The 212758-nt window shown below is 44.7% G+C and overlaps 5 protein-coding genes, 1 long non-coding RNA gene and 2 pseudogenes across 13 annotated transcripts; 3 read left to right on the top strand and 5 right to left on the bottom strand.

Moving 5' to 3' along the window:
- Positions 1-26379: 26379 nt before the first annotated feature.
- Positions 26380-32098, bottom strand: LOC125411932 (uncharacterized). The gene is made up of 4 exons (XR_007235421.3): positions 31897-32098; positions 31029-31202; positions 29641-29720; positions 26380-26666 (listed from the first exon to the last, which is right to left on the bottom strand). It is a non-coding gene; the product is annotated as an uncharacterized LOC125411932 (long non-coding RNA).
- An 85-nt stretch (positions 32099-32183) lies between these two features.
- On the top strand, positions 32184-97945 carry Mapk1 (mitogen-activated protein kinase 1). Of its 2 annotated transcripts, none has more exons than XM_085684605.2 (9): positions 32184-32486; positions 69113-69295; positions 70760-70949; positions 76305-76421; positions 78950-79064; positions 79324-79455; positions 87638-87747; positions 89080-89205; positions 94194-97945. In XM_085684605.2, the coding sequence occupies exons 1-8, from the start codon at positions 32377-32379 to the stop codon at positions 89194-89196; spliced, it is 1074 nt and encodes a 357-aa protein (XP_085540731.1). In that variant the 5' UTR covers positions 32184-32376; the 3' UTR covers positions 89197-89205; positions 94194-97945. The 2 variants fall into 2 exon arrangements, with proteins under 2 accessions (XP_085540731.1, XP_085540734.1); XM_085684608.2 differs by having other exon boundaries at positions 89080-89200.
- Positions 66733-67244, bottom strand: LOC125411931 (large ribosomal subunit protein eL29 pseudogene; annotated as a pseudogene).
- A 24240-nt stretch (positions 97946-122185) lies between the features above and the next one.
- On the top strand, positions 122186-143828 carry Ypel1 (yippee like 1). Of its 3 annotated transcripts, none has more exons than XM_085684591.2 (5): positions 122187-122342; positions 137130-137412; positions 140810-140853; positions 141390-141498; positions 143491-143828. In XM_085684591.2, exons 2-5 carry the CDS (start codon positions 137200-137202, stop codon positions 143578-143580), a joined length of 456 nt encoding a protein of 151 aa, XP_085540717.2. In that variant the 5' UTR covers positions 122187-122342; positions 137130-137199; the 3' UTR covers positions 143581-143828. The 3 variants fall into 3 exon arrangements, with proteins under 3 accessions (XP_085540727.1, XP_085540717.2, XP_087759380.1); XM_087903254.1 differs by lacking the exon at positions 122187-122342 and adding an exon at positions 124207-124396; XM_085684601.2 differs by lacking the exon at positions 137130-137412 and having other exon boundaries at positions 122186-122342.
- Positions 143829-145665: 1837 nt separating this feature from the next.
- Ppil2 (peptidylprolyl isomerase like 2) lies at positions 145666-174182 on the bottom strand. The gene is made up of 21 exons (XM_048452401.3): positions 174051-174182; positions 172757-172806; positions 171079-171124; positions 168548-168610; positions 166569-166620; positions 161367-161418; positions 157848-157939; positions 157005-157094; positions 156314-156389; positions 154812-154972; positions 153381-153456; positions 152907-153013; positions 152486-152575; positions 152131-152164; positions 151553-151670; positions 149864-149920; positions 149186-149258; positions 149034-149096; positions 148789-148925; positions 148231-148352; positions 145666-146100 (listed from the first exon to the last, which is right to left on the bottom strand). Exons 1-20 carry the CDS (start codon positions 174080-174082, stop codon positions 148256-148258), a joined length of 1566 nt encoding a protein of 521 aa, XP_048308358.2. The 5' UTR covers positions 174083-174182; the 3' UTR covers positions 145666-146100; positions 148231-148255.
- LOC125411873 (large ribosomal subunit protein eL29 pseudogene) lies at positions 163415-163929 on the top strand (annotated as a pseudogene).
- A 3929-nt stretch (positions 174183-178111) lies between the features above and the next one.
- On the bottom strand, positions 178112-197938 carry LOC125411926 (uncharacterized). Of its 5 annotated transcripts, XM_087903256.1 has the most exons (8): positions 197756-197937; positions 196011-196197; positions 194506-194760; positions 194166-194289; positions 191073-191299; positions 190467-190537; positions 190154-190258; positions 178112-178424 (listed from the first exon to the last, which is right to left on the bottom strand). In XM_087903256.1, exons 3-8 carry the CDS (start codon positions 194725-194727, stop codon positions 178169-178171), a joined length of 1005 nt encoding a protein of 334 aa, XP_087759382.1. In that variant the 5' UTR covers positions 194728-194760; positions 196011-196197; positions 197756-197937; the 3' UTR covers positions 178112-178168. The 5 variants fall into 5 exon arrangements, with proteins under 5 accessions (XP_087759382.1, XP_087759383.1, XP_048308356.3 ...); XM_087903257.1 differs by lacking the exon at positions 196011-196197 and having other exon boundaries at positions 194166-194265; positions 197756-197938; XM_048452399.3 differs by lacking the exon at positions 196011-196197.
- Positions 197939-202437: 4499 nt separating this feature from the next.
- Positions 202438-204894, bottom strand: Sdf2l1 (stromal cell derived factor 2 like 1). Its single transcript, XM_048452394.3, has 3 exons — positions 204650-204894; positions 204131-204327; positions 202438-203054 (listed from the first exon to the last, which is right to left on the bottom strand). Exons 1-3 carry the CDS (start codon positions 204831-204833, stop codon positions 202773-202775), a joined length of 663 nt encoding a protein of 220 aa, XP_048308351.2. The 5' UTR covers positions 204834-204894; the 3' UTR covers positions 202438-202772.
- Between the last annotated feature and the right edge of the window lie 7864 nt (positions 204895-212758).

Below are 212758 nucleotides of genomic sequence, written 5' to 3' on the forward strand. Positions count from 1 at the left end.
TCTGAACTGGCCTTCCCCTGTAATCAGATTGGTGACTATGCTAATCATCTCATAGAGCCTTCATCCAGTAACTGATGGAAGCAGATGCAAAAATCCATAGCCAAGCACCAGGCCCAGCTCTGGGAGTCCAGTCGAAGAGAGGGAGGAGGGATTATATGAGGAGGGGGGGTCAAGAGCATGATGGGGAAAACCCACAGAGATAGCTGACCTGAACTTGCGGGAATTTGCTGACTCTAGACTGACAGTTGGGAACCTGTATGGGAACAAACTAGGCCCTTTACAAGTGGGCTACAGTTGTGTACCCTGGCTTGTTTGTGGGACCCCCTGGCAGTGGACCAGGATCTAACCCTGGTGAGTGAGTTGGCTTTCTGGAGCCCATTCTATATGGTGAGGTGCCTTGCTCAGCCTCGATGTAATGGAGAAGGGCTTAGTCCTGCCTCAATGAATGTGCCAGGCTATGTTGACTCCCCATGGAAAGGCCCTACCCTTTCTGATGTGTGGATGGGGGTGGGTTGGGGAAAGATGGGGGAGTGAGGAGGAACTGTGGTTGATATGTAAAATAAATTTTTAAAAAAGGGCAGTGGTGGTGGCACATGCCTTTAATCCCAGCACTCAGGAGGCAGAGGCAGGCAGATCTCTGTGAGTTTGAGGTCAGCCTGGTCTACAGAGGGAGTTCCAGGACGGGATCTCAAGCTACAGAGAGAAACCCTGTCTCAGAAAAAAAAAAAGCAAAAAACCCTAAAAATCTGAAAAAAGAACCCTATGGCTTGAACTGAGGCTCTTTTCTTTGTAATTCGCCCAGTCTGGGCACTGTGTTGTGAACCACAGAAGACAGACTTTGTCTCTGACTATAGAACTGTGATTCCCAAGTCCTCCAGGCTTTATTCCATGCATGGGTCTCTCCACAAAAATGTATAGCAAAATTGAGAATATAAAATGTTATCCTTGGGGCTGAGAGATGGCTCAGAGGTTAAGAGCACTGACTGCTCTTCCAGAGGTCCTGAGTTCAATTCCCAGCAACCACATGGTGGCTCACAACCATCTGTAATAAGATCTGGTGCCCTCTTCTGGCCTGCAGGGATACTGGCAGGGATACTGGCAGATGCTGTATAAATAATTGATAAATCTTTAAAAAAAATAAAAAAAATGTTATCCTTTGTATACACTGTGTCCTCCAAAAGGCTCTTGTCTTGAAGGCTTGGTTCCAGCAGGTAGATTCAATTATTGCTTGCTCCTTTATTGAGAGGTGATTGGACCATGGAGACATGTTGTTCATTTGCTCTGAACTTAAGCATTTCCTCATGCGGGGCGGGGGGGCAGGGTCTAAGACTGAAAAAGTAAATAAAATTCACAAAGCTGAGGAAGTTCCTGAAACTTAGAAGATTCAGAAGGTCCCTCCCTAAGACTATATGTGCACTAATAATCTGTGGAAAGGTGGAAGGGAGAGAGGGCAGGGAAGGAAAGAGCTTTTCCAGAGCAAATAGGGAGCTCCAGCATCCATGTAGTCTACCTGTATCCATGTAGTCTTTTGCTGATTCAGCTGCCTTTAAATCACCGGTTCTCTTATAAATAACCCTTCACCAATACTCTTACAAGTAGCCCAGTAATCTCTTTGGTTCACTAAGCTAGACCTGAGTGGAATCATCTTGTGGTCGTCATTGACACCCCATCTTTGATGAATAGATATTTGCTCATGTCTCCTCGGGAAAATTCATGCAACAGGGTGTCAACGGTATCAAGTAGTTAATATGTTGGTAAGCTCATACTAAATAAGCTTTTGGAAACTGGAGTCTGTTAAAAGATTTTCTCTTGCCTTAGCTGTTTCCTGTCTCTCTGCCTTTTCTTAGCTTCTTTTCCTGTTGCAGTAATTAATGCACTGACAAAATCAACATAAGGGAGAAATGGTTTATTATGGCCCAGAGTTCAGGGGTAGAGTCCATCATGGTAAGGAAGCATGGAGCAGCTGTTCACACCAACAGCCATAATCAAGAACAGAGAGCAAGCAGTGTTGCTCAGCTACCTTCCTCCACTTACACAGTTTAGAACTGCATCCGGAACGTGATCACCCCCATAGTGGGTGGGTCTTGCCACCTAAAGTAAGGAATCAAGGTAACCCCTCACTCATGTCAGAGGCTTGTCTCACAGGTAATTCTAGGCTCTAGGAAGCTGGCAATAAAGACGACTTCATGCCCCCATGAGGCAGGGGACATTGATCTATTACGCCCTTCTTTGAGGTGTCTCTAAAATTTAATACACTCAGAAACAGTGCCAACTGACCTGTATGCAATCTCTGAGGCTGTCAGCAAAACAATCTTCTCTTCTCTTCTTTTCTCTCTCCCCCTCCCTCCTTCCCTTCTCTTCTCTTCTCTTCTCTTCTCTTCTCTTCTCTTCTTTCTCTCTCTCTCTCTCTCTCTCTCTCTCTCTCTCTCTCTCTCTCTCTCTCTGTTTTTGTTTTCTATACAGGGTTTCTCTATGTAGCTCTGGCTGCTCTGTACACCAGGCTGGCCTTGAACTCACTGAGATCCACCTGCCTCTGCCTCCTGAGTGCTGGGATTAAAGGTGTGTGCCACCACCGCCTGATGGGCCTTCTTTTCTTGAATTGTTCTCTCAATTAGTTAGAGTGACAGAAAATTGATTGGCACGTAGACCACCTCTTCCCAGCTTGAAGAGTACAAAAGTAACTTTAACATAGCCAAAGGACCAGGAAGGTGATTGAGGAACTCTTGGGGAACTCTTCCACTCATCTCCAAGCTGTGTGTGTGGATCTGACCCTAAGAACTGCTTGGTGCGACTGAGCACCTTACACAGACTGGCCGCTGGGTGTCACAGGGGAGGACAGAGATCCGTGACACTACACCAGATCTGAAAATTCAGCTGACTAAAATCAAAACCACAGAGGACCGATCAGGACGTGTGACGTGAAACTAACTGTATTAAACAAAAGGTCAATACTTCCAAAGGATTGAACAGGCCCAGAGTCTTATGGCATACTATTTCAAATGCCTGGGCTATAATCTGCTACCAACTCTATCAACTCAAAATAAAGATTTTGTAACATAATTCCCAGTGCAGTAATATTTGGAGGCGGGGGTATCAGGTCATGAGAATAAGTCTTTTACTAATGGTATCCTTATAAGGATGGCATCCCAGAGATTCTCCATTTCAGTCATGTGGGACACAGAAAACAGCTATCTGTGTACCAGAAAACAAGCACACATCGGAGACCAGATCTGCCAGCACTTTTATTTTAAATTTTCCAACCTCCAAAATACTGAAAAATAAGTCTCTGTTGTTTGTAAACCTGCAGTGTTGTGGTACAGCATCCCAAACTAACTGAGACATAAGCCAAAACATTTACAACAATGATAATGAATTACTTAGCATGCAAAAAAAAAAATCCTGGGAGCCAGGCGGTGGTGGCATATGCCTTTAATCCCAACACTCAGAAGGCAGAGGCGGGAGGATCTCTGTGAGTTCAAAGCCAGTCTGGGCTACAGAGTGAGTACCAGGCTCCAAAGCTACATAGAGAAACTCTGTCTCGAAAAACAAAACCAAACAGAATGAGTCCTAGAGCCAGTTATGGCGATGCACACCAGGAGGCTGTGCTGAAGAGGCAGAGGCAGGAGGATCAGGAGGCCTACTGAGCGACACCTTGGCTACAGCTGCGGCTGAATGATAGAGCACCTGCCTCATATGCACGAGGCCTTAGGTCCTGGATTCAGTCTTCAACACTGGGAGGAAAAACATGCTAGAAAAATGTCAGCTTGATCAGAAAAAAAGGTGAAAAGTCTATCGGCACATCAGAGAAACTAGAATTAACTGACAATGTTGTCATAACACCCACTGCTAAAAATGACCTAATATTTAGAGAAAAATAATTTTTCTCTTCCTCCTACTTCTTCTTTTGAGACTAACTCTCGTATAAGCCTGGCTGGTCTTAAACTCACAGTGTAGCCAAGAGTGATTGTACCTTCCCTTTTCTGAGCGCTAGGATTATAGGCATAAACCATTACAACTGGTTTAGAACTGTTTTAGAATAAATTTTCTTATGATTTGTTTATTATTGGTTAATGTTAGACTTGTATACCTATTCTACATATTTATATGGTTGGACGTAGCGAAAAATTTTCTCTATTGAAAATGGGTCATAAGTGGAAAAAGTTTAAGAAAAGCCCCCATCTGAGATCAGCATTATTCTGACGTTGAAGTTGTATTTTTAAAAATCATAAGAAAAATAATTATATATCAATTTCCCTTACAAGGAGCTGGGTATATACCTCAACTGGTGGAGTATTTGTTCAGTACACAAGAAACCCTGTGTTCAATTCCTAGGACTGTATACACCTTTAATCCCAGAATCGTGAAACAAAGGCAGCCTGGGCTACATTGGACCCTCTCTCAAAAAAACAGAACCACAAAGTGTTATATATGTATCCCTCAAAACATTACCACGAAAGTCCTCAACAAAATATTGTAAGGTAAATGTCAGTCTGATACCTGAGTTTAATCTCCAGGTCCCATGAACTAGAAGGAGAGCAAGCTGCTTTCTGATCTCCATCTGCACTCTGTGGTCGAGGCATGCATGCACACACACATGCACACACAAATAAATAAATGAATTAGTCAGTAAGCTGAAAATAAAATAAAATAAGTATTAATAAAATTAATGGGATTTATACCAGGATTGTGGCTTGACACAAAATAATTATTAATGTCATATCCCACTCTTGGAGAAAGGAATAGAAAGAAAAATTTGCACAATCATCTCAGTTGATACAGAAAAGAAATCTAACAAAATACAATACCTTCAATGACTTTTGGAAAGTGCTTTAACTCTTTGTTAAAGCACTTATGAAGAATTAAGGCACTTATGACTGTAGCTCAATGGTAGAGAGCTTGCCTAACATTAGGACAAGCCTTTGGGTTTGATCCCCAGCACTAGGAGGAAAAGTGCACAACAAATGATAAAAGGAGAATAAATTAATGCTTAGGGTACACATGTTACCATTGATTATAGACCAAAGCAAATTTGCACGCTGACAAGATAGATGGGCTTTTTCTCTAATCATGTTTCAGATTTCTCTGGAGTCTGTTGTAGCACACTCTCCATCTCCAATTTTGTCAATTTGGGTCTTCACTTTCTTTGTCATTTGCCTGGGAGGTTGTCAACCTTGCTAAGCTTTTCAAAGAATCAGTTCTTTTGTTGACTTTGTGTATTGTTTTCAGCCTCTATCTTATTAATGTCCTCCCTAATTTGTATTATTTCTTGCCATCTACTGGGTCTGTTGCTTTCTAGAGCCTTATGGTACACCATTGGGGTATTTGAGGCACTTTAAATATGAACACTTACAGCTACACACTTTCCTCTTAGGGCTGCCTTGACTGCATCCCGGAGGTTCTGGTATTGTTCTGATTGTAACTGTATTCATTTGATCAGGAATTTTCTTTTTTAATTTCTCCACTGGTTTCTAGAATAACTGACAATCATTCAAAGAGATGGGTTAATTGTTCAGTCTTTCTGTAGTTTTTCTTGTTGCGTTCTACTTTTATTACACTGTGGTATGATAGGATACAAGAAATTCCTGCGATAGTTTTGTGTTTGTTAATGCTTCATCTGTAGTCTATGATGTGATCAATTTTGGTGAAAGTTCCATGTGCTGCCAAGAAAAAGGAAACTCTGTTGGGTGGAGTATTATATCTATTAAGTTCAATTGATCCACACTATATTTTAGCTCTGAAGTTGCTTTACTTAATTTTAGTTTGAAAGACATATCTAGTTATGAATGGGGTACCAAAGCCCCCACTATTATTGTGTCAGGACAATAATGGCCTCTATGCATTTACTGTTTATTTTATGAAATTATAGGCTCAAATATTTAATACACAAATATTTACAATTGTTATATCTTTTTTAAATTTTTATTTTATGAGTCTGGAGAGGTAGCTCAGTGGTTAAGAGCACTGGTTGCTCTTCCAAAGGACCTAAGTTCAATTCCCAGGACCTACATAGTTCACAACCATCTATAACTCCAGTCCCAGGAGATCTGATGCCTCTATCTCCGAAGTTCCGGATTTAGCTGTGTACTACCATGACCTTTTTTTGTTTGTTTGGTTGGTTGGTTAGTTGTTTGTTTGTTTATGTGAGTCCTAGGGATAGAACTCAGACTTTCATGTTTTCAAGACAAGCACTCAGCCCAACACATTTTTATTATAACAAGCCAAATGGAATTTACTATGACAACAAATGGATCTTATTTTTAAAATCATTCTAGCAACCTCTGTTTTACAATAAGAAACTTTAATGTATTTAAAACACAGCAATTAACCTGAGCTACTGGGAGCTCATCAACTCTGGCCAGACAGGGAAGGAACCAGCAAAGGACCAAACTAGGCCCTCGGAATGTGGGTTACAGTTTTATGTCTGGGGCAGACCGCGGGGCCACTGGCAGTGGGACCAGGATTTATCCCTACTGCTTGTACTGGCTTTTTAGAACCCATTCTCTTTGAAGAGATACTTTGCTCAGCCTCGATATAGTAGGGAGGGCCTTAGTTCTTCCTCAAAGCCGTGTGCCTTATCCTCTGTGAGGAGTGAGTTGGGGGTGGGGTAAGGATAAAGGAGGAAGGAAGGGGAGGAGGAGAGGAGTAGGATCTGGGATTGGTATGTAAAATGAAAAAAAGATAGGTTTTCTTTGTTTTTTTTAATAAAATTAAAAAGTCATAAACTATATAAAAATACAGCAATTAACCGTGAAAGATTTGACCTTGTCCATTGATTTTAGCTGTGTATTTTCTGAGCCATCTCCCCAGCCCCTCCTCCTCCCTCCATCTCTTTTCTTTCTTCATCTCCTTCTACCCTTTTATTGACTCATTCTTGTTTTTTTCCCTTCCATTTGTGTATGTCTGCACGTTTTACATGTGTGTGAACACTTGTGTCTGGGTGTGTGTGCATGTGCCTGCAGAGGCACAAAGTTGATATTAGGAATCACTTTCAATTGTTTTTCCATCTCATTAATTTAGGTAGGGTCTCGCCATCAAACCCAGAGCCCAGCAATATGATGAATATTGCTAGCCACCTTGCTCTGGGGACTCCCCTGTCTCTTACCTCCTGGGTGTGGAATTCAGACTCCAATCTTCACATTTGTATGGTAAATGCTTTCACCCCTAAGTCGTCTCCTCCATGATCTTGCTTCCATTTTTGAGACATAGTCTTACTACTTGGTCCAGGTATGATCTTTCTGCTTCAGCCCCTGAGTACAGGAATCACAAGTATGCTCCACACACCTGGTAACAAGGAGTCATCTGTGAGGCAAAGTCAAGCCAAGCAGTGACTTGATCTCGAGATGTCTGTTGCTTACGAGTTCCCCCAGACTAAGGTACTTTTATCATAACAAGCCAAATGAAATTTACTAAGACAATAAATAGAGCTAATGTTTAATTCACTTTCACAACCTGTTTCATAATAAGAGAGTTTAATGTATTTAAAGCAAAGCAATTGATGAGGAAGGATTTAATCTTGCCTGTCGATTTTAGATGTTCATTTTCTGTGTGTCTTGTATGCTATTGGTTCCTGAATTCCTCCATCACAGTTACTTAAGTTTATTACTTATCCAGTGTATCATTTTATCCCTTTCTCTTTCCCTTTCCATATATTTCTTAGTATATTCTTAGTGACAACCTTCGGTATTCTGATTAACATACCAACTGCAAACTAATCTAACTTTGAGGCTGGTCTGGATCTTACTGAGTAGCCAAAGCTGCTTTGTGTCTCAGCTCCCAACTGCTTACAGACCCCAATCATCACATTATTCTCAAAGAAGTATAGGGGTTTTTTTTAGCATAACTTATGGAGAAATTTGAACTCCACAGGTAAATAATAAAGAACCTCACTTAAAAATTTAGCTTTAAAAAATTCATTCAAAATGGATCAGAAATTCAATCTAAAATGCTAAACTTTTAAAGATAAGCGCATACAAAATATCACTGACTATTAGAATGAAAAATAAATTTAAAAATATTGACAATACCATGTACCAGTCAGGATGTCAAATATCTGGAATTCTCCTTTATTGTTGGTATTGATATAAAATGTGAAATCTCTCTGGAAAATACCCTGAAATTCCACTCCTGGGTGCTAATTTAGAGAAATGAACACTCATCTCTATCCCCAAACTTATACATGAATGTAAAGAGTAGCTCTGTTGATAATCACCCAAAACTGAAAGACAGAAGTTCGTCCATTGATGAATGGACAACCAGATTTTGATAGAACGATACAGTAAGAGGGGCTACTCTGCCAAATTAAAAATAAACTATTAGCACAATAAATGAATGAAGAAACCCTACAGGAAAAGAACATATCCTATGTGCTATGAACTGAGTGTTAATATTTCTCCGAAATTCATATTCAAAGCCTTAATCTGATCTAGAACAGCATTGGGAGGTATGACATTGGAGTGATTAGATCAAGAAGGTAAAGCCCTCATGAATGGGACTAACTGAGGGCCTGGATCAGCAGTTAAGAGTACTTATTGTACTTACAGAGAACCCAGGTTCTGTTTCCAGCCCCTACATGGCAGCTCACAGCCATCTGTAACTCCAGTTCCAGGAGATCTGACGCCTTCTTCTGGCCTCTGAGGGCACCAGGCATGCACATGGTGCACAGATAAACATGCAGAAAAACACCCAGGCACAGAAAAACAAACAAACAAACAAAAACTCTTTAAGACAACTCTACAGAAGCTATTGGAAGGAAACTCGACTGTACAATTTGTGGTAGTGAGGGGCTGAGTTTGTGCTCCCCCTCCCCGTTAGGAGTGCTCCTGTAGAAGACCTGGGTTCAGTTCCCAGCACCCACATGGTGGCTCACAACTGCTGTGACTGCAGCTCAGGAGAATTTGAAAGCCTCTTTTGACATCAAGTATACACTGATGCACAAACATACATTCAGGCAAACACACACATAAAAACAAACAAATCTTTAAACATATACACATTTAGCTGGGCAGTGGTGGTGCACACCTTTAATCCCATAACTTGGGAGGAGAGGCAGGTGGATCTCTGTGAGTTTGAGGCCAGCCTAATCTACATAGTAAGTGCCAGGACAGCCAGAGCTACACAGAGATACCCCATCTCAAAACAAGCAAACAAACAAAAAACAAAAATAAAAATAAAAAAAAGAAAGAAAGGAAAAAAGAAAGAAAATCATGCTTTAAAACCTACATTCTACCAATTTAGAGAATCTAAAAGAAATGGATGAATGACCTTCTAGATGCTTATGATCCATTTCCCTGGTTAGTTTTAATTGCAGACTTGACATAACCTGGAGTTATCTGAGAGGAGAGCCTCAGCTGAGAACTTGTCTAGAGTAGAGTGACCCATGGGAGTGTCTCTAGACTTGATTATTAGTTGATGTGAGAGGCCCAGCCCATGGTGGAGGCCACCATCCCTAGGCAGGTGGCCTTGCACCATGTATGAAAACTAGCTAAGCATGCACCTCCAGATGAGCCAGCGAGCAGTTCCTCTATGATTTCTGCCTCAAGGTTCCTTCTGCCTTGAGCTCCTGAGAGTCATGAATTCCCTCAAAGAGGAACTGTGACCTGGAAATGTTGGCCAGATGAGTCCTTCCCTTCTTTAAGTTGCTTTTTTAAATTGAACATATTTTTTCATACAATATATTCTGATTATGGTTTCCCCTCCCCCCAGCTCCTCCCAGTTCCTCTCCACAGACCCACCCATCCAATCTAAATTCTTTCTTTCTTTCATTGGAATACAAACAGGCAACTAAAAAATAATAGGCTGGGTATGGGGGTACATCCCTTTGGCCCCAGCACTCAAGAGGTAGAGGCAGTCAGATCTCAGTGAGTTCAAGGGCAGCCTAGTCTATAGAACAAGTTCCAGGACAACCAGAGATGCATAATAGAAAGACCTTATCTTAAAAAGACCAAAATAAAAAAACAGGCAATAATAATAAGATTAAAAATAAACCAAAATAAGACAAAACAAACAGGGAAAAAGAGCCAAAGAAAAAGCACAAGAAACACGGACACTGAAGCACATACATTTGCACACAGAGAGACCCATAAAAACAAAATTGGAAACCTTAACACTTAAGCGTAAGATCTGTATTATCATCCGGGCAAACATCCAGGCAAATGCAAGCCTGGCCCCACCCCTTTGGGGACCTGGCAGAGGGCTGCAGGTGCAAAGGTCCCTTTAAGAGACAAGCTCTGCCCTCTCCCACTCTCTCTCTTTCTGCTGTTTCTCTGAGAAGGCAGGACACACTCTCTCTCTCTCTCTCTCTCTCTCCCTCTCTCTCTCTCTCCCTCTCTCTCTCTCTCCCTCCCTCCCTCCCTCCCTCCCTCCCCCCATTTCTAATAAGTCTCCTTCCCACGTAAGCTCTGTCTCATGGTGTGCTTGTCCTCAGTCCCACCTCGTGCCACATATCATTACAATCTGTGTGTGTGTGTGCCTGCGTGTGTGCGTGCATGAGAGAGAGAGAGAGAGAGAGAGAGAGAGAGAGAGAGAGAGAGAGAGAACAAAAGCAAAAACAAAAACCCACAGACCAGACCAGACAAAGAAAAGCCAAAAATGCCATCAAGTTCACTTTTTGTTGTCCATCTACTTCTGCATACGTGGCCGGCCCTTAAGTGTGGTTTGTATATCCAGAGAGACTCTGTTGGAGAAAACTATATTTTCCTTTGTGGTTAGGTCTGAAGGTTTGTGTCTACTTCCCCTCTCAATACTAGGACCCTGTCTTGGGGTTCTCTAGGGGAACAGAACTGATAGAATGATAGAAATGATAGAATTTTATATTTTTATTATAAAATTATATAGACATATAGATATGTAAAAGGGGAATTTATTAGAGTGGCTTTTATAGGCTGTGGTTGTAATAGTCCCACAATGGCTGTCTACCAATGGAAAGTCCAAGAATCCAGCTGATGTCTCAGCTGCTCTTCGATACATGTTAGGAACCCAAGGAAGTGGCTCTAATGCCAGTGAAGTGAGTGAAGGTGTGCAGGCGAAGAGTAAAGCTTCCTTCTTCCTTATTCTTTATACAGGCTGCCCTGGAAGGGTGTGGCCAGATTTACAGTGGTTCTTCTGACCTCAGATGATTCTGATTTACGTAATCTGGACTTAAAGTGGTTCTGTCTACCTCAAATGATCCTACTAGCTAAAAAATCCCTCATGGGTGTGCTCAGAAACTTGGTTTTTAGTTAATTCCAGATGTAGTCAAATTGGCAACCAAGAATAGCCATCATGGACTCCATCTGGCTTAGATCTGTGCATCCGTCGTACCAAGTCTCTGGGAGTTCATATGTACATCCATCCTGTTGTGTCTAGAAGATCTTCTGTCCTTGGTGTCATCTGTCCCCATCAGTTCTTACAATCTTCCTGCCTCCTCAGGTTCCCTGAGTCCTGAGGGGAGGCATCTGATAGAGACATCCCATCTAGGACTGACTGTTCCAAGATCTCTCACTCTGTACACTGTCTAGTTGTGGGTCTCTGTATTTGTTCCTATCTACCGCAGAAGGAAGTGTGGTGTAGGAGGTCCTTCTGTATTTGTGTTGCTTTCTTTGGATAATAAAGAAACTGCTTTGGGTCCCTGTGATAGGGCAGAACTTAGGTAGGTGGAGAAGACAGAATTGAATGCTGGGAGGAAGAAAGCAGAGTCAGAGAGCCGACATGGAGCTGCCAGAGTCAGACATGCTGAATCTTTCCCGGTAAGCCACAGTTACATGGCGATACACAGATTAATAGAAATGGGTTGAATCAAGATGTGAGAGTTAGCCAATAAGAGACTAGAGCTAATGGCCAAGCAGTGTTTTAATGAATACAGTTTCTGTGTGATTATTTTAGGTGTAAGCTAGCTGGGCAGACGGGACAAACAAGGGGCCCTCCTCCTGCAATGGAAGTGTTTCTGAGAATGGCTGAGCAAGACACTGATCTACAGGCAGAGCATAATGGCATTAGGAGTTATTGTATTGCTATATTCCTTTAGCAGAATAGTAACATTTGGATTTCCCCTAGGTCCATTACCAATCTATTCTCAGGTTCTTGGCCACCCAGACAGTGTTGGGCAGGGGTTCCATCTCATAGGGTGGACCTTAATTCCAATCAAATAGTAGTTGGTTACTCCCACTTTGTGCCACTATTGCACCAGTATAACTTTCAGGCAGGTCACCATGGTAGATTTCAGGGTTTGTAGCTGAGTTAATGCTTACCTTTCCCTATGATAGCATGCAGAGCACCTTCCAGTACTATGAACACTGGTCAGTAGCGGTAAAACTTCTAGATAGGCACCAGCATGAGTTCTTCTTGCTCACTATACATAGGTGCTATCTTCCTCAACAGAGCCTTATTATCAGTTTCTGGAGAGCAACCAGTTGCCTTGTCAATAGACTGGATTGTTTGGGGTTTTCGTTGGAGCCCCTTTGACCAACAACCTGATTAAATGCAATTCATTCTTGGGGCTTGATGTTTCACTTGGTGGCAAGAGATGTCAAGTTGGGGCTTTGTCTTCCCTATTATTTGGTGGTTCCATTTATATTTCTTTCATGTGTGTATATGTTTTAAGAAGCCTCTACTATAGAAGTTTTCCACACAACCCCTCAAATGCCCCTTAGCTTTAACTGTCCCTCCCCAAATTCACTCCCTTACCTTCCTCTTTGTGTCCACTCCCCATGTGATCCTCCCATTCCAGCCTCCCACTATTGATCCATGAGCATGGAAAATTTTTCTATCCTCTAATATCTTCCCTGATTTGTTTCTTCAAAGACTTGGAAGGTTTTATCTTACAAGTCTTTCACTTGCTTGGCCAGAGTTACACTAAGTTTTGTTTTGTTCTGTTTTGTTTTACACTATTGTGAAATGTATTATTTCTCTGATTTCTTTCTCAGTCCATTTGTCATTTGTATAAAGGAAGGCTACTTATTTTTGTATCATGCTATGTTGCTGAAAGTTTTTTATCAGCTGTAGAAACTACTGGTGAAGTTTTCAGCATCTTTTATGTATAAAATAATATCATCTGCAAATAAAGATACTTTGACTTCTTTCTTTCCTAACTGTAGCCCTTTGATGTCCTTCAGTTGTCTTATTGTTCTAGCTAAGACTAAATACTATACTGAATATGTGTGAAAAGAGTGGACAACCTTGTCTTTTTCCTAATTTTAATGAAAATGTTTTGAGTTTCTCTCCATTTAAATTGATCATAGCTATAGGCTTGCTATAAATTGTCTTTATTATGTTTAGGTATGTCCTTTGTATCCCTAGTCTTTCTAGGACTTTAATCATGAAGGCATATTGGATTTTGTCAAAGACATTTTCTGCATTTAATGAAATGGTCATGGGGCTTTTGTCTTTCAGTTTGTTTATATGGTGGATCACTCTTATCTGTTTATATATATTGAACCATCCCTGCATTTCTGAGATGAAGCCAACTTGATCACAGTGGATGATCTTTTTTAAGTGTTTTTTAATTCGTTTTGCAAGCCTGCTATTGAGAACTTTTCCATTATGTACATAAGGGAAATTGGTCTGTATGTGGTTTAGGTATCAGGATAATTATGGCTTCATAAAAAGAATCAAACAATGTACCTTCTGATTCTACTTTGCAGAATAACTTGAGAAGTAATGACATTAATTTTTCTTTGAAAGTCTGGTAGAATTCTGCATTGAATCCCTCTGGTCCTGTGCATTTTTTGGTTGTAAGACTTTTAACTGCTTCTATTTTAGTAGGGGTTATAGATTTGTTTAAATTGTTTATCTCATTTTAATTTAAATTTGGCAGGTGGTATACATTGAGAAAATTATCCATTTCTTTTAGATTTTCCATTTGATAGAGTACATATTTTTAAAGTATGTCCTTATGATTCTCAGGTTTTCCTCTGTATTTGTTGTTATGTTGTCCTTTTATCTTTAATTTCATTAATTTGGATCTTCATTCTGTGTATTTTAGTTAATTTGGTTATGGGTTTACCAATCTTACTGATTTTCTCAAAGAACCAATTCTTTGTCTCATTGGTTCTTTGTATTATTATTTTGCTGTTTCTAGTTTACTGATTTTTAGACCTGAGTTTGCATATTTCTTTCCATCTATTGCTTTTGGGTGTTTTTTCTTCTTTTTGTTCTAAAGTTTCAGGTGTGCCACTAAAGTTACTAAGATTTCTCCAATGTATTTATGTAGGCACTTAGTGCTATGAAGTTGCCTCTTAGAACAGCCTTCATTGTTTCCCATAGGCTTGTGTATTTCATGTTTTGCTTTGTTTTGCATTCTTTTGTTTTTTGTTTTCTGAGACAAGGTCTCTATACATAGCCCTGGCTGTCCTGGGACATACTAAGTAGACCAGATGGGCCTGGAACTCACAGAGATCTACATGCCTCTGCCTCCCAAGTGCTGGGATTAAAGCCATGTGCTATCACGCCTAGTTTGTTTTTTCATTTTCATTCAGTTATAAAAAATTTTTTCTTTTATTTCTTGATCCATTTCTCATTCAGTAGAGAGCTGTTCAGTTTCCATGAGTTTGTAAACTTTCTGTTGTTGATGATATTCAGCTTTAATACATGGTAGTCAGACAGGATTCAGGGTGTTGTTTCAGCTTTCTTGTGTCTGTTGAGACTTGCCTTGTATCAAATAATGGGGTCACAGTCAGTTTTGGAGAAAGAACCAAGGGCTGCTGAGAAGAAGGTATTATTTTGTGTTTGGATGAAATGTTCTGCTATGTCCATTTGACTTAGGTTATCATTTAGCATCAGCATTTCTCTGCTAATTTTTGTTTGGATGACTTGTCTATTAGCAAGAGTAGGGTACTGAAGTCACCCATTATCACTGTGTAAAAGTCAATATGTGATTTTAGCTGTAGTACTGTTTCTTTTATAAACTTGGGTGCTCTTGTGTTTGATGCATAAATGTTTAGACTCTCAGTGTTCTCCTAGTGGATTTTTTCTTTGATAAGTATATAGTGTTCTTTCCTCTCTTTTCTGACTTGTTTTGGTTTGAAGTCTATATTGTCAGGTATTAAAAGTGCTACATAGGTTTGCTTTTTGGCTCTATTTGCTTGAAATATCTTTTTCTAATCTTTACTTTAAGGTGATATCTATCTTTGATGGTAAGGTATGTTTCTTAGATCCAGCAAAAGGATAGATCATGCTTTATAATCCATTTTGTTAGTCTGTCTTTTTATTGGGGAATTAAGACCATTGATGTTGAGGGTTATCAACGAGCAGTATTTATTGATTCCTGTTATTTTTGTTGTTTGATGTGGGTTTCCCCACATTTCATTTTCTGGTCTGGGACTCTTTATTCTTTATGAGTTGTTTTGGTTGTAGTAACCTCTTCACATTGAAGTTTTCTTCTACTATCTTCTGTAGAGCTGGATTTATAGATAGATTCTCCTTAAGTTTGGTTTTTTACCATGGAATGTTTTCCTTTCTCCAACTATTATGATTGAAAATTTTCTAGGTATAGTAGTCTGGGCTGGCATCTGTGTTCTCTTAGAGTTTGTACATCTGTCTGGGCTCTCATGGCTTTTAGTATCTCCTTTGAGAAGTCAGGTGTAGGCTTCACATAACAGTGCACACTTTTAATCCCAACATCCGGGAGACAGAGGCAGGTGGGTCTCTGAGTTCTAGGCTACCCTGGTCTATAGATCAAGTTCCAGGACAGCTAAGGCTACACAGAGTAACCCTATCTCGAAAAACAAACAAACAAACAGAGAGAGAGGGTGGAAAGGGAAAATGAGGAAGGGAGGGAAAGAGAGAAAAGAAGAGAGAGGGAGGGAGAAGCCAGGTGTTTCCCTTGCAGCTCTTAATATTCTTCCTTTGCTTTATACACTTAGTATTATTGTGTCCTGGGTAATTTCTTTTCTGGTCTTGTCTTTGGTGTTAATTATGCTTCTTGTGCCTTGATAGGTACTACCTTCTTTAGGTTGGGGAAATTTTCTTCTATGGTTTTGTTGAAAATATTTTCTGTGCCTTTAGTCTGAGTTTCTTCTCCTTCCTCTACTTCTATTATTCATAGTTTTTTTTTTTTTTCTGTCAAAGTGTCCCAGATTTCCTGAGTGTTTGTGCCTGGAATTTTTAGATTTAAGATTTTCTTTGAGTCTGGTATCTATTTCTTCAATCTTGTCTTCAATTCCTGAGATTTGCTCTTCCACCTCTATTATTCTGCTGGTGAGGCTTAACTCTGAGATTTTTCATTTGACTTCCTAAATTTTTTATTTCCAGTTTTACCTCAGTTTGGGTTTTCTTTAGTGAAGTTGTCTGTGCTTCAGTTATGTTGCAGTTCTCGGAGCCTGCTATGGTAGAATTGCTGGGACTGAGTGGAGACATACAGTCCTGGCTGCTATTGATTGTATTTTTATGATGATGTATAGACATCTGAGTTTGGGATAATTGTAATTCTAGGTGCTGATATCTGGTCTTGTCTTTTTTTTTTTTTTTTTGGTCTTGTCTTTTTTAGATGAGTGTTCCCTTCCTTGATTTCTGTTGCCCTCTTTGAATCTTAGAAGAGTGTAGTGGGTTGAGCTTCCTAGTAAGGAGTGTTTCTGAGTCCCTGAGAGTTATGGCCCCTGGAGATCATGGGTAGAACATGTTTCTAGGCATAGGGGGATGACATGAAGAAATGGGGATGGGCTAGATGGAGAAGAGTGCTGAGAGGGTCCACAGGAAGGAGGAAAGGTGGTACCTCAAGGGTCTGGGAATGGAGGCAGAGAGGGAAGATAGGAAGCTGCAGGCGGTCTGCTACAAGGCTTGGGATGAGACTGAAGGATTGTCCTTGAGTTGCTTTTTGTCAAAGTGCTTTATCAAAGCAAAATAATAAAACCAGAACAGTATTGGTACCAGGAGTGGGGTACAAATGGACATGACTATGTGGATTATATGTCTTTGGACTGCTTGGGAGCTTATAAAGGATTTAGCAGGTTTGGGCTGGAAAAGTCATCACATGCACAGACCATACCCACTTCATCAAGGCCACATCTCCTAATCCTTCCCAAACAGTTCCACTAACTGGGAACCAAGTATTCAAACATAAGAACTTATGGGAGCTATTCTCATTCAAACCAACATACTTTATTTTGAATTAAATCATAAAGCCATAGTAATAAAAAAAATGGTACTGGGAAAACATACCACCCCCCCCCCAAAAAAAAACCAGATATGTACATCAGTGGGAGAAAAGAGAGGACCCAGATATAAGTTCACACAACTGAACCTAACTACTTTTTGACAAAGATGCCAAAATTACACACTGGAGAAGAGAAAACATTTTCAATAAATAGTGTTGGGGAAGGTCAATATCTACTTGTAAAAGAATGAAAATTAACTCCAAATGGATCAAAGGCCATAGCATAAAATCTGAAACTCTGAAACAGCTAGACTAGCAGTTCTCAACTTGTGGGTTATAACCCCTTTGGGAGTTGAATGACCCTTATACATGGGTTGCATATCAGATATTTACATTACAATTTGCAACAGCAGAAAAATCACAGTTATGAAGTAGCATCAAAAATAATGTTATGGCTGAGGCTCACAACAACATGAGGAACTGCATTAAAGGGTTACAGCATTAGGAAGGTCAGGAACCACTGCTCTAAAGGACAAGACAGGGGAGTACAAATGACATAGACACAGGCACACACTTTCTAAATAAGACTGGGTGCATGCCAAAGTAACGCCAACAGTTGTCAAGTGGGACATCATTAAACTACAAGGCTTCCGCACAGCAGAGGACACATGAATGGGCACCCTACAGAATAGGAGAAAGTCTCTGCCAGCTATACATCTGACAGATGATTAGTATCTAGAATATACCCAGAACAACAACAACACCTAAATACCAAGAAAAAAAAACAAACCAATTGAAAAATGTGCTATGGAATTGCACAGAACATTCCCAAAAGAAGAAAGGCTAAACACTTTTAAGAAATGTTTAACATCATTTTCCATTGGGGAACGCAAGCTATACTACTTTGATTTGCCATCTCACCTTAGTTATAATAACAGAATGATAGATCTAACAATATCACAATGATAAGAAATGCTGGCAAGGATGTGAGGAAAGGGAATCCCTGTTCACTGGTTGGGGTGTAAAATGCCTCCACTACAGAAATCAATGTAGGTGTTTTCAGGAAACTAAAACAGTACTAACATATCTCCAAAGAACTCTACAGCCTAAGACAAAGATACCTGCACGGCCATTTTTACTGCTGTTCATAGTAGCCAGGAAATGGGACCATCCTGGATGTCTTTTGACTGAGAAGTGGATAGTGAAAATATGGTTCATATTCAGAATCGAATTTTATTAAGCACTACAAGTGATGAAATTTTCAGGAAAATGGATATAGTTGGGAAATATACTGAGTGAGATTAACCCAGACTCAGAGAGACAAGCAGTACACTTTTCTGTCTTGTGTACAAATTCTGCTAGAATTTTTAGATTTCTGTGTTTTAAATTGGAGTGAGTACCTATAGAGCAGTGAGCAGAATTAAGAAAAAAGCCACAGGTAGTAAGGGCAAGGCAAAAAGGGAGAGGGACAGGAATGTGTGCAATGTGGAAGGAGAGGGGGGAATATTCAGTGTGAAAACAAGGCTGGGGAAGGAGGGTGGGGAAAAGAGAGAGTGGGGGAGGGCTAACCAAAACTAAGGATATACACTTAGAACTCCCCAAACTGCCAAAGTCATCAAAAATAAGGCAGTCTTAGAAACTCTAACAACTAAGAGACCCTAAAACTAATATGGTGACTTGGATGAAATCATGGTGCAGAACATTATGGGGAAAATAAGGAAACCTGAACAAAGTCTGGGTTTTAACAAATAATAATGTGTTGGTACTGGTTTGTCCATAACCTGTTATTAATGAGGGAAGCCTGGCAAGGAGCTCTGAGAACTCTCTGAACTATAGTCCCAATGTGTCCATACTCTAAAGCTGTCCTGTCTTGGTCCATTTGTACTGTGTGGTGGCTTGATCAAGAATGCCCCCATAGGCTCATATATTTAAATGCTTAATCACCAGGGAGTGGCACTATTTGAAAGGATTAGGAGGTTTTATTTTGTTGGAGGAAGTGTGTCACTGTGGGTGGGCTTTGAGGTTTCAAAAGTCCATGCCAGGATACATATTCATTCGTACTCTCTCTCTGTCTCTCTCTCTCTCTGTCTCTGTCTCTCTCTCTCTCTCTGTGCCTGTAGATCAGGATGTAGCTTTCATGCCTGACAAAACCTCTGAAACTGTAAACAAGTCTGATGTGGGAAGTCCTTCTGTATATTTGTTGCCTTTATTGGTTAATAAAGAAGCTGCTTTTGGCCAATGGCTTAACAGAGTAAAGCCAGGCTGAAAGAGTTACATAGAGACAGTAGGCAGAGTCAGAAGACACCATGTAGCCTAGAAAGGGGAAAGATGTGAGCTGCCAGTAGGCCACAAGCCTCATGGTAAAAAATAAAATAATGGAAATGGGTTAATTCTAGATGTAAATAGAGAGAGTAGGTGGAGTCAGGAGAAGCCATGTAGTCCCGCCAGAGACAGATGTTGGACAGAAATTTACCCAGTAAGCCACAGCCACATGGTGATACACAGATTAATAGAAATGGGTTAATAGTAAGCCAGAAATACGCTTAAGCTATTTGCCAAACATTATTGCAAACAATATAGTTTCTGAGTGATTATTTCAGGTCTGGGTAGCTGAGAATGAACAAGCAGCTTCTGCCTATGCAAGTCCCCAACTAAATGCTTTATCTTATAAGGGTTGCCTTGGTATTGGTATCTCTTAACAGCAATAGAGCAGTAACAAAGATATACGATAAAATGCTACAAACTAGGTAACTAAAAACAGTGTTTTCATAGTGCTGTGGGAGGGACACTCTAGGTTAAGATGGAAGCAGATTCAGTGTCAGGTAAGGATGTACTTTCTGGTTCTCAGACAGCCATCTGTTGGCTACAGCCTCTCATGGTAAAAGACTTCCCTGGGATTTTTTTCATAAGGGCACCACTATTCTCCATGTGGGCTCCACTCTTATGATTTAATCAGCTCCCAAAAGCCCACTTCTTAATGTCATCCTAGAATTGGGATTTCAATGTTTAAATGGCGGATGATACAAACATAGACATAAAATGTTCTAAATATTAAAACTTATTTTTAAAAGTAAACAGTGTTTCTAGGCATGGTAGCACACCTCTTTAATTCTAGTACTTGGGAGGTAAAAGAAGGTGGGTTTCTGTGAGTTTAAGGTCAGTCTAGTCTATGTAGTGAGTTCTGGGTCAGCTAGAGCAACATTAGCAAGATGTGCGACTCTGTCATGAAATATGTGTGGTGTGTGTGTATGTGTGTGTAGTTATGTGTGTATGTGTGTGTGGTTATGTATGGTTGTGTTTGTGGTGTATGAGGTGTATGTGTATGTCATGTGTGTGCTGTGTGTCTATATTGTAGTGTGTGTGTGTGTGTGTGTGTGTGTGTGTGTGTGGTAGTTTGAATGTAATTGACCCCTTATGGGGTCATAAGCTCATAAGAACTGGCACTATTAGGAGGTGTGACTTTGTTGGAATAGATGTGGCCATGTTGGAGGAAGTCTGTCACCGCCAGGGTGGGCTTCGAGGTCTCCTTTGCTCAAGCTATCTTCAGGGTCACACTCAGACTCCTTCCTGTTGTCTGAGGATCAAGATGTGAGAACTCTCTGTTCCTTCTCCAGCACCATGTCTGCCTGCATACTATCTTGCTTCTTGCTGTGAAAAGAACGGTCTAAATCTCTGAACTGTAAGACTCCCATCAAATGTTCACCTTTATAAGAGTTGCCATGGTCATGATGTATCTTCACAGCATGGTATGTCTTCACCCTAACCAAGACATTGTGTGTGTGTGTGTGTGTGTGTGTGTGTGTGTGTGTGTGTGTGTGTGTGTTGGTCAGTTCTGTGAGTTAATGTGGTTGTGAGTCAAATGTGGGAGTTGATAAAGAATGAGGATGGGGAAGATGTTTATATTCTGGCTTAGAGAACTGTAAAGATCGGAGAGATTCTTGAGTAAAATATAAAATAGCGGGCAGAGGGAAGTTTGGGAGGACATTTGGGATGGATGGTTATAATGTCTGGACCCTGAAGACAAGGAGAGAAGAGGAAGCAGGCTTCTCTATAGTCCATATTCTCTTCCATGTTTGTGCCAACACACCAACTTGAGTGGTGTGCACAGCTCCCTTGTGACATGTGACTAGAAAGAAGACTCAGTCTCCCCAGGAAGACAGGCATAAATCCCAACCACTCACAGTAGTCACACTTTTTACTGTGATGACGTGTGATGGTCATTGACCCAGTCTCCCAATGAGGACTGAGAAGATGTCCTCTATGTGGTTTCTTACTCTCAAATAATGAAAGGACCTTAAGCAAAAACCAAGGGCGCCTAATTAAAGTATGGGCTTTGGTAAAGAGTACATATTAGCAATGGTTTGCGGGTTGTAATGAAGGTGCCACATTTGCGTAAGATGCTAATCATGAAGGGAGAGAGTCTGAGATGGGCACTGGGGACTTTTCCCATTACATGTCCAAAATGTCTGACAGAATTAACTTGGGTGAAGGATTTATTTTAGTTCATAGTTTCGTGGCAGGAAAGCATGATGGCGTTCATGGCAGGAAGTGTGATGGCGTTCATGGAGAGAAGCATGACAGCGTTCATGGCAGCAGAAGAGACTCCGATGAAGACTCAAAGCAACTTGCCTACACCTCAGCAGCCAATCAGACACCACAGACCTCAGGTGACTCTAACCCAAAAGTCCTACCCCCATAAATGTCAGTTAGGTCCCATCAAAATAGCCCCGCAACCTCCAGAAGTTTTGCCAGCACCATCTTTTGCATCATTTGAAGGTACCATTTGAAAAGATGCCAGAGACCATCTTTTCAAACACATGAGCCTGTTGGGACCAAGAAAGCAATCTCCAAAGAGACAGCTCCTGTCTGCCTTTTTTACAGTGTGGTACCACATGTTATCAGGGGCTGTTGTACTAACTCCCTACTGGTCTGAGGATGATTTTTACTGTCCCTTCAAAATTCTTGTGTTGGGAACTCAATCCTTCAGATTCATGTATTGGTAGTATTTGGTGGTAGTTAGGGAGGCTAGTTAGCTTCTTGTGGCTATAACAAAATTCCTGACCTAAACAACTTAAAAGGAGAAAAAAATTATTTTGGATCATAGTTTCAAAGATTTTAGTCTACACTTGCTTGGTTCCACTGGAGTGGGACTGTGGTGGGGCAGAATATCAGGTGGAGGGGGTGTAATGGATCAGAAATGATTACCTCCTGATATCCAGGAAGCAGAGCTGGAGTGCCAGAACAAGATACAGCCCTAAGAACATGCACATATTAATCTATTTTATCCAGCTAGACACCACCGCCAGATGCAATTTTAGTACTTCCAAATAAGACCATCAGATTATGCAACCATCAGTGAGTTAATCTACAAGGTATATAAGAGACCTGATATAAACACCTCACAGTGAGTGAGTCCATTAGCTGCAGAATGTTAGTTTTCAACATGTGAGCTTCTTTGGGGTACTCATATCCAAACAACACCATTAACTGAAGTCATGAATGTGGAGCCCAATGATGAGACTAGTGGTTTTCAGAACAAGAGTAGGAGCCCTGAGCTGGCATGCTTCTTTCCTGATGCCTTTCGATGCAGCAAGAGGACCCTTACCAAGCAGTCCCTTGACTAAGGCAATGCCAATGGATTTCATGTTTCAGAGGAGTGAGACACTTACCAACAGCAGAGAGGCAGAGCACCTCCCCTGTGTTTGATGAGGAAGTCCTTACTGTTGGTATCAGGTTTGCTTGACAGAGACAAGCCCAGCGAGAGATGTGAGGCCCCTGGATAGCATATTGAAAGGTCTCGTCTCAGTGCTCCCATCAGCATCTGCAGAGAGCAAGGCTCCTTAAGCGCTCCACCACTTGCTTGCCTCACCCTGGTTCAAGTCATGTATGTTCCGAGGTTGTCTGGACTACTAAGACAGAGGGCAGCAGAACTTAAGAAACGGACAGAAAACTCAGAGGACCCTGCAAAGGGATAAATAAGCAGTTTCTCTGTGAGTCAGCATGGCGATCGTGTGCCTAGTAGTAAAAGAATTATCCTCTAAGTTTGTGCAATAGTACTTGGCATATGTGGTAGTCTAAAAGAAAATGGGACCATAGGCTCATAAGGGAGTGGCATTATTAGGAGGTGTGGCCTTGCTGAAGAAAGTGTATCAGTAGGGAGTGGGCTTTGAAGTCTCAGAAGCTTAAGCCACGCCCATTGAGGCATTCTCTTGCTGCTGTCTGTAGATCCAGATGTAGAACTCTCAGCTTTTTCTCCAGCACTATGTCTGCCTGCATGCCACCATGTTTCCCTCCGTGACAATAATGGATTAAACTTCTGAAACTGTAAGCCTGCCCCAATTAAATATTTCCTTTATAAGAATTCCTGTGGTCATGGTGTTTCTTCACAGCAATAAAATCCAAAATAAGCCATCTTATTTCATGGTTTCCTGAAGTGTATTAGTGTGTTAGTTGTATGCCATCTTGACCAAAAAAAAAAAATTAGTATAATGTCTTTGAGGGGGAGTAAGACAGGGTTTTCCTGTGTAGCCCTGGCTGTCCTAGAACTCTCTTTGTTGACTAGACTGGCCTCAAGCTCAGAAATTCGCGTGCCTCTGCCTCCTAAATGTTGAGATTAAAGACGTGCGCCACCACTGCTGGCTTAGTATAATGTCTTAATTCTGAAGTATCTAGCAGGATGTTCATTGTTCATTGATTTTTAAAAATGGTTTCATTATTCATTTGTCAAATAATGTTAATACCTTTAATCCCAGAACTCGGGGGGGGGGGCAGAGGCAGGTGGATCTCTTTGATTTGGAGGCTAGCCTAGTCTACACCACAAATTCCCAGCCAGCCAGGACTGCACTATAGGACACTGTTTTAAAAGCATTATCATCATATTTCTCAGTTTTCTTTTGCATTTTGCTTATTACCAATATTTAAATTTCTCAGTATCCCACATTCCTTTGAGTGACGATTTTATTCAGCTACCTCAACTATCTTCAGTTCTGAGGCTGACGCCAGTTCTTACCTCTTGTTTCATCATTTATGAGTTTCTGATTGATGTCTCCTGATTTATGGAACACTCCTAAGCAATATTTGAAAGAAAAAAAAAACAGAGCTGAATCATGTGTTGTAACTCTGGTTTTAAGTGACAGAAAACTAGCCCAAACTCTGCTGACTCATCATCCTTTGAAATCCAGGAGCAACTTAAATACAACAGCAAATTCTGGCAGCAGGAAATTGTACCTGTATCTCTGAATTCTATTTTTCCTACCTTGCCTACATATTCAGGAAGCAGTGTAATATGTTGGGTCTCAGATTTGCATCCATTACCGTGACATCCTTCAGAGAGCAACATTGCTTTTCCAACAGTTTCTGAAAGAGTCTCAGCTGAGTGTCATTAACCTGGACAAGGTCACATGTCCAACCTTCCAGCTAACACTGGTGATTCTGGTTGAAGAGCACATGGTCCTGTGCTAGAGCCTCCTGGTGGGGGAGGGCTTAGTCCTTCAAACTACAGGAGTGTGTAGACAATACAGTTTACCCAAGGAAAACTAAGTTGTTACTACTAGGAAAGGGAGACATCCCTGATGGACAGGTAACAGCTCCCATTGTTGCCTAAGATTGCTACTGTGAATAGTTACCCTTCTGTAGAAACACTCAGCCTAAGATTTATACTGTGAAATAGTTACCCTTCTGTAGAAACACTCAGGTGGCCACCTGACTAACCAAGCATAGCCCTATCCCTAGATGACAGCTTAGTATGTCTCACAGTACCCTGTGGAGTGACTGGATTATGCTTCCCTCTGGGTCTGACTCAGCACAGAATGATGAGATTAAACTCCATCCTAGCATGAATAGTAATCTGCACAGGACCTGAATGGAGCTGTCTGCTGGTAGGGCACTTTGCCTGTTAGAGAACTTCAAGGGCAGCCAAACTCATATAGTCTTGTAATGTCCATGGAACCAAGTAAGGAAAGTTCTTTAGGAAAAACATAGTGGTTGAATAGTTTAAGTCATTATAACGTATTTGCTGTGGAATAATTTTTTTTATACACCCTGAAGATTTGTTGCTGTGATTGGTTTAATAAAGAAGCTGACTGGCTAACAGCTGAACAGGATAAAGTTAGGTGGGAAAGTCAAATGGAGAATGCTGGAAAGGAGAAGGGTAGAGTTGAGAGATGCCAGCCAACTACCAAGCAAGCAGGACATGTAGGAAATGAGGTAACAAGCCATGAGTCACGTAGTAAAGCATAAATAGAAATAAGGGTTAATTTAAATGTAAGAGTTAGGTGGTTAACAAGCCTGAGTTACCAGCCAAGCATTATAATTAATGCAAGCCTCTGAGAGATTATTTGGAAAGCGGCTGCTGGGACAGGAAAACTTCTGTGTACATGTATTAGTTCTTTTTCTTTTTTTCTGAAAGAAAAAAGCCCTTTAATTAGGACACAAACAATGCTATCACAGCAATTTCTTTAAGAAGGCCACAAACCTTTGCCCAGCCTCAAGTTCTGCCACCATCTGAGTGAACATCTGTGCAATAAAAACAGCCTCTTTCATTGAAATTCTGAAGAAAGGACTTTGTATAGTTGTTTTTTTTTTTTTTTAAACAACAGTTCAGGTAACCCAGGCTGTCCTTGAACTGCCTACGCAGGTAAGGCTAACATTACTTCTGATGTTCCTGCTCCCAGCTGCTAAGCGCTGGAATTTCACGCCTACACCTCCACTCCCAGTTCATGTTTTGTGGGTATTGAGTCCAGGGCTTCCTGAATGCTTGCGTGCCAAGAGCTCTACTGCTCTGAATTCATTCCCCAGCCCCAGGAAAGATGTTTTACACTTCAGACTTTCATTATCAATTACATTTTTATGATGACATGAACTGGTCACAAAAATCAACTTTTTGTTTCTTGAACTTTTTTTTTTTTCTTTTAGATGGAGTCTCTAACCCAGGCCAACCTCAAACCCCGATGAAATTAAGGTTGGCCTTGGACTTCTGAGCCTCCGGGTTCCAAGACCTTAACCAGTGGGATTCAGAAGACAATTTGCGAGAATCAGTTCTCTCTTCCCACCTTGCAGCATCTGGGATCAAACGCAGGCCCTTAGGCTTGATGACAAGTACCTTTACCCCCTGAGACATCTGCTGCCTCGAGAAATAGTACCTAGTCTTGAACTTCTTTTTCTCTCAATGATTTGATCAAATTTAAGCTTTATAGCTAGAGCTTAAAGTAGTGCAATAATAAGCACGTCGATAAAATATTAGTAAGCAATACAGATATGTTAATCTTGTTTGGGAGCATGGGATTAGAGCAAATGAAAAATAAACACAAAATATATCAATAGTCAAATAATACTTTATTTTTAGACAAATGGTATCTTAAAAAGAAATTTCCCCTTTCTGAACTATCCCCTTACTAATATTGTGTGTGGATCTGGAGTGTTATTTTATTTTATTTTATTTTATTTTATTTTATTTTATTTTATGTGCATTGGTGAGAAGGTGTCAGGTCTCCAGGACTGAGGTTACAGACAGTTGTAAGCTGCCATGTGAGTGCTGGGAGTTGAACCTGCGTCCTCTGGAAGAGCAGTCCGTGCTCTTAACTGCTGAGCCATCTCTCCAGTCCTAGATCAGGAGTTTTAAAAAGTGTTCTCATAATTCTGATATTAACAGCTGAAAAATCAAACGTACATACATGGAAATCTTCTACAGGTTGAATCAACCAAATGCCACATAAACACTGATTTCTAATTTACAAGCATATATGTTAATATATGTGTTAATACTACATAATTCTTTAGAGCACTGGCCACTCTTCCAAAGGACCCAGGGCTGATTTCCATTTAACAACCATCTGTAAGTCCAGTACCAGGAATCTAATGCTCTTTTCCGACCTCCAAGGGCACCAGGCGCAAATGTAGTACACGGACATACAAGCAGACAAAACATCCATACACATAAAAAATAAATATAAGAAAAATATTTAGAGCAGGAAACAACTTGATATTAATGAAGACTAATAGGGTAGAAATCAGAATCCTAAGCAAGATTTTTGAGGACTACACATGGTACAAAAAAAGCAGTAGCTATTGAATATCATGTTCAAAGCCACATACTAGCCCATTTAATGATCAAAAAATATCTAGAAATTTTTTAAGATATGTTTCCATTTCTGCCATCCTGAAGCATAATTTTTTTCAGAGCTAGAACTCTGGTTTTGTTTTGTTTTTATAATCAATAATTTTATGTGTATGGGTGTTTTGTCCACATTCCATATGTGTGTGGTGCCTTCAGAGACCAGAAGAGGGTGACAGATCCCCTTGAACTGGAGTCATTATTGTGAGCTGTCAGCTGGGAATTGAACCTGGGTCCTCTGAAGAGCAGCAAGTGCTCTTAATCACTGAGCCATCTCTCCAGCCCCTAACTGAAGCATTTGTGCGTCAGAGTTCACACTTAACTTTCAGGGTTCCTCCAGAGCTTTTAAATCATTTACGTGGTGTCATATCTGTTTCAGTGCCATAGTTATTGGGTGTTTCCTGGCTCCTCACAATCTTGATATGTGCTCTAAGGTCCAGCCAAAACTCGTGATTATCTGGAAAGTATGGAAGGATACTAGGGCACAGGGGTCAAGTCCCAGCAACAAAAAGAACAAGGAAGATGGGAGTCAGGACATGAATATGATTAAGTTTGTTATAGAAAGACCAATCCCAGTACAAGAAGAAACAACTGGAGATGACACCACTGGAAGGAGTCAAGACATTGTGCAGTCTCAGTAAGATGATACAACAGGCTTTAACCAGCAAGTGGTTATACGCAAAGTTTGCTTCTCAAACTTTAGATGGAAATTAATGACCAGAGGCTCCTGTTAAAATGCAGATCTGGATTCAAGAGGTTAGGGGTGGGGCCTGAGATGCCACAACAAACTCTCAGAAATGCTGCTGGGTCTGGGGACCATACTTTCGAGTAGCAAAAATATATTAAAGAGGTATTAGGACTAGGGAGAGAGCTCAGAACGTAGGGTGCTTGCTACAAAAGCATGATAAACTGAGTTCAGATCCCCAGCACCCACATACAAGCCTGGTCTAGCAGTATGCATGTGTACCCCCAGTGTTGGGCAGAGGGCTGAAAGGCTAGCCAGTCTAGCAGAAATAAGAATTCTAGTTTCAGTGGGCAATGCTGTCTCAAAAAATAAATAATAAAAAAAAACCCTAAAGTGGAGAGTGATGGAGGAAAACACCCAAGGTCAACTTCTGGCCTCCACCTGGACGTGTACACGTAAGTACACTCACACACGCATACATGCACACACATATGGACACACCTTACACATAAAAAGTTACCAAAAGAAATCTTAAATAGATTCATATACATTAAACTTCATGGGAATTTGTGATTGGGTAGGTGGTGTTTCATTCAGGGATGGGGCAAAATACATATTGGATAAATATTCTACCACAAAGCTACACGGCCAGGTATTACAATTACAGCCTTATTTACAGTTTGTATCTATGTAAAGGTATCACTGTCCACTAGATACAAGATGAGGAACAGGGCTGGGTGGGGTAGATAACAGTAACAGATAACCTTTATTGGGTACATAGTATTTTGTGCTGGGTTCTTTGTATGTTATCTTATTTACTCTGTGGAATGCATATATGAGGTGGATATTACTGCAAACCCCTCTAAGTCTGGGGAAATAGAAGCTAAGCTTTTATCAATTAACTTCTGGTAGTTTGGCTATGTAGAGTTCACGTAAATGTGGGAGGTCACATGGCACTGTCTCGTGTGTAGTAGATATACTGACCTGGAGCTCAAGAAGAGTTATTCTTGGGCCAGTGAGATGGCTCAGAAAATAAAGGTGCTTGCCACAAAACCTGATGACTTGAGTTTGGTTCCCAGAATCACATGGTAGAAGGAGAGAACTCCTACAAGTTGTCACCGACTTCCATAGACATGCTGTTTGCGACATGCGCTGCCCACCCAGTAAGTCAGTACAAAGGCAAAATTAAGTTACTCAGAGCAACCAAGACTTCAGAGTGAATGAAATGATCCAAGGAGAATCACATTGAGCCCTTCCAATAGCTGCCAGTTTTGCTTCATTTTCCTTTAGCATTTAATTATTATAATAATTATTACAGAGAAGATATCTGAAGGTCAGTATTTAGGTATCTGAATTTTTTTTTTTTAAATTGGGTCTCCTGTAGCTCAGACTGACCTCCAACTTGTGTTGTAGCCAAGAATGATCTTACACTTACGATCCTTGGCCTCCACATGCAGGATTATGGGTATCTATCATCACTCTGGAGCTAGTTTCTAGCTTTTCAAGTAAGTAACTTTATCCTCTGATAGGATGCTACTAGTGTGTTCTTTATCCCTGAAATGTATCAACTTTTGGCTGCTAGATAGATGGCTCAGCAGTTAAGGACACTGGCTGCTCTTGCAGAGGACCCAGGTTCAGTTCTCAGCATCCACATGGCTGCTCCCAACCGTTTGGAACTCCAGGATCCAACACCCTCTTCTGACCTCTACCCACGCCAGGCCAAACAGTTATACACATAGAATAGAGATATATATGTCATTTTGAAATGTGTGCACTTACCCAGATTTCCTCTTAAAGTTGTATGATGGTCAATACTGTCTATCTGTTAGAATCTTCTAGGAGACGGGATTTGGGCATGCCTGTGAGAGATCATTTAGTTCATGTTAATGGAAGGTGGAAGACCCACCTTAACTATGGAGCACCTTTCTCAGAGCTGAAGTCCAAGACTATATTTAAAAGTGGGGGCAGGGGAGCTGAGTATTAACACCATTCTCTGCTTTCTGCCTCCTGCTTCTGCAATGTGAACAGCTGCCTCTGGCACCTGCCACCAGGACTTTTAGCCACGTTTTCTCAAACGGGGAGTCAAAATAGACCCTGCCTCCCATACGTTGCTTTTGTCAGAGCATTCTGACACAGCAATAGAAGAGGTTGGCTCCTGCTTATTAATTTTCTGGAAGTTAGCAAACCCACTGAATTTTCTCCTTTTCCACTGAGGAAAACCTTCTTCCTCTTAGACTACTACTTCTAATCGATTCCTTCAGTTTTCTTCTTGGAATCTGTATCGTTTGAACCCGTACAATTATCTCAATTATTTTGTCTCTCTTTAAAGACAAGGTCTTACTATGTATGTAGCCCCGGCAGGGAAATGCTGTGATTAAAAGCATACAGCACTATCCCTGATCATTTTCTTTCTTAAGGAACTCCATGACTTTGTAAACTCTTCTCACGTCCACCGTTTACACTGCCGACATGCTATGTCTTCAGATCTGTTTTACTGTTTCAACTGCTACTTTTGTGTTGGTGAATGTGGGTTTAATTTCCTGGTACTATCCATTGATCCTGATCTTTAAAAAAAATACATCTTAATAGAGCCATGAGGGCTGGAGAGATGGCTCAGTGGTTAAGAGCACTGACTGCTCTTCCAGAGGTCCTGAGTTCAATTCCCAGCAACCCACATGGTGGCTCACAACCATCTGTAATGAGATCTGGTGCCTCTTCTGGCATGAGGGCATACATGGAGGCAGAATGTTGTATACATAATAAATAAATAAATCTTTAAAAATAAATAAAAAATAAAAAAAATAGAGCCATGGTATTGTCTTCTTAAAAAGGATTCTGCTGAGTGGCCCAATACATTTTGAAGGACTAATTTTAACTCTTAGAGCTTTGTTTTTTCCCCTTCAGGATGTTGTTCCTTTAGTGTCGCGAAATGAATCCAAGGCCTGCCATAGGATAAGCATGCACTCTACCACCCAGGGACACCCCCAGTTCCTCCCTTCATTTTGAAAGATTTACTTTTTTGTCTTTGGGCCCAGTTGATCCTTATTGATGTCTAAAAGGGCAGAGTTGGTGTCTCTGGGTTAGATCGCACTGTTGGCCACAGAGGGGTCTGCTTCCAGGGACGCAAACTGTGATGCTATCTTACCATTGCTTTCCTTGGCACCCACCTACTTTAAGATTCCAATTTTATTCTTCAGTTTATTGGTGTTTGTGACTGGTTCTGACCCACGACATCAGGTTTTTTTCCCTAAATCTTGTTCAGATGTTTCAGCAATTCTAAACGTGCTGTATTTCTACGTTTCTGCTCTTCTGTACCAAACTGGTGTGTGACAAAAGGATTCCTGGGGAGACACAACACGCATCTAAGTACGGTTACCACCAAAGTTGAAGAGTGTCCTTCCAGCTATTTAAGTTGGTCTAAACCTCTTCCGGGCAGGGGGCGCTGGGTTTCTGCTTCTCAGACACTTTGGCTGCAAGTCTTCTTTGCAGCTCCCCTGAGTTCATCTGAGGGGGACTTTCAGGTTTTATTGCTTACTCTTGCAAAAAGTAGCCTGGTGAATCTGGTCAGTTTCAAGGACTTCCCATAGTTCCTTTGTTGTTTACCTTCCTGTTTAAGGAGAACCTCAGGATAAAATGTTTCAATCTCAGGAAACTGTTACACAACACCGGGGTCTCAGTCCCTGAATTTGAAAGTCTTTTTCCAGTGTCCCCACCCACAACCCTCTAAACAGCACTTGCAGTTAAGTATTGCATTTTGTCTATCTCTTCTCTCTAGAAGGGTGGCTGGCTCCAACACTCTTAAGTATGCAGCAAATCTTCTTTGAACAAACCTCTAATTAAGGGATTCAATGCCTTGTGTTTTGGTTTCCACTTCTGTCTCACACTTCTATGTGTGAAAATATCTTTCTGGGTCTGGGTCATGGTTTCTGTCTCAGTTTGGTAGTCTAAGTTCATCAGAGACTGGTGGGTCACAGATTCCCAGAGGCCAGTCTTAGGGGTCCAGTGCCTGGTGTATGATGAGTTCTCTGGTCTCACCAAGTTCCTGGTTCCGGGAGTTCGTTCTGGACCGGGCACAGAGGGACACTCTATGGGGTCGTTATGCCCAGGTTCCAACTTGGCTTTCAAGAGCCCCCTAGCGCCGGGTTCTCCAAACGCACGTGACAGGCCTCCCCCGCAGCCGCAGTGCTCCTGCCTGTGCTCGCTGCTTCCGCCGGCTCTCGAGACTCCGCCCCAGCGTCGCGAGGAGCCAATCAGTGAGCACGCCCTTGACTCCGCCCCAGCGCCCCTCGACGCCAGCCCCTCCCTCCTCCCGCTCGCTGCCCGCCCGTCAGGCAGGAAGGCAGGCAGTGGCTCGACTGGCGGTCACTTCTGCCCTCTGTGTTGTCTTCATTCCTCGTTCCCGGTCGCCGGCGGCGGCGGCTGCACGGGTGGTGGCGCGGTCCCTGCGGGAGGCGCTGCACAAGCCGAGCGGCGGCCGCGAAGCGTCGAGCCCAAAGCGGCGGCTAGGCAGCCAACATGGCGGCGGCGGCGGCGGGCCCGGAGATGGTCCGCGGGCAGGTGTTCGACGTGGGGCCGCGCTACACCAACCTCTCGTACATCGGAGAGGGCGCCTACGGCATGGTTTGGTGAGTGTCTGCGCTGGTGTGCAAGCCCGGCCTCACCCGCTCACCTCATGCCTCTGCCCGTGGCTCTGGGCGCAGCCGCGGCCCTTCCCGCGCCTTGACCTCGCGTTCTGCGGCGCCCTGGACCCCTGACTTCTCTTTGGCCCACACTCACGAAGCCAGTCGAGGCTTAGGTGGTGGTGTGTGCTTCCTGGGCTGACCCCCGTTTGCGGTTGGAGGGGCACCCCCAGAATGAAGCCAGGACCCGAGGACTTGCTCTCAGGCTCGTACTTTAGTGTCTTTTCCCTCGGGACAGGAACGGAAGTGCACCGTGTCCCCTAATTTATAGCTTTATAGTCGTCTTCTTTTGACATTAGATTGTAAAACCATGAATTCCATCACATACTTGTCCGTGGTGGTGGAGGCGGCCGTGGTTCTGCAAGCCAGAATCCTCAGTGTGTGCTGAACACCAAAATATTTTTCTTCTCTTCTTTTTGTATACATGAACAGCTTTCACAAAATTTCTTCAGTGAAGCTAATGATGCGTTCCAACTCAGACTTTCTAAAAAACATTAACGACACCAGCGTTGGTTGTGAGGATATTTAAATCTTGAAGAGTTTCGAAATGGCTTTAAATATCGTAGCGGTTGCGTTTCAGGAAAGATAAACCAGCATCACTCTTAGAGTTATTAAGATGTATCTGGAATTGGGCCCAATTTGATTTTAAATTACTCCTTCCTTACCATCAAGAGCGCTTTCTTAAAGCTGTAAATATCCATACGTTTTAGCCCAGTTTACTGTGGCCGTTTTCTCCTTCACATTTTAGTGTTCGGTATATATACAGCCCAGATAGTTCTTTTGCGTGGTCACTTGCAGGATTTCTCACCATATTGTGAAATGATGAAGTGTATTGTTTTTATTAAAACGGGCTGCTTGTGTTTTGTACGTTGAAAACTCGGAGAAGTAGATTTTCTTTTAAATTTGTTTTTTGTGCTACATGAAGTAAGCAAATTTATTGAAGATCTCTGAGTTAGATACTCTGCTATCCTCATAGTTAATTTTACCTGAATAGCCATTTTGAGGAAAGAAAAGATACCTTTCTTGTCCAGATAAGGTATTGTAAGAAGTCCTTTCCCAAGGGTGCAGAACTAGAATCAGGCTTTGGTTATAGACAGATCCTGTTTCAAATGCTGCAGCTCTTCAGTTATTACACACGCCTTTCCTTGATGTTATTAATAATCTTGGGACTTTAGCGTATTTTCCTGATGAGCAAGTCTATTTTCAGAAGTACATTCAAATTTGAATGGTCGTCATTTTAGAAATGCTAGGAAAGATGTATTTCTTTACCAAGTGTCTTAACTAAATAGAATAATCAATGTTCTTTTAAAAAAGACTCATGAATAATTTTATTTTCTTTGTGAACAAAATATTTCGTAGTGTGCAACTATGAAGATAAAAGAGAACTAGTCCTGGGAGTCAAAATAGAAATTAAATTAGTCACAATTAAAGACCTTTTTAAAGAAATAGAGAAAAAGCACTTTCTACATCACATCTGTCTTACACCTATTGTTACTGCTCTTGCACCTGCAGGTAAACATCCCAGTAACTCTCTATTATAGGTACTCAAGATTATCTGTCATAGTCTCATTTATTTTAAAAATTAGCTTATTTTAAATAGGGACGATAAATTTAGGCTGTCAGTTGGACTCCTTTCCTCCACGTGTCTGATAAAAACAGATTGTTTAGATCCTGGTGCTATTGCTGCTGTGGAGTTAATTGACCTTTGAAGTTCCCAGCTGCTGTGCAAAGTTCTCTTTAAAATTCAAATTTTAGAGGCTGGAGAGAGGATTCTGCACTTGCTGCTCTGGGTTCAATTCCCAGCACCCACATGGGCAGCTCACAACTGTCTGTAACTCCAGTTACAGAGAGGGGATCAGATTTAGACATGCATTTGAGCAAAACACCCGTATGCATGAAGTAAATTTAAAGATACAAATTTTAGTTTTAAGAAAATTGAAGATATAATTGAAATTTAAATTCTGGGTCCATCCTTTTATCTCCAGGTTGAAAACATTTTAGTATTTATAGAATATTCTTAATTAAAGGTAATTAGCATTTTATCTATGCTGGACTTATGAAGGGCATCTTGACTTCAATGTTTTCTTGAATAGTTTTGATCTTTAAAAAGCTGGAGAGATGACTTAGTGGTTAAGAGCTCTTTTAGATCCCAGCATCTTCATTAGGTGACCCTCTGGCTTCCAAGGGCATCTGCACACGTGTGCATAGAAAACTCATTGGGTACACATACATCCTAAAAAATAATTTTAAAAATGGTTAAAAATGGGGGCTGGAGAGATGGCTTAGTGGTTAAGAGCATTGCCTGCTCTTCCAAAGGTCCTGAGTTCAATTCCCAGCAACCATATGGTGGCTCACAACCATCTGTAGTGAGAGCTGGTGTCCTCTCTGGCCTGCAGGCACACATGTAGACAGATATTGTATGCGTAATAAATGAATAAATATTTTAAAAATAAATGGTTAAAAATTATTTCAGGTATTTTCAGCTATTATTTAGCAGGGTTTTCCCTAAAGCAGTTCACTGGAAATTGTGCCTATTTTATTTAGGTTCTCTTTCCTAACTATTATGTGAAGACTAAAAGATAAGATTGGGTGGTGGGTGCTCAGCAGCTAATAGTTCCTACTAGAATTCAGTTCCTAACAGCCAGTAACTCCAGCTCCAAGTAATAAAATGCCTCTGAACTCTTGTGGGTACCTGTGTGTGTGCACAAATAAGCATGCATATGGAATATACATAATTTAAAATGTTTATTAAAAGAAAGTAAGACTGGGTTTTGAGTTGGGCATTTAAGAGTGGGTGTGATTTTGATAGTCAGATAATAGGGACAAGTAACAACGTGAGCTGTTGAATCTAATCTTAGAAAAGTCTTTGGGTGAAAACTGTAGAGGACTCCATAACAGCAAAAGTAAATGGTTTTATTCGTTGAATGGGAAAGAAAGAATTTTTTTTTTTTACAGTCAAGTCATGATCAAATTTTAATTTTGGTGGTGATAGAGAAATGAGTCCATTGTAGCCATCTCTAGGTGCAGTAATTAAGTGTCAGTGGAGATGAGGAATCTTGAGCCGACAGAATCAGTCAGGAGCTCTTGCGGAAGTGATTAGACTTAACGAAGCCAAGCAGTGATGGTGCACGCCTTTGATCCCAGCACTTGGGAGGCAGAAGCAGGCAGATCTCTTGAGTTTGAGGCCAACCTGGTCTACAAAGGCAAGTTCCAGGACTGGCTCCAAAGCTACAGAGAAACCCTGTCACTAAAAAACAAGAGAGAGTGAGAGACTGAGACCTAACAAAGGGAGGACAGAAGAAAAACAGTTAAAAGGTAAGAATCTGAGAAAGATGGACTTAGGTTTGAAGATTGCTTAGCTAACGTGAGACAAGGTTTAGTATTGGGGCCCTAATCCAAGAGAGGGTACTGTAGACACAACGGGTTTATCAGGAAGAAATAGTGATTTCTGTGTCTGCTTATTAAGTTTGTAGACCATTCAAGGCTATACAGAAAGCAGCTTGAAGTTTATAACACAAGAGCAGGATCTAATGATGCAACTTTTTATACAGAGACTGGAGAGATGGCTCAGCATTAAGAGCATTTGTTATTCTTTTATTCTTTTTTTCAAGACAGGGTTTCTCTGTAGCTTTGGAGCCTGTCTTGGAACTAGCTCTTGTAGACCAGATTGGCCTCAAACTCACAAAGGTCCACCTGCCTCTGCCTCCCGAGTGCTGAGATTAAAGATGTGTGCTACCACCCATTTTTGTTTGTTTATTTGGTGGTGCATTTGTTATTCTTACGGATGGGCTTGGATTCAATTCCCAGAACCTACTTGGTGGCCCACAACTGCCCTTCAGTTCTAGGGGATTTGACCATCTCTTCTGGCTACACAGGTACCAGGCATGCACATGATGCACAAACAGACAAGCAGGCAAAATACACAGAAAAAAAATCTTTTTAAAAAGAAAACTTTATATACAGTATAGTTAAAATTTTGAGTGGAGGAGCATAAGTTATTATTTGAGGAATTGGTTTCTTGACGTAAGCATGCATGTTCAACATGTTTTTTAGTATATTATTCAGTGGATTTTCAGAGGGTTTCATGGTCCCCAGTATGAGTAAGAACTACTGAAGTAGAAGAGGAGGAATAAAAGCATCACTGCAAAAAAGAGAAACCTGAGAACTGGTGAGCTGCATAGAAGAGTGGCAGAGATGAGAAGGAAGAAATGGAAGCTGTGAACTTGATTGTCTACTAAGATGACTGAGTTCAATTTTTTTAAAAAAAAAATTCAGTTTATATGGGTATGTGGGTGTGTCTCCTTGGAGGCCAAAAGAGGGAGTAAGAAGGCGTTGTGAGCCACCTGATGTGGGTGCTGAAAACTGAACTGGAGTTCTTTGCAAGAAAAGCTAGCGCTCTTAAACCCTGAGCTGCCTCACCATCCCTGGATAATTTTAATTTTGAAGTATTGTTTCTGTGTGTGACAGAGGGGCTGGGGGATTCTTAATTTAAGGTCAGGCTAATGGAAGTGGTGAGAAATGAGACGGGAATATCTACCTCTAGGTATCAATGAAAGAAAGTCACACAAAGAGGACAGGAACTGTGATGAAAGGGGCCAGGTTTGATATTGTTAAAGGAACCCAAGGAAGGACATAGTAGTCATTAAAGAGTTAACTCCAGGGAACAAAAGAACCCAGCTGTAAGTCAGGTGGTGGCGCACTCCTTCAACCCCAGCACTCAGGAGGCAGAGGCAGGCGGACCTCTGGAGTTCACGGCCAGCCTGGTCTACAAGACCTAGTTCTAGGACGGGCTCCAAAGCTACAGAGAAACCCTGTCTTGAAAAAAAAAAAAAAGAAGAAGAATGCAGCTGAAGACAAGCTATCAAAATTTCCACTCTTTTGGGGGGGTTGTGTTTGTTTATTTTTTGGGTTTTTTGAGACAGGGTTTCTCTAGTTTTGGAGCCTGTCCTGGAATTCTCTCTGTAGACCATGTTGGCCTTGAATCCACAGAGATCCCACCTGCCTCTGTCTCTGAGTGCTGGGATTAAAGGCGTGCACTACCACCACCTGGCATATTTTCCACTCTTAAATAAAAAGACGGTTCCTATCAAAATTCTGTTATATTCTTTTTCCTGATAGTACAGTATTTTGTTCTTTTTAAACTTGATGATTAAAATACTCACCTATGTATCACTTATTCTGTACCTTGTGTGTGTGTTTTAGAAGGTGTATATCAAATCAAGCGACTGTAAAAGTGATTAGCTTTTCTTTTGTTCTTTTCTGTGAGGTGATTTGAGAGCATTTGGGTAACTTGCTCTAGGACATAGCTAGAAATATGACAACACTAGGAGTATGACTCAGTGGTAGAGGACTTGGGCCTGATATATGTGAGGCAACCAATTCTGGCTGGCTTCTGAGTGACATTCAGAGAATTATAGTTAAGAGTGAGGCGCTGGGAGTCAGTAGTGGTGCTTGCTTAGCATTCTCTGGATTTCATCTACAGTGTTGAAAACAAACGGGGAGGGAAGATGAAGTTGAGAAAATAATGACTTCAGTAACAAAAATGTTAGTTACTTTTTCTTGCGTCTCATTATAGCCTTCCTTAAAACTGTTGATATAAGGTGTTTGCTCAGGAGGAGCTTATCAAACACAGGATTGATTCACTTGGTTCCTGTATGGTGGTAACTCTGAATAGGATATACTTGGGCAGTAACAAACTGCCAGTGCTGTACAGGAGGGATGCATAACGTGCTAGGTGATGGAAGGCCTTTCAGATGTTGAGCTTAGTGTTAATGTTGAGTGGTTTACCTTTAAAAATGCTTTCTAGGCAGAGAGAAATAATACATGCAAAGGCACATAGCATGAAAATAGCATATGTGGTCAGGAAAACCACAAAGTGCCACAGCTAGAGTAAAGGACACCTTAGGGAGAAAGGTGTGGTTATAACAGCTGGGAGTTTGAACTTGGTGTTGTAGGTGACTGGGACTCATCAAAGGATGGCCTTTTCTGCAGTTTGTATCCACTCTTACTTTTATTTCTGTTCAGTGTCTGTTGTGAAAGGGTCTAGTAGCTCGACCTGGCCACTGACTTATTCTGTAACTGAGGATGATCTTGGGCTTCTGGTCTCTGGCACAAATGCTAGGTTTATAGGGTGTGACACCACAGCCAGCTTGGGATTCAGAAACTCAGATTTAGTTGCTAAAATAATAAATCTTAGGTCATATTTAGAGCCTGAATATATGAGGAGGCCGGCGCACGTAAACATTAGAATGTAGAAATGTGGTCTCAGCAAAATAGATTATAAAATTTTTGTTATAGTCCCTGAGGTACTCCTGTAGTTAGTTGCAACTGTTAATACCGTTAATATGAATTTACTTGGATTGTTTTCTATTCTCAAGTATTTTAAGGGTTTTTATGAAAAGCATCCAAGTTTCCCCAGCAACTGTTTGTACTTACTAGTTAAAAAACGTGGTTGAAGCTGTGCATGGTAGCTCATACCTTTAATCCAGTGCTGGGGGGCAGAGGCAGGCAAGTCTCTGAGTTCAATGTCAGCCCTGTCTCAAAAAACAAAAACAATCGAGAAAAGAAAAATAAGAGGAAAAAACAAAACAGTTGAAGGCTGGGAAGATGTCTCAGTGGGTAAAAGTTTTTGCAAGCCTAAGCCAGACACGGTGGCATATGTTTGTAATTAGAGCTTTCCGGAACATGAAATGAGAGGTGGAGACAAAAGATTACCTCAGAAGCTCATGGGCCAGCTAACCTGGAGCATGCAACACGGTGCAAGTAAAAGGTCCTGCTTCAAGGAGGACCAACCCATTAGGTCTGCCGACCTCCACATGTGTGTGTGTGTTCTCTCACACAACTACACAAAAGTAAGTCTTTGAAAACATTTTCTTGAATGTTTTCCCTGAATCCTCCTTTGCTTTTATTCCTTTTCACTTTGGGTTCCCACACTAAGAGATGCCTAAAAATACATGCAATAGCTTCATCGCTTCTGTTTCCACTAGTGAAGGCTGGCTGGCTGAGCTTTGAAATGGCCTACTCTGCAAGGAGAAAGATGCCAGGAGGATTTTGACTACAGTAGCTTTAATAGACTGAGCAGAACCTCTAAAGGAGAAAGCTACAAACAGCAGAGTTAGAGGTTCCTGTTTCATTGGCAAAAAAGACAAATCAATTGTGTTCTATCTGGGGTTTTCAAATTGATGCCTTTTCGAGGGCCGTCACAGCTTTACCGCTAGTGCAATATATTCTTCCCTACTGAAGCAACACGACTTTGACCTGTGTTTGTTCTGTCTTCTCCCTTCCCTTCTCCTCTTCCTCTTTTCTGTTTTCCTTTCATTCATCTATTAACCTTCACACATGATTATTAGGACCAGCAGCATAAAGCAAGGATTTAGTTGCTTTAAAAGCATTAAAAAGTCACCAGGATAACCTAAGCACTCCTCATATATGTTACAGTTGTGCAGCTTGTTCCTCCTGTGGGGACTCCTAACAGTGGGAACAGGAGCTGTTTCCAACTCTTTTACAGGCCTTTAGGGCCCTACTCCTCATACTGGCTCACCTTGTCCAGCCTTAATACATGGTGCTTAGTCTTACTACAACTTGATGTGCCATGTTTTGTGGATACTCATGGGAGACCTGCCCTTGAACAGAAATGGAGGAGTGGATTGGGGGGGTGGAAACAAGGGGGATGTGGTAGAGAGGAAGTAGGAGGAGAGGAGGGGGTGAAACCGTTCATTTAGGGGGGAAAGTCAATGGAATGGATTATTCTCCAGGGTCCCTGTGGTGAATTGAATGAAAATGTCCTCCATAGGCTTGTATGAACACTTGGTTTTTCAGTTAGTGGCATTGTTTGAGAAGGTTAGAAGGTGTGGCCTTGTTGTAAGAAGTATGTCTTTGGAGGTAGGCTTTGAGAATTTAAAGCATGGTATGGTCCTATATGCCCTCTGTTTCCTGCTTGTGGTTCAAGCTGTGAAATCTTAGCTTGCTATTAACAGATGACATGCTTGCTGCCTGCAGCCATGCTGTCACTGCCATCATGGACTTCTGTTTACCCTTCTGAATCCATAAACCAAAATAAACTATTTCTTAAGCTGTCTTGGTCATGGTGTTTTATCACAGCAACAGAGAAGTCTTAGGACACGCTCTGAGTCAGGAACCTATAGTCGAAACTAAAATGTGCAATGTCATGGAATCTGCAACAGCCAACTGATAGACTGTGGTTGTAAACCTGTCTTAATTCACCTAGTTTCACATTCATGCTCTTTTCTTTTTAAAATTTATAAATAATGAACTTACTAGCCTTACTGTATGTAGACCTGGCTAGCCTCAAACTTTGAGGAATCGTGCCTCTGCCTGTTATTCAGTAAGGATTACAGGCACAAATGACTACACCCAGCTCAAGAACCATCCCTGGGTGTTTGTGTGTGATGGTCAGATGTTGCTATCAGTTGTTTTCCTCTGTTGTTCTCACCTTTGAGGAGGCAGTTTGACATTGATTATACTGCAAGAGGCAGCAGGCTAAGCAATTACTAGAGAGCCAACTATATGCCTTATCTTTTCTATTTCTTTTGAGACAAGGTCTTACAGAAATTGGATATCTAGAAATTCCCTTGAGTCTACTCCCCAAATGCTGGGGTTATAGGTATGCACAGTCGTGCCTGGCTTTTTATGTGGGTTCTGAGGATCCGAATTCAGGTACTCATGCTTGTTGTCGTATCCCCAAGGTCCTCAAGAGACGTCTTGGGGCTGGGGAAGTAAGGCCCAGTATAACAACAGACAAGTTGCACAGTCACACAGCCAGCTAGCTGTTGGGAAGTGGACGAAAGAGACCAACCAGCCTGGGCTGCAGAACACGATCATATCTCAAAAGACAAAAAGAAAATCAATACTTAACGTCAGCGACAAAACAGCTAATTGCTATATTAAAACTGTTGTAGGAACAATTGAGGATTTAGCTCAGTGGTAGGACATTTTTGCCTTGTGTGTGTGATTCCCTTTCCCGGTGGTTTTCGACCTTCCTAATGCTGCAGTCTTTTGATATTAATAGAGCTACTCGTGTTTGGTGACCCCCCCAACCATAAAATTGCTTTCATTGCTACCTCATAACTGCAATTTTGCTGCTGTCGTGAATCATAATGTAAATACCTGTTTTCCAATGGTTTTAGGCATTGAAAGGGTCATTTGATACCCCCCCAGGTTGAGAATCGCTGCCCTACATTTTTTTTTAAAAAACGAGTCACCAACATGACTTGACATTCTGCCTGTGATAGCATTTAGCTTGTATTTGGGGTTTTTGTTTTGTTTTTAATATTTTTAATGTTGCCTCTGCGTGCAGATGCAAAGGCCAGAGGTGTTGGATCCCCTGGAACTGGAGTTAAAAACAGTTGTTAGCTGCCAGACTTGGTTGCTGGGAACCCAGAACCAGAGATCCTCTGGAGAAGCAGTTGGTGTTCTTAACTGTGGAGTAATCTTTTGGGACATTCCTAGTCATACATCATTCATTGACAATAAAACATTATATTTTCAAAGAATTTTAGAAATTTTCTTCAATACAAAGAAATCTGGAGAGAAAATAAACTTGTGGTTGTCTATCATCTCTACTTTGTCTCTTCATTATCTCTGCTTTGTCTCTTCATTACTTAGGTTTCTTTTTATTTGGTTGGTTTCTTTTTGTTTTCTTTGTTTTTGAGATGGTTTCTCTGTGTAGCCCTGGTTGCCCTGAAACTTGCTCTGTAGACCAGACTGGTCTCAAACTCAAGAGATTCGTTTGCCTCTGCCTCCTGAGTGCTGGGATTAAAGCACCATCGACAATTTAGGTGTCTTTTATCCTGTCTTAATTACCAGACCGTCCATAACAGAACTGAAATGGAAGCACAGTGTTGGTAGAGGGCATTCCTACTTGCTCTGTTAAAGGAAAGCCATTGTTTAAAGATGCTGGCTGAATTTCGAAAGATCAACAAGGTCAGACAAATGACTGAAGACAATGTGGGCCTTTATGTAGAGGGAAATAAAGAATCCTGCAAAGGGGGAATCTGTAAGAATTAGAGTGTCCTGGCTGTCTCCTTACAAGCTGGGGTAGTTATTGGGCAGGGAGAGAGGATGGAGGGAGGAGGTTGAAAAATCTGCGGGGAGGACACATGAGTTTGGCAGTTGCCAGGAGTGACAAGAATGGTAAGACATGAATAAAAAGAATGTCAACGGTGAAGGCTTGAGGTAGGTGTCATTATGTAGCTCACTTGGGTGTCCTGGAACTCAACTTGTGTAGATCAGGCTAGACTCAGAGACCAGACTGAATGTAACACCACCAGCCTCTGCTTACCAGGTGCTGAGATTAAAGGTGTGCCCCACTTGGGCCTGCCTTGATAAAAATCTCTTATGGTCTGCAGTGGGCAATGCTGGGAATCTAGAAGAACAAGTCAGAAATACAAATTGCCTGGTTTCAGGAAACTGACCGTTTAGCTGGAATGGATTCATTTTTCAAAATAAATTTTCTTTGTGTAGCCCTGGCTGTCCAGGAACTCTCTCCGTAGACCAAGATGGCCTTGAACTCAAAAGAGATCTGCCTGCCTCTGTCTCCAAGTGTAGGGAGGGATTAAAAGGAGTGAGTCACCACCCCCGGCACATTTTTGTTGTTGTTGTTTTAGCTTTTAGAAAATTCTGAATGATGGCATTTCCACCTCTGCCTGTTTTTAATTGCAGCTATAGAAATGCACAATGCATTATTTTACAGAGATGGTTTAAGTTTGCTAGTAAATAATTTGTGTGTGTGTGTGTGTGTGTGTGTGTGTGTGTGTGTGTGTGTGTGTGTTGCACCCAGGGCCTTGTACCTGTTAGACAAGTTCTCTTCTACTGAGCAGCATCGCCAGCTAGTTACTGTTTTTTTCTCATTTGTTTTTAGTGTCAAAATTAGACCATTTTTACAGAGAGAAGAGCATGTTCCTTCTCCTGTTCTCCTATTTTTGAAAGTTAGAATGGCTTGATTACTAAAGCTTGATAGAATTTGCTTATAAAACAGGTTGGACTTAATTTTTGTTTGTATTGGTGTGAGGAAGTTGGATCCTGGAGTTACAGACAATTGTGAGCTGCCATGTAGGTGCAGGGAATTGAACCCAGGTCCTCTGGAAAGCAGCCAGTGCTCTTAACTGATGAGGGGTGTGTGTGTGTTGCCTGCATGTATGTATGTGCACTATATGCATGCCCTGTGCCTTCCTGAGGTCAGAAGAAGGATCAGGTTTCAAACTGGGGTTGATGGGTATGAGGCACCATATGGGGGTACTGGGAAGCAAACCTGAGCCCTCTCTCCAGCCCCTTTCTGGTTCTTTTTATTATATTGTTTTTCTATAAATTTATTTATTGTATTTATTGAAGTTATTTTAATTTGACCTTGCAATATTTACTCAAATATATCTAAATAAACATTGTTTAAAGAATAAATTAAATACATGGATTATCATTGTGCAGATTATAAAATAGGTACTTTAGAGGTCTGGAGAGATTGTTCATCCTGAGCCTGTCTTCTGGCCTCCATGTGCACAGGCACCCTTAACCAGTCCCCTTCTGGAGTTGGTTACTGTCTTCAGTTTTTTGTGATTTGCATTTTCTTTTTAGTCTTGCCTCATATTTTTTGCTTTTACTGAATCATGATACACATATAGAAAAATGGATTTGGACCTAACAGGTGCACTTGGCAGGGTAACGTGCTTGTCTTACAAGCCTGATGACCTGAACCATGTAGAGGTGAAGGGAGAGAACTGACTACCCAAAGTTCTCCTATGTGACCTCCACATGTGTGCCGTGTTACAGGTGCAGTGAGTGCAGAGGCCAGAAGAGCTCCAGTTAAAGATTGCAACTTGGACTGGAGAGATGGCTCAGCGGTTAAGAGCATTGCCTGTTCTTCCAAAGGTCCTGAGTTCAATTCCTGGCAACCACATGGTGGCTCACAACCATCTGTAATGAGGTCTGGTGCCCTCTTCTGCCTGCAGGCATACACACAGACAGAATATTGTATACATAATAAATAAAAAAATAAAGATTGCAACTTGAGGGGCTGGAGAAATGGCTTAGTGCTAACAGTACTGACTGCTCTTCGGAGGACTCAGTTCAATTTCGCGAATCCATGTGGTGGCTAACAGCGGTCTAGAACTCTGGGCCCAGGGGATCTGACTACTAGTATTCAGGCCTTTGCACTGGCCTGCCTTTGAGGTCCTGACAGGACCTTCTTCCATTTCCAAAGGGCCTTGCCCTCCTCTAGTCAGTGTCTGTCTGTCTGTCTGTTTCTCTCTCTCTCTTCTGCTGCTCCTGTCCCTAGAAGCCACTCTCCTTTTCCTCCTTTCCCAATCACTTTCCCCCAATTAAAAAAATTCCACCTGAGCTGTTGGTGTCTTTTACAAGTCAGTTTTTTTTAAAATTACAACACTGACACCATTTTCTGACTTTTGCAGGCACTCTGTCTCAAATGTGATATGTAGATATACATCAGCAGACACTCAAACACATAAAAAAATCTCAAAATAAAGATTGCAATGTGATATAGTTTCACAGATCAAATGTACCTATTATAACCTACTTCCAACCAAATGAAGTTTGAACCCCAGCATCAAAGAAGTTCTTTTTAATTCCCTTTCAGTCATTACTCTCATAAAGAAACCTCTATACTGGCATCTAACAGCAGATTCATTTGGTTTTTGTACTTTTATAAATAGAATTAGGTAACATGTTCTCTTTTATGTCTTTTATTCCTGATTAGCATTGTGCTCCTGTTTGAGGATTCATCTTTATCACAGTATTAATAGTAAATGATAAAATTATTTTTTTCAGTCTGAGAATAGGCCTTTGGTCTGTTGCCAGCTTTTAGCTCTGTTTATTTTCTTATTAATGTATTGAGACAAGGTCTTATGTAACCCAGCTTGGTCTCAGACTTACTTGTAGCCTAGAATGAGTCTGATCTTTGGATCATCCTGCCTCTACCTTTAGCTGTTGGGATAAAAGACATGAGTCACCATGTCTAGTTTGTGCAGTGCTGAGGATTAATTTAGGGTTTTATGCATGCTAGGCAAGTGCCACACTAAGTTACATTCCCAATCCTTATTCTCCATTTCATTTTCTTGTTTGTTTGTGTGTTGTTGATATTTTAAATGGGTTTTCATTATGTAGCTCTGGCTGTCCTGGAATGTACTGTGTAGACCAGGCTGGCCCCAAATTCACAAAGATCTGCCTGCCTCTGCTTTCCAGGTGCTGGAATTAAAGGCATGTGCCACCACAGCCAGCATCCTCTCAGTTTGTAGTTAACAGTACTTCCGTGGCTATCTTAAATGTATTTAGTGAATTTGTATGCATTTCTCTTAGGTGTATATGCCCCATAGGAGCAGAATGGTTGTGTCACCAGCAGTGCATAGTTTCAGATGCCTCTAAAGTGATTAGACTTTACAGTACTCCCACTAGTGGTGCAGTTCTTTTCAGACACATTTGGTTTTGCCACTTTTTGCTGTGAAGTTGTTTGTTTGTGGTATGTGTGTGTGTGTGGTGCACACATGTTTGGAGTCCAGAAGTTAATCTTGGGTGAGATTCCTCAGGAGCTGCCCATCCCTTTATTTATTTGATAAAAGATTCTGTCACTGATACCTGGGCTGTCACTGATTGTCTGGGCTAGCTGGCCAGTGAGCATCATGGATCCTCCTGTTTCTGCTTCTGAGATTACAAACACATGCCACCATGCCTTTTTCTGTGGGTTCTGATGATCAAACTGAGGTCCTTATGTTTATACAGCAATCGCTTTACTGAGTTTCCATCCCCTCTACCACATTACTGTTTATGTATTGCAAGTATTTCCTCCATTCTGAGTTCCCTTTTCTGCTTAAAAGGATATTATGCTTTAAAATAAATTTTCATATTTGTAATTGTAGATTTGGTTAAAAAAATTTGCAGTAGGCCAGCAAGATACTCAGCTTTTTAAGGTACTTGCCACCAAGCCCAATGACCTCAGAGTTCGATCCCTCAGACCCACATAGTGGAAGGGAAGAACCTATTCTTGCAAACTGACCCCTGACCTCCATATATGCTCCTCTCCCAAGATAAATAAAATGCTTTTTTGTTTTGAGATTTGTTTTTATTTTGCTTTTTTTGAGACAGTCTTACTTTGTAGTTCTGGTTGGTCTGAAACTCATGGAGTGCTGAGATTAAAGGTGTGTGTCAGACAGCACATCACTCAATAAATGTAACATAAAAACAGTTGTATTATACTACAGCATAATTCTACATGCAGCCATCAGTTGCATGAAACACCGTAAAATGAGATCCTGTGATGATTTGAAAGTAATCTCTTAGAGAGTGGTATCACTATTTGAAAGTGTCACCTTGTTGCAGTAGGTGTAGTCTTGTTGGGGGAAGTGTGTCACTGTGGGGGTGGGCTTTGGGTCTCTTTTGCTCCAGTTTCGCTCATTGTGACACTCAGTTGGCATCCTATTGCCTGCAAGATGTAGGACTCTGAGCTACTTCTCCAGGACCGTGTCTGCCTGCATGCCGTCATGCTACTTGCTGCGATGTTAATGGACTGAACCCCTGAAACTGTAAGCCTCCACTTGAATTAAATGTTATCCTTTAGAAGAGTTGCTGTGGTCATGTGTCTCTCTCTTCACTGCAGTAGGAACCTTAACTAAGACAGATCCTAACAGGTAGCTTTATGAGTATTTTCTAGAACCTTAGGTGTATGTTTACATTATTGAAATAGCAAAATGTTTTCCATCCTTGTCATTATTAAGAAATCTTTTCATTTTCTGTTGTAGATAAATTTTCTAATTCTTCTATTAAAATCTAAATCTTCTGATCCCTGGCTTTCAGTGTCATCTTGAACTTCGACTTCTGTTTCCAGATTTAAAAAAATAAATCTGTATACAAATGACTATGCAATCACCCATTTTTACTTCAAACTTCTCTTTCCCAAAATTAAATGACACACAGAGCACAACATTTCTCCAGTAATCTTTATCTGTGTTACTATCTACATACCAAAAGGGACAACTCTCTAAATGTCTATTTTCTCTGGGTAACCAAGCACACTGTACAAATTGTATCCCCCAGCCAACAGCTCATAAGGACTCTTTGGCTTAAGTCTGTGTAGTGGTCTTATAACCACACAAAGTGGCTGACCTCCCTTGCAGGCCGAGCCTACTTACTAGAAGAGACAATGGCTAAGTTTTCCCTGTGAGCAGGGCATGGCTAAGTTGTAGGTCAAGTGGAGGAGAACAAATTAGATTGAGTTACTTTTCCTTACTCTTAATGAAATCTTTTTTGTTGTAATTACAGATTTCAGTTCTCAGGTGGAATTGATCATTTTGTCTGTTAAGCATATGAGTCACAGCTATTTAAAAGTTGACCTGTAGCTGGGTGGTGGTGGCAGTGCACGCCTTTTAATCCCAGCACTCGGGAGGTAGCGACAGGTGGATCTTTGAGTTTGAAACCAGCCTGGTCTACAGAGCGAGTTCCAAAGAGGCTCCAAGCTACAGAGAAACCCTATCTCAAAAAAAAACTGGGGGAAAAAAAAGTTCACCTGTAATGAAGCATCTGTAGATATTTCTACTATCCTTCTTGCCTTGTTTCTGTCTCTTTGTGTAGTTAATAATCAAGTGAATGCTAGATACTGTGTATGAAGTTTATGAAGACCCTGGGTGACATTCTCTTCCTCCAGAGAGGTTCACTGAGCCTCTAACAGGCAGATAGAATGAGATAACGTCACCTGAGTCCAGTCAGGTGATTTTAAACTGTGATTTAAAGATTGGCTGCAATTTTCGTACAGCTTTCTCTACTTCTGATTTTTACCATCACTCCTAAGGGTATAACCATCTATACATCTGCAAGTCAGGGGTATTTATTAAAGTTCTCAGACCCGGACTATTTCCGTCACCTTAACACTGTGAGACCACAAGAAATTATTGATTGATTGATTGATTGTAACATGAGGGCCTGCTTGTCGCCCCGGCTGCCCAGCTAGCTTAGCCCCAAAATAATTACACAGAAACTGTATTCACTAAAACACTGCTTGGCCCATTAGCTCAGGCTTCTTATTGGCTAACTCTTATAACTTGTATAGCCCTTTATTATTATCTGTTAGCCATGTGACTCTGGTACCTTTTTTGGCAGGACAGGTCATATCTTCCTTCTTTGGTGTCTGGACAGGACTGTGGAGGAATGGGCTTCCTTCCCAGAATTCTCCTGTTTTCCTTGCCCTGCCTATACTTCCTGTCTGGCTACTGGCCAATCAGCGTTTGTTTAAAACATAATTGACAGAATACAGAATTGTCCCACATCAATTTATTTTTTTAATTAGTTCTGTGTGTAGGGGTCAGAAAACAATCCTTGGAAGTCAGTTTGTTCCAGTAGAGTTCAGCAAGCAAACTTAAGCTGTTATGCCTCTGCAACAAATATTTACCCTCTGAGCCCTCTCACCTGCCCAGAAACACTCTTCAGTAGCTTTAGGAAAAAGTGTGTGTGTGTGTGTGTGTGTGTGTGTGTGTGTGTGTTTCCCCATCTACTCTAGTAGATTCTTTGAAAACCCAAGTTTATCTGGCTTCTTTGTTGTTATGGCTTTAGTATACTACTAGGAGTGGCTCCAAATGCCACAGTTACACTGAAAAACACCACTTTCCAGGTGAACATTAAATAGGGAATAGAGAGAGAAAGAGTGTGTGTGTGAGTGTGTGTGAGTGTGAGTGTTTCTGTGGTGAGTGCCAGACTTGGTATTTGCTTTTATGCACAAAACAAGACTTGAATGTGTACTTTGAGATAATAAAAGGTGTCATATGAAAGTATAGTAATTATGAAAATGTCTCTTACATAAAACTTTGTACTTTTTATATCTCCTTCACTACTATTGCCTCAAACCTCTTTATATGTAGAGAAGATGATTATTTCTCTGTTACACAGTTGTAGAGGATGAAATGAATGTAGGGAAAGTGCCTGCATGCAGGCTTCACAATCAGCATATGTGAGTTAATTTTTTGTTTTTGTTTGCTTTTTTGTAACAGTTAATCCTCATTGTCATCACCTTGATTGAATTGAGAAACACTTAGGAAATGAGTAAGACACATCCCTAGGTGTTTTTGTGAGTATTTTTGAGTGCCGTTTATAGGAGAATTAACTGTGAAGTAGATCTACATCTGAATGTGTACAGCATCATCCAATGGGTTAGGAACATAGATAGAGTAAAGGAGGGAAAAGGAATCTACAAGGGGGCTGTGGTGTACCCCTACCACAACGCAGCATCACTTCTTTGCTCCCTCCCCACCTGCCAATGCTACTCTGCCTCCCCTCAGTCATAGGGTCATGGAGCAGAACTTCTGCACTCTATTGGAGTTCAAACTGAGCTAATGTAAGTCCTGTTTCTTGTGGGTGTTTGTCATAGTAATTAAAAAACTTAACTGGTGGTACACTCCTTTAATCCCAGCACTCAGGAGGCAGAGATAGATGGGTCTCTGAGTTCGAGACCAGACTGATTTAGAGAGCAAGTTCCAGGACAGGCTCCAAAGCCCCCCCCCCCCCAAAAAAAAAAGGAAAGAAAAAACTTCACAGCTTATGAGAGTAGTTTATCAGTGAGAGATAAAACATTTATAAGCTGTTTGTACCAAATGGAGAGATCTCGTATGTTTTGTCGGATACATTGACAATATTAGAGAAAAGGGATGATTAGGGACTGTGAGAGTAGGATAATAAAAAATGGGGGTATTCAGGTGTGGGGCTCGCTGAGATTAGACCTTAAGGAAGGGACCAAGTAGCATTCGAGGGAGTAGAAGGATGGGAAGAGGGAAAGCCGGGCAGGATGGAAGAAACAGGGGGAGGGGAACTGCCTGGCCTTCAGGACAGACTGGAGGAAAGCCGGAGTCGCCTGAGTGGGCTAAGGGCGGGGTAAGATGGGACTTTCCCGCTGGGGACTGGAATTGAGCAACACTGTGGAAATAAAGATAGGGGAAGAAAAGGGTTGATTAGGAAGGCAGGAACCAGGCCTATACTGAGTCTCCCTAGTTTCATGCACATCTGTACAATACAAGATGGTGGGAAATACAGATGAGCTCTTTCCTTGTCAGGTACAGAGCAGAAAGTTCTGTGAGCCTGATATTCTACTGCTGTGGACATAAACACAGCTCTCACTTCACAGTAAGTAGCAGTGTATTCTTGGGTTAAATGTGAATGTCCTTGGCCCAGGAATACAGATAGGTTCAGGTTACCCCAAATATCGTGTTCCAATGTGGAAACATTTCATAGTTTTTATAGTTAAAGAACAAAAGGACTTTTAAAGAACTCAGTGCACTTTAAATTTTAGGTGTGTACATGTGTGGGTGCATGCATACAATGAATGGTATGTGTGTAGAGGTCAGAAGATAATTTGTGGGAGTTGGTTCTTTCCTTTTACCATGTGGGCCCTGGGGCTCAAACTCAGGTCATTGGGTTAGGAAGCAAGTATGTTTACTAGCACAACCACCTCACTGGCCTGGATCAAGATGTTTTCTAAATACATTAGTGTGAACATCAGATAGGTTGATTTCAGCAAAATGGAAAGTGTTAGGCCCAGATCAGAGTCCCTCCAAAACCAACTAGGAGACCAAGTCCTGGATGTAAAATCAAAGAGCCTTTATTCTTGAACAAGTGTACAAGCTCAACTCTGCGTGTGTCCAACATATTGAAGTGATTGGAAAGCATGCCCCCCCCCCAACTCAGTTGGGGTTGGGCTTTTTCTAGCAGCAAAGGTACAGGTGAGGGATTTCTAAGGTTCAGGACCCCTGATTGGCTGGCATTTGTCTAGGGGTGTCTTGGTGAAAAATAATGGGTGTGTGCTGACAGGTGATCTACAATGGTTGGAATGTTAGGAATTTCCTTTGGATGGTCTGTTCTTGGAGGTCTGTTCCTTGGGGGGATGCCAACTTACGGCTTTTCCTGGAACCTTGTGCTGCCTGGGCCCCATGTGTGGCCAAGCTGCCCTGGTCCCCACAGAAAGATCTCTGTCTTAGGGTTCAGAAGCTCTCTAGTGACATTCCTAGCTCTGGAGTTTGTGTGTGCCTGTGGAGACCAGAAGTCAACATTGGGTGTCCTCCTGTATGGCTCTCCATCTTAGTTTTTGAGACAGGGTCTCACTAAGCCTATAGCTCACTAAGCCAGTTAGACTGGCTGGCCAGGAAACCTCAGAGTTCCTTGTCTCTGTTGCTGGGATAACGGGTGTTCACTGTTACCCCTGCCCTTTTTACATGGGTGTGAGTCCTCAGGTTGATTGAGCCAAGGTCCTCATGCTTGCATAGCAAGCAACAAGCACTTTATGAATGTGTTCAAGCCATGCCCAAACATCTCTAGGATCGCAAAGTTCTAACCAGCCTTGTAATCTTTAAACATGGGTGTGAGTCTTTTCCCTGGGCTTCAGTTTAGCCTAAAATCTGGTCAATCCAAGTATATGTAAGAGATGAGTCTTTTCCTTGGGCTTCCGTTTACCCTAAAATCTGGTCAAACCAAGTATATGTAAGAGAAATATCAGTTGAGTGTCTATCACAATTGCATGAGGGATTGGAGGATTAGAAAGTGAAAAGGTTGGGGGAAGCTGCAATATGCTTGCAAGTCTCCTGGAGATGAACCACATATCTTCTAAGTTCCTTAGTTACTTGTTCTTGTTTCATCTCCAACAGCTAATATATGCATAATATACAGTACTCAAAGATGTATAACAATTATTAGTGACAGTGCCTTGGGGTGTCCTGATATTCCTGTTTACTTCCTTGCAACCTTCTTCAAGCAGGAAATATCTCATGTATTGTTTTATAGCACCACTTTTGAAATCTCAGCTCTGGCCTTAAACACTGGGTGACTTAGACATTGTGTTTTTGAGATAGGATCTTTCTTACACAGTAGCCCAGACGGGTCTGAAACTCACTGTATAGCCGAAGATGACCTGGATCTCATGATGATCTCCTGAATGATGGGATTGCTAACATTTACTGCTGTAACCTTAGCCTCCTTTCTCCTGGGTGAGACATATTTATACCTTTTAGTATAGAAATGATTGCATCGGCATTTTCTTGAGACTAGGGTTAGAAATGAAAACACTGAAGCAAATGATTGGTATGTAGTCTAATTAATGTTTCTGAACATAGGTAACTTCATGAAGGTGTCGAAGGAACGGCAGGCTGTGTCCCGCCACCTGGCTCCGGGCTAGCTTTACCTGAAATAATTACACGGAAACTGTATTCTTTTAAACACTGCCTGGCCCATTATCTGGAGCCTCTTATTGGCTAACTCTTACATATTGATCTAACCCATTTCTAATAATCTGTGTAGCACTACGAGGTGGTGGCTTACCAGGAGAATTCTAACCTGCCTCTGTTTTCTTTCTCCCACAATTCTGTTCTGTCTGTTCCACCCACCTAAGGGCTAGCCTATCAAAAGGCCAAGGCAGTCTCTTTATTAACCAATAAAAGTAACAATAGACAGATGACCCTCCTCCATCAATGAAGGCTTTGAAAAAAACTGTGTAAAAGACACTTAAAATTTACCATTTTGGCTGGGCAGTGGTGGTACACACTTTTATCCCAGCACTTGAGGCAGAGGCGCACAGATCTCTTGCATTGGAGGCCAACTTGATCTACAGATAAGAGTTCCAGAACAGGCAGAGCTACTCAGAGAAATCCTGTCTTGAAAAAACAAAAAAACAAAACAAACAAAAAATTTTATTCCTACTCTTGTAAAACAAGGTTTGATTTTTGTGACCAAAGATGACCTTGAACTCACAACTGTCCTTCAGCATCTCAGGTGTTGGGATTACAGTTGACAGTGCCACGTCTGGCAGGGTAGAGAGATGACTCAGTGGTTAAATCATTCTTTCACAGAACCTGGGTTCAATTCTTGGCATCTATGTAGTGGTTCACAACCATCTGGAACTCCATTTCTAGAGGATCTGGTGCCCTCTTCTGGCACATGGTGCACGGATATATACGTAGGCAAAACACCTATACCCATAAAATAATAAATCTTTTTTTTTAAAAAAAAAAAAAGATGATCCCTTGGCATTTTAACTACTTTAATAAATATGTTCAGTATTTGAGTATATTTACATTATATAATCAAGTTCTAGAATTCTTTTTGCAAAACTGAAAACATACCCATTAAATAATTACTCTCCATTCCTCCCTCTCTTTATTCCCTGGCAATTACCATTCTCCCTTATATGATTTGGCTTTTTGTGACTGACTTATTTCATTTATCTTGGTACAGAAATCTGCAGCCCTGTCAATACAATACTTACTTACCTTTCCAACCAACCAAAACTACCTATAACGAGTCAAAAACTTTGAAAAGACCAGAGATATCTCGTGGAAAGATGTGGAGGAAACTTTTTATAAAGAAAATGGCTTTTAGCATGAAATGCTTGAGAAAAAAATGTATTTGCCTTAGATAGAGGAAAAATAAGTTTAGAAAAAATTACCCATTTCAAAAAAGACCAACAGGGAGACAGACTACATATTAGGGAGCGTGCACAGTTCAACTGAGAATGAGTAGTGGAGACATGTGGCTACAGCAAGAAGCAAGGTCAGGAGGAATAGTACAGATCATCCCCAAGACAATCTGTCTGTGAAGTGGACAATGACAAAAGGCAGAACCTGGCTAAGTTCAAGACTAGATCAAGAGGCTAGAATGATGGTTCAGTGTCAAAGCACAGACTGCTCTTGCAGAGAGGGCCCAGATTGGACTCCGAGCACCCACAAGGTGCCTGACAACTCTCTGAAACTCCAGTCCCAGAGGATCTGACACCCTCTTATCACCTCCATGGGCACTACACACAACTATATGGTACATAGGCATATATGCAAGTAAAACGCCCATACATATAAAAGTCAAATGAGAAAGTTAAGAACCTATTTAACCGTACATGGTAATGATTAATGTAAGGTCATTCTCATACAGAGAGGAAGTGTAGGTACCTAGTCAGTGGAGCAGTTTGGGCCTGAAGGTAGTGATTGAGAAGGAAGGGACTTCCTTAAAGGAGCTCAAAAGGGCTTAGGCCTGTAAGAGAACGTGAGGTGACCTGAGGCAGGTAGGGGCTGTCGGGGAAGGAAGAAGAGAGAGCCAGGGTAACCTTGAGTTCAGTGGAGAGTTTAATTAGCTGTTGCTTGATTAATCCGGATGTGGAGCTCCCAGGAAATGTTCAGAGCTTCCCATTGAGCTCCATGACCATGGATGTGAAGGCTGGCCTGTTGTCCATTTGTACGATCGGTGGCACCCCAAACTGAGGAGTAATGTGGTCCACGAGTACCTGATCCACCACACCTGTTGTCTCCCTGGAGGTGGGAAATGCTTCTATCCATCCTGTAAAGGTGTCAACAGGAGTTAGGAGGTAATGGAGGTTTTTTATGAGTGGGCATGTGGACGAAATCATCCTGTGAGGTTGGTGTCCTAGAAGCTGGTGCAAGGGCTGACGTATCTGGAGGGCCACCTTTGGATTAACCTTGGCACAGGTCTAACAGGAGGAGTGAACCCGTAAAATACATACTTTAAAATGGCTGGGGTCAAAGACGTACTCTAAGAAATGGAACAAAGCTTTGGGGCCTTTGTGTAAGGTCTGGTGGCTGTCTGAAGTGATGGGGCAGTGCCTGGTCCTGAGGGAGGATGAAGCGGATTTTTTTTTTTTTAATACAACTATCCATCCTTTGTCTGTGTGTCCCCCTTTTCCAGAAAAGGAGTTTGTTCCTCTCCTCTGGTTGATAGCAGGACTGATAAGAAAAACAAATTATGTGTAAAAACAAATTATGTTTCGTTGATCAGTGGAGCTGGAGGCCAGTACCCAGGTGTCTCAGCTGGTCTAAACCTCTTTCAGGCAGCTGGCAGGTTTCTGCTTTTTGTCTCACGGTCCTCTTTGCGGCTTTGTTCTGCTAGTGTCACAGGGGCTCTCAGCTTTTATTGCTTATTCTGGCAAGGAGGGGCCTAGTGAAGCGGTCAGTTTCAATAACTCCTGAAGTTCCCTGGAGTTTTTTACCGTCCTGCTTAAGGAGCTTCCCTACAGGATGCTGTGTTACAGTCTCAAGGAACTGCTACACAACAACCACCAGCTCAGCTGATTGTTACGCTTTCTTTTTTATTTTTTATAGATTTGTTTATTATGTATATAGTATTCTGTCTGCATTACAGAAGAAGACACCAAATCTCATTATACATGATTGTGAGCCACCATGTGGTTGCTGGGAATTGAACTCAGGATCTTTGGAAGAGTAGCCAGTGCTCTTAACTTCTGAACCATCTCTCCAGCCCCCCCCCCCTTTTTTTTTTAAGGTTTGGTCTCACAATTTTAGTCTTGGCTGGCCTTGCACTTCACCAGGTAGACCAGGCTGGCCTTGAACTCAATAGAGAACCACCTGTCTCTGCCTCCTAGACTGATGGGATTAAAGGCCTGGGTCACCATACCCAGCATCATTAACATTGTATTGCATAAAGTGCTCATAGCTCTGCAATCTAAAAGTAAAGGCAGTTCTTGCTTCAACTTGTCTCTCCTTTAGGTTCCTATTTATTGTTTTTCCTTCTCCTCACTTCAGGCTCAAGTTGTCATTACTCTATTGAATTTCTTGATTTACTTGTTTTTACTTTAATTAGTTTATTTAGTTTTTACTTTGCTTTATTTAGTTGTTGTTGAGTTTCTTTCTTTCTTTTTGATTTTTTGAGACAGGCTTTCTCTGTAGCTTTGGTGCCTGTCCTGGAACTAGCTCTTGTAGACCAGGCTGGCCTCGAACTCACAGAGATCCACCTGCCTCTGCCTCCTGAGTGCTGGGATTAACGGCATGCGCCAGCACTGCCCAGCATTGTTGAGTTTCTGTATTTATTCTCTTACCCTGTTCCTCTTCTTTTATTGGGTCCCCTGGGATTGAACTCAGGTTTTCAGGTTTGGTTTGCCAGCAAGCACCTTTGACTACTGAGCCATTTTAAACTAGCCCCTTGGTTTTTCTGTGTGTTTTGTTTTTGGTGTTTTTTACCCTGTGTACTTCTTACACTGTATGATTGTGTATTACTATCTCTTTCACATATCTGTGAGTTACTTATGACATATACTAGCAACCTAAAATTAAATTTTATTTAAGATAAATTAATTGTCCCCCATTTGTTTGACTTTCTTTTGCTTCACCATTTTTTGTTTTGGTTTTCTGAGGCAGGGTTTTTCTGTGAATCTTTGACTGTCCTGGAACTCAGTTTGTAGACCAGACTAGCCTCCAACTCAGAGATCCACCTGCCTCTGCCTTCCAGTGCTAAGATTAAGAGTGTAAGACACTATATTTTTAAATGAGACAATTATAAGCTTTTTCTTAGTACAACAGCGCTCCCTGACTAAATCTGAAATGGAATGTCCAGATCAAATAAAAAAGTGTTTGTAGTGCATGACCAGATTGCTCTGTGTGCAGAAACAGGTTTGCATTTATGGTGCCATTAAACTTGTTAGCAATATCTTTGTGCTTCCTTATTCCCCCTTGATGTGATTTTCTTTTACTTTTCAATGGATGTCTGAGCACAGAGCTGGGTTGGTAGAGTGCCTGCCTTGCAAGTACAAAGCACTGGGTTCAGTCTTAACATTGTATAAACTGGATAGCATGCTACACACCTGTAATTCCTACACTCAGGATTCAAGGCAGGAGGATTAGACGTTCAGGTCATCCTTGACTATGTAAAAGTTGAGAACAGCCTAGGGGTGTGTGTGTGTGTGTGTGTGTGTGTGTGTACATGTGTGCGCCTTTTTGTTGTTTTTTAGAGTATTGGGTAGTTAGAATTGCCTTATTGGTGTTATTAAAGCTAAATTTTTTTACTCGGTTTTGCGCTCCTATCTAGTATTTGAATTATATTCAAATAATTAGGCTGTTTATCCATTAGAAATTGGGTATTAATTAAATCTTTAGTTTATTATGAGAAGATAGACAGTAGAAACAAGCTTCATTTAGAATTATAACTAAGTATGGTGGTACGTACCTTTGATCCAGCACCCTGGTCCTAGCACTGCACAATTTTAGCTTTCCCCCTTGTTTGTAATCTGTTCATCAGTGTGGCTCATTATCTTCTGTTTGCCTTGTCTGTTCCTGTTTTATTCTACAGACAGTAATCCAATTCTATGACTTACTTGTTCAAATTCTTAAACTTTAGGGTTGTTTCCTTCTTTAGCCTAAGTTCCTTCAACAAGCCCCATCTTTTTCTTGAGTATAGATGTATGTTTATTGCTCCTGGGGTTCTGATGCTTATAGGTCTCAGTAGGAAGAGCAGAAAAATGTATGCATATTGACTCACAGATTGCATCTTTTTCTGTTTGTGTTAGCTGACTGCTTGCCTAGGTGTCACTCATACCTTTAATCTTACCGGTCAAAAGACAGAGGCAAGCAGATTTCTGTGAATTTGAGGCCAGCCAGGACTACACTTGTGAGCCCCTAACTCAAATAAAAGTTCTAGCATCTGTGTGTAGTTTGTTTCTTTTTTCTTAAGATTCATTTTATTATTATGTACAGAGGGTTCAGCCTCTATGTATGCCTGCAAGTCAGAAGAGGGTACCAGACCTCATTACAGATGGTTGTGAGCCACCATGTGGTTGCTGGGAATTGAACTTAGGACCTCTGGAAGGGTAGTCAGTGCTCTCAACCTCTGAGCCATCTCTCCAGCCCTGTAGTTCGTTTCTTTGTGCCTTTAGCCTTAAATATCCTGCTGAAGTACTGTCTGAAAGAATTTTCCTTGCTGTTCTTAGTGTGGTTCTACAATTCATTTGTGTCACAATTAAGTTGATTTGTTACATATTTATTCCGTTTGGGATAACAACTACCATTCTGTTATTCTGTGAAATTGTCTTAAAGTACCTCTGATAGGTGCTAGGATTAGAAACATGGACCACCACACCTGCCTTCCTCATTCATTTGCTTCTGCAGGATATGCTACACATGAATTCACATTAATGTATTCGGCTTCTGTCCAATACATGGACATTTAGGTAGTATATTAGTTAGGGTTCTCCAGAGAAAGAAAACTGATGGAATGAAAATCTCTCTCTCTCTCTCTCTCTCTCTCACACACACACACACACACACACACACACACACAATTTATTACGATGGCTTACAGTTATGATCTGACTCTTCTAACCATGGCTGGCTCCCAGTGGAAATTACAAGAATCCAGTAGTTGTTCCCATCCACAGAGTTGGATATCTCAAATGGTTCCTCAGTATAACTGGATTACCAGAGTAGAAAACTCTAACACAGTGAAGAGAGGACTTGCCATTGAAAATGAGGGCAAGTACGCTGCCAGCAGAAGGTGTGGTCCCGATCAAAGGGGAATTGATTCATTTCCACATCAGATGATTTGATCAGGAAAAATCCCAGGTGTACCCAGATACTTGATTTGGTTTGTTTGGTTTTGTTTTGGGTTTTTTATTTTGTTTTTGTTTTTTGTTTTTGGAGACAGGGTTTCTCTGCAGCTTTGGAGTCTGTCCTGGTCTTGTAGACCAGGCTGGCCTTGAACTCACAGAGGGTCTGCCTGCCTCTGCTGGGATTAAAGGCATGTGCCGCCACCGCCCGATCATACACTTGGTTTTTAGGTAGTTCCAAATGTAATCAGATTGACAAGAGTAGCTATTATTACAAGTTGGTTTTCTTCCCTTTTAAAGTATGGCTCTTCATGAACTTGTACATCATCCTTGTGCAGGTGCTGTGCTGCTCTTCTCTGTATTAGTGCATGGGTAGGGCTTTCTTATTTTGTGATTTAGCAGGATTACAACACATGTAAGGCATATCTAGGTCAGGACTAAAACTCAGATCTCTTGATTTGAATACTATATTTTCTTCTCATAAATTAGTTCTTTTTAAGAGTAGCACATTGGAAAATGTAATAAACAGTAAGATTTTGGGGGGACTTAGTATTAAGAGCACTGGCTGTTCTAGACGAGGACCCAGAATCAGTTCTCGGCACCCATATGATAACTTGAAATTTTCTGTGATTCTCGTGCTAGGGTATCTGATTTCTTCTTTTGGTCACTGAGTTTCTTCATGCTTGTGCACATGAGCTCATGAAGATACACACACTGTACATAAAAGTAATACGTAATTAAATAAATCTGTTTGGTTTTTGGCAGGTGGGGGTGTTTTCGTTTGAGACAGTCTTACTATATGCAGTCTTGGCTGTTCTGGAACTCTATAGATCAGACTGGCCTCAAACACAGAGATACATACACCTGTCTCCGCCTTCCGAGTGTAGGAGTTAAAGGTGTGCATCACCATGCCTGTTGTATAAATCTAAGAAAGAAAGAAAGAAAGAAAGAAAGAAAGAAAGAAAGAAAGAAAGAAAGAAAGAGAAAGAAAGAAAATAGTTTTAAAGCCAGAACGTGTTGAAAAATGCATTCATAGCCATCAACATTTGTGTGTTTTCTCTGGGCTCCAGAGCACCTAGAGGTTACTTATGGCATCAGATTTTACAGTACCTGTAAGTTATTGGAGCCTACATGCTGATCATTTGAGTAGCTCCAAAGCACTTATTACTGTTGGTTTCAGAGCCAAAATGGCTTTAGGCTAGCTTCTGTTCTTTTATATCCTCGTTTAATGATTTGAACTCGCTTTTAAAAAAAGAAAGAAAATGAAAAGAACAAAAACCCAGTTGCAGTGGCTTGGTGCACTATAAGAGAGCTGAGTTAAAGTAAGAAATACTTTTAAAGTAATCATTATCATCTACCTGCTTATTTTTGGAACAATAATTTGGATCAGCCTTAACTTGCTTAGCATCTGAAGACGAGTTAATTTTTATCTGTGAGATGAAGTACTGTAGTTTTGTGTTCAGATAATTAAAGTTCTCCAAAGTGGGAGGCTTAGAGAACAGCTTAATGGCTTCCTCTAAAAATAATCCATTCACAGTTGATAGGTAGCATTTTGTTTGCTTAACATTGTGTACAGTGTGTGATACTTTAACATAACCACTTTATTTAGACAAATACTATTGAGCTTTTGCCATGAGATATGACTGCATGACAGGTAGCTAGAGAGGATAGAGAGAAAAGCTAAACATAATCAGAAATTCCATACCAAAGCATAGGGGGATTGTGGAAGGCTAGGTATTTGTTCCAAAGGTCATTAATTGTCATTAATCAAAACCTGTTCAGAACATTTCCCTTGGAGTTGCCTTCAATATCAACCACAAACCATGAGAAAAAACAGCCCCTTAATTTTGTATCATAGCTCAGTGTGTGTAAGGGTGCATGTTCTTATAAGGTGGGTGTGAGCGTGCATGATTGGGTGTGGTTTCTCATAAGCCCCTCTACCTTGTATTCTTTTAAGAGATTTGGTTGTTTTTGTTTTGTTTTGTTTTTTAAGACAGGGTTTCTCTGTGTAGCCATGGCTGTCCAGAACTCACTCTGTAGACCAGGTTGGTCTTGAAATTAGAGATCTGCCTGCCTCTGCCTCTCAAAGTCCAGCAAAAAAAAAAGTTTAATTATTTGTTTTTTATGTCTGTGTCTATATGAGTTAAATGCCACAGGTGTACAGCTGTGCTTGGAAGTCAAAGGTGGATATTTGGTCCCTTGGGACTAGAGTTAAAGGTGGTTATGAGTCAACTGGTGTAGATGCTTCTTTCAAGTTCTCTGAAAGAGCGACAAGCATCTCTCCAGCCCCGTACTTTTCTTTTTCTTTTCCTTCCTTCCTTCCTTCCATCCATCCATCCATCCATCCATCCATCCATAGAATTTCTTTCTGAAATTTGGGGCTCTGCTGTTGAATTAGAATAGCTGTCTCCACCTTCCCACGATTGAGATTATGAGCACACACCACTGAGCCTTGCTTCACATGTGTGTGCTGGGGATCTGAACTCAGGTTTCAATACTTGTATGGTGTGTGCTTTACCAACTGTATTAGTTAAGGTTTCTATTACTGTGAAGAGATACCATGATCTCAGTAGCTCTTACAAGAAAAACATTTAATTGAGGTGATAGCTCATAGTTTCAGAGATTTATTTAGTCCATTATCATCATGGTAGGGAGCATGTCAGTGTGCAGGTGGACATGGTGCTGGCTGCATCTTGATCAGAAGGCAACAGGAAGTGAACTGTGACACTGGGCATACTCCACTACCACCTGGCAAAAACTTTCATTTTATCCAAAAGTTAGAGGCAAAGAGTCTGGGCCTGGTATGGACTTTTGAAACACCTAATCCTTCCTAAACAGTTCCAACTGGGAACCAACGTTCAAATATATGGGCCTGTGGGGACCATTGTTATTCAAACCACCACATTCCATTCCCTGACCCCTAGAGGCTCATGACCATATCATAATACAAAATGTATTCAATCCAACTTTGAAAGTCTCCATAGTCTTTCACAGTCTCAACACAGTTTCAAAATCCAAAGCCTCTTTTGAGACCCAAGGCAATCTTTTAACTATAATGCCCTGTAAAAGCAAAAGGCAAATTGCATACTTCCAACAAATGGCATAGAATTGCCTTTCCAAATGGATGAAAGAGAGATTATTGAGGAAATACTGAGCCAAAACAAGATCCACCTGCCTTTTCTTTCTCAGCCAAAACAAGACCTGAAACCCAGCAGGGCAAACTCCAAATCCTGTAGCTCTATGTCTGATATCAAAAAAGCTTAAATAGCTTTTCAGATCTCCAGCTCCTTCCAGCTTTGTAGACTGCATACTTCTCTTTTTTGGACTGGTTCCATTCTCTTTCGGTAGTTTTCCTCAGCAGACATCCCATGACACTATCCTGTCATCTCCAACATCTTGTGGCCTCCATCAGAATCCTGGCTTAACTTTCACAGCTTTGTGCAGTGACTCTCTAGGCCTCCATGCAGGGACACCCTTGACTTCAACGGCATTCCTCAATAGCTGTGGAAGGTTCTGTCCCTGACTGTCTAGAACTGTGTGTTTGTTCAATTCTGCCTTGAGATAAAACTGGCCCTCTCCTTGAATTATATCTGCATAAACTTTGCTTTTAGTTGCTCTTTAGGCAGAGGAAATTCTCAGGTCTCACCCTAAGGGCCCCACATTCTTTTCCATTTTCAATTTTTCTCATTTTAGTTGGGATTGTAGACTTGAAAAAAAAATTACACAAGAATATTAGGAGCAGAGCTTGTATTCTGTCATATTGGAAGGTACACGTTTCCTTGCGACCTCTTGGTAGAGGCTAATAGCTGCTTGATTTCTCCTATGTAAAGTAACTTTTCATTATGTCCTCAAGCTTTAGGACAGTTTCAAGACATCTGAAACTACCTTGGGCCATCTGGGTCATCGATGGTGATACATTCCTTTAATCTCAGAATTCAGAAAACAGAGTGGTGGATCTCTGTGAGTTCAAGACCAGCCTGGTCTACAAAGCAAGTTCCAGAATAGCCAAAGCTATACAAAGAAACCCTGTCTCGAAAAACCTAAAATCTGCACCACTATACCTGGAGTTTAGGCCCAATTTTTCATTCTTTCTCTAATATCCTTATTTGGAATTAATCTACCAATATTCTCTTTGTGTTTAGGAAGTGTATTTCTGTGAGGGTAGTGTTGTGTATTGACGTCTTTTCCTCACTAAATTCAGAGCTCAAGAGCAGGAATTTTTTTTTCCCTCCACCACACTTAAGATGAAATCTTTCAAAAGGGAAGTACATTTCGAGTAGCTTGAGTTCCCCAGAAGCTGTGACCAGCATTTTCTTGTTGCTGTGGTAACCCTATCAAAACAGGAAATGAAGTTGCTTTACCATGACTGTTCATAATTGACTCACGTTGAATCCCTTTTCTTCCCTAAGTGTTCACAAAGCATCTGTTAAATAATATCCAGAATTTTATGACCTTTGTGTCTATCGTATCCAGAACAGCTTCTGAAACCTGTTCCAACTCATCTCAGCCCTGGAATAGACCATAAATAAATCCAAAGTCCTGTCCCCCACATTTAAATTCTTTTATTTATTCTTGATAATTTTGTGCATATATGCAATATGTCTGGGTGATGTCTAGCCCATATCTTTCTTCCCACTTCCACCAAAGTCCTCCCACATTCCTATCCTCTTATTTTTCTTAGAACCTTTGAGTTCAATTATTGTACCTACATGGACATGGGACCATCTACCAGAAGATAGACAACCCATCAGTAGCTGTGCCTCCAAAGAAAAATTCTTCTTCCCCAGCAACCATCACTTGCCAGTTACTCCTCAGCTATTATTGGATATCATGAGCCCTTCTCTTATTCATGCTGGTGTGATCATATGCAGAATTTCACAACATTTCTCCCCATCCTCCAACTTTTACATTCTTTCCCCCATCTCCCATGTAATTTCCTGAGACTGGGGTATGGGGACATGATACAGATGTGCAGTTTAGGACTGAACATTCAGCAGTCACTTGATCCTAGCACTTTGACCATTTTCAGGTCTCTGCATTGACTGCTGCCCACTGCAGAAAGTTTCTCTGACCAAGATTGAGAAAGCATTGAAATTAAAGGGTTTAGAGGCTGGAGAGACGGCTCAAGGGCTAAGAGCATTAGTTGTTCTTCTAGAGGACCCTATTTCAATTCCCAACACCCACATGACAGCTCACAGTTGTCTGTAGCTCCAGTTCCAGGCCCTTTTTAAAAATAAAAATAAAAAAAACTTACGGGTATAGATATATTTAGAGGGCAATTTGACAGCATGTCCAGTTAGCAAAACAACATTAGTAGATTCTTCTCAAGGACCCATGGCTTCCCTGGCCGTGGACTTTTAGTACCAGACACAGCTCTCCTGTAGGGCATACTTCAAATCCAATCCAGAAGTGATGCTGTGTACTGAACTTGGGCCTGGTGGATCCACAGTATGAATTCTTACCCACTGACCCAGGGAGGGTCATGACTCTGACTGGTCTGGAACTTCCTATATAAACCAGGCTGGCCTTGAACTCAGAGATCCACCTGCCTCTGCCTCCTTAGTACTGCGATTATAGGCATGTGCCATCAGGATAGATACTGTATCTCACCTTCCCCTTTCTTTTAAAAATTTTAAGTAAATGAGCCTTTTGCCTGCATGTATGTCTCTGCAGACAAGAACAGGCCACACTATATGAACAGGATCATGGCTTCCTTTCAGGTGAAGCTGGAAGAGAATGGTGTCAAACCTTCAAACAAAAAAATCATTTTGTTTATTTCACCACCAAGACAGGTGATCTAGTAGAAAGCCACACTGATGCTTGACTCCTAAACAGCCTAAACAGCCCCATTGGACAAATCCATTGTGCTGGCCACACCTTTGATCCCAACAGTCAGGTAGGCAGGAGCAGGCAGATCTGAGTTCTAGAACAGCCAGGGCTAGAAAGACCCTGCTTTAAAAGTAAATAAATAGCTCAGCAGTGATTGCACATGCCTTTAATCCCAGTACTCAGGAAGCAGAGTTTGTGGTCTACAGAGCAAGTTCCAAAACAGTCAGGGCTACACAGAGAAACCCTGCCTCAAAACAAACTAGACTAAATAAATTAGTAAATATAAATAAATAAGTGAACAAACAAAATAAAAGCCAGTCCTTCTAGAATATAATTCTGTAAAACAGACCAGATTTGACTATGATGTTCAGTGAAAACTAAGAATTTGTAATGTTAAGTTTTTGACCAGTATTTTACAACCTTTTTTTTTTAATTTAATATTTGCTGTGATGAAGGATCAATTATTGCAGCTTTATGATGCTACCAGGCATCTTTCTGGCACTGAGTTGACAATCCCAAACATTTGTTAACTGTTTTAATGGTGTTTTTTCTTTGTTATGATTACCAAAGAGAGTATTTATTTCTTTTTATTTGTTTTTGAAACAGAGTTTCTCTATGTTGTCCTGGAACTCTATAGACCAGGATGGCCTTGAACTCAAAGAGATCACCTGCCTATGCCTCCCCAGTAAGGAGTGTACCACCAACAACAACCTAAAGTAGGCCCGAGTATAGATACACTTGCCCAACCTGTACATCCTTTTGCCTGCCTCCCTGAAAACCACTGCTTTGGGCCCCACTGTACAAACCAAGGAAAATAACATTTAAATACTTAATTCTGTTTAAGAATTGTATTTCATTTCAAAGTATTTGGGGGCAATACAGCATGTTAATGACATCGTGAGATGATTGCAACCACCACCAAGGTTACTCCTAAAGCATCATCTTCGGATGGACTCAACAGAGGTATCAATAAAAATAACCATTTTAGAAGCATGAACTTTAGAACAATAAACTGTTTTACTGTGTCATGGTTCTAGTACCTAATGAGGAAACAAAATATTTCTTGCCAAAATTTTCATTGCCATAGTCAATGGCCAGATGTTGACATTTATTAATATAAAATGCCTTTGTGGAAAATATTTAAGTAAATGACTGCCCCCCCCAAAAAAAAGATAGTAATAATATTGAAAAATTTGAACCATCCTGAAATTGAAAGTGAAATATTTATTGCTTCTGTTCAGAATTATTAGTTGTGTCTTTAAGATAGCTTGGGAGAAACTAAAGTCCTATCATGGCTGTGAAAGTATTTTTGTTTTGTTTTTTTGTTTTACATTTTTTTATTGATATTTATTGAGCTCTACATTTTTCTCTGCTCCCCTCCCTGCCTCTCCTCTCCCTCCTTCAATCTTCCCTCAAGGTCCCCATGCTCCCAATTTACTCAGGAGATCTTGTCTTTTTCTACTTCTCATGTAGATTAGATCCATGTATATCTTACTTAAAAGTCCTCATTATTGTCTAGGTTCTCTGGATTGTGATTTGTAGGCTGGTTTTCTTTGCTTTATGTTTAAAACTCACCTATGAGTAAGTACATGTGATAATTGTCTTTCTGTGTCTGAGTTACCTCACTCAAAATAATGTTTTTTAGCTCCATCTATTTTCCTGCAAAATTCAAGCTGTCATTTTTTTTCTGCTGTGTAGTACTCCATTATGTAAATGTACTACATTTTTGTTATTCTTTGATCGAGGGGCATTTAGGTTGTTTGCAGGTTCTGGCTATGACAAACAAAGCTGCTATGAACATAGTTGAGCACGTGTCCTTGTGGCACGATTGAGCATCCTTTGGATATATACCCAAAAGTGGTATTACTGGGTCTTGAGGAAGGTTGTTTCCTAACTTTCTGAGAAATCACCACACTGACATCCAAAGGGGTTGTACCAGCTTGCATTCCCACCAGCAGTGCAGGAGTGGGTTTTTTTGTTGTTGTTTTGTTTTTTTTTTTTTAACAGATCTTGCCTCAAGTTTATGTGTAAAAACAGCATAAGGTCCTGATCATCTGCAAATACTGTATAGATATTCACACCAGTCCATCTGTCTTCACATTGGCAGACTGAGACCTTTTTTATGGGGCCTTCACAGGGGCCTGGGCACCTTTGGGAGCCTGAGCTGCAGCTGAGGCCTCTGCCTTGGCTTGAACCTTGGGTTTTGTTTTTTGGAGCCCACAACCCCTGGCCATGTAGCTTCTAATCCGCTTCCCAAGCCTGGGGTGAGCAGTGAACGGGAGCCAGGTGAGTTTGCGGCTGGGGCCCTTTGGCACCTGGGGCTTTACCTCCTGGGACTTCACCAGAGGCCTCATGGCCTTTGCGTTATTTGCCTGCATCTTCTTCAGGCCTTTCTTGTTGTGCTTCTTGACAAAGTGCATGTTCCTCAGGAACTTGGGGTCGACCCCCTTGAGAGATTGGTATCTTTGTGACCAGGGTTTCTTGATGCCATTTCTGTGCCATTTCCGGGACTGGTTGTGTGTGGTTTGGTTCTTGGACTTGGCCATGGCTGGACCTGAAGTAGAGATGTAAGATCAGGGCTGGGGCTCCTCAGATTGGGCCACCTGTCACCCTGAGCTGGGTAACAGGTGGCTCCCGAAGTGCCTGCGACCGGAAGAGAAAAGGACTCTTTTCCATTCTTACAGGTGAAAGATGGAATTTCAGAGTTGTTTTGATTTGCATTTCTCTGACGACTAAGGATGTTGAATATTTCCTTAAGTGTCTTTCAGCCATTTTAGATTCCTCTGTTGAGAGTTCTCTGTCTAGGTCTGTACTCCATTTTTTTATTGGATTACGTGATCTATTGGTGTCCAATTTGTTGATTTCTTTGTATATTTTGGAGATCAGACCTCTGTCTGATGTGGGGTTAGTGAAGATCTTTTCCCATTCTGTAGGCTGTCGTTTTGTCTTGTTGACCGTGTCCTTTGCTTTACAGAAGCTTTTCCGTTTCAGGATGTCCCATTAATTGTTTCTCTCAGTGTCTGTGCTGCTGAGGTTCTATTTAGGAAGTGGTTCCCTGTGCCAATGCGTTCAAGTGTTCTTCCCACTTTCTCTTCAATGAGGTTCAGTGTGGCTGACTTTATGTTGAGATCTTTGATCCATTTGGACTTGAGTTTTGTGCATGGTGATAGATATGGGTCTATTTTCATTCTTCTACATGTTGATACCCAGTTATGCCAGCACTACTTGTTAAATATGCTTTCTTTTTTCCGTTTGATATTTTTTGCTTCTTTATCAAAGATCAGGTGTTTGAAGATGTGTGGATTGATATCCGGATCTTCTATTCGGTTCCATTGGTTTTCCTGTCTGTTCTTATGCCAGTACCAGGCTATTTTCAGTACTGTAGCTCTGTAGTAGAGTTTGAAGTCAGGGATTATGATGCCTCCAGAAGTTCTTTTGTTGTACAGGATTGTTTTGGCTATCCTGGGCTTTTTGCTTTTTCATATGAAGGTTCTTTCGAGGTTTTTGAAGGATTTTGATGGGCATTGCGTTGAATCCATGAAAGTATTTTTTAGAAAATTACTTTGTAGGTTTTGTTACAGAATTACTCCAGTATTATGATTCAGTTTCTTGAAAGCAATAACAACAAAAATAGTTCTGTTTTGTTCATGTAAGTTGATAATTGGGCTAGAGAGATCCCTTGGTGGTTAAGAGCACTTGCTGTTCTTGCAGAACTTCCAGGTTGCGTTCCCATTAGCCAGATGGCAGCTCACAACTGTCTGTAACTCCATTTCTAAAAGGTTTACTGCCCTTTCTAGCCTCCTCAGGTACTGTATGTATGTGCACAGTCACATATGGAGACAAGCATCCATATACACACAATAAAAATAAGCAAAAAAAATTTTTAAGAAAAAATAGAAGGTTGAAGTTGATAAAGAAGACAAGCATCCATATATACAAAATAAAAATAAACAAATCTTTTTAAAAGAAAAAAAAGTAGGAGGTTGAGGTTGATCAAAGACTTTCCAAATCTAGTTTTTAGTGGCAAACTTGTTGGTTGATTTTATGTGATGTTTCTGCTGAGTCAGGGAATTCAGTACAATTATTGTTTTGGAGGCAGAAATGTTATTCTAACCAAAATGCATCTGCTATTTAAGACAATGGGAAAATATTGTTTTTGTTGTTTTTATTTGTTTGTTTTTGTGGGTCTTGTTTTGTGTCCTGTAAACGCATTCATCTTGTGAGCAGGGCCCTGAAACTATTAGGTATCAGTCAGCATCTGCTGCCTGCCTGCTTTACCTTCTTTCTCTTAAGTATCAGTACAGATGTTAAAACTTAAATACTTTACAAGTTTGTATTCCTTCCGCCAAAAAATTCTGTGAGCTGTTTTTAATACTGTCTTCTCACTCATAGCACCTTTTTAAATTTTTATTTTTAGCTCTGCCTATGATAATCTCAACAAAGTTCGAGTTGCTATCAAGAAAATCAGTCCTTTTGAGCACCAGACGTACTGCCAGAGAACCCTAAGAGAGATAAAAATCTTACTGCGCTTCAGGCACGAGAATATCATCGGCATCAATGACATCATCCGAGCACCAACCATTGAGCAAATGAAAGATGTGTATCCTTTTCTAACATTAGCCACCGCTGCTGCTGCTTGATCACTTTTGGAGTAAATAACTGAGAATCAAGGAAGAGTACATTCAAAGCATTCTTTCAATCACTCTACCCGTACACATATAGCATGCTGAGAGGAGATTGTAATCTGTTTGCACTTACTTTAATGTTTAAAGCCTTTTACTCTTTTCTCCATTTTATTGGTTTTTGGTAACTAATTTTAGTTATGTTTTAGGTAAGTTCAGTGTTTTCTGTGTTAGTCTATAACAATTTTCTTTAATTTTAATTTTGGAAAATCTTAGTTATTGTCATTTCCAGCCCTGTTGTGCTTGTTATAATAGTGAAAAGGGAAACGAGCAAGCATTCACATGAGGAAGTGGGTACACCTTCTGGATCAGTGCCTTCCAGACAGTCCTAGTGTGCTCCTCTTTCAGCCTCAACTTCCTGTCTTTAAGATGGGTAAACTGGTCCTCCCGGTCTTTTAAGCCCCCATCAGCTCTGACACACGTAATTGCATTATATTACGTTCATTACATTGCATTGGACATCAAGACTGCTCTAGAAGATCCCATCAGGGAATGGCAGCTCCATGTCTCCAGGCAGATTTTTCCACTTTTAAACAGTTCTGTGTGGTATTTTAAGTGAAATGCCTCCTGCTGCCACCACTTGTTAGTCTTGGTTTGCCTTTTGTCATAGAGCTTCTTGTAGATGACAAGTTTTGTTTGGTTTGGGTTTTGGAATTTTCAAGACTGTTTCTCTGTGTAGCCTCTTCTGTCCTGGAGCTCTGTAGACCATGCTGGCTTTGAACTTAGAGATTCACCTGCCTCTTTCTCCACCAAGAGCTGGGTGACACCACTGCACATTGCAGTATAATTTTTACAAGAAATGATATGTCTTAGCTGAAATTTTGGATGCTTAAGTAGTAGTTATGCAGCAAAGAAAGAAGAGAAAAATCCATCATCAACCCCTTTTTCACACTGCTTCCCTTAGTCTTATATATGTATCAGAATTTAACAGTAATCAATAAGGAAGAAAGGCAGAGATTGGACTTGGACTTAGAGGCAGTGTCATTTCTAGGTCTGTGAAGATACTGGTACAGGAAGTAAAAAAAAACAAGTGTCATTGCACATTGCTTCTGGGCCAAAGAGATGAATGTTGATGTTTGTTGACCGCCACACTCCTTAAACTTTGGAGGCAGTTGGCTGATAGTGTACGGTTTTGGAAAGCAGGGAAGTTGAGACTTCATGATTGGCCAATATTCTGTTTCAAGTTTCAGTTTAGGTCCACATAGGGCAGAGATGATGTACATTATTCTCTTCCATGAGAGTGTACCCATGTTCTCTTCAGTTTCTCCTTTCTATTGATGACCTTGCTATATCAGAAGCTGTATGGGAAAAGGATTAAGAGAAGTTGATGCTTTGCTAAGTATGATCAACTGTTGGATGTTTTACCTTAACCTTTCAAACAGATATATAGTACAGGACCTCATGGAGACGGATCTCTACAAGCTCTTGAAGACGCAACACCTCAGCAATGACCATATCTGCTATTTTCTTTATCAGATCCTGAGAGGACTGAAATATATCCATTCAGCTAACGTTCTGCATCGTGACCTCAAGCCTTCCAATCTCCTGTTGAACACCACTTGTGATCTCAAGGTCAGCTAAGTCATTTACTGTTAAGAATGACACATACTTTTTAAAAACAACTTGTGTTTGAGCTATTGTTACTTATATTCAAAACTACCAGAAACACAATATTATATAGCAAAAACACAAGTACACAGTATCAATCTTGTTCCTTCTTTACCCCACTTTCCTTTCCAGAGATAGTAGCCACTGTAGCAAGTTAGAGTAGCTCTTATGTGGGTGTGTGTGCTTACATATTTTATATATGTAGTGTCATTGCATTGTTTTTGTTTTTTAATCCTTTGTATCAAGAAATAAAGCAAGGTTCATGGTATTATACAGCTTATCGCTAAGATGAATATAATCTTATTCAATAATAAGTGTTCAGTAATGTCAGGAATGGTCACATATGCCTCAAATTCCAGCACTAGGAGACAGAGGCTAGCAGATCTTTGGAAGTTTAAGGTCAGCCTGGTGTATATGGCATGTTCCAGTCTGGCAAGGAAAGAAGAAGAAAAATAAGATAGCGAACACTGACAACGATGTAACTGGAGATTTCTTGTCCCACCTGGTACCACAGCCAGTTTTAAAATAACCACTCAGTGGTGTAGTATTCATCACATACTGTTTGGCCTGTTCGCTCAGGCTTATTAATAACTAGCTTTTACAATTTAAATTAACCCATCTATTAGTTTATATTTTATCATGAGACTTGTGACTTACTACTTCACATCTTGTTTCTCCAGCAGCTGCTGGTGTCTCCCTCTACTCAGCCTTTTTTTTTTCCCTGTATTCAGTTTGATTTTCCCACCTAGCTATATTCTGCCTTGCCATAGACCAAAGCAGCTTTATTCATCAATCTCTAAAAGCAACATATTTACAGCATACAGGAGGGCATCTCGTGTCACAAAAAGTTTTTTTTTAAGTATGTACCTTAGTAAAATGAAAATAATGTGTCCACACAAAAACTTGTGCATAGGTATTCGTGGTAGTATAATCATTGTCACTGAGAAATGTAAACCATCCGAATGTCCAGCTAATTGTGGATAAAATGTGGTAGATCTATATAGAGTTTATAGTTGAGAGCATTAGGGGAGACAGTACTAATTCATTAAAGTTTTTTTTATGTTGTTAATTGTTTAAGGTGGGGCTGGAGAGATGGCTCAGTGGTTAAGAGCATTGCCTGCTCTCCCAAAGGTCCTGAGTTCAATTCCTGGCAACCACATGGTGGCTCATAACCATCTGTAATGACATCTGGTGCCCTCTTCTGGCCTGCAGACATACACACAGACAGAATATTGTATACATAATAAATAAGTAAATAAATATTAATTGTTTAAGGTTGCATAACTCTGTAGCTGTAATATTAAAAACTGTAATATAGTATATTTTAACTATGTGTAGAATATCCCAGTAAAGAAACTTTAAAAATATATGTAGATGTGTAGGAATGATTTCTTGAGTTTTCAGTTAATATTCCTATGTAAAGCTTTGTTAGATATGCCAAGCCAAGAGGCTGAATGTCTACCCCTGAAAGTGGAAAACTGAGAGGTAGAAACCCAGCAGACGGTATATAATTAATAGCATATGCTGCATCTGGCCATAGAAAATAATATTCATATACAAAGGAAGACGATAATGTCCATGTTAGCCCTCCAAGAATGAACAGGCTTTTATTATTGAGGGGCTCTGTTGGACATAGAGTGTCATAAGCAGGAAGACAGAAGAATAAAAGTCAAAAGCAATGGATGAGTTAAGAAAATTACTACATCCTTTTCTGTTTGGGACAGCACTGGGTATTGGGCAGTCACTAATAAGCAACAGAGATTTACTGAAAATGAGGTATGGACAACCTTTATCTAAAGTTTGCTTTTTATTGTTACTTTGAGACATGGCCTCACTGTGTAGTTCAGGCTAAGATAATAGATTTATACCACCACACCCAGGAAGGTATAGTTGGGCCCGATCCCAAACTCTCCGTTCTCCTGCCTCATTATCTTCAGCTTTTTATTATTGGCATGCTCCACCATAGCTAGCTAGCTTCACTCATATTTTTAAGGTGTGTTTTGGAGTATATCATTCATACGGAGAGCATTTCATTCCTAAAATGAGTGTAGTTTTTCCACTGAGATTCTTATTTGCCACAGCAAGCATATGCATGCAGAATAGGCTATGGTGCCCGGTAGTATATTTATATGACATGTGAGCTAACACTAGTGGAGAGGAGAGTCGCCTACTCAAGCTCTAGAGTACGTCAAGTAGTACCACATTGTGGAACTTCATGATGATTCTTTGTTTCTCAGGTCCACAGAAACACATAAGGGTTTTAAACACTATTTACAGCTTCTGTTGGCATATTTTCTGTGGGGCAAAAAATGGGAGGTGTGGTCATTGTTTGCAAAACAGAACTCACAGAGTTATCAGTAAGCATTACTATAGCCTGTTTGATTGCAGTTAGACTTGTAAAGAAAAATACAAAATGAAACATGTTTTAATGAACATTTACATAGTTCAAAAGGTGGTCAGGTGGGAATGCTGAAATTTATAGGGCCTTTTGTGCTTCTTGGGCTGCACTAGTTGTCTGGCTTCTTTATTCTGGGTATTACTAGTGCTTTATCTGTAGCTGTGATATATTTGTTTTGATTTTGTTGTTACTTTATTACTTTGCTGATTTGGTTCAGTAGTGTGATATTAGGAAAACTTTGTTGCACACCTTTAATCACGTCACTCAAGAGGCAGAGGCAGGCAGATCTCTGAATGGTGAGCTTTGCTTGAAGGTGAATCATAAAATGAAGCATTAGCTCTGCAAAAGAGAAACGCTGTGAGTCACACATGTTGAAAAGTTTAAATCACTTAGAAATGAATGATTGGTAGTAGTCTACCATAGGAAGTGGTAGTGGCTAAGACATGGAAAATTTTGTTTATTCATTGCTTTTTTTCGTTTGAGTCTTAACTACTACAATGCCTCGTGCTGGAAACCCCTCATGCTACTAACTCTAAAGGATTTGGTTGATAGGACCTTTTTTTGAGACTGGATCTCATTGTGTTTTTCTGGCTGTCCTGGAACTCACTATGTAAATGGTGCTGACTTGAACTCACAGAGCCTCCTGAATGCTAGGACTCATGTTCTGCTACACCTAGTGGTAGTAAAGACTCTTAAGGAAACACATAGAATGGAAACAATGAAAGCCTCAAGATCAATCAGACAGAATTTAGAACTTAATTTTATTCTTCCTCAAAAGTGATAGCTGGGGGCTTGTGAAATGGCTCAGGTGAATAAAAACGCTGCTCAAGCCTGACAGCCTGAATTTGATCCCTGTATTGAACAGTGAAAGGAGATAATCAACTCCTAAAAGTTATCTTCTGACCTCTATATACACACCATAGCACAGACACGTCTTCATACAGACACATAATAGTAAAAATAACAGCTGGATTAGAAATGTAACTCATTGGTAGAGTATTTTGATAGCCTGTGTGGGGCCCAGTTTCCATCAGGGATATAACCTCGTTGGCAAGCAAATCTTCTTTTAAAGGAGGCTCAGGCACAGGAGGTTTTGTATGCCAAGTAGAGAGACTGGAGTGGGCAATTCCCTGTGGAATTCCCAATTCCCACAGGAGTTCCTCACTCTCTGCTCTTCATGAGAACTCACATGGAAAGTAGCCTGCAGGAGAGTTAGCAAAGAGGATGCACTGTCTACTTCTTTTGATAACATTCTGCAAAATAAATGTGCTGCTTCTTGGATGTTGTACTTGAAGTAAACAGGAGGCTCTTTGAGAACAAAGGCCTACACAGTGATCTAGAGGAAGATATTTGTGCAGTGAGTAAGGGCTCTTTGCTTGTCTTTCTCAATTACTGATACACTCTCTAGGCTATCTAAACAGAGATGGAGGTCCAAATAACTATGTCCCGTATCTTTTAGACTTGCTCTTCCTTTGTTGTCCTACTTTTATAGCCAAAGTTCAAGCCCTTGGATTTTCTTGTTCTCTCTCTAACTCTCTCTCGTTAAACTCATTTTCTTGGGTCTCAAAATTTTCTGGCAAAATTTTGGTCAAATTGTTTTTATTAAAAAGTACCCGTTTTGAAAAGGAATAATTTAAAAATGTCATGGTCCACAGAACATTCACCTTTTCTTGTGGGGGTTTTACAAGGTATTTGTTATCATTAACCAGTCTTTTACTGTTGAATTTAAGTGCCAGCCCTTGTTTTTTAGCTGACTTAATACAATGAAGCCTCCAAATTAATCTGTTTTCCAAATAGTCTTGTACTGTACTGTGTTCCATCTGTTAACTTGTCTCTTTCTTGCATTAGCTTCCTGGGGACCAGAGAATTAAAATCTTTTTATTTTTATTGACTTAAGTAGAGTATGCTTGTATTTTATATGCTCTGGGGTCTGTAAGAAAGCCCACCTAAGTAGCATCACAGTGTTAAGACAGCTAGATGACGAGAGCCTTTGGGAGGTGCTCCTGGGAGTCAGCATGTGAGAAGCTGGGTGCCGTACAGAGCAGTGGTGAACAACAGAAAGGCCCGGTGATAAAGCCAGATGACCTGTGTTTACTATCTGGACTCACATGATAGGAGTGAATCAGCTTGTGAAAGTCATCCCCTGACCACCACCTATGACACACGCATACAGTACATAAATGAACATCAGAACAAATGATTTCTCTTAAGTACATGAAAGCTGTAAAACTGTCAGGATTGGCTATGTTTTGAAAAGTAAGGAAGTGAGAAGAATTTTTGAAAACAAAAAAAATATTTTTATTTTTAGGCTAGAAATAGAGGAGTTTGAGAAATAGGACAGGGCAGACAGCTTAATGAGCAAACCATCAGTGATTCTGTAAGCTACAGTGGCATGGAGAGGAACGGGACTCTAGGTGGGTTTGATGATTTTATGTCTATACATTGTAATATGCGGGTGCCCAAGGAGGCCAGAAGAAAGTCTCAGATCAGATCCCTTGTAATTTATAGGCAACTGTGAGACACTTAGTGTGGATATTGATGACCAGTCGGGTTCTCTGCAAGAGTAATCTGGTTTTTTCGTTATCGAAAAGCACATCTCTCCAGTCCCCCTAAGGTGGCTTTTCTCAGATCACCTAAGTGAGAGTGCTGTGCACTCACAGTAGCTGACAGTGATGAAATCCAAACATGGTTGTCAGATTATGTCCTATTAAATTATCATTTAGCCTGTTTCCTCACCTCTAGCATGTGTCTTGTCATCACTTCAGAATAATGAGTTTGTAGTTTCCAGAAAGGTGTCTAACATAGTATTGGTAGCATACACTTGTTATTCATGTTATTGCTCTTGTCTTTTTATTTTTGTAGTGTTTTGATATTAGCTCTTTGGTATCTCTAAAAAGGTATCCCACTTTTATCTCCCTTAGATCTGTGACTTTGGCCTTGCCCGTGTTGCAGATCCGGATCATGATCACACAGGGTTCTTGACAGAGTATGTAGCCACACGTTGGTACAGAGCTCCAGAAATTATGTTGAATTCCAAGGTAAGAAAAAAACAGTAGCTATAAACCTTGGTCTTCATCCTTCAGTCTGGTATATCTGGCCACAGTCAAAATGCTGTCTTAGTCTTTCTCAGAATTAACGTTTGGGCCTTAGGTTTACCATCTTCATTCATGGTAACTATAAATGTCTGTGCCCTCCCTTATCTGCAGTACTGAGGCATTACCTATAGCTACTTCCACACCTGCTTTTATGTTGTTACAGTTTCTAGTAATTTATGTTTCTGCATGTCCCAGAGCTGTTTGTTCTACAAACTTCAGTTTGCCTGATAATGAAGAATTTCTCTTCAGCAAAATCACTGGGTGTGGAAAGAATAGGAACCACTGTGGACTCTAGAAATTACAGGGTAGATAGTTGTGTTTCAGAATGAAGCCCTTCCTCCTCTTCACTGAGTTGCTGTGAAGAGTAGATCCAGGTCATCCAAACTCTGCTAACAAAACCTGGGTCTTGGAAGTCAAGTGATAATGGCACACACCTTTAATCACTCAGGAGGCAGAAGCAGGCAAACCTCTGAGTTCAAGGTCTCAAGTTCAGCATGGTCTCCAGAGCAAGTTCCAGGATAGCCAGGGCTACACAGAGAAACCCTGTCTCAAGAAATAAAACAAAAACCCAGCAATCTGGACCATGGTAATATGTGGTAGCACATACCTTTGTTTCTGTCATTTAGGAGGCAGGGTAGGCAGATCTCTGTGATTCAGCAAAGCAAGTTTAAGGATAGCCTAGGCTACAGAGAGATCTCAGAAAACCAGGAAAGGGAGGAATGGGGCAGGTGGAGCAAGGAGAAGCGGCAGACATAATCCCAGCTCTCAGGAGCAAAGGTAGAATTGCCACAAGTTTAAGGCCAGCCTGGGCTATTAAGACCTTGTCACAAATAACAAACAAACGTGACTGGAAAAAAATGAAGTATGTATGCATTTTTTGTTAGAATTATAAGGCAGTAGGCAAACTTGAGGGCTGTTTAGGGTGTTGAAATTCCTTCCATTTGGGTGTGTTGGTTTTTTTCTGGTAGGTTTTTTGGTTTTGTTGTTATGTGTCTGTGAGTGCACATGTGTAGTGCCCAAAGATGCCAGAAGGCATTAGATTCTTAGGCTGAATTATCATCTTCGCACAGCAAATACCTGCTCTAACCCATGCTATTGGTGAAACATGTGGCGTCATCTCAGGACTTGACTTCTATGGCATGTGTTTAATGTGTATGCACAGAAACTATGTTAACTTCAGTATATTAGAAGACGAAGCTATTTGTACTGATGACAGGTGATGCTCATGAGCAGTTTCTGGGTCATTTCTAGAACACTGCAGTTTATAGTAATTGGAGGGAAAAGAGTTGTGAGATTTTCTTTTTATCAAACTCTCAAATGCTTTTCTTATTCTCCTTTGGTGGTAACATAACTGTCTTCCCTTTTGTGTTTTGGTGTTCTTTATTATTTACTCTCTTGAGTTATCTATTCTGTCTGGGATGTACACCTCTTCCCAGCACCCCTGGACAGTTTCCTGCTGTTCTCTGGCATCAGCTGCACCAGACTAGACTGTCTTCTATACACTCCCTGCCCCAGATCTAGAACAGCCATTTCTCTCAGGAACCCAGATTCCTCTTAATTTGTATGTGTTATTGTTTAGGGTTTTCATTGTTCCCTTTATTTAGCTTTGGCCCAGAGCAGTAGGTATTTTAAATTACAGGAGTTTCAGAAAGAATTACTTAGAATTCTACCTGTTGTATTGTTACTTCAGGGATCCAGTCCCTGCTTCTCTAGTTTCCCGAATTAACTCACTCTTCAGTTTTACTGGTTGACTCCTTTTCCCTCTTTGTTGTGTATATTTCTCTTTCCACTTATTTCTGTACCTAACATTTTCTATGAAATTCAACTTGTTTTCCTTATAGAAGCATCTTGCACTATTGTTAACAATAAAATAAAGCAATTACATGATTTTTAACAGCTTTAATAAAAGAAAATTTATACCTAAGAAACAGTAGAGAAGGTGAGAATGTTGGTGCCAACACCACCACTACAGGTGGAGCTTTTTCAGCCTGATTGATATTAATATTTTTATTCTTTATAAAGTGGATAAAATTATTCTAAGAATATAGCAGTGTCCCTATAAGTTTATTTGTAACTTCATAAAGATGAGTTAAGTGACATAAACTGAGTGTTACTGCCCCACCCCAATTTCGTTGGAGGTGGTTTTTGCTTTTACTTTTTAAGTATTTCTCTGTGTAGTCCTGACTGTCCTGGAGCTCACTCTGTAGACCAGACTGGCCTCGAACTCACAGAGATCCTCCTGCCTCTGCCTTCCAGGTGCTGAGTTCAATGGCATACACTACCACACTCCAGCAGCATTTCTGAAAGCCAAATTACTGGGTTTTGTTCTGTGTCTGTGTGTTTTGAAATGGGAGTCTCAAAGAAGATATTCAGACTCTGGTCTACCACATGATTATCAGATAAGAGGATCTCATTGTGTTTTTATGGACACCACATTCTATTACTCTGTCTTCTCTCCTTTTCTGTTACAGGGTTATACCAAGTCCATTGATATTTGGTCTGTGGGTTGCATCCTGGCAGAGATGCTCTCCAATAGGCCTATCTTCCCAGGAAAGCATTACCTTGACCAGCTGAATCACATCCTGGGTAAGTTCTTGAGCATGGTAACATGAGACTCACTATAGATGTTGGATTTTTTGTTGTTGTTGATGGTGATGATTTGTTTTTGTTTTAATCTTCCCTAATTTAAAAATATTAAAGATCTTTTTGTGAAAACTTGTAATGCAGGGTGATTACTGGGCGTGGTAAGAAGACGTTAAATGCAGAGCCCCTTCTGTGCTGGAGCTGGTATATGTAGTAATTTGTTCTTATCTTGACAATTAACAGCTAATATTCTGTCTGATAGGTATTCTTGGATCTCCATCACAGGAAGATCTGAATTGTATTATAAATTTAAAAGCTAGAAACTACTTGCTTTCTCTCCCGCACAAAAATAAGGTGCCGTGGAACAGGCTGTTCCCAAATGCTGACTCCAAAGGTAAATCTTACTTTATCTCTAATTTTTTTTTTGTTTACATTCTCCTATATGCAGATATCTAGTTTGGTCAGCACCATTTGTTGAAGAGGTTTTGTTTTTTCAGTGTATAATTCTGACTTCTTTGTCAAAAATCAGATGTCCATAGGTGTGTGGATTTAAGTCTGGGTCTTTAATTTGATCCCATTTAGAGCTTGAAATAAGAGATTGTGTTATCTCAGGAAGTTCTTTTATTTTATTTTTCAATCCCTTTTTTTAAATTGATTTTTATTGAGCTCTACATTTTTCTGTGTTCCCCTCCCTGCCTCTCTCCTCCCTGCTTAGCCATCCCCCAAAGTCCCCATGCTCCAAATTTACTTAGGAGATCTTGTCTTTTTCTACTTCCCATGTAGATTAGATCTATGTAAGTCTTTCTTAGTGTCCTCATTGTTATAATTTTTTTCTTAAGCTTAGCTTTAGGTTTGTTTATTAGGTTCCAGCCTGAAATCGCAGCAAATTAACTTTTTTAACTACTTAGAATTCTTTATTTAGAAAGTGGTGGACCAGAAAGATGTTTCCTTGGGTAAGATTGTGGACCACTCTTGTAAAGAACCTGATAGTTTTTAATATCAGTCTCTTCACCAAGGGGCGTTGCCATTATTAGAACTACTAGAGTGCGCGCGGCGCGCTCTCTCTCTCTCTCTCTCTCTCTCTCTCTCTAACACACACACACACACACACAATTGGTTGATGTAATTGAACAATGTAGAAGAGAGGATCTGAACAGGCCAAGGAGAAGGCAGATCACAGCTCGCCGGCATAACACTGCTCATCTTGTGTCTTATGACCAAAATATCCATACACAGTTTACCTAAAATTTCTGCTTTTAAACAATTGTAAACTCTTATAAATTCTTGTAATAGTTTTTAAATTGCAGGAATATTTTTAAAAGGTGAAATTTGTTTCCTAACATTGTTTTCTTAAATGTCATTGTTCATAGTATTGTGTCTGTTCTTTCATGTTAGTCCGTAGATCTGACTTATCTTAAATGATTTTATAGTAGTCATGTGCTAGGAGTTTAGGATTTATTGAAATTTTGTTTTTATTCTTTCCCTCCCCATTTACACAGCTGAGGCTGGTGTAGGGTGAGTTTGCGTTCACGCACTCTGGTAGTCTTATAAGAGGAGGACAACCTCAGATATCATTTCTCAGGCACTGTCTGTTTTTTTGACAGTGTCTCAAGCTGGCTAGGAAGCCCCAAGGATCTCCTTATCCTCTCAGCCATTAGTGCATTCTGGGGTTGAAATCAGGTCCTCAAACATTCTACCTATTGTACTGTCTTCCAAGCCTAGCAACATGGATGGGCCCAAGTTAAGGTTCAGAAATATTTGCTTATAATTTACTTTGGTTATAGGAGAAACTCTCTGTTTTCATCTCTGATACAGTACAGTTTGTTATTGTAGATAATGAATAGTGAGAATCTCAAAATAACTTTGTGGGGAGAGCGTGTTTGTGACAGGATCTTCCTGTATAGCCCAGGCTGATCTTGAACTCAAAAGTTACCCTCTTTCCTCAACTCTCAGTTTCTGGGGTTACATTCATAGGCCATCTGGCCTAGTTCCTAGCTTTTAGTGTTTTGCTGTGGGTATAACAAAATCATATATGTAGAATCATATTGTTATTTGTTAATTTTGAAAATTAGAACTTAACCCATATGACACATTACCTTTTTTTAAAACATTATTTTTTTATGTGTTGAGGACAGATAACCTGCAAGAATTGGTACTCTTCTTCCACCATATGGGTTCCAGGATTAAATTTAGGTGGTCAGGCTTGGCCGGTTGCTAACCCCAACACATTACATTTAGATTGGATTTTCAGAGTTGCTCTCTTAGATAGGCCCTTACATAAGAAAATTTGGTGATTAAGATATAAGTTGGCCTGTTCCCAGACTCACCCTTTGTTCCCTTACTCTTTCTCTACATGCTTTTGGTTTCTATCAAATTGCTTGAATCTTTCAGCTTATTTTCCTTAACTTAAAGTCATATAAGAATTGATGCTATTAAAACCCAGGAAATTAGGTAGGTGATGGTGGCTCACACTTTAATCTCAGCACTCAGGAGGCAGAGGCAGGCAGATCTATATGAGTTTGGTACCAGTCTAATCTCCAAAGTGAGTTCCAGGACAGCTAGAGCTACACAGAGAAGCCCTGTCTCCAAAAATAAAGCAGCAACAACAATTTAAAAAGGAACAAAACAGAAAATGAAACGAGTGGTGTAGTATGCAACTATAATACCAGAACATGGAAAGCTCAAGCAGGAGGATAAGTTTTGAGACCAGTTTGAGCTACATAACAAGTCTGAAGGAAGCCTGGGAAACCCTGTCTAACAATAACAGCAAAACCCAGGAAGTTAACCTAGAAAATTTTACCTGTTAAGTGACTCTAAAGCATGGAAGGTGGAGAAATGGGCCTTGACAGCACCAAGGGCAGAAGAATAGTGTGCAACTGGAGCACAGCTTCTACAACCCAGACACTAACTTGAAACTACTTACTATCTCATCTATAAAATATGACTGGTAGTAGTATTTATATTATAGGATTATATGAAAATTCATAATACTAGTGTTTATAACTCTGGATTCTAAGATCCCACAGCTAAAACTTTCTTGTTTATGTATTTTGAAGATCTTTAAATATCAGTAGCTTTATAAATGTGCATAGTGTTCTCTTGTAGGAAATATCTTTAAGCATCCTTTTTCAGTCTCATAATGGACGTTGAAGCTCACATGAGTTACATTTATTGTTTCTAACTGTTGAACAAGCCACTCCAAAACTTGGGAATAACAGCCAGGTATTTGTTGATTTGGCTGGTTCAGGGAGTCAGGGAGGTTCCTGGCCCCCTCCCGTAGAGTGGTCCAAGATAGCCTTGCTGTTGGTGCTTTTACTTGTGGTTGTTTCTCTCGCTATGGTAGACTAGACTAGGCTTCTGGTGACAAGAACACCGCAGAAGACGGCATCAGAAGCTGCAAGATCTTTTGAGAAACTAGGTCTAATCACAATCTGTCACACTTAGTGAATTAAATTCAAATTAAATCAAAGTATACTGTTAGCTGGTACAGAAGATAGGAAGAACAGCCCTCCTGTCGATAGAAGCAACTACAAAGAATTGTGTTATGTTTAATCCCAGAGAAGTTGTTCATTTGTTCTATATCACTCTGGCTGCTGCAGCCCTAGACACAAAATCAACAATAAGAACATACCTGCAGGAAGCTAATAGTTCTGATTTGTATAAAAATGACACAAGAAAATAAATTAATGATATCAGGAAACCTGAGATTTCAATTTTCAAGCTGAAATAGTAGAGGTTTTAAGTATAATAATAATTCATAGAAAAAAGTGTTATTAAATATAAGGGAAAGTACTCATCTTTACAATATATGAACACTGAACGATCAGTGAGTACTCTCCTTTCCCTACCCTTTAAAAAAATAACAAAAAAACCCAGCTTATCAAAATAGCAGACATTGAGAGTTGAACTTATTTTCTGGTTAAAGCTGTGAGAAATAGAGCAGCATATATGTGGGTTGAGTCTCTGTGGAGGGAAGTTGGGCAGTTTTGTCTTGGATCTTTTGTTCTAACAATTCTAGGTACTCATCTTTTGGTTCTGCCAACATTGAGAGTGGGTGTGTATTTAATTTGAGTTTTAATTGAGAATGAAATTGAATGTCTGGTGGTTGTGGCTCATGCCTTTAATCCCAGTACTCAGGAGGCAGAGGCAGGCAGATCTCTCACCAACCTGGTCTACAGAGTGAGTTCTAGGACAGCCAGGCTTACACAGAAAAACCCTGGGGTGGGAATTTTTTTTACATGGTTTGAAAGTTTTTTAATGCTGAATCTTTTGAGCCAGTAATGCTGCAAGTTTCTTCTTCAAAGGAGTCGTAGTTTAGAATTCTCTTCAAGGTGATTTCAGTGAGAGGGAAGAAACAATTATTACAGCAGATGGTACAAGGTAGTTGGAACTTTATTTGGAATACATTTGGTTTAAATTATTGCTCAAACATAAAAATGAGTTCCTAAAGTATCAGTGATCAAATGCAGTTTTAAATGGTGCTGTGAGTTTGGAGAAGTTGCTCAACAGTTAGAGCATTAGCTGCTTTTGCAGAAGACCCGGGTTCAGTTCCCAGCACACATTGCAGCTCACAACCACCCAAAACTCCAGTTCAGGGGGATCCAATGCCTCTTTTGACCTCTGAGAATACCAGGCACACATGTGGTACACATATGTGGATGCAAGAAAAACATTCATACACATAAAATAACAAATCTTAAAACAGCCTTTTAAATCATACTGTTGAGAACAATATTGGGTATTCCGTGGTTTTCTGAGTTCTTCATGTACTCTTTTCCTAAGCTTTAAACACAAACCAAGAAGGGCTGGATATAGATGATTCAGTGGTTAAGGGCACTGTTATTCTTCCATAGGACCCAGGTTTGATTCCCAGCACCCACATGGAGTTGTAACTCCAGTTCAGGGGATCTGAGACCTACTGTCTTCTGTGGGCACCAAACAAGCGCTTGGTACACAGATACACTTGCAGGCAAAATATCTATACACATAAATAGATAAATATTTTTTTAAAAAAATAAGAAAGCAAATTTACAAAAAGTAAATTTGGTCTCATAACATTTAAAATAATTTAAAGCCAGCAAGATGACTTTTCTGTCAAGTCTGACAGCCTGAGTTTGATCTCTTGGACTACATAGTAGGAGAGAAATAACTCATGCACATTTTCCTCTTGACACTCACATATACCTTGGCATCCTTGCATATGAGCTTGCACACACATTTAAACAAAAATTTTAAGTATGTTTAAGGTTTTAAACATTAGACTGATTAGTTATGGAGATGCAGAGATTATGTCTAAACAGACATATTTAAACTGACTGCATTTAAAGCAGTCTAACAGTAATTAATATGGGAAGGGAGTACACTGCAATGGTTACTTTCAGAAAGAACCCTGTCTCTCAGTCAATAAACAAAAATCCAGTTTGGTTCACATCAAATATTTGGGAATCTTATAAACTCTGATATTGTGTATGTGAGTCATAATTGGAATCATAAGCTAGCATGGTGTTAGTGCCACAGAGTTACATTTATTCTGGAACTCAATCACCTCAGACTAAAGACTGCTTTGAATGTTGCTTAATCCATGGCCTTTGAAAAACATTTTTTAAAAACAATGGAGATTGGTCCATATATGTAACAAATAAGTGCCTAGCTTTGCTATAGTGAAATTTGGAGGTAGAGACAAGAGAATCTTCAGAAACTGGCAGGTCAGTTAACCTGGTGCTACAGAAATAAACAGAAGACTGTCTTTTAAACAGGTGGAAGGGAAGGGCTGACACCCAAGGTTGTATACCTGTGGAGACATTCACAGTAGATATGTATGCTTGCACTTACACCAAGCCTGGGAAGAGGGTGTGATTGAAACAGTAAGACATCTGTAATACAAAGTGGAGACAGAAATGACTGGACCACTGGAGGGACATGACTCATGATTTGAGCTCAGTGGGGAAGGTTGACTGAGTAGGGAGAAATCCAGGGATATCACTTCTGGGAACAGTCAGCAGGAGGAGGCTGTTGAAGGATTTGATGGGGTAGAAAATCTGGAGTTTTGTAGTGTAGCTGAATAGTGTGTTGCTTCGACCCCAGTGTCTCCCTCACCCCAGGGTTCCATGCGGTTAGAACTACATTCATATACTATTAAGAGTATTATTGCAGACTCCTTTACATCACCATATACTTTCATGACAATGAGGCACTGATTGTTATGATTGCCATCACTAAGATGGCAAGTCTATGTGGTACTAGTGCCATCCCTGGGCTCCTCCACTACCATAACTTCACACTAAAAATGTTGCTGGGTGCAGAGAAGAAAACTTCGACAAAACAGCAAAAGTCCTCTCTTTTTTAACTCCTAAACTCAGTACAAGTCTTTGTGCTATTCTGTGTGAAGAAATAAGACATCTATTTAAGAGCATTTCTGCTATATTTGGAATGCATCAACTTTCTTGAAGAAGAGTATTACTTACTGGAACTGTGATCTGAATTAGCCACTTATAAAAATGGATCTGTAGTGGTGATTTTGAGGCAGTCTTGCTGTCTTTGAACTTGATTCTTTTGCATCAGTTCTCAAAGAAACATATCTTCAGTAAATTTTAACAACTATAAAGGGGTTCTGAGGTCAAAGGGTGTGAGGAACACTGTTATTATGGCAGTTTTTAAAATTAGTTGGTTTTCTCTGACCCTGTCCCGAAGTTGAAGTTGAAGCTGCAGTATTGATCCAAGATGAGAATTTAAACTGACCTGGAGAGCTAGTTGGCTTGCCCAGGATGTGGCTAGAATAAGGATGGTCAGGGCAAAAGAATGGAAATCTATAGTGGCATTTGTATTTTAATAAAGCTTTCCTGGAGATCAGAAAAGTAAAACAGCTACACTGGCCAACTTTACAAACCAGGCAGCAATGACACACACCTTTAATCGCAGTTGTAGACAGAAGTTTCTTTCCCACCTGGTTTATGTGTTACTTTCATTGGTTGAACAAAGAAACTGCCTTGACCTTTTGATGGGGCAGAACTTAAGTAGGCGGAGAAGAAAGAACTGAATGCTGTGAAAAAGGGCAGAGTGGCAGACGCCATGATTCTCCTACCTGAGACGGACGCTGGTTAAAATCTTGCCAGTAAGCCACAGTCACGTGGCGATACACATTAATGGAGATGGGTTAAATTAATATGTAAGAGTTAGCCAATAAGAGGGTAGAGATAATGAGCCAGGCAGTGTTTAAATGAATACAATTTTTGTGTGATTATTTCGCGTGTAAGCTAGCAGGGCAGCTGAGATGAAAATTAGGGCCCCTCCACTCCTATTACATGCACATAACATAGGCAGCCATGATTTGTGCTGAGGAGTAACCACAGATCTCTGGTGTGGGAAAATGCTACAAAACAGTGTCTTTTGAACATGATAGGCAGGTACACTCTTAAACTCTCAACTATGGTTGCTACTTTTAAGACAAATGAGACCAGTCTAATCAATATTCCAGAGTAGATAGTTTAGGCCTCTCAAAGCCCCTGGATGGCAGCTGCCAAGGGAGAGCCAGCTTTCTTCGGGTAAGTTGGCCATGATTACATGCTTGCCCCATACTCACATGAACATCAGTAACAAAAAAAATGGCTTTGGGGTGAATCTAAGAGAAACATTTTGTCCTAACCGTGTGTGTGCGCGCGCGTGTGTGCGTACACGCTCACATATACATATGCTCACATTTTTTTTGTGGGTTTGCATTGAGGTTAGCATCTGGTGTCTTCAGTTACTTTCTACCTTATTTGGATATGTAAGTATAGTATATGGATGTCTGTACGCGTGGCTGTGTGGGTGATGTTGCTCAATTATATGTTTGTGGAGGCCAGAGGCCTTTATTGGGTATCTTACTGAACCACTTTCCACTTTACTGGACCTGTAGCTAACCAATTCAGCTAGAGTGACTGACCAACAAGCCTCTGGAGTCTATTTGACTCTGCCTCCTTGCACTGGTAATCCCACTCTTGAGCCTGGCCTTTTTATGCAAGTTCTGGAGATCCAAACTCAAGGCCTGTGGTTATAGAGCAAGCACTTTACTCAACCATATCCCCAGCTCTGTACTTTGGATATCTGCAAAGCTGAGTAATATAGGAAATGTCAAAGTTTAGTAAGCAAACCTGGGTTTGAACCCTACTCTTAACTTTTCTCCTTTGGCTGTCCATTCCTCTTATTTGAGTATTGGTATCTGTAATTGTTACGTGGTCAGCCCTTATGTTCACATAGTCACAAAAGATTTACAGTAAGGCTGGAGAAATGCCTAAGTAGTTAAGAATACCAGCTGCTCTTCCCAGAGAACTCAGGTTCAACTTCTGTACCCACATGGCTGCTCACAGTCATCTGTAACTCCAGTTCCAGGGGGAATTCAACTTCCTCTTCTGACCTCTGTGTAGTACACTGCCCTCAAATGATGCACAGCATGTATGTAAAATACTCATGTACATTTTTTTTAAAGAGAGATTTAACAATGATACCCCACTGTCTTGAGGATCAGCTTAGTAGGAGATGGAAAAACATTTGCTAATGAGCTCTGCTTCTCACCACTGTAAAATCCTTTCTCTTTGTAGCTTTGGACTTACTGGATAAAATGTTGACCTTTAACCCTCACAAGAGGATTGAAGTTGAACAGGCTCTGGCCCACCCATACCTGGAGCAGTATTATGACCCAAGTGATGAGGTAAGAGCCCGTGCTCCTGGCTGATGCATTAGAGATGTTTGTTTAGTAGTCAGCAGAAGCTTTAGCCGTGCCCTTGTCAAGATTTTCCTGAGGAACACAATGCCATGCCCACCTTTGCTCCCTGAGGATGAGCACTGTCAGGCACAGCGGGTAAAGCAGTGCATGTAGAGGAGGACAGCTGCACTACTGTGGAGCACGGAAAGAGGAAGGTGAGACCAAGGCAGCTTATAAGTGAAAGTGTTTCCTTTGGGGCTCATAGTTCCAGAAATTAGAGTTCATGATCATCTTGGCAGGGGCACAGCAGCAGGCAGATAACACTGGAGCAGTAGGTGAGAGCTCACATCTTGAGACAAAAGCACAAAGCAGAGGGAGATAACTCAAAAGTCTTCTGAAACCTCAAAGCCCTTTCCTTGACATACCTCCTCCAAAAAGGCCACACCTTCTAATCCTCCCAGATAGTTCTACCAACTGAGGATAAGTATTCAAGCATGAGCCTATGCTTCCCACAGTTAGAAATTGTAATGGCTTATGGCAGAAAGAGATAGATGAATTATGTACTGGTCCTGAGGGTTGAGGGTGAAGAGATAGGCAGCCTTCTGTTGTGACAGCAAGTAGAGTTAGTTAGCCAGTGACTCACACTGTGACCTCATGACTCTTCCCATTGTGCCATTCCAATGAATCCAGAGGTAGATGTGATAGCTCCTGAGAACAGACTAACATACTTTATATCTAATTTTTTAATTGTTTATTTTTTATATGCATTGGTGAGTAAAGTAGGATGCATTTACTTATGCATACATGGGTATTACTCCACAATACTCATCTTCATATAATTCAAATGTCTTAGTGTAACATTTTTGTTTTGTAGTACGAGGCATTGAGCCCAGGTCTAAAGTGATCTACCCTGAGCTTACATCCCCAGCTCTGTTTTTGCTGTAAGACAAGTTCTCGCTAAGTTTTCCATGTTGACCTAACATTCAACAGTCCTCTGGATAGTTTTTTTTTTTTTTTATGTTTTTGTTTATATAAAACCACCTCTACTTTTGTTACTGAGATATTTAGTGCCTTAAAACATTTGAAAATCCTTCTAGGGGATGTGATAAGTTCAAGAAATTCTCAAAATAACCGTGGTTATGCCCCCCTCTCTTTTTGTGTGCAGAACTTCACACATGCTACCACTTAGCTGCACACTAAGCCCTAGGACTTTTCAGATTTTGTGAGGCATTAATCCTATTGTATAAATTTCAGAATTTAAGCCAGACTTATAGATAAGTAAATCACTGCCTTGATCATGACAATTTGTGACTAGTAAATACTGTTTTTGTCTTAAAGCCCATTGCTGAAGCACCATTCAAGTTTGACATGGAATTGGATGACTTACCTAAGGAGAAGCTCAAAGAACTCATTTTTGAAGAGACTGCTAGATTCCAGCCAGGATACAGATCTTAAATTGGTCAGGTATCTAGAATTTTAACTATACAGTTAACCCCCTAGCAAGGGAGAGATGGTACAAGTTAAAAACATCTTTAGAAGGAAAAGAAATTCCGTGTGTCCTCCTTGGATTGATAGAGCTTTCCTTCTGATTGCTTCATGGTGTGAAATGAAGAAATTAGACTTCATCTTTCACAGATATCAGGACATGAAATAAAGTGACAGCTCTTAGACACTATGACAGTGATTGTATTGTGGGGGTGGGGGTATATGTGAGAACAGTACTTGGGAAGGAACAGCTTTGAGGCATTTACTCCTGAAAAGCTTTATTTTACTTTATATGACATTTTAAATGTTCAGAAATTCTAAATTCTATTGTGTAACTTTCGTGGCCTTGGGACTGTGTGGTTGGTCGGTCGGTCGGTTGGTTGGTTGGTTGGTTGTGGTGTTAGGGATTGAATCCAAGGCCTCATGCACGCTAAGCAAGTGTACCACTGAGCTACACTTCTAAGACTTGAGAAGAGGAAATGAATGAAGAGGGAAAGGGGGTTAAAGAATAATGGATGAATATGCTCAAAATACATTATAATGTATGAAAATGTTAGTGAAACCCATTATTATGTATAATTAATATATAATAAAAACATTTAAAAAATAAAGATTTGAAAAGATAGAATTTTATTCACTAAACACTGTAACTAAATGGAAGCCATTCATGACAAACACTGATAGGAGTTACACGTAGGAAGACAGTGAGTGTGTGAGGGGAGGATCATGGAGACTGTTCAGAAGACATCCAGGAAAGGAAGGAGAGGAGCACAGCATGGGAAGAGAGAAAAAGTAATAAACAGTCCCATAACCGGGCTGTGGTGGTGCATGCCTTTAATCCCAGCACTTAGGAGGCAGAGGCAGGTGGATCCCTGTGACTTTGGTCTACGAAGTGAGTTCCAGAATAGCGAGAAATGTTTCACAGAGAAACCCTGTCTCGATTTTAAAAAAAAAAAAAAAAAAAAGGAAGGAAATGGTTTTCATGCTGTGATACTGTAGCTTCATGTTTTGAAGGATTCAGTTGGAGAATGGAACGTGTAGTGCACAGTACTTCTTGTGCTGGCTAGAAAGCATGAGTGGGGGGCTGGAGAGATGGCTCAGTGGTTAAAAGCACTGGCTGCTCTTCCAGAAGTCCTGAGTTCAATTCCCAGCAACCACATGGTGGCTCACAACCATCTGTAATGAGATCTGGCACCCTCTTCTGGTGTGTGGGCATACATGGAGACAGAATGTTGTATATGTAATAGATAAAATCTTCTTTTGAAAAGAAAGCGTGAGTGGTTTCAAAGAGAGGAGGAGTCTCTTGTTAAGCTTTGTGTGTTCAGGGTAGCAGTCTGGTCTCTAGCAGTCCCTCCATATTCTGTCTTATAACTCAAGATAGGCCATCATTTTGTATTCTTTTCTGTAATTCTTTACATTAGAACTAAAGATTATTTGAAAGTTACTTACTCTTTAGGAGTCATGTTCCTTCCATCACACCATCACCACAGTACCAAGTTTTATTAGGGATTACTTGTCCCTCTTATCTGTACTCAAGGGGATGAATGGGCCTTGTTGGCAACTCTGTTCATCTTGCAGTTCTTGTCCATTCTGTGTTCTTGGGCTGACTCCCTCTTGAATAAAGTACAGCTGCAGAAGAAGTAATCCACAATGCTTGAGTTTTCCGATTGTCTCCCCTGATGAGACAGATCCAAAAGAAGTAGCCCAAGTACTTGTGCTAGAGAATCTCCTGGTGGACCTGGTCCACATATGTCGCTGTGCCAGATGCCACTGCTATGGTTCACACGTGAAGTATGGGCTAGAGAAACTGAAAAAAGCTTTCTTGAGGCAAAGTCTAGACTGATCTCTCAGAAGGATTGTATGTTCCTGGACTGAACTTCATGAACTTAGGTACAAGAGCTTAAGGGAGAATATGGTAAAAGAAGAGAAAATAGAATTTGTGTTAGATGTATTAACAGTGAGTAAAGCATTCTAGATGGGGCTGGAGTACTTACAAGGGAAAAGACTTAGAGAAGCAGCTGGAAGGAACAGTTGTTTCTGTGGTCACTGCAGACAAACAGCCAAGATGGCAGTAAGGTGGTGTTGACAAGAAGCCAATAATATTATTACATCAGTTTAGTGCTGGAGAACCATATATGCTTAAAGCTTGATATTTTCCCAGTGCTTTCAATGACAGTTTTCGACTATTCCGAAGAATTTAAAAAATTTTAAAGTAAATACTCATATCCCACCACCAGGTGCCATGGATATTTGACTGCACTCATTTTCTCCTCTTACCAGTCTGTCTCTTCTTCCGTCTACCTATTGACCCATCTCATATATTTCATACATTTCAAGGGGAAATTGCCGTCTAGACTGACTTACAGTTTATTTCTTTAACATAAAAATAAGGGGCCAGAGGAAAGGTGTCCACATGGTGGTCACAACCACTTATAACTCCAGTTCCAGGGGATCCTCCTCCCTTTTCCAGGCTCCATGGTCACTACACACATATAAAACACCATACACATAAAATAAATAATAATTTTTTAAATAAAAAAAGTAAAAATTAATTCAGAAGATAGCACTGACGTGTATGCTGACAGAGACAGATCCTCTCGGGCTCATTTTGCGTGTGGTCATACTCCTCAGTCTTTGTCATAGATCTGAGAACTTGACAGCAGTATGAAGGAATGTTCTTGAGCTCAGACAAGCTCCAAGCTGAGGATAGGGAGTGCTGAGAGATAAAGGGACGTTAGAGGGAGGGGCGTACAACTGAAAGTTGTCCCCTCAAACACCTACTGCCTGGGGCTAGCTTTCAGGTGTCCATCTGTGGCCTGAGCAGTTCTGAAGGGGGGGGGGTGGTAATTGCATTTTGCTTATGGGCATTTTCAGTGACCTCATACTCATCCAGAGCCATCTCCTCAGTCCCCCCTTCTGTAGATGTAGAAGCAGGCCTTTCTTCTCTCAGCCTCTTTATGAGTTTCCTTAGGCAGGTGGATTACTAAGAGCATTACCCTCAGCTCCCTTTGTTTCCTAGAAGATAGAAGCATTTTAGGGCCTCGTTAACCTGTCAGCGTATGGCCTTGTAAGTAGTTGACCTATGGCACTTACCCTTCCCACCCTGACTTTTGAGGGGGGTGGCAGGGTTTATCTGTGTGTCCCTGGCTAACCTTGAAATCACTCTGTATAGATCAGGCTGGCATCAAACTCAGAGAAACACCTGCCCCTGTCTCCTGAGTGCTGGGATTAAAGACATGTGCCACCACACATCTGGCCTCCACCCTGTCTCTTGAGTGGCGGGTGAAAGCCTTATCCCTGAAGTTGTTTGCGGCCTATCAAAGCAACACCACCAGATCTTTGTACTATCAGCATGTCAAATCAGTAAAATTCCAAAGAGAAGATCTTTCTAATATTAGAAGCACTTGGTCACTATACCAGCCCAACTAGATTTCCTTATCAGAATCAGATACAACATAGGACTTACATGGCAGCACTTTTTCTTCTCAAGAGATATTACAAAATGATGGGTACTAGCGAGGCTGAACTGTTATGTGCAGTGGATACTCTGTGGCAGCCTGAGTGTCGGCCATGTTTACCCCCAGTAGTGTGAACTTCAACAAGTCCTCCAGGAACTCCTAATACTCAGACCTTTGGGGGCCCTGACTCGCTCACTGGACTGCATTATGGTGGGAGTAGATTTGGAGTATGGTCTCTTCCCAAGTAAAAATATACTTCAGAAAAGTAAAGAGAGGTATGACTTGTGTTTTTCTATAGTGACGTTGCAGATGACCAGCCGTATGCAGGCTGCTGGAGGGGAGGGAGAGGTGTCTTGCTGAATACAGACGGATGTTTTGCTGACCAAAAGATAGATGACAAGCCGTTGACCTGCTTAATTTCACCTTATAGCATGGAGCCCAGCTACAGCTTCTTTTCTTTCAGCATCCATGCCTACTGCTCTCACTCCCATCGGGGCTTAGTTTGTTCTCAGTAAGAGAAAACTTGGGTATTAGCAACCCCATCATCCCATTGCAAGCATAGGTGACTGTCCTGCCTGTTTATCTAGCAGAAAGGGAACTTTCTAAGATAGGAAGGTCTTTTCAGCAGAGATGCGATATTTTAAAAAGATCCTTTAAACTCTGGTGTTTGGCTGTTGGAGTGGAGGGTGCTACATTGTTAATGAAGGGTGTATGGGTAAGCCAACAATGCTGTGATTGTGATTAAATGTGGGCGTGTGTCTTCCCTTAGTCACTGCGTATCTTAGCTTTTCTATTGCTGTGAAGAGATACCATAATTGATACCATAATTTCCTTCATATTTCAACGCTTATGAAGGAAAACATTTAGTTGGGGCTGGTTTATAGTTCAGAGGTTTAGTCCATTATCAGCATGGCGGTGTACAGGAAGACATGGTGCTGGAGAGGTAGCTGAGTTCTAACATCCACATTGGCAGGCAGCAGGAAAAGAGACTGAGCCTCTAGGCCTGGCTCAAGCTTCTGAAACCTCAAAGTCCACCCCGAGTAACACACTTCCTTTAACAAGGCCACACTGTGGTAACACCACTCCCATATGGAGGGGCATTTTCATTCAAACCACCACAGTGTACCAACGCAGATCTTAAAAATTGTCTGAAAAACTGGGCAGTGGTGGTGCATGCCTTTAATCCCGGCACTCGGGAGGTAGAGGCAGGTGGATCTTCGAGTTTGAGGCCAACCTGGTCTACAGAGTTAGTTCCAGGGTAGGCACCAAAGCTACAGAGAAACCATGTCTGGTGAGGGGGGCAGGGGTTGTCTGAGAAAGATGGCTGAAATGAGGCCGAGCTCCAGCCTTCAGGACCTGCATGTTACAGGTGTCATGTATGTGTAAGAATACAGTGACCTTTTTATGGCTCTTTATTCCCATTACATTTTACCTTGCCGTTTTGTACTGTTACTGCCTTTATTGTGACATGGCTCAATCCTTACTCCTGAGTTTGTCTTTTTTTTACAGGACAAGGGCTCAGAGGACTGGACGTGCTCAGATGTCGGTGTTCCTCCCAGTTCTTGACCCCTGGTCCTGTCTCCAGCCCGTCTCAACTTACCCACTCTGACTCCTTTGAGCCGCTTGGAGGGGCAGTTTCTGGTAGTAGTGGCTTTTATACTTTCACAGAATCCCTTCATCCAGAGATGTTTCCTGGCAACAGTGCCCTGCAGCAGTGTGCACATTGAGTGCACTTACTGCATACTGTTGCTTAGTCACTAACTGCTTTCTGGTTTGAAAGATGCAGTGGTTCCTCCCTCTCCTGAATCCTTTACATGTCATCCTGCTGAACCATGCAGCCTCACCAGGGCGAGAGTCTTTCCAAACTGGCTCTAGTCACTGACTCTCGCTTTACAGTAAAGAATGCTATTACATAAGGCACTTTAAGTCAGTGACAGCTCAAAATTTGCACTTCATCTGTTGACTAGAAACTGTCTACCCAGAGCAGGAGCTTGTGGACGTCCCTGGATGGTATTGCAGGCCGCAGGGGCATGTGCTTCTATCATGGGAGTCCTTTGGGGGCATTTTTCTGTGTATCATGTTAGTTCCATATTTAAGGTATGTGCTATTTGCCCAGCTTCTAAAAAATTGATCATTCTTCTAGAAAGGAAGCCTTGCACTGGCAATGTTACTCTACAGGTTTTCTTGTACTGTAATGGAGGTATAGCACTTGCCAACATATTAGGTGCTGTCCTTAACCAGAGATTTAAAGTAACGGCTGTGCTTGTCATTTGCTGCAAGATGTATAAGCACTGAGCTGTAGAAGTTTCTGGTGAAGTAGAGAGCAAGCTGACCTAGATGTTCAGGGAGGAGCTCCATATATGCCTTGAGCTGTTTCACACAGAAGGCTGTTTGCGTAACCACATCCACTGCCTTGGGATTTAGCTAAGAGGAACGCTGCGTCTTTAAATGAGAAAGTGTACAGTTCTTCTCTTACAGCATGTCAGCATCTCAAACCCACTTTTCAGCAGTTTAATGACTTGTAATAAAGCCTTCATGAGCTCTCATCATGAAGCTCTGTTCTGTTGCCAAGTTGAGGTGTTTCTGGTACTGCTGAGTTAATGTCATAAAAGACTAGCAGTAACTGTTCGAGCTCTCTCCTATTTACTGATTGCCTCTCTATTTTGTTCCTGCGCTGTGTGCTGTGGAGTTGATGGTGTATCCCAGTGCAGTGCCTCCTGACCCCCCTCACTGCTCTCTGGTGAGAAGTTTGCCTTGTTCCATACTTACTGTGCCCTTGCATGACTGTTAAGGCTTTCTGTGCAGAGATCACTGTCCAAGTGTCACAGCCTGTGATTGAGTAAAATCTATTGTGACCTCTGAGTTGTTTTCCACAGAGAGACTGCTACCCAGAAGATAACTTAGGAAAGATAATTCTAGTATTAGCTCTTCATTTCTCAGCTGTCTTTTTTGTTTTTCTCCCTTGTTTTTTGACAGCAATGGAGAATGGATTCTATATAGACTGCCTGCTAGTATGAACAGCAATGCACTTGTAACTCATGGAAATAAATGTACATCTTTATCTTTACACTGATGATACGATTCAGTGTTGATTTCCTCTGGATCGGTGTGTCTTAAGTGGATAGTCATAATCAATTTATAATTTGTGCTTCAGACAGATCTTGGGCCTCATTCTACTCCTCTCCACCCACCCCCTCCCTGCACTGCCCCACACAGCTGTTTATATAAGATGGCTTAGGTTCTCTGCCAACTGTGATGGTGCACACCTTTAGTCCCAGCCCTCAGAAAGCATGGCAGGTGGCTCTCTGTATTGGAGGCCAGCGAAGTCCAGGACTGTGTAGGCCCAGCCTCGAAAAAGCAAGTAAAAAAAAAGGTCGTCTCCTCATTCCTCTGGACAGCAAACAATTATGACATAGTCCAAACATACCAGGCTGGAATTTGGTTCCTTCTGAAAAGGGCCTTCCTGCCTGTGTGACCCTAGAACTGTGAGAAGGGCTGCTCAGAGCCCATGGTACCTGCTGCCAGGTTCAGAGTGACACACATACACCTCCCCTGCCTGCAGCATGGCTGACTCCTCCTCACAAGCCGGATCTCGATTCTTGCCCTAAGTCACTGCCTTTCACTTCCACACATGAAGTCCACTCAGCTCTAATAATACACTAGTAGTAAGTTTTCATTTTTCTTTTTTTTTTTAAGCATTGACAGTTTTCCTACTTATTTTTTCTTTATATTTCTAAGGGAGGTTTTCGTATTATATTATGAGATTAATTTGCAATCTTCTAAATAAGGAAACCATAACCTCACCTTCTAGACTGAGCTGTCTGTGCTCCCCAATCTTGGTACTGTGGGATGAGTGTAGCCTGAAACCACTCACTGCATCTTACAGTCACTATGCCACAACTAGGATAGCTTTCATTATGTGCACGGCATATGACACACTCGAGGCCATGTAGCCACTGTAACTGTGACAGCTAGTAGCTGTCATGTATGGTCACACTCATTACTTTGGTTCTTCTCACATTTCCAAGATACACTGGTGACATTGAGTGCCTCCATTATGTATATACACAGATAAACTGTCTAGTGGTAGGTTTTTCCATGTCTGAAAATTTGAGCAGAACACTGGTGAGAAAATTATGCTCCTTTTAGTTAGTTCAAGAAGACACCTGCCCAACAATCCAAGACAGATTTAAAGCCTTCTGCCCAGTGTTGAGCCAACACTCACCTACATTGAGGCCTCTCAGTAAAGAATGGTGTGTGTGCGTGTGTGCTCGCTCACCTCATTCCTGCTCCTGTGAGTGGGACAGTGCAGTGGGGTGGAGGTGACCATTAGCTTTGAAAAGCTGTATATTAACAGCAGATGTCTCTGAGGGATCACAAAGGTCAACCATCCACACTGCATGCCACATAGTGTTCAGACCACTTAGGGAAGAGTTTCATCTGCTTGTAACACTCATGTTAATATTAATAGTTACATTTGAATTTTTGGTGACTTATATAGTATGGTAATGGTATGTTAATACACAAACTCATATATGCATATGCTTTGGGTCCTTCATAATTCTTTTATATTTGTAAATCAGTGTTTTGAAACAATCCCAAGTTTAAGGGAAATATTTTTGTAAATGTAATAATGGTTTTGAAAATCTGAGCAGTTCTTTTGCCTACGCATTTTTAAAGCATTTGAGCTTTAAAATTGTTGTGCTACTGTGTGAAATATGGTACCTAAAACCCAGATGAGAAATGTGGAAGAAGGGAGTCATTGTGACTTCTCATACAGTGTCCAGCTTGACATGGTAGATCAACAACAGCAGGATCAGAGTCTCTAGGGTTGCTTCAGGTTTACCTAAAGCTTGTTGCCCTTTTGTGCCATTTATCCCTGCAGAACACTCCAGAAGTTCTTACACTGCTTTGTATCTGCTTTGTATTGTTGGTACATTTTTGGTATTGTATCCCAAAATGCATAGATTATTTAGGATAATGGTAAGTTTAAAAAAATAAATGTTGAAGGAAGATTTTATTAAGAATCTAAATGTTGTTTCATTATATTGTTAAACTTGAACATTTATCTGTGATTTATGTGATTTGGTTAATGTGTATAAAAATTGTAAGAGAAGTTTATATTTCATCTTAATTCTTTTGATGTTGTAAACATGCTTTTTAAGAGAGATTATTTGAATGTTTATGGCACCAGACTTGTAAAAATAATTACAAAAAAAATCCTTAGAATCATTAAATTGTGTCACTGTGTTACCAGGTAACGGTGCTGTTCAGTACGGGGTAGTCGTTCCACATAGCATGCCTGCTGACTTTGACTCTGCTGTAGCTGTTAGTAGTAGTCACAGGTTGATGCTCTGGGTGACTGAGTATTCTGTTGAGACCTTGGCTGTGGGGAAGGGGAAGGCCCCTCCATCCCACCCCATCCCTTGGCCTTCAGTGGCCCCAGTACAGGCAGACGTCAGGTGCAGTCTCTTTCCACATCAGAAATTCATCACTGTTAACAAGTCTTGAGCATTGGCTTCTCAGTGTTGTTGGCAGTGACTTATTTACAAGGTTTTTTTGTTTGTTTGTTTGTTTTAATGCTGGGGTGGCTTTAGTCACTAATGCCAAGTTGACCACCTTCCCCTCAGTTCTTAGCTGTAGCTGGCTCTTTCAGTCTCTGCAACAGACTGTCAGCTGTGAAAGGGAATCAGTATCGTATGCCACGTTGTACAGAAGGTATAAAAATATATTTCAAGTAGTTATCACCATACCACACAGCAAATACTGAGTACCAAGCCTTCCTAAATGTTTCTTATGACATTGCATGTTGTTGCATGGTGCTAGTAATTCTCTGCTTTGAAAACTCCTCAGGGAATGGTGTCACCTAAGCTGAATGGTTCAGAAGGGTGTCTTGAGCCACTTGGCATATTACATTTAAATCTTCAGGAGAAAACAATAGAAATGACTATTTTCTTTGTTCAGTGCTGAAGCCTGATGGTTGTAGTTGACCTACTTTACCATCCCTTAACAGCCATGATAGACCAGCATCTTCATTGCCGTACTTAGTCTGAACTAAGACTGGGGGTGGAGTCACAGCAGGTAGAGACAAATGTCGAAGTCCTCCTTGAGGTCCAGTGCCGAGGTGAAGAGGATAGGGCCTGAGGGTGTTCATAGGAGTAGTAGTGTGATCTGGAGCATACTGTTTGTGTTTCTCCAGGTCTAAGAGGAAAGAGACAACAGGGAAGAGGAAATAGTCAGTGAAACAAGGACAGCAGATAGATGCCAGCTTCTTTGACTCAGCCATAAAGAATGGCTAACGCCAGTAATTTTTCAGGTAGGGAGGAAAGAGCAGGCTCGTGCCTCGCAATATGTCTTATTTATTTATTTTGGTGAAGTAAAGATCACAGCTAATGATGAGGAAGATCCTTTGTGAGAAGTGGAAATTAAAGGGCTATCCTCTAGGGGGCAGTGGAGTGGTGACCCAGTGAGAAAACCAGCATAGGGCCAGGGCAAAGGGCTGTGGTGTAGACACTTAGTACAGAGAGGGTACGGTAGGAGGCAGAAGGCAGATTCCCCTTGTGTGTAGATTCTTTAAAAATAGAGTATCTCTCCACAGGAGGGCAGAAAAGTCAGTAGAGCTATTTACACAGTCTGTGGGTGTGTCCCCCATGTACATAGTGTGACACTACATGGCTAGGATGGAGGAGAAGAGACTACATTTCAGTAATCGTCTAGTAGCGGCCAGGCATGGCAGCACACACATTGAATCCCAGCACTCTGGAGGCAGAGCCTGGTCTTTAAAGGGGGCGTTCCAGATCAGCTGAAGATACTTAAGGAGACCTTGTCTCAAAAAAATAAAATAAAAAGCAGTGAAAGAAACTTGTCTGTGTGTCTTTCCCCTTATTTACTAATTTCAAGTGAATCCAGAAAACACTAAATTCCTGCTGGGAACCAGCAGAGCCAGCTACTGACTGGGAACCAGCAGAGCCAGCTACTGACTGGGAACCAGCAGAGCCAGCTACTGACTGCCTCAAGAGCTATCGGTGTCTTCATGAAACCACCAGTGTTGCAAGACCTTTCTCCAAAAAGGAGAAAGAACAACAAACTTTTCTGTAGTAGATTTGGGGGTGTTCCTGTGGGGATTCACTAAGTATTCACTTAAAAGCAAGGATGTGAAAAGTAGTCAATGCTAAAACAGCTTTTTTACGTTCTGAGAACATCAGCAGGGCCCACTAGGTGCCCTTCGCTGACTTTGGTTGTGGGCACATAAGCAGTTGGGGGTGATCTTTGAAATTCAAGGCATGTTTAATCACTGGTGTCTGGGGAAATTGCTTTGTTTCCTGCTTTTCCTTCATTTACAATTTCCTAATTTCGTCTTCACAAACTTGAGGGTTTATGAGAGAATGGAGAGAAGTGCTTACTTTGGGGGTTTTGATGTTTACAGTGCTAGAGGTGAACTCCATAGCTTACAGCATGAACAAGAGCAAGGACTCAAGTCACTGAGCCTGCCTCCAGCCTGAGGGGTGTTCTTGTCATCCACATATGAGCTTAGAGATGATCTCTGTGACTGACTGGACTTGTGACAATAGTGCCAGGTTGGGCCAGGCCAAGGACAGGAAGGTTGCCTAGGGTTTAGGCTCAGTGATGTACAGGGGACAAAGACTTGAGAAAGAAATGGTAGAAATCAAGGCCAGTGTCGGCTACATAGCAAGACTTTGTAAAGTAAGCTATTGCCTGACAGGTGGCACACTTTTAATCTCAGTACTTGGGAGGCAGAGATAGGTGGATCTCTTGAGTTTGAGGCCTCTCAGGGCTATACAGATAAATCCTGTCTCAAAAAACTAAAAAAAAAAAAAAAGTGTTAAGTATAATCTTAAAAAGAGCCTCTCCGCCCACACAAAATAACTCCAATTAGAACAGATTAGACCAAATCAAAGATGCCCACATTTAATGAATTCAGTGTTCCTAGGTGATTGGGAGCATGACAGGAAAGACAGACCATGCCAAACCGAAAGACTGTGTGTTCCTTTTTCCAGCCTAAATATCCTGTGGGAGTGGTCCTGAGCCTCCCTGGGGTTGGCGCTTGCCTGGCTTTCTGGGAGGTAGAGTCTGACCCAAGGCAACTCCCAGGGGGAGAGTACTTGAGATGTAGCATTCTGCTCCACTGGCGCCCCTATGATAGATGCCACGGACTGGGGTAACATTTTCTTTTTTTTTTTTAATTTATTTATTGTGTATATAGTGTTCTGGACACCAGATCTCATTATAGATGGGTGTGTGCCACCATGTGGTTGCTGGGAATTGAACTCAGCACCTCTGGAACAGCAGCCAGTTCTCTTAACCTCTGAGCCATCTCTCCAGCCCCTGGGGTAACATTTTCAATCATCCCAAACTCCTTGGATATAGGGGTGTTGGCTCAAGTCTGGCTACTTCCTGCAGGCATGGGGCAATGTGGGAGAGGGGGACCTGGGAGTTGGTGCACTCACACTTGGCGAGAGAATGGCATCCAGTTTGCTGTCATACTAGAATCCCCAGGCAGCTGCTTTTTTGAGGGAGATGAGAAGGCAAGTGACTATTGGCCATATGAAATGGGGCTAGCCTTATGATGGGACACAGTAGCAGATGCAGATTGTCTGCATTGTCTGGAGAAAGCTTTATAAGTTGGTCTTGGCCCAGGCAGCAGGAGTGACTTGTAAAATATGCTTGAAACTGGCTGGGGTTAGCATGGCAAGACTTTTCCCAGAACCTGTAAGAAAACTGGAAGAGGCAGTTGCTTTTAGGATACACCTGAACCCTGTTAATCCTGACTATGAAGCTTGTTAAAGAGGCACACCTGTCTGTATTTTAGCAGGCAACTTCATTAAATGTCATGAAGTAATAAGTTAACAGTACCTAAATTAGCCAAAATGAGGCAGCTTTTTAGCTATGCAGGTAATCCCAAATCCTTTCCTTAGCCCTTGGAGGACACCAGTCTTAGAAGCAGTGCTTGCTGCTAGCTGCTGAATACAGGAGGCCCAAAGATTTTTTTCCTGTGGGGGGAAGATTTAGTCTACTTGTCTTGGCAGGATGAGAAGATCAATTCCCTGGGTGAAGCATGCAGGAACCTGAAGAGGTGAAAGGCTGCTTTTTGCTGAGCGGGTGGGTTTACCAAGGCCAGGCCAGGCCAGGCCAGGGAAGGTCTTCTGTCTTCTTGGAGGAGCTAAAGGATGCTGCGGAAGCTGGCATGTCTGTGTTAGAAGCTCTTTTGTTAAATGCCATATTATTAGATCTGTAAAGGCACCTGAGAATTACGTACCATTTCCTGTTATTTTAAGCTGAGCATATAAGCTAAATTTAGGTATGTGTTTTATCCAATTAGTATACCAATGCTAGTAAATGTAAGAAGATTAAAAGGAATATTTTAATGAGCCAAAGAAAGCACCCGTGGGTACTATAACCCCAAGATGGTGCTGAGGTCAAAATGGCAGCTACCCACGTGTTTGGATTTTTCCAGAGCTGTTACAGTCTGGAGTTACCTTAAAATGAGCACACAGAATTTACACACAGAGACATACTGTGGCCACATTCTTACAGACAAAGCTCTTGGGAACCTGTGTCAGCTGACCTACTTTAAAATCCTGGTGTAGTTTAGTAGAGTGAGACAAACAGCGGGAGGGGGGAGAGCAAGGGAGCGTGGCAGAAACCGTGGGCTTTTGGAGCCTTGTTTACTTAAAATGTTAGACCCAATTTTAAAGGATTTTTGTAAAAGGCCATCAAAAGATGTTTTAGAAATCAGTTTGGAATCGCAAGCAACCCATTAGAAGCATGTGCCTGTATGACTCGAGTCTGTCACCATGCATCCACTGGGACAGACCTTGAGCCAAAAATGGGGCTGTGAAAATTAAATGGCAGGCATCCCTGTCCACGCAATCTTCATCTCAGTGAAAGTGTGGGTCAGGCTTCCGGTAGAGGCCACGACTTGAGCAGAAAACCCGAAAAGCAAATGGGTCACTCCAGGAACCCTACTGGCCATGCACTTTAAAAGGGGAAATCATCTGAAGCCGATCTTGCCTGGTGGAGAATGCATGAAGGGCTTTTTCCAGCACATGGCCCTGGTCCCGCAGGGAAAAACAGACCCTTTCCATGGGAAACCTCCATTAGGAAAAATCTTAAAATGGGCCTCTCTGCTGATACAAATAACTCAGATTAGACCAAATCAAAGATGCCCATGTTTAATGAATGCAGCACTCTCGAGTGATCCGAAGCATGGCGGAGGAATACAGGGAGAACACATACAACACCAAAGACGATGTGTTCTTTTTTCTGGCCTAAATAGCCTGTGGTTTCCAGAGGTGGAGTCCAGACCAAGTCAACTCCCAGGGGGAGGGGGCTTGAGATGTAGCTTTATGCTCCATTGATACCCCAAGGGTTAATGCCAGGGACTGGGGTGATGTTTCCAGTCACAAGGTAATAATCCAGGTAGATAAGCCTAAATGGCTAAGTGTTGGATTGTTCTTGAGTTTCTTAGCAGGGGCAGTGGAGCCAGTTAGATCTATGAATGGTAAGTGGGAGCTGAATCCTAGAGCAAGGGGTTTGTCTGGATAATAAGAAAGTAGTAGTGAAAGCTAGGCATTAAAGAAGTGGAGGTGAGCAGCCTGGGTGGTGGGTTCAGGGCCAAAACTGCTGAGCCCAAGGGAAGACCCGGGGTGGTGACTTGCTACAGACTGGCAATTCATGAACACATAGTAGCTGGCCATATGCCCAGGCCCATTCCTAAGTTAGTTTAGGGACAAATAGCCATATCATTATGGTTTCCTTGAATCCTAAACCACCTAGTCTCTTAGAGTATTCTTGCATCTCTTCCCTTAATGTCTTTCCTTTTTCAATACTAAAGTGTTCCCAACGATGATTGTGAGATTGTCAAAGGCTTTCTAGTGCAGAAAATGTGAATTTCTTAGAACTGCCTACACAGAAATGGGGGGTCACTGAGACAAGACCAAAGTGAAAAACCAACAGTGGATAAGTGGAAACGCTCCCAGGGTTCCTAGACCGACACAGGCTGGAGATGTAGTTTAGTGATATTTATTACTTGCTCACAAGGCCCAGTACCCCCAAAATATTCCAATTTTTAATTTTGTGTTGTTTTGGCCCTCTGTTGTACATGCAAAGACCATAGCACAAATTTCTCATGCTTAGGGTGCCTTTCGTGAGATGGAATCTGGGAAGGCTTACCTCCATCCTTCACTGTCTATCTCCCACTCCTTAAAGATGAAGCACCCAGGGTGCTGGAGAGATGGCTCAGAGGTTAAGAGAACTGACTGCTCTCCCAGAGGTCCTGAGTTCAATTCCCAGCGACCACATGGTGGCTCACAGCCATCTATAATGAGATCTGGCGCCCTCTTGCATACATGGAAAGAATGTTGTATACATAATAAATAAATCTTTAAAAAAAAAAAAAAAAGATGAAGTACCCAGAGAAGAGCAAATGTCACAGAAGATGGAGTAACCAAGGAAATAGTGAAGCTGTAGGCAGCTCCACTGAGGACAGAGGTGGACGGGGGAACTGAGCTGGCAACAGACCCATGTGCTTGAATAGCTCCAGATGAGACCCAACACAAAATGGCAAATTTTCTCAAAACATGGGATTATTTCATAACTAGATTGAGTGGTTCCCAAGCTTCAACTTTGTAGATGCCAATGTCAAGTCCAGAACCTGTCTGGTGAGGTCATCCTCCTTAGAAGGATGAGAAGACCAGACCTACCTGCACAGAGAAGCCGTACACAAAGGAGAGACACTTAAAGACGTAAAAAAACTAAAAATTTGTAGAAACAGGCTCTCCCGATTGGTCTGGAGAAGCAGGGGTTCTGTGTAATCTAAAGTGCCTGCGTGTTTAAATCACAGTGTCGTAGCCTACAGGAGTGAGTAGCACCCTGCTCCCATCTTGTTAGATGGTGCACTGGCCACTGCTAAGTTAAGAATAAAGCTGCTCTGGCCATTGAGGTAGCTTCAAGGATAGAGGCAGTTGCCATTGATCCTGAGATTGGCTCTTGGAACCACTTGCTTTCACACCGACACATGAAGTAATTCTTTTTTGTTGTTGTTTTTGAACTTTAAATCCCTACATGTCAGAGCAGCTGCCTTAGCTGAACTCAGTTCAGTTGTAACAAAAATGCAATACCAAAACATTTAACAAAGGAAACTAGGCTGTTAGTGGTGGCACTATCCCACCCCAAGGAAAGGTTAAAGCTGAGACCCCTGGGCCTGCCTGGCAAAGTGAATTCCCCTGAAAGGTGGGTATTTGCTGCAGCCGTGAGTGGGTAAACCACACAAAGAGCATTTTAATCTTTTGTTTTTGAAAAGTAGGTGTTGTCTTGTCATGAAAGGAACAGAGTGCTTCTGCCCCACCCCTTTGGGTGCCCTGGAGGCACAGGTTTGCAGACAGTCAGCCAGCACACAGGTTGCAGTTCTGCCCACGTAGGAACATGGATGACAGGCCCGGGAGCAGCCAGAGCTTGACTCGAAGATATGTAGAACTGGCACAGAGTCCACTTGGCATTGCATGGCTGCTTTTCTGCTGTTTTCACTTAAGAATGGGTTTGTGGTCATAGAACGATGTCCACTAGAGAGCAAAAAAAAACATGTCTCAGAAGAAAACAAGTACACCCTGGCCATCAGGAGCCACTGTTGGGACACCTTGGCAGCTAGAGCCAGGCAGTACATCCAGGCCATGGCCGATTGCTGGCATGCCTTAGTTACCCCCCATACAGCCTGTATAGACCCCACTGGACTGTGATTGAGTAGCATCAAACAGGTCAGTCTCAGCCTGAAGTTGCTCTGTCTCACCATGCCTACCCCAAAGGCCAGCCGACACATCCTCTTTCCCTCCTCTCCTATGTCCTGCTTGCTTTGAGTTTTGTTTTTCCTTGATTGTACAGACCATGCCGGGTCCTTGATGTCAGAAGTGAGCACCAACCTGCCCAGCCCAGGACATCCCCATCTCCATCCCACTCTCAGCAGCAAGCACACAGCAAGAACCAGGTCACATGCTCTAAGAAGTCTCTGAGATCACCCGAGCTGGGCTGCTTGCCTGTCCCAGTGGTGAATTCCCACCAGGTCTGACTCAAGAACCAAACTACCGCTCCTCAAGGCAGGCAAGTCTTCCAGAGTGGAGACCAAGAGCTAGCTCCCCAACCTGCACCCATGGGAGCTCTGCTTCTGGGATAGTCTGATCATGATTGTTCCACAATCTCCGCTTCACCAGTAGCTTACCTGATACACCAGGGAATTTGTATGAGGCAGCGTCCTCCAGCATCCCAACAGATGCTTGAGGTTTGTATTTGCTCAGCACATGCTCTACCAGCAAGCTACAACCCCAGCCCAGCCAAAGGGCTTAATACTTTGTGTGACCCTGGCAACAAGAAAAAGGAAAGTTTTAAACCTAGAAAGAAATTTAAGGACACGTTGAAGAGCCAAAAAAGGAGGCTGAGGTGGGAGGAACACAGGTTCTAGGCCAGCCTGGACTTTATGATGAGCCTGTCTCAAAATTTTCATTTTACCACCTTCCCTCCATTGATACAGTGTGTTTACGTAGACCTTGGGTCAAGCATGATGTTCTAGGCCTGTAATCCTAGCACTCACAAAGCTAAGGCATGGGAATCACAAGCTCCAGCTTGAGCTACCTACAGAGAACCTGTCTGGGAAAAAGTAACAAGGCTCTAATCTCAGCATGCAGGAGGTAGAGCTAGGCAGACCTCTGGTAGTTCCAGGACAGCCAGGGCTACACAGGAAAGATCCTGCTGATGGGTGGGTGGGGTGGATGGAAGGAGAAAAACAACTCCTACGGGTTGTCCTGACCACATGTGCATCTACCATGAAATCTGAGGATGAAACGTGGGTCACCATGCTTGTATGCCAAGCAAGCACTTTTAACCGCTGAGTCATCTCACTGGCCTGCTTCTGTTGTTGTCATCTTGGGTTTTGCTTTTGTTTTTTGGGTTTTTTTTTTTTCTGATTTTACACAAGCCACCACAGACAATAGTGTAGAGAGCTGATGCAGCTGGAGACAGAGCATAAGATGAATCAACAATGAGAACTCCTGCCTCATTTCCAGCTCCACAGCCAAGAGCCCTCACCTGTCACCACCAATGATTAGGGAGCTAATTAGGTGTCTTTTAGTGAATAATCCTATTTTGTTGGTGGTCTTGCTTCCAGCAAATGGGGATGGTAAAGGCCAGATGCTGTACAGTTGTAAAGTACTGTGTGCCTTGGCGCTACTGACAGGACTAGAAATAAATGCACTGCATCTGGCCGGCCAGCATGTCTGGGCCCAGCGAGAACTGAGTTTCACCTTAGCAATGCCACCATCAGATATCCCGTGACAATAATGAGAGAGAAAGTGGCAGCAATGGGTAAAGATGCTGATACTAGCTAGCGTTTTAGCATGGCAAAAAGAATGTCGTGTCAGGCTGGGCAATCTCAGCAAGTCAACGCAGCAGTGTGGCAATTGGTGAGAATTTTTTTTTTTTAGCATAGCTTTTCATATGGCAAGAAACAGCACACGCACACACTGCCTTGGCCATCTTGCTTCCTTTGAGGGGGAGGGGCTTTGAGACAGGGTTTCTCTGTATATTCCTAACTGTTCTGGAACTCTGTAGACCAGGCTGGCCTCAAACTCTCAGAGATCCTCCTGCCTCTGCCTCCCGGGTGCTTCTTTCCTCTTTGGATGCACATCATCCCAGCTGCAGCCTGTCTGCTTTGTATAATCTTAGTCCCCCCCCCCCCCGCCATCTAAACATTGGACTAAGCATCCGCTCTCCTAGTGCCTCACGGTATGAATTGAACCTCAGCATGTAAAGTTCTGGAAGGTCATTCAGACCATCTCCAAACCAGAGCAAGTGTTAGCAGCTGTGTCTCCCCACACTGGACAGATTCTAGCCATGTTTCTGAGCTAGGTAGGCTTGCTGTCTACCCCAAAGTCACATTGCCTGTTCTCTCATCCAGGAAATTACGACAAAGACGTTATGTGTGCATGTCACAATGGCTGCTACCTTCCTCAGGTTCAGGTATTAAAAATGGTTCTAAATAAAAGCCTGGCATTCAAATATTGGGCCTAGAGACCAGCACCTGTGACTTAGCCACACCCAATCACTGTGGGAGGACAGATGTTCCTTATTGGAAGTAGAGTGCCCTTGTTGGATATATTTTAACTGAGCTGGCAACAGCTCGGCAGTAGTAGCACACTTGCCTAGTAGGTTCCTAGCACTGAAAAGGAAAAGAAGTTTTTGGAGGTGGTATGATGTGGAATTTCCCTCTGTATGCTCTGAGTACATTTTATTACCATTGGTTAATAAAGAAATTGCTTTGGCCTATGGCAAGACAGAATATAGCCAGGCTGGAAGAGATATATAGAGTAGGCAGAGTCAGAGACACCATGTAGTTGCCAAAGGAGGACACCAGAACCTTACCAGTAGGCCACAGCTTCATGGTGATACATAGAGTAATAGAAATTGGTTAATTTAAGATGTAAGAGTTAGTTAATAAGAAGCCTGAGCTAATAGGCCAAGCAGTGTTATAATTAATATAGTTTCTGTGTGATTTTTTTTCAGGTCTGGGTGGCTGGGAACAAATGAGAAGGTTCCATCAACAGTGGTGTGTGCATAATATACTCAACCTTCCTCTGCACTTAGAAATGGGTCATGCAGCCGTGCAGTGGTAGCACACTCCTTTAATCCCAGCCCTTGAGAGGGAGAGGTAGGAGGATCTCTGAGTTTGAGGCCAACCTGGTTTACAGAGCTAGTTCCAGAACAGTTAGAGCTATTACAGAAAGAAACCCTGTCTCGAAAAACTAAAAAGAGAGAAAAAAGAGAAAGAAGGAAGGAGAGAGGAAAAAGAAGGAAGAGAGAAGGAAGGAAGGAAGGAAGGAAGGAAGGAAGGAAGGAAGGAAGGAAGGAAGGAAGGAAGATAAAAATGGGATCATGCAATCTGGGCAAGATCCTGACTCTACAACAATGGAGATGTTTGTGGTGGAGCTGAAGATGAAGCTCAGGCAAAATGCATGTCCAGTATTCACGAAACCCTGGGTTCAGTCCCCTGCACAGAATAAACCAAGCATGGTGGCATAATCTCTAAACTCAGGAGGATCGATGTTCAAGGTCATCCTTAGCTACATACCAAGTTTGAGGGATAAATGAGAATAAAAGGGCTAAAAGATTCCTTTTACATTTTGATTAGTTATTTTTGTATAGGTGTTTTGTCTGTGTGTATGTCTGTATACTACTGTATGCATTGTCCACTAAGCCAGATGGTGCTGCCTGCGACTGGAGTTAGATGGTTGCGAGGTGCCTGTGGGTGCTAGGATTCGAATCCTTCCCCCAGAAGAACAGCCATTGCTCTTAACTGCTTGTCTCTGCTGCCCTCCCCCAGCCCCTGTACTTCACAGTAGGCCCTGGACTTAGCAGTTCAGTGTGTGCATTTTTAACAGGATCGTCTGGTGATTTGTTAAGAGGGAGAGCAGTGCTGCGCCTTGGTTGCACAGCCGCTGTAAAGACCTATTCCCATCACTGGTTAACTGTCTAATTAAAATGCAGAGTTTATTTTCTCCCTCACAGTGGGAGGCAAGTCCTTAGCTTCGTGCACTCCTTCATTTGCAGGAAAAATGGGGAAATCAAGTGGCAGCTGGCAGCTCCAAGGACGGCACAGTGCCATGGCAACGGCTTCCATCAATAGCTTACTTTCATCCCTCTCTTAGATTTTCCTCTTCTTGGTCCTAAAGCTGGAAATGTTTTAATTTGGAAAGAACATACGATAATGCGTGGTTGCTATGTCAGTGGCATCTGCACGCTTCCATAATGGACTAGAAAGGTCATACAGAAAACTATTAGAGAACCAGCTAAGTTTAGACGCAAGGGAGCTGTGACGAGCTTTCATCCCTGCTCCTCACGTGGCCAAGGAGCCCACTGGCAGCCAGCGATCTGTCCAGTCTTCGTGGAAGTTATACCTGTGCGGATTGCTTCCATCTGGCTGGGGTGGAGGCAGACCAGCAGTCCCTTTAGGGGATTGCTTTAGGTATGTCTCTTTGCCACGACACAGTGCATTCGTCTGCTAGGGCCACAGAACAGTGCCTTGCACTGGCGGCTTACGTGGTGAATCGCCGTAGTACTGGGGGTTGATGCCAGAGTGTTGCTGGGGTTGGTTTCCTCTGAGGCCTCTTAACTTGTTGATGCCTGTCTTTGGCCTGTGGCTTCACATCTGGTAGGTGTCTGGACAGAATATTTTAGGTCCACCCTAATGACGTCATTGTAACCTAATTGTCTGTTGGTTTTGGTTTTTCTTTTTTTTCAGACAGGGTTTCCTTGTATAACCCTGGTTGTTCTGGAACTCTGTTTGTAGGCCAGGCTGGCCTTGAGCACACAGAGAGCCACCTGCCTCTGCCTCCTGAGTGCTGAAATTAAAGGTGTATACCATCACACCAGGCTCCTAATTACCATTTTTTTAAAAAATATTTCTTTATTTGTTTATTATGTATACAGTATTCTGTCTGCAGGCCAGAAGAGGACACCAGGCTTCATTACAGATGGTTGTGAGCCACCATGTGGTTGCTGGGAATTGAACTCAGGACCTTTGGAAGAGCAGGCAATGCTCTTAACTGCTGAGCCATCTCTCCAGCCCCCCTAAATACCATTTTTTTGAGTTTCAACAAGTTGCACACAGTTAGTTGGTGGCTGTTATCTCAGTTATTCGGGAGAGTGGCAGAGGAAGAGTGTAAGTTTGAATCCAGTCTGATCTTAAGAGGGAACAAACGAGCTGAAGAGGTGACAGCAGTTAGGAGCACTGGCTGCTCTTGCAGAAGACTGGGTTACAATTCCTAGCACCCACATGGTGGCTCACAGAAATCTGTAACTCCAGTTCTGGGAACCTGACATCTTCTTCTGACCTCTGAAGGCACCAGGCACACATATGGTGCATAGATATGCAGGCAGGAAAAACACCCACATACATAAAAAATCTTAAAGACTGCAGTCCCATTTGGGGTAACAGTCCATCTTCAGCCTGGACCCTCTGAGGTCACCTTGCCATTGCTGTATGTGTTTGAATGCCTGGCTCCCTCACAGCTGTCAGCCCTTCTTAGGAGTGGGGAAGAGGTGTGTAGATATCTGTGCAAAAAGTGCACACATGCATGAATGTATGTGATGGGCAAAGATTGTCTGCTGTCTGCCTCAATCACTAGCCACTGCATTTCCCCCTTTATTATTGTTAGAGAATTTCATGCATGTATATATGTTTGGCAGAGTCTGCCTCCCATTCACTTTCCTACAGTTAATCTCTCCCCTGGTCCCACTTTTCCTTCCCATCTTCATGTGTATTGTTTTTTAATCCCAGAGTTCACCTAGTGCTATCTCTGTTGAGACACGGTCTCTGTAGCCCTGACTGTCCTGGAACTTGATATGTAGACCAGGCTGGCCTCAGACTCTGCCTCCCGAGTGCCAGGGTTAAAGACATGCACCAGCACATCCAGTCAGAGCTATCTCTAAGTGCATGCATTTCCTTTGGTTCTCAACCTGTGGGTTGCAACCCCTTTGGGAGTTTGGCTTTTTCACAGGGGTCGCCTAAGACCATCAGAAAACACAGCTGTTAACATTACAGTTCAGAACAGTGGCAACATTACACTTCCAGCTGGGAGGTGGTGGTGCAGGCCTTCCAGTGAGTTGGAAGCCAGCCTGGTCTACAAAGTCAGTTCCAGGACAGGCTCCAAAGCTACACAGAGAAACCCTATTTTGAAAAAACAAAACCAAACAAACAAAAAGTATATAATTTGCTTTTGCTGGATGGTGGTGGCACACACCTTTAATCCCAGCACTTGGGAGGCAGAGGCAGGAGGATCTCTGTGAGTTCAAGGCCAGTCTGGTTGGAGGAGGACGTTCACTTCGCTTTCTGCAGTGTACACAGCACCTCCCAGCACTGTGTGAGCCGGCTGGGTGGGGTGAGCATTAGCTCAGTGACTCATGTCAAGTTCTGGAGGAACCAATAGCATTGGCTAAGCTTGTAATGTTGGCAACTCCGAAAGAGGGAGCCCACTCCTGCCACTGGATAGTTTTTTGGTTTTGGGTTTTTTTGGTTTGGTGTTTTGTTTTGTTTTTGTTTTTGTTTGTTTGCTTTTTTTTTTTTTTCAAGACAGGGTCTCTCTGTGTAAGAGCCCTGGCTGTACTGGAACTCACTCTGTAGACCAGACTGGCCTTGAACTCATTGAGATATGCCTCCACCCTCCCACCCCACCCCATCCTCCTCCCCTTCCCCTCTCTTCTCTCTCTCTCTCTCTCTCTCTCTCTCTCTCTCTCTCTCTCACACACACACACACACACACACACACACACACACACACACATGCACCACTGGGATTATAGGTGTGTCGCACTGCCCAGAACTGTGCAACATGGATCCTGGGGGTTCATCTCAAGTCGTCATGCTTGTGTAGCCAGCACTTTGCCCACTGAGCCATCACTGCAGCCCCCCATCCCCACCAGTGTGTGTGTGCTCACGTGTACGTGGGGCCTGTGGAGGCCAGAAAAGGTCAGGTGTCTCCCTTGTCACTCTCCACCATACTTTTTGAAGCAGGGTCTCTGGTTAGCCCCTGAGAGCCTCCTGTCTTAGCATTGGGATTGCAAGCACTCGCCACCATGCCAGGCACTCGGGATTTGTCACGTTTGTGTGGCAAGCACTTTACCCGCAGAGCCATCCCCTGAGCTACTGCCCCTGTTGTTTGGTTTGGTGGAATTGAACTAACTCTGGCTGGGCACGTGGTAAGTGAGCACTCTCCCACTGACGAGGAAGCCCTGCTCCAGGCTCCTGAGAGGAACTATCTGGAGGACTAACAGTCCTGAGCAGTGACTCTGGCTGGCATCTTGGGCTTTAACCATGCCCTCAGCACACCTCACTCAGTACAAGTCCTTAGCACTGCGCAACAGAGGAACACACTGAGTCCCTGCCTTTAGGGGTAAACATCTCCCCAAGGGAATGGGGAGAATGAGGAAGAAAACTAGGTGAAGAGGGGAGAGGGCAAAGGCATTGCTCTCTGTGTGCTGACAGTGGAAAGGGGCAGGTGAGCAGAACCCGGAAGGAGCCTGAGAGTAGCCTGCTGCAGAGCACAGGTGGGAGCCATGCAGGGAAGGCAGGCCCCAGACAGCACTGGCCTCTCCTCGGCCTCTAGTGGGGATCTCTAAGGCCCTGAATGTCTGTCCTGGCAGGAGAGTTCCTTTACCTAGAGTCATTTGCCGGAGACGACTTTACTGTGTGGTTTACTGTAGGGCTGAGCACCACTGAGCTCACTCATGCTTGACCGTGGCCTGTTCCATGAATTTCCACTTAGGGTATCATGCTAAACGCTCCGAGTGTTTCAGATTTTGGGGCATTTCCAGCATGTAGGTTTTTAGATGAGGGCTGTAGAACCCGCAATTGTGGGGACTGGAGAGATGGCTCAGAGGTTAAGAGCACTGCCTGCTCTTCCAAAGGTCCTGAGTTCAATTCCCAGCAACCACATGGTGGCTCACAACCATCTGTAGTGAGGTCTGGTGCCCTCTTCTGGCCTTCAGGCATACATGCAGACTGAATATTGTATACATAATAAATAAGTATTTTTTTTAAAAAGAACCTGCAATTGTAGCAGTTCTTAAATCACTAGTAGTGTTAGGGCCACTGTCAAACAACCAGCCCTCTCCTTTCAATTGTGTATCCTCAAACAGCACTGGAGAGATAAAGGGTGTGGGTCGTGTGGGCCATGATTAAAAACGTTTCAGGCCAATGACATGTTCAAAAGAAGCACACATTACTAAGTATTTGGGATACCAAATGAAAGTCACAGTGAAGTATCCCTGCTCTCCGTTAGTGTGGCAAATGTCAACTGAGTGGGAATTCCTGAAAAGAAGCTGTGTCGTGTGGAGAGGTTGGAGTGTTGCTGCTCCAGACCCTGATTGCAGTTCATCTCTAGATAGCCAACCTTTTGGAATATGTTACCAAAACGGTATTTTCCACCAATCAAAGGACTGCCTAAGGATGCTATCAAATGATGACATCTGGGCCAATAGCAAGATTTCCCTGCTTGGCCACTCTCCAAATGGCTTGATTTATGGCTCTTGTCTTGTTACTGTAAAAAGCTTATAAAGCTATTTCCAGGTGGGAATCTGAACTTGAACCTGTTCCCTGGCCGCTGTAGCTGGCTCCAGATTAATCCCTTCTCCCTTTGAGATCAGATCTGTGGTTTTACATCCACAAACAAAAGAACAAAGTGGGAGCTGGAGGTGCAACTCAAGTGGTTGAGTGCTTACCCAGCATGCATGATTTTCTGTCCATGAGCCCGGATGTCTCAGCTGGTCTTCAGTATATGCTGCAGACCTAAAGAATTGGGTTCTAATGCCAGTGAAGGAATGAGCTTGCCAATGAGCATACTTTCTTCTTCTGTGTCCTGTAGATAGGCTGCCAGCAAAAGGGATGTCTCGATTAAATGTGGGGCTGGAGAGAAGGCTCAGTGGTTAAGAACACTGGCTGCTCTTCCAGAGGACCCCGGTTCAATTCCCAGCACCTACATGGCAGCTCACAACTGTCTGTAACTCCAGTTCCAGGGATCTGAGACCCTCACACAGACATTCATGCAGGCATAACAGCAATGCACATAAACTAAGAATAAATATTTTTTAAAAGATTTAGTTAGAAGAAAAACATCTCTCGCAGGTGTACCCATCATTTGGGTTTTAGTTAATTCCAGAAAGTTGATAACCAAGAACAGCCATCACAAGTCCACTCTGCTTGGTACACAATCATATCTCCTCTATCATGCTTAATTTATAAATGAAAACAATAATCAGTTCATAATTATGCCTACTATCTTATAACACACAACTGCAAACGCAATATAAATTTCAGAATAGGTGTCACTGTCCCTTGAGGGACATTCTTTTATTATTTCAAATATGATCACCATTGATGCCCTCTTAATTGATGTTATGTTATATGATAAGGAAATCAAGAAACAAAGATATTTTACAGATATCTGTAAAAACACCTTCTTAACAAAATATGACAGAAGCACTCATGTCAGTTATAATCCTCATCTCTGCAATGGTCACATGACCCTAGCTGGTATTTATGATTACCTTTGTCCATTCCGTGTTTCCTCCACCCTCAGCAAGCATCTCGGCAGGTATTGGCTTTTCCTGGAAGAATAACCCATACCTTCATTCCTGAAGGGTCCATGTCCTTTGTCATCCTGCCTGGATCAGGTTGTTGTAGTTTCCTATTGGTGTGATTCACAGGACACGGTAGGACTAAGAAACACCCTAGAGGATCTCCTACACTCCAGACATAATCTGTCTTCCTCCACTGGGGAGAAGAAATCCAATTTCCCCTTGGTAATCTGGGTCAGTTGCCCCTCTTAACATTGTTATGTCTTTCTTAGCCTGTTGGCTCAAGGGTATCAGAAGCCCACAGTGGCTAGGGGGAGGTCTGTGCTTCCAATCGAATGGGAATGTTTGCTGTGTCTCCTGGCAGGAGCTCTTCCCCATCTGGAACCAAAACTTCTAGGCCAGCAGAACTTAAGGTTGCAGGAACAGGAAGCAGGAATGTTCCTGGTGGGTCATTAGGGGTGATAGTGGAACCATTTTCTCTTCCTCCCCTTGACTCCTGGGTTATGGATCTTGGCTATGGGAGAAACTACACTGTATGTTGGATGCTGATTCAAAGCTGTGCTGGATAGTTTTATGTCAAGTTGACACAAGATAAAGTCATCTGAGAGCAGGGGAGCTCAAGAAATGCCTCCATAAGATCCAATTGAACCCTATAGGGCATTTCTTAATTAGTCATTGATGGATGAAGGCCTAGCCCATTGTGGGTGATGCCATTCCTGGGTTCTGGATTCTATAAGAAAGCAGACTGAGCAAGCCCTGAGGAGCAAGCCAGTAAGCAGCATCCTCCATTGCCTCTGCATCAGCTCCTGCCTCCAGGGTCCTGCCCTGCTTAAGTTCCTGTCCTGTCTTCCTTTGATGATGAATGGTGATATCAAAGTGTAAGCCAGATAAACTTTCCTCACCAAGTTGCTTTGGTCATGTGTTTCACCATAGCAGTAGTAACCCTAGCTAAGAAGTATATACCACCTTCTGGAGAGCCCTGACCAGCACCCTGGCTGCTGCCACCTAATTGGTGCTATAACTGTGTCTTTAAACGGTCTTTCCATCTTTCTATCAAGCCAGCTGCTTCAGGATGGTGGAAAACATGGTAAGACCTGTGGATTCCATAATTGTCGGGCCACTGTTGCATGTCTCTGGCTGTGAAGTGAGTTCCTTTGTCAGAATTAATCAATACTCTGTGGAATACCATGATGGTGGATAAGTTCATGGATGGTGGTTTTGGCAGAAGCATTACGTGTAGGAAAGATAAATCCATTACCAGGATAAATATCTACTCCAGTAAGGACAAAGCATTGTCCTTCCCACAGAGGAAGCAGTCCAGTTGCAGTGAACCTGCCTCCAGGTTACTAGCTGTTCTCCCTAGGGAATGATGCCGTATCCAGGGCTCAGTGTTGGTCTCTGCTGTTGGCAGATCTGGCACTCAACAGGAACTAACTGTAGCCAGGTTAGCCTTGGTGAGTGGAAGTCCATGTTGTTGAACCCATGCATAACCCCATCTCTGCCACCATGGCCACTTTGTTCATGCGCCCATTGAGCAGTGACAGGGATGGCTGGGAGAGAGGCTGACTGCCCACAGAATGGGTCCTCCTAGGTGCTTGGTTCCTGAACTCCTCCCCAGCTGAAGTCATCTGAAGCATGATTTTTTTTTTTTTTTTGGATTTTTCGAGTCAGGGTTTCTCTGTAGTTTTTGGTGCCTGTCCTGGAACTAGCTCTTGTAGACCAGGCTGGCCTCGAACTCACAGGGATTCGCCTGCCTCTGCCTCCCGAGTGCTGGGATTAAAGGCGTGCGCCACCACCGCCCGGCTTGAAGCATGATTATTAATAAAAGCTCAGGGAGAGAAATTGGGGTTCAACCCGAAGACCCAGATAGCAAAACAGCCAGCCACTAGTTCTTATCTCAGCCTCAACCCGAAAACAGCGATCCTGCCTCCAGGAATCTCAGAATGAGACTGTATTTGAGATCTGTCTCTTCCCAGTTTATAATCCTCCCTAGGGCTGGGATTAAAAGTGTGCACCATTATGATAAAAGGCATGACAAACTAGTGTAGCTACTGGAATTAAAGGTGTGTGTGTCCATTACCTGGTCTGTAAGGCTGATCAGTGGGGCTTTTTGCTCAAATCTTCAGGCAAGCTTTATTTATGAAAATACAATTGAAATGCCACTACAGTCACCTTTTGGTGAGCATTTACATGGAACACAGGTTCTTCACACCTTCATTTGTAAAGAACTATCCAAATACTTCTTCCCTAGATGTCTTTCTCACCAACTTTCCAATCATGCTCTTTCCAAATCAAGGCATTGGCTACAGCCCATGAATCAGTGAACAATCACACATCTGGTCCAAACAAAATGCGTGACCATGTGTACTGCCCGAAGTTCTGCCCACAGTGAAGAGTTCCCTTTAACAGTGTCTTTCAGGTTGTTCCAGAAAGGGGTTGTGATGCTGCAGCTGTCCACTTCCAGCTGTCCAGTGCTGCAGAGCGTGCAGAACCATCAGTAAACCAAGCCCTCGTCATCTCTCCCTCAGCCAGCTACTCATAGGGCACACCCCACGAGGCTACAGGTGCATGCTTGGAAGATGGTGTTGTAAATGGGAATAGAAACCAGAGGCATCTGGGCAATTCTTCACGTTGCTTGTTTGTGCCTTCAGAACCTGCTCGGGCTGGATCTTGTGTGTGTGTGTGTGTGTGTGTGTGTGTGTGTATCACTTCTACTTGATAATAGATTGCTGCTGTGCACAGCCTACATTATGACTTGATGGGTCCAATAACACCCAGCTCATGATGGGCAGTTCAGGTCTCATGGTAACTTGGTGACCCATTGTCAAATGCTCAGTTTCTTTAAAGCCCAATTACAGCCAAGAGCTGTCACTCAAAGGGAGGGTAGTTGTCTGCAGATGATGATAGAGCCTTGCTCCCAAATCCCAAAGGTCTCCTCTGTGGTTCACCTCCAGGGCTGACCAAAGGCTCCAAACAGCATCCCTATCTGCCACTGACACCTCAAGTACCATAGGGTCTGCTGGATCCTATGGTCCATGCAGTAGAACAGCCTGCCCAGCAGCCTGGACCTGTTGAAGAGCCTTCTCTTGTTCCAGGTCTCTCACAAAGTCAGCAGCTTCCCAAGTCATTTGGTATTTGGGGCAGAATAACACACCCAAGTGGGGAATGGGCTGTCTCCAGAATCCTAATGCGCCCACTAAACTTGTGCTTCTGTCTTAATGATGGAAGGGACCAGGTACAATAACTTACCCTTCACCTTGGAAGGAATATCTCTGCATGTCCTACACCGCTGGACTCCTAAGAATCACACTAAGGTAAGAAGGTCCTTGAATTCTGGTTGGATTTCTTTCCCATCCTCTTATGCGCAAATATCTTACCAAGTAATGTTTGCTGCTTCCTGCTCACTTGGTCCAGTCAGCGTAATGTCAGCAATATAGGGAACCAATGTGATATTTTGTGGAAGAAACAGATGATCAAGATCCCTTCAAATGCTGGGCAGTGGTGTACCATGCCTCGGGAGCACTTGGGAGGCAGAGGCAGGCGGGCAGGCAGATCTCTGTGAGTTTGAGGCCAGACTGGTCTACAGATGGAGTTTCAGAACAGTCAAAGCTATACAGAGAAACCCTATCTTTTTTTAAAAAAAAAACAAAAAACAAAAAACAAAAAAAAAAACCTTCAAATGACTGGGCGGTGGAAATGCACACCTTTAGTCCCAGCACTTGGGAGCGGATCTCTGTGAGTTCGAGGCCAGCCTGGACTACAGAATGAGTTCCTGGACAGCCAGGGCAGTTTACAGAGAAACCTGTCTTGAAATGAACAAATAAATAAAAATTTTAAAAACACAGTGTCTTCTGGACATGGCTGAACATGGCAGCACTTTGCACCCAGGAGCTCACAGCAGCTGTGGCGTCTGCACATAACCAAGTCAGTCAGCATTCCTGCATGGATTGCACAGGAGTTCCAGGGACCCGCCCGTAACCAAGGAGCTTTTGCCCACAGAAGAGAGGGAGAGTCGGTGTTCAGCAGTGTGGCCATTAGTAGGTGGACCCTGTGCCAGTGGATGGCGCTGACAGGATGTTTGGGGAGGTCCAGCACTGGTTGGGGCACTGGTTGGAGGTGGGTATGATTTAAATACATAGTATTTAGTAGCAGCCAGACAGAGAAAGCAGCGACACAGACCACAGAGCAGGAAGTGGATCTACTGGCAACAGAATGTTAAACCTCCCTAGAGAGGAGAAAAATTCCAAATCATGCATGGATGAGCCTTGGATATCAACACACCAAGTGAAACAAGTCACAAAAGGACAGACACTTTGTAATCTCATTTATACAGGGTACACAAAGTATCCTGATTTATACATAAAGAGCTATGATTGCCAGGGGCTGGGGAACTATTGTGTAACAGTCAGAATTTTAGTTTATGCCTGAATCTTGTAAAATTAGGGTTTGGTTTCCTTTTCTTCAGTGTTTTTAATTTAGCAAAAACAGGGACTTATAAAAGAAACTTGAAAATTCAGAAGAAAAAAGGAAATCATGATAAAGAAAAGAGCAAGCCTGAAGTCTGGAAGAGTTGATAAAGAAGTGCTAACCCTGGCTGAATAGTCAGAGTAATCACAGCGGGCTGGCACAACGCTCGCTGGTACAGTGCTGGCACAGCAGGCTTGAGGCTCTAGGTTCACTCTCAGCACCAGATAAACCAGCTGGGCATGAGAATTAGAAGTTCAAGGTTATATATATATGTGTGTGTGTGTGTGTGTGTGTGTGTGTGTGTGTCCCTTCAGCAGCACATATACTAAAACTGGAGGGACACGCGATTTGCATAAACTCAAATTTATTTATTTATTACAGCAAGCCTATAAACCAGGTTGGTGTTGAACTCACAGATCCACTTTCCTCTACTCTCCCCCCTCCCCCCATTACTGCAATTAATGTGTATACCACTATACTGGATAGACAAAAAAAAATGTTTGCTGTTTTGTTGTTGTTGTTTGTTTTTCTTTGGTTGATTGGGTTGCTTGTTTTTTTGTTTTTTTTTTTTTTTCAAGATTGGGTTTCTCTGTGTAACTTTGGAGCCTGTCCTGGAATTCACTCTGTAGACCAGGCTTCAGTAGGCAGAGGCAGGCAGATCTCTGAGTTCAATGCCAGCTGGTCTACAAGGTGAGTTCTAGGACAGCCAGGGCTACACCGTGAATCCCTGCCTCCAAAACAGAACACAAACAAACAACAAATAAGCCCATTCTAAGGAGGAAAGCCTGCTGCCCTGCTCATGGCTGTGTGGTCAGACTGTCATCTAAATGTTCATGTTTACAGCATGTTACATGTTACACCATGGGTCGGTGCAGCTCGCTTCCATTTACAGTGGCCAACAGCTAACGGTCATAACTGGTTTAAGTTTTGAAACAAGACAGTTGAATGCTCAGCCCTAAACAGGACATCTGTATTGGCACCTCCAAGGCTTGGGAACACTGCGAAGACAGGCCAAAGAGAATGTGACAGCCGGAGGAGGGGAGTGTCTGTGGAAAACACTCTCTGAACATGTGTGGCTTCTGTGCAAGGTGGAGCTGATCACATTCACTCACAGGCGTGTGTGTGTGTGTGTGTGTGTTTGCGGTTGCTAGGGATATCAAATCTTTTTCTGTTTTTAAATATTTATTGTATAGTTTTAAATGTATGTCTCTGTGTCTGCATGTATGCACTTGTGTGTTTGTGTGCATGTACGTGTAGGTGACCACAGAGGCCAGAAGAAGGTGTTGGATCCCTTAGAACTGAGTTGTGATGTGGGTGCTGGGAACGAACTCCAGTCCTGCAAGAGCAGCGAGGGCTCTCAACCCCAAGCCACTGCCCTAACCTTTTAAAATCTTTTTCTTTTTTTCCTCTTTGGGTACAGGGTCTTGCTATGTAAGGCCTGCTGGAACTCACTATGGAGTTCCATATTTAGGTGGAACTCAGAGAATCACAGAGATCCACCTGTCTTTGCTAGGATTAAAGGTGTGCCCCATCATGTCTAACAGAATCAGTCTTTAGTGGTGTAGCCCTTGCTCCCACAAATAACCACCGCCATGCTCGTGCAAGTGTCCCTTAAACACAACAGGCCCGTGTCTCTGTCTCTGTGTCTCTCTTACACACACACAAGCACGCACACACGCATGCTCACCCACACACCCAACCTCATTGGGTGGTTCAAAGCCACCTGTAATTCCAGCTCCTGAATATTTGATGCCCTCTTCTGGCCTCCACAGGTATGCACATATGTGGGATACGTTAACACATCCGCATACATATAAGCAAAAATAAACCTTAAAAATTAGAAAATTAAATCCTTTAAAAATAAAAGGACCAGTCTGATGGTTCGGTGGGTAAAGGCACTTTCTGTCAAGCCTGGTAACGTGAGTTCAAACCACAGAACCCACATAGTGGGAGAGAAGCAGAGCTGTTCTCTCTCTTCCACTGCATGCTGAATGCGCTTGTGCACGCTTATTCACTCAATAAGTTTTAAGAGTTAAGTTCAAGATCATCCTTGGGTTGCATAGTTGAGGCCATCTTGAATTACACACACGATATCTTAAAAACCAATGAAATTCCATCTTCCAGTTAGAAAGAATACAAAAGAGAGTGATCAATCACTTGAGATTCGCTAAGTAAATGGCAACTCATGGGTAACTGGCAATAAAAGCCGCAATCTAATCAATTAGGGGCATTCTCAATACAATAAATCCTAACACTCTAGAGGGCGCAAAGACGTATTAAAATGTGTACACCCACCCACAGCAGTGTGCTTTTTTAAAAAAATCGATCTAAAGAGACCAAGAAAAAAATAGCAGGCATATGGAAGAGGCGCAAATGTGGACATGGAAAGTGGATGTAGGCTCCCTGTGTTCTGATCTGGGGGTTCCACAGTTCAAGTCCACGGAGATCTGGAGGCTCTCAGTGATGACTTGGAGACCAGAGAAAGGGTGGTCGGGATAGAGAAAGCGAAGAAGCTTGCACTCCGGGGGACCCAGCTGCAGAAGTCCTCCTGCCTGCAGCCTGAGGCGCAAACCTGTGGGAAAGCTCGGACGTGTGGCCTTCCCCGGACCCGGACCTGCCCACCGCCCAGCCACTTGCTCTGTCGCCTCGCATTCGGGGCTCAGGGGTCCCTCGCCAGGCTCCGCCCCTCGTGACCCCCGCGATCTCCGCCGAGGCAGGCAGCTCCAACCGAGTCCCCGGGGCGCTAAGAAACGCGGGTGGGCGCGTGGGGCAGGGCGAGGGGCGGGGACGCGCGGGGCGGTGGAGGCGGGGCGCGGTCACCGATTGGCCAGCGCGGCGTTCCGAGGCCGTTTATGGCGGCTGGGCCGGGCCACCGCTCCAAAACAAAGGGCAGGCGGCCCACGGGGCGGCGGCAGGAAGATGCCTCGCGCCGGGCTAGGGCGCCAACGGCCAGAACGCATCCCGGACCACGCCGGGACCGCCTGAAAGCCGAGCCCGCGCCGACCGAGCCTGGGCCGGATGGGCGCTGCGGACGGGGCCGCGGACCGCCGAGCGGCCGTGAGTACGGGCGGGCCCCCGGCGGGTGCTTTGCTGCGACCGGACGGTCGGCGGCTCCGGGAGGGCGGGGAAGCACCTGTTGGGCGCCGGCGGGCGGGGCGGGAGCGCGGAGGACGCGTTGACTTTTTGTTCTGGTTTTCCGGCGTATCGGTGTCTGGTTCATTACGCTTTGGAAGACAACACCACAAAACCCCGGTCTTTTGATTTTTTTTTTTTTTTTTTAGGCCACCCTCCTATTGTTTTTTCCCTACCTTAAAAAAAAAAAATGGGAAAGGAAATGAATACAGAGGATACCTCCAATAAAGAAATGTTAAATAAGGGGTGGCATTTTCAAGTTGCCTGTACAACAATAACTAAGAGGAATTGTCCTCATTGTTTACCACTTGTGGCTCTAGGCTTTATTAATGCAGATTGCCAATAGTAACAACTAAATAAGATATTTTCTCCTCGATACCTACATAAATGCTCATCTTTGAGGTCCAAATCACGTGCTGAGCTCGAGGCTGGAAAGGTGGCGGAATTCTGTTTTGGATAGATAATAGACGTTGAAAATACCATTTTCCATTCAAAGCTCTTTCTAATTCAGTTGTCTTCTTTAGAATATCCAAAATGTACTAACCTTAATCTGATATATCTTGGCCAAGATTTGTGCGCACCTGTCCCTTGCAGGTGCACCTAAACTACTCAGGTCCCAAGACCAGGCTCACCTCCTCTGAGGAACCTTTCCAGGACCTTCTGAGCAATCCGCCCTCACCCATCACCTCTGCTGTCTTCTAGCAAACGTGCTAACAAAGTTTGCTGAGTCCCTGCTTCCCCCTCCCCAGGAGTTGTTCTGTGACCACAAGCTGGTCCTGTGAGTGTGCGTGCGTGTATAGTGTGATGTGAATAAATACATTTATATATATACATATATATACGTATATATATACATATATATATATACGTATATATATACATATATATATACACATACATACATTTCATACATGTTTTGTCTGCATGCATTTAAGTTTGCCATGTGTGTACCTGGTGCCAAAGAAGCCAGAAGAGGGTATCAGATCCCCTAGAGCTTAAGTTGGTTGTGAGCCACCATGGGAATGCTGGGAATCCTGTCCGGGTTGTCCACAAGAGCAGCAAGTGCTCTAAAGTACCGAATCATCTCTCCAGCCATTGTCTGTGAGCTCTTCAAAAACTGGGAGGCGGGTGGGAGGATTGCTGCTACCAGGATCTCTAGGCCTTGTGTTCCTGGCCAGCACCCTGTGTGGTTACCATGTCTTCTTAGGGGTTAGAGCAAATTCCTGCCTTACCACAGACATGTGTAGTCCACCATGTCAGCGGCCAATCTGAATAATAGTCTGTGCTGTTGTTTTGGTTCAGGGCCTCATGCATTCCAGGCAGCTGCTCTCCGTCACTTATTCTACCCACAGCTCCAGTTCTGTAAATAAACTTATTTTAGAATAACTTTAGAATGACATAAATATTACAGAAGAGCTGTGGGTGTGGCTCAGTGGTAGAACATGTGCCGAGCATGTGTGAAACCCTCGGTTCCGTCCCTGCTAAACACACAAATCAAACGTTTCCAGCTGCCGGGGCTGTGGTAACTCAGCCTTTAATCCCAGCTCGTGGGAGGGGAGGCAGAAGCAGGAGGATCTACGTTAGTTCAAGGCCAACCTGATCTACAGAAGGAATTCCAGAACAGCCAGGGCTACACAGAGAAACCCTGTCTTGAAAACAAAACAAAAGTTTCCAGCTCAGCTCTGGTGGTCCCACCAAACCCTCACCCAGTTCACGTCCGTTACTGTGGTGCGTTTGGTCAAACCGAATAGCTGAGAAGGGTCTGTTCTTTAAATCCCAGGTCGTCTTTGCATGTTGAAGAACCAAAGCTGGTAAATGTGTGTCCGTGCGTGCTGCTCTAAATCTGTCTTCAGTCACGGAGCAGGGGTGGAGGACGCCAGGCTGGGTGGCCTCGGTGGACGGCTGAAAATGCACAGGGAGTTTAGAATATAAAGGAGCCGCTCATTCGCAGTACGCGGAACCCAGTCTTAACATACCAGGCAAGTGGGATGGGATTTGCAGAGGATTCGGGTACAGATGAGAGAAAACCCTGAGTGGGTAGGGAGCTAAGGATTCTGGGGAAGGCAGGATGAGATAGAACCAGACAGGAGATCAGTTTTGTCCCCAGGTGATAACCTATTATAACTCAATGCCTGGGTACTGTAGACCATCAGCAGGCATACATACATGGAGTGAAAAATCCTTGAATGTTTAAATATGTTTTATTTAGCATGGGAGTAAATAAAGTCGTCTAGCCAGGCCAGGTATGGTAGTGCATGCCTGCCATCCTATCACTCACGAGGCAAAGGCAGGGATGTCTGTGAGTTCTAGGCCAAGCAAGGCTACATGGTGAGATTCTGTCTTTAAAAACAAAAACAAAAGTTTAGCCAGGCATGGTGGCAGGAAATGAAGAATTCAAGATATTCCTTGGCTACATAACAGGGTTTAGGCCAGCCTGAGCTACATGAAGCCCTGTCTAAAAACAACAAAAGAAAGGACTTGAGGAATGGCTTCGTGGTCAAGAGTGCACACTGCTCTTGTAGAGGACCCACGTTTGATTTCTAGCACCCACATGAGACAGCTCGCAGACCGCTGTAACTCCAGCTCCCAGGGGTCTGATCCCCCCAATTTACCTGTCAGATGTGCGAGCATGGTTTTAAAGGCAGACTTTACAATTCCCAGGTGTGTTTCTGCTCGCCAGCTGTCTTTACAGCCAGTATGCTCTTCGAGGAAAGCAGGCGGCTTTCTGCTGGCCCGTGTCTCAGGCCAGAGCTGTGCAGAGCTATGTTCCTGCAGCAGAAGGATGTGCTGTGGGATCTCAGACCAGAAAGCCGATTGCACAACACCGTCAGTAGGCATTGTTGTGTGCTTGGGCGTGGCAGAAGGGAGGAAGACGAGGGGTTGAGGGAAGAGGTGCTCGAGCATTGGTGTCGAGGTGCCAACTCCCCTGAGGGTCCCAAGAGAGTAGGTGGCATCCACAGCAGGCACAGGGCATTTTGTCTTGGGACCACTGTCCAGTGTGCTGTGCCTGAAGTATGGGAGAAAGCATCTCATCCCGTGACCCAAGTGGGGAAAGAAAGGACGTGGGGAAACAAGTAGCTCCCACCAGAGGCCAGCTCTAGCGACACTATGGCTGTTTGAATCCTTCGGGATCTTTCCGAGCCCTGGTGTAGGTACTGGGCACCTGAATACTCAATTTATATGCTCGGCATCAAAATATAAAATATCCAGGTGCAGGGCCAGCAAGGTGATTGAGCAGTGAAGACACCTGTTGTCAACCCTAAGAACCTGAATCTGGTCCCTGCGACCCACACAGTGGATGGAGGGGACCACCTCAAAGTTGTCCTCTGACCACACCTGTGGTGCAAACACAAGCAAAGGTGCAGGCAGACAAGGCCCTTCCTCACCACAGCCTCCAGCCCCATCATGGCAGTGTCTCTTTACATGTGAGCATTAACAGACTCTCCAGCTTGAGGTGTTTCCTAATTTTTCATTATTACAAGGGAATATTGTGACTGCTTTTATCTACTTGTTTCGCAAATGTAAACTCCTTCCATGGACCACTCCAGCGCAGGGACATAGACCTAGGAATGTTCTGGATGAAACTTCTCCCCCAACCCCGGAGGAGGCCTCACTGTGTTTCCCATGCTCTTTGCATTCCTGGGTTCAGCTGGTCTTCCTGTCTGAGTCTTCCAAGTAAAATTATAGACGAGCCTAAGTTCACCTGCTCAGTGGCCAGGTTAGAGCCTGGTAAAGGAATGCTGTGGAGAAGCCTGGGCACAGGTAAAGGCGGAGCAGGTGGTGGCACACACCATTACTCCCAGTCCTTGGAAGGTAGAGGCAGGCAGAGCCCTGTGAGTTCTAGGTCAGCCCGGTCTACATAGCAAGTTCCAGGGCAGTCACAGCTCCATAGTGAGACCCCGAGAGCGAGAGGAGGGAGGAGTGGCCAGCTGGAGGGCACCGTGGCTCCACACTTACACCACCGGACATCAAGAACCGCTGCACTCCACTCTCCGCCTTGGTCTGCGTCTTCCACGGTGTGCTAACCACCGTATGGACATGGGCCCGGTCCACAGACTCCTGAAATAATGGTATGTGCTTATTTTAGATGCGAAACTTCTGGAACCCAGCGTACTGGTTTGCTAAGGAGAAGGAAGAAAGGAGGAAAAAAATTAAAAAAAGAACAACAACCAGAAAAACAAAACAAAAAGCAGTGTCAGTTGTCGAGGTGGCGTCCTGGTGTCCTCCACACTCAGGGGCTCCAGTGCCCTTCCCATGACTCACCTGGTCCTGACTTACCTGGTCCTGACTTACCTCATCCTGACTTACCTGGTCCTGACTCACCTGGTCCTGAGTTACCTGGCCGACAGCTCACATTTGCTTTCGAGTTACTTCACAGTGCTCCTAGTTGCTTGTTCGGTCTTGCAATGTTTCCCACTATAGCTTCTGATTGAAAGCCAGTTAAACTGACACACAGCCTCCAGGTCACGGAAGGTGCTGTCTGCCTGCTGCCGGTCCAGGGTCAGAGCTGCTGAGATGACCTGAAGTTTGTTTGTGGCAGCTCCTTGAAGGGAATCTAGTGAGCAAACCACACCCCATAGGAACTGCTCTGGGGACTGTGATGGCGGCAGCATAGAAATAAAGAAGGCAGCCAGGCACCAGCAGAAGCAGAACTGTTCCTTTAATCAGAACAACTGAAGTGCTACCATCTCTCAAGTGGAGACCACTTGGGGTTTCACAGGGTGGGACAGGGAACCTTGGGGATGGAAGAGTCCATCTGCAGGTCAATTCCCTGCAGTCTGGAAGCGGTAGACATCAGCGGGTTTGGTGTGGGGTCTCCTGACCAGAAGCTTCCACAGGTACCATCAGTCAGGTCAGCTTCCCTATGGGAACTTCTCAGGTCGCCTTTCACAGCTGCTTCAAGCAAGGACATCTTGAGAGCAGGACCACGTGGTGAAGGCCTCTGCCACAGTTTCTCTTCTTTGTGTTCTGATAAACACCACGACCAAAAGTAGCTTAGGAAGGAAAAGGGTGTCTTCATCTTACACTCCCAGGCCCTACGCCATCATTGTGGGAGGTCGAGCCAGGAACTACTGAAGATGCTCTTGCTGGCTCTCTCGCTCTCTGGCCCATGCTCAGCTAGCATTTATCTATTTATTTCTGTTTTATGTGTATGGGTGCTTTGTGTGTTCGTCTATGCACATGTGTGTAGGTTCTGTGGAGGGTGGAAGGTGTCAGATCCCTCAAACTGAAGTTGCAGAGAGTTGTGAGCTGCCATGAAACCAGGTCCTCTGCGAGAGCAGCCAGTGATTGTAACTACTGAAGCATCTCTCCAGTTCTCAACTAGATCTTGTATATAGCTTAGACCTACCTGCCTAGGGACAGTGCTGCCCACAGTGGGCTGGGCCCTCACACTTGGCCATCAGTCAAGATGACCTCTCAGAGACATGAGCATAGCAACAATTCAGGTGAGGATCCCAGACATCCTAACATGAATCAAGTTGACATAAAAACTGATCACTGGTCTCCAAGTAAGATGAGCGTGCTTTGTGGACTGGGAGAAGTAAAGTTTCACAGTGCTCATACCCAGTGGTGGGGCCGCGTGCACAGCACTCCTCATCAGGGTGCTGGTGTGGTTCAGCTGCTCAAGAATTCGCAGCCTCTTAAAGTTGTGAATGCATGCCTGTTTGCTTGGGAAATGCTTTATCTTTTTATTTACGTGTATGTGCACGTGCGTGCATGCCTGTCTTTATGTGCACTATTTGTGTGCAGTACCGACAGACACCAGAAGAGGGCATCAGATCCTCTAGAACTGAAGTTACAGGCAGTGAGTGATGTAGGTTCTGGAAACAACCCGGGTCCTCTGCCAAGTGTTCCTAATCACTGTGCCATCTCTCCAGCCCCTGTTTGAAGTATTTAAGTCAAAGCCTGGACCCAAGCTAAACAGTAGGCTAAGGACACATCGAATCTGTATAAATGAGACCACTTCCTGGGATCCACAGAGACTGGCTCAAGCGTGACTCTGGTGAAAGCCCTGGCATGTGCACTGATGTTTTGGAGGACTACGGTCCTCAACCTGAGGAAGTCTGAGTCAGGGAGAGAGGGGTCCATGAGGACATCTAGTAATGTTTGCACAATGAAATTCTCCTCTGACCTCACATTTCTCAGAAAATGCATCTGTAATTAAACACTACTGTCTTCGTGGGAAAATTCCAGGGCTCTAGACACTTCCACTTCAGCTTTTGTCTGACTGCTGTCATCTGCCACAGTTGGGTCTTTTTAGACTCTACACATTGTCCACACACCCATTTTATTTTCTACTTGTAGTTTTGAGTATGGAGTCTAGACTATACGTAGAGTTGCCTTCTTGTCTAGAGCCGTACCTTTGAACTTCCTTTAGTGATATTTTACTACAGTCAGACCTTTAAATTGTGTAACTGTCATTTCGCCAATTCTTTTGTTTTTGTTAGAGGGTGGTAGGGAGGACAGGTTTTGCCGGGTAGTGCAGGCTGGCCCAGAACTCAGAATCCTCCTGCTTTAACCCTCAAAATACTGAAACTACAGACGTGAACGTATACCTGATTCTTTATAGAAGTGAACTGGTTCTGTTCTGGGGGATGCTGGGTTTGAGCCCCTCCCTGCGAGACCCCTGCATGGGGAGCTCTAGGGTAACAGCTGGTGGCAATCTTTACTGTTGTTGTTTTGGTGTCTGTGGTTTGTTTTTTGGGTTTTGGGGAGAGGGTTGTTTTTGAGACAGGGTTTCTTTGTATAACAGCCCTGGAAGTCCTGGGACTGGGACTCACTCTGTAGACCAGGCTGACCTCCAGCTCAGATCTGCCTGTGCCTGTCTCTGCCTCCAAGTGCTGGGATTAAGTGTGCGGGCCACCACATCTGGCTGTTTTCAAAGTCTTGTTGACCCTGCTTAAGTACTGTCTGGGTTTCAGTTTACTGTGGAAGCATTTCTGAGCATCAGATACCCCCCTTCCCTTGTTCTATGTCTAGTCACGGTTTTATCTTTGTTTCTCCTGCTTGGACTTTAGCCCAGACACTTAAGTTCAGTGACGCTTCAGTTCTGGAAACTCCTACATCACTCATTTCTCTGGCTCACCTTCAGTTCTGACTCTCTCTTCATCTTATTCCTGTCAATCCCCACTGTGTTAATGGTGTTTATTTCTAGTGCTATTTATAATAACTCCTAAATCTGCAAGGTCATTTTCCTTCATTTGTTAATCATGTATCTCTGTAGCAGAGCAGGAAGTCCTTCCCTGTGTCCATGGCATCTGCGAGTCTCCTCTGTCCCTGGCACTGGTGCCTTGTTCTCCTGAGAGCCTTCTGTTTCTTGGTGGGGGTAGACCTGGGCTGTTAGACAAGTGTTCAACCACACTGTGCCATACCTCAGCCCACCTGTTGGTTTGTTTTTTTACTGTACTCTTCTAATTTTTAAGATTACATTTGTTATTGAATTGGGGTGTGTCATGGTACACAAGTGGAGGTCAGGGGGCTGCTTCGGGAACTGGTTCCCTCCAACCACCATGCCTGGTGACAAGTCCCTTTTCCCACTGAGCTGTCTGGCCAGCCCATGGCCATGTTGTTCTTCTGGCAGGGATCTTGAGACTGGAAAACATAGACTTTCTCCAAACCAGCTATGTGCTTGCACCTGCCCCTGCCAGGTGCCTTAGGGCCTTATTGTCGCAAAAACCCATCTATTGGGAGTTCCTGAAGCCTTCTGACTGGTGGAATGGGGGCTGTGCTATGGTTACTGTCTCCGTGGTGCTGCCAAATGCTTTCAGGGCAAAACAACCGCCATGCTCAGCAGAGACTTGCGGTTCCGCTGTCCTCGGTAGGGTCTGTCAGTCATCCTGTTTTAGCCTCACATTGTTGCTTTAAGGAAACGGCCCAGGTGGGATGTAGCGGTGCCCCAGAAATCCCAGAGACACAAGAGATGGACAGTGTGTTGAAAGCCAGCTTGAACTAAATAGAAAGCCTGCTATGAGAGAGAGGGAGAGAGAGAGAGAAGAGAGAGAGAGAGCGCGCGCTAGAAAAATGCCATTAAAGGCTAGATTCAACGACAGAAGAAGTTTTAACTGTTTTATTTGGTTAGCATTTTTTAATACTTCTTGATGGTCCAAATTTGATAGATCATAGTTTGAGATTGGAAGTTGACTTTTTCTTTCCTTTGCTTTACTTTTCTTTTCTTTTGAGACAAGGTTTCTCTGTGTAGCCCTGCCTATTCTGGAACTCACTCTGTAGACCAGGCTGGCCTTGAACTTACAGAGCTCCACCTGCCTCTGCCTCCCGAGTGCTGGAACTAAAGGCATGAGCCACCACTGCCCAGTGGAAGTTGACTTTTGATATTAAACTATCTCTTTTTCATTTACTCTTTTTAATGTATGAGTGCTCTGTCTGCATGTACACCTGCAGGCCAGAAGAGGGCACCAGATCCCACTATAGATGATAGTGAGCCAGCATGTGGTTCCTGGGAATTAAACTCAGGACTTCTGGAAGAACAGCCAGTGCCCTGAAAGGCTGAACCACCTCTCCAACCCCATGTGTGTATGTTCATGTGGTCAGTGCCTATAGAAGCCAGAGGGGCTGGGTCCTCTGGAGCTGGAGTTGGAGGCAGTTCTGAGCCTCCTGACATAGGTGCTGGGAACCAAACCCCGCCCTCTGCACACTCAGACACTACTCTCCAGACAGGGTTTCTTTGTGTATCAGCCTTGGCTGTCCTGGAACTCACTCTGTTGACCAGGCTGGCCTGAAACTCACTGTGATCTTCCTGCCTCTGCCTCCGGAGTACTGAAATTAAAGGCGTGTGCCACCACACCTGGCCTTCTAGTCATTGCTTTGAAACAGGGTCTGCCATTGAACTGTACCGCCATGCCTGGGCATTACCTCGCACCACGGGTGTTAGGGCTCTGAACTCAAGCCCTCTTGCTTCAGAGTAAAGGGCAAAGGCACATCACTGACTGAGCTGTCTCCCCAACAATACGCTGGCAAATTTGCAGTATAATAGTTTTATATTAGTTTTAGTCTAGTGAGGTTTTTCTTTTGGAGAACTTGAAACTCATTACTGCATGTCCACACATATACACACACATTTATATGACATATATACACACATGTACACATACATTTATATGACACACACACTCATTTGTCAGTTCTCTAGGTATGCTTTCCAGAGTTCACAGTGTGCATGCCTTGGGGAGATGCAGCATCCAGCATTATACTGAGCAAATGTCCGTAGTGTACCAGACACAAAGGAGAGGCCGTTGGAGGACCTACTCAGGACCTCCCGCTCTACCAGAGCCACTGGGCTTGATTCTGAAGCAATGATGGCATTTGGATGTTGGTTTGCATCTCAACGTCCCCACAGGTTCACTGGGTCCCCAGCTAGTGGTGCTCTTTGGAAGGTTGTGGGGTCTACCTGGAGGAAGTGGGTGATTAGGGTAGGCCTTTGAAGGTAGTGTCCTCTTCTTGTTTTGGCTTGCTCTCTCTGCTTCCTGGTCCACAGACTCCCGCCACCAGACAGGAGTTGCTCCGCCATCATGCCCTTCCTGTCACAAAGAACTGAAATCCCTCAGAAACTGTGAGTTGGGATGAACCACTTGAAGTAGTTTCTGTCTCAGTAACACAGAAACAACTACTACGGTTTCCATGCTTCTAGGGCTGTGCTCTCTGCTTTGGTGGACCAGGCAGGGCAAACACAGCTTGTTCCAGAGCCTCTGTCTCCCAGGAGGCAGTGACATGTCCACCTTACAGAGTTGTCTGTGGTCTGTTTTGGGTCCCACAGTGGGTCATGTTCCAACAAATGGACAAAGCGTCAACAGCCAGCAGAAAAAGAGGCGGGAGAAGAAATCAACAGCATCAAGGCCAAGAAAGTGCAGAGACAGGATAGGAGTGACCTGTTAGCCCAAGGTCACTGAGGATAACAATGTTTTCTGTGAACCTAGCCAACTCCCTGCCTCCATCCATCTTCTCTAAGACTCGGTGATGTGGGGTCACCAGCCTATGAGCCTCTGAGGGGACCCCATGCAGGCTGCCAGGTTGTCCGTGTTGTCTTAGAATGTTATAGACACTTACTTGTATAAATACAGCTGTAATGGAAGTGAATGACACCTTGTGAAGGTGGAGACCCTGGAGAGCAGTGTCACAGACGAGAACCTGGACCTTACAGAGAGTCTCGTGTGAGTGGCCAGCTGGAAGCAAATGAAAGCCCCAGACACATGCTGTCTTAGACCTGCGACACGGGAAGATACTCAGATGTGGCCGTATTGGCAGACAGATAGGGAGTGTCAGAGGCTGATCTGCTGTTAGGCGTCCCTGGCGCCATCATGCAGATGTCCTGACCCCTCTGCTCCCGAGCTGATCAGTGACGCACCTGTTGTGTACCAAAGACAGCCATCCGTGGTGCCACTACGCCCTGACCAGCCTGAGGGCTGCTGCGAACCCACAAGCTGCCGTGAGCACTCGTGGCAGTCGCCCAAAGGAACATAAGCAGCCATGTGGCCGTGGCATTGCACCCAGAGCACAGCTTGGAAGGCGCAGTGGCATCCCTTGGGACCATACACAGGACACAGCTGCCGTGACAGAAACACCAGGACCAAACTAGGTGGTGTCTAGATGGGGCGCTGGGGAAGGGCACAGTCACCCAGTGGTTTTGGGTAGGCCTGGGACGGGAGGCATACTGGGGGAGCTTTAGATGCTCTCCTGCCTCCAAGACCCATTGCATTGTCTGTGGAAGCGTGAACCCTAGCAGTGTAGGAGGCTGCTTGGTTTCTGCTGAGGCCTCGCGTTGGCTTGTCAACACTGTGTCCCTGTGGCTTTGATTGCCTTCCAGTGTGGTCCGCAGATTTAAGTGGAGTCTCCTCTGTCAGGCCCACCCTGATGACCTTATTCCCACTCTCTTACTCGCTGAGCCTCTCGACAGTTCCTTTGCATTTTTTATAAGACCATTTGGAAACGGCCTGAAAGCTGCATGCCTGAATCCCAGCCAGTGCTCTGGATGCTGAGGCAAAAGGCTGGCGGACTTGAGGCCAACATGAAGAAGACTCGGCGCTCAAGGGGAAATGGCAGGGAATGAATGATGTTGGGTGTGGGCTCAAGGGGACTCAGCATGAAGAGCACTGGCCGGACTGTTGGACATAAGGAGCTTACTGGAAAGGTTACTAGTACTGTAGGTAGAAAACCAAACGGTGGGGACTCTAGCGTGCCAGACCCAAGAGCAGACAGCATGCGGGAGGAGGGCTCTGAGAGGAATCAGGCCCATGTGCTAGAAGTAGGCCTCTTAGCTCTCTGAGGATAGAACCTGTAGCCAGGTGCTCTGAGTCCCAGGCAGGGCACAGGAAGGATGGGTGGGGGCTGCATGGTGGCATCCATGTCCCGTGATGTGATGTAGACGCATGACCTGGAAGTCTGCTGACCTGAGACTTAGGTGAGTCGATACCTGTCGGTGCCTGGGAGAGGAGAAGGGGCTGCTGCGAGTGCTGTGGCCTGTGCAGCTGCTGGATTCTGGATTCTGACGTTCCAGTCTTCAGAGTCCAGGGCATGGGACGCACGCTGCTATCCCAACACCAAAGACACAGAGACCCACAGATCCCTGTGCTTGCCGGCCATCCAGCTTAGCCTGACTGGCAAGTTCCAGGCTGCTGAGAGACCCTGTTTCAAACACGAGGGCTGGTGAGACGGCTCAGCAGGTGAAAACTTCTGCTGTGCAAGCCTGCAAACCTGAGTCAGTTTCTGGAACCTACGGAAAGCCAGATGGATCACACACTTCAGCTGCAGCACTGCTACAGTGGAATCTGCCGTGGAAGGAGAAAACCAGCTCCTAAAAGTTGTCCTATAGCATTTTCATGTGTGTCATGATCTGTGCATGCCTACGCTCATACACATGCAACATACAACAGTACTGAAATCCAACTAGGAGGGGTGTAGACTGCTATTCGCAAAGGACCTGGGCTCGATTCCCAGCACTGATACGGCAGCTCACAGCCATTTGTAACTTCAGTTCCAAAGGAACCGACGCCCTCTTCTGACAGCCACGAGCACTGCATGCACAGTGTACAGATACACATGCAGGCAAACACTCACGCACATAAAATAAAAATAAACCTAAGGAAAAACAAACAGTTGGGTGGCTCCTGAAGAAAGACATACACAGTTGATTGACCTCTGCTCTCAATATACACACACCCATACACATGAACATTCATCTACACGTAAACACACTTGCACACACCCCAAAATTACTGGGAATACAAGTCAGCTCAGGGGCGCTCACTGGCTTAGCATCTGCAAGGCCCTGATTCTCATCTCCAGTGCTGTGCAGAAGCAACACAGCATCTGGCTAGTCTGGGGAGCTGCTTTCCTTAACTGGCAAGTAATGATGTCGCCAGGCAGTGGTGACACATGCCTTTAGCCCCAGCACTCAGTAGGCAGAGGCAGGAAGATCTCTGTGAGTTTGAGGACAGCCTGGTCTACAGAGAGAGTTCCAGGACAGACTCCAAAGCTACAGAGAAACCCTGTCTTGAAAAAGAAAGGAAGGAAGGAAGGAAGGAAGGAAGGAAGGAAGGAAGGAAGGAAGGAAGGAAGGAAGAAAGAAAGAAAAAGGATTATTTAGTCTGTGTTAGCAATGTCAGGTCTGTCACTCGTGATTGTGGCACCGACACCACAGTTTAGGGTCTGGGATCTGTCACTCAAGAGCCTTGGCTGATGCTTCATGAGTCCCACAGTCAAACAATGTATTTGAGCAAATGTTTTTCTCCCCACTTTCTATTATTTACATGTAAAATAACCCTCTGTGTCTGCTGGGCAGCGGCTAGTTGCTACCAAAATGGGAAACTCCATGAAACCCGGGAAAGGGGCCTTGGTCCAGGCTGGAAGCTACTTAGAACACAGAGTCATCAGAGTAAATAAAGGGCATCGATGGCCCCTCAGACCACTCCCGTGGCTAAGCTCTGGTGGCTAGAATTGATGGACTGAGGGGGAGAGGGAGCAAGGTCAAGTTTGAGGAGCAATATAAAACAGGCCACAGGAGGCAGTTCTGGAGTCTTCGGGTTTGGGTCTATTTTTGTTTCAATCAAAAAAGTCGAAGATAAGAAAAAAGCAGCTCACTCACCACTTGTAACTAAGCATGAGCTGGAGAGTGCCGGGCCTGCTTCAGGCTCCTGTGTTGTGTGCTTCTCCGCCCTCTCATCAACACTGTGGGCCTCAGCTGCTCCATCTAACTGCAGCCTCTGCCTATGCAGGTGCCGTCTGCCAGCACCGTGGGAGGCGCAGACCGATAGCTCGTTTGTACTAATAAACCGCGACCAGTGACCAGACCAAACATACCAGCAACACCAGACCCGGGGGCTTGTCAGTCACACCAGGCAAAACCTACTTGTGGCCGTAGAAAAGGAACCCTGGAGGCGGGGGTGTGGCAGACACGCTGACTCCTTTGGTCACTTGGCGTACAGCTCGAGGACCCCAGAGCCCCAGTTCCAGTGCAGTGTCTCCTGCCTCTGGTGATTGGTACAGCCTGTAGCCCAGACCGACCTGTGACAAGCTTGCACCTGGACAGGTCTACACGCGTGATTGTAAGGCTGGTCTGGTCGCTATAGACTTTTCTCTTTGTTTTTCAAGACAGGGTCTCACTAAGTAGCCCTGACTGCCCTGGAGCTCAATCTGTAGACCAGGCTGGCCTCAAACTCAAAAGATCCTCCTGCTTCTGACTCCTGCGTGCTGAGATTAAAGGTGTGCACTACCTTACCAGGCCAGACCTTTCTTTATGCCTGTGAGTTCTCTGCTTCTGAATTCTGCAACTCAGCTTTTCTGAGCCATTCTGAAATCGTACATGTACAGATATTTAAAATAGTGTGGGAAATGTGTGCACCGTGAGTTAATATTAGCAGCTACGATTGGCACGTGAGGAAGGGGCTCTGGGTGTGCAGGCGTGAGGAGGACACACACAAGGTCAAGCCAGAAGAGAATGTAGAGAGATGGCTGAATGAATAAACGGCTTTTGCATGAGTGTGAAGGCCTGAGTTCAAACCCCTAGAGCTCACATGAAAAGCTGGGTATGGCAGCAGATGCCTGTATTGGGGAAGCAGAGAAAGGATCCCCAGAGCTGCCAGGCCAGCCAAGCCCGAGTCCCTAAGGTGACTTGGCAACTAAAAGCACTTGCCGCACAGTCTTGGCAACCTGTGTTGAGTCCTTAGAACTACAGTGGAAGGAGAGAACTGACCTCATGTTCATGTGCACACACTCATGTACACGTGCACACACAAATAGTGGGAGGTTTCTTCAGAATAGGGGGAGAATGGCTGATACCCAGCACATGCCCCCCCCAGACATGCACACGCATACACTGCACATCCACCTGTACAAAGAACTGGCAATGACCATACTGTCAAGTAAAACCAGGATTACTTGGCACATTGCGGCCAACTCCCCAGCTGTTTTGTGCAGACACACAATGTGCCTGCCTTCACTACTCAAACAGCAGGCTTGCAACATATTAGCTGGACTCTCAGAAGAGACTGAGGCAGCCTGGGCTACAGAGAGACCCTGCTTGAAAAAAGCAAAACCTCAAGACAAAAGAGATGCTGAGCGGAGGATGCAGCCTAGCGACCAGCTTGTGCTTCCTATGCATAAGACCCTGGCCTTGAGATAGAGCTTACGCGGCCAGGCCTGCTCCCCGCTCCCACCACCCGAGCCCTAACGCACCTCCTCACCTATCTGATTTGTTTGCAGGTCGCACTGTTTTTCTCTGGCCCCAGTGTGTGGACACCACCACACGCCCTCCAGACCAGCAACGGCTCTTATGTGTATGTTCCAGTGTTTCTTCTGTCAGAGAGTCGGACAGAGCCATAGTTCCGCCAGTGCTGGCCCAGAGCAGAGGGACGAGCGCCCAGCAGACATGGTGAAAATGACCAAGTCCAAAACTTTCCAAGCTTATCTGCCACATTGTCACAGAACCTACAGCTGTATCCACTGCAGGGCCCATCTGGCCAATCATGATGAGCTCATCTCCAAGGCAAGTGATCTGGATTCAAAACTGAGGGAACAAGGCTTGCACACACCTTTAATCCTAGCAATGGGGAGCCAGAGGCAAGATGGTCTCTGAGTTCAAGGCCAGCCTGGCCTACAAAGTGAGACCCTGCCTCAAAAGGGGAGAAAAGCCATAAGGTAACAGGCAGAACTGGTTGGGAAGGACATGGCTTTGGTGAGCTGGTGACAACTGCTATTCACCACGATCAGTCCCTCGAGCCAGCAGTGCGAGTCAGACACCACAGGCCATTTTTCTGCAGCATGCCGGGCGTATCCATCCTGGGAAGGGACACAAAACTTACCCATTGCATCAGATATGCATTTCAAGTTGGAAGAGGCCACAAATGAAATCCTTAAAGGTACACAGACTGCCAAGAAGTCTGAACCTCATCAGCTGCTGGTGGTGACTTTAGTCTCGTGACCCTGTAACAAGATACCTACGAAAATCAGCTCAGTCAAGAAAAAAGCATACCTGTTGATGACTTCAGAGATTTCTGTGCGAGGCCAGGTGTCCCTTGTCCCTCCCACGGTTGGAGCACGGGGCAGAGGAGGGTGGAAAGCACAGAGGAAGGGACCAGTATTCCAGTAAGCTCCGAGGTCTGCCTGTGGTGACCTAACTTCCTTCCTCAGGGTTCCCTCACCTGGCAGCCACAGCCGTGGCTCACTCTCTCAGTGGTCTCTCTGCTTAGGGCTTAGTGAAGCCGAGGGGCACACACCGTGAGAGTAGATTCCAGCAGGTGGAAACTAGAGCCGCCTCCATGCGAGGTTACCAGTCCATTTTTGTCATTTAACAAGGAACCCGCTGGTCCTCAAAAGTGCCTCCCTTTGACGAAAAGATGCTCTCAGCCCAGGCTGTCTCCCGAGTGCTGGGATTAAAGGCGTGTGCCAGCACATCTGGCCCTCCACACTGTTAACTCCCGGGTGTGCTCACGTCTCCGTTCACCCAGATGACTTGTGCTACAGGAAGTCCCCTGAGGCATCGCTCTCCACATGCCCTTCATAAACTTCTCTGTCACTGAGGAAAGCCCTGTGGAAAGCGGAGGGCTTGGAAAGAGGCTAAGGGGTGTGTCAAAAGTCTAGGGTGAGGGTTGGCTAAACTGAAAAGGAACACAGAATAATATTCTTGGTCCTAGAAAACTGCTTTAGGGGATACTCCTGAAATGTGTGTGTGTGTGTGTGTGTGTGTGTATACAATACATATATAGGTATACATATATATATACATATATATGTATATATGGATAAACTTGAAACCTATATTTTATTTATTTTTATTTATTTATTTATTTTCTCTGTGTAGCCCTTACTGTCCTGGAATTCACTCTGTAGACCAGGCTGGCCTCAAATTCAGATTCACCTGCTGCTCTGTCTCCCAAGTGGGATTAAAGATATTCACCACTATGCCTGACTGAAATCCATATTTTAAAATCAAAACCTGTCTGGGTGGGCTGGGACATAGCTCAGTGGCAGAGTCCTTGTGTAGAGCTCAGCATCGTGAGGCGTCCTATGACCCTCAGATCCCGCAAGCCCCAGGGACCACCCACTTGTCTCCTCCCCAGCACCGAGGTCACAGGAGCATGCAGTCACGCTCAACTTTTGTTTGCGGGGGAAGGAGTTGAAACAGGGTTTCTTTGTGTAGCCCTGGCTGTCCTAGAACTGGCTCTGTAGGCCTCCTGAGTGCTGGGATTAAAGATGTGCAGTACCCCTGCCTGGCTTGTCTTCAAAGGTATTACAAGGATGAGTGTTTTGCCTGGTGCCCGCTGAGGGTCAGAAAGGGCACTGAATCCCCTGAGACTGGAGTTACAGATGGTTGTGAGCCACCATTTGGGTGCTGGGATTCAAACCCAGTCCGTCTACCAGAGCCACAAGTGCTTTTAACTGCTGTGCCATCTCTCCAACCCCATGCTTGGCTTTTAACATCTTTCCAAATTTAAATGTGTGTCTGTTTGGGAATGTGGTGTATCTAAGTATGGTGTCCTCAGAGGTCAGAGGTATTGGATCCCCTGGGGCTGGAGCTGCAGGGTTGTGAGCAGCCCAAAGTGGGTGCTGGGAACCCAGCTCAGGCCCTTTGCAAGAGCAGTTACGTGCTCTTAACTGCTGAGCCATCTCTTCAGCGACCCCCCCACTCATCTGTAGGTGGACTTCACTGTGCTGGGCCTTAATGTACCCAAGTGGCTGAGCTACAGGCACAGACCACCATACCAGGCACAGGACGTGACTTTGTTTTCTGTTTTTCTGAGACAGGGTCCAGCCACGTAGCCCTGGCTGGCTTGGAACTCACAATGTGAGCCATGCTTGCCTTAAACCTGTGCTGGCCATCCTGCCTCTGCTCCAAAGGGCCGGAATTACAGACAGGCATGCTGAGCTCAGGCCATGACTTTTTTTTTCTTTAATGCCACTGGAAAAGTACAGAATTTTCCCCTTGCTTTCTACTACATGAAGACAGTAAGGTGTCAGGACTGTGTTGGGAGGGGTGAGAAGGAGGCTGGAGAGACAGCTCAGCAGTTACGACCACGCTCAGTCCTCTGCAGGCCTCAGGTGGGTTCCCAGCACCAGCCAGCATGGCAGCTCACAACTTCCTTCAGCTCCAGTTCCAGATGATCGGATACCCTCTTCTGACTTCCAAGGGCTCATTCATGCACATGGTATGCATCCTCTGGCACGTGCACGTATGCCACACACACACACACACACACACACACACACACACACACACACACTCCTTAAACAAAGAGATGAGAAAAGAGCATGTTTATCTGTGGACCTGGCCTTAGAGCCCCAGGGTGCAGTCATGTAGGCTGGCAGACCTACCAAAGCTATTAGCTATGACTTTCTCTTCTAACTGTTGCCCAGGCCAACCTTGAAACCCAAGCTGAACCATTTCTCCTAAGCCTCTGTAACCGGGGCTGCAGGGAGTCCCAGTGTCCAGCCCTTGACAATTGCACAGTGATACTCCAACCTTTCTGATGAAGTCTAGATACAGAATTGTCTTTTGAAATTGGTGCTGGTGGTGGTGTTGGCGCACACCTTTATCCCAGCCCTCAGGAGGCAGGGGCAGGTGGATCTCTGAGTTCAAGGCCAGCCTGGTCTACAGAGCAAGTTCCAGGACAGCCAGGGCTACACAGAGAAACCATGTCTCAAAAAACAAAGCAAAACAACAACGAGAGAGAGAGAGAGAGAGAGAGAGAGAGAGAGAGAGAGAGAGAGAGAGAGAGAGAGAAAGAAAGGAGCTTGAGCTTGTGTTTTGTAGCTGTGTTCAGGAACTGCACTGTGGGGTGACTGTGGCCTGAGCTAAGTGACTGCACCTGCTCCTCCAACATCCCAGAAAGCAGAGCTTCTGGTGTCCTGCCTGCCCCCTGCTAACACCTTCTTCTTCTTTGCAGTCCTTCCAGGGCAGTCAGGGGCGAGCCTACCTCTTCAACTCCGTGTGAGTACGTGTTGTCGCACATGTGTCCGTGTGCGTGTGTGCATGCGTGTCTATGTGTGTCTTCAACTCCATGTGAGTACGTGTTGTCGCTCGCTCGTGTGCATGTGTGTGTGTGTGTGCACATGTGTATACGTGTGTGTCTGGCCCTTCCTTGGCCGCTCAGTGAGAGTGGGCTTTGTAACTGAGCTGCACCCGTCAGTGCCTTCATCATCTCTGAGGAATCTGGGCCCCTGCATCTGTGCTTTGGAAACCACAGTTGTGCCTGAGAGTTCAGCCTCGAAGCCTGACCCTTTAGGATGCTCTGGGTGGGTTAGGGGTGGCTCAGCAGTGGAATGCTTGCTTAGCACCTGTGAGGCCCTAGGTTTGATCCCCAACACCATAAAGAAAAAAATTCATTCCCTCTTGTTAAAGTGGGGGTGGTAGAGCTGAAACACCTGTGATGGTGTAGAGATTCTGTTCTGGTGCACTTGATGTGGGGGAAGGGAAAGGGAACTGGGCAAGGGGACCTCCAGCATAGTCACCCTGCGTCTTGACAGGGTGAACGTGGGCTGTGGTCCTGCTGAAGAGAGAGTCCTTCTGACCGGGCTGCATGCAGTGGCCGACATCTACTGTGAGAATTGCAAGACTACGCTCGGGTGGAAATACGTGAGTACCAGGGCCTGAGAGGGATGGTAACATCAGTCAGACACTGTGGGTTCTCATGGAGACGTAGCTTAGCTCATAGTGCTTCAAAGGTATGCAAAAAGCCTTCTATCCCCACAACTTCATAAAATGTCACAGAGCCATGGCTCAGTGGGTAACAGCGCTTGTCACCAAGCCTGACAGACAGCCTGGGTCTGACCCCTGGATCCACATGGTAGGAAGAGAGAACCAGCTCTTGCAACTTGAGTGCCACAGCGCATGCACACAAAGACACATACGCACACACAAACACACGCACGCACACACAAACACACGCACGCACACACACGCGCGTGCACACACAAAGGCAGCAGGCACTCAGGAGGTGGAGGCATGTGGATCAGTTCCTGAGAGACAGGATCCTGTCTCAAAACAAACACAAGGATTGCAGGCTCCCAGCGTTCCTTCGAACTATGCAGGACGGAGCACACCGTGTGCCTGTGTTGAGTACAGGGCCTGGCAATCCCCAGGTTCTCCTCCCAAGATCCTGCTTTCTCAGATCCCGAGCGAGGGTTGCCAGCCTCCCTCTCTCCAGCTTCTCTCCACACATGAATTGATTGGTTATCAGAACTGACAGGCTTGTTGCTGTTGGCCTTGCATTTCCAACCCTGGACTCTGAGCACTGCCCCTCTACTGCAACACTGTCTGCTGCCGCCTTTGTCTCAGGAGCCACTAGACATGTTCTGGTCAGCTCTTTAACGTCTGCCTCTGCCTTAGCTTATCCCCCAATAGAAGCCACCTTGTGATGCTGCATCCTGCCTGTAACTCCAGAGACATATTTGTGGTTTGTTTGTTTGTTTGCATCTGTGTGTGAAATGCACACTTCTGTATGCATGTTCTGTGTATGTAAAGCGTACACTTCTGTATGCGTATTCCTGTATGTGTGAAGTTCACACTTCTGTATGCATGTTCCTGTGTGAGACGGTTGCACACTTGTTTGCATGTTCCCATGTGTGTGCCAGTTGCAGACTTCACTATGCACGTTCCTATGTGTGACATGCACACTTCTGTATGCATGTTCCCATGTATTTAAGACACTGTAGTCTTTTGTATGCATATTCCTGTGTGTGACGTGCATACTTCTATATGTATGTTCCCATGTATGTGTGACGGCTACAGACTTCTATGTGTGTTCCCGTGATGTACACACTTCTGTTTGCATTTCCCATGTGTGTGCCAGTTGCAGACTTCAGTATGCATGTTCCGATGTGTGATGTGCACACTTCTGTATGCATGTTCTTATGTGTGTGAGAGACACTGTAATCTTTTGTATGCATAGTCCGTGTGTGTGTGTGATGTACACACTTCTGCATGCATGTTCCTGTGTGTGATGTGCACACTTCTGTATGCATGTTCCCATGTATACACCTGGAAGCCAGAGGCTGATGTCCAGTGTCTCCCCAATCTCTGCTTAATTTGCTGAGGCAGATCTCTGTGAATTCAAGGCCAGCCTGGTGTAGGAAAGCTAGTTCCAGGACAGCTAGGGCTGATATACAGAGAAACAGTATCTTGGAGGCAAAAAAAGGTGGACAATCAAAACACAACCTCTGGCCTACACACACACACACACACACGACCCAGCCTCACCTGTGTGCCATTGACTGTTCTCATGACCCTCCTTCACGTCTCCTGAAACACCCATATACAATCAGTGCCAGTGAGTGGTGTGTCTGTCATGCTGAGGGTGGAGCCCAGCGCCACAGGCACACTAAGCAGCGTACTGAGCTGCGTCCCAGCCTCAGGAGCAGACCTGAGCTAACACTGCTCATAAGTGCAATGAGCCATTCAGTATCACTCTGTACTGACCCATGGATCCTCCTGGGCCTAGGTCAGTGCACAGTTCAAAGAATGTCTGAGCATAGATGATACTCCAAACTCCCATTTACCAAGAGTGTAATAGAGCGAGAAAATGAAACAGAGTGTGTCCTGAAACCTTCTTTCTACTTTCCCCTCAAGGAACATGCCTTTGAGAGCAGTCAGAAATACAAAGAAGGAAAATTTATTATTGAACTTGCCCACATGATCAAAGACAATGGCTGGGAGTAGAGCGAAGCCCCGCTCCTGTCTGAATACATTTTATCAATGCTAAGTGTGACGAAGACCTAGCTTCTGGTGGCAATACTTCTGGAACTTTAACCTCACAGGCCAGCCCAGCTCAACACTTGAAGACCTCTCTAGACTGTTCCTGGGTAAGGGGCCCCCATCTGAGCCCCTTCGTGTACACTGTTGTTTCTGGAAGTTGGCATTCTTTTTCTAACTTCTCACATTCTAGAGAAAGAATTAAGCAACGCTGACTCACCTGCCTAGTTAATAACTCCGCACGCCTTCAACATAGTCTGCCTGGGTTTCCACCAAACCCAAGCCCCTACTGCACAGAAGCAGGGTCTCATTCTGAAGAGTCTTCCGAAGTAGCCAACAGACTTACATGCAGAGCATATGGCTTCAAAAACAGAAACCAGCCACTGGTGATATCTTAGAGAAGCTAAGGAAGAAAGCATTTAGTGAGCTTTATTTAAGCTAAGAGCTACATTCCCATTTCCTTATGGAGAAAGAGGTGACTGGTGGCCAAGCATTCTATCCCAGGCCACTGAGGCGACCCCTCAGTGTCACAGCAGCTCGTATGTGGGGCTGGTCCCTGTCAGAGCAGCAGCTGGGGGCCACACTATCCCCTGGATGTACTTGAAATAGTTATGCACAGAGGCCAGAGCCAGCACAGAAAAACTTCTGAACTTGAGATTTTCCATGATAAAAGAAGAGTTATCTTAGTGTGGGAGCTGCCTTTCCTGCCTGGGATCACCTCATGACCTGACAGGGAGGGATCTGGCCACTTCCCAAGCCCTGCGTCTCACAGACTTTTAAGTCACAACCTGTAATCCTCCACGCATCAACGGGAGTGACCAGTTAGCAGAGGATAGAGGACAGAACCATTCCCAGATAAGTTTTGTATTTCAACTTGTACCAAACACAGGGCAAAAGAGCAGGAAGGTCTAGGAAGGCTGAGCGCCCAGGAGCTGGGAAAGCAGCATGCCAGGAAAAGCGCTCAGCCCCAGCTGCTGCCTGGGGTGCTTAGTCTAAGAGCAGCGTCTAGTCCTCTGGGCTCGCAGCCCCAAACCTTCTAAACCCAGATCCTCTCGCCAGCACAGGGACTTCATTCAGCTGCTCTAGCGCCCTGCTCACTCCAAAGCTGACATTTTGGCACCATCTCTTTGCCCAAGATTGAAAGCCTAGGAATACAAGAAATGCCTGGGCAGCAGAAAACATGTTTGCACGGCCTGTGAGCCTCTATGCCTGGTCCTGGTCGAAGCTGCTTCTTTCTCTCTGACTATGGTTCCCTCCAGACTAAGGTTGACCCAAAGGTTACACCACCAGTAAAGGTAACCAGTGAAATGGAGCACAGGCAGCTAGTCCGAGTGAAATCTAGCAGGGCCCAGGCTCCATCCTTGTCTAGAATGAACACTCATCAGCAGTCTGCTCATAGTGGACACAGCACCCTGGTTAGTTTCAGTACTCTTACAAGTGGGAACTTGGTAGCTGAGGTTTGGGAGACCAGATGTCACCATCAGATGGGAACGTGAGAGCACCCTGAATATATTCATGCTTCACTTGAAGAACCTAGGATTTCTGACCAGTTTCTGTATATACTAAGATTATATTTACAGCTTTTTTTATGTTCTGGGCAAGCTTTCTGCCCTTCTACTTGAGCACTTTGTATTGTCTTTTGTGATAGCATTGATTGGAAAGTTTTTGCTAGTACTCTTTATGACTTATTTTGTATGGGGGGGATAATGGATACCAACAAAACTTTTATGGAGTTTTTTGGATTTTGTGTTGGCCTTCTGTGAAATATAAACTTTTTAAATCAAAAGAACTGACCACGAGCTGGCTGCAGGGGAAGCGATGCAAGACCACAACCAGATGTGCTGGTGAGCTGCTAAACCGCCACTTTCCAAACAGCATCATTCTGTGACTCTTACAACAGTGGGAGGTGGTGCTGGGTCATAAACGCCACTCTGCTTTAGAAATGTGGTTTATTTTGTTGCTGTCTTGTTAGCATAGACATAGTATTTTTATACCTTAATGTTTATTCTTGATGGCATCTGCTGGATATCTGAAAAGAACAGAAATGAGAGGTTTTTTCCTTTAAAAAAGTCCTTTATTTTCTGATGACCTCATGAGGCAGTTTTCAAAATCCAAGTGTCATTACTGTCTAAAAAGCTGCCATTTAAGCTCTATACAACCTGTAGAAGTGTAAGCCCTGGTGGGTCCTGTCCTCTCTCCCGGAGGACAAGAGTGGGCTGCTGGGTAAGGCTGACCGGACAGTGACTGGACGCAGCTGGGAGCTCGCCATGAGTAGCAGGGCCACCAAGCTCAAGCATACACAGCACCCTTGGCTCCCCGTCGCCTGGCCAAAGATGCCGACGTCAGACAGCAAGGTCTGCAGCGTGCTTGCCGTCTGGAGGTGAGGCCTCTCTGCAGAGGGATGACCACGCTTCTGCAGCATCCACTGGGAGCAAAGGATGGTCAGGGCTGCAGAGCCCGTGAGGACCCAGGCTCCCGGGGTGTGGCCTGAGGAAAGTGTGAGAAAACAGTCAGGCACTAACCTCTGTCGCACAGAGCCCTGCTCTGCAGCCCTGGGCTGTTGCGCTTTTCTTTCTTTCAGACAAGGTCCCACCATCTGCCCCGCTTTTGTTTTTATTTTAGGGGACAGGATCTTGCTGTGTGGCCTTAACTGGCTTAGAATGTACAATGATCCTCCTTCCTCCGCTTCCTAAGACTACAGGTGTGTCACTGTATCTGGTCCCCGCTTCGTGACCCGTCATAATTGTGACGTATCGGCTTGCCTATAGCAGAGGAGTCAAGAGAGGATCTTGAAAGGGCAGAGGAAGGCAGGGTAGAAGGACACCAGGGAGTCGGGACCTGAAGTGACACCACAGGTGCATGGTTTAGTGGGCGGAGCTGGAGAGTGTAGCTGGCCTGTGAGCAGGGAACAGACCACATTCTCGCCCCAAGAAGAGCCAGTGATGAGCAGCGCTCATGCCCTGAGACCATGCAACAGCAACTGGAAGTGGATGAGGGGAGGCAGGTAGTGAGGCAGGACAGACTGTCCACCTCCCAGAAATACAGAAGGCTTGGGCTGTGGTTTTAACATCAGAAATGAAAAGAAGTACAAGGCTACATTCTCAAGAACTTTAGCGATTTTTGTGGGCACAAGCTTTTGGCCAAGATAAGAAAAAAAAGCCAAAAAACCAAGAATCAAGCCTAAGTTACAATTTAATGTGGCACCCTCTAAACAATGGTGACCCAAGGACAACACGGGAGCCGTAGGCAGGCTGAACATCAACTAATGAGTGTCAGAGGATGTACGCCATGACATGACAGTGCCTCCAGAGAATGTACGCCATGACATGACATGTCAGTGCCTCCAGAGAATGTACGCCATGACATGACATGTCAGTGCCTCCAGAGAATGTACGCCATGATACGACATGACAGTACCTCCAGAGAATGTACGCCATGACACGACATGTCAGTGCCTCCAGAGAATGTACGCCATGACATGACATGTCAGTGCCTCAGAGGACACAGTCTGCCCACACTTCTGAAGGGGCAGCTGGGGAAAGCTGGAAGTCAGCACAGGTTCAGGATAGAAGGCAAAGTCCTGACAAACAGCAGCTAGAAGCTGTTCGGACACAGAAGAGCCAATGCCAAGGGCCTTTTCTCTTTTGGTTTTTTGGGGCAGGGTTTCTCTATATAATAGCTATGGCTGTCCTGTAACTCGTTCTGTGGACCAGGCTGGCCTTGGACTCACAGAGATCGCCTGTCTCTGCCTCCTGAGTGCTGGGATTAAAGCCAAGCCGTAAAATCATTTTCAGGATCAAGAGACTGCCCTGGAATCAGAAGGAGTTGGTAAACCAGGCTTGGCGCACAAATTCCAGCACTTGGGGAGGTAGAAACAGGTGGGTCTGAGTTCAAGGCCAGCCTGACCTTACATAGTGAGTTTCAGGACAGCTAAGGGTACTGACAGTTGGTGACTGTCAGTAGAAAGGAATCAGCAGGGAGGCCACCTCTTTCTGGGGGACCTTGTGCTAAATCACAGCACAAACTATTGACTGGGCTCACCAAGGTAGGGCTGATGCAGAAAGAGCAGACAGGACGTCAAGCATGCCTGCCCCAGGCAAGCAGTGGAGTGCTTACGGAAGTGCTGTCAACAGAAGGAAGCTCACAAGATCTTGTCAGCCTGGGAGTGCAAACTCCGCCTCAGGATCCAAACCAGGGTCTGAGAACCAGTCTCAATCTCCATATCTAAATTTCTTTTGAGAGAGTCTCCCTTTGTAGCCCAGGTTAGCCCTAAGCACTCACCCTCCCTGCCTTGGCATTCCGAATGCTGGGATGACAGCGGCTCCTTGAGCATCTGCATTTTTTAGAGAATCTACTGGTGGTGGCACTAGCCAGGGAACTGTGCTGAGTGAGCACATAGCCATCCTGAGGCAGAGATGGCTGGGGTGGGGGGGTAAAGGACACGGCCTTCCTCGCTAACCCAAGACAGGTCCATTGGCACCAGACGAGGGATCGAGAGGCCAGGAGTCCCAGGGGCCAAAACTGGACCCAGTCATAGGCAATATGTTTATTGGCTCAGAGCCAAATTTGACAAGGACAGACAGCTCAGAGACTGAAGCCCACAACCATGTACCCTACCAGGATCCATGAGACCAGCCTGCCGCTACCAGGAGCTGAAGTCCCCAAAGCCCCGGCTGGGCTTCTTCTTGGCCATGGGGACAGCTGTGCTGGTTGATGGTTCTTCCTCTGCTGCTCGCTTCCTGAGACACAAAGAAAACTACTCCAGTTGCCACAGAAGAGCCAGGCGCCCATGCTTAGCCCTCTGAGGAAGCTCCACACATAGGTAGCTTTCCCTTCAGAGGCGTCCTTTACAAAGTGCTGCTCCCACTATAGCATCCTGGCCTGCACAGGGCCTTTCTAGACCCTTACCTAGGTCTTACCTGTGGGTTTGATTTGGTTTGGTTTTTCAAGACAGGGTTTGTCTGTGTAACTTTGGAGCCTATCCTGAAACTCACTCTGTAGACCAGGCTGGCCTTGAACTCACAGAGACCCACCTGCCTCTGCCTCCCAAGTGCTGGGATTAAAGGCGTGTGCTACCATCACCTGGTCGGCCTGTGGTATCACCCCCTAGGATCACTGTGAAAAGATGTCCCAGCATCCAGAGACAGGAGAGAGGTCACCATCAAGCACACTCACGTGGCTGCTGGGTTGATGTACTTGCCCACCCCCTGGCGATATGTCTGGGGGCCCTGGTTTCCAGGCTGGGGCTGGCTCGTCTTGACCTTGGCCTCTGGATCCACTTGCTGCTGTGTCTTCTTCCTCTCCTGGGCAATCTGGGGGTAGCAAAACTGTCTGAAGCAGAGTCCCAGAGTGGGGTCTTGCCTCAGGGTGTGTCCTCTTGCTCCCAACCAACAACATGACTTGCCTGGCACCTTTCTTACCTGGGCATCAGCCTCCTCATAGGGGTCCACAAACACCGTGGTTGCACATATGCGTATTTCCTCCTGGTGGCAGAAAGGCTCTGTGAGCAGGCAGCAGACTTCCCCAGCCAGCACCCAGTAGGCAGTGGTCCTCTGTTCTCCAAGGTACATACCTTGGGACGGTCAGTTTTAGGGTCACTCTCCACATTCTCCATAGCTGTCAGTGTGTCAAAACCCCCAACAACCCTGTAGTAGAGAGACAGAGCTGGGTCTTTGTGTACCCTGAGCAGAGTACCATCCATGGCAGAGTCAAAATATACCAAGAGAAGGACTGGCAGACTAGTCACCAGGCAGGACAGGATGAGCCACAGCAGAGAAGGGGGCAGCGACCACACCCAGCCAGGTTTGCTGACTAAAGGCCTACCTTGGACAAAATCCCAGTCCTTATTTCCATACTTTGTTTTCCCCTCTTTATTAAGGCAGGGTCTTACCCAAGTATGAGTAACTGAGGCTGGCCAGGAACTAATAATACTTTGTACTCTAACTCTACGTAACCCCTATAACTCTACAATTGAATCATCGGCACAGACTGTCCTTTGTGGGAAAATCTGCCGACCCTCACACTAGGGGCTGAGAAGAAAGGAGAATGTGCTTCAGACATCCAAAAAGGCTCCTGAGAGGGAAGAGGAGCTAGAGCGCCCAGGACTGTCTGTGTCCTTGGCTCCACAGGAGAGCCAGCCTTTCCCCAGAAACAGCCAGTCCTTGGCGGGGACAGTGTGGGAATGCCCCGGTCTAGGGAAAGGCAGTGAGGCCCACACCGCGCTGCAAACATGCACAGCGTCCACTCTTACCGTCCAAAGATGGTGTGCTTCTTATCCAGGTAAGCACAGGAGCGCAACGTGATGAAGCTGGGGAAAGCACAGGGAGATCAGGAAGGCAGCAGGCTGGCCACCCACCATGCTCTAGTTCCTCTGTAGAAGCTACCTGCCTTTCCCAGGTAAATCCAGACCCCTGGAGATAACCCAGAGCGTGGCTGCCAAAATCCCATGAGCCAAGTAGGAGAAACTGGAGGCTTGAGCTAACTATCAAATTATTTGCAGGAAGGCAGTGGTTAGGGGAGCCCTACCACTGTGAAGTAAACAGGCCAGGTATGTGCTATCTGGAGGAAGTCCTAGACTGAAGACTAAATGGGTGATAGCAGAACACTGGAAGACATCAGACAAAAGGAGGAAAGCACAGATGGGTGAGGGGACTCACACCTGCAACCCTAGCACAGGCGCCTGAGCTCGAGACCAGCCTGGGTACAGTGTGACCTGACCTCTAAATAAATACAACAGAAAACAGGAAATGTATGGGATGGGTTGCAGTGCAGGAGTTAGGTCCCTACACAAAGTCATAGGTGGACTAGGTCCTACTGTGACAACAGGATACAAGCCTCATTCTGACAGTCCACACAGACCCTCAGCGAGCCACAGAGAGAATCTGCAAGCTGCAGTGAACATGCATTGCCCAGCAAGGGCACCCCTGAGGCCACCAGGCAGTCTCAGAGACATCGAGCCCACACCCACACACAGTGCTGCCATTGGAACAAGGACTCGCTTATGGCACCACGCATGACTGAATTGATCCTACTGCATCCACCTCACAGGTGTGTGCCACCACCAGCGAGATCTTGTGAATTTCTAACATAATAAAGGAAGCTAGAAAAAGAATGAAATAAACCTGAAGAAAATAACAGGGAAGTAAAAAATAGCAAAAGGGAAAACAAAAATGCAACGGAAATATTTAGATTTTGAAAAGACGGTAAGGAAATGCTGACAAAAAAAAAATGCTGTCAAATGGGGCTGGAGAGATGGTTCAGAGGTTAAGGTTCAAAGCCAGCCTGGTCTACACAGTTCCACAAGAGCCAGGACTACTTAATGAAGCCCTGTCTCAAAATAAAATAAGTTTTAAAAAAGAAAAAAACTATACTCAAAGATAAAAGATATACCCAGGCTGGAGACCATTTTCAATGGTAGAACATATATTTAGCACACACAAAGCCCTAGGTTCACACCACAGCACAAAAAGAAAAAAAAGTGTATGTATGTATGTGTGTATATACACACACGCACGCACGCACGCACGCACGCACCTTCGGGAGAGTTAAGCCATATTCTTAGATGAAGAATACACAACTATTCCAAAACAGGAGACCAGACATTCAAGAGCCTTGCCACCCACCACTACCCACACATTGGGTCTTGTTCCGAGCACCTCTCCCTGGCCACTTGTCCTCAGAATCCCTCCTCCCAAAGCACTGGACCAGTAACCCTGCATGGCACCTGGCCCCCACACATCCTGGTTCTGCCTGTTATACCCCGAGAGGAACGCAGTTCTACCAGCTGGCTTGGCTCTTTTCCTGGAGGGCTGCTGCTCGATCTGGCTGTGTACTACCTTGTGTCCACTTGACCTGGACACAGCACAACTTTTAGGGAGCACTCCAGGCACTCTGAAAACCACCCCAGCAGCCGAGCAAGAACAGCTGAACCTGGACTCACAACTGAGACTTGTTGGTGTTGGGCCCCGAGTTGGCCATGCTGAGCACCCCACGGCCTGTGTGGGAGAGGTTGGGGCGGAACTCATCTTTGAAAGGCTTGCCCCAGTAGGACTCTCCACCTGGAACAGAAGAGCACAGTCAGTGATCAGCCAGAACCTACTCCAGGAGCATCAGAGAAAGACCCAGCCCCTGGGGCACCCCTCTGTATGACCCCTGGATCCTAGCACCTTCATCACCCTTGTGGGCCAGGGGCTACAAGGCCAAAGCTACAAGCATCATTCAAACATGTGGGTGGAAGTCATAGTTGGCCCATGTAGCTGAAAGCTTGGGGAAAATGTTATTATGCCCTATAGGAGCCATGGGGCCACCTTATTATATGACAGGAGGGCATGACCAAACCTCACACCTCCTCTGCCTTGTTATGGTAGGAATGTGGGAAAACTAAAAGGCATGCCCAAGGTGGCCCAGAAGGACAGGCACTGTGTTGCAAGCCACCCCCAAATCTGAGATTCCACATCCAGAGCTCTTCAGGCCCAACTCCCCACCAGGCCCCATAGTACAGCCACATGCATTACCTACCTGTGCCTGTACCTGTGGGGTCACCGCCCTGGATCTGCAGAAACAAAACCCAGTGAGGTCGCTGGCTCTGATGCAGCTGATCACCCACTGCTCCCTCTGCCGACTAACCAGAAAGGCTGCCCAATGGCATGTGCTGCACTGAGGGACAGGGACCTCCTCTCCAACCCCAGGTCTTGTGGGCAAGCAATCTAGGGTCATCTATAGGATCCCTGGCACAAGATACACCCAAAGACCCTACCCTGGCCACACATAGCCTGAACCAGGTGTCAGGGACAGGGCATGCACAAGCCCACTTGGTTCATGGGTCACCCATGTCACCAAGCATCTATGGGCAGCACCAACTTGTTCCACTCACCACAAAGTTCCTGATGGACCTATGAAAGATGGTGCCATCATAATACTGTTTCTTGCAGAGCTTGATGAAGTTTTCACAGGTTTTTGGTGTCTGCAAAATATCCCAATATTCTATAAGCACAGTGGTCAACAGCAGAGTCACAAAAGACATGTAGGCCTTTCATCACAACAGCAAACTACCTGTCTGCAGACCGTGGTTCAGTGTGCCCTGACACATGGCAGAACATGGGAGAGCCAGGTCCTATTCCTTAGATTTGCACACACACCTAGCAGCACCCAAGGAGGCATGCTGTTGCTGAAACTCCAGGGAAGGAAGTCAGAGCACTTTGGTTCTCAGCAGGAGTCAGGCAGGACGTCTTAGAAGCAAACTAACTATAGCCCCACATTTAAGAAACGGCTACCCAAATCCCCCACACACTCACCAGGTCACAGTGCAGCTCGAGGTTAAGGTCGCCCTTGTTGGTGTGTAGCCTCACATAGCCCTTCTTCTTCACAAACTGGTAGCGTAGAACATCCTCATCAATGACAGCTGCAAACAAGTCCTAGCTGTGCACTTGCCCTGTACCCGAGGGAGCTCCTCCACTCAGGCTCCACGGCATGTCACACAAGATCAGCACCAGCGAGACTTCCCCAGTCAGGAGCACCCCAGCTCTGAGATCACATCAAGGACAACACGATGCTAGAGGCTCTAGGGGTCTGAGAGCAGGGTACTTCCAGACAAGGGCCGAGACCATATGCTGAGAATGCTCTTGACTCAAAGGCGACCTTCCAAGCACACCCACCACAACCACCAACCACCAGAGACTGCAAGTAAAGGCACAGTGGGGATGCTGGGAAGCCCTAGTTGGTCCCAATGTGAATTGTGTTCCAGTGAACTGAGAAGTAGAGATGGCTACCTGCTTCATGCGTGGTCTCGGGTACCATGGCAGTGGAGGTGAAGGACGCGCTGACCTTTCCTGTGGAATAGTGGGCCTGCAAGAAAACCATGTACTCAGACCTGTCACCTCTCCTCAAGGGCAGCCTCTGACCGCACACAGCCACAGGGAGAGTCGGCAAACATCAGAGGACAAGATTACTGACACCAAGAGGAACAACTGAAGTAGTTGGAATCAGAGCCCAAGGCCTCAAACAAACTGAAACTAACAATATTAAGTCAAGAAGGGAAGAACCTCACAGGCACAGCATCTTCTCCCATGACAGGAATACAAAGGCACTTCTAACTTTATTTCTAAAGGTTTTGCTTCTGTTTGTTTTTTGTTTATCAAGGTACAGTTTCTGTGTAGTCCAGGCTATTGTAGAGCTCAGAGACCTGTCTGCCTCTGCCTCCTGAGTGCTGAAATTATAAAGGCCTGCGCCTCCACACCCTGCTGGTTTCTTTGGGGGGAAAATGGTCATGTTATTGGGTGTGGTGGTGCACACCTTTTGTCCCAGCACTCTGGAGGCAGAGGTAGACAGCTCTATCTGAGTTTAGGTCAGACTGGTCTACAGAGTGAGTTCCAGGTCAGCCAGGGCTGTATGGAGAAACCCTGTATGAAAAAGCAAACACAACAAAATGACAATGTGTATGAGTGTTTTGCTTGCATGTATATCTTTGCAGCACATGCATGCCTGAACCCTCAGAAGTCAGAAGAGGAAGTCAGATCCCCTGGATGGTTGTGAGCTGTCATGTAGGTGCTGGGAACCAAACCTGGGTTTTCAATAAAAACAACAAGTTTCACTGATCACCTCTCTAACCTGGTTATATATATTTTTACAGTAAACACATGATCTCTTTAATGGGGGAGGGAATAAATGTATTTTTTCATCATATAGAAGGAAAAAAAATGAGGACTGATCAACATGACAGTAATATCGAGAGGTACAATACCAATGCTTAAATAGGGAAATTATAGACAATAAATTTGATTTAATTTTCTAAAATTTCCTGGATAACTCCCTATTGGGAGACCCCACTCTGCCTTTTCCATGGCTGAGACTTTTTAGGCTTAGTCTAAACAGGAGAAAGACAGCACCTATCAGCTAAATGTACTGGAGAAATTCCAGCACCACAGCTGTAGATAGGACCTCAGTAGCCCTGGCAAGCCCAGTCCTCTCTGCCATTACAGACCTGCAAGCCCTTGCATCTCTGTCCTGAAATGTAGAAGTTGCCTGTGGAACAGCAGAGACAGCAGAGACATGGCAGCGCTACTTCTGCTGATCCACTGCTGCACGGGAGCCCAGTCACCTCAACAGCCCTGGAGGGCCCCACAATACTGAGTGGGTCCCAGCCATACCTCCAGGTGCACCCGTCTCCTGGGGAAGAAGCAGAGCCAGAGCAACCCACTCACAGCATTCAGTTGGTCCACCTTCTTCTTCTCAGGTGCCTTCATGGTGGCTGCTAAAATCTCATCTCCTTTGAACTCTTTGTAGAGCTCCTGTAGTGTCTCTCGGGTCTCAGCATTCGTATTTTTCAAGTAATAAGATGGGTCCTGTTTGGCCTTTTCCTCATCTAGAAAACAGTGTACAGGTACTGAGCGGCCAAGGCCCCAGAGTCTCGAGATGAGCATGACAGGAATAGAGATGGAGCTGGCCACGTGAGCAGAAGCCGCAGGAGAGATGACTGAGACAGGCTTCTCTGGCCACAGCATAGCCACAGCTTACTGCCTTGGGTCATCTGGCAGCAGCATTAGTGGGTGCAGCAAGGTGGGGAGCACACAGAACACATCATCATGGGGCCTGACCCCCAGGCCTAGAGGGGTCTCCCTCATAGGGCCAATGGTCCAAACTTAAGAGTCACTGTACTTTTATTTACCTATATAATGAGATCTCTTCACAATGAGGTTTTGCTTTTGTAATTTTAAAAGTGCTTCTTTCTCTCTTTTCCTTTTCTTTATTTTCTTTTTTTAATTAATTAATTAATTAATCAATTTGGTTTTTCAAGACAAGGTTTCTCTGTGTAACACTGGTTGCCCTGGAACTCACTCTGTAGACCAGGCTGGCCTCAACCCAGAGATCCACCTGCCCTTGTCTCCTGAGTGCTGGGATTAAAGGTACCACTGCCCAGCTAAAAGTGCTCATTTCAAGGGAAGGAAGAGTTTAGTGTATTTCATATATGAAATGTCCCATCTGTGCTACATGTTGAGTGCTAGGCCAAAGGCTGTACCTTACTGAGCAGTGAGCATCCCTAGGTCTGGCCTCTGAGTCTACTGAGCTCAGTTATTCCTGAGTTGTTCTACCTCCCTAAATCCTAACTGGTTCATAGTATTCATTATTAAGAGTCAGAATATTGTTTCCTGTTGAGGCGGGCCAACTAAGGTCTGCGCATGAGTCTAGCTGGCTCCTTGGTATGAAACAAGTGAGCTCAGAAACTCACTTGTTTCTAGTGTTATAGTGTGCTCAATAGCATGGGCCAAACACAGGAAGCAAGAGAACCAACCAAGAGCCCAGTCTAACTACCCTAGAAAGATCTGATGTCACCCAGAGTCTCCCCTACAGCCCCTCTTATCTTATGCCCTGGGAAGAGCAGCAATCAACAGGAAGGGAAAGTGAGGTGCCCTAGTATGTCCCAGACTCCAGTCAGCTGCTTCTCTTGCCACCTGGAGCCTGACAGACACGGTGGCGCATGCTTGTAGCCCAGTACTTAGGGGGCAGAAGCAGGAGGGACGCTGCAAATGTGAGGCCAGCCTCATCTGTACAAGCAAATCTCGGGATAGCCAGGGCTTCCCAGAACAAAGGAAGCTGAAGCCTAGTGAATGAGAAGTCACTCTGGAGCCACGGTCTGAGCCCCTAAAGGAAAGGCTCGCCCAAGAAGCACCCATAGTCCACTCACGGCAGCAGTGGTTGTCCATACCTGGATCTATGACTTTCATGTTATTCTTCACATGGAAGAAGTTAGAAACATTGAATTTGTCCAGATTGGTGGGGTCCTGTGACGAGAAGAGAACACTCAGGAGGAAAACCAGGACTGTGACAAGCACCTGCTGCAGGTGTTGGGGCCTGAGAGGTGCCTGCAGGGAAGGAGGCTGTGCCCTGACAGGGTGACAAGCAAAGGTGCTGAGTCCAGAGAACAGACTGCCGAGCAGCTCAGCAAGCCCCTCCAGGGTAAGACTTGCTGCTAGGCAACACAAGATATAGACTGGGCAGTCATGCAGCCAAGCTTCAGTCACAACAGAATAAGTCAGAGTCCTGTAAGCCTGTCTTGAGCTATGCTCCATCTAGGCACGCCCACTTTTCTGTCAGTTTTCACCATTCACCCACCACCAATGGTGACACCTGTGCCAGCTGCTGCTCTTGGAGCAGAGGGGCAGAAGCTGCAGAGCAGCCTGTGGTCTGCTGCCTATGATGGTTGTGGGGCAGGTGGAGCCCCCGTGATATGGAGCCATGAGAGCCAGAAGGCAGCCAAGGTGGCTGTGGGGGAGTCGTATGGCACTAAAGAACAGTGGGGGCAGTGGCTAGGGATGCCATGGTACAGAAGACCAAAGCTAGGAGGCAGAGGGCAGAGCCGAGGGTCAAGGTGAGGCTCTCCCCGTGGAGCTGCTTACCTGCAGGGTGATGATGTCTTGCCTGGAAAAGGGCTCATCAGTCAATAAGTCCCTCAAGTTCTTGGCCTTGATGTTTAGCTGCTCCACTGCCTGTAGCAGGACAGAGGTGTCAGGATCCCTTCTAGGCCATGACACAGAGATAAGAGCCACCCTCGGGTGCACAGTCTCGGATGCTTTCATAGCACAGACTAGCTAATCCAACCTGGCTGCTTCAGGAAAGAGGTCTAACATGGGCTCTCCTGTGCTATAGGCTGCTCCTGCCCCTCCCACCAACCTGGCACCTCCTTCTTCCTAAGAGCCTAGCTGCTCCTTTTCTCCCAGGTACCTCCCAGAGTCTGGTTCTTTCCATGCTGAAGACATGGGAAGACTCCCTGGGATACAGGAACCCTTGCTTAGGCAGCCCGAACTGCCTGCCTAGGTTTCAGGTCCAAAGGCCACCAGAGTGACCTGGCTTTTTTGTTGTTGTTGTTGTTGTTTGGTTGGTTGGTTGGTTTTGGTTTTTCAAAGCAGGGTTTCTCTGTGTAACAGCCCTAGTTGTACTGGAACTCACCTTGTAGATCAGGCTGACCTCGAACTCGTAGAGACCCACCTGTCGCTGCCTCCTAAATGGTGGGATTAAAGGTGTGTGCCACTGCTACCCAGCTTAAGTCACCTGATCTTTATTTTAAACCCTCATAAAGCAGGAAGGCTACCTAGCCAGAGATGAGGCCTGTGCTGAAGGCTATAAAGTTATAAAGCCCATGAGGACAGACATGCTCACTGTTCCTGGTTCACCTCCAGCACTCCCAAAGCACATGTGAGGACCCACATTACACAGTCCCACTCATTACAATAAAAGTTTACCTCATAGGTGTAGACATTGCCAGTTGTCCTGATAGCCACAATATGAGTGTTGTCAGTAAACACCGAGTACAGCACTGGACAGTGGTACTGACCTAGAAAGGAAGCACACATAGGGCTAGTGGCCCTTGAGAGCTCTGATTAAGCAATCCTGAGAGGACATATTTATAACCCAGCTACTCAAGAGGCTGAGGCAGAACAGACAAGGCCAGCTGGACAATTCAAGAAGTTGAAGGGTCTTGGATGGAGAAATGGCTCTGTGCATAAGAGCACTTGACTGCTCTTCCAGAGGACCAGGGTTCAATTCCCAGCACCCACATGGCAGCTCACAACTGTCTGTAACTCTAAGATCTGACACCCTCATGCAGACATACATGTAGGCAGAACACCAATAGACAGAAAATAAATAATAAAAAATACTTTTGTCTCAAAGTGAAATTTATTTTATTTATTTATTATATATACAGTGTTCTGTCTGTCTGTATGCTTGCAGACCAGAAGAGGACACCAGATCTCATTACAGATGGCTGTGAGCCACCATGTGGTTGCTGGGAATTGAACTCAGGACCTCTGAAAGAGCAGTCAGTGCTCGTATCCTGAGTCATCTCTCCAGCCCCTCAAAGTGAAATTTTTAAAGGAGGCTCAGTGGCAGTACATTAGCCTAGCATGCGCTAAATATTGCACAAGAGAGACAGGGAGGGAAGGACAGGTGGTGGCGGCGCACACCTTTGATCCCAGCACTGGGAGGCAAAGGCAGGCAGATCTCTAAGTTCGAGGCCAGCATGGTTGACAGGTCGAGTTCCTAAACTGTAGAAGCTACACAAAGAAACCCTGTCTGGGGGGTAGGGAGGGCGAGGAAGGAACTAGTAGGGGTCAGAGAAGGGAAGGAAGAAGAACCTTAGGCCAGCTACCAAGCCCTGGGAAGCACAGGGATGGTAGCCATTCAAGCTCCATTTCCACACTGTTAACAACTCCTATTGTTTTACAAGCCCCAAGCCTTGTTTCCTCTTACTCAGAGCACTGTTAACCTCCAGAACAGCTCAGATGACCAGAGACCCACAGCACCCCTTTAGCTCCTGGCCTTCCTTACCTAGCTCTCTTCCTGCCCCAAAAGATGATCTCCCATCCAGCAAGGGCCTCGTCAGATAAATGGCGGTGGGGTGAGGTGGGTAGGACAAATAGATGTATCCATCCACATGCATCTAGATAGACTTCTAAAAATTTTGTTTTAAAATAAAAAAAGAACTCTTACACACATACATACCAAAAACAAAAACAAAACAAACCTATGGAAATTTAACCACTGTGTGTCTATTTGATGACCAGGGAATTCTTGTTCATTTTTAAGTGTCATAAGGTCATTATGAAGGGGCTGGACAGATGGCTCAGCGATTAAGAGTATTGCCTGCTTTTCCAAAGGTCCTGAGTTCAATTCCCAGTAACCACATGGTGGCTCACAACCATCTGTAATGAGATTTGGTGCCTTCTTCTGGCCTGCAGGCATACACGCAGACAGAATATTGTATACATAATAAATAAGTATTTTTTAAAAAAATGATTATTATGCAGATGTAAGTCATTACCTTTTAATTAATGTACTACATTTTGGGTTTTTTGTTTGTTTGTTTGGTTTTTCAAGACAGGCTTTCTCTGTGTAGCTCTGGTTGTCCTGGAACTCACTTTGTATAGACCAGGTTGGCCTTGAATTCAGATTATCTGCCTGCCTCTGTCTCCTGAGTGCTGGTATCATACAACCACTACCTAGCTTTGTATTATAATTTTATTCATTAACTTTGTGTGCTGGGGGAGGGGACAGGGTGTGCACATGTCACAACGCAAATGTGGAGGTCAAAGAATAACTTCAAGAATTCGGTTCTTTCCTTCCACCGTAAGTTCTGTAGATGGAACTCAGATTGTCAGGTGTGGCAGCAAGTGCCTTTACCCTCTGAGCCACCTCACTAAGCCCTACAGAGCAAAACAATGAAGTGGAAAATGATACCATGTCTGGGATCTGCCTCAAGCACCACCCTGAGACAGCAAGGAGAAGCCCAGATGAAACCAGCAGGCTATAAGGAACTGGGGCTGCCAAGTGCATGGGTGCAAATGACTCACTAGTGCTGTGTTCGTGGGTCTGAGATTTCAAATCAAACCAAAGTAGACTTGGTCAAGGTAGCATGCACCTAAAATCCTAGCAATTGAGAGTCTGAGAAGGATCAAGAATTCAAGGCCAGACTCAGCTACAAAATGAGTTTGAGTTTGCAGCCAATCAGGACTTTACCTAATAATAAAAAGCTAAAAAAGCAGGGGAGGGGGGACAACAAGGCTAGTTCATTAGTAGAGGACTCGCATAGCAAGTACAGCCCTACTTCCCAGCACTGCCAAAAACTGAGGCCCAATCCGCACCTCTAGTCAGTGTTTCTCCGTTGGTCTCCCTAGCACCACAGGACTGATCTGCCTCCTGTCTTCACCTCACAGTCTTAAAGTCACATGCCCTTGTTCCCATTGTTTCAACAGTACTGAATTTCTGCCACGCATGGACATGTTCGAGCATATGCCTGGCCTTTGATGCACCTGACCCCTCTACCTAGAATGTTCTTCCCACATGTCTGCTGCCCTCTGTGGGTATCCTGCTGGCCCACTTCCCTCCTCTACTTCTATCTAAAACAGACAGGACATCTGACGCCCTACACATCTGCCTAGATTCCTCCCCCACCAACACAAGCTCTTCTCACTCCAGAACAGACACCACCTCACCCCACTTGCTTGTTCTCTGCACATCTCCAGGAGTCTCTGCTCTAGAACAGACACATGTGACCTAGGAACAGGGCTGCTGGAGGTCAGACAATGAAGAAAGATGGCCCGTTCTCTCTATGCTTGCAGCACTTCCCTGGAAAACACACCAGTGAGCACTGACACAACCTCAACTACGGTACTCATGTCAGAGTGAAACCATAAAGAACCTGCAACAAGATCAGACCAGGACAGGGACAGGACAGCTGCGTTACCTGGATAGACAACAACGGGGCACAAAGGGACTTAGAGTAGGAGGCCCCAATGGAGCAGAGGTCTGCAGGAGGAGTGATGATTGGCAGTCTACTTAAGAGCAGAATGGAAATGCCTCCCAAACACCCATAACTACAGCTGGGCTAGCCACTCTGGACTTTGGCTGAACAACTTACACCTACAGTCAAGAATAGGCCATAGCCTCAGCCAGGTATGCCCCATGCACGAGGCCCAACCATGGCACCAGCAGCTTACAACAGCCCAACAGCCTTTGTGGGAGCCACCTATCCCTACCTAAACTACCTGACCCTTTGAGAAGTCACGTGACATCCGGGAAAGCAAAAGCAAATGTCAGAAAGGAATGACTGAGGTTGGAGATGTGGCTCAGGTAGAAGACTTGTTTAGCCTCCAAGCACAAGAGAAGAGAAAAGAATGTCTGATTACAGACAAGAAGTTGGTGAGAGCAGGAGCTCGGGGTTCTGTGACCAGTTCTGGAGCTGGCTACAAAAGGGCTCTCACCTTCACTGTTCTTTGCAAAGTTCAGCTTGATCAAGGACTTCCCATCAAGTTTCTGGAAGACAGACAATTAACAATAATGAGTAAGGGGAGAAATAAAATGAAGGCTGCTAAGTTAGGAGCAACAAAGACAGAAGAGAAGGATCTGCCCAACTGACTCTCTTAAGCTTACACTAGCGGAAATCTCTCTGGGAGTCTCCAAGACACAGCCAGGGCTCCTGAAGGCTGTAGATGCAAGTCTATGTAGTTGCACTGATGCAATCTATAAACCCAGGCTGTATGCAGATCCCCAGATTTGTAAACCACCAAATTCAACAAATATAAGGGGTAACCACTGCGCTAAATGGTAAAGCTGTGGAACAAAGACTGGTCTGTATTTCCACAATGCCTAAACTTTTATTTTTGGTACCAGGTACCAAACTCAGGACCTCATATATGTGTGCTCTACCACTGAGCTCCATATCCAGGCCTTGTCTGAACTTAATGTGTGGGTGCAGGGTCACTGAGGCCTAAAAACCTGAACTCAATCCCTGAAACCTATAGTGGCCAGGAGAACAAACTCCTGAAAGTTGTCCTCTGGCCACATGAGCACCACAGCCATACCCACATCATATACATATCTCTAGTAATAATAATGGTAATAAACAAAAACAAATGAATATTCCTAAAACTAAGAGGAAAGCCAGAGAAATGCCTCAGCTGGTAAAGGTGCTTGCCATTGAGCCTGATGGTATGTATGTTCCATGCTCAGCAGGACCTACACAGAGAAAGGAGAGAACTAACTCCCAGAGTTGTCCCCCTGACCTTTACACACATGCTGTAGGCCCACATGTACATACACATACACAAAATAAATAAACGTAAGAAATAGAGCTAGTGAGAGTACTCGGGTATTCTGCTTATATTGTGGTACAAGTATTTTTTAAAAAGGAATAAAACACTAAAAGTGGAAAAACCGGTGCTGTAGCTCAGTAGTGGAGTGTGTGTTCAGCATGGATAAAGACCCAGGTACAGCACAAAAGGAATGGACGTGCCCACAGACTAGGGGTGCTGCGAGAGAATACACCCCTATAGGATTTCAAGAACAAAGGAAATGATCCAGCTTCTAATCATAGCCAAAGTAACTGCTATATGTAGTTTGGCAGCTGCAGATCACAGACCAACTAACAAGATTTGATATCCCAAAGAGCACCTGTGACATAGAATGCAAAAATTACAAAAAGCACCCAGGTGTAACTGAATAACAATGTCCACCAGAAAAGGAGATAACTGTAGAAAAGATACCAGAGGTGGCAGCTTGGAAGCAGAGGAGGACAGGAGACAGGGAACACTAACAAGATGACAAAGGGTGGAGCTGCAGCAGGTAGCTCTACCCTTTGGTAGGTAGTCATGGCCTCAGGAAGGCACAGGCGGGCAGCAGGAGCCTCATAAAAAGGAAAACAGTAAAGGGTATGCTCCCAGTGTGGGGACTCGGGAAAAGCCCTGGAGCTTCCTGGCTGTCAGCAGAAAAAGCTGGTCACACTTCCAAGTGAGGAACACCAAAGAAGGAAAGCAAATTACTTTGGGAGGTAAGGTCCAAGATTCTGCCCCAAGCAGCCCGAGATCAAGTGCACAGGCTCTGGAAGCAGTCTAAGACGCCTGTGTACATTGTTGCTCCCCTTTCCTCGGGAACAGGAAGAAATGGGCTGGCAACACACATATCTACACTCGAAAGAATCCCTGGACCTCATGGCAGTTCTAGACTGTCACCAGGGCCAGAAAGACTCCGGCCAGCTTCCTGCCACCCGGTAGGTTGGAGTCTTAAAGGCTTGAGATTTTATATGTGGATATTTTTTTGGAGGGGAGGGGATGCTAGAAAATGGAAGTCAAGGCCTTCTGCAAGCGAGGTAAGTGCTCCATCATTGAGCTGCATCCCCCAGCTCAAAGGTTCTTCTTGCCAAGGGAGCTCCTGTCCCAGGCTGAGAAAGTGAAGGGGCAACATGATCTACTCTATCAGGAGATGCAGAGTCACAGACTAAATACATTGAAAGTTCCCTGGATCTGGGTCGAAAATGCTCCCCCAGGCTTCAGGAGCCGCCGGTTACCGTTCAGCCACGGCCAAGTCCAAGAACCACACCACACACAACCAGTCCCAGAAATGGCACAGAAATGGCATCAAGAAACCCCGGTCACAAAGATACAAATCTCTCAAGGGGGGTCGACCCCAAGTTTCTGAGGAACATGCGCTTTGCCAAGATATACAACAAGAAAGGCCTGAAGAAGATGCAGGCAAATAACGCAAAGGCCATGAGGTCTCTGGTGAAGTCCCAGGAGGTAAAGCCCCAGGTGCCAAAGGGCCCCAGCCGCAAACTCACCCGGCTCCCGTTCACTGCTCACCCCAGGCTTGGGAAGCAAATTAGAAGCTACATGGCCAGGGGTTGTGGGCTCCAAAAAACAAAACCCAAGGTTCAAGCCAAGGCAGAGGCCTCAGCTGCAGCTCAGGCTCCCAAAGGTGCCCAGGCCCCTGTGAAGGCCCCATAAAAAAGGTCTCAGTCTGCCAATGTGAAGACAGATGGACAGGTGTGAATATCCATACAGTATTTGCAGATGATCAGGACCTTATGCTGTTTTTACACATAAACTTGAGGCAAGATCTGTTTAAAAAAAAAAAAAAGAAAAAGAAAAAATGTTCCCCCAAAGTTTGCAGGCCCCAGAAACCTTCCTTCAAACAGAGCTTCCATGGAGGAAATCAAGTGAAGATGGGGCCACGCTGGCAGCAGCAGTGCAATGGCCTGGCCTCAGATCCTGCCTGCACTGAGTACCAGGCTCCACTCAGAGCCAATCAGGACAGTGACAACTGCTCAGGAAGCTCTTGCCGAACTGTGGCCAGTCCCCAAAACATCACAGTACTAAGTGACTGCTGAGGTCCCTACTGCCCTAAGGACAGGACTCAGACTCAACACCTTAAACATCTTGCTGGACCAGTCTACAGCTCTCTCCTTCCCTCCACCTTCAGCCTGGTCAAATGTACACAGCATCTCTCACCCAGACAAATGCATGCTCCCCAGCAGCTCTCCCCAGGGCCACCAAGCTCCTGAGAGCAACTTCCTGACAAAACCAGGTCTATCCTCAATACAGGTGAGGTCATGACCCTGCCTGGGCATCCAGTCCACCAGAGTAAGTCCAGGGCCAGCAAGGCTCCCCAGGACGGCATCTAAATGTCATCACCTCTCATCCTCAGGACTGAGCATGACAGCAGCTCCTCACAGACTTCCTCAGTCCACCTACCCTCCCTCTTTCCTTGCCATTCCTCTCTGCATCACTTCAATGACACACACCTGACATGCCTGCCCCATCCCCATGTTGGGCCCAGCAAACACAAAGTTGATGCCTTCTTAGCAGGGACAACTGAAGAGGTGAAGAACTAGGCCACGGAAGGAAAGGACACGGACCTCTAAGACACAAAGGGAACAAAGGGCCAGAGGCCAATTAAAATGTGTAAAAAGTGAGGTTAGAGAATAAGCTAGCTACAATCGCAACCGTGAACTACTGGTCCTGAGTGGCACTCAGGTCAAAATATTGGACCTGTGCAGGTCATACAGGAAGTGGCTTAACTGATATAAACAAGACTAAAAAAAAGTTTTGGTTTTTTTTAAATATTTATTTATTTATTATGTATACAATATTCTGTCTGTGTGTATGCTGCAGGCCAGAAGAGGGCACCAGATCTCATTACAGATGGTTGTGAGCCACCATGTAGTTGCTGGAAATTGAACTCAGGACCTTTGCAAGAGCAGGCAATGCTCTTAACCTCTGAGCCATCTCTCCAGCCCAAGTTTTGTTTTTTCAAGGCAGGGTTTCTCTGTGTTGCCTTGGCTGTCCTGGGACTTGCTCTGTAGACCAGGTTGAGCTCAAACTCACAGAAATCTACCTACTGCTGCTGTTTCTAAAGAGCTGGGATTAAAAGCAAGAACAACTTTCCTTTTGTCAAAAAAAAAAAAAAAAAACACCTGCCAGGTGATGGTGCCATATGCCTTTAATCCTAGCACTCAAGAGGTAGAGGCAGGCAAATATTTTGAGTTTAAGGCCAATCTGATCTACAAAGTGAGTTCCAGGACAGTCAAGGCTACAGAGAAAACAAAGACAAAAACACCCTTGATTTGTCAAAGACATGGGAAAGAAGCATTTTCTTCTTGCACTGTGGCTAAAAGCTTAAAATGTTTAACAGTTTTGAATGGCAGTTGGCCAGTAACTATGGAAACTGACAATGCACCTTCTTTTGACTCTGCAGTCCTAGAAGAATATTGCTGTGTGTTCAAGAAAATGTGCATGGGGCCATTTCTGCACTTCTGCTGTGACTGGCGAAGGATAGAGGATTCAGTACGACTCAGTCACAAGGACAGACACGAGACCAATGATGGCTCAGTAGGCAAAGTCACTTGCCACCAGGTCTGATACCCTGGGTTAGACCGCTAGAACCCTATGGTGAGAGGAGCTGTCCTCTGACCCTGTGCCATGGCATGTGCACTGACACAGAAATGCCTACATATTTACACATACACTCACAAGCAAACAGTGTAAAAACCCATCCTTTCTAAAGGACAGAGTCTCAAGAAAGGCTGTGCTTTCTGTACTGACACCCTTGAGACTTACCAGCACCTTGAAAAGCACATAAAGCAAGATACAGATGAGTCACCAGCTCTGATCAAACTCAGGAGAAAACATAGACAGCCAGACCTGGAGGCTAAGGCAGGAATGCTGTGAGTGAGAAGACAGCCTGGGCTACACAATAAGACCCCCGACTCAGGCAGAGATATAATGAATGGTGGATATCCACAGGAGACTAGTACCAAGACTCCACAATATTCCAATCTCAAAATGATGTAGCATTTGAATGTAACCTATGTGTACCCTCTCACCAACTTTAAAACATCTCTAGACTGCTTGCTACCTATTACAATATAAATCCTACACAAATTACTATCTGATACTGTTTAGGAAAAAATAACAAGAAAAAGTGCATAGATATTCAATACAGATACAATTTTTCCACAAATACTTCTTTTTGAGCATGGTTGATTGAATCTAAGAACACAGAATCTGCAAATACAGAGGCAATGGAAAGCAGAGGAATGTCACCCCAGGCCCTATGAGCAGTTCTCCGCTGAGGACAAAGCAAGGGCAGGGCACAGCTCCACGGCAACAAGGACCTGCATGACCACCTACCTCTCCATTGCTGGGATTGGTCCCATACTTCTTAAGCCATGGAACAATGTTCCTGATGGGAGAGAATAAAAACTGTCAATAGGGCACTGGAGAGATGGCTCAGCGGTTAAGAGCATGTGGTGCTCTGAGCTCCCAGCATCCACATGACATGGCAGTAATAATTCTATATGGAACTCCAGTTTCAGAGAATCCAGTGTCCTCTCCCACTCCCACAGGCACTGCACTAATGTGCTGCACACACATACAAGCAAAACATCCACACACATAAAATAAAAATAAATCTTAAAGGGGCTGGAGAGACGGCTCAGAGGTTAAGAGCACTGGCCGCTCTTCTAAAGGTCCTGAGTTCAATTCCCAGCAACCACATGGTGGCTCACAACCATCTGTAATGAGATTTGGTGCCCTCTTCTGACCTGCAGGGATACATGCAGGCAGAACACTGTATACATAATAAATAAATCTTTAAAAATAAATAAATGAATAAATAAATATTTTTTTAAAAAAAGTCACCAGTAGGTGCTGCCAGTGACAACCTGGAAGCCCTAGGGCTATTTCCAGGTGAGATGTAAGGCAGGCTGCACCTCCCTACAGAAAGGAAGAACACCTTCCATCAGAGTGGGTGCACTGTGTAGTTTCCACACACATTTGGTGACTTGGCGTGTTCTGGTGCTGGAGCCTGAACACACACTTGTGCATAAAGACTGTGTCTCCACTGAGCTCCATTCAGCATCTGCAGGAGTTTTACGGAAGTCGCATATAAGCAAGAACTTTAACTAGGCAAAAGGGCAAACAGATGTTAGCATGCTTACACAAAATACCAGGTCAGCATCAGAAATTATACTTGCAGCCACGCATGGTGATAAACCACCCATTGTGTGAGCCTGGTTACTTATGAGATGAAGGCAGGAAATCACTTGAACCCAAGAATTCAATGCCAGGGCAACACAATGAGCCCTCTCCCACCTTAAAGCAAATCAATCAATCAATCAATCAATCTATATATCGGGCCCAGAAGGCATAAGCATTCATAGTGATGATCCTGAACCGTGAGCTCTTTATAGTAAAATTTTCTACTGAAGTATTTTACATTTTTTTCTAAATTTAGGAAACATTTTAGAATCTAACAAGCTTGAAATATAAAACAAAGATAACATATGTTGACACATAAAATAGGGGATAATGCTTCAGAATGTAATGCTGGAAGTGTGTACCTTCATCACAGCTCCGCTTTCATCAAGCAGACAATATCCAGTCCATCACTGCTCCACAGCAAGAGCAGACAGTGACCAGCTGGTCACTAAAACATGGTAGGAGGACACATCTCCATTCTAAGCAGTGGCAACAGCATCTGTCAGCTAATACTGCCTGCTAGAGGCCACAGGGCACTTCTGCCATGTCCCCGAAGACCTGCCTGTCCCTCTCAATTCCCAGAGAGGCTCACCTAGATCTCAGGAGGTTTCTAGGGACAAGACTTTGGTGACTCTGTCCCTGCTTAGAGCTATAAACTCAACACTCCTTTCTTTAGTCGATGTCAACAACCCTGCAGTATCTGTTCAATCAAGACAGTGCTGGGAGACAGCGCAGGGACAAAGCACTTCTCATTCGAGCACAAAAACCTGAGATTTGGATCCCCAAAAAATCTAGACAAGACAGCACTATCTGTAACTTCAGTAGGGACTAGAGGCACTGAGACAGGCAGACCCTGGGAGATGCTTGTCAGCCCGCCTAGCTGGCACTGCAAGTTCCCTGACAAAGTCCTGCTTCAAAAACATAAGGTGGAGAACAGCAAAGATGGCTGAGGTCAACCGCTGGCCTCCACATACACGTGTACCTGAACACAGCTGCACATACACATACACACCACATGCTTGGGCACAAACATGCAAACACAGACATGGACACACACAGACACATGCACGCACACACACCCCACAAATAAAAATTTAAAAAGAAATTTAAAAATTCAAGAGGAAACTCACAGCAAATCAAAGACGACACCTTCTGGAGTGCAGACCGGGTAGACAAAAGGCTGCAGGGAGAGACTGAAAAGGACAGAGATCTCTGGTGAGCTTCCGGGAACACTAAGCACACTATAGTTCCAACAACCTTCCCAGCAGTTCCAAGTGTGCTCTGCCACCGACTCGCCACACCACTAAGGACGCATCATCAAGAGGTGCCTCGGGACCTGGTGCCTCGGCACTGGACTTCTCTTTCAGGCCCACTTCATGCTGCGTAAGGTTTTGTTGACAGATTCAAGTCAAAAAGAGGTCCCCAGTGTTGGTCCTGAGGAAGCAGGACTGCGATTCCCTCTCCAGACCCTCAGAGAGCAGGCAAATCAAGTTTTCCTCCCAAGAGCCACCCTTCCCCATGCCGAGGTTTGATGAGGCCACTGTGGTCTGCTGTGCCTGCACCACTCATGTGTGCTGGGAACATGACCGAGGGAAAGCCGAATCCATGGGAATTTCTGAAGCACGGAGGTGGAGAGGTCTACAGCAGCCTCAACTACCCTAATCATTCCCACAGGAGGCGGCTGCCTGGTGAATGGAGTCCGTGACGCTGCTTTCCTTGCTTTCTTGTGATGGTCTCAAGCCTTTAAATCTAGTACCTGGGAGGCAGAGCGGGTGGATCTTCTTCAGTTAGAGGCCAGTCTGGTCTACATAGTGAATTTCAAATCCACCAGAAACAGAACAGCATAGATTCTATGTTAAAAAAAAAAAATGGCAGGGTGGTGATGGCACACAACTTTAATTCCAGCACTTGAGAAGCAGAGGCAGGTGGATCTCTGAGTTTGAAGGCAAGTTCCAGGACAGCCACGAATACACAGAGAAACCCTGTCTCAAAACAAAAAACAAAAAACAAAAAAAAAAAACCCAACAACAAAACCAACTTTGACTTTAACTTTAACTAGCCAGTAAGTGACTGGAACAGAACAGGGCCAGTTGGAGACTCTGGTGGACAGCTCGCTCCCCAGCACACCCTGAAGGGCTATGTTCTCCACCCAATCCGCAGCGGTTAAAAGAGACAAGTGGAGTCAGAGGCCTCCAGAGGTGCTCAAGAGTGGAAGCAGGGCTCTCTCAAGGACCAGTCTAAACCAGGTACCATTCATTCCAACAAGGCTGATGACCAAGCCAGGAGTGATGAAGGATCTCTGCTTGTTCACCCTTCCTAAGCAGGTACTACTAAGCCTCCATTACCCCAGCAGGGCTTCCTGAGGGGCAGGTGCAGGGAGGCCCTGCTTCTGAAATAAACAAGTACGTCCAGGCGTTGTCCAGGCCGTTCTACGCTATGGTCTGTCCCCGCTGATTCCTGTGCTGCAGCCTCCCTCCCTTTCTCACTGCATCTGGCTGACAGGCTCCCACTAGGTCACCTGACCTTCAGACTAGAGTTTGGAGGAAAGGACACCAACCACACCAGCCTTCCCTCCCTCCCCATCTTACCCTGAGAGAACAGCATATGGAGATGGCTGGGTCCTTGTCTAGGAATGCTTCCACAGCAGTCCCTTGTCCAGATACCAATATGCCCCCAAAGCAACACCTGACGGCTCTGCATCTGGCTACCCTCCCCTTCCCACCAGTACCTGCCAGAATCATCACTATGGCTGATGTACAGCTACTTACAATGTGGAACACAAATAGGGCGCTACAGGCACAGCCTGGAGTCAGACCATCTGGGCCACACGCAATCCCGGGGCTTATGCTACTCTTCCAGGCACCTGTCCTCCCGGACAGAAAGTAAGCTTAGCCACAGGGTCCACTCAGACTCAGAAGATTGTGGTAAAAAAAAAAAAAACAAAACTGGTAACCACAAATACAGTAACCAGAAAACACCCATGCACTGGCCTCATGGCTGGGCCACTTTCTCCCACTCAGGTTATCTTGAAAGGCAGAGAAAACTCTGAACGCATCTCAAAGAGTCAAGTTCACACAGATTGTACATGTTGAAATTCTGACTTTCTAGGTATCACACCAGGCTTAAGAAGGTTTGGATTTGGAGATATTTTAAATTTTGGATTTTTCAGATCAAGAATGATCAACTGTCTATGCAAAAGTCTGTGCAAAAATACTCCAGATGCAAGTATGGTAGCCTGTAATTCTAATACTTGAGAGGTAGAAGCAGGAGAATTAGGAGTTCAAGGCCAGCCCAAGTTACAGAGTTAAAAGACCCTATCTTAAAACATACATACACACACACACACACACACACACACACACACACACACGGGCTGGAGAGATGGCTCAGTGGTTAAGAGCACATTATTGCTCTTTCAGAGGTCTTAAGTTCAATTCCCAGCAACTACATGGTCGCTCACAACCATATATAGTGGGATCTGCTGCCTCTGATTCTGTGCATGAAGACAGAGCACACATATACATGAATAAGTAAATCCAAAAAACAAGAGATACACATGTATTTCTAAACATATATGTTAAAAAATAAATAAAAAATAGAACACACACACATTTGGAGAGATGATAACCAAAATAAAGCAGAAGCCTTTTAAAGGTCTTACCTACAGTGATCAAAAGGTAAGCGGCGAAAACTTGTCCGTGTGATATCTGTTTAAATAAAATAAAAACCAGAAAGCTTATTTGGAAAATATTTCAACCATGTGCACCTACCACTAAAACTACATTACTATGTATTAACTTTTTTTGTTGCTGCAGTTTCAAGAGAGAAGAGTGTGTTATGTGTTGCTGGAGAGCAAACCCAGGGCCTTGTATATGCTCTGTGCTAGGTGCATCACTGAGCGACACCTCCAGGCCCGAGGTTAAGAATCTTGGTAGCAGGGCAATGGTGCACACCTTTAGTCCCAGCACTCAGGGGACAGAGGCAGGCAGATCTCTGTGAGTTTGAGGCCAGCCTGGCCTACAAAGTGAGTTCCAGGACAGCCAGGATTACACACCCACACACACACATACACACACACACACACACACACGAAAAAAAAAGAACAAACCTGTCTTGAAAAACCAAAAAAGAAAAAGAAAAGAATATTTTGTTGGCTCAGAGGACCTGAGTTCAAGGATTAAAGGCATGCACCACCATGCCTGGCCTAACTAAGCTGTTTTTTACTAACAACTGTGACTATGACTGGGAACAGTGGCTCACACCTGAATCTCAGCCCTCTCGGAGAGGCAGAAACAGAAGAGTTCAAGGTCAGCCTGAACTACTTAAGACTATATTTTATATTATTTTTCGAGACAGGGTTTCTCTGTAGCTTTGGAGCCTGTCCTGGAACTCACTCATGTAGACCTCGAACTCACAGAGATCTCCCTGCCTCTGCCGTCTGAGTGCTGGGGTTAAAGGCGTGTGCCACCACCGCCCAGCAAGGCTATATTTTAAAAAAGGGGAGGGGGAACTGGAGAGATGGCTCAGCGATTAAGAGCACTGATTGTTCTTCCAGAGATCCTGAGTTCAATTCCCAGCAACCACATGGTGGCTCACAACCACCTATAATGAGATCTGGTGCCCTCTTCTGGCCTATAGGCAGGACACTGTATAAATAAATAAATAAATAAATAAATAGGCAAACAAACAAACAAATCTTTTTTTAAAAAGTCAGATGGTAGTGATGCATACCTTTAATCCCAACACCTGGGAGGCAGAGACAGGCAGATCTCTGTGAGTTTGAGGCCAGCCTAGTCTACAGAATGGGTTCCAGGACAGCCAAAGCTACACAGAGAAACCCTGTCTCAAAAAAATAAAGTATATATGTGTATGTGTTTATATGTATATATATATGGCCTGATGGACTGGAGAGAGAGGACCTGAGTTCAATTCCCAGCACTTGCACGGCAGCTCACAACTGTAACTCCAGTTCCAGGGGATCCGGCACCCTCACACAGACACACATGCAAGCAAAACACCAATGGACATAAAATAAATTAATTAAAAAATAAATAAAAAGACCATGTCCTTTTTTTCTACAGCCTTGACAACTCTGGGTACTACCATTCCTTTTTTCCTTCTATAAAGAAACGTTTATAGCACTTCCTAAAGGAAAAGCCATGTTAAATTATATTTTTAAAACTCTCCACTCAGAGGTGAGTATACTCTACTACGCTGAGTATATGTCCTCTTTTCTGGACTCTGGACTCCCCGGTTATACACTGTAATGTCAGTGTTCTGGTTCTTATCCTTTATTCTGGATCACTGTATACATTCCTCAGCAGCACCAGCATCCTTACCTGGCTTCCTGCCGCCATAGAAGTGAGTGTACTCAGCGCAGGTGATGTACCTAAGGGAGACAAGAGTATATTACTAGCTCCCCTCCCAGAAAGGATAGAAGCCGTAGAAGCAACCTGAGAGAACTTACCCCCACTTGACAGATGCACAGGAAACAGCTGCAGTGCCAGACACAGAATGATAAGCACAAGAAGAAGAAAGATAAGCATCAACAGGGCCTTGCCCAGAAAGAGATGAACTGGACTTAAGGAGACCTGACAATGAGAAAGAGCTAGGCCGACAAAGACCTGGGGAAGCCTTTACAGGCCAGCACTTACTGAGACGGGGGCAGGAAAAGCTGAATCTGTTCCAGGAAGGAGATACTAGAGGAACGAGTAGGAGGTCCGGGGGCAGCAGACGGAGACAGAAGTAGCTGTGTCAAAAAGGAGTCTTAAAGATCACAGAAAGTCTCTATATTTGCCTTCAGTGTGGTGAGAAGCCGTTGGCTGGTTGTGAGCAGGACCCAGGCAACCTAACACAGCTCTAGTTGCTGTGCGCAAGGCTGAGAATTGTCTTCAGTCTATGTATAGTAAACCAGGGACTTACTATGTAACCACTGGGACAGGATGGGAAGAGAGCAAGCTTAAGGTGTGAAACTTTATCAAGAGTTCCCTTTCAGGCCTACTAATTCTGAGAGCGAGCTATTGAGTAAAGATTACACAGCTGGCTTAGTGCAAGAGAGACTAGACAACTAGAAAAGATCACCCACTGAGAACCAGAAATGAACGGGATACTTATGAAGTCTGGGACAAGGGAAGGAAGAGGAATGAGAAAAGAGAGGTCACTGACGTAGATAAAAAACAAAGCGCATATACGATCCCACTAAAGACCGGCTTCGGAAAGGGAAGAAGCCCAAGGACTGAGAGCTGGCACCAGATGTGGCAATACAGAAGTCAAAGGCATCCTTGCAGGCAGTATGGGGGAGACCATCTTATTACACTAGTTTCAAGACACAATAGAAAACAGCATACAGGCAGACAGTCGCAAATAGAGTACGCCCCTCTAGTCTTAAACTGTCGCCTGTGTGTAGGCTGGCAGGCGAGAGCCAGGACGAAGTGGCCCTGGCTGTGCTGGGCAGACAACCAACGCAGGGGCAGAAAGAAAGGGAAGCGGTAGAGGCAATCCCCAGAAGAGAGCTTGTCCGGCCGCGGAGGCCGCGCTGAGGGGCGATACCGTGACAGCAAGAACTGAGGCTTTCGGGGGGAGATGACCTTCAGGATGGCGAAAGGCTGGGACGAAAGGTGCTGCCCAACTTACATCTTATCCTTCTGGTGTTGTCGCTTCCCCATGGCGGCGAAGAACCTGAAGGAATCCCAGCAGACGACCAGACTCTGGCGCCTCCGCTTTCTCAACTACTTCCGGAGTTCGTCTCACCCATCCCGGAAGTAGGAATAAGGCATTCTGGGAGCTGTGGTTTCCAAGTGCCCAGCGTGCGTGCTAAGCGCAGCCACCGTGCTAAACTGAGGATTGATGCTTCTGAGTAGAATCTTCTTTTCCTGTCTCCAGCCAAACTGCGTTGCAACTTCTCAGAGACTTCTCTGTGCACTGATTACTTGCCCAACCCATGCTATGCCAGCCAGATCCGCTCAAACCCGCCCTCCCTTGTATCTAAAGCCTCTTGCCTTGTCTCCTGGACCAGTGCCTGCAAAAGCGTGTCCATCCCACTGTCTGCTCACCTCCCTTTCTTTGCTCTCCGTCGGCCCCCAAGTCCAACAGGTGGCAGGTGATGAAGCCCTCAGGTCCAGTGCCCTCCCTAGTCCCACACATCTTTGCTGCTAGATCATTCCCTGGGGCCAGGTCCTTGGTCTGGCTTGTGTGAGACCAGAGATTGCATAAGACTAGAGATTAACCCTAAGGGGTATGCTAAACTTGAATTTCCTTTTTAAAGTATGTGTGTGATCAACTATGTGCCTTGACACATGTGTGGAGCTCATAGGATAAGATTCAGGAGTTGGTTCCCCTCGCCTGGCTTGTGCTGCATGTACTTTACCTGTGAAGCCATGAAGCCATCTCTCCAGCCTAACCTTGTGGTTTTATTTATTTTTTTATGTGCATTGGTGTTTTGCCTGCATGTATGTGTCAGATAGGTGATGGGAACTGTATTGGCCCTCTGGGAGAGGAGCCAGTGTGTTTAACTGCTGAGCCATCCTTCTAGCCCCCTAAGCTTGTGACTTTAAACACCGCTTAAATCCTGACTCCCAAAGCCAGTTACATGTCAGGTTCTTGTCTACATGTCTGATCAAAGAATTTTCAATCTCCCTGTCCTCCGTTGCAAATCTGTATTTTGATACTAAAGTACACACTGCAGAGCCTATATCCTGACCTCCAGCTGGTAAGTCTCCAATTCAGGACACAGCTGAGGTGTTTATTAACACATCTAAGTGGATACTGGCCACCAGGTTCTCCCTGCATCCTAGTCTCTGCCTGTTACAGGGGCCTCCCGACTGGTATGCCTGCTGCTGTGGGATAATACTCTTGTACCTGTAAAGATTTGTCACTCTTATTGGTTTAATAAAATGCTGATTGGCCAATAGCCAGGCAGAAAGTAGAGGCAGGGCATCCAGAGTGGGAGAATTCTGGGAAGAGGAAAGCCTCAGTCTTCAGTTGCCACCCAGATGCAAAGGAAGAAGATAAAAATGTTGCACTAAAAAGTAGTACCAAGTCACGTGGTGGCTAAACAAGGACAAGAATTATGGGTTAATTTAACTTGTAGGAGTTAATAATAGGCCAGGTGGTGGTGGCGCAGCCTTTAATGCCAGCACTCAGGAGCCAGAGGCAGATAGATGGATCTTTGTGAGTTCAAGGCCAGCCTGGTCTACAAGAGCTATTTCCAGGACAGGCTCCAAAGCTACAGAGAAACCCTGTCTCGAAAAAATACAGAAAAAAAAGAGTTAATAAGTCTGCGCTAATAGGCCAAACAGTTTATAATTAACATAAGCCTCTGTGTGTTTCTTTGGGACTGAATGACTGTGGAACTGGGTGGGACAGAAACTTTCTTCTACACCCTGCCTCCTACCCCAAACTTCTCCCAGCTGCCCTTCCCTATATAATTCAACCATTTTGGTTACCTGGCCTTTTCATCTGCTCTGCAGAGCCTCCTGATGGCTGTACCGGGTTTCCCCCTCCCCCTCTCCTTGTAAGGTTCAGAGTCACATCCACAATGGACTCTCCCAGATGATCCTGCCTATGACTATTCTCTTCCTTTAATCTATAATAAACTTTCTCCTTCACCATACCTAGGAGCAGTCATGTTCAGCTCCTTTTTCTTCTTTTCATTCACCACCCCGATGTGGGACATCTCTCTGTATGCTGTGAATATATTTTATTACCATTGGTTAAGAAAGAAACTAATTTGGCCAATATCAGGCAGAATAGAGCCATGCAGGAAATCCAAGCAAAGATAAAGGGAAAAGAAGGTGGAGTCAGAGAGATGCCAACAGCCAGAGAAGTGGGATGTGAGATAGTAACCCACGAGCCTCGTGGTAAAATATGGAATAATAGAAATGGGTTAATTTAAGTTTTAAGAGCTACTTAATAATAAGCCTGAGCTAATAGATCAAACAGTTTATAATTAATATTAAGTCTCAGAGTGGTTATTTGGGAACTGGAAGACAAGAGAGAAACCCCCAGTTACACCACCCTGATAAAAATGTTCAACCAGACAAATTCCTGTGTAACCAAAACAAAAAACATTGGAAGCCTCCTAGCCTTGCAGTTTTGGGGTGTCTGGAACTGTTCTCTCAAACCCTGCTTTAGGGGGTAGCTTCATGTGACAGGAAGTAAAACTTACTCATTCAGCCAAAAAAGGTGGGTAATGGTCTCTACTCTCATCCAGTGGGATTAACAAGGACCCCTGTCCACCCACCACCCAAGGCAAGTCACCTTTGTCCCTTCTCAAGTCATGGCTTCTGATTTCCAAATAAATCTCATCTCAAAAGACCTTTTAGGGGCTGGAGAGATGGCTCAGCGGTTAAGAGCACTGACTACCCCTCCAGAGGATCCGGGTTCAATTCCCAGCACCCACATGGCAGCTCACAACTGTCTGAAAATCCAGTTCCAGGGGATCTGACACCTTCACACCAATGCACATAAAATAAAGTTAAATAAACCATTAAAAAAAAAGATCTTTTAGCCTAGCATGGTGGTACACACCTTTAAACCAGCACTTGGGAGGCAGAGGCTAGAGGATCTCTGTGAGTTCAAGTCCTGCCTGCTCTACATAGTAAGTTACAGTCAACTAGGAATATACAGAGACCTTGTCTCAAAACAAAAGAGAAAGAGAGAGAAGAAATAAGCTTTCTTGGCCACCTTAATCATACCTCTCCCAGAGTTTATCACAATTTATAATTACACAGTAATTTTGTATATGTTCTGATTGTTTCTCTACAGTCCCAAGGGAGGTGTGGGCATCCATCGTGATTCAAACAGTATATCTCTAATGCCCAGTAACAACTGATATCTCACATGGAGAACAGGTTCTAAGGCCTGTATACAGGTAACAATGAGAATCACATTTTTGAAACTTAGAGAAGTATTAAGTTGGAAACTGACAAACCCACTCACTCTCTTCCTGCAAAAACACCCACCAAAGTAGGCTTGTGTTTAGAGAACATATGCAAGGAAAATATAATTCACTTGCAAGGACAGACAGGGCCAGTCACTGAAGGGAAGACCAATATTCCCACCCCATTCTCTCAAAGCACACACAAAGGAATTGCTTGTTGGGAAGCAAGCAAGGGGCCATAAAATGGTACTGATCTAAATACATACAATCCATATTTGGCAGGGTGGGGTTGTCCAGACAGAGTTTCTCTGTCCTATGGAACTTGCTTCGTAGTCCAGGCTGGCTTTGAACTCACAGAGATCACCACAACTGGCTGAACACATACTATACATATTCCATGCTACCTTAGGCTGGGAGTTACTATTGACTGTACCCCCATTTGTATCTGATGGAAGTACAGAGAGAATGTATAAGTCCTGAGGAGCCCCGCACCAGAATGCAAAAAGGTGCCTTCTGATTGGTTTAATAAAAGAGCTGACTGACCAGTAGTTAGGCAGGAGGTATAGGCAAGACAGCCAGACAGGATGCTGGGAGGAAGAAGGGCAGAATCTCAGGAGACACAGAGAGAATCAAGATGAACATGCTGTATTGAAAGAAGGTACAGACACACGACAGAAGGTAGATAAGATATATGGGTTAATTTAAAATGTAACAGTTAGCTAGTAACCAGCCTGAGCTATCGGCTGAGGATTTATAATAAGTCTCTGAATGGTTATTTGGGAGCGGTTGCTAAGACACAGAGACACTCCACCTATAATGCACCTCTGTAGGAATTTTATTCATTCCTGGGACATGGTCTGTAAGGAAGAGGTTACTCGTTCTTCTTGGCAGGAATGGACTCTGCACTGCCAGGGTCATTCTCTGAATCGTCTTTAGGTCTGGGCACAGGCTGGAACTTCTCTGAATCGTCTTTAGGTCTGGGCACAGGCTGGAACTTCTCTGAATCGTCTTTAGGTCTGGGCACAGGTTGGAACTTGAGTAGGACAGGCGGAGTAAAGATGGAAGCTTTCACAACAGGCGATGTAGTCTCATTGGTACTGGAGGGCTCACTACAGGCTGCTGCTGTCCTGCATGGGAGATGGCCAATACATGCCCATGAAGTAGGAAACTAGCACAGAGGGCTGCCAGACATACATGCAATAACATCACAGCTACAGGGTGTCTCCCAAGATATTTTTTCTTCTAGAAACCTCACCCATGAAACACCGCACTCTGTTCAGTGTTGTACGTTAAAGCATTGTTTGCGATTGTAGAAAACCCAAAACACATCTAAATGCCTGTGAAGGACACCGAGAGGAACACAATGCAAACCAGGCTGTCCCGCAGCTGTTTAAAGGAGTGAAAATGTCCCAATGGCCATATTGTTTTGTTTGGGAGACTGGGTGGCTTCAAACTATGTAATCTAGACTGGTCTTGAACGTGCAGCAATCCTCCTGCCTCAGCCTCCCAGGGGCTGCCTACTCATCCTTTCAAACCCTTTGATCAGATCCATTGCTCCCTAACACTTCCACTTGGACACCATTTTGTGAAGAGAATACAGGTTTGTAGCAATTTCCTCTAGATTGAAACATTTCCTCCTGGAGAGAAAAATCATAAAACCCAATGAATTCCAAAAACTAACAAAAAAGTTGCAAGGGTATACAAGCAGTGAACTTTGCTAAGGGGAAGAGACTCTCAAGCTGGAGAAGGAAGTCCAGCACCACTTCCACGAGGCCTCATCACATCAGGGGGAGCTTTCCAATGGCGCACCTGACTTGAGTGGCTCTCACTCCTAAAGTAACAACCATAAACGCAAGTTCACCAAGCTAAACGTGGGTAGAATCATGTCTTTGACCTTTCTCAGCACGTTGTCTAAGAGGAACAGGAATTTGCTCACACATCATCCCAGAAAAGTCACACAACTATTTCTGCATAATTTGAATAGCCATACAATATTCCATAACATGAATGCATATTTTATAATATAAAATATATTGCTTATATAAAAATATATATATTTATTTATGTAGTTTATTTATAATAGCTCTCATAGCCTTGGTTGGCCTGGATTCCTAGAACTTTTATTCTTGAGCAAGCTGATGACAAACTTCTAGCAGTATTTCTGCCTGTCCATCAAGACAGGAATTAAGACAAGAATTATCATGCCTAGGTTCATATTTCTCTCTGTGGTTTTTTTTTTGGTGGTGGTGGTAGTAGTGCTTTTTTCTTTTGGTTTAGATTTTGGTTACTGTTTTGGTTTGCTTTTAAGACAAGGTCTCACTGTGTTACCCTGGCTGACTTGAAACTCACCATGTAGAACCCAGGCTGGCTTCAAACTTAGAGATCTGTCTGCCACTGATGCCCCAGAGCTAGGACTAAAGGTGCGTGCCACTGTGCTCAGCCACATTTCCTCTTTTTTGCTTGTTTGTTTGTTTTTTTATGATTTATTTATCTTTTATTTTATGTGCATTGGTGTGAAAGTGTCAGATCCCCTGGAACTGGATTTTCAGACAGTTGTGAGCTGCCATATGGGTGCTGGGAATTGAACCCAGGTCCTCTGGAAGAGCAGTCAGTGTTCTTAACCGCTGAGCCATCTCTCCAGCCCCTTGTTTGTTTATTTTTTGAGACAAGGTTTCTCTGTGGCTTTGTAGCCTGTCCTGGAACTAGCTCTTGTAGATGAGGCTGGCCTCGAACTCACAGAGATCCACCTGCCTCTGCCTCCTGAGTGCTGGGATTAAAAGCATGCACCACCACCGCTCAGCCATATTTCCTCTTTTTACCTGATACTACCATAAAGTTTTACAGACATTGTCTTTCTCGATGAGCCTAAGAGAAAAGTTATAAGTTATAAAGTTTATAAGAACCCTCTCTGGGAGTATATAATCCTACATCTAGAAAGGCTGGGGCAGGAAGGTCACAAATTCAAGATCAGACTGATTAACTTAGTGAGATCCTAAGTCACTTAGGATCCTGAGTCACTTGACTCAGAAGCCAAGTGAGTTCTGTAGTAGGTCACTCATTTAGCATACACAAGCCCTGTACACAAAAGAACCTTTGCTGGTGGGCAGTGGTTTCTCAGGCCTTTAATCCTAGCACTAAGGAGGCAGAGACAGGTGTGCCTCCAAGAGTTCAATGATGTAGGAGGGTCTTCTATCTATCTGCTGCTTTCATTGGTTAATTAATAAAGAAAACTGCTTGGCCTGATAGGTCAGAACATAGGTAGGCCTGATAGGTCAGAACATAGGAAGACAGAACAGAATTGTGGGAGAAAGAAAGCAGAGGCAGGCAGACACCATGATTCTCCAGCCCAAGACGGACGTAGGTTAGAATCTTGCCATTAAGCCACAGTCTCTTGGTATTACACAGATTATTAAAAATGGGTTAATCAAGATGTGAAAGTTAGCCAATAAGAGGCTAGAACTAATGGGCCAGGCAGTGTTTAAATGAATACAGTTTCTGTGTAATTATTTCGGGAAAAGCTAGCCGGGCGGCGGAAAGCGGCCCACTGCTCCTAATTACAACAGTTCAAGGCCAGCCTGGTCAATCAAGTGAGTTCCAGGACAGACTATAAAACTACAGAGAAACCCTGTCTCAAAACAAAACAAAAAAACCAATGCCTTTAACTCCAGCATACCAGAGGTAGATGGATCTCTGTGTGTTTAAGGCCAGCCTGGTCTACAGAGTGAGTTCCAGGACAGTCAGAACTACACAGAGAAACCCTGTCTCAAAAATAATAACAAGGGGCAGGAGAGATAGCTCAGAGGTTAAGAGCACTGACTGCTAGGGGCTGGAGAAATGGCTCAGCGGTTAAGAGCACTGACTGCTCTTCCAGAGGACCCGGGTTCAATTCCCAGCACCCACATGGCAGCACACAACTGTCTGAAAATCTGGTCCAGAGGACCTGACACTTTCACACCAATGCACATAAAATAAAAGATAAATAAATCATAAAATTAAAAAAAAAAGAGCACTGGCTGCTCTTCCAGAGGACCTGAATTCAATTCCCAGCAACCACATGGTAGCTCACAACCATCCATACTTGGGAGGCAGCAGGCAGGTGAATCTCTGAAGTTCAAGGCAAGCCTAGTCTACAAAGTAAGTTCCAGGACAGCCAAAGATACACAAAGAAACCTTGTCTCGAGGGGCTGGAGAGATGGCTCAGCAACCACATGGTGGCTCACAACCATCTGTAATGAGGTCTGGTGTCCTCTTCTGGCCTGCAAGCATACATGTAGACAGAATATTGTATACATAATAAATAAATAAATATTAAAAAAAGAAACCTTGTCTCAAAAAACCAAAAATAAATAAACAAATCAATAAATCATTTTTTAATCAATGGAGGGAAACACCTAATACTTAGACAAACAGGGGCTAGAGGGTTGGAGAGATAGTTCAGAGTTTAAAAGCACTGGCTCCTTTTTTAGAGGATCTAGGTTCAATTCCCAGCACCCACATGGCAGCTCACAACTGTCTGCAACTCCAGTCCCAGGGAATCTGACACCTTCACACCAACGCACATGAAATAAAGTTAAATAAATCATTAAAAAAAAAAAAGGAGCACTGGCTGCTCTTCCAGAGGCCCTGAGTTCAATTCTCAGCACCCACATGGTGGCTCACAACCATCTATGAGATCTGGCTCCCTCTTCTGCCATGCAAGCATACATGCAGGCAAAACACTAAATATGTAATAAATAAATAAATCTTTAAAAAAGAGAGGCTGGAGGTTAGAGAGATGGCTCATCAGTTAAGAGCACTGGCTGCTACTCCAGAGGGCCTAGGTTCAATTCCCAGAACCTACATGGTAGCTCACAACTGTTTGTAACTCCTGTTCCAGGTAATCCAACACCCTCACACATAACATGCAGGCGAAACACCAATGAACATAAAATACAAATAAATTTTAAAAAACAATTAGAAATAGGCAAAGAAACCAAATACGCATTGCCCAAATACGTACGAATCAGCTGTAAGTTCGGGGAAATGATTGACCATCATTGGTCATCATGAAAAGTAAATCAGAACCACAGTGAGATCTGCTCACACCCAGTGGGGCTGCTGGGTAAGGAGATGCTGCTCCTGAGGCAGCTGCCTAGGAGGCTGAGATGGTGAGACTGCTTAAGCCTAGATGGTCAAGATTAGCTGGGCAGCACAGTGTGAGCAGCAGCTCAAAGGCTGTTTTGTACTTTATCGCAGGGATTTCTTGTAATTTGCATGCACTACACTGCACTTGTAGAGGCTGGAGGACAGCCTGGAGGTAGTTCTCTCCTTCCAGCATGGGAATCAAGCTCAGGTCCTCAGGCTTGGTGGCAAGCACTGGCCTAGTAGACCCTAAGCCTGATCCCTAGTGCAAAAGTTAGGAAAAGATGGACGTGGTGCCGTGGTGCGTACCCCTTTGACACCAGTACTCAGTGAGGAAGAGGTGGGTCTCTGAATTCAAGGCCAACATGATTTACATACTGAGTTCCAGGCTACCAGAGAAAAAATGACCGTCTCAAGCAAACAAAACAATGAATAAAGCCACGCTAAGCGTGGTAATGCAGACTGACCGTCCTAGCACTTGCCGGCAGGGTCAGAAGGAATGATAATTCGAGTCCAGTCTGGTCTACCTAGCAAATTTCAGTCCAGCCAGGGCTACACAGCAAGGCCTTGTCTCAAAAGAAAGGAAATGAAGAAAGAAAAAAAAGAAAGAAAAGAAAGAGAGAGGAGAAAAACCTGGGCAATGGGGCATGCCTTTAATTCCAGCACTTGGGAGGCAGAAGCAGGCCAGATCCTGAGTTCAAGGCCAGCCTGGTCTACAGAGTGAGTTCTAAGACAGCCAGGGCTACACAGAGAAACCCTGTCTTGGTAAAACAAAACAAGACAACAAGAGCTAGATAATCAGTATAGCAGAGTCAGCAAGCGGGTAAAGCACTTTTCTTTTAAACCTAATGACCTGTTTAATTCCCTGAGCTCACCTATGACAAGGAGACAGCCAATTCCTTGCAAGCTGTCCTCTGACTTTCACATGCATGCCACAGTGACACTATAGTGCACATACACACACAATAAATACATGTGAATGTTTGAATGGTAATAAGTGTTCCTAGCTTATGGTAAAAATGAACCCTCAGTGTATCACTAGTGAGACTGTATGAGGCTACTTGTAGAGTTTGGCAGTTTCTCAAAACAGTAGGATCCTGGATGGAGGTCAGTGGTAGAGTACTTGCCGAGCATGTATGAGGTCCTGGGCTCCATCACCAACACTGTAAAAAATGTATAGACATGTGTGTACATACATATGTATATAATATACATAATATGTTATATATACATCAAATTTACCATATGATCTAGATGTCTACTCAAGAAAAGTAAAAACTGTGACCTCACTAAAACTCCTCCCAAATCTTTCATCATGTCATTATTCCTAGTAGTCCAAAGACTAACTCAGATCCTTATAGCTGATACACAATAATGTAAGAGCAGGAGCTGGGGAGTCTTTCAGTTGGTAAAATGCTGGCTCTGCAAGCATGGGGACTGAAGTTCTTATGCCCAGCACCCATCCAAGGGTTGGGCATAGCAGTGTCCATGTGACACTTCCCAGGTTCACAACCAGTCAAGCAAGCCCCAGGTTCAGTGAGAGACCTTATCTCAAAAATAAATGAAAGGTCTAGAGATATGGCTCAGTGCCCTCACAGAGGGCCAGGGTTCAGTTTCCAGCACCTGCATGGTGGCTTACAACCATCTATAACTAATTCCTGGGCTCCAACATCCTCTTCTGACGTCCTGGGACACCAGGCACACACATGGTGCACAGACGCGCAAGCAGGCAAACACTTATATTCACAAAATAAAAACCGTTTAAAAGGAAAATGTGAATCGTGATCAAGAAATCCGAGTGCCACCTCTACCCTCTGCACATGTGCACACACAACATGCACACAAAAATAATAATACTAAGGACTATTACTGAACCAGCAAACAGGAGTGAAGCACCACGGGCAGGACGCATGAACTTTTGAAAACATGGCCATAAGTCAGACAGACACAAAAGGCCACATTTGAGGCCAGAGTAAGTGATTCATAAGGAATCAGGGAAGTAGGGCAGTGCTGGGAGCGGCAACTAAGGAATGCTCCAAGTTTTACTTACTTTCTCGTTGTTTTTTGTGTTTTTAGACAGGTTCTATCTATGTAGTCCTGGCTGTCCTGTAGACTAGACTGCCTCCAAACTCACAGAGATCCATCTGTGTCTGCTTCCTGATGCTGGGATTAAAGGTGTGTGGCACCATACATGGCTACTAAGTCTCCCTCTGTAGCTCAGGCTAGCTTTAGCTTAGGCTAGTTTTGACTCACAGCAATCTACCTGCCTCGGCCTCCCAAGTGTGCTGGAATTACAGGTGTGAACTGGTGAGCTCTTTTTTTCTGTGTAGCCTTGGAGCTTGTCCTGAAACTTGCTCTATAGATCAGGCTGACCTTGAATGCCTGCCTCTGCCTCCTGGGTGCGGGGATTAAAGGCATGAACCACCACTGCCCAGTTGTCTACTGTCTTTTCAATCGCTGTCCTTTTTTTTATTATTTTTTTAATTTATTATTATTATTATTTTTTAACAGGGTCTCTTCACTGAACCTGGAACTCTCTGGTTCAACTAGACATGGCCAGCCGACTCCCTGGATCTTCCTACCTCCACCCCAGCACTGAGATTACAAATGTGTGCTACTATGTGCTTTTATGTCTGTCTTCCAAGTCCCCGAATTTATTTTAGAATGCTGGGGATTCATGCATGCCTGGCACACACTCTACCACTGAATACACACACCACCAGAACACTTTTTTTTTTAAACTTTTTTTTAAGATATTTATTTATTTACGTACACAGTATTCAGCCTCTATGAATGCCTACAGGCCAGAAGAGGGCATCAGATCTCATTACAGATGGTTGTGAGCCACCATGTGGTTGCTGGGAATTGAACTCAGGACCTCTGGAAGAGCAGTCTTAACTCTTAACCTCTGAGCCATCTCTCCAGCCCCACCAGAACACTTTTGAACCATTTTCATCATACAATTGAGAGGTATCACATTCAGAAAACCTGCAACCCTTTCTAGAATGTCACTCAAAGCAGAAACTCTGTACCTACCCATAAGTAACTTCTTACCTCCCTCTCCAAGCCCCCCCCCAACCACTACTTCTGAATTAACCCAGTCAAGATATGTCTAGTCATATAGTATTTTCTTTTTTTCTTTTTTCTTTTTCTCTCCTTTGGGTTTTTGAGACGGGTTTTTCTGTATATCTCTGACTGTCCTTGAACTTGCTTTGTAGACCAAGCTGGCCTTGCATTAACAGAAATCTGCCTGCCTCTGCTTCCCAAGTGCTGGGATTAAAACTGTGTGCCACCACTGCCAGCTTAGTATTTTTCCTCGCATATTTGATCCTTCACTTCATGGACTTCCACAGTTTGTCCATGAATTGTAGGATGGTTGGTAATCCTCTATGGAATTAGTACAGAACGTTTTGTTGACTCATCTCGGACTCAGGGAGCTCATTTCCAGGGGTGTATGTTGTGAATGATGGCGTGAGGACACAGCCACGCAAGTCCCTGATTCAGTCCCTGTCCTCAGGCCTTCTGAGGATACCCGCACACACAAGTGGAATTAACGAGCTATGCAAATGCTTAACAACTGAGGAACTGCCAAGCCGATTCTCACAAGTGGATCTACTATTTTACATTGCCACCCATGTTAGGCTTTTTGTACTGTGACAAAAACCTGAGAGAAGTTATTCAAAGAAGGGAAAAATTTGCCTTTAATCTTAGCACTTGGGAGGCAGAGGCAGGCAGATCTCTGTGAATTCCAGGCGAGCCAGGGCTACCTAATGAGACCCTATCTCAAAATAAAAGGGGGAAGCTTATTTTGACTTATAATTTTAGAGGCTTTAGTCCATAATATGTTAATTCCATGACTTTTAGACTCAGAGCAAAGCAGAAACATCACAGCACAAGGAAATTGGAGAAAAACCTGTTCACTTCATCCAGGAAGCTGCCGAGAGCTAGGCACAGGGACATGTCCCTGAGACCCTCTACCTCCATGTAGACTTACTTATCTTCCACAGTTTCTCTACTTTCTAACAGTCACTCCGGTTTGGGCTCCAGCATTGGATTAAGTCACTGATTAGAGCCCTCAAGTACCAGTCCCCTATAGAAACCCTGTCACAGACAAACCCAGATGCATGTTTTCCTAGTCTAAGTATCTCAGTTCGAGGAAGTCGACAGACCAACCATCTGAGCAAAGCCCAGTGGAGCACACCTCTAACTCCACTATTAAGGAGGTTGAGACAGAAGATGATAAATTCAAGTAAGATCAGTTTAGACAGTATGTAAGCTACAATTGACTATCACAACCAGTTTTGACCTTAACATATCATTTTTGCTTAATTGCAGCTCCTGAGCTGATGGAATGTGTAGTTTCGTTGTAGTTTTAAAGCAATTTTCTAATGACAGAGGATGATGACCAATTTTTTTTTCTGGCCATTTATAAACACTGTACCAATGATCTGCAAATATGTTCTCCCTTCGTGAAGAAATGATTTATAGAATTGCCATGATGTGCTTATGTCCCTCCCCCCACTTCCTTTTCCTCTCCCCTTTCTCTCTTTCTCCCCTTGCTTCACTTTCTGTGGACTGGTAACACATGTGCTAGCACCATCCTTACTATCGTCTAAGATAATAAAAATGTTCTAAAAATCACACAATTATGAACATATAAAAGTCCACTGAATACCCAAGTACGGCAGCACATACTTTTAATCCCAAGCACTTGGGAGGCAGAGGCAGGCAGACCTCTATGAGTTCTGGGACAGCCTGGTCTCTATCGCAAGTATCAGGCCAGTCAGAGCTACACAGTGAAGCTGCCATCTCCAAAAACAAATAAATCCATAAAATTGAATTCCCTCCCCAGAACAAGCCTTGATTTTTATCACTTTTAAAAGTCTCACATTTATTTCATTTTCTGACCCTGTGATTGTGACTTTACCATGCTCACAATTTTCTGCCCCTCTGTAAGGAAAGCATGCTTAGTTCTGCTGCTGACACAGCCCACACGGAAGGAACACTGAGCCCGCTGACAGGTTAGACAGTCTCACACGGACGTTAGGTCTCAGAGCACAAACCCCTCCAAGTCCACCTGGCTACACACCATGATAGATTCTGCTTTCCCAACCTTCATGTCATGGGGGGGGGGACGCAGCTGGAGACAGCCCAGTTTTGTTAGAGGCTCTGCAGGAGGGAAGTCGATGGCGTATTTTAACACCGACCATTCGCAGAGTCTCTAAAGAATTTTAGTGTGTGCAAGTGTGCCAGGCATGCGTGTGGCGATCAGAGGACAGCTTGCAGAATCAGGCTCTCCTTCCACTATGATCTCCTTTCTCAGGGATCAAATTCAAGGTCACCCAGGCTGGGCAGTTAAGTGCCTTTACCCGCTGAGGCAATTGTGGTGGTACGGATGAGCCCAGAGGCTCATGTGTTCAAATACTGGATCCCCAGATGTTGGAACTGTTTGTCACAGGGGTGGGTTCCACCATCCCCAGAGCAATGAAGATCTGAGCTCTCAACTGCTGCTCCCACGCCATATCTGCCAATCTGCTGCCATCCTGCCTGTCGTAATGGTGATGGACCCCTGTCCCTCTGGAGCCATGAGTCCCAAATAAACCTTTGCTTTGAGAAGTTGCCTTGGTCACGGTGTTTATCACAACGGCAGAAAATTAACAAAGCCAGGTGGTGGTGGTGCACACCTTTAATCCCAGCACTTGGGAGGCAGAGGCAGGCGGATCTCTGAGAGTTCGAGGCCAACATAGTCTACAAGAGCTAGTTCTGTCTCAAAAAAAAAAAAAAAGTTATTTAAAAGAGAAGATTGGGGGCTGGAGAGATGGCTCAGAGGTTAAGGATGTTGACTGTTCTTCTAGGGGTCCTGAGTTCAATTCCCAGCAACCACATGGTGGCTCACAACCATCTACAATGAGATCTGGTGCCCTCTTCTGGCCTGCAGGCATACATGGAGGCAGCACACTGTATTGTATACATAATAAATAAAATCTTTAAAAAAAAAAAAAAAGAGAAGGTTACAATTAGGAGAGCGTGTGCTTGTTCCTTTTTTCCCCAGGTTACCTTCTTTACCCCTCAGACAGAACAAGCATAACCCTCAGATAGACAGGACTTTCTCCTAAGCTGTCGCGGCTGTTTTTGCATATCCTGGGTGCTGACTGGAGGCCTCCACCCAGTCGGAAATACAATCCCCAGGTAAAAGGAAAATTGCCTCCTTGCAAGTTGACCTTTGACTTCCACATACATGTACCCCCCAACACACAAAATAAATATGCAAAAATATAGGAAAAATAATATGAACTCATTTATTACTTCTGGGGATGTAAAAAAAGTGGTCCCCTTTACTCTGATAGATGGTTGGCCAATCTTACAAAACTAAAAACATGGACTCAGTAGAACGCCAACAAGCCCCAAGGTTGTGGGGAGGACAGTCAAGACTGCTGGGACTCGCTGCCTTTCCACTTAGCCAAAACAGGAGCCTCAGATTCAGGGAGAGACCGTGCCTCAAAGGAACAGGCAGAGAGTGATAGAGACGCACACCCTCCATCCTTTTCTGGCCTCTGTGTGCATGCACAAGTGTGTGTATACATACACATGTATGTACATTCACACAGATGATAGACATAGCACCTTCAAAAGGGCAAAATTGTAATGCTGGGTGGTGGTGGTGCACACCTTTAATCCTAGCACTCAGGAGGCAGAGGCAAGTGAGTTTCTGAGTTAAAGGCCAATCTGGTCTACAGAGCAAATTCCAGAACATCCAGGGCTACACAGTAAAACCCTGTCTCAAAAGAAAAAAAAGAAAAAGAAAAAAAAAGAAAGAAAGAAAGAAAGAAAGAAAGAAAGAAAGCCAAGACTATGAAGACAGTGAAAGGCTGGGTGATTTAGACTAGACAGACGGCTCTGTGCCTGCCCCAGCGGTATGAGACCTGACTTCATAGCTTCGGCACCCACATAAAAGCCCAGGCACAGCACTGCACTCCTGCTGTTCTAGAGCTGGGCAACAGTGACAGGCAGATGCCTGGAGCTCACTGACTAGCCAGTCTCATCAGACTATTAAGTTCCAGATTCTGTGACAAACCCCATATCAATAATAAAAATAAAAGGTAGAGAGTGACAGAGGAAGAGCCTTCATATTCACTTCTGGCCTCCATACACATGTGCACAGATCAAAAGCAATACATACATACAATGCATACACACACACACACACACACACACACACACACACACACCCCAGTGGCTGTCAGGAGTATAGGCAGAACACAAAGAATTCTTCCCCCTTGAGACAAGGTCTCACGCAGCAGAGGCTGACCTTACACTGACCATAAAGGCAGAAATGACCTTGAATTTTTGATCCTTCTGCCTCCACCTCCTGTGATTACAAGCTACAGCTCTAGCTCTACAAGTGGCTTTTAACAATCCACATTTGGTGAACCCTGCTTTGCAATATGATTCCAAGACAACCCCTTAGCTGCTTCCTTTCAACTAGGCCTGGGTTTGGCCAATCACTGATGTTGTCTACCATTGCAAACACTGATTACATGTGAGGTTCTAGGAGTGGAAGGAATATCAGGAACTTCTGCTCTTGAGCACACTATCACAGTGCCTGTGAGAGGCAGGACCCCGGCACTGGAACAGAATCAGGGGGTCCGGGTCACAGGGTCTGTGAGAGGCAGTGTTCTTGACACTGGAACAGAGCCCAGGGGTCCAGGTGGAAAGGTGCAATGCAAACACTCACCACGGGAAGCCAGGGCAATGCAGCTTGTGTGCACTGTTTCCTGCCAAATAGGAGAAATGGAAGCCTCCAGGGTTGAGGACCAAGGGGGTCAGGTCGACCATGTGGCTGCAAGATAGGAAAGAAATGGGGTGTTGGCATTGGGCCCACCACAGCATCAGCCTGCTTCTCTGTAACACAGGTCCAAGGGGCCCATCAGTCCACACTCTCGGAAATAAGCACAATCACCACCCAAAATTGTGAGAATTGAGAGGTTGAGACAAAATAACCATCCAGTCTGGCACTCATGATGCCCCCCTCCCAAAGGCTTTTCCACCTCTTAGAAGTTGATGAAAGGCTATTCCAGTTTAATTTCACTTCAGACCTGGAAATATCCAGTTTCTCCATCTACAAGAAACAAAGAAAAATCTCAGGACAGAGTGGAAACTGCACTTTCCCACACAGAAAAGCAGTCCTTGCACAGGAAACAAGAAGATGGTGGTGGGGAACTGAGGAAGCCCTACCCCCAAGGCAAGGGTTACCGGGAAGAAGAGGGCTGCTGGAGAAGGGGCACCTGAACTGAGAGACATGGGATAAACAGCAGCCCAAAGATGCAGACGGGGGCAGAGGAGGGATAACACCCTGAGAGGCAGGGATACAGATAAGATGTGAGGCAAGCCTGTGGTTTTCCTCCTATTCTTGGGGACATCCCAAGTCCTGGGTTGCTGGCTCATAGAGGACAGGAGGTGGAACTTTGTGCCATTTACCTCTGTAGTGGCCCTCAGCTAGGGAAGCCCCCACTTATCTGTTTGACCTGCTGCTAGTGCATACCCAAAGCCTGTCTGAGAGAGGCCCCCTTCTGCAGAGATCTGAGAACCACTGCTGTGGGCAAGCCCGGAGAAGCCACCCTCCTAGCACTGGACTAGAGCATGTTCCCACTGACCGGCTTGCCAGACAGTGGAGGAAAGGGGCCAAAGACCCTGGGCATAGTGTAGACAGAAGGTGACGCAGCCACTACAGAGGCCATGGTGGTCACGGGTAGCGGTGGCGGTGGCAATGGCGGCGGCAATGGAGCTGGTGGCAGGCATGGGGAGGTTGGCTGGTCTCGGAAGATGACAGGATCTGCTCTCTTTGGTTTCAGCTTCCTCCTCCTCCTCCTCTTCTTGGCACCTGCATCAAATGGTGTAGTGAGAACTGACCCCCTGGGCAATAGGACCCAAACACAGTGACACAAGGGTCATATATCTATCTCTCTAGCAAAGGAAAAGCCTTTCCGGGCCTTTCAGAAAATCCTGGGACAAAACTCAGAGGCAGCACTGACCGGTACCAGCAGACATTAGCTCACCAGCCACCCAACATCTTAGAGAAAGGATCCAAATTCAATCTCTCTCTTTCTCTCTCCATCTGCCTCCACCACCCCCCACCCCCCGACAGGCTCTAGCATACCCGAGGCTGGCCTATAACAGCAGCTGACAGTCACCCTAAACTTGTGATATTCCTACCTCCGACCTCCAGGTTGCTGGGATTATATAAACACAGTTTTCGTGGTTCTTGGGATTAAACTCACAACTGCGTGTGCTAGGCAAAAGTATTCTAATAGAGCCATATATTTGTCCTACTTACGTCTCTTACAGACAGAGTCAGATACCCTATCTGACTACGTTTAGGCACATAACTGTATCTAGGCAGAATCCATGCCAAGATGTCTAACTTTAAAGGTACAATTTTGTTTTTTGTTTTTTTTCGGGGGGGATAATAGAGAAATAATAGGCTGGGTGGTGGTGGCACATGCTTTTAATCCCAGCACTCGGGGTTGTTTAGAGACAGGATTTTTCTGTAGTTTTGGATCCTGTCTTAGAACTATGCTAGTTTCAAACTCACAGAGATCTGCTTGCCTCTATCTCCTGAATGCTGGGATTAAAGGCGTGCACTACCACCACCTGACTACGGGTACAAAGGAAATGTTAGAATGAACCAGGCCCTGTAGGGTAACCTGCTGCCTCCCCAGGCAAGGCTTGTGGGTTTGCCAACAGCAGCAAAGATGGCCAGGCCACAGACAGTGAGCCCTCAGCCTACACCCAGGCCTCAGAGGCATGTGGGGATGGAAAAGGAAACCCATAGTGAGGTCTTGGCAGGGTGGAATAACTGGAAGGAGCCTGAGCCAAGTCCTACTCAGGGCTATGGATAGCACTGAATGAGCCTCCAGAATGCATCTGAGTGTTAAAGCGCACCTCAGACAGCACATCAGAAGAGTTCATTAGCTGGATATGGTGGTGTAGGCCTGTAATCCCAGAAATCAGGAAATAGAGGCTAGGGGATCCGGAGTTCAAAGTTAATCTCAGCTACATATCAAGTTTAAGGTCAGTCAGGGATATGTGAGGCCCTGCCAACAAGCTGGCTCAGCAAGGAAAGGTGCTTGCCACCAAGCCTGATAACCTGAGTTGTGGTAGAGAGAATTAAATCCTTGCAAGTTGTCCTCATCCACCCACATACACACTATGGAAAGTGCGTGTGCGTGCACACACACACACTAAATAAATGTAACAGAAAGGCTGGAGAGATGGCCCAGTGGTTAAGAGCACTCATTGCCCTTGCAGAAGACCTGCGTTCAGATCCCAACACTCAAGTCAGGTGGCTCACAACAACCAGAAACTCCAGCTGTAGGGAATCCAATGCCCTCTTGTGGCTTCTACAGATAGCTGTACAAGTACATGGGATATGTGCATATGCACATGCGTGCGAGCGCACGTGCACACACACACACGTAATGCATTTAAAAATGCTTAAATTTTTAAAATAAATGTTAATAGAGAAATAATAGGCTGGGTGGTGGTGGCACATGCCTTTAATCCCAGCACTCGAGAGGCAGAGGCAGGTGGATCACTGTGAGTTCGAGACCAGCCTGGTCTACAATAGCTAGTTCCAGGACAGGCTCCAAAGCTACAGAGAAACCCTGTCTCGAAAGAATACAAAAGAAAGAAAAAGAAAGAAATAACAAAGGGGACTAAGGAACTGACTCAGCTGGTAAAGTACCTACATCAGAAGCATAAGATATGAGTTAAAAGCCTGATGGTGCATACTTTTAATTCCAGCACTCAGGAGGCAGAGGCAGGCAGATCTCTGAGTTCAAGGCCAACCTGGTCTACAGAGTGAGCTCCAGGACAGCCAAGGCTACAAATGAAACCCTGTCTCAAAAAAGATGAAAAAAAATAAGAAAGAAAGAAAGAAAGAAAGAAAGAAAGAAAGAAAGAAAGAAAGAAAGAAAGAAAGATCTGAGTTCAGATTCCCACTGCCTACAGAAAACACAGGGCAGGGTAGGGTAGGGCAGCACAGAGCTGTAATCCCAGCACTCTGGGGGTAGATACAGACAGATGCCTGAAGCTCGCTGGCCAGTCAGCCTACCCAAATCAATGAGCTTCAGGTTCAGTGAGAGACCTTGTGTCCAAATACAAAGATGGAGGAGGAGAGCAGAAAGCCAGATGTGCTGGTGTCCATCTTTAGTTCCAGGCAGGGCTGGTCTACACAATGAGTTAGTTCCAGAGCTAGCCAGAGCTACAGAGAGAGAGACCCTGTCTAAAAAATAATAAAGAAAGAAAGAAAAGAAAAGAAAGAGAAAGAGAAAGGGGCCAGCAAGATGGTTCACTGGGTAAGAGTACTTGCTATGTAAGTCTGACAACCTGAATTTGATCTCCAGATGCTACAGTGGAAGAGCTGACACCTGCAAGTTAACCTCTGACCTCTACATGTGTGCCTTACACACATACTCATGTGTGTACATAGACACATACAACAATAATACTTTGTTTTAGAGCCAGGTGTGGTGGTTTTTCTTCCTTTCTGTCCCCGGTCCTCCTTCCTGCTCTTCACTAAACATGATCCGAGAGGGGTAAGTGAAACCTGGAGAGGAGAGGTGGGCACTTCAGATGTCACCAACCTGAGCCTCATATATACTGCCATGTTGATGGGAATTGAAATGGGAACGGCTGCCCTGGGCTCAGATTACCAAGGGCTCACACCTTCAGTAGTTGATCCTCACCCCGGGAATACACGTGTACACGGTGGATGCGCCACTTCAGCTGCTCCAGGCGCTGATGCATCTCCAGGGCACCCATGCTGTTGCAATGGTTCAGTTCCCCCTGGACAGCACAGACAAACTTCGCCTGCAATAGCGATTGCGGAAAGGCGAGAAGCCAGAAGCGAGTCGCTTGCCTGCTTTATCCCAGGCTTGGCATCCTTGGCTTCAAAACAGACCCTTTCGGCTGCCCCAAGCATCCACATATCCTGTTAGCTGACCTCCCCATCCATTCCTAAGCCAAAACCCCACCCTCAAAGATCCTCCCTAAGAAACAGCAGGTGGAGGTGGGGGCCTTCCGCACCCAGAGGCCGGAGAGGAACCCACGCTGTTCCATCTCAGTCTGCTTGCCCTTGCGAACGACCCTCTCCGCCAGCGCTGGGTTGCGGTCCAAGCAGCGGAAGAGGCGGCGCAGCGCGCGCTCTGTGTAGGTCGCTGCTTGCCTCTCGAAGTCGTCCTCGGAGATGAGTTGGCAGAAGGTCACACTCTGGGGGATTTCGTTGTCATACTCGTCCAGGACTTCCATCGAGAGGGACTACTGGTGGTGGGCTGCTGCTGCCTGGGGGCGGAGCAGCAGTCAGGGCAGAGCTCCTGGGGCAAAGGGACCCTCCCAAGGGCTAGGACCGAGGTACCGAAAGGTGACAAGAGCCCACTGGGGCAGTGACTGCAGGATGTACCCACCCTCCCAACAGCCGCAGTGCAGACTCCAGTTCCCCAGACTACCCGCCCCCTTCCCAATCTACCCTAGAATCAGGGGGCGGGGCCAGCGCCAGTACACGTGACAATGCCCACCTTTCCAGGCATGCGCACTGGTGTGCTCTCCCTCCCCAAGCCTCCTGATCACCCAGGAAGTACCTTGGGGATTTTGCTCTTCTGAGCCGCGGTGCTCTCCCAGTTTTTTGTTCCCTCCCGACCCCGCCATACCAGTCTGCTCTGGCAATTGAATCTGGCTTCCAGTTCACCGAGACAATATCCAAAAGGACTTCCTTCTGCCCTCAAACGCTTTAACATTGGCTTTTGCACCCTCTCAGTTTCCTGTACTACTCTGCAGCGTTTACACACGTTCCTCTCCGGATCACGTCCTGATCTCTTCTTCATGACCACTTCTCTTTTTGTTGTTTGTGTTTTTGTGTAGTTCTGGTTATACGGGGAAACTATTGTAGACCAGGCTGATCTCAACTTCTGCTTGTCTCTGCCTCCCGAATGATGGGATTAAAGGTGTATGACAGCATGCCCAGATTCAAGACCATTTTGCTTTATCTTGATGCCCTCCTGTTCTGTCCTCCTAGCCCCTGTGCTACATTTCTGAACGTTTTATTCACCTGCCTCTTGACAGCCAACCTAAAACCTCCGAGGTCCAGCCCTCCCTTAAGCGCCAGGCCCACACCCAAGATATGTACAAGTAAGGACTCAGGGGCATCTCAGAAAGGATGCTTTCATGCTTGCATGAAAAGTTGCTGGTGTGCATCCACCATGGCCACTAGGGAAGATGGATGCCAGCTACTTCTTCATGATCAAAGCCCTCCCTCCATCAGGCCTGAGACCCATATATGTAACAGCAGTTCCCCTACGGGCACCAGGACGTGGACAGCTAGAGTAGGATTGTCAAGCCAGGGTGAAGGCTATTCCCCAAAAGCCAGTCTTGAAGTCTGGGCCTCCTTTCAAGGAGATGGGCCTGACCAACTAACACTGGATTTTTTTTTTTTTTTTGAGGGAAGGGCATTAAAACAGCCTCACCATGTAACTCTGGCTGTCCTGAAATTTGAGATGTAAATAGTCTTGTCTTCAAATTCACAAAGATCCATCTACCCATGTCTTCCCAGTGCTGGGTTCAAAGGCATGGGCCTCCACACCCAGCTTCTCACTGGGTCTTGTTGGTAAAAGTAAGTACCAAGCAAATTCCGGGAAAGGCTTCCTTAAAAGTTCAGCTCTAGCCCTGCCTGGAAAGCAGGCATGCTGGACACCTCACTGTCCCTCCTATTCAGGACATACCCTCCTGTAAAAGAGCAAGCAGCATGGTGAGCAGGCATCCTCTGCAGGCTCCCTATGCCAAGTCTATTCATCCATCCTAGGCATCCTGATAAGCCCCGAGACCCAACATAATGGCCCTGGTGTGCGCCTTCTCATGTCTCCTCCCAAACACCACTCAGAATAGTCTCTCTTCACCTTGTTATCTTCAGGCACTCAGGAAGGCTGAGTGCTGTTCTTCCCGGTGCAGCCAAAGCTGAGAAAGGCACAGAAACCATTTCCATACAAAGAGGTGAACATCTGTTTCTCCTCAAGCTCCTGGAGCCCAGAATTTTTATTTATTGGTTCTTGAGACAGCATTACATAAATAGACCAGGCTAGCCTCAAAACTGAAGCAATCTTCTTGCCTCAGCCTCCAGACATGAGCCACCACACCTAGCATGGACTCCCTAATCTTAACCTGGGGAGTCAAGAGCTTGAAACCAGAGCCTTTCCAAATCTGGGATCTCATCTTTGTACTGGTTTCAGCCTTGGAGTATGATCCCCAGAATCAGCCTTATTCTCTCAGCTAGGGAGTCTCATCCAACCTTGCCCCAGGAATCCAAGCCCTCCCTTTGGGTCCCTCAGGCTTCTCAGCGAGGGAGTGAGAGTAGCGTGGGTGTTGGGCAGGGCCTGACAGACGCCCTTTCGTCATTGCACTGCTCCCCAGTGGCCCACAGTAGTGCAACAGGGAAAGAGTGTCCAGCCAGCCTGTTGTCCTCTCCGGTGGGGGTGGGGTGGGATCTTAGACCTAGAAGGCAGGCCTACCTGGGCGGAGCCTCTGCCTGGGTCAAAGGTGCCCTCTGACCCCAGAGACACAGGCCTGGCTAGAATCTCAAGTTTCCATGGAGAACAGAGTAAAATGAGCAGGGGGAAAGAAAGGCCTGCAGGCCTGAGAGGCCCGGTCAGGGAAGGGGGGGAGGGTTGTAGTGAAGAAGTGTTCTACAAGGCTGGTCCCAGATGCTTTGACAATATCATTGCACTGCTTCTCAGAGCACAGTAGTGCAACCTAGTCAGAGCACCTGCAGCCAGCAGACAATCCATCACCCTCATTGTGTACAAGGCTAGAAGTTCAAGCACCATAGGTGGGTGGGACCTCTGTCCAAGACTTGGAGCACAGAAGGGATTCCAGCCGGGACCAGTCCTCTGGGTCTTAGGAACTTCAGAGCACCCAAACTTTCCCCAACATGGTTCTTTTCTGGTGAAAGACACTCCCAAGAGAGAACTTAAGGGCAAGCATCCGAGGGGGCTCACATACAAAGGAGGAGAATCAGCGCTCAGCCCCAGGGGGAGCACAGTGGGGTTACCTCGTACCGTTTCAGCCTGGAGCTCCTTCTAGAATAAGAGGGGTGGCTCACTCCTAGCAGGTGAGGCCCTTGGAGTTACAGACCTGGTCGTTGATCCGTTCCCCCAGTATGAGTCCTGCATTCCACCCTAACAGATTCTTCCGCCAGGAGGAGGAGAACGAGGGCTTCAAGCCATCTGGAGTTCCCTGCCGGGAGGGCCCCTACCCTCACCGCATCCCCCACCTCAGACCAACTACTCACATGGACAGACACCCCTTGTTCCCATGGTGGCGACAAAGCGAAGGTTAGTGGAAGGAGATCCTGGTTGTCGACAACCCTGTCCTACTCGGACAACCCCGCACCTCGTGGCACCCTCTCGCCGGTGGGCTCCATCTTTAACCTTCTGACAGTCCCAAGGGCCGAGCCCCAGGGCTCAAGCAAGGCACAGCGCCAGCCTCATTGGCTTGCGCCAACACCAAGCTTCGCCTCCTGCACACCTATTGGCTGCTGCTGGAACGATTTCAAAATAGCCTCCGGGTTCCGATTGGCTAGGCGCCCAAGTTTTTGCTCCGCCGTTTTGACAATGAGTTCTACAAACACTTTCTCATTCATAACTTATGGAAAGGAGCTCTGCCCGCCTTTTCCCAGCTTGCTTCTCTGTAAGAATTGTTGTGATACTCGTGAGGGCGCGTCCACGTTCGCCACACAGCTCACCAGATAAAGTAGGGTGCTAAGATCCCAGGAAAGGGCCTGCGCCACTGGCCACGCCAGCGATTGAATGGGCCCTTAAGTTCCTTTAGGATGGGACAGTCACCTGAAGACTGTGGCCTTCCCTCTTTCTTTCCAACTTTTCAGAGGGCCCCATGAGGGAACCCCCAGCTGGGCTGAAGAGGCCCTGGTATATGTAAAGGAAGGAAATGATCTGATGTGGTTGGGATTGGAAACCCCTTTGCTGCTAAGTGGCAAAGTTTACACATCACCTAGCACACAGAACCGGGAGAGCTCTACTCGGGTGTGTGTTGAGGATGGGAGAAACGTGCTTTTACAACTGGCATCTGTGCCTTCTCATGTTTTACTCCAGTTCAATGGCTGGGAGAAATTTTTTTTAACTCTATTTAATTTTATGTACGAGTACTCCGCATGTACACCTGCGTGTCAGAAGAGGGCATCAGATCCCGTTGTAGATGGTCATGAGCCACCATGTGGGTGCTGGGAATTGAACTCAGGACCTCTGGAAGAGCAGCCGGTGCTCTTAAAGGCTGAGCCATCTCTCCAGCCCCCTGAGAAGATGTTTTTAGAAACAAGAGTTGGCTTTCAATCTTGAGGAACGTATGTTGCCCAGTTTATTTTAAATTTATGTGTGTGGGTATTCTGCCTGCATGTCTGTGTGCTACTTATTTATGTGTGCCTGGTGTTCAGGGAGGCCAGAAGGTATTCAATCCTCTGAAACTTGGAATTATAGATGGTTGTAAGCCACCATGTGGATGTTGGAAATGGAGTCCAGGTCCTGTGGAAGAGCAGCCAATGCTCCTAACTGCTGAGCCATAATCTCTTCAGTCCCAACAGTGTCTTATCTTCTTTGGGGGAAAAATGCTGTTGGTTTTGGAGACAAGGCCTATCCTGTGTCATTGGGGCTGGCTGAGAACTCACTGAATTCTCAAGGCTAGCCTTAGGTTTATGGTAATCCTCCTGGGTCTCTGTAGTCATAGGCCACCATACTTTGCCTCTCCATACTGATGCAAAGCAAAACACCCAGAAATCCCAGCATTTGGAGAGTGGAGAGAAGAGAATCAGAAGTTCAAGACCAAGACCAGCCTGACCAGCCTGAGCTACTATCTAAGGGTAGGCCACTCTGGAGAGATGGCCCAGTGGTTAAGACGGCTGACTGCTCTCCCAAAGGACCCAGGTTCAATTCCCAGCACCCACAAGCTGTCTCACAACCATCTGTAGCTCCAGTTTTAGGGGTTTGATGCCCTTTTCTGGTTTCTGCAGACAAAACACCCACACATATAATAAAAATGAAAATAGCCAGGCGGTGGTGGCGCATGCCTTTAATCCCAGCACTTAGGAGGCAGAGTTCAAGGCCAGCCTGGTCCACAAGAGCTAGTTTCAGGGCAAGCTCCAAAGCTACAGAGGAACCCTGCCTCGAGAAAAGTAAATAAATAAATCGATAGATTTTAAAATTAAGTGTTTTGCTGCTGCTGCTACTGTCGCTTTTAGGTTTGGTCATGTTCTGCATTCTGCATGGAAGCAGCTCTTCTGCTGCAGAAGCCAGAAGCATATTGGTTACCCAAGATCCCTACCTGCTGTGCACGTGAGCTCCTCCCCAACCAGCATTCCAATGCCTCCCTCCGTGCCTAGGTGGACAGGAAGAGTACCCCCTTACAGGTACAGGGTGGAGCAATGCTGGCATGTTCCACCGCAATCGTGGCTCTCAGAAAAACAGCCCACCTGTGATACTATGTGGGGTTTTCTGGCGGGTGGAGCCCTTAGCCAGTACACAAAGTAACAAGTGCTACTTGAGCAATTGCTCGCCCCCAGTCGGCCGCCCCCAGTCAATGAGAGACTACTTTGGCAGGTGCATATCCTGGCTCCTTCCTCTCAGGTGATATGATAGTGAGACTCCCCAATGAAACTGAGTACTAGGGTGGACCAGGGCCCCACAATGCACCTTTCTCTCCCGCTTGCTCAGTCTCACAGCTCTGCCCACCATTTACTGGAATCCTCTCCTAATCATCTCCTTCCGTCCAAATCCTCTTGATCTCAAGAGATGGAGAGGAATGGAGACGTCTCGATGGAGTTCCAGAGTTTTGGGTCTGGAGAGATGGCTTAGCTGTTAAAAGTGAGTACTGCTCTTGCAGAGCTGTTAAAATTGGGCCTGAACAAGGTTCCCAGCACCCATCCTAGATGGCTCACAACCACCTGTAGCCCCAGATCCAGAGGATCCAACACCCTCTTCTGACCTGAGGGCACTACACTCATGTGAACATTTATACACACACACACACACACACACACACACACACACACACACAATTAAAAGATAACATTTAAAAGTTTGGCTGCATGGTGGCGCACACCTTTAATTCCAGCACCCGGGAGGCAGAGGCAGGTGGATCTCTATGAGTTATAAACTAGCCAGAGTCACAAAGAAAGACCCTGTCTCAAAACAAAAGTTTGTCAGTGGGAAGACAAGAGTCTCACAAGGGCAGGGGAGTAATGGCCCAAGACATAACCCCCGTCCGCTTAGGACTCAATTGACGACAGCTTTTGTCTCACCCACACACTTTAATAAAGACAGTTAGCTGGGCAGTGGTGGCACATGCCTTTAATCCCAGCACTCAGGGATGCAGAAGCAGGTGGATCTCTGTGAGTTTGAGACCAGCCTGATTTACAAAGTGAGTTCCAGGACAGTCCAAGATACACAGAGAAACCCTGTATCGAGAAACCAAAAATAAAGATTTCTCAAATCCATGTGCTTTCTGCTCTCTCCACCCTATTCCAAGTCTCTTCGAGTCAACTGTCATCCCAGTCTCTTGGGACTTTTTCTGGCTCTCAGGAAATCTACACTTTCCATCCTTGGTAGTTCCCTGAAGTTCTTATGACCTACACAGCCAAGCCCAGGGCCACACACACATGCCACTAGAGAGCCTGCTAATGTGGGCCCTTCTTTCTTCGGCTTGGATTTTCTTTTACTTACTTATTTAAACTGCACACTGCATTGTGCGCACTATTCCATCTAATTTTGGTGCTGGGAATGGGCCCCATGCCTTGGTGCTGGGAATGGGCCCCATGCCTTGTCCATGCTAACAAGTGCTCTACCCATAGCTCATGCACACCAAGTACCAACTGCCCACCACTTCCAACCAGTTCACAACTCAACTCCCCAGCTCTCCATCTGTGCCTTTAAATTCTAGTACCCTGACTGCCCACATTGTACCTCCTCAGAGTTCTATACACGGTTTTTGGTTTTGTTTTGTTTTTGGAGTTGTCTTCCCTTAAGATCTTTGGAGGTATTCTTCTCACTCTGTTTTAAAATTACGTGTGTCTGAGTTTGTGAACATGTCTGCAAGTGCCCACATAGGTGAGAGGCGTGAGAAACCCCCTGAAAACTGGAGCTACAGGTTGTGAGGTTGTGAGCCACCTGACACAACATGGGTGCCGGTTCTCCGAAAGGGCAGATCGTGCTCTTAACCCCCGAGCCATCTCTTCAGCCTTAGTTCTTTCCTCTCTTTAGGTCCCTGGGGAGAGAGAGTGGGAGCCTGAGTTATTACTCTCCAATATCTGCAACTGGCCCTCGGTCAAAGATAAATCTCTCTCTCTCTCTCTCTCTCTGTGTGTGTGTGTGTGTGTGTGTGTGTAGCTCTGGCTGTCCCAGAACTCCCTTTGTAGATCAGGCTGGCCTTGAACTCACAGAGTTCAAGTTGGGAGTTTAATCCCAAGTACTGGGATTAAAGGAGTGCAAAAATCTCAAGACTGCCACAACCACCAGAAGAGTGGGGTCCTGAGAGCAAAGAATGAGAAGACTAGAGAGCTTGAGCTCCATCCCAGATGGCAGGGACCCCGGGGCCAATGTCCCTCAATAGAAAAGTTGCCTCTAAGTTCAAGTCCTGGGAACTGAAGTCCATTGCTAGGAGGTCACTTTAGGGTAGACAGGTGAGATGACTGTTCAGGGCAGCATTATAATGCATGGACATCATTATAATGCATCAAAAAAGGGTTTGGGGCCATTGAGATAGCTTTGCAGTCAAAGCGTGTGCTACACAATCCTGGCAACCTGAGTTTGATCTCTGGAACCAACATAAAGGTAGAAGACGAGAATCAACTGGACAGAGTTGGTGTCTGACTTCCATGCATGCAGTGGGGCACGGGTAACAGCACACACACAGCACATGCACTCACACAAGTAATAAAAAATGATTTTATAAACAGTTTGGGGCCAGTTGTGGTAGCACACGCCTTTAATCCCAGCACTCAGGAGGCAGAGGCAGGTGGATCTCTGTGAATTTCAGGCCAGCCAGGGCTCATAGCAAGACTATCTCATTAAAAAAAAAAAGTTTGAACAGAGACAAGTACCTAGAGACAGGTGAGACTGAGATGGTAACTTAGACAGACATGACTGGTACCTCCAGATCATCGCTGGGGTTACAACAATATAATCACAAACCAACATTCTTTAATCATAAAGGCACTTGAGGGCCCTGCAAACAAAGTCTTACACAAAGTGGCCCCGCAGAATCCCTACCCAACCCCCCTTCCTCCCTTCCCCCATCAGCTCTCAGAGTTCATCATGACCCGTAGAGAGATCTGCTCCAGGTTTGATGAAGATGCCTTCCATGGCCTTCCATGTGTTGTGAGCATTGGCGCTAGACATGCCGTGCACCTCGTGCTGCCCACGAATGGGGTTACCGTACTGCTCACCAGTGACCGACAGGAACACAGAGGTGCCCACATGCTGAAAACGCACGCTGGCCTCACGCTCCCAATGTTGCCCGGAACATCGTACTGTCCACAGGTCCAGGTCGTCACCCTCACCGTCTTCCCCGAAAGCACTCACCTCCTGAGAGTGGAAAGTATGGAGGACAGTCACACGGAGGGCGCAGAGTCCCCTGAGCTGCATGGCTAGCAGTAATACTAGCACCTAGTATCCTGGGCCTCGGATCCTTTCCCTGACCTTCAGCATCCACAGCTGTGAAAGGGGACAGCAAGAGTCCCACTCTAGCTGGGTATGGTGTGGCACACGCCTTTTAAATCCAGCACTCAGGAGGCAGAGGCAGGCAGATCTCTGGGTGTTTGAGGCCTGCCTGATCTTCAGAGTGAGTTCCAGGACAGCCAGGGCTATCTACATGTAGCTCTCTACAGAGAGCTGGTCTCAAAAACCAAAGATTTCCATTCCATTGAAGGCTTCTTTAGATGCACAGAGCCTCTTTTTTTTTTTTTTTTTTTTTTGTTGTTCTTGTTTTTTGAGATAGGATTTCTCTGTGTAGCCCTGGCTGTCCTGGAACTCACTCTGTAGACAAGGCTGTCCTAGAACTGAGGAATCCGCCTACCTCTGTCTCCCGAGTGCTGGGACTAAAGGCAGGCACCACCACTGCCCAGCACATAGAACCTCTTGTATCAGTCTATGTAGTGCCTACTGGGCTAACTTAATGAAGGCAAATCCCCCAAGCTCCCAGACTAGTGGCCAAGCTCCCTATCACCAATATATCCCCCAGAAACTTTCCCAAAGCACTGTTAGTTCCTTCTCATGCCCCTCCCAGACAAGGCACAGGGACCCCCACGCTTTAGAGGGAGCTCTTCCACAGAGGGAAAGGGCTGGGGGAAGCTCCTAGTCTCTTTCAGCCCCAGCCTGAGTTCCTCCTCCCTTCAGCGCCCTACTACTTATCTGCGGTGTCAGTCCCTCTTGTATTCAAATAGGAGCTAATTGCACTGACTTCTCTCAGTCTTTCTAAGTCTGCTGTGAAAGTTCCTAGGGACAGGACACAGAGCGAGAGCTTCGTAAACTTCTGAATAGAAAACTCCCATTTGACAGCAGCTGAAGACTGAGTCCCCTTTCGGGCCCCTCCCCTACATCGCTCCCGCTATCGCTAGGGTTTCTGCCCGCGCAGCTTCGGCGGGGTTAGGAGAGGGGCTTGCCTGGTTGTTGGATAGAGGCGACGGGAAGTGGTGCGTGTGCAGGTTCTTGCCGGTGAGCACGTGCGTGAGCCGCACTGCTTGCCCACAACGCACTGGGAGCCCGCGCGGGCACCCGCCCTCGGAGCCGCCGCGAATCCGCCAATAACTATTGGCATCGTCAGACGCCTCCACGCCGGTTACCGACTGTTGGCCGCTGCCTGAAGAGGGACAGCCCACCCCGTGGTCTCTGTCAATGGCAGATCTCCGGATCCTCGCCTTGAACCCTAAAAAGTTCCTCTCCCACAGTCCCCACTAATGACAGGCACCCCAAGGGCTTACTGCAGCCCAATCCCCCGCCGGACCCCCAAGTCCCAGTGGACCCTCCACATCCTCAATCCCCCGGGCTTGCCTCTCATGACCCTGAAAAGCGAGTCTAGAGTCGCAACTACCCTGCTTCTTGACAGCCCACAGACCCCACTAGGACCACCTGGTCTCTAACCCTCCGCCCCCCTGGCGGTCCCAGTCACCACTCTCGCGCACCGGATCCGTATTTGATGTCGTGTGAGTGCAGCCGCACTTTGTGGTGGGTGTTCAGCAGCTTCAGCACGGACCCGCAGGTCACGAGCCCGGCGCTGGCCTTGGACGCGTCACCGCTCCTCACCGAGAGCACTAGCAGCAACGCCAGTAGCTTCCCCGCTACCCCGCCACGGCTCGCGCCACGCATCGCGACAGCCGGCGGGTTCCAGCCGCTCCGGACCTCTGCGCTTCCGTCCTCAACCCCGGCCAATCCGGCTCTGACAGCGCCCTCTAGCAGCAGCCAATCGTCTTCGCGCGCGCGCGCGCTCCTCCTGCACTGCTATTGGATCGTTGTGGAGCGGTCCCACTAGCCAAGGAGGTAGTTGGGAGGGGGCTGGAGACACCAGAAGGGTTTTAATTGGTCCACGCTTCCGAGGACCCGCCAATCAAAATCCAGAGAGCGGCGGTGGCTGCGACTAGCTCCGAGAGGCCTCTAAGTGGCGCTCTCTGCAAGGTTAGTTGCCTGTAGTCACTTTGCCCCTGTCTTAAACCTTTCAGACGTCGGTTCAGGAACCCCTTTGACCCTGGACCCCTGGACTTTGGTCGTATGTCTCTCCACTCAGATCCTGGGCGTAAAGCTGCAGAAACTTGTGAATCACTAGATTTTTGTGGTCACAAAGCGGACAGATTTCGAAGTTACTGAAATCTCCTGGTCCTAGGAGTTAATCCAACTGTCACTGAGTCGTGTCAGCTCCTGGATTCCAGGGTTTCTGAATTCCTTTGACCACGCAGTTACTTGAGAGATTCGGTGGCAGAATACCAAGGTTGCTGGATGGGTCAGCAGAAGACAGCTGGGGGCAGAATGGATAGAGATAGGGACAGAGAGAGACAAGATGGCGCACGCACACCTTTAATCCCAGCACTCAGGAGGCAGAGGCAGATGGATCTCTTGTGAGTTCGAGGCCAACCTGGTCTATAAGAGCTAGTTCCAAGGCAGGCTTCAAAGCTACAGAGAAACCCGGTCTCAAAAACAAAAAACAAAACAAACAAACAAAAAAAAAAAGAAAGAAAGAAAGAAAAAAGAGACAGACTGATAAATGTTTACACATATATGTGTATATATATTATACATATATGTATATTTTTTCTATGTTGCAGATACACAGAGGAACTGCCTCCAGGCTACATTACCAAGAGGCTGATGAAGTATATACCTGGAGCACTAGCTAGATACTCATTAAAGCTTCTGTTTAGAGGCTGGAGATGTGGGTCAGTTGGTAGTGCTGTCTAGCTAGCGCGAAACCCTGGGTGTGATCCCTACCATAGTAACACTTAAGTGGTGGAGGACGGACATTCAAGAGGAAGTTTGAGGTCATCCTAGAGAGTTGGTGACTAACATGGACTACATTAGACCCTTTCTCAAAAAAAAAAAAAAGTTTAGGCCAGAAGTACTAGCACGTTTGGGAGGCAGACAGGAAAATCGATTCAAGGGGCTGGAAACATAGCTCAGCAGTTAAGAGCACTGGCTGCTCTTCCAGAGGACTTGGGTTCAAGTCCTAGCACCCACATGACAACTCACAACTGTCTATAACTCCAGTTCCAGAAGATCCAATACCTTGACACAGAGTATATATAGGCAAAACACTAGTGTACATTCAATAAATAAATCTTTTTTAATTTTTTAAAAATATTTATTTATTAATTATGTGTACAATGTTCTGTGTGTGTGCCTGAAGGTCAGAAGAGGGCACCAGACCTCATTACAGATGGTTGTGAGTCACCATGTGGTTGCTGGGAATTGAACTCAGGACCTTTGGAAGAGCAGGCAATGCTCTTAACCACTGAGCCATCTCTCCAGCCCTCCAGCCCTAGATCTTTTTTTTTTTTTAAATTTCCTTATTTACTTTCTTTACAGTGTTCTGTCTGCATTTGTGCCTGGAGGCCAGAAGAGGGCACCAGATTTCTTTACAGATGGTTATGAGCCACCATGTGGTTGCTGGGAATTGAACTCAGGACCTCTGGAAGAACAATCAGTGTTCTTAACCTCTGAGCCATCTCTCCAGCCTCCCCTGCCCCAGATCTTTTTTAAAAAGGAAAAAAAATCAATTCACATTTCAGAGTTTCAGGCCCATATGGCCTATACAGAAAGTTTCAAGCCACCCAGGGCTACCTATGAGACCATTTTTCAAAGACTGGAAAAATTCATATTGAATTAAATTATCCAGAATTTTGCATTCAGAAAATATAGAAGTCATTAATGATAGCAACATGGTAATTCAGGTTTTGTGTGTGATTTTGTGAATTGCACTCAAGGCTTAACTCAAGGCAATCAGAAGACCTACCGATGAGCTACATCCACAACTCAAAGTGGAGTTTTCACATTTAATGTTTATTTTATTTTGAATTACATATGAGATAAGACACCTTAGCCAGGAGGGTAAGAGTACAGTCCAAGATGCACTAAAATATGTCTTATTGGAAATGTCAGTAGAGATTTGAAAGCTAGCATGTCTAAGGTAGAATTATTGTCTCTTCCCTCAAACTGCTCCTCCTTCAATTTTCCAAGGTTCAGTAAAAAGTAGCACCAAATGCCAGGCAGTGGTGGCACACACCTTTATTCCCAGCACTTGGGAGGCAGAGGCAGGTGGATCTCTGTATGTTTGAGGCCAGCCTGGTCTACAGAATGAGTTCCAGGACAGCCAGAACTACAGAGAGAAACCCTGTCTTGGAGGGAAAAAAAAAGATAACACTAATGATCAATTGCTCAAGACAAACTTGGATGGTTGGCAAGATGGCTCAATAAAGAAAGGTGCACACATACATACACACATACACAGACAGACAGACAGATAGAGATAGATAGATAGATAGATAGATAGATAGATAGATAGATGATAGGTAGATACATAGATACATAGATGATAGATAGGTAGATAGATAGATAGATAGATAGATAGATAGATAGATAGATAGGGATGGATAGATAGGTAGGTAGGTAGGTAGGTAGGTAGATAGATAGATAGATAGATAGATAGATAGATAGATAGATAGGTATAGATAGATAAAGGTAATAAAAATACAAAAACCTGAAACTTAGAACTCTGATTCTTGCTATTTCTTGGTTCCATAGGTCAAATGTAGCCCAGGCTGGCCTCAATTTCTATTTGTACCCAAGGGTAACCTTGAGCTAGTGGTCCCCTTCCTTCCACCTCCTACGTGCATGACATCATACCAACCACGTAGCTGACTCTCTTCTGTGTCCACAATAAAGGATGACTGCAGGTCCTAAGTGGATTCTATAACCTCTCTTCCAAGTGTCCTATCACTGTTCTAATACAAACTATCCCATTCCTCTTCTAATCAGTACCTAGCACCACCTCCTAATATATCTTCCTGCTTCTACTGTTCTGGCCCTCTACAGCATTCTCTACATAGCATAATGGGAAAAGCAATCAGTCGTTAGCTGAAAGCTGTGGGGCTGGAGTATAGTTCAATTGGTAGAGTGGATGGGTAGCATGTATGCAGCCTTGAATTCAATCCCCAGTAAACCGGCCATTGTGGTATATGCTTGCAAGCAGGCAAATCAAGAGTTCAAAGCTATCTTTGAGTCCCTGACTCAAAAAAAAAAAAGAAAGAAAGAAAAAAAGAGAAGGAAAAAAGAAAGAAAGAAAGGAAAGGAAAGAAAGAAAGGAAAGAAAGAAAGGAAAGAAAGAAAGAAAGAAAAAAAGAAAGAAAGAAAGAAAGAAAGAAAGAAAGAAAGAAATTACACTTAGGATCAAAGATGGCAAGGATACAAGCTCCATGACAGACAGAAGAAACAAGTTCCTAAGAAGGCTTTTTCAAAATGTGGAGTCAAAACAGAGTGCTGGGCGGTGGTGGCGCATGCCTTTAATCCCAGCACTTGGGAGGCAGAGGCAGGTGGATCTCCGTGAGTTCGAGGCCAGCCTGGTCTACAAGAGCTAGTTCCAGGACAGGCCCCAAAGCTACAGAGAAACCTTGTCTCGAAAAACAAAACAAAACAAAACAAAAAAAAACTGGAGTCATTTTGTCAACCCTCTATCCAAAATTAACATGTAAATATGGGAGGCTGAGAAGTAAGGGATCTCATGCATCTATGTCTGATGTCTGATGAGAATAATCTACAAAACACTCAGCCAGACTGCAGCCTTGAACAAAGGCAACACAGCCTCACACACAATGTCTCTGTACGGACATCTGTAGTGGCTGCCTGCTTCCACATGCCTTCTGCTGCTGTTATAAGCACTCAAGCAAAGATCATGGAGGAACCCTATTTACAGCTTGCTTTCTTTTGCTTATCCTCAGCTTTTGTTTTGTCTTGTTTTGTTTTTTAGACAGTGTTTCTCTGTGTAGCCTTGACTGTCCTAGAACTCTATAGACCAAACTGACCTTGAACGCAGAGATCTGTCTGCTTCTGTCTCCAGAGTGCTTGGATTAAAGGTGTGTGTCACTATGACTGGCTTCAGTTAGCTTTTTTGCTTGTTGTTGTTTTGTTTGTTTGGTTTTGGTTTTTTTCATTTTTGGTTGTTTATTCTATACAGGGTCTCATTATTTGCCATGGTTGTACTGGAACTCTGTATGTAGAGCAGGCTAGCCTCAAACTTCCAGAAATCTGCCCGCCTCTACCTCCTAAATGCTGGAATTAAAAGTATGCACCATCATCACCCAGCTCAGTTAGTTTTCTTATACAGCCCAGGACTACTTGCCCAGGGACTGGCACTGTTCATAGTGGACTGGTCCCTTCTACATCAATTAGAAATCAAGAAATACCCACGTAAAGGCCAATGAGGAGTCAGTTCCTCAACTGAGGCTCTCTCTTCCCAAGTGTGTCAAGTTGATGAACAAGATCACCCATCACACTCCCTACTTAATCTCAGACTGGCACCGTAGTTACTATTAGTCCTTGTAGCCAAGGACTAGCGCTCTAAAATCATGCTGTAGCGTTCATTTCTCCTTTTTAAAGTCCCTTTGCCTCAGCTTCCTGCAATATGCTCAGACATGACTATAGCATATTCAGGGAGAATACTTTTGGAGACTCTTTGATTTTCTTTGAGGTAGAGAACTTAGACTCCAGAGCCAAACTGGGGAATTACTATTTCTTTGGACTCGCAAGGGGCCTCATGCCATTTTGTAACTGTTTCTTTCCCATGCTTGCCCTGCAGACCACCGTGCCCAGTTCGCCCTGTGAGGAGTCGCACAGGTGTGCGCATGGCATCTTCAGTGCCCTCCACCTTCCAATCATAGTTTGTCTTCTAGGTTCAGACTCTCAAGACAGAGTGAGCAGTTCAGCTTGACCCAGCAGGCAGCTCAAGGGCCAGCCGACTGTTGAAGGGTTCACAGCGGCTCTCCAAATGGGATCACGAACAACATCTCTCGTTTGGGGGCTTGTCAGCATATTTTTCAGTATATGTAAAGGTATGGATGGGTTCCTCTCATCCCAGTTAGCAGAGAGTCAAGGTGTCCATTTCCTCCCCCTTGAATCTGTGCTGACATTGTCTGTGCTGACATTAACAGGAGTGAAGCATTTGGAGGCTTCTCAGCGGCAGCTTTGAAAACTGAAGTTCTTGCTCCTCCTCCTAGGAAGTCAGTGGCATCTCTGAGATCTAAGAAAAGTACAATTCGGGGCTGGAAAGATGGCTCAGCAGTTAAGAGCACTGGTTGCTCCTCCAGAGGTCCTAGATTTAATTTTCAGCTCCCACATGACAGCTCACAGCTGTCTATAACTGTAGTTCCATGGGATCTGTTATTCTCTTCTGGTGGGCAGACATACAATGCAGATTTAAAAAAACCCATATATGGGGCTGGAGAGATAGCTCAGAGGTTAAAAGCACTGGCTCCTCTTTCAGAGGATCTGGGTTCAATTCCCAGCACCCACACGGCAGCTCACAACTGTAATTCCAGTCCCAGAGAACCTGACACCTTTACACCAATGCACATGAAATAAAGTTAAATAAATTACAAATATATATAATAAGGAATAAGATAAGAAAAAAGAGAGAGAAGAAAAAAAGAAAGAAAGAGAGAGAGAAAGAAAGAAAGAAGAAAGGAAGGGAGGGAGGGAGGACAGAAGGAAGGAAAGAAAAATAAAATTTGGGCTAGATGACTGAATCTAGAGATCTAGAGAAGCTACATGCAGGAGAGACCCTGTAGGGAGAGAGCTCATTTAGAATGTTCTACCTTCAGACATGAACGGCTGAAAACAGTGGCATGAATTTTAGCCTGTCAACCTCAATGGCATGATAAACGATCACTACCTTTGAAGTCACTTAAGTCTTCCAAAAGATGACAGGAACATGGGCTAAAGACACCATGTTTCTAATGTAATGTATTAGTGATTCCCAAAGAGTTTCTCTTGGTCTCCCCAGAGATGTGCATCTCTGAGGCTGGGCTAGAGCGATGCTCTGTTTCTGGACTTGGGAAGTCATAATAACTAGTAGCCACTGTCTTTGAAAGCCAAAGGCCTTCCTCTTGGCTGCTGTCTTTTGACAGGATTTTTTTTTTGTCTCTGTAAGGGTAGTCAGAGACCACTTTCCACTATCTACATATGTTTTCAGTAATCAGTGCAAATAACCAAAACCTCCTAGTTTGTCCTAACTATGGTCCTAGTTAGGCCAATAGGACATAGGGTTAGGACAATGGGACATAGGGTTAGGCCAATGGGACATATCAGTATGGTACCACTGGCCTATAATGGCCTCTGTTACAAATGGGTCCCTGGTCCACCAACCTTCGGACCTTAATCCTGCAGAATGACAGCCAAGCTCTCCTTGAATATAAGGCTGTAGTTGTGACCATATTTCTCTTGTCTATCTCCAGAGTGAGCTCTACAGTTGCTGTGTGCCTCCATATCTCTGGGCTCTGTGGAAGAACTCCTTTCTGGGTCCCTAAGTGGTCAAGTGTGGCCAAAGGAGCCCGATCTCTATGATTCAGGGGAGCCTCTGAGGAGAGAGGGGAGCTCTATGCCTCAGGTAGAAGCAACACAGGTCCCCTGGATTGTGTGTGAGTGTGGGGGGGGGGTATTTGCTAATTTTGAGGCAAAGTTCTCATGTATCTTAGGCTAGGCTTGACCTTGTTATATAGCCAAAGATGACCTTAGACTTCTAATCTTCCTGTTCCACCTCCCAAGGGCTGGGGTTTCAAGACTGCCACTAAATCTAGTTTGTATGGTACCGGAAATGGAGCCCAGGGTTTTGTGCATGCTGAGCAAGCTATTCCAACTAAGCCACATCTACGAGAGCTCTGTCAGGAAAGTCAGGAGGAGCCTGAAGACCCTTCAAGAAAGGCCTTCTGTGATGGCTCTTCTTGGTTTGGACTTGACTACTTCCAGAATTAACTAAAACCCCAACATAGAGGACACACCTGTGAGGTGTGGGAATTAATTTGAAGTGGGAAGATCTGCCTCTAATCCGGATCTCTGAGGCCGGAAGACACAGGTTTATGCCAGATCTTTAATCCAGAGCTACTCTAGGCTGTGACTTCTGCTGGAAGCCTATGTAAGGGCACGGAAGAGGGAAGTCTGTGGTCTTTGCCTGCTTGCTCTCACCTCGCTAGCAAGACCATTCCTTCACTGGCATTAGTGCCTACTTCTTCAGGACTCCAGTGTCTGCTGAGGAGCAGCTGAGACATACAGCCTCATGGGCTGAGCAAATACTGGATTCTTGGACCTTCTGTTCACAGGCACCCATTGTTGGATTAGCTGAGCTGCAGTTTGTTAATCATCCTGATGAACTCCATTTCTATACAGGTAAGTAAGGAGATTCCTTCTATCTGTTCTGTTACTGCAGAGAGCCCTGATTCCTATGCCTTTCCCACCAAGAACTGTTGCTGGAAAGTTAGATTCCTGAAGCCACCAGCCCACAGCTCCCATACGGCCTGGCATGAAAAGTTAGTCTCAGGAATTAGAGACGGCCAAGCAAATTAAAAAGAGGGGGGGGGGATGGAGAGATGGCTCAGAGATTAAGAGCATTGCCTGCTCTTCCAAAGGTCCTGAGTTCAATTCCCAGCAACCACATGGTGGCTCACAACCATCTGGAATGAGGTCTGGTGCCCTCTTCTGGCCTGCAGGCATACACACAGAATATTGTATACATAATAAATAAAAATTTAAAGAGAGAG

Source organism: Myodes glareolus, chromosome 2 (genome assembly GCF_982192425.1).
Source record: "Myodes glareolus chromosome 2, mMyoGla1.1, whole genome shotgun sequence".
NCBI lineage: Eukaryota > Metazoa > Chordata > Mammalia > Rodentia > Cricetidae > Myodes > Myodes glareolus.

Bases quoted from the DNA above. Each gene is read 5' to 3' on its own strand.
- LOC125411926 (XM_048452399.3), bottom strand. From the start codon at position 194,727: ATGGAAGTCCTGGACGAGTATGACAACGAAATCCCCCAGAGTGTGACC. The intron at 194,290-194,505 runs GTGCGGAAGGCC...TCGCTATTGCAG, and splicing joins GGTTCCTCTCCGGCCTCTGG to GCGAAGTTTGTCTGTGCTGT. The intron at 178,425-190,153 runs GTGAGTGTTTGC...TCTCCCATGCAG, and splicing joins CATTGCCCTGGCTTCCCGTG to GACAGCAGCAGCCTGTAGTG.
- Ppil2 (XM_048452401.3), bottom strand. From the start codon at position 174,082: ATGGGGAAGCGACAACACCAGAAGGATAAGAT. The intron at 166,621-168,547 runs GTGAGTTTCCTC...CTCTCCCATCAG, and splicing joins GGTGTCGTCTTTGATTTGCT to GAACATTGTTCCATGGCTTA. The intron at 151,671-152,130 runs GTAGGTAATGCA...CTTCTGTTCCAG, and splicing joins CCCCACAGGTACAGGCACAG to GTGGAGAGTCCTACTGGGGC.
- Mapk1 (XM_085684605.2), top strand. From the start codon at position 32,377: ATGGCGGCGGCGGCGGCGGGCCCGGAGATGGTCCGCGGGCAGGTGTTC. The intron at 70,950-76,304 runs GTCAGCTAAGTC...TATCTCCCTTAG, and splicing joins ACACCACTTGTGATCTCAAG to ATCTGTGACTTTGGCCTTGC. The intron at 79,065-79,323 runs GTAAGTTCTTGA...TCTGTCTGATAG, and splicing joins CCAGCTGAATCACATCCTGG to GTATTCTTGGATCTCCATCA.
- Ypel1 (XM_085684591.2), top strand. From the start codon at position 137,200: ATGTGTATGTTCCAGTGTTTCTTCTGTCAGAGAGTCGGACAGAGCCAT. The intron at 137,413-140,809 runs GCAAGTGATCTG...TCTTCTTTGCAG, and splicing joins ATGATGAGCTCATCTCCAAG to TCCTTCCAGGGCAGTCAGGG. The intron at 141,499-143,490 runs GTGAGTACCAGG...TTTCCCCTCAAG, and splicing joins CTACGCTCGGGTGGAAATAC to GAACATGCCTTTGAGAGCAG.
- Sdf2l1 (XM_048452394.3), bottom strand. From the start codon at position 204,833: ATGCGTGGCGCGAGCCGTGGCGGGGTAGCGGGGAAGCTACTGGCGTTG. The intron at 204,328-204,649 runs GTGCGCGAGAGT...GTCCCTCTTCAG, and splicing joins CGACATCAAATACGGATCCG to GCAGCGGCCAACAGTCGGTA. The intron at 203,055-204,130 runs GCAAGCCCCTCT...TTCCACTCTCAG, and splicing joins CGCCTCTATCCAACAACCAG to GAGGTGAGTGCTTTCGGGGA.